This window comes from Tachyglossus aculeatus, chromosome 16 (assembly GCF_015852505.1).
Source record: "Tachyglossus aculeatus isolate mTacAcu1 chromosome 16, mTacAcu1.pri, whole genome shotgun sequence".
Classification (NCBI taxonomy): domain Eukaryota; kingdom Metazoa; phylum Chordata; class Mammalia; order Monotremata; family Tachyglossidae; genus Tachyglossus; species Tachyglossus aculeatus.
The window spans coordinates 46,148,044-46,400,482 of record NC_052081.1 but is presented as its reverse complement, the minus strand read 5'-3'; the positions used below and the strand labels follow the sequence as shown (position 1 = coordinate 46,400,482).

The following is a 252,439-nucleotide window of genomic DNA, read 5'->3' as shown; positions in this document are numbered from 1 at the left end:
CGCCACTTGTCAGTTGTGTAACTTTGGGCAAGTCACTTCACTTTTCTGGGCCTCAGTTACCTCATTTGTAAAATGGGGATTAAAACTGTGAGCCCCACATGGGGCAACCTGATCACCTTGTATCCCCCCCAGCGCTTAGAACAGTGCTTTGCACATAGTAAGCACTTAACAAATGCCATCATTAAATACCACAACTATTATTATTATTATAATAGAAGCGGGTGCTTCTCCCAGTCCCCAAGGGCTTTGAGGGGAGAGTGGGGTCTCTGTTGTGGCAGACTCAGGTCAACAGCTCCGTGCAACAACTCAATGAATCAGTGATACTGAATGCTTACTATGCACAGAGCACTGTACTGAGTGTTTGGGAGAGTACACCACCGTAGATTGAACAAAGCAGCATGGCTCAGTGGAAAGAGCACGGACTTTGGAGTCAGAGGTCATGGGTTCCAATCCCGGCTCCGCCAATTGTCAACTGTGTGACTTTGGGCAAGTCACTTCACTTCTCCGGGCCTCAGTGACTTCATCTGTAAAGTGGGGATGAAGACTGTGAGCCCCCCGTGGAACAACCTGATCACCTTGTAACCTCCCCAGCGCTTAGAACAGTGCTTTGCACATAGTAAGTGCTTAATAAATGCCATTATTATTATTAATAAACATGTTTCCTGCCCATAAAGAGCTTCCTGTCTGGAACTCGGCCCGACAATTCGGTGCAACAATTTGGGGCCCAGAGGCTGGTTCGGACGCCGCAGGCCGGAGTTCTCCGTGGGCTGGTGGGCGAGCGGAGGAGGTGGGCTGGCGAGCTGGCCCTGCAGGTAAGCAGTGGCTGCGGGCATCAGAGCAGGGCTGTGGCCCCCAGGGGCGGAGGGGCAGGGATGGATTTCATCATCCCTGAGCTGGAGCAAAACCACATGAAAGCCACCACCGGCTGCCACCTTCCCATGTGCATTGTCGGGGATGCACCTAGCCCGCTTCCCCAGCCTTTCCCAGCCTTTCCCAGCCTTTCCCAGCATTTCCCAGCACTTCCCAAGCCTCAGAGCTTCAGCTAGAGTGAGACCTTGGAGACTATAAGTCCTGGCCCTCTCTCTATCCCTTTCTCCCTCCTTCTCCGGGCTTGGGAGTCAGAGGTCATGGGTTCAAATCCCAGCTCTGCCGATTGTCAGCTGTGTGACCTTGGACAAGTCACTTAGCTTCTCTGTGCCTCAGTTACCTCATCTGTAAAATGGGAATGAAGACTGTGAGTCCCACGTGGGACAACCTGATCACCCTGTACCCTCCCATCGCTTAGAGCAGTGCTTTGCACATAGTAAGTGCTTAACAAATGTCATTATTATTATTATTGTTATTATTCTCTGTCTCTCCCTCCCCTGGAGGACAGACCCAGCCTGCCCAGCTTCCCTCCAGGGCCCGGGCTTCCCCGGAGGCTCTGAGGAAAGCTCCCCGGAAGGCTGGGGGAAACTTTGTTTTTCCCTGGGCTCCTCTGGCTTCCACAGCCCCAGGAACTACCATCAGGCCCATTCCCCTGGGGGACCTTTAAGTGAGTTCTTAATAATAATAATGATGATGATATTTGTCAAGCGCTTACTATGTGCCAAGCACTGTTCTGAGTGCTGGGGTAGAAACAAGGTCATCATTCATTCATCCATTCATTCAATCGTATGTATTGAGCACTTACTGTGTGCAGAGCACTGTACTAAGTGCTTGGGAAGTACAAGTTGGCAACACATAGAGACGGTCCCTACCCAACAGTGGGCTCACAGTCTTGAAACCATCACGACTAAATCTCTGATCTTTAGGAAGGGCCGACTCCCGGCCTGAGTCACGGGGAAAACCGTGCTACCGCCTGCGAGAAAAAAGGCTCAGAATCTGCTTTCACATCTAGCCCCGGGAGAATGAGCCAGTTAGAGAAGCAGCAGATCTGTGGCGGATCCTCCTGGCTTCCAGCTGGACATTTATCCTATTGGGCAGAGCCGGGAGCCCAGGGAAAGTCAAAGATTCCTCATGGACATAGTAATAATAATAACGATCATTTTTGTTAAGTGCTTACTATGTACCAGGCACTGTTCTAAGTGCTGGGGTAGATAGAAGGTAATCAGATTGGACAAAGTCCCTGTGCCACGTGGGGCTCACAGTCTCAATCCCCATTTTACAGATGAGGGCACTGAGGCCCAGAGAAGTGACTTATCCAAGGTCACACAGCGGATTAGTGGCGGAGTCGGGATTAGAACCCAGGACCTCCTGACTCTCAGGATCGTGCAATATCCACTACTCTGTGCTGCTTCTCCATGTAATGAGACGGTAAGGGTACACGTCTACCCATTCTGTTTAATCGAACTCTCCCAAGAGCTCAGTACAGTCCTCGGCACCCAGCAAGCGCTCAAAAAATGCCATCGATTGACTCAACATCCTCATCATCACCATTCGAGAGAGTGGGTTTCAAACCCAGGACACCCAAAAGCAGAAGTAGAAGCCCGGCTCATCTTCGTCCCCCAGACCCTGACCACAAAACCTTCACCCAAAAGTCAAAAATGGTACATCCCCCTCCCCACCCGCAGCGGGTCCCCCTGCCATTTCCCCCTTTCAGTTTTCAAAATGCTCCACCGTCCCTGAGGGAGAAGTGGTGTTTCTGCTTCACTTTTGCGTTGAGAGAAAGATTTCTTCCTCCCTGTCTGTTCCCCTCTCTTCCTCCCCGGAGGATCGCTCCCCTTGAAGCCCAATGGAGATTTCACCCACGCTGGAGGCAAAGACACAATGAGTGAATTTTCAGCTCACAGAGCAAAGTTTTCTCCTGTGTGTCTGTCCAAACACACGCACTTTCACATACAGACCCACACACACACATTCGACAGACTCAGACAGAGACATCCACACACGACCCACCCACAGACATATATATAGACACTCACACTGGCACTCACTCACGAACAGAGACACCGTCCCCTCAGCCATACCCACAGATGCGCAGGACACACAGACTCCCAAGAAATACACCCACTCACACGCAGACCCACCAACACCAACCCCTCCCCCGGGATGGAGGTTATGCCCCATGGTGATGGGCCATTCCTACCCCTCCAGCCCATTCTAGGGGCTGTGGGAAGGGAGAGAAAACTGAGGGACGTTTCCAGGCTGGTTCACAGCACCTGCTGGATTTGCAGGTGGCCGGCAAATCCCCCATTCTTCCCCAAGCTCTCAAAGGCTCTAGCAGGCTCTCACATGTTTCCCCAGGCTCCTCCAGGCTCTCACAGTCTCCTCCAATCTCCCCCAGGCTTTCTCAGTCTCCGCCAGGCTTTTCCCAGGCTCCCTCAGGCTCTTACATGCTCCCCCATTCTCCCCAAGGCTCTCACAAGCTGCCCCAGTCTTCCCTAGGCTCTCCCAGGCTCCCCCAGGTTTTTCTCAGGCTCTCTCAGGCTCTTACATGCTCCCCCAGCCTCCCCCCAGCTTCTCCAGTCTCCCCCAATCTCCCCCAGGCTCTCATAGTCCCCTCCAGTCTCCCCCAGGCTCCCCCAGGCTTTTCCCAGGCTCTCTCGGGCTCTTACATGCTCCCCTAGTCTCCCCCAAGCTTCCCCAGTTTTCCCCCAGCTCTCCCAATCTCCCCCATCTCCCCCAGGTTCCCCCAGGCCCTCCCAGGCTCCCCCAGGCTTTTCTCAGGCTCTCTCAGGCTCTTACATGCTCCCCCAGCCTCCCCACAGCTCCCCCAGTCTCCCCCAATCTCCCCCAGGCTCTCATAGTCTCCTCCAGTCCTCCCCAGGCTCTCCCAGGCTTTTCCCAGGCTCTCTCAGGCTCTTACATGCTCCCCCAGTCTCCCTCAAGTTTCCCCAGTTCCCCCCAGCTCTCCCAATCTTCCCCAAGCTCCCCCGGGCTCCCCCAGGCTCCCCCAGGCTTTTCCCAGACTTTCTCAGGGTCTTACATACTCCCTCAGTCTCCCCCAAACTCCCCCAGTTTTCTCCCAGCTCCCTCAATCTCCTCCAAGCTCCCCCAGGCTCTCATAGTCTCCTCCAGGCTCTTTCAGGCTCCCCAGTCTCCCCCAAGCTTCCCCAGTCTTCCCCAATCTCCCCCAGACTCCCCCAGGCTCTCATCCTCTCCCCCAGTCTCCCCAGGCTCTTCCCAGGCTCCCACATGCTCCCTCAGTCTCCCCCAGCCTCCCTCAGCCTTCCTCCCCACAGGCTCCCCCAGATTCCCCCAGCCAAACAGGGCAACAGCAGCCTGAGCCTCGGCCCCACCCGCCCGGGTCCCGGGGGGCTTCTGACCCCAGGACTTGGGGGGAAAAAATCTTCCAACACAGGACAGAACGACCCCAAAATGCAGACGCCTGCAGGAAGAGATCTCAGGTCCAGGAAAGTCGGACCAAGGATTTCCACTTCGGAAGGGACACATCAGATCAATTCCCGCTCCTCTCCTCACCTAGCATCCAAAGAAATCCCCCCCATCCCCTCATCCCCTTCTTCCCGATCCAGCAGAAGAAACTCATCTTGAAAAAGAGACCATCTCCTCCTTTGTTTCCAAACTCCATCCTCAGAGCCAAGAAAAAATCCCCCTGTCAGAACTCTGCCTTGAGTAGCTCACTTTCCTTGAGACCCAAAAAAGAGCTCAGAGCATTTTCATTTTTCTTTCCCATAGAGACAAACTCTCTCTCCCCAGCCCGGGAGTGAGACCTGTCCCAGCATGCAGACCGAAAGAGAGATTTCATTTTTCCTTTCAAACGTCTGGGAGAGACTCGCGGGTTGCCAGACAACCTTCCCCGCCCTTCGCCCCTCTTCGAAACCCAGGGTTTCTCCAGGATTACTTACTCAAGTTCATTCGACATGATGGTCCCAGTTTTCCCAATCTCCCCGAAGACGGTCAGAAACTCCGGTGACCTCTCCCTCTTAATTCTCGCCTGCCACAGACATGGCCTGTGGAGTGAAGTGTTTGATTTATGTTGAGGTTTGTGTATAGGTATTTTGCTGACAGGTAGGGTTCCCTGCAGTTGAGGCTCTGATTGGCTGAGCAGACAGGTGTCCGGAGACAGGTACACCTAAACAGGTGCAGGTATTAACTCCTTGCAAGCTGGCCCCTGGAGAAGTGTGTCAGCCCTTGGCCGGACGAGCCGGATTTCTGAAAGAAATTTAAACAGTCCTCTGGATTTGCTAACTCCTTCCCTCTCTCGCAGGGTAGTCTAGTGGAAAGCGCACAAACCTGGGAGTCATATTACTCTATTTATTTATTTATTTTACTTGTACATATCTATTCTATTTATTTTATTTTGTTAGTATGTTTGGTTTTGTTCTCTGTCTCCCCTTTCTAGACTGTGAGCCCACTGTTGGGTAGGGACTGTCTCTATATGTTGCCAACTTGGACTTCCCAAGCGCTTAGTACAGTGCTCTGCACACAGTAAGCGCTCAATAAATACGATTGATTGATTGACCTGGGTTCTAATCCCGGCTCCGCCACCTGTCTGCTGTGTGAACTTGAGTCACTTCACTCTTTTTTATTAATGGCATTTATTAAGCGCTTACTATGTGCAAAGCACTGTTCTAATAATAATAATGATGATGGAATTTGTTAAGCGCTTACTATGTACAAAGCACTGTTCTAAGCACTGGGGAGGTTACCAGGTGATCAGGCTGTCCCACGGGGGGCTCACAGTCTTCATCCCCATTTGACAGATGAGGCAACTGAGGCACAGAGAAGTTCAGTGGCTTGCCCAAAGTCACACAGCTGATAAGTGGCGGAGCCGGGATTTGAAGCCATGACCTCTGACTCCAAAGCCCAGGCTTTTTCCACTGAGCCACGCTGCTTCTCACTTCTCTTCCCTGGGCCTCAGTTGTCTCATCTGAAAGATGGGGATTAAGACCGTGAGCACCCCATGGGACAGGGAGTGTGTCCCACCGGATTAGCTCACATCTATCCCAACATTTAGTAGAGTGTCTGGAGCAAAGTAAGTGCCTCACAAATACCATTAAAAAAACTGGACATTTTCTCTTCACCCCTTGCTCGAATCAGGTCCAGCTGAATCTCCTGTGCCCCTATTCCCTCACCGCCAGATTCCCATTTCAGGAATTCATTGAAGGTATGTTTCTCCAAAGGCTAGGTGAGGGGCTGGAGGTGGGTGTAGGGGCCATTTTTTAAATAAAGGGAATTTTAGACAAATTCTCACTCGGCTTTCATGATTTCCTCCTCTGTAGACGAGGACAGGGTTTCCCCAAACCAATAACATCTACACTTTCCTTGTTAGAGAAAGTCTATCTACCTCAGAATCCACCTCTACCTATTGGGTGATTTCAGGACAGGTAGGCTGATAGCCTAAGTGTTCAGTACAGTGCTCCACACAGAGGAAGCGCTCAGTAAATACCATTGATTGATTGAGTGTCTGGGACCTTGGTCCATTGGGTCGGAAGAGAGGGGGAAGGAAATCGGGGAGAGCCAGCTCCATGCCCCATTTTCTCCTTCAGAGAGCGGCCGCTGATGCCAGATTTTCGGCCTCCCCTTCCTAGACCACAAGCTCTTCAAGGGCAGGTATCTTGTCTATTTTACTCTCCCGACGTCCCTTCTGATTATTAACCACCCAGCCCCAGACTGTAAGCTACCTGTGGGCAGGAAATGTACTACTAAATCTATTAGAGCATCCTCTTCCAAGCCCCTAGTACGGTGCTCTGTACACAGTCAGCGCTTAAAAAAATACGAATAGCTCATTTTGGCCAGGGACTGCGTCTGTTTATTGTTGTAATGATAATAATGATGGTATTTGTTAAGCGCTTACTATGTGCAAAGCACTGTTCTAAGCACTGGGGAGGTTACAAGGTGATCACGTTGTCTTACGGGGGGCTCAAAGTCTTAATCCCCATTTTACGGATGAGGTCACGGAGGCACAGAGAAGTTGTGACTTGCCCAAAGTCACACAGCTGACAATTGTACTCTCCTAAGCGCTCTGCACACAGAAAGCACTCAATAAATAAACGAACGAATGACTGATTGACTGATCTGCTAGAAGAAGCAGGGTCTAGTGGCTAGAGCACGGGCCCCGGAATCAGAAGGACCTGGGTTCTAATCTTGGCTCCGCCACTTGCCTGCTGTGTGACGTTGGGCAAGTCACTTCACTTCTCTGGGCCTCAGTACCTCATCTGTAAAATGGGGATGAAGACTGTGAGCCCCCTGTGGGACAAGGACTGCGTGCAGCCCGATTAGTTTGTATCTACCCCAGCGCTTAGTATAGCGCCTGGCACATAGTAAGCGCTTAGCGAAGACTATAGGCAGACAGTAGGCATTCTGTCGGGGCTATCGATGGATCGAACGGAGTCCTTGGGCCGTGGCTTCTCCGTGACTCCGGACGGGTGACCGGCCCAGCGTCTCCTTCCTCTGCCTCCCGCCCAGTCAGCCGTCACCCCGGAGTCACCCAGTTGTCCCGGCCCTCGCAGCCCGGCGAAAGCACTGATGCAACGAGAGGAGGAAAACTCTCTGAATCCCACTGCTCTTTTCCCAGGTGGAGTTTCTGTCAGCTGTGTTGCAACGAACAGGTGAAGAGCTGAGCGGGTGAGTCACTGAGGCCCGGGTTTGGAGAGGAGGATGGGATTCCGGGAGACATGTCGGCACAGGTCGAACGTTTTTATTATTATTATTATTTTTTTTTTTAATCTTCCCTCTCCCTCTATCGCTGTGTCCTGCCTCTTTAATCTCCCCGGCCTAATCTGCACACATCAGCAGAGGCGTGTAATAAGGAGGTGAGAAGGTTTAACAGGACTTTTTAACAGAGCTGACTTTTCCAGCGAAGGAGGATCCATGATGAGCAACGGGGGTGACCTCCCTTAGTCCAGCACTCTGAGGGGAGAATGGGGCCGGGGATTCGGCCCTACCCAGACTCTTCGGCCTCTCGGCCGCACCACGAGAAGCTCCTGGGTCATGCAGTCGGATGAGCTTGGGGTTTCCGGAAACAATAACCAGGTTTCGCTCACGCTCCGGGCCTGCTTCCGGGTAGGGCAGGGATGGCTCGGTCACGGAAGGGCCGGTTTCCCTCCCCTCGCTCATCCCCGCCTCCACCTCCCCCACATTCCCTCCCCCGGCTCCCTGGAACAGCTGGGCTCCGGAGAGATCCGACGGCCAGGGACATTCCGAGTTGCGGAATCTTTCCGTTCTGTACTTTGCGCTCCCGGCCTGACCCCTCTCAGCCCAGATGGAGATGCAGGATGGAATCCTTCAGTTTCCCCAATAATAATAATCGTGACATTCGTTAAGTGCTTACTATGTGCCCGGTACGGTCCTAAGCGCTGGAGGTGGACACGAGTAAATCGGGTTGGACACGGTCCCTGTCCCACGCGGGGCTCACAGTCTCAATTCCCATTTTGCAGATGAGGGAATTGAGGCCCAGAGAAGTGGAGTGCTTCGCCCAAGGCCACACGGCAGACAAGTGGCAAAGCTGCGATTAGAAACCATATCCTTCTGAATCCCAGGCCCAAGGTCTACACCGCACTGCTTCTCATAAGTTGCTCTGGCCTGGGACCGCTCCCTCACTGTGGCGGGAGAGTTTCCAGCTTCAGACGGCCGGAGGCGGGAGGCCGCAATCCTTTTCCAGGGTGGTGGCCCGGCGCACAAAAAGTCCAGCCTACTCAGAAGTCTCCGGGGCTCTTGCTGAGACTACGAGTCCCAGCGGCCCCCAAGGACAATTGTGTGCCATCCTCACGTCCCCTGGAAAGGAAGATTGGCTCCCGTAAGGCCTGACTGGGTTTCTGGCTTGGCTGGGGATGAGAGTTAAGCGGGTGAGGGTGGGGAGAGGGCGGGGATGGGTCAGTCATTCATTTATTCACTCGTTCAATAAACCGTATTTATTGAGCCCTTACTGTGTGCAGAGCACTGTACTAAGTGCTTGGAAAGTGCAGTTCAGCAATAAAACGAGACGATCCCTGCCCACATATTTAATAATAATAATAATGATAATAATGGCATTTATTAAGTGCTTACTATGTGCAAAGCACTGTTCGAAGCGCTTTACTGAGCGCCTACTGTGAGCAGAGCACCGTACTAAGTGCTTGGGAGAGGACAATAGAACAATTCATTCAATCACATTTATTGAGAGCTTACAGTGTGCAGAGGGCTGTACTAAGCGCTTGGGAGAGTGCAACATAATAATAATAAGTGTAGTGTTTGTTAAGTGCTTACTATGTGCCAGGCCCTGAAACTGAGCTCTGGGCCGGATACAAGCCAATAATAATAATAATAATAATAATGGCATTTGTTAAGTGCTTACTATGTGCGAAGCACTGTTCTAAGCGCTGGGGGGGATACAAGGTGATCAAGTTGTCCCACGTGGGGCTCACAGTCTTAATCCCCATTTTACAGATGAGGTAACTGAGGCTCAGAGAAGTTAAGTGACTTGTCCAATGTCACACAGCTGACAGTTGGCAGGGCCGGGATTAGAACCCATGACCTCTGACTCCCAAGCCCGGGCTCTTTCCACTGAGCCACGCTGCCCAGTCCCTGTCCCACACAGGGCTCACACTCTTAATCCCCATTTTACAGATGAGGTAACTGAGGCCCAGAGAAAGCGAAGCAGACAATTGGTGGAGCCGGGATTAGAACCCATGACCCTCTGACAATAAGCAGACACATTTCTTGCCAACGACGAGCTTACAGTCTAGAGGAGGGGGAGATGGGTGATAGCGGGACAGGTCTCAGGATCTCAGGATCTCCTCACCTTCAGCTTCAAGGCTGTCCATCACCTCGCCCCCTCCTACCTCACCTCCCTTCTCTCCTTCTCCAGCCCAGCCCTCACCCTCCGCTCCTCTGCCGCTAATCTCCTCACCGTGCCTCGTTCTCACCTGTCCCGCCGTCGACCCCCGGCCCACGTCCTCCCCCGGGCCTGGAATGCCCTCCCTCCCCATATCCGCCAAGCTAGCTCTCTTCCTCCCTTCAAGGCCCTACTGAGAGCTCACCTCCTCCAGGAGGCCTTCTCACACTGAGCCCCCTCCTTCCTCTCCCCCTTCCCCCCCACCTTACCTCCTTCCCTTCCCCACAGCACCTGTATATATGTATATATGTTTCTACGGATTTATTACTCTATTGATTTTACTTGTACATATCTATTCTATTTATTTTATTTTGATAATATGTTTGGTTTTGTTCTCTGTCTCCCCCTTCTAGACTGTGAGCCCACTGCTGGGGCCGTCTCTATATGTTGCCAACTTGTACTTCCCAAGCGCTTAGTACAGTGCTCTGCACACAGTAAGCGCTCAATAAATACGACTGAGTGATCGATTGATTGGTACTTGGGCTGCCAGTCTTCTCGGCATCACTTGTGGCAACCGCTTCCGCTTCCGAGGATAACTTCCGACTTGGCAGCTGGAGAAGAGCCAGCCGCGAGGCCGAGAGGAGCAGGAATCTCGGAGCCGGGGGCAGAGCCTTGGGGCTCTTCGGAGTGGCCCCGATTTCCAGATCCGCAGGTGGAGGAGGAGGGCTTGGGCACCATGATTGATGCCTGTGTGTGTGGGGTCAGGCCTGCTCCAGGCGGCCAACCTGCTGGGAGAAGCCCCCAGCCCCACTGCTCACATCCCTCAGCCCCCTTTCCCTTTTCTCTCCTTTGACTATCGTTCTGAAAATGTTCCCCCATACAGATGTTCCCCAAAATGTTCCCCTTCTCGACTGTGAGCCCGTTGTTGGGTAGGGACCGTCTCTATATGTTGCCAACTTGGACTTCCCAAGCGCTTAGTACAGTGCTCTGCACACAGTAAGCGCTCAATAAATATGACTCAATGAATGAATGAGTGAATCCCCTCTACCCACTCCAGGATGCACTGAAGACCGGCCTCACAGTTTAGCCAGACGACAGAGGGTCAAACACTTAATACCTGTCCACATGTTGTCTGTCTCCCCCTTCTAGACTGTGAGCCCGTTGTTGGGGAGGGACCGTCTCTATATGTTGCCGACTTGTACTTCCCAAGCGCTTAGTACAGCGCTCTGCACACAGTAAGTGCTCAATAAATGCGATTGAATGAATGAATGAATGAATAATAATAATAAATAACAATAATAACTGTGGTATTTGTTAAGCACTTACTATGTGCCAGGCACTGTATGCAAGCACGTTGTGGGTGGGGAGTGTACCTGTTATACCATTATCTTATACTGTATTGTAGAGAAGCAGTGTGGCTCAGTAGGAAGAGCACAGGCTTTGGAGTCAGAGGTCATGGGTTCAAATTCATTCATTCATTCATTCAATCGTGTTTATTGAGCGCTTACTGTGTGCAGAGCACTGGACTAAGCCCTTGGGAAGTACAAGTTGGCAACATCTAGAGACGGTCCCTACCCCACAACGGGCTCACAGTCTAGAAGGGGGAGACAGACAACAAAACAAAACATGTGGACAGGTGTCAAGTCATCAGAATAAATAGAAGTAAAGCTAGATGATCAAATCCCGGCTCCGCCAATTGTCAGCTGGGTGGATTTGAGCAAGTCACTTCTTCACTTCTCTGTGCCTCAGTTCCCTCATCTGTAAAATGGGGATGAAGACTGTGAGCACCCCCGTGGGACAACCTGATCACCTTGTAACCTCCCCAGCACTTAGAACAGTACTTTGCACATAGTAAGCGCTTAATAAATGCCATCATCATCATTATTATTATTATTACTCTTCCAAGAGCTTAGTACAGTGCTCTGCAAACAGTAAGCGCTCAGTAATTGTGAATGACTAAGTGCTTAGGGAGAATACAAGCAAATCAGGTCCCTGTCCTGCACGGGGCTCACGGTCTTAATCCCCATTTTATAGATGAGGTCACTGAGGCCAGGAGAAGTGAAGTGACTTGCCCAGGGTCACACAGCAGGCAAGGGGCGGAGCCTGAATTAGAACCCAGATTCTTCTGACTCCCGGGCCTGGGTTTTATCCACTAGGCCACTCTGCTTCTACTTAGCAACGACTTGTGTGGGCTGAACCTAACACTGCTATGTGTCTTGAAACTTATCCTCCCAGGGCCTCACTTTTCCTACCTGTAAAATGGGGATATCATGAATGACCGAAAGAGCACCATTATGACTCCGACCCAGGCTCCCCTGAAGAGGCTTAAAGCACGCCTTCACTCCCTCTGCAATAATTTCTCCACTCCCTCAATAAATAATAATCATGGTATTTGTTAAGTGCTTACTATCAATCAATCAATCATATTTATTGAGCACTTACTGTGTGCAGATCACTGTACTAAGTGCTTAGGAAGTACAAGTTGGCAACATATAGAGACAGTCCCTACCCAACAGTGTGTTCACAGTCTAAAAGGGGGTCACAGTCTAAAAGTGAGCTTACTAGGTGCCGAACACTGTTCTGAGTGCTGGGGTAGATACGGGGTGATCAGGTTGTCCCACGTGGGGCTCACACTTTTAATCCCCATTTTACAGATGAGGTAACTGAGGCCCTGAAAAGTTAAGCGACTGGCCCAAGGTCACCCAGAAGACAGGTGGCGGAGGCGGGATTAGAACCCACGTCCTCTGACTCCCAAGGCCGGGCTCTTTCCACTTAGCCATGCTGCTCTTCTAAATACCATCAATGGGTTGATTGATTAATCAGTGAGATGGTGGCATTTATTGAGCGCCAACTGAGTGCGTTGCAAGTGTTGTAACACTTGTTACATGTGTTTGGGAGAATACAAGAGTAGCAAGACACACACCTCCTGCCCTGAGGTAGTTTACAGTCTAACTGGGGAGACGGATCATCATCATCAACAACAATTGTATTTATTGAGTGCTTACTGTGTGCAGAGCACTGTATTAAGTGCTTAGGAAGTACAAGTTGGTAACATATATTTTATAATGGTAATAGATGGTAATGGTAATATATGGTATAAAATATGGTAACATATTTTGGACTGTGAGCCCACTGTTGGGTAGGGACTGTTTCTATGTGTTGCCAGTTTGACTTCCCAAGCGCTTAGTACAGTGCTCTGCACATAGTAAGCGCTCAATAAATATGATTGATGATGATATAGAGACAGTCCCTACTCAGCAGTGGGCTTACAGACGGATGCGTAGCCATGGTATTTTTAAAGTACTTACTGTGTGCTAAGCACTGTCCTAAGCACCGGAGTAGGTACAAGACAATCAGGTCGGACACAATTCCTGTTCCCCAGGTGCTCACATTCTATGAGGAAGGGAGAACAGGTATCAATCCCCATCGTGCAGATGAGGACACTGAGGCACAGAGAAGTCCAGTGACTTACCCACAGTCACACAGTAGTCTGGCAGAGCCGGATTAGAACCCGGGTCCCCTGACTCCCAAAGCCCATGGTTTTTCCCCAGGCCACGCGGCTTCTTCAACGATCTACTGAGAGGGGGAAGAAGGAAGAAGTGGATGGGACTAGCAGTTCATGCCTAAAGAATTGTTTTACGACGGTGGCCCCCATTCGTCCCTTCCAAGGAGTGATTTTATAGAGAGACGCCGCAGTCGAATCGCTCAAGATAGAACTGGCGTCAACCAGCACAGGGCAAGCTGCTCAAGAGCACTTTTTAAACGCCGCTTGGAGAGAGGGCGACCACCAGAGAGAACAGAAAAAGAGCTGGATCTCTGGGATTCATTCAATCATATTTATTGAGCGCTTACTGTGTGCAGAGCACTGTACTAAGAGCTTAGTACAGCGGGGTCATACAGGGCTCACGGTCTTCATTCCCATTTTACAGATGAGGGAACTGAGGCACAGAGAAGTGAAGTGACTCGCCCAAGAACACACGGCAGATAAGTGGCGGAGTTGGAATTAGAACCCAAGTCAGGCAGTCAGTCAATCGTATTTATGGAGCGCTTATTGTGTGCAGAGCATTCACTCATTCATTCAATCGTATTTATTGAGCGCTTACTGTGTGCAGAGCATTCATTCATTCAATCGTATTTATTGAGTGCTTACTGTGTGCAGAGCACTGTACTAAGTGCTTGGGAAGTCCAAGTTGGCAATTTATAGAGACGGTCCCTACCCAACAGTGGGCTCACAGTCTAGAATAGTGGACTAAGTGCTCGGGAGAGGACAATATAATGATAAAACACACACATCCCCTGCCCACGACGAGCTTACAGTCTAGAGGGGGAGACAGACATTAATAGAAATAAATAAATAGATATGGACATAAGCATTTTGGGGCTAGGGGGGTAAATCAAGGGAGCAAGTCAGGGTGACACAGGAGGGCAAGGAAGAAGAGGAAAGGAGGGCTTAATCAGGGAAGGCATCTTGGGGGAGGTGGGTCTTCAATCAGGCTTTGAAGGGGAGTAGAATAATTGTCAAATATGAGGAGGGAGGGCAGCCCAGACCAGAGGCAGGTTGTGGGCCAGAGGTCAACAGCGAGATAGACGAGATTGTGGTACGGTGAGAAGTTTAGCATTAGAGGAGCCGAGCGTGTGGATCTTTTGACACCCATGCCCATGCTCTGTCCACTATACCACACTGCCACCTGACCGGGGTGGACCAGCAGGCAGTAAGTGTTTAGTAAATACCACAATTGCCTGGGACAGTCTGCTCAGATTCGAGGGAGGGTCAGAAGGATTTGACGGTAATCCCTAAAACTGACAGCTCTCATTGTTGATGTCCTTTTTCTTTTAATGGAATTCGTTAAGCGCTTACTATGTGTCAAACCCTGTTCCAAGTGCTTGGGCAGGAACAAGTTAATTAGGTCAGACCCAATCCCTGTCCCACACGAAGCTCATAGTCTAAGTAGGAGGGTGAACAGGTATTTAATCCCCGTTTTACAGTTGTCCTTGTGAGGTTCCCCAATTCTTAGGCAGGAGAATCAATCAGTGGTATTTTTTGAGCGCTTACTAGATGTTTGGGAGAGTTCAGTATAACAGAGTTGGAAGGCATGTTCCCCACCCATAAAGAGCATACAGTCTAGATGGATTTTACCCGTCTGAAGAGGAGTTTAGAAGAGTACAGTCTAGATTGATCTTAACATCTAAAGAGGAGTTTAGAAGAGACGCTTACAGTCTAGAGGGAGTTTATCATCTAGAGAGAGGAATTTACAGTTTAGAGGGAGCTTACAGTCTAGAGAACATAAGGATGCTTCTCTTCCTAGTATTTTGCCTTTGATTGTTGTTCTAAGGCATTCTTGGAAGAACAATGCATTTGTTACCCTCCTGACAGGAGAATAGAAATTTCCCTGTAATAATTCATAATGGATCTCTCTTCTTGAATGTATCCAAACCAGTCTTGGACTTACTTAGGTGCTCGTTTTTATTTAACTCTACCACTTCTATAAAGATATTACTCAATAGAGCATTCAATAGAGTATGGCCTAGTGGAAAGAGCGCGGGCCTGGGAGTTATAGGACCTGGGTTCTAATCTCGGGTCCACCACTTGTCTGCTGTGCGACCTTGGGCAAGAAATTCCACTCCTCTATGCCTCTGTCACCTAATCTGTAAAATAATAATCAATCAATCAATCAATCGTATTTATTGAGCGCTTACTGTGTGCAGAGCACTGTACTAAGCGCTTGGGAAGTACCAGTTGGCAACATAATAATGGCATTTATTAAACGCTTACTATGTGCAAAGCACTGTTCTAAGCGCTGGGATTAAAATGGGGATTAAGACTGTGAGTCCCAAGCTGGACATGCCCTTTGTTCAACTTGATTATCGTTTATTTCATTCATTCATTCAATCGTATTTGCTGAGCGCTTACTGTGTGCAGAGCACTGTACTAAGCGCTTGGGAAGTACAAGCTGGCAATCGTTCTGGTAGCGTACCCGTAGAGTTTTCTTGGTAAAAATGCAGAAAGGGGTTTACCATTCCCTCCTTTCACACAGTAAATGAGTTTCGGCTGCTGCTGCCCAGCATAAATGAGTTTGTAGCAAATGGCCTGCCGCTCGCTAGCCACTGCCCAAGCTAGGAATGGAATGGGTAGGCCTCTGCTTGACTCTCCCCCCGTAATCGAGACTGGCAGAGGACCGGAGGCGCTCATTAAATACCATGGACTGACTGGTTGATTGATTTTGATTAACTGAAAACCCCACCGCCCGGAGAGGAAATGGCCAAACGCTTCTCCCCCCTGTACCTTTCCAAAGACCTCTTCCAGGAAACCTAAGGCAGGAAGAGATTTGGAGGGGTCACCTAATCCATCCCTCTGCCTTCAGGCGGGATCGGACCTCTCGGAAGATTTAGGTTTCCGGGGAGGAGCAGAATTCGACTAGAGCACCTGCCAGAAAGAGGGTTACGAGAGCCAGAAAGGCCCAGAGTAGCACATCTGGGAGCGTTGTCCCAACCAAAGCCGTGAACACTGGGCCACCTGACAGCTAAGCGGAATGAATTAGTTTGTGACAGGACCTGGGAGGGGACGGGTATTTTCCCTGCAGCAATGGGATGTCTTGATCTGTTGAACTCCGGCTCTGATAAAGCTTGTAAAGCATTCTCCACTTTCTGGGAAAAAAAAGTTGTTGTTTTTTTTCCAAATGACCTTTGATCCCCAGCCCCGTTGTCTAGAAATCACACCCAGCGGGAGACAGGTTCTCGGAAGCTAGGAGGACCCCCCTACTTATGAATCTTGGCCAAAGCAGTGTCCCACTGGGCTATTATTTTCTGTTTTTACCTGGAGGGGAGCGGGGTGGGGGGTGGGAGTTTATAGGAAAATGTCTGTTGTCTTCAGCTAGTTCTACCAGTTTTTTTTTTCCATGGTAAATGTTTTGGTCTGCAAACACCTGACCGGCCCTTTTTTGTGTGTGACAAATTCCCCTTTCAATAAAATAACCTTCTCTCGCCCGACGGTACCGACTGCGGAGGGTTTGCGTGCCAGGTAATTCGGCGGCGGTGAAGGGGATGAGAAAGACGACCCCGCAGACTTATAACTCTGAATTGTCCCTAGGCCCGCTCCAGACCGGAGCCAGCCGCCTTGTCTTCCGTCCCCGTCCGACTCCGGGGTTGGCTGAGGTGGGGATTCAAAGAGAATTCAGAGATTCAGAGAAGCAGCGTGACCTAGAGGAAAAAACACAGGACTGGGAGTCAGAAGGTCCTGGGTTCTAATCCCCGCTCCGCCGCCTGTGTGCTGTGTGATCTTGGTCGAGTCACTTCACTTCTCAGTTACCTCATCTGTAAAGTCATATTTTTCGAGCACTTGCCGCGCGCAGAGCACTGTATTAAGCATTTGCGAGAGGATTCGGTCCTCTTTTTTTATGGTATTTGTTAAGTGTTTTAACTAGGTGCCAGGCACTGGGGTAGACTTGGCAGCTGTGTGACTTTGGGCAAGTCGCTTCACTTCTCTGTGCCTCAGTGACCTCATCTGTAAAATGGGGATTAAGACTGTGAGCCCCACGTGGGACAACTTGATAACCTTATATGTACCCCAGCACTTAGAACAGTGCTTGGCACATAGTAAGTGCTTAACAAATGCCATTATTATTATTATTATTATACAAGCTAATCAGGTTAGACACAGTCCCTGCTCCCCACGGGGCTCGCAGTCCTAATCCCCACTTTACAAATGAGGTAACTGAGGCCCAGAGAAGCGAAGTGACGTGCCCAAAGTCACACAGCTGACAATTGGCAGAGCCGGGATTTGAACCCATGACCTCTGGCGCCCAAGCCCGTCCTCTTTCCACTGAGCCACGCTGCTTCTTTGGCTACCCCATTTCCAGCAGAGGGATGGGGGAATTGGGAGTCAGAAGAGAAGTAGGTTCTAATCCTGGCTTTACCACTTCAGGCAGTCATTCAGTCGTATTTACTGAGCACTTATTGTGTGCAGAGCACTGAACTAAGCACTTGGGAGGGTACAATACAGCAATAAAAAGACACATTCTCTGGCCACAACGAGTTCACAGTCTAGAGGGGCAGACAGACGTTAATATAAATGTAAATAAATCCTCTGTTGTGTGACCTTGTGCAAATCACTTTACGTCTCTGTGCCTCAGTTCCCTCATCTGTAAAATGGGGATTAAGACTGTGAGCCCCATGTGGAACATGGACTGTGTCCAACCTGATTACTTTGTATGTACCCCAGCTCTCAAAATAGTGTCTGACACATAGTAAGTGCTTAAGAGATATCATTTTAAAAAAAAAATGTTCCAGTGTCCATTTTTAAAAAGCACTGGGGCTAAAGTGATCTGACTATTTTTCCTCTGGCCAAGAGGACATAATTGTATAGTAAGTCCAGCTCCCTAGTTTCTCAACACACTTCCACCTCCCCTCCCAGCCTTGCGAACCCTCCTCTCCGGCGTTGTGAAAACCCGGGATGCTTGCTAAATTCCTGCAAATAGTTTTCATGCTGGAAGAGTTTCGCTGTCCATCCCCTCACACGGCCGCCCTGAAGGAAAAAAGCGAATGAATCAGATAAATGCTCGCTGCAGTTGTTTCGGTGGTTTCCTATCTTATCTGGAAAAAGGTTAGATTTCCAGAATTTTTTTTTTCTTTTTTTCCCCTCCGCCGATTAAGGTTGCTTTTGGTCATATCCCCAGTTTCCCATTCTAGAGTGAAGAATACCGTAGCGTCCCATGGCCATAGGTAGGGTTGTAGAGAAAGCATATGCAACTCAACAATGATGCTGGGAAAATCCAAGCTGAATTTGGTGTTGCGGGGAGACTGGTTTTTGCTGCGGGCCAGAAAAAGCGATCACTGTCGGCTTCTTGGCAGGACTCAGCAACTCTTCTCTCTGTGGGTTTTCTGGGTTTGGCGTTTCCCCGCAATTCATTGTGGGTGTGGACGCTGGTTTCTGAGCCCTTAACATAGACAGTCCTGAATCTTTGGAGTCTTAATTTTTTGGGGGGGTATTCATTAAGCACTTACTCCCCTTTCAGGGTCGCACCTGGAGAGTTTCCAGTACTCTACCAGTCTCGACTATCATCATCATCATCAATCGTATTTATTGAGCGCTTACTGTGTGCAGAGCACTTTACTAAGCTCTTGGGAAGTACAAGTTGGCAACCTACAGAGACTTACCCTACCCAAGAGTGGGCTCACAGTCTAAAAGGGGGAGACAGAGAACAAAACCAAACATACTAACAAAATAAAATAAATAGAATAGATATGTACAAGTAAAATAAATAGAGTAATAAATATGTACAAACATATATACATGTACATATATATATGTATACATATATACAGCGCTTAGAACAATGCTTTGCACATAGTAAGTGCTTAATAAATGCCATCATTATTATTATTATTATCAATCATTGAAATCTACAGATAAACCTCTTTCCCTTGTTTTAGCCATATTTTCAAACTTTCACCCTGACAAGTAACCAACAGAGGTGATAACAGGGGCAAATATGGGGAGAAGGGTCAAGCAGAGGCATACCCATTCCATTCCTAGCTTGGACAGTGGCTGGTGAGTGGAAGGCCATCTGCTACAAGTCAAAATTCCCCTCAGCAGCAGCACAGGAGAGAATCGAGGGGGGAGACTCAAGTTTACTGCGGGGAAGGAGGCAATGGTAACCAATTCCTTATTTTTACCAAGAAAACCCTACGGATCCACTACCAGAATGATTGCAGATGGAGGTGGGGTGTTCTGGGAGAGATTTATCCGTGGCATTAGAGAAGCATCAGAGAACCAGCGTGGCTCAGTGGAACGAGCACGGGCTTTGGAGTCAGAGATCATGGGTTCGAATCCCAGCTCTGCCACATGTCTGCTGTGTGACCTTGGGCAAGTCACTTAACATCTCTAAGCCTCAGTTCCCTCATGGGGATTAAGACTGTGAGCCCCATGTGGGACAACTTGATCACCTTGTATCCTCCCCCAGCGCTTAGAACAGTGCCCTGCACATAGTAAGTGCTTAACAAATGCCATCATCATTATTATTATTGCTATGGTTCGGAGAAGGCTCTGCCAAATAAGACAAGACAGGCACTTACCATGTGCCAGACACTGTACAAAGCACTGGTGTAGATGCAAGCTGATCAGGTTGGACACTGTCCCAGTCCCAGATGGGGCTCACAGTCTTAATCCCCATTTTACAGACGAGGTAAATGAGGCCCAGAGAAGTGAAGAGACTTGCCCGAGGTCACAGAACAGAGAAGTAGCGGAGCCAGGATTAGAACCCGGGTCCTTCTGATTTCTGTGCTCTATCCAGTAGATCACGCTAATGGATTATCTTCCCCATGATTATCAGTCTCCATGGAGCTGGTGGATCAGAGGGGGTAGGCGTGCGCTTCCATCCTAGGACGTGAGAACAACTCCTGATCATTGTCTCCTACAGACAATTAGTCTTCAATCAATCAATTAATCATTGGCATTGGTCGAGCCCTGTGCCAAGGGTAAAGCACTGCACTAAGCACTTGGGAAAGCAGGTGGAACAGGGTTCCAGAAGAATGGCCATCCTCACTCAATCCATCAACCAATGGCATTTATTGAGCGCTCACTGTGTGAAGAGCATTGTACTAAGCGTTTGGGAGCATATAAGTACAACAGAGTTGGTCGACTCGTTCCCTGCTCTTATAGAATTTACAGTCTAGATGTAGAGACAGACATTAATAGAAATAAGTGAATTATGGAGGTGGACATAAGCTCTGTGGGGTTGAGGGTGGGGTGAATCTCAAGTGCTTAAAAGGCACAGATCGAAGTACTTAGCTGACGCAGGAGTGGGAGGAAGGGAAAATGAGGGATTAAGGCTGTGAGCCCCAAGAGGGATGGGAACTGTGTCCTCCTGATTAGCTTGTATCTACTGCAGCGCTTGGCACATAGTAAGCGCTGAACAAATCCACTTGAAAAAAATAAAGGGGAGAGCATCCTTCTGCTCAAGGTATACAAAGTATACAAGAGAAGCAGCGTGGCTCAGTGGAAAGAGCACGGGCTTGGAAGTCAGAGGTCATGGGTTCTAATCCCAGCTCCGCCACTTATCAGCTGTGTGACTTTGGGCAAGTCGTTTCTCTGTGCCTCAGTTACCTCATCTGTACAATGGGGATTAAGACTGTGAGCCCCATGTGGGACAACCTGATTAGCTTGTATCTACCCCAGCGCTTAGAACAGTGCTTGGCACGTAGTAAGTGCTTAACAAATATTATTATTATTATTATTACAAATGCGAGGTACACATCCCCTCAAGCCTCACAGTGGTGCATCCTGGCTCCTGGGGGAGGGGGGTTGGGTTTTATGCCTGACCTCCTTCCCCACCCCTCTGGGGAACCAAGATGAAACAGAGGCGGGAAGGGTGTGGGAGAAAACTTGGAGGTGCTGTGGAAGGGGTTCGCAGAATAGCCATGAAGCAGCGTGGCCTAATGGAAAGAACCCAGGGCTGGGAGTCAGAGGATGCCGAGTTCTAATCCTGGCTCTGCCACTTGCCTGTTATGTGACTTTGAATGAATCAATCGTATTTATTGAGCGCTTACTGTGTGCAGAGCACTGTACTAAGCGCTTGGGAAGTCCAAGTTGGCAACCTCTAGAGACGGTCCCTACCCAACAGTGGGCTCACAGTCTAGAAGACTTTGGACAAGTCACCTGACTCCTTGGAATCAGTCAATCAATCAACCATATTTATTGAGCGCTTACTGTGTGCAGAGCACTGTTTTAAGCGCTTGGAAAGTACAAGTTGGCAACATATAGAGACAGTCCCTACCCAACAGTGGGCTCACAGTCTAGAAGGGGGAGACGAACCCCAGTTTCCTCAACTGTAAAGTAGGGATGCGCTACCTGTTCTTCCTCCTATTTAGACTACAAGTCCCATGTTGGGAGGGATCTGAGTCGGATTAACTTGTATCTACCCCAGGGCTTAGAACAGTGCTTTGTACATAGTAAGCACCTAACAAGTCCCATCATCACCCTACAGAAATGTCTGAGTTCTTTGGGAGACAGGTGCTAGAGAAATGCCCAAGCAGACCAAACTGTGGTCACGCTGCTTTGTCCAATTACTTCTTTTGTCAAGCTACTCTGTCTTCTAAATTTTAGACTCAAATGTCCCCTGCCAGGAGGAAAATGATTGCTGAAATCTAGCCCGGACCTGTCCTTTCCAAATTTCATTCAGTGTCAGTCAGGAAGAACTCTGGTGTTACATTAATGCAGAACCTCCCTTCTGGACTGTGAGCCCGTTGTTGGGTAGGGACCGTCTCTATATGTTGCCAGCTTCGACTTCCCAAGCACTTAGTACAGTGCTCTGCACACAGTAAGCGCTCAATAAATACAATTGAATGAACGAATGAATGAATGAATCCTGGGATCCCCGTGCCCTGATTTTCGAGGCTCTGAGATCTCTGGGGGCCAAAGAACATGTCTAGTTCTCACCCATGCGCTCTCTCCCAACACTCAGTACAGTGTCCCACAAGCAGGACGTCCTTAATAAATACTATAACTACTACTGCAATCACGAGCTTAGAAGTCAGAAGGTCATGGGTTCTAATACCACTCTTCCTGGCTGCTGTGTGGCCTTGGGCAAGTCACTTCAATCAATCAATCGTATTTATTGAGCACTTACTGTGTGCAAAACACTGTACTAAGCACTTGGGAAGTACAAGTTGGCAACATATAGAGACAGTCCCTACCCAACAGTGGGCTCCCAGTCTAAAAGGGGGAGACAGAGAACAAAACCAAACATTAATAATGATGATGGTATTTGTTAAGCGCTTACCATGTGCAAAGCACTGTTCTAAGCTCTGGGGGGATACAAGGTGATCAGGTTGTCCCACGTGGGGCTCACAGTGTTAATCCCCATTTTACAGATGAGGGAACAGGCACAGACAAGTTAAGTGACTTGCCCAAAGTCACACAGCTGACAATTGGCGGAGTTGGGATTCGAACCCATGACCTCTGACTCCAAAGCCCATGCTTTCTCTACTGAACCACTTCACTTCTCTGAGCCTCAGTTACCTCATCTGCAAAATGAGGATAATAATAATAATGGGATTTGTTAAGTGCTTATTATGTGCCAAGCACTGTTCTAAGTGCTGGGATAGATACAAAGTAACCAGGTTGTCTCACGTGGGGCTCACAGTCTTAATCCCCATTTTACAGATGAGGAAACTGAGGCACAGAGAAGTGAAGTGGCTTGCCCAAGGTCACTCGGCTGACAAGTGGCAGAGCCAGGATTAGAACCCAAGTCCTCTGACTCCCAAGCCCGCGGTCTTTCCACTAAGCCATGCTGCTTCTCTTCTTCACAGGACTGAGATTGTGAGCCCCACGTGGGACAGGGACTGTGTCCAACCCAATTTGCTTGTATCCACCCCAGCGCTTCGTACAGTATCTGGCACATAGTAAACTCAACAAATACCAGAATTATTATTATCATTACTACCCTACCCTGATTTTCAGTTTGAACAAATCATCTCTTTGGTTCATTATTCATTCATTTATTCAATCGTATTTATTGAGCGCATTCTGTGTGCAGAGTACTGTAGTAAGTGCTTGGAAAGTACAATTCAACAATAAAGAGAGACAATCCCTGCCCACAACGGGCTTATAGTCTAGAAGGGGGGAGACAGACATCAAAACAAGTAAACAGGCATCAATAGCATCAATATAAATGAAGAGAATTAGAGATATATACATCAAAACAAGTAAACAGGCATTAATATAAATAATAGAATTGTAGATATGTACAGCAAATATGTAGAGCAAGGGGGGCGAGTTGGGACGATGGGGAGGGGAGGGGGAGCTGAGGAAAAGGGGGGCTCATTAGTGTTGCCCCCCAAATCCTTCTCTTATCTTTCCAAATGAGGGTCAGTTCTTTTACCTGGACCCTCATGAATCCCTTCTTAAATCCTGGAGTGGCCTAGTGGAAAGAGCCCGGGCCTGGGATTCAGAGAACCTGGGTTCTAATTCCTGCTCTTCCAACTTGTCTGCTGTGTGACCTTGGGCAATTCACTTGACTCCTCTCTGCCTCTGTTAGCTCACCTGTAAAATGAGACTTCAACCCTCCTCCCTCAAACTCCCTGTGGGACAGGGACCGTATCCAACCTTGATGAGCTTGTATGTATCGTAGTGCTTACTATAGTGCCTGACATACAGTAAGCGCTTCACGAATACCATAAAAAAAAATCCTCACAGGGTCTTTTCAAGCATTTGCGAGCCAGAATCAAATTCTCTGTGTCATCCCTTTTCCGAACTCTATACGCCCAGTTCCACCAAACTCTCCACCTCAGACAATCCTTCTAATCTCTCACACAAGCCTTCTTTTGGGAGGTTATATAATCTCCTTAGAGCTTTCCTCCCTTCTTTCGCCCTCCCCTCAGCCCATGCCACTGGAAGGCAGGCCTCAGAGAGTGGGGAGAGAGACAGAGAGAAGCTTTAAAGTGAGGCTTAGGATCTTCCTCAGATGGAGTGTTTTGCAATGTCAGGAGCGAGGAAGGCTCAAGGTATCATCTCATGTTGGCAGTGACCAAGAATCACCTGACTGCCCCCCTCCCTCGCCCTTCAGGGGTGGAGGAGCCGCAGGATGCGGGGTCGGGAGGGGACCTTTGCGTTTTTTCCCATCCTGTGGGAAACGCCGATTGTCCCCCATTTCAAAATCGGTTTTCAGGACTAATCGCTCAAAAATGTCATTCAACTCCCGCTTGTCTTCTTGATCTCCTAGAGCTGGTCCTTCCTCACTATCCCGCCCCCTTCCTAAAGCCCCATCCCCCACTTAAAGGAAAAAAAAAAGTTAGGCCACGACCAAGCCTTCTTGGCTAATAAAGAGTGAGTCAAATCGTTCTTGAGGAAGATAAATTTCAGCCCGAAGCCTCTGTAACTGAGGGGGAGGACCACAGGGTCCCTCCCAGCCTCACCTAAAGGCCTTGCTCAATCCACACCGCCGCTGAGGTGAAGTCTGAGCTGAAGAAGAAGAAGGTCTCAGTAGGAGAAAGGGCCCCTCGGCCTGCTCCTCTGCCCTCCAGCTGTTTTTTGTTGTTTTAACTGGAAGTAACTGGTAAATTTTTCTCCACATACCCCTCCTGGGAACAGCGGTGCTGTCTAATCCCCAAACCCTGACACTATAAACCAAAGCCAACAGAAACCAAACATTTTACGACGATGGAAACACAACAGATAATCTCGCCGAGGATTTCTGTGACAGCCATCATCGGAGTATGGAGGCCAGGAGGAAGGGGGAAGGAGGAGGGTGGATGAGAGAGGGAAAAATTTTTTCTCCTCAGCCAACAATTTCAGGCCTGGGCTGAAGAGGGGCAGGGATAGGGGGAAAACGTGGCTAGAAACGCCCAGATTTCTCAGGCAGAAGAGGACCAGGTACATAGTTTTCCTCTAATTTTCAAAAAGAGATCATTTTGACCTATTTGGTTTCTCAAATGGAGGGGATCTGGCTTTTTTAGGGGCCCCGAGTAAATGATTAATTCCTCCAGAATAAACCCCTTCTTCAGGGAGCCTGAAGAGAGATAGAACTGATTAAGCACACCTTCACCATGGCTTATTAAAAAGATAAACTCCTCCGACTCCTGTTTTTAAGCGTGGCTGTCGAAGAGCCGGGGCCCAAGATGAAAAGAATGCGGTTGTGACTGAATCAGCACTTTGGATCCACTCAGCTTGCCACCCATTTTATTACGCGTGCCAGCCTGTATGTCAACCGGGATACAGTGCAAATGACTTTGGGGTTTTTTTTTTTTTATTGTTTCTTTGTTTGTTTTGTGTTTGTTTTATTTTGTTAATGATGTGCATCTAGGTTTATTTCTATTTATTCTGACGACTTGACACCTGTCCACATGTTTTGTTTTGTTGACTGTCTCCCACTTCTAGACTGTGAGCCCATTAATAATAATAATAATAATAATGATAGCATTTATTAACACTTACTATGTGCAAAGCACTGTTCTAAGCGCTGGGGAGGTTACAAGGTGATCAGGTTGTCCCACGGGGGGCTCACAGTCTTAATCCCCATTTTACAGATGAGGTAACTGAGACCCAGAGAAGTTAAGTGACTTGCCCAAAGTCACAACAGCTGACATATCTGCTTCTCTTTCTTCCTCCACTCCGTAAATCCTTTCGGTGCCTGTCTCCCCCGCCGTAGACTGTAAGCTCCTTGAAGCAAGGGCTGTGTCTACTAAGGAGTGAAGCAGCATGGCCTAGTGGAAAGAGCACAGATCAGGGGGTTAGAGGACCTGGGTTCTAATCCTGACTCTTGCCACTTGCATGCTGGGTGCACTTGCCTCAGTTTCCTCATCTGTAAAATGGGGATTCGGTACCCATTCTCTCTCCCACTTAGACTGCCGGTCACATATGGGACAGGAACTGCATCCAACCTTTTTTTTAAAGGTATTTGTTAAGTGCTTACTATATGCCAAGCATCGTTCTAAGCCCTGGGGTAGAAACAAATCAGGCCGGATACAGTCCCTTTCCCATATTCTTTCATTCATTCATTCGTATTTATTGAGCGCTTACTGTGTGCAGAGCACTGTACTAAGTGCTTGGAAAGTACAGTTTGGCAACAAATAGAGACAATCCTACCCAACAAAGGGCTCACAGACCTCACAGTATAGGTAGGTGGAAGAAGAGGTATTGAATCTCCAATTTGCAGCTGAGGAACATAGAAGTTAAGTGACTTTCCCAAGGTCACAGAGCAGGCAAGTGGCAGAACCAGGGTTAGAACCCATGTCCTCTAGTTCCCAGGACTGTGCTTCATCCACTACGCAACACTGCTTCTCTGGGCTCAGCAGCAAGTGGGGAGAGCAGGGGTTCCCGCGGAGAAACATTCTGGGTTCTCACATAATTGGTGATCATCCGTAAAATGGCGGCTAAAGACGCCACTGAATTACAATAATTATAAACATTGTTCTGTTTTTCCCAAGCGCTTAGTACAGTGCACTGTACCTAGTGGGCACTCAATAAGTGTTACCACTTCTATTACTACTCTGCTGCAGGTCTGGCATCATGCGTGTGAGATCATGTGCATCTTCTTGCCCTCTCTTTGGAAAGGTCATTTGGCGGTCACCCTAGGTGACGGTCCCCATCTCCAGAAAATTCAAGGTCACAGGAATCATTCAATCAATTGGTCAGTCATATTTATCGAGCTCTTCTATGTGCAGAACACTGTACTAAGTGCGTAGGAGAGGACGGTGCAACAGAATTAGCAGACACGTTCCCTGCCCATAACGAGCTGATGGGGAAGATTTGTTTAGGGAGGCAGGGAATGCACATTACTGAAAATATGGGTCTGTCAGCCCCAGTTCCCCAAACTCCCCTTCTAGATTGTAAGATCGTTCACTCATTAGGTCAGTCATATTTATTGAGCACTTACTGTGTGCAGAGCACTGTACTAAGCGTTTGGGAAAGTACACTACAGCAACAAACAGTGACATTCCCTGCCCACAACGAGCTCACAGTCTGGAGTGGAGGAGACAGACATCAATAGAAATAGATAAAATGACAGATGTGTACATAAGTGCTTTGGGGCTGGGACAGGGAGAAGAGGAAAGGGAGCAAGTTGGAGTGATGCAGAAGGGAGTGGGAGATGAGGAAAAGTGGGGCTGAGTCTGAGAAGGCATCTTGGAGGAGATGGGCCTTCAGTAAAGCTTTGAGCAGCAAGCCTCTCTACTAACTTAATCGTGTTGTACCCTCCTGAGCATTTAGTACACGTACTTAGAGAAGCGGCGTGGACTAGCAGAAAAAGCCCTTCCCTTCCCCACAGCACCTGTATATATGTATATATTTGTACGTATTTATTACTCTATTTATTGATTTATTTTACTTGTACATATCCTATTTATTCTATTTTGTTAATATGTTTTGTTTTGTTCTCTGTCTCCCCCTTCTAGACTGTGAGCCCACTGTTGGGTAGGGACCGTCTCTGTATGTTGCCAACTTGGACTTCCCAAGTGCTTAGTACAGTGCTCTGCACACAGTAAGCGCTCCATAAATACGATTGATTGATTGATTGATTGATTGATTGGGAGTCCGAGGACGTGGGTTCGAATCCAGGCTCTGCCACTTGTCTGCTGTTTGACTTTGGGAAAGTCACTTTGCTTCTCTGGGCGAATATGTTCCCTCATCAGATGTTCCTTCATCTGCAAAATGGAGAGTCACTACCTCTCCAAAGTCACACAGCTGACAAGTGGGGGAGCCGGGATTAGAACCCACGACCTCTGACTCCCAATCCCGGGCTTTTTCCACTAAGCCACAAACAGTAGCTCTTCACCGTCCGCATGTTTCCGTTCCTTGGCTTTAACCATCCCCCTCATTCCTCCTGCCCGGGAAACAACCCAGGAGCAACTTTCATTCATTCCATAGTATTTATTGAGCGCTTACCATCTGCAGAGTACTGTACTGAGCTCTGGGAGGGAGTTCAATTCAACAATAAACAGACACATTCCCTGCCCACAGCAAGCTTCCAGTCTAGAGACGAGCTTATGGTCTAGTACCTCTGAGCAGGGCCAATTTCTAACCCAGTTATTTTCTGCCTGCAGTCAGGCTATAAAAGAACCGTGAAAATCCCCAGACAAAATACTCTGGGGAGAAGGAAATCGTAATTAGGGAAGCCCTGAATGTCTCCGTCTTGTTAACTAGCAACAGGCTCAGAATAACAGCCGAAGCGGAGAAGGTCATTAATTACCCGATGACTCTGGTATCGTAGAATGCAAGTGGGTAATAGCCAGGGCTGGTCTTCTATTTTGGGAAGCTCACCCCTGCAAGCGCTGGCCCCGTTTCCTTTTCCCTGGGAAATCCAGTCAAATTTGTAGGATTTCCAGGCCACTCATTGGTTGGCTGAAGAGGTAGCATTTCTCAGCAGCTGTTGGGAGCCTGCTACCGGGAATAATTCTGGGCCCTTCCTTCCTGCTGATTCATTTCCAGTGGCAATTTCATCTCCCTGTCACCTGCAACGTAAGGTGATACTTGCCCCAGGCTGGAGAGGGAAACCAGGTCCGAGGCGAGATTAGAACTCAGGGCTTGGTCCCGTAGCTGTCCGCCTTGACTCAGTAAACAACACTCCACTCCCTTCCTCTCACCCTGTTGCTCACCTCCTCTTCTGTCTTCCTGCTTCCCGTCATGAGTCCAGAGGAAATGTGGTAGGGAAACATTCTCCCTCCTACTTAGACTGAGGGTCCCACGTGGGACACGGACTGTGTCCGATCTGATCATCTTGATCTATTCCAGTGCTCAGTACAGTGCTTATCACAAAGTAAGTGCTTAACAAACACTATTATTATTATAATGTATTTAGCCTTATACTCTGCCATTCCCCTATCTGTAATATATTTTATTTTATTTATTTTAATGTCATACTACCCGCCCAGACTGTATACTCCTTGTGGGCAGGGAACATATCTACTGACTGTATTGTATTATTCTCTCTCAAGTGCTTAGAGCTCAATAAATTCCATTGATTGATCGATTGCTAATAAAGGAGCAGTCAAGGCCTAGATGCTGTGACACACTTTTTTCCAGTGGTAGTTTATTGTTTGGTTGGTTTCGAGGGTGTTTTGTTGGGTTTTTTTTAGGTATTTGTCAAGCATTGTTCTTAGGGCTGGGGCAGATGGAAGTTTGGTTGGTTTCGGGGGGGGGGTTTGTTCGGGTTTTTTTAGGTATTTGTCAAGCATTGTTCTTAGTGCTGGGGCAGATGGATGTTTGGTTGGTTTTGGGGGGGGTTTGTTGGGGTTTTTTTAGGTATTTGTCAAGTATTGTTCTTAGTGCTGGGGCAGATGGAAGTTTGGTTGGTTTCGGGGGGTTTTGTTGTTTTTTTTTAGGTATTTGTCAAACATTGTTCTTAATGTTGGGGCAGATGGAAGTTACTCGGGTGGGACACAATCCTTGTCCAAATGGGAGGGAGAAGAGGTATTCAATCCCCATTTTAGAGAATAGATAGAGAAGCGGCGTGGCTCAGTAGAAAGAGCACAGGCACGGGCTTTGAAGTCAGAGGTCATGGGTTCAAATCCCGGCTCTGCCAGTTGTCAGCCGGGTGACTTTGGGCAAGTCACTTCACTTCTCCAGGCCTCAGTTCCCTCATCTGTCAAATGGGGATGAAGACTGGGAGCCCCCTGTGGGACAACTTGATCACCTTATAACCTCCCCAGTGCTTAGAACAGTGTTTTGCACATAGTAAGAGCTTAATAAATGCTATCATTATCATTATTACTTTAATGACAATAATAATAATAATAATGGTATTTGTTAACCGCTTATTAGGTGCCAGGCAGTGTACTAAGCACTGGAGTGGATAGAAGCAAACTGGACTGGACGCATAGGTCTTAATTCCCGTTTTCCAGATGAGGTAACTGAGGCCCAGAGAAGTGAGGTGACTTGCCCAAGGCCACAGAGCAGTCAAGTGGAGGAACCGGGATTAAAACCCATTACCTTCTGATTCCCAGGCCCAGGCTCTGGCCTCTACACCCTCTGCTTCTCTACAGGTTTTATAGATGAGGAAACTGAGGCACTGAGACATTAAGTGACTGATTCAAGGTCACACAGAGGCAACTGGCAGAATAGAACCCAGGTCCTCCCAGATTGGACATGCCACCAAGAAAAACATCATGATAATCACCTCTTTCCTGTGAGCCCCCCGTGGGACAACCTGATCACCTTGTAACCTCCCCAGCGCTTAGAACAGTGCTTTGCACATAGTAAGCGCTTAATAAATGCCATCATTATTAATCAATCAATCAATCAATCATATTTATTGAGCGCTTACTGTGTGCAGAGCACTTGGGAAGTACAAGTTGGCAACATATAGAGATGGTCCCTACCCAACAGTGGGCTCATTATTATTATTATTATTCCCCCCCACCTCCAAGGGCCCCCGCTCAGGGCCTGCTTCCAACTTAGATTGTGAGCCCCTCAATCAATCAATCAATCAATCAATCAATCGTATTTATTGAGTGCTTACTGTGTGCAGAGCACTGTACTAAGCGCTTGGGAAGTACAAGTTGGCAACATATAGAGACAGTCCCTACCCAACAGTGGGCTCACAGTCTAAAAAAAGAGACAGGGTCCATGTTTAATTCCCAACTGTGCATTTTCTCAATCAATCAATCAATCGTATTTATTGAGTGCTTACTGTGTGCAGAGCACTGTACTAAGCGCTTGGGAAGTACTCTTACTACAGTGCTTTACACACAATATTGAATAATTATTAGTACTATCACTAAAAGAATGACTATTCCTTAGAGAAGCAACATGGCCTAGTGGATAGAGCCCAGGCTTGGGAGTCAGAAAGACCTGAGTTCTAATCCTGGCTCCACCACGTGTCTGCTGTGTGACCTAGGGCATGTCACTTCACTTCTCCGTGCCTCAGTTCCCTCATCTAGACTGTTAGTCCGTTGTTGGGTAGGGACCGTCTCTGTTGCTGACTTGTATTTCCCAAGCACTTAGCACAGTGCTCTGCATACGGTAAGTGCTCAATAAATACGATTGAATGAATGAATCTGTAAAAAGGGGATTAAGACTGTGAGCCCCACGAGGAACAGGGACTGTGTCCAACCCGATTTGCTGGGATCCATCCCAACGCATAGTACAGTGCCTGGCACATAGTAAGAGCTTAACAAATACTATAATTATTATTATTTTCTGGTACTCAGGTACCTCACCTGTAAAATGGGGGTTAAAATTGGGGTTAAGTGGGACATTCATTCATTCAGTTGTATTTATTGAGCGCTTACTGTGTGCAGAGCATTGTACTAACTAAGACATGGGCTGCGCCCAACCCAATTAGCTCGTATCTACCCCAGATCTTAATATTGTGTCTGACACACGGGAAGGGCTTCGTTTCTACTTGTTTTGTTTTGTTGTCTGTCTCTCCCTTCTAATAATAATAATGATGGAATTTATTAAGTGCTTACCATGTGCAAAGCACTGTTCTAAGCGCTGGGGAGGTTCCAAGGTGATCACGTTGTCCCACAGGGGGCTCGCAGTCTTAATCCCCATTTTCCAGATGAGGTAACTGAGGCACAGAGAAGTTAAGTGGAAGTTAAGAAGCAGCGTGGCTCAGTGGAAAAGAGCCCGGGCTTTGGAGTCAGAGGTCATGGGTTCAAATGAAATCCCGGCTCTGCCACATGTCTGTTGTGTGACCTTGGGCAAGTCACTTAACTTCTCTGAGCCTCAGTTACCTCGTCTGTAAAATGGGGATTAAGACTGTGAGCCCCATGTGGGACAACTTGATCACCTTGTATCCACCCCCAGTGCTTAGAACAGTGCTCTGTACATAGTAAGCACTTAACAAATGCCATTATTATTATTTTTTTAAGTGACTCGTCCAAAGTCACCCAGCTGACAGTTGGCGGAGCCGGGATTCGAACCCCTGACCTCTGCCTCCAAAGCCCGGGCTCTTTCCACCGAGCCACGCTGCTTTCTTCTAGACTGTGAGCCCGCTGTTGGGTAGGCCTTGCCTCTTTCTGTTGCCGAATCGCACTTTCCAAGCGCTTAGTACAGTGCTCTGCACACAGTAAGCGCTCAATAAATGTGATTGAGTGAATGAATGAAATGCCACAAGAAAAACAAACCCCCAAAATTAGGAGATGGGGGCTGACGGGAGGCGGAAGGGCCAGAACCAGCCTTCGCCTCACACCCTCTCAAGACTGTAAGCTCACTGTGAGCGGGGAATGTGTGTGTTTATTTTTTTTTGTCCTCTCCCAAGCGCTTAGTCCTGCGCTCTGAGTGCAGTAGGTGCTCAATAAATACGACTAACTGACCCTGGAGCCCTAGAGGTACCGGAGAAGGAAGGAGCCGAGAGGCCAGAGGAGCCTCTCCCTCCTGATGTGTGGTCTCCATACCTCCGGCGCGCTTGTGCAAACACCCCTGGCTTTGTCACCGGCTGAATAGGAAAGTCAGCCCCAAATTAGCGCTAATATGAGGGCGTTTAACCCTCCCGTAAGGCTCTTTGAAAAGTTATAATAGGACTTTCCAGGGGACGGGCAGGCCAACCCCAACAGGGCTGACTCACAGCCACAAAGCTTCGTGCCCTAGGAAAGGCAGGGCCGCCAATCCCTCGCAGTTAGATGGCGGCCCTCTCCCCCCTCACCCTACCTACTTCTTTGCTTGTTGGTTTTTGTTCATTTTATTTTCAGTGGTATTAGTGAAGACCTTACTCTATGCCAGGCACTGAACTAAGCACTGGAGTAGAGAAAAGACAACAACAATAATGATGATTTGTGATATCTGTTAAGCATTCACTATGTGCCTACCCCAAACCATAGACAATGGCAGTTGGATGGTGGACCTCTTCACACTGCCTGTCTGTTTGTTTTTTGAGGTTTTTCTGTGGTATTCGTTAAGAGCTTATTCTATGCCAGGCACTGAACTAAGCGCTGGAGTAGAGAGAAGACAACAATAATGATGATTTGTGGTATTTGTTAAGCATTTACTATGTGCCTACACCAATCCATAGACAGTGGCAGTTGGATGGTGGCCCTCTCCACACTGCCTGTCTGTTTGTTTTTGGGGGTTTTTCTGTGGCATTCGTTAAGAGCTTATTCTATGCCAGGCGCTGTACTAAGCGCTGGAGTAGAGAGAAGACAACAACAATAATGATGATTTGTGATATTTGTTAAGCATTTACTATGTGCCTGCCTCAATCCATAGACAGTGGCAGTTGAATGGTGGCCCTCTCCACACTGCCTGTCTGTTTGATTTTTGGGGGTTTTCTGTGGTATTCGTTAAGAACTTATTCTATGCCAGGCACTGTACTAAGCGCTGGAGTAGAGAGAAGATAACAATAATGATGATGTGTGGTATTTGTTAAGCATTTACTGTGTGCCTACCCCAATCCAGAGACAGTGGCAGTTGGATGGTGGCCCTCTCCACACTGCCTGTGTGTTTGTTGTTTGGGGGTTTTCTGTGGTATTCGTTAAGAGCTTATTCTATGCCAGGCACTGAACTAAGCGCTGGAGTAGAGAGAAGACAACAACAATAATGATGATTTGTGATATTTGTTAAGCATTTACTATGTGCCTACACCAATCCATAGACAGTGGCAGTTGGATGGTGGCCCTCTCCACACTGCCTGTCTGTTTGTTGTTTGGGGGTTTTCTGTGGTATTCGTTAAGAACTTATTCTATGCCAGGCACTGTACTAAGGGCTGGGGTAGAGAGAAGATAACAATAATGATGATTTGTGGTATTTGTTAAGCATTTACTATGTGCCTACACCAATTCATAGACAGTGGCAGTTAGATGGTGGCCCTCTCCACACTGCCTGTCTGTTTGTTTTGGGAGGGTTTTCTGTGGTATTCGTTAAGAGCTTATTCTATGCCAGGCACTGAACTAAACGCTGGGGTAGAGAGAAGACTGCAATAATGATAATTTGTAGTATTTGTCAAGCATTTACTATGTGCCTACACCAATCCATAGACAGTGGCAGTTAGATTCATTCATTCATTCAATCGTATTTATTGAGCGCTTACTGTGTGCAGAGCACTGTACTAAGCGCTTGGGAAGTACAAGTTGGCAAGTGACCTGCCTGGATTTTGTTTTTTGTTTTATGTCTTTTGCTTTTAATATGGTATTTGTTCAGCACTTACTATGTGCCAGGCTCGGTTCTAACCTCTGGGGCAGATATAAGATAATCAGGTTGGACACAGTCCCTGTCACATACGGTGGGAGTAGAAGGGAGGAGGATTTAAGCCCCATTTTACAGTTGGGAAAACTGAGCCACAGAGAAGTGAAGGGATTTGCCCAAGGTCATACAGCAAGCTATTGGCGGCGCTAGGATTAGAAACCAGATCCTCTGACTCCTCAGGTCCATGCTCTTTCCACTGGGCCACACTGCTTCTCTAGACCTCAGTTTTCTCAACTGTAAAATGGTGTTTCAATACTTGTTTGCCCTCCAATTTCGACTGTGAGCCCCATGAGGGACAGGGACTGTGTCCAACCTCAGAATGTTGTATCCAACCCAGCATTTTAGCACAGTGTTTAGCACTTAGTAAGCACTTAACACTAATCCCTGCTCCGCCATTCATTCATTCATTCAATCGTATTTATTGAGCGCTTACTGTGTGCAGAGCACTGTACTAAGCGCCACTGATGAGCCATGTGACTTTGGGCAAATCGCCTGACTTCTCTGTGCCTCAGTTCCCTCATCTGTAAAATGGGGATTAAGACTGTGAGTCCCACGTGGGACAACCTGATTACTTTGTATTTATACCAGCACTTAGAACAATGCTCAGCACATAGTAAGCCCTTAACAAATGCCACCATTATTATTATTATTATCATGACGTACTTCCCAAGCGCTTAGTACAGTGCTCTGCACACAGTAAGCCCTCAATAAATACGATTGAATGAATGTATGAATTATTTATGTACAAGTGTGTATTCAATTGCACATCACACTAACAATTCAGATATTTCATTCTGACACACTTGAACAATTACCTGTTCTATCTTGTTCTTCCTCCCTAACAATAATAATAATAATAATAATAATAATAATAAATAGAATCTGTAAGAACTTACTATGTGACAAGCACTTTCTGCTCCTGTAAATAATTTTCATCTGTATCCCCCATCAGAGTGAAAATTCCTTGAAGGCAAGGATCGTGTGTCAATCAATCAATGTGTCTACTTATTTATTGAGGACTCTCCATGTGCAGAGCACTGTGCTAAGCACTCGGGAGAGGACAGTAGAACAGAGTTGGTAGTAATGGTCCTTGACCACAATAAGCTTATGGTCTAGAGCAGCGTGGCTCAGTGGAAAGATCCCGGGCTTTGGAGTCAGCGGTCATGGGTTCAAATCCCGGCTCCGCCAACTGTCAGCTGTGTGACTTTGGGCAAGTCACTTCACTTCTCTGTGCCTCAGTTCCCTCATCTGTAAAATGGGGATTAAAACCGTGAGCCCCCCCGGGACAACCTGATCACCTTGTAGCCTCCCCAGCGCTTAGAACAGTGCTTTGCACATAGTAAGTGCTTAAAAAATATCATCATTATTATTATTATTAGAGGGGGAGGTGGGCATTAATATGGACTGGATGTTAGCTGGACACATTATGGCCAGGGAATATGTCCGTTTATTGTTATATGTACTCTCCCAAGCACATAGTACAGTGCCCTGCACACAGTAAGCGCTCAGTAAATACAATTTTCTGACTGACTGGCGTGACATTAATACAAACAAATAAATGACGGGACATATAATACCTTAGTATTCTACAGCGCTTTTATTCCCAAAGCACCAAAGCATCTGTAAAATGGGGATTAAGACTGTGAGCCCCATGTGGGACAACCTGATCACCTTGTAACCTCCCCAGCGCTTAGAACAGTGCTTGGCACATAGTAAGCGCTTAATAAATGCCATTATTATTATTATTATTCTTAAAGCACTCTCACATTCATTAATTCATTCAATCAATCAATCAATCAATCAATCAATCATATTTATTGAGCACTTACTGTGTGCAGAGCACTGTACTAAGCGCTTGGGAAGTCCAAGTTGGCAACACATAGAGACAGTCCCTACCCAACAGTGGGCTCACAGTCTGAAACGGGGAGACAGAGAACAAAACCAAACATACTAACAAAATAAAATAAATAGAATAGATATGTACAGGTAAAATAAATAAATAAATAAATAGAGTAATAAATAATGATAACAATGATAATAATAATGGTATTTAAGTGCTTACTATGTGCCGAGCACTATTCTAAGCACTGGGGTAAATAAGAGGTAATCAGGCTGTCCCACATGGGGCCCACAGTCTCAATCCCCATTCAGTCGTATTTATTGAGCGCTTGCTGTGTGCAGAGCACTGTACTAAGCGCTTGGGAAGTCCAAGTCGGCAACATCTAGAGACGGTCCCTACCCATCAATGGGCTCACAGTCTAGAAGGAGGGAGACAGACAACAAAACAAACCATGTAGACAGGTGTCAAACCCATCAAAAGCCCTCACAACTTTAGGGCTGTGAGCCCACTGTTTTTAGACTGTGAGCCCACTGTTGGGTAGGGACTGTCTCTATATGTTGCCAATTTGTACTTCCCAAGCGCTTAGTACAGTGCTCTGCACATAGTAAGCGCCAATAAATACGATTGATGACAACAACCCTGTGAGTTAGGGAGACAAGATACGAATTATTACCCCCATATTACGGATGGGGAAACTCAGGTACAGGGAAGACGAATGGCCCGCCCATGGTCACACGGCAGGGCATCATCATCATCATCAATTGTATTTATTGAGCGCTTACTGTGTGCAGAGCACTGTACTGAGCGCTTAAGGGGCCAGACTCGAACCCGGGGCCTCCGGCTCCTGGACCGGCTCTTTGACGCTTTGTTGCACCGCTGCTGTGCCTGACTTTGGGTGTACCCTCCTAAGCGCTTAGCATGGCTCTTGGCACTCAGGTGGCGTTTCACAAATACTGTGGATGGATGGATCGATGAGCCTCAAATGTTGAGATCTCCCAACCGGCTACGCTAGCCGGGGCCCGTGTCTGTGCTCACCACCCACGACTTATTCCGGCTGTCCGGGGGAAACACACCTAACCGCCAAGAGATCAGAGAAGCAGCGTGGCTCAATGGAAAGAGCCCGGGCTTTGGAGTCAGAGGTCACGGGTTCAAATCCCGGCTCCACCAATTGTCAGCTGTGTGACTTTGGGCAAGTCACTTCACTTCTCTGGGCCTCAGTTCCCTCATCTGTAAAATGGGGATTAAGACTGTGAGCCCCCCACCCCGTGGGACAACCTGATCACCTTGTAACCTCCCCAGCGTTTAGAACAGTGCTTTGCACATAGTAAGCACTTAATAAATGCCATTAAAAATAAAAGAGATCGGGTTAAGTCGCTCTACCTGCTGAGTGGTGGTAATAATAATAATAATAATGATGATGGCATTTATTAAGTGCTTACTACATGCAAAGCACTGTTCTAAGCACTGGGGAGATTCAAAGGTGAACAGGTTGTCCCACGGGGGGCTCACAGTCTTAATCTCCAATTTACAGATGAGGGAACTGAGGCACAGAGAAGTGAAGTGACTTGCCCAAAGTCACACAGCTGACAATCGAGAAGCAGCGTGGCTTAGGGGAAAGAGCCCGGGCTTTGGAGTCAGAGGTCGTGGGTTCATATCCCGGCTCCGCCAGTTGTCAGCTGTGTGACTTTGGGCAAGTCACTTGACTTCTCTGGGCCTCAGTTACCTCATCTGTAAATTGGGGATGAAGACTGTGAGCCCCATGTGGGACAACCTGATCACCTTGTATCCCCCCCAGCGCTTAGAGCAGTGCTTTGCACGTAGTAAGTGCTTAATAAACTCCATTATTATTATAATAATAAATAGAATGGTAAATATGTACAATCAGTCAATCATATTTATTGAGCGCTTACTATGTGCAGAGCACTGTACTAAGCGCTTGGGAAATACAAGTTGGCAACATATAGAGACAGTCCCTACCCAACAGTGGGCTCACAGTCTAAAAGGGGGAGAATAAGAGTAATAAATCTATACGGGTGCACTGTTCTTTCCGAAGAGCTTAGTACAGCGCTCTGCACACAGTAAGTGTTTAATAAATACGACTGAAGGAAGGAAAGAAGGAAGGAAGGAAAGAGGGAAGGAAGCCACAATGGTTTCACAATGGGAGCCAGCAGGTAAGGGGGGGCGGAGGAGGTGGAAAAGAGAAGAGAAGGAAAGAGAAAGGTGGGAAGAGGGGTGGGGGGAAGGAAGAGGCAGGAGGGAAAAGAGAGAAAGAGAAAGGTGGGGGACGGAGAGAGAGGTGGGGGACGGAGAGAGAGATGGAGAGAGGCAATCAATCAATCAATCATATTTATTGAGCACTTACTGTGTGCAGAGCACTGTACTAAGCGCTTGGGAAGTACAAGTTGGCAACATATAGAGACAGTCCCTACCCAACAGGAGGCTCACACCGAAGTCTGACATGGAATTTCATCATCTTATCTTTACCTCCCTTTGAAAACCCTCTTCCCATCTGACCTACCTCTCCTCGAAGTGAATCACAGATGCAAAGTAGGACAGAGGTAAAAATAAATCATGACATAGTTCTTTTTTTACAAAGAGCCCATGATCTTGGGAGGAGGACCGAGTAGGAACTAAAAGATGTTAAGAGGCTTCATGACAAGGTCATTTTTTTCCCCCTTTGTTGTCTAATCAGGTCAACGAGAAGAAATTAAGAAAACAAACATGTTATTGGCCTTGGTGGTGAGTAAACAGCAAGCGGATTTTGCAATTCCTTAATGATGGCATCAGCTAGGGGAGTGTCTCTTTCCTGCATAGTTCTTCTAAATTCAACAGGGCAGTGAGGGTGTCATTTAAGTAACACCTGCAATTCGACTTGATGGATTGGGGAACGTGATTTCCACGCTAGGGGAAGCAGTTAATAATAATCGTAACATTCGTTAAGCCCTTACTATTTGCCGGGCACTGTACTGAGCGCTGGGTTGGACGCAGTCCCTGTCCCACCTTGGGCTCCCAGTCTTGATCCCCATTTTACAGATGAGGTAACTGAGGCACAGAGAAGCCAAGCGACTTGCCCAAGAGCACGCAGCGGACAAGTGGCCGTGCCGGGATTAGAACCCGTGACCTCTGACTCCGGGGCCTGTGCTCTGTGCACTAGGCCGTGCCGCTTCCAATGCTGCTTCTCCCCCTTCTAGATTGTGAGCCCGCTGTTGGGTAGGGACCATCTCTATATGATGATGATGATGATGATGATGGCATTTGTTAAGTGCTTACTATGTGCGAAGCACTGTTCTAAGCGCTGGGGGGGATACAAGGTGATCAGGTTGTCCCACGTGGGGCTCACAGTCTTAATCCCCATTTTACAGATGAGGGAACTGGGGCTCAGAGAAGTTAAGCGACTTACCCAAGGTCACACAGCTGACAAGTGGCGGAGCCGGGATTCGAACCCTTGACCTCTGGCTCCCAAGCCCGGGCTTTTTCCACTGAGCCATGCTGCTTCTCTAAATGTTCTCTATATGTTGCCGACTTTCCCAAGCGCTTAGTACAGTGCTCTGCACACCGTAAGCGCTCAATAAATACGATTGAATGAATGAATGGAACGGAATTCAGTCAGTTGAGAGACTCTATTGAGCGCTTTCAGTGTGCAGAGCGCTTGGGAGAATATAACATAGCGCTCTGCACACAATAAGCACTCAATAAGTACAATTGAATGAATGAATGGACACATTCCCTTCCCACAACGAGCTTATAGTCTAGAGTGGGGGAGACGGACATGAATAGAAATTAATAAATCACGCGTAAAGACATAAGTGCTGTGGGGCTGGGAGGGGGGGATGAATAAGGGGAGCAAGTCAGGGCGACGCAGAAGGGAGGGGGAGAAGAGGAAAGGAAGGCTCAGAATTTACCTAGAGCTTCCTATGGGCAGGGCTCCTCCGCGTTGGCTTGCGTGAATCAACGTGTGCAAGATTTGGGCGTGCTAAGGGTGTTCAGCCACGGAGGTCATCATCATCAATCGTATTTATTGAGCACTTACTATGTGCAGAGCACTGGACTAAGCGCTTGGGAAGTACAAATTGGCAACATATAGAGACAGTCCCTACCCAACAGTGGGCTCACAGTCTAAAAGGGGGAGACAAAACCAAACATACTAACAAAATAAAATAAATAGAATAGATATGTACAGGTAAAATAAATAAATAAATAAATAGAGTAATAAATCTGTACAAACATATATCCATATATACAGGTGCTGTGGGGAAGAGAAGGAGGTAAGATGGGGGGGATGGAGGGGGGATGAGGGGGAGAGGAAGGAAGGGGCTCATTCTGGGAAGGCCTCCTGGAGGAGGTGAGCTCTCAGCAGGGCCTTGAAGGGAGGAAGAGAGCTAGCTTGGCGGAGGGGCAGAGGGAGGGCATTCCGGGCCCGGGAATCCCGGCTCCACCAATTGTCAGCTGTGTGGCTTTGGGCAAGTCACGTCATCATCATCATCATCATCATCAATCGTATTTATTGAGCACTTACTGTGTACAGAGTACTGTACTAAGTGCTTGGGAAGTCCAAGTTGGCAACATATAGAGACAGTCCCTACACAACAGTGGGCTCACAGTTTAAAAGGAAATAATAATAATAATGATGGCATTTATTAAGCACTTACTATGTGCAAAGCACTGTTCTCAGTGCTGGGGAGATTACAAGGTGATCAGGTTGTCCCACGGGGGCCTCACAGTCTTAATCCCCATTTTACAGTTGAGGTAACTGAGGCCCAGAGAAGTGAAGTGACTTGCCCAAAGTTACACAGCTGACAACTGGTGGAGCCGGGATTTGAACCCCTGAGCTCTGACTCCAAAGCCCGGCCTCTTTCCACTGAGCCACGCTGCTTCTCTATTTTACAGATGAGGTAACTGAGGCCCAGAGAAGTTAAGTGACTTGCTCCAAGTCACACAGCCGATAAGTGGCAGAGCCGGGATTAGAACCCACGACCTCTGCTTCCCAAGCCCGGGCTCTTTCCACTGAGCCACGCTGCTTCTCTACTTCTCTGTGCCTCAGTTCCCTCATCCGGAAAATGGGGATGAAGACTGTGAGCCCCCTGTGGGACAACCTGATCACCTTGGAACCTCCCCAGTGCTTAGAACAGTGCTTTGCACATAGTAAGCGCTTAATAAATGCTATCATTATTAATCCGGACTCTGGTTTGCCAACACTTCTACGCCCGTCTTCCCTCTCTGAGTGGAAGTTCCTCGCGGTCGGAGAACCGGTCTCTTCTTTATTCTTTATTCTTTTAGACTGTGGCCCGCTGTCGGGTAGGGACCGTCTCTATATGTTGCCAACTTGTACTTCCCAAGCGCTCAATGAACACGATTGAATGAATGAATGAATGAATGCACATCTCAAACGTCTGGTACAGTGCACCACACCAATTGAGTGCTCCATTAATAATAATAATAATGGGGATGGTATTTGTTAAGCGCTTACTATGTGCCGAGCACTGTTCTAAGCACTGGGGAGGTTACAAGGTGATCAGGTTGTCACACGGGGGGCTCACAGTTTTCATCCCCATTTTACAGATGAGGGAACTGAGGCCCAGAGAAGTGAAGTGACTTGCCCAACGTCACACAGCTGACAGTTGGTGGAGCCGGGATTTGAACCCACGACCTCTGGCTGCAAAGCCCGGGCTCTTTCCACTAAGCCACGCTGCTGCTCCCACCACCACTACTCTGACTCTGTGACTTTGGGCAAGTCACTTAACTTCTCCGTGCCTCAGTTACCTCATCTGTAAAATGGGAATTAAGATTGTGAGCCCCACATGGGACAACTCGATCACCTTGTATCCTCCCCAGCGCTTAGAACAGTGCACTGCACATTGTAAGCGCTTAACAAATACCAAAATTATTATTATTATAATTATTATTACTGACCTCTGAGCACCACAGTGACCATCACCCTATCCCCGAAGCAGGCACTGATCAATGGATCAATGGGATGGCATTAATAATAATGACAGTGGTATTTGTTAAGCGTTTACTACATGTCAAGCACTGTTCTAAGCACACATCAGGTTGGACAGAGTCCCTGTCCCCCATGGGGCTCACAGTCTTCATCCCCATTTAGCAGATGAGGTGACCGAATCAATCAATCAATCAATCGTATTTATTGAGCACTTACTGTGTGCAGAGCACTGTACTAAGCGCTTGGGAAGTACAAGTTGGCAACATATAGAGACAGTCCCTACCCAACAGTGGGCTCACAGTCTAAAAGACCGAAGCACAGAGAAGTGAAGTGTCTTGCCCCATGGTCACACAAAGCAGTCAAGTGGCGGAGTCAGGATTCGAACTCAGATCCTTCTGATTCCCAGGCCTGTACTTTATCCACTAGGCCACACCGCTTCGGATTGAGCGCCTGGCTGGAAACCTCCACGTATTTAACGGCACCTCAAGCGGCCCGAGTCGGGCAGGCCGGAGCCGGCCAGCGGTTCCTTCTCTGGCTAGGTCACGGCAATTTCCCCGGGTTATTATGATTATTATTGTCATCCTCCCGTGAGTAACTTGGCCTCTTCCGAACAGTTATCTCGGGCCTCACAAAGGGAGCTTTGTTTCTTCACAAGGCCTCTCTGTTGGCCAGAGCCCGGGCAGTGAAGCCGTCTCCCTCCCTGAGCGGGAAGCCCGGGCCGGGCGGCTCCTCTGCCGCCACGTTCCCGGAGAGGAGCGAAATTTCCCTTCAGGATGGGCCCGTCAGTCCCGAAGACCCCGGCCTCACTTCCTTCGCCAGGCGCATCCCGAGGGCTTTCATTCATTCATTCATTCAATCGTATTTATTGAGCACTTACTGTGTGCAGAGCACTGTACTAAGCGCTTGGGAATTCATTCATTCATTCAATAGTATTTATTGAGCGCTTACTGTGTGCAGAGCACTGGACTAAGCGCTTGGGAAGTACAAGTCGGCAACACATAGAGACGGTCCCTACCCAACAACGGGCTCACAGTCTAGAAGGGGGAGACAGACAACAAAACCAAACACGTGGTCAGGTGTCAAGTCATCTGAATAAATAATAGAGGTAAAGCTAGATGCACATCATTGACAAAATAAACAGAATAGTAAATATGTACTAGTGAAATAGAGTAATAAATCTGTACAAACATATACAGGTGTTGTGGGGAGGAGAAGGAGGTAGGGCAGGGTCGATGGGGAGGGGGAGAGGAAAAAGGGGGCTCAGTCTGGGAAGGCCTCCTGGAGGAGGTGAGCTCTCAGTTGGGCTTCCCTCCTGGCTGCCTTGCATGAGGAGGCACAACTCTGTGGCATTCATTCATTCATTCAATTGTATTTATTGAGCATTTACTGTGTGCAGAGCTCTGTACTAAGTGATTGGGATGTACAAGTTGGCAACATATAGAGACGGTCCCTACCCAGCAATGGGCTTACAGTCTAGAAGGGATAATAATAATGGCATTTATTAAGCGCTTACTATGTGCAAAGCACTGTTCTAAGCGCTGGGGAGGTTACAAGGTGATCAGGTTGTCCCACGGGGGGCTCACAGTCCCCGTTTCCTAGATGAGGGAACTGAGGCCCAGAGAAGTGAAGTGACTTGCCCAAAGTCACACAGCTGACAAGTGGCGGAGCCGGGATTTGAACCCATGACCTCTGACTCCAAAGCCCGGGCTCTCTCCTCTGAGCCAGAAGCAGTGTGGCCTAGTGGAAAGAGCACAGGCCTAGAAGTCTGAAGACACTCATTCATTCATTCAATCAATCATATTTATTGAGCACTTACCATGTGCAGAGCACTGTACTTAGCACTGGGGAGACTACAATATAACAATAAACAGACACATTCCCTGCCCACAGTGAGCTTACGTCTCGAGGGAGCTTACAGTCCAGAGGGCCTGGTTTCTAATCCCAGCTCCATCAAGCCCCACGTGGGTCAGGGACCGGGTCCAACATGATTAGCTTGGATCTACCCCGGAGCTTAGACCAGTGTTTGACACAAAGGAAGCACTTAGCAAGTGCCATTATTAGTATTCCTCAAAAATCTCCAGTGGCTCCCAATCAATCTGTGCATCAGGCAGAAACTCCTCACCCTGGGCTTCAAGGCTCTCCATCCCCTCGCCCCCTCCTACCTAACCTCCCTTCTCTCTTTCTCCAGCCCAGCCCGCACCCTCTGCTCTTCTGCCGCTAATCTCCTCCCCGTACCTCGTTCTCGCCTGTCCCGCCATCGACCTCCGGCCCACGTCCTCCCCCGGGCCTGGAATGCCCTCCCTCTGCCCATCCGCCAAGCTGGCTCTCTTCCTCCCTTCAAAGCCCTACTGAGAGCTCACCTCCTCCAGGAGGCCTTCCCACACTGAGCCCCCTCCTTCCTCTCCCCCTCGTCCCCCTCTCCATCCCCCCGTCTTACCTCCTTCCCCTCCCCACAGCACCTGTATATATGCATATATGTTTGTACGGATTTATTACCCTATTTATTTATTATTTGTACATATTCTATTTATTTTGTTAATATGTTTTGTTTTGTTCTCTGTCACCCCCTTCTAGACTGTGAGCCCGCTGTTGGGTAGGAACCGTCTCTAGATGTTGCCAACTTGGACTTCCCAAGCGCTTGGTACAGTGCTCTGCACACAGTAAGCGCTCAATAAATACGATTGAATGAATGAATGAATATTATTTTTACATGCTATTTCCACAAGGCTGCTTCCCCTATCAGGCGTCTATGGCAAGCACCCAGCTCCTGACCCCAGCAGGAGGGCCTCAGCACACAGTAAGCACTCAATAAATACCACTGATTAATTTCTCCCCCGAAGTCACAGAGCATCTCCTGTGTGTGACTTCCTTCTTGGGCCAACCCTGACCCCGGGCTCCTCTTCCTCCTGAGGTTTCTGGGAGCGGACTCCGACCTTAGCAGAGCCTCCGGCAGCCAAGGAGGTGGGTGAGGGGTTAATTCATTCATTCATTCAATCGTATTTATTGAGCGCTTACTGTGCGCAGAGCACTGGACTAAGCGCTTGGGAAGTACGAATTTGCAACATAATGTTTGCCTCCCCCACGAGATCGCAGGGATTGTATTTAGCAATTGTATTGAATCAATCAATCAATCGGATATATTGAGCACTTACTGTGTGCAGAGCACTGCCGTAAACACTGTTCTAGAACAAAGCACTGTTCTAAGCGCTGGTAAAATGGGATTTAGACTGTGAGGGACTGTGTCCGATCCGACTTTTAAACTGTGAGCCCACTCTTTTAGACTGGGAGCCCACTGCTGGGTAGGGACTGTCTCTATATGTTACCAACTTGTACTTCCCAAGCACTTAGTACAGTGCTCTGCACACAGTAAGCGCTCAATAAATACGATCGATGGTGATGATGATGATGGTAAACGCTTGGGAGAGTACAATATAATAGAGTCGGTATAGAGTATAGTGCTCTGCTCTCAATAAGCGCTCAATAAATATCATCGATTGATCGATTGAGGGGAACACTGAGTCCATTTAGCTTGAACCAGAAGCAAAGCTTGAGAATGTGGAGAAAAACCAACACAGGGAGACATGGCACCTCACGGGTGACATTTTATCCGGTCAGCGTTGGTCCTTAAATTCAGTGGTCACACTGCCGGACGAGCTTTCTGGGACTTGGAAGTTGGGATACTTGCAGTGCCATTTTATTTTTTAGGCAAGACTACAGAAGCTCTTTTTAATGACTCAGCTTTGCACTACAGAACTCTTCACGTGGAATACCAAGTACTAAAAGAAAAAATACTTTTTACCCGAGTTTGTACTCAAAAGTAACCAGTTCGATAAAAAAAAACGGCCCTCATTGTGGATGTTGCTAGACCGAGCCAAATATCCGCGACCCCCTCATCGGGCCAGGAGGGTCCCGTGTCCCTTCGAAGGCACTGGATGAGCAGCTTCTCATTCTGAGCGGCCTCTGTCCCGGAGCTGCAGGCTCACGGATCTCCTGCCCCCCTTGATTGGGATGGGTTGCGATGGGTGGTGGCCGAGCTGGGATTAGAACCCACAATCTGCTGATTCCCAGGCCTGCGCTGTACCCACTGTGCCACGGGCGCTTCCCCGGATGGGATTTCCGGGATTTCCGGCCTCCGCTCGGAGCGGAGACGAGGGCCTCTGGAACCTTCAAGGCCCTGCTGAGAGCTCACCTCCTCCAGGAGGCCTTCCCAGACTGAGCCCCTTCCTTCCTCTCCCCCTCGTCCCCCTCTCCATCCCCCCCATCTTACCTCCTTCCCTTCCCCACAGCACCTGCATATATGTAGATATGTTTGTACATATTTTTTACTCTATTTATTTTATTTGTACATATCTATTCTATTTATTTTATTTTGTTAGTATGTTTGATTTTGTTCTCTGTCTCCCCCTTGTAGACTGTGAGCCCACTGTTGGGTAGGGACTGTCTCTATATGTTGCCAATTTGTACTTCCCAAGCGCTTAGTACAGTGCTCTGCACATAGTAAGCGCTCAATAAATACGATTGATGACGATGATGATGATGATGTCCGGTTGGCTCCGGCTGTGGGAGGGATTTTTTCCACTCTGACCCGTCTCCTCCTTCAGCCCGGAGCGTTTCCCACCACCGTCGGTCCGGCCCCGAGGCCCAGTTCCTCGGGGGACAACTGGGACCGTCATTCCAGAGGAATCCTGGAGCCTGGAGTGGAGAAATTAAGTTCAAGCCCCACCCCCGCGTGGCTCGGTGGAAAAGAGCCCGGGCTTTGGAGTCAGAGGTCATGGGTTCAAATCCTAACTCCGCCACTTGTCAGCTGTGTGACTTTAGGCAAGTCACTTCACTTCTCTGGGCCTCAGTTCCCTCATCTGTAAAATGGGGATTAAGACTGGGAGCCCCACGTGGGACAACCTGATCACCTTGTATCCCCCCCAGCGCTTAGAACAGTGTTTTGCACATAGTAAGCGCTTAATAAATGCCATTATTATTATTATTATTATTATTATTATTATTCAAGAGTGAATGGATAGAAAGAAGGGAGGCAGAGAAGCAGAGAAGCAGCCTAATCTGGTGGGTAGAACCCTGGCCTGGGAAGTCAGATGGACCTGAGTTCTAATCTTGGCTCCTCCACTTGTTTCCTGTGTGACCGTGGGCAAATCACTTCACTTCTCTGGGCCTCAGTTACCTCATCTGTAAAATAATAATGGTGGTATTTGTTAAGCGCTTACTATGTGCAAAGCACTGTTCTAAGCGCTGGTAAAATGGGATTTAGACTGTGAGGGACCGTGTCCAATCCGACTTTTAGACTGTGAGCCCACTCTTTTAGACTGTGAGCCCACTGTTGGGCTCACCTGTATATATGTATATATGTTTGTACATATTTATTACTCTATTTATTTATTTATTTATTTATTTTGTACATATCTATTCTATTTATTTTATTTTGTTAGTATGTTTGGTTTTGTCTCCCCCTTTTAGACTGTGAGCCCACTGTTGGGTAGGGACTGTCTCTATATGTTGCCAATTTGTACTTCCCAAGCGCTTAGTACAGTGCTCTGCACACAGTAAGCGCTCAATAAATACGATTGATGATGATGATGATGATGTTGGGTAGGGACTGTCTCTATATGTTGCCAACTTGTACTTCCCAAGCGCTTAGTACAGTGCTCTGCACACAGTAAGCGCTCAATAAATACGATTGATTGATTGATTGACTTGCTTGTATCCACCCCAGTGCTTAGTACAGTTACTGGCATGGAGTAAGCACTTAACAAATACCCTTATTATTATTATTGTTATTCTCTGTGCCTCAGTTCCCTCATCAGTAAAACGGGGATTAAGACTGTGAACCCCAGTGAGGTAGGAACTGTGTCCGACCTAATTATCCATTCAGTAGTATTTACTGAGCACTTACTGTGTGCAGAGCACTGTACTAATTATCTTGCATCTACCCCAGTGCTTAGAATAATAATGGTGATGATATTTGCTAAGCACTTACTTTGGTGCCAAGCACTGTTCTAAGTGCTGAGGTAGATACAAGTTAATCAGATTGTCCCATGTGAGTCCAAGTGGGGCTCATAATCTCAATCCCCATTTTGCAGATGAGATAACTGAGGTACAGAGAAGTTAAATGACTTGCCCAAGGTCACCCAGCAGACAAGTGGCAAAACGGGGATTAGAACCCACAACCTCTGACTCCCAAGCCTGGGCTCTTCCCGGCTCCACCAATTGTCAGCTGTGTGACTTTGGGCAAGTCACTTAACTTCTCTGTGCCTCAGTTACCTCATCTGTAAAATGGGGGTTAAGACTGTGAACCCTACGTGGGACAACTTGATCACTTTGTAACTCCCCAGTGCTTAGAACAGTGCTTTGCACATAGTAAGCGATTAATAAATGCCATAATAATAATAATAATAATAATAATAATAACTAGGCCATGCTGCTCTTAGAGTGCCTGGCACGTAGTAAGTGCTTAATAAATACCATAATAATAATTATTATTATGATTATTCTCTCTGCCTCAGTTATCTCATATGTAAAATGGGGATTATACCTGTATATATGTATATATGTTTGTACGTATTTATTACTCTATTTTACTTGTACATATTCTATTTATTTTATTTTGTTAATATGCTTCGTTTTGTTCTCTGTCTCCCCCTTCTAGACTGTGAGCCCACTGTTGGGTAGCGACCGTCTCTATATGTTGCCAACCTGTACTTCCCAAGCGCTTAGTCCGGTGCTCTGCACACAGTAAGCGCTCAATGATTCCGATTGAATGAATGAATGAATAAGACTGTGAGTCCCATGTGGGACAGGAACTGTGTCCAACCTGATTATCTAGCGCTTAGAACAGTGCCTGGCACGTAGTAAGTGTTTAAAAAATAATTTAAAAAAAAAAAAAATGGTGCTTGGACCTTGGACAAGTCGCTTCACTTCTCTGGGCCTCAGTTACCGCATCTGTAAAATGGAGATAAAGACTGGGAGCCCAGCACTCCCCAAGGGCCAGGGGAATGGGGAGGAAAAGGGGGTGGGTAGAGGGGGTCACAGAAAGGTCACATTCCTCCTGAGGGAGTTTGGGGTCTGAGCTGCTCCTTGTGGAGCCAACTGGGGGACAATCACCCAGTAATTAATTAATTAAGTAAGTAAGTAAGTAAGTAATTAATAATTGTCACCCCCATGACCTTCTAGCCAGTGGCCTTTTTGCCTCACCCTCAAGCCAGAAGGAAGCGGCGTGGCTTAGCGGATAGAGCCTGGGCTTGGGAATCAGAAGGAACTGGGTTCTAATCTCCGCTCTGCCGTATGTCTGCTGTGTGACCTTGGCAAAGTCCCTTCATTTCTCTGAACCTCAGTTCCCTCATCTGTAAAATGGGGATGAAGATCGTGAGCCCCATATGGGACAGGGACTGTGTCCTGCCTGATGAGCTTGCATCTACCCCAGCGTTTAGTACGGTGCCTGGCCCGTAGTAAGGACTTAACGTTCATTCATTCAATCGTGTTTAATCAATCAATCAATCAATCATATTTATTGAGCGCTTACTGTGTGCAGAGCACTGTACTAAGCACTTGGGAAGTACAAGTCGGCAACATATAGAGACAGTCCCTACCCAACAGTGGGCTCACAGTCTAGAAGATTTACTGAGTGCTTACTGTGTGCAGAGCACTGTACTATACATACAATTATAATAATAATAGTAATAATGGTATTTGTTAAGCGCTTACTATGTGCCAAGCATTGTTCCAAGCGCTGGAGTAGATACAAGGTAATCTGGTTGTCCCATGTGGGGCTCACGATCTTAATCCCCATTTTACAGATGAGGTAACTGAGGCACAGAGAAGTTAAGCGACTTGCCCAAAGTCACACAGTCAGAGTAGTAGTGGTGGTGGGAGCAGCAGCGTGGCTCAGTGGAAAAAGCCCGGGCTTTGCAGTCAGAGGTCATGGGTTCAAATCCCAGCTCTGCCAACTGTCAGCTGTGTGACTTTGGGCAAGCCACTTAACTTCTCTGGGCCTCAGTTACCTCGTCTGTAAAATGGGGATGAAAACTGTGAGCCCCCCATGGGACAACTTGATCACCTTGTGAGCCCCATGTGGGACAGGGACTATGTCCAGCCTGTTTATCTTTTAATAATAATAATAATACTGATGGCATTTGTTAAGCACTTACTACGTGCAAAGCACTGTTCTAAGCGCTTGTGGGTGGGGGGGAATACAAGGTAATCAGGTTGTCCCACTGGGGCTCACAGTCTTCATCCCCATTTTACAGATGAAGTAACTGAGGCCCAGAGAAGTTAGGTGGCTTTTGGGATCAGAATTGGGAAGAAGAAACGATCCAGGGGCCATTCAGCTCCATTATGCCATTAATAGTAATAATTGTGGTATTAGTTAAGTGCTTACTAAGTGCCCAGCACTGTTCTAAGCGCTGGGTTGCATACAAGCAAATCGGGATGGACACAGTCCCCGTCCCATGTGGGGCTCCCAGTCTTTATCCCCATTTTAGAGAAGCAGCATGGCTCAATGGAAAGAGCAACGGGCTTTGGAGTCAGAGGTCATGGGTTCTAATCCCGGCTCCGCCCCTTGCCAGCTGTGTGACTTTGGGCAAGTCACTTAACTACTCTGGGCCTCAGTTCCCTCACCTGTAAAATGGGGATGAAGACTGTGAGCCCCACACGGGACAACCTGATTACCTTGTATCTACCCCAGCGCTTAGAACAGTGTTTGGCACATAGTAAGCGCTTAACAAATACCAACATTATTATTATTATTTTACAGATGCGGTAACTGAGGCCCAGAGAAGTGAAGCGACTTGTCCAAGGTCACACAGCAGAGAAGGGGCTTCTGGCTCCCAGGCCATGCTTAACCCACTAGGCCACGCCGCTTCTCATTCGAAGGTCCTCAGGCATTGTGAGTCACCTTTCCTTACCCCCTCTTTGACCCCTCTGTCTTAGTTACCTCCCTCACTGAATCTCTAAATCCTGCTGGTTCCTCCTTTACGCTACTTCATGGTCCACCTCTTCCTCTCCACCCTTGTAACCACCGCCCTGGTTGATGACCGTAAAAGCCTCCTTTCGGGTCTCATCTCAACTCTCTTCCTCCCTTCAAGGCCCTACTGAGAGCTCACCTCCTCCAGGAGGCCTTCCCAGACTGAGCCCCTTCCTTCCTCTCCCCCTCATCCCCCTCTCCATCCCCCCATCTTACCTCCTTCCCTTCCCCACAGCACCTGTATATATGTATATATGTTTGTACATATTTATTACTCTATTTATTTTGCTTGTACATATCTATTCTATTTATTTTATTTTGTTAGTGTGTTTGGTTTGGTTCTCTGTCTCCCCCTTTTAGACTGTGAGCCCACTGCTGGGTAGGGACTGTCTCTATATGTTACCAACTTGTACTTCCCAAGCGCTTAGTACAGTGCTCTGCACACAGTAAGCGCTCAATAAATATGATTGATGATGATTATATCGTGCTTTCCGGTGGGTTTAGTACAGTGCTCTGAGCAGAGGAAATGCTCCTGTAAATATCACTGAGGGACTGATGGCTCTCCCAGTTGTAGGAGTAATAGCACTTCTTGAGTACCCACTAGGTGCCTTGTTCTGTACTGAGTTAATAATAATAATAATAATAATGATGGCATTTATTAAGCGCTTACTATGTGCAAAGCACTGTTCTAAGCGCTGGGGAGGTTACAAGGGGATTAGATTATCCCACAGGGGGCTCCCGGTCTTAATCCCCATTTTACAGATGAGGTAACTGAGGCCCAAAGAGTTCATTCATTTATTCAATTCAGTCGTATTTATTGAGCACTTACTGCATGGCCTAGTGGCCAGAGCCCAGGTGTGGGAGTAGGAAGATCATGAGTTTTTACCCCAGCTCTGTCACTTGTCTGCTGTGTGACCTTAGGCAAGTCACTTCACTTCTCTTTGCCTCAGTTCCCTCATCTGTAAAATGGGGATTGAGACTATGATCTCCACTTGGACTCACGTGGGACAATCTGATTAGCTTGTATCTACCTCAGCACTTAGAACGGTGCTTGGCACATAGTAAGCACTTAACAAGTACCATAATTATTATTATTATTATTATTATTATTATTATTACTAAGTGCTTGCAAAGAACAATTCAGCAATAAAGAGAGACAATCACTGCCCACACCGGGCTTACAGTCTAGTACTAAGTACTTGGGAAGTACAAAATGGGCACATAATACTAATAATATTAATGCTTGTCGTAGGTTCAAATTCCGGCTCTGCCAGTTGTCAGCTGTGTGACTTTGGGCAAGTCACTTAACTTCTCTGGGCCTCAGTGACCTCATCTGTAAAATGGGGATGAAGACCGTGAGCCCCACGTGGGACAATCTGATCACCTTATATCCTCTCCAGCGCTTAGAGCAGCGCTTTGCACGTAGTAAGCGCTAAACAAATGCCATTATTATTATTAAGCACTTACTATGTGCCAAGCACTATACTCAGAGCTGGAGTAGATAATCAGGTCCCACATGGGGCTAGTAGTGTGGACTAGTGGATAGACCACTGATCTGGGAGACAGAAGGTCCTGGGTTCTAATTCCGGCTCCACCGGTTGTCAGCTTTGGGACATTGGGCAAGTCACTTCACCTCTCTGTGCCTCAGTTCCCTCATCTTTAAAATGGGGATTTAAGACGGTGAGCCCCATGCGAGACGTCGACTGTGTCCAACCTGATTAGCTCGTATCTACCCCAGTACTTAGTACAGTGCCTACCACATAGTAAGCGCTTAGCAAATACCATTTTAAAAAAAATCTTGAAGCAATTGTGCCTCCTCCCCTCCCCTCATTAACCCAGCAATCAATCAGTGGCATTTATTGAGCACAGCACTGTATTACATGCTTGGGAGAGGACGATTCAGCAGAATCAGCAGATGTGGTCTAAAAACGATCAAATGTAGGAATACCACGGGCCTCGGCACAAAATAAGCGCTTCAAGCTGGTCTTTTAGATTGTGAGCTCATTGTGGGCAGGGGAATGTGCCTATTTATTGTTATATTGCACTCTCCCAAGCGCCTAGTAGAGTGCTGATAAGCGCTTGATAAATACTAATGAATGAATGAATGAATGAACAAAACCCAAGAGGGCAAACAGTGGGTGGGCCATCAAAGCGTAGAGTAATAATAATAATAATAATGATGATGACGGTATTTGTTAAGCACTTACTATGTGCAAAGCACTGTTCTAAGCGCTAAGGGGTTACAAGGTGATCAGGTTGTCCCACGTGAGGCTCACAGTCTTAATCCCCATTTTACAGATGAGGGAACTGAGGCCCAGAGAAGTGAAGTGACTTGCCCAAAGTCACACAGCCGACATTTGGCGGAGCCGGGATTTGAACCCACGATCTCTGACTCCAAAGCCCGGGCTCTTTCCACCGAGTAGCCCGGGAAGGCTGGGAAGGCCCGCCACAAGGGTGTGACAGGAGAAACAGAGGCAGAGGAGAAACAAAATCCTGAGAACAAGGCACAAGGTAGGCGTTTATCTCCACGCTCCCACTCCTATCCCTCCCTCGGAGGGCAGGAAGGAATTTTCCCCGCTCTTGCACAACGGTCCCTGACTGAGGCCTTCGGAGTTTGCGTGTTATTTCTGCTCTACCCTAAGGTGTATGAATGGTGCGGGGTGAAAGGGTGGGACCCTCCTGCTAATTAATGCCCGCATTGCTCTCAAGCGTTTGAAGCAACGGGCCGAGGGCCAAGGACTCCTGGTGACTGGGAATCTGTCGCCTTTTCCAGAGAGTTGGGGGCGGCGGGGATCCTCCAAATCCGCTAGCTCAGTCGTATTTATTGAGCGCTTACTGTGTGCAGAGCACTGTATTCGGTGCTTGGGAGAGTACGAGAGAATGAGAGAACCGACGCATTCCCTGCCCACAGCGAGCTTTCAGTCTAGAATAATAATAATGATGGCATTTATTAAGCACTTACTATGTGCAAAGCACTGTTCTAAGCGCTGAGGAGGTTACAAGGTGATCAAGTTGTCCCACAGGGGGCTCACAGTCTTCATCCCCATTTTACAGATGAGGTAACTGAGGCACAGAGAAGTCAAGTGACTTGCCCAAAGTCACACAGCTGACAATTGGCGGAGCCGGGATTTGAACCCGTGACCTCTGACTCCAAAACCCGCACCCTCTTCCACTGAGCCACGCTGCTTCTCTCGCTGCTTAGAAGACAGACATGAATAGAAATAAATAAATGCCAGACATGGGCATGAGTGCGGTGGGCCTGGGAGGGGACGTGAATAAAGGGAGCAAGTCAGGGCGACGCAAAAGGGAGTGGGAGAAGAGGAAAAGAGGGCTTAGTCCGGGAAGACCTCTTGGAGGAGATGGGCCTTCAATAAGGCTTTGCAAGTGGAGGAGAGTCATTGTCTGTCGGACCCCGGCTCCGCCAGTTGTCAGCTGTGTGACTTTGGGCAAGTCACTTAACTTCTCTGGGCCTCAGTTACCTCATCTGTAATATGGGGATTAAGACTGTGAGCCCCCCGTGGGACAACCCGATCACCTTGTAATCTCCCCAGCGCTTAGAACAGTGCTTTGCACATAGTAAGCGCTTAATAAACGCCATCAACATTATTATTATTATATGAGGAAGGAGGGCGTTCCGGGCCAGATGCAGGATGTGGGTGAGAGGTCGGTGGCGAGATACGGGTTCATCAAATCGAACGCAGGCCCCATCCCAAACGGGGCTCACTATCTAAGAAGTCGGAAACATAGGTGTCACCTCCGTTATAACTGTGGTATTTGTTAAGCACTGACTCTGTGCCAGGCACTGGACTAAGCGCTGGGGTAGATGCGACATAATTGGGTTGGACGCAGTCCATGTCCATCGTACAGACGGGGAACCTGGAGCCCAAAGAGACCGAGTGACTTGCCCAAGGCCCCGCAGCAGACAGAGCCAGAAGAGCCCCACATGGGACAGGGACTGTGTCAATCAATCAATCAATCAATCAATCGTATTTATTGAGTGCTTACTGTGTGCAGAGCACTGTACTAAGCGCTTGGGAAGTCCAAGTTGGCAACATATAGAGATGGTCCCTACCCAACAGTGGGCTCACAGTCTAGAAGGGGGAGACAGAGAACAAAACCAAACATACTAACAAAATAAAATAAATAGACTAGATATGTACAAGTAAAATAAATAAATACTTAGAGTAATAAATCCATACAAACATATATACAACTCAGTCCAACTCAGTGTGCTTGAATTCACCCCAGCTCTTAGCACATTGCCTGGCACATAGCGCTTAACAAGTACCATCATCACCATTTTATTTAAGTATTGGTACCTAATTAATCCATCAGTGGAAGTTATTGAATGCGAACTTTATGCAGGGCACTTTATAACGCGCTTGGGAAGGTACAGTCCAACAGAGTTGGTAGACATGTTCCCTGCCCACAGCAAGTTTCCAGTCTAGAGATTAAGTAATTAGCTCCTGACGTTCCCCAGAATGGTTTCCTGGCCACTACCATCATCAATCGTATTTATTGAGCACTTACTGTGTGCAGAGCACTGTACTAAGCGCTTAGCACTGAACCAGGACAACTTATCGGAGAAGTTGTCTCTATAAGACAACTAAGAAGTTGTCTTAGACAAGCAGCATGACTCAGTGGAAAAGAGCATGGGCTTTGGAGTCAGAGGTCATGGGTTCAAATCCTGGCTCCGCCAATTGTCAGCTGTGTGACTTCGGGCAAGCCACTTCACTTCTCTGGGCTGCAGTTCCCTTATCTGGAAAATGGGGATTGAGGCTGTGAGCCCCACGTGGGACAACCTGATCACCTTGTAACCTCCCCAGCGCTTAGAAGAGTGCTTGGCACAAAGTAAGCGCTTAATAAATGCCATTATTATTATTATTATTAATGTTATTAATAATAATAACTAGAATCCAGGGCCTTCTGACTCCCAGAAAGCCTTCCTTCCTGCCTCACGCCGAAGACACCCTCATCTTTCAAAGCAACAACAACAAAAGAGTTGGCCAAAGGCAGACACTCCACCATAATCTCATCCTCCAGTGAGGGCTGCGGTGAATCCCTCAATCAGCTCTTCTGTAACTACTTAGCCTTGCTCCTCTCCTAATAATTAATAACAACGATGGTATTTGTTAAGCGCTTACTATGTGCCAAGCACTGTTCTAAACTCTGGGGAGAACCAAGCTAATCAGGTTGGACACAGTCCCTGTCCCGTGGGGCTCACTGTCTTCACCCCCGTTCTATAGATGAGGGGACTGAGGCCCAGAGAAGCAAAGTGACTTGCCCAAGGTCGCACAGCAGACAAGTGGCAGAGCCGAGATTAGAATAGTAGTTAAGGTATTTGTTAAGCGCTTACTATGTGCCAGGCATGGTACTAAGCACCGGGGGGGTTGCAGGTCAGTTGTGTTGGACACAGTCTCTGTCCCACATGGGGCTCACAGTCTCAACCCCCATTTTACAGATGAGGTAACTGAGACATGGAGAAGTGAAGTGACTTGCCCAAGATCACGCAGCGGACATGTGGCTCAGTGTGGCTCAGAAGCAGCATGGCTCAGCGGAAAGAGCCCGGGCTTTGGAGTCAAAGGTCATGGGTTCAAATCCCGGCTCCACCGCTTGTCAGCTGGGTGACTTTGGGCAAGTCACTTCACTTCTCTGGGCCTCAGTTCCCTCATCTGGAAAATGGGGATGAAGACTGGGAGACCCACGTGGGACAACCTGATCACCTTGTAACCTCCCCAGCGCTTAGAACAGTGCCTTGCACATAGTAAGCGCTTAATAAATGCCATTATTATTATTATTATTATTAATATTATTATTATTATTATTACGTGGTGGAGGTGGGATTAGAACCCAAGTCCTTCTGACTCTCACACCTGTGCTCTATCCACTAAGCCACACTGCTTCCGCTCCTCCTACCATCTGGTTCACTCATTTCACTCCTCTAACGCCAACCTACTTGCCGTACCTCTATCTCACCTCTCTATCACCATGGAACCATTTCTTTTTTTGGTAGCATTCGGGGTGGATACGAGCAAATCAGATTGGACACAGTTCCTGTCCCACATGTGAATTTCAATCCTCTCCCACCCCACGCCCCAAGAGATATTTGGAGAAGCAGCGTGGCTCAGCAGAAAGAGCCCGGGCTTTGGAGCCAGAGGTCATGGGTTCAAATCCCAGCTCTGCCACTTGCCAGTCTGGGTCTTAACTCCTCTGTGCCTCAGTTACCTCATCTGTCAAATGGGGATGAAGACTGTGAGCCCCCCTTGGGACAACCTGATCACCTTGTAACCTCCCCAGTGCTTAGAACAGTCCAATCTGATTTGCGTGTATCCACCCCGATGCTCAGTACAGTGCCTGGCACATAGTCAGCACTTAACAAATACCACAATTATTGTTATTATTATTACAATATAATCATAAACAGACGCATTTCCTGTCCACAACAAGCTTACAGTCTAAAGGAACTCTGAAAAAAATTCCCAACTCTGGCTTCTTTGCAGTATAACAACTGCCTGGGTCCTATTACAGGACTCCATCGTATTAGGAAGAAATATAACTACATATATATTTAACCAGTGCCTGAGCTTTATAACAGGACTCTATCATACTAGTTAGAACTATAATCACATATATATTTAACCAAAGCCTGGGTTCCATTACAGGACTCTATCATATTAGGTAGAAAAAAAATGACATATATATGTGGATATAATGCCAATAAATAATAATAATACTAAAATTATATATATATGTGGATATAATACTAGTAAATAATAATAATAATAATGTGGATATAATACTAATACTACTACTAATAATAATAATGGTATTTATTAACCGCTTACTATGTGCAAAGCACTGTTCTAAGCGCTGGGGAGGTTACAAGGTGATCAGGTTATCCCACGGGGGGCTCACAGTCTTCATCCCCATTTTACAGATGAGGGAACTGAGGCACAGAGAAGTGAAGTGACTTGCCCAAAGTCACACAGCTGACAAGAGGCAGAGCCGGGATTTGAACCCATGACCTCTGACTCCAAAGCCCGGGCTCTTTCCACTGAGCCACGCTGCTTCTCTATATCCATGTATGTATGTATATGTGTGTATGTTTGTGTACGCGATGTCTGGGTTCTGTTACGGGCAAATATCATCTAGAGACGGTCCCTACCCAACAGCGGGCTCACAGTCTAGAAGGGGGAGACAGAGAACAAAACAAAACGTATTAACAAAATAAAATAAATAGAATAAATATGTACAAATAAAATAAATAGAGTAATAAATACATACAAACATATATACATCTATACAGGTGCTGTGGGGAGGGGAAGGAGGTAAGGCAGGGGGGATGGGGAGGGGAAGGAGGGGGCTCAATCTGGGCACTGAGCACTATGTGCACAGAGCACTGTACTAAGCGCTTGGGAGAAGACGGCATAACATTATAGCAGACACATTCCTTTCCCACCTTGAGCTTAGTACAGCTGCTAGCACATAGTAAGCACTTTACAAACAAACAAATATTATTGTTATAGAGCTTACAGTCTGGAGGGGGAGACAGACATTAATAGAAATAATAATAATAATAATAATAATAATAATAATAATAATAATAGGCATTTGTTAAGCGCTTACTATGTGCAAAGCACTGTTTTAAGCACTGGGGAGGATACAGAGTGATCAGGTTGTCCCACGTGAGGCTCACAGTCTTAATCCCCATTTTACAGATGCCCAAGATCACACAGCAGACATGTGGTGGAGTCGGGATTCAAACCCATGACCTCTTACTCCAAAGCCCGGGCTCTTTCCACTGAGCCACACTGCTTCTTGATGATGGATATGGACATAAGCACTGTGGGGCTGGGAGGGGGAATGAAGAAAGGGAGCCCGTCAAGGAGAAATGGAAGGGAGTGGGAGAAAAGGAAAGGAGGGCTTCGTCAGGGAAGGCCTCTTGGAGGAAATGTTTGGGAAAGTCATGTAATTAGTTACTAGTTACTGTACGCTATTAGTAAGTTACTAATAACTAGCACCTAAATGCATAGAGGGCAGGGCTAACTGGAAAATAGGGTGGGGAGGTGAGAGCCTGGTTAAGGAAAGCTTCCTGGATTCATTCATTCATTCATTCAATCGTATTTATTGAGCACTTACTGTGTGCAGAGCACTGTACTAAGCACTTGGGAAGTCCAAGTTGGCAACATATAGAGACGGTCCCTACCCAACAGTGGGCTCACAGTCTAGAAGGGGGAGACAGAGAAGAAACCTGATCCGCTTGTATCCACTACAGTGCTTGGCACATGAGTAGGGACCGTCTCTATATGCTGCCAACTTGTACTTCCCAAGCGCTTAGTACAGTGCTCTGCACACAGTAAGCGCACAATAAATACGATTGAATGAATTGAATGCATAAGCTTGTGGTGGGCAGGGAATGTGTCTGTTACATTGTACTATCTCAAGAAGCAGCGTGGCTCAGTAGAAAGAGCCAGGGCTTTGGAGTCAGAGGTCATGGGTTCAAATCCCTGCTCTGCCAATTAGCTGTGTGACTTGGGGCAAGTCACTTCACTTCTCTGGGCCTCAGTTCCCTCAGCTGTAAAAGGGGGATTAAGACTGTGGGCCGCATGTGGGACAGGGACTGCGTCCAACCTGATTATCTCGTATCTACCCTAGAGCTTAGAACAGTGCATGACACAGAGTAAGTGCTTAACAAATACCATGATTATTCATTATTATTATTATATGAAGGGGGAGGGAGTACCAGACAGGAGGGCGGGAGGACTTTACTAGTTGCAGGGATCTGTACTAAGTACTTGAGAGAGGCCACGGAAACCCAAGCATACATTCACTGCCCTCAAGGAGCTTACAACCTCTAACTTCTTGATAGTGATGGTCTCCACCCCTGAAGATCTTTACAGAGAGCAGAACCTCCCCCTGCCCCCCAATCAATCAATCAGTGCTATTTATTGAACGCTTACTCTTCATAGAGCACTGTACTAAATGTTGAGAGAGGACAATAAAAATAAGCAGACACAATCTCTACTCTCAAAGGTCCTGTGGTCTAAGAGGGGAGACAAACACTAAAATAGGCAGGGAACGTATCTGCTAGTTCTCATACACTCCCAGGCGCTTAGTACAGTCTTCTACCTACCCCAGCGCTTAGTACAGTGCCTGGCACAGGGTAAGAGTTTAACAAGTACCATAAAAAATAATAACACAACAGGGCTCTGCATACAGTAATTTCCGATCAACTGATTGATTTGCAGCGTGGCTCAGTGGAAAGAGCCCGGGCTTTGGAGTCAGAGGTCATGGGTTCAAATCCCGACTCCGCCACTTGTCAGCTGTGTGACTTTGGAAAAGTCACTTCACTTCTCTGGGCCTGTTACCTCCCTTGTAAAATGGGGATGAAGACCGTGAGCCCCCGCGTGGGACAACCTGATCACCTTGTAACCTCCCCAGCGCTTAGAACAGTGCTTTGCACAGAGTAAGTGCTTAATAAATGCCATCGTCATTATTATTGTCGCCCTCTCTCCTTCCTCTTAGTGGGTGAGCCCCCTGTGTGCCAGGGGTTGGGTCCGATCTGATTATCTTGCCGTTCCCCTCTGCGCTTGATGAATGCAGTGATTAACTCCCAGCTCCTCTCCTCTCAGGCCCGGTTTGCCCTTCCTCTGGGCCCGCATCGATTTTGGCCCGTCGCCCGCCGAAAAATGGGCCCATCGCTTCCTGCGAAACCGGGAGCCGTGACTAAGAGCCGAGGCCGATCTGTTGGCGTTCCAACCCCAACGGGGTTGTCCCAACTCTGGCACAACTCTGTTGTGAAAGCCGGAGGGGAGGCGGGGGTACGTGAGGTAGGTGGGGCCGCCGTGTGATGGATAATTTCAGCAAAGCCAAGCGAAAGGCGACCACGCATTCTTTCCTTCCAAAGCAGGTGGGGAAGCCCAGTCGGCAAGGCAGACAGTGCAAGCCTGAGAGAAAGAGAGCGAGAGACACCGAGGGAGAAATCTTGGGGAGAAGTCCTGAAAGAAAGGCCTTCAAAAAAAAAAAAAAGTCCATTTCTTTTTCCCTAGAGAAACTTCCAAGGGCTGTTGTCTCTCGCCCGAGGCGAAATTCTATATCTGTCATTAAAAATTACAGCGAATGTCAAACAACTGTCAACTGTAATGCACGGGAGAGAACCAGAGGGCTTAGGTCAGGGTGGTCTTGAAGGGAATTTCACTCAATTCCTGGATTTAGCTTTCAACTTATACCTCGCCCCACACAGCCAGGGGCAGATTTCTCCTCCTCACACGTTAGTTCAACCGCACAACCGCTCCAGACCGCCCTACATACACTTATTGTCTTTTACGGAGGCAACAGCGTGGCTCGGTCGAAAGAGCCCGGGCTTTGGAGTCAGAGGTCACGGGTTCAAATCCCGGCTCTGCCCCTTGGCAGCTGTGTGACTTTGGCCAAGTCATTTAACTTCTCTGAGCCTCAGTTCCTTCATCTGTAAAATGGGGATGAAGACTGTGAGCCCCCCGTGGGACAACCTGATCACCTTGTAACCTCCCCAGTGCTTAGAACGGTGCTTTGCACATAGTAAGCACTTAATAAATGCCATTAAAAAAAAACTTCTCCAGGCTTCAGATGGGATTCTTCCTGTTAAAAAAGCAACAAGAGTTCAGGCAGCCTTGTAGATAAGGAGACTGAATTTTCCAGCCCACAGAAGCGTTTACCAGCCCACCCGCCCCAGGTTTATTAACCAATCAACATTTGGGATTGGATCCTGAGCGTAAATTGTTCTTAACCCTGAGGAACAGGGAGAGGGTCTATCTGCAGGGCAAGATAGACCACCTTGGGCTGAAGGAATTGAAAGATCAGAGCCCATTTTGGGGCTCTGCTGCTATTATGTATCTCCAGCAACCCATTATGTCCTCTTCAGCCTCAGTTTACCTGTCAGGAAAATCATCACCATCATCATAATCACTGTGATATTTGTTAAGCGCTTACTATCATAATCACTGTGATATTTGTTAAGCGCTTACTATGTTCCAGGCACTCTACTAAGCGCTGGGGTGGATACAAGCAAATCGGATTGGACACAATCCCTATCCCGCATGGGGCTCACGGTCCTCATCCCTATTTTACCGAAGAGGGAACTGAGGCCCAGAGGAGTGAAGTGACTTCCCCAAGGCCACACAGCAGACAAGTGGGAAGCCAGGATTAGAACCCACTCCCAGGCCCATGCTCTATCCACTACACCACGCTGCTTCCCCTCAACGGCAACTTAGAAAGTTTGTGAAATGCTTGGGATTATCATTATTATTTTGATTTGGATCGATATTGTTATTGCTGTTAATAGTGGGATTTCTTGGATAAAGATGGCGCTGAGAGTAGCCAGAAGAGAAAATATATTTTGTCTGGTATTACTGTGGCTTTAAATCGCCAAGAGAGAAAATAGATGACGTGACAAAGGAAGCAGATGGGAGATAGGATAGGGAATGTGTGTGTATGCCAACTTTATTGCATTTCACTTTCCTAAGTGCTTAGAGCAGTGATCTGCACAGAGTCAGCGCTCAATAAATACCACTGACGAAATGATACACTTGCACTCAGACGTAAAATATGTGACTCCAGTTAGCCGTACAAGATGCTCCTATATGTAGCTTCCTCTATTTATATATATACATATATATATATATATATATATATATATATATATATATATATATATATAGCTTCCTCTATTCATCTACTAGCAGGGGAAGCAGCATGGCTCAGTGGGAAGAGCCCGGGCTTTGGAGTCAGAGGTCATGGGTTCAAATCCCGGCTCCGCCAACTGTCAGCTGTGTGACTTTGGGCGAGTCACTTCACTTCTCTGTGCCTCAGTTCCCTCATCTGTAAAATGGGGATTAAGATTGTGAGCCCCCCGTGGGACAACCTGATCACCTTGTAACCTCCCCGGCACTTAGAACAGTGCTTTGCACATAAGTAAGCACTTAATAAATGCCATCATTATTATTCAGTTCGCTCACCCGTAAAATGGGGATTAAGACTGTGAGCCCCACGTGGGACAACCTGATCACCTTGTAACGTTCCCAGCGCTTAGAACAGTGCTTTGCACATAGTAAGCGCTTAATAGATGCCATCATTATTATTATTATTTGTTTTTAAATTATGGTTATTACGATATAGAAAATGGCCTGGCTTGTTTTTCAAATACTCTGTGGACTGTCTGTGACCTCCTTAACAACTGAATGCCTTTCTTTTTCTACCTCTCCTTCTCCTAGCCTCTGGGTCTTCCCACACCACGCTGCAGCCTAGCAGAAAGAACACGGGCCTAGGATTCAAAGGACCTGGATTCTAATCCCAGCTCCGCCACGAGCCTGCTGAGTGACCCTGGGCGAGTCACTTCTCTTCTCTGTACTTCACTTTCCTCATCTGTAAAATGGGGGTTTCAAACCTGTTCCCCCTCCAACTTAGCCCCATGAGGGACAGGGACTGAGCCCAACCTGATTATGTCGTCTACCCCAGTGCTTAGAGCACCGTTTGGCACAGGCAAAGCGTTTGACAAATACCCTGACTATTATTCTCCTCTGCTACTCTTTAAATAGCCTTCTCTGCCCCGACAGCTCAATGGCTCCTTTCAAACATCCTCTATAAGCCCTTTTTGTTCTCTGTAACTTCTACTCTTACTGTTGTTCTTGGCTTTGGAGTTCCACAGGGTGTCTGTATTATTGTGATTCGGGGCCGTGTTTTGGGAAAACGCCTCTGAGAAATTCTGCCAACGAAAGTCGGACTTCAGTAGGCCAGCTTTAAATATCGTCTTCAATTTGGAAGCAGTTGTAACTGAAGCAGAGCAGCGTGGCTTGGTGGAAAGAGCACTTGCTTGGGAGTCAGAGGTCTTGAGTTCTAATCCCGGCTCCACCACTTGTCAGCTGCGTGACTTTGGTCAAGTCGCTCCACTTCTCTAGGCCTCAGTTCCCTCGTCGGTAAAATGGGGATTAAGACTGTGAACCTATGCAGGACATGGACTGTGTCCAAATTGATTAGCTTTTTATCTACCCCAGCACTTAGAACAGGGCCTGGCACACAGTAAGCCCTTAACAAATACCATTAAAAAAAAAAAGATATTATCTCAGGAGACTTGGAAAATAATTGCCCTTTATTCTGCAATGTAATGGACAGTGTTTATAGACATGTCCATAGGTGTGTAAATATTTAGAGAAAGAAAGCGACTTATAAATCTACAGATACTCTCTCTGCAAATTTCTCCCCAAACGAGCAAACAAAAGTCCTGAAAGAGAAAGGAATTCTGTTTCTTCCCCCGAATGGGGGTGGGAGAATCCAGTTGTCCAGTTTTAGACTCGGTCTGACCGCCCTCCCGTCCTTCAAAGGACTATGGGCAGGCCTTGGACTCTGACCCTCAAAGAGCCCGAAATCCTGAGCTTCGATCAGTCAGTGCTGTTTATTGAGCGCCTACTTTGTGCAGAGAGTTATACTGAGCACATGAGAGGGTACAATATAATAATAATATTAATGATGGCATTTATTAAGCGCTTACTATGTGAAAAGCAATGTTCTAAGCGCTAGGGAGGTTACAAGGTGATCAGGTTGTCCCACGGGGGGCTCATGGTCTCCATCCCCATTTTACAGGCGAGGTAACTGAGGCCCAAAGAAGTGAAGTGACTTGCCCAGAGTCACACAGCTGACAACTGGCGGAGCCGGGATTGGAACCCATGACCTCTGACTCCAAAGTCCGGGCTCTTTCCACTGAGCCACGCTGAATATGAAAATAAATGGAGACATTCCCTGCCCACAAAGAGCTTACAGTCTAAAGGGCGAGCATTTTTCTTTACCTTTATGTTGCGCTCACCCTCAATGTCCCCTCTCCCCCAACTACCTGTTCCTAGATCATGAGTCTCTTGAGGAGACTAAACTGTGACCCCGCTGTTGGGAAGGGACTGTCTCTATGTGTTGCTGACTTGTACTTCCCAAGCGCTTAGTACAGTGCTCTGCACACAGTAGGCGCTCAATAAATACGATTGATTGATTGATTGAGGGTCAGGACTGTGTCTAATTCCCAGTGCTCAGAACCATGCTGGGCACACAATAAGTGCTCAAGAAATATCATTACTACCACGTGGCTCAGTGGAAAGAGCCCGGGCTTTGGAGTCAGAGGTCATGGGTTCAAATCCCAGCTCCACCAGTTGTCAGCTGTGTGACTCTGGGCAAGTCACTTCACTTCTCTGTGCCTCAGTTACCTCATTTGTAAAATGGGGATAAAGACCGTGGGACACCCACCCTGATTACCTTGCAATCTCCTCAGCGCTTAGAACAGTGTTTTGCACATAGTAAGCACTTAAAAAATGCCATTATTATTATTATTACTTATTTGTCCATATTTATGTCCGTCTCTCCTGCTAGACTGTAAGTTCGTTGTGGGCAAGGAATGTGCCCATATATTGTTATATTGTACTCTCCCAAGTGCTTAACACAGTGCTCTGCACACAGTAAGCACTCAATAAATACGACTGACTGACCAATACTAGGCAACCTTATGACCCGAGTTTTTCACCATAAACACCGAGCTGAATTTTGCAGCTGAGCTATAGCCCCCCATTCAGAGAAGGTCAGAAGCAGTGCGGCCTAGTGGGTAGAGCCCGCATCTGGGAGTCAGAAGGACCTGGGTTCTAATTCCGGTTCCCCACTTGCCCGCTGTGTGACCTTGGGCAAATCACTTCACTTCTCTGTGCCTCAGTTTCCTCTTCTGTAAAATGGGGTTTGAGAGTGGGAGCCCCGTGGGGGACAGGGACTGCGTCCAACCCGATTATCTCTTATCTCCCCCAGAGCTTAGAACAGCACATAGTAAGCGCTTAATAAATACCACAATTATTATTATGATTAGGTGAATGTAGTTGTTCTGGGGAAAGAGAGGGGGATTCGGAGACTGCTAGTTCAAGGGGCTTCCACAGTTTGGCCCGTCTGCTGTGTGACTTGGGGCAAGTGACTGCACTTCTCTGGGCTCCAGTTACCTCATCTGTAAACTGGGGGTTGAGACCGTGAGCCCCACGTGGGACGGGGACCGTGTCCAATTCGATTTGCTTGAATCCACCCCAGCGCTCAGTACAGGGCCTGGCACACAGTAAGCGCTGAACAAATGCCATCATTATTATTACGTTGCCCTTCCCGTCTGGAGTGACCCAAGTGACATCACGGGCATCTCCGCATCTGCTGGCCCCGGGAGGCTTCGGTGACCCAAGCTAGCAGAAATCAATCAATCGTATTTATTGAGCGCTTACTGTGTGCAGAGCACTGCACTAAGCGCTTGGGAAGTCCAAGTCGGCAACACATAGAGACAGTCCCTACCCAACAGCAGGCTCACAGTCTAGAAGGGGGGGACAGAGAACAAAACCAAACATACTAACAAAATAAAATAAATAGAATAGATATGTACAAGCGAGATAAATAAATACAGTAATAAATATGTACAAACATATATACATATATACAAAAAGGCCAGGCTGCCCACCCCTCTGCCGCCCCAGTGCCCCTTGCAAAACACCGTCAAAAGATGATCGCATTTCAGGCAAACTGAGTCTTCTCACCGTACTTCGTTCTTGCCTGTCCCGCCATCGACCCCCGGCCCACGTCATCCCTCGGGCCTGGAATGGCCTCCCTCTGCCCATCCGCCAAGCTAGCTCTCTTCCTCCCTTCAAGGCCCTGCTGAGAGCTCACCTCCTCCAGGAGGCCTTCCCAGACTGAGCCCCTTCCTTCCTCTCCCCCTCGTCCCCCTCTCCATCCCCCCATCTTACCTCCTTCCCTTCCCCACAGCACCTGTATATATGTATATATGTTTGTACATATTTATTACTCTATTTATTTATTTTACTTGTACATATCTATTCTATTTATTTTATTTTGTTAGTATGTTTGGTTTTTTTTTTCTCTGTCTCCCCCTTTTAGACTGTGAGCCCACTGTTGGGTAGGGACTGTCTCTATATGTTGCCAATTTGTACTTCCCAAGCGCTTAGTACAGTGCTCTGCACATAGTAAGCGCTCAATAAATATGACTGATTGATTGATTGATTGATTGATTCTCCAGCGGTTCATTTTCCTGTCCTCCCCTAAACCTGGCTCCCACCCAAAAGTGTGTCATCTTCCTTTGTTTCTGAAACTTTTCACACCGCATGGATTTCCCACATGAGAGAGAGCTCGTCCCCGGAACAAAATCCAGCGAAATTGTCGTGGGATCAGGTCGCTCTCGGCCTAGCTGCCCGGGCTCTCCCAGCAAGAGCAGTGCGGGACTGATGGGCCAATGCAGAGATCAATCAATCAATCAATCAGTTATATTTATTGAGTGCTTACTATGTCCAGAGCTCTGTACTAAGCATCTGGGTTCTAGTCCCGGCTTCACCTCTCGTCTGCTGTGTCTCCTTGGGCAGGTCGCTTCATTCTCCGTACCTCAGCTACCTCATCTGTAAAATGGGCATTAAGATTGTAAGCCTCATATGAGAAGCAGCGTGGCTCAGTGGAAAGAGCCCGGGTTCGGGAGTCAGAGGTCATGGGTTCTAATCCCGGCTCCCCCACATGTCCGCTGTGTGACCTTGGGCAAGTCACTTAGAGAAGCAGCGTGGCTCATTGGCAAGAGCCCGGGCTTTGGAGTCAGAGGTCATGGGTTCAAATCCTGACTCCACCAATTGTCAGCTGTGTGACTTTGGGCAGGTCACTTCACTTCTCTGGGCCTCAGTTACTTTATCTGTAAAATGGGGATTAAGACTGTGAGCCCCCCATGGGACAACCTGATCACCTTGTAAACTCCCTAGCGCTTAGAACGGTGCTTTGCACATAGTAAGCGCTTAATAAATGCCATCATTATTATTATTATTATTATTCTCTGTGCCTCAGTTACCTCATCTGTAAAATGGGGATGAAGACTGTGAGCCCCACGTGGGACAACCTGATCACCTTGTAACCTCTCCAGCGCTTAGAACAGTGCTTTGCACATAGTAAGTGCCTAATAAATGCCATTATTATCATTATTACTACTTCACTTCTCTGAGCCTCAGTTACCTCATCTGGAAAATGGGGATGAAGACTGTGAGCCCTACGTGGGACAACGGGATCACCTTGCATCCTCCCCAGAGCTTAGAACAGTGCTTTGCACATAGTAAGCGCTTAATGCCATTATTATTATTATTATTATTATTTGGGAGAGTACAGTAAGCCTGTTGCGTGCAGGGAATGTGACTTTGTTGCTGTATTGAATTCTCCCAAGTGCTTACTACAGTGCTCTGCACATAGTAAGCGCTCAGTAAACACCGCCGATTGATCGACTTGAGTTTCCAAGTCTGGAGTAGGGTGCAGCTGGTGGGAAGCCCGGGCTTTTCCAGGGGCATTCCAGGATCGTGCTGGGAAACAGCCTTTAATTTGTGGTCCCGCAGCTGATGTTATGATTGGAGAACCCCCCACTCCCCCTCGGGCTGAGATCACGGTGATTAAATCCAGGCTGGGGACGGGTCCTCTCCTGTCAGCAGCTTCAGAAAAGAAAAAAAGACCCCTCCCTGCCAATCCACCTCCCACTCCTCCCTGCAGACCCCTGGGGAGAAAGTGTCACTTTGGTGTTGTGCGGTGTTGTCTAGTGTTGTGCTGAGTGCGGTGTTAGTTTGTGGGCCTTGGAGTTAGATGGAGCGCTGGGTGGTGAAAGCTCGTGGTGACCAGGGAAAATGTCTATTTATTGTCATATTGCAATAATTTTGGTAATGATGGCATCTGTTAAGCGCTTACCATGTGCTGAACCTTGTTCTACTCACTGGGGTAGTTACAGGATAATCAGGGTGTCCCATGTGGGGCTCAAAGACTTGCTCCCCATTTTGCAGATCAATCAATCAATCAATCGCATTTATTGAGCGCTTACCATGTGCAGAGCACTGTACTAAGCGCTTGGGAAGTACAAGTTGGCAGCATATAGAGACAGTCCCTACCCAACAGTGGGCTCACAGTCTAAAAGAGTGGGCTCACAGTCCCAGAAAAGTTAAGGGGCTTGCCCAAGGTCACCCAGAAGACAAGTGGCAGATCCGGGATTAGAACCCAGGTCCCCTGCCTCCCAAGCCTGTTCTCTTTCCACTAATAATAATAATAATAATTGCATTTATTAAGCGCTTACTATGTGCAGAGCACTGTTCTAAACGCTGGGGAGGTTACAAGCTGATCAAGTTGTCCCACGGGGGTGCTCCCAGTCCCAAGCGCCGGGGAGGTTACAAGCTGATCAGGTTGTCCCACGGGGGGCTCCCAGTCTTAATCCCCATTTTACAGATGAGGTAATTGTGGCCCAGAGAATAATAATGATGGCATTTATTAAGCACTTACTATGTGCAAAGCACTGTTCTAAGCACTGGGGAGGTTACAAGGTGATCAGGTTGTCCCACAGGTGGCTACAGTCTTCATCCCCATTTTCCAAATGAGGTCACTGAGGCCCAGAGAATAATAATAATAATAATAATAATAATAATAATAATAATAATGATGGTATTTGTTAAGCGATTACTATGTGCAAAGCACTGTTCTAAGCGCTGGGGGGATACAAGGTGATCAGGTTGACCCACGGGGGGGCTCCCAGTCTTCATCCCCATTTTCCAAATGAGACCACTGAGGCCCAGAGAAGTGAAGCTCTCTCCCTCCCCCCCCCTTCTAGACTGTGAGCCCACTGTTGGGTAGGGACTGTCTCTATATGTTGCCAACTTGTACTTCCCAAGCTCTTAGTACCATGCTCTGCACACAGTAAGCGCTCAATAAATATGATTGATTGATTGATTGATTGATTGATTGAAGCGACTTGCCCAAAGTCACACAGCTGGCAAGTGGCGGAGCCGGGATTTGACCCCATGACCTCTGACTCCAAAGCCCGGGCTCTTTCCGCTGAGCCACGCCGCTTCTCCCAAGCGTTCAGTACAGTGCTCTGCACACAGGAAAGCGCTCGATAAATAGGACGGAATGAACGGTGTGGCACGGCGAGGTGCGGAGCGGCGTGTGATGTTGTGTTGAGGTCCCAGGCCGAGCGATGGGTGTGGTGGTCCCCGGGGGGAGAGGTGGGTCACCCTTCCCACTGCTTTCCTCCAAATGGTCTGATCAACCTGTTTGCCTCTGGCCCCAATTCCTCCACCCTGTTCCCTGAAACCTGTTGGCAGGTGGGAGGAGGGGGTGGGGTGCCTTCATTCATTCAGTCGTATTTATTGAGCGCTTACTGTGTGCAGAGCACTGGACTAAGCGCTTGGGAAGCCCAAGTCGGCGACATCTAGAGACAGTCCCTACACAACAGCGGGCTCACCGTCTAAGGGGGAGACAGACCACGAAACAAAACATGTGGACAGGTGTCAAGTCGTCAGAATAAATAGAAATAAAGCTAGTTGCACATCATTATCAATCAATCAACCGTATTTATTGAGCGCTTACTGTGTGCAGAGCACTGGACTAAGCGCTTGGGAAGCCCAAGGCGACGACATCTAGAGACGGGCCCTACCCAACAGCGGGCTCGCCGTCTAGAAGGGGGAGACAGACCACAAAACAAAACATGTGGACAGGTGTCAAGTCGTCAGAATAAGTAGAAATAAAGCTAGATGCACATCATTATCAATCAATCAACCGTATTTATTGAGCGCTTACTGTGTGCAGAGCACTATACTGAGCGCTTGGGAAGTCCAAGTTGGCAACATATAGAGACAGTCCCGACCTGACAGTGGGCTCACAGTCTAAAAGTTATCATTAACAAAATAAATAGAATAAATAAATAGAATAGAATAGAATAGTAACTATGTACAAGTAAAATAGAGTAATAAAATAAAATAGAGTAATAAATCATCATCATCATCATCAGTCGTATTTATTGAGCGCTTACTGTGGGCAGAGCACCGTACTGAGCGCTTGGGAAGTACAAATTGGCAACATATAGAGACAGTCCCTACCCAGTAGTGGGCTCACAGTCTAAAAGTTATCATTAACAAAATAAATAGAATAAATAAATAGAATAGAATAGTAACTATGTACAAGTAAAATAGAGTAATAAAATAAAATAGAGTAATAAATCATCATCATCATCATCAATCGTATTTATTGAGCACTTACTGCGTGCAGAGCACTGTACTGAGCGTTTGGGAAGTACAAATTGGCAACATAGAGACAGTCCCTACCCAACAGTGGGCTCACAGTCTAAAAGTTATCATTAACAAAATAAAGAGAATAAATAAATAGAATAGAATAGTAACTATGTACAAGTAAAATAGAGTAATAAAATAAAATAGAGTAATAAATCATCATCATCATCATCAGTCGTATTTATTGAGCGCTTACTGTGGGCAGAGCACCGTACTGAGCGCTTGGGAAGTACAAATTGGCAACATATAGAGACAGTCCCTACCCAACAGTGGGCTCACAGTCTAAAAGTTATCATTAACAAAATAAACAGAATAAATAAATAGAATAGAATAGTAACTATGTACAAGTAAGATAGAGTAATAAAATAAAATAGAGTAATAAATCGGTACAAACGTATACCCAAGCGCTTAGTACGGTGCTCTGCACACAGTAAGCGCTCAGTAAATACGATTGAATGAATGAATGAATGAATGAATATACAGGTTCTGTGGGGAGGGGAAGGAGGTAGGGCAGGGGGAGGATGGGGAGGAGGAGTTTGGGGGGCTCTGTCTGCACACACAGAGCTGGGGGGCGCGGCATCAGGCCCAGAAAATGCAACCGAGGCACCGCAGACAGACATAGAAATGGAGCACAGCTGGCCGGCGGGGATGGCGGGAGTGGGGGTCTCCAGTCTCCCCTCTCCGGCCTTTTGGAGTGGAAATCAATCAATCAATCAATCATATTTATTGAGCGCTTACTGTGTGCAGAGCACTGTACTAAGCGCTTGGGAAGTACAAGTTGGCAACATATATGTACAGTGCTTTGCGCATAGTAAGCGCTTAATAAATACCATCATTATTATCATTATTATTATTATTATTATATCAAGCCATCAGCCACCCTCGCCCCACAGACGGTGAAATCGATGGCAGCCGAAACACTTAAGAACCCGGGCTTTGGAGTCAGAGGTCAGGGGTTCAAATCCCGGCTCCTCCAACTGTCAGCTGTGTGACTTTGAGCAAGTCACTTCACTTCTCTGCCAACATGTACTTCCCAAGTGCTTAGTCCAGTGCTCTGCACGCAGCAAGCGCTCAATAAATACGATTGATTGATTGATTCTCTGGGCCACAGTTACCTCATCTGGAAAATGGGGATGAAAACTGTGAGCCCCCCATGATGATGATGATGGCATTTATTAAGCGCTTACTATGTGCAAAGCACTGTTCTAAGCGCTGGGGAGGTTACAAGGTGATCAGGTTGTCCCATGGGGGGGCTCACAGTCTTAGTCTCCATTTTACAGATGAGGGAACCGAGGCACAGAGAAGTGAAGCGACTTGCCCAAAGTCACCCAGCTGACAGTTGGCGGAGCCAGGATTTGATCCCGTGACCTCTGACTCCAAAGCCGGTGCTCTTTCCACTGAGCCACGCTGCTTCTCTAACTTGATCACCTTGTAACCTCCCCAGCACTTAGAACAGTGCTTTGCACATAGTAAGCGTTTAATACTAATAATAATAATAATAATAACGATGATGATGCCATTTGTTAAGCACTTACTATGTGCAAAGCACTGTTCTAAGCCCTGGGGGGATACAGTGTTATCAAGTTGTCCCACATAGGGCTCACAGTCTTAATCCCCATTTTTACAGATGAGGTAACTGAGGCTCAGGGAAGTTAAGTGACTTGCTTATTATTATTATTATTATTATTATTATTTTGGCTGCGGGCCAAAGGTTTAGGCCTCCCACCTCCTGGAGACCTTCCCCTGTTACCCACCGTGAGCCTGGTGGGAAGAAGCTGTAAGTCTGAGGGGAGGGAATGAGGGTTCGGTGGGGGACACCCCTCTCCACGCTTCGGGGGACAGAATGAGCTGTTGTCGCTGCTGCTGACAGACAGAAAGTTCTACCTCTTGTCTAACCCAGATGCCTCCTGCTGCATACTAATTACGGCACTTATTATTAACCATAATAATATCCTGGCATTTGCTAAGCACTTACTACGTTCCAGATGCTGTATTAAGTGCTGAGAAGCAGCATGGCTCAGTGGAAAGAGCCCGGGCTTTGGAGTCAGAGGTCGTGGGTTCAAATCCTGGCCCCGCCACTTGTCAGCTGTGTGACTCTGGGCAAGTCACTTCACTTCTCTGGGCCTCAGTTCCCTCATCTGTAAAATGGGGATGAAAGACTGTGAGCCCCCCGGGGGGCAACCTGATCACATTGTAACCTCCCCAGCGCTTAGAACAGTGCTTTGCACATAGTAAGTGCTTAATAAATGCCATTATTATTATTATTATTATTATCCAAGCAAATCGGGTTGGACACAGTCCCTGTCCCAGGTGGGGCTCACAGTCTACTTGTTTTGTTTTGTTGTCTGTCTCCCCCTTCTAGACTGTGAGCCCGTTGTTGGGTAGAGGCCGTCTCTATATGTTGCTGACTTGGACTTCCCAAGTGCTTAGTCCAGTGCTCTGCACACAGTAAGCGCTCATTAAATACGATTGAATGAATGAATGAATTCTCCACTTTATAGATGAGGTGGTTGAGGCCCAGAGAAGTGAAGTGACTTGTCCAAGGTGACCCAGCGGACAAGGGGTGGAGACAGGATTAGAAGCCCCCCGACCTCCTGATTCCCAGGCCTGGGCTCCGTCCACTACGCCATGCTACTTCTGAAGTGCTTACTGTGTGTCAGACACCGTTCTAAGCGCTGCGATCGATCTGTGAGAATCGGGTTGGACACAGTGCCTGCTCTAGTCCCAGCCCCGTCACTTGGCTGCCATCCATTCCTGGGCAAGTCACTGAACCTCTCCCTCCTGCCTCCTCCTACTCCCTCCCTTCCCTTCCATCTCCTCCCTCCTTCGTCTTCTCCTCCTTCTTCTCCTTCTCCTTCTCCTTTTTCTCCTTCTTCTCCTTATCCTCCTCCTTTTCCTTCTTCAGCTCCTTCTCCTTCTTTCCCTTCTCCATTTCCCTCTTCTCCTTTTCCTTCTCCCTCTCCTTCTTCTCCTTCGACTTCTCCTTCCCCTTCTCTTTCTCCTTCTTCTCTTATCCTTCTCTGTCTTTTCCTTCTTCTTTTCCTTCTCCTCCTCCTTCTCCTTTTCCTTCCTCTAGTCATCCTCCTTCTACTCCTTCTCCTTTGTCTCTTTGTCTCTTTTCTATCTATTCTATTTATTTTATTTTGTTAGTATATTTGGTTTTGTCTCCCCCTTTTAGACTGTGAGCCCACTGTTGGGTGGGGACTGTCTCTATATGTTGCCAATTTGTACTTCCCAAGCGCTTAGTAGAGTGCTCTGCACACAGTAAGTGCTCAATAAATACGATTGATGATGATGATGATGATGTCTCCTTCTTTCCCTTCTTTTCGTTCTTCTTTTCCTTCTCCTCCTCTTTCTCCTTCTCCTTCTTCTCCTCCTTCTCCTTCTCTCTTTTCCTTCTCCTTCTCCTCCTCCACCTTTTCCTTCTCCTCCTCCTTCTCCTTCTTTTCTTCTTCTGCTTCTCCTTATCCTTCTTTTATTCATTGCTTCCTTCTCTTTATCCTTCATCCTCCTCCTCTTCCTTCTCCTCCTTCTCCTCTCTTTTCCTTCTCCTTCTCCTCCTCCACCTTTTCCTTCTCCTCCTTCTTCTCCTTCTTTCCTTCTTCTGCTTCTCCTTATCCTTCTTTTATTCATCGCCTCCTTCTCTTTATCCTTCATCCTCCTCCTCCTTCTCTTCCTCTTCCCCTAGTCTAGGTGTGTGTGAAAGGGGCATTTTTCCCAAAGCCCACGCCCTTGGGGTAGGGAGGGAACAGGAGGGAATGGGAGGGAACGGGAGGCCCGGGTTGTGGACGGGGCTGTGAATGGTGGGCCTGAGAGGGAGGCCCAGAGAGGCAGTGCCCAGCCTATAAATCACACAGCATATCAGATTCAGCCGGGAAACAGGTATTGCCCAGCCCTGTTCTTTCTAGTCTGTCACCTCACCCTCCCAGCCTCCTTTGCGGTGTGGTCCAGCCCACCCCAATGAGGCCAGAATCCTAGCAGAAAGCCTCAGTTTCCCCAATCTCACCCACCAACCCTTCCTCACATCCACCTGGAACTCCGTCCTCCTTTACATCCAACCTCTCCCCACCTTCAAAACCCTCCTAAAATCACATCTCCTCCAGGGAACCTTCCCTGACTAATCCCTCATTTCTCCACCCATTCACCCTTGGCATTGCCTATGCACTTAAGCACTTTAATAATTATGGTATTTCTTAAGCCCTTCCTATGTGCCAAGCACTGTTGTAAGCACTTTAATGCTCACCCCAACCCCAGCCCCACAGCACTTGGGTACCTAACCTTATGTTCTACAGCTTCCCTCTACATGTAATTCATTTTAATGCCCGTGCCCCCCCTAGACTGTAAACTCCTTGAGGGTAGGGATCCTGTTTACCAATGCTATTGCATGTTCTTTCTCTCTCTTTAATACAGTGCTCTGCACCCAAGTGCTCGATAAATAATAATAATAATGCCGGTATTTGTTAAGCGCTTACTCTGTGCCAAGCACTGTTCTAAGCACTGGGGTAGATACAAGGTAATTAGGGTGTCCCACATCCATTCATTCATTCATTCAAATTTATTGAGCGCTTTCTGTGTGCAGTGTACTGTAATAATAATAATAATGATGGCATTTGTTAAGCGCTTACTATGTGCACTGTTCTAAGCGCTGGTGGGGTGGGGGGGATATAGGGTGATCAAGTTGTCCCACGTGGGGCTCACAGTCTTAATCCCCATTTTACAGATAAGGTAACGGAGGCTCAGAGAAGTTAAGTGACTTTCCCAAGGTCATACAGCAGACATGTGGCGGAGCTGGGATTCGAACCCATGACCTCTGACTCCAAAGCCCATTCTCTTTCCATTGAGCCATGCTGCTTCTCTGAACTAAGCGCTTGGGAAGTACAAGTTGGCAACATATATGTGAGCCACATGGAGCTCACAGTCTTAACCTCCATTTTACAGATGAGGTAACTGAGGCCCAGAGAATAACAATTATAATAATAATAATGGCATTTATTAAGCGCTTACTATGTGCAAAGCACTGTTCTAAGCGCTAGGGAGGTTGCAAGGCGATCAGGTTGTCCCATGGGGGGCTCACAGTCTTAATCCCCATTTGACAGATGAGGTAACTGAGGCCCAGAGAAGCGAAGTGACTAGCCCAAAGTCACACAGCCGACAAGCGGCGGAGCGGGGATTAGAACCCACGACCTCTGACTCCCAAGCCCGTGATGGCGAGCCCACTGTTGGGTAGGGACTGTCTCTCTATGTTGCCAACTTGTGCTTCCCAAGGGCTTAGTCCGGTGCTCTGCACACAGTAAGCGCTCAATAAATACGATTGATTGATTGATATCGTGGGAAAAGCCATTGATGGGGAAGGGGGCGGGGGAAAGGGGGCACCGCTGGTGGACGCAAGGAGTCAGCAGCAGAAATGTGTGGGACAGAATGAGGCCCATCTCTCCTGTCAGCTTTTTTGGACTCCCCCCCATACTCACACACTCACTCACTTACTTACTCACTCACTCACTCACTCACTCACTCTCCTCCAGGAGGAGCAGAAAGAAGAGGAGGAGGAGGAGGGCAAACCTCCAAAGTCCCTGTCCCCACACTGGCTCTGCTGTGGAGGGGCCCTTAATCTGTCTCTGTCTCCGCCTCATCCCATAATTCTTTAAATGAGGTTTTACAGCAACTTCAAAGGACCCAAGAGCCCCGGGCATGGCCGGGCCTTCTTCAAAGGCGGAGGGAAGGTTGCTGGCAATGCTATGCGTGGCTGGAGGGTCCTTTCATCATCATCATCATCAATCGTATTTATTGAGCGCTTACTGTGGGCAGAGCACTGGACTAAGCGCTTGGGAAGTACAAGTTGGCAACATATCATCATCATCATCAATCATATTTATCGGGCCTTCTTCAAAGGCGGAGGGAAGGTTGCTGGCAATGCTATGCGTGGCTGGAGGGTCCTTTCATCATCATCATCAATCGTATTTATTGAGCGCTTACTGTGGGCAGAGCACTGGACTAAGCGCTTGGGAAGTACAAGTTGGCAACATAGCATCATCATCATCAATCATATTTATTGAGCGCTTACTATGTGCAGAGCACTGTACTAAGCGCTTGGGAAGTACAAATTGGCAACATATAGAGACAGTCCCTACCCAACAGTGGGCTCACAGTCTAAAAGGGGGAGACAGAGAACAAAACCAAACATACTAACAAAATACAATAAATGGAATAGATATGTACAAGTAAAATAAATAGAGTAATAAATATGTACAAACATATGTACATATATACAGGTTTGGTTTGTTTCCCAGCCTACTCCGGGCCTAGGGACCTGTCTCTCTATGTTGCCAACTTGTACTTCCCAAGTGCTCAATAAATACGATTGATTGATTGATTGATTGATTGGGATCTTTTCTCCAGAAGGAAGGCCAGGGTCAGGCCTCCCTGGACAGCTTCTGCCCCACTTCAACCACCTCCTTCCCCCCCAGTTAAAGAGTGGATGCAGGGTCTAAGAGGGCAAATAGCACTGGCCTGGAGCTGGTAACACCATCTGCCAGGTCAATCAATCCATCAGTCGTATTTATTGAGCGCTTACTGTGTGCGGAGCACTGTACTAAGCGCTTGGGAAGTCCAAATTGGCAGCATATAGAGACGGTCCCTACCCAACAGCGGGTTCACAGTCTAAAAGGTCCTGCCAACCTGTCCACCGCCCAAGCTCCGTCCGCCGGGGCCGGCGAGTCGGGAGGACTCTTGGGAAGGCTGGGGCATCGTCTCAGGGAAAGGCCCAGAGAGGTCGTGCCCAGCCCAAAGTCACTCAGCAGTCGCCCAGCCCTGCTCCCTCCCATCTGTTACCTCACCTTCCTAGCCTCCTTTGCGGTCCAGCCCACCCTCTCTCTCTAGGGCTGACAAGCCATCAATCAGCGGTATTTATTGAGTGTTTCCTGTGCGCAGGGTACTGTACTAAGCACGCTCCAGCGAAGTAGACACGATTCAGGAGATCTGCTTTCTCGCCTTCAGGGGAAGCGGCGTGCCTTTGTGGAGACGGCACAGGCCTGAGAGTCAGAAGGTCATGAGTTCCAATCCAGCCTCCGCCGCTCCTCCGCTGTGTGGCCTTGGGTAAGTCACTTCACTTCTCTGGGCCTGTTACTCCATCTCTAAATTGGGGATTAAGAGTGTGAGCCCACGGAGGGACAGGGACTGTGTCCAACCTTTTCATTCATTCATTCATTCAATCGTATTTTTTATAATAATAATAATAATAATGTTGGCATTTGTTAAGCGCTTACTATGTGCAAAGCACTGTTCTAAGCGCTGGGGGGGGGGATACAAAGTGGTCAGGTTGTCCCATGTGGGGTTCACAGTCTTCATCCCCATTTTACAGATGAGGTAACTGAGGCTCAGAGAAGTTAAGTGACTTCCCCAAGGTCACACAGCAGACATGTGGCGGAGCCGGGATTCGAACCCATGACCTCTGACTCCAAAGCCCGGGCTCTTTCCACTGAGCCACGCTGCTTCTTATTGAGCGCTTACTGTGTGCAGAGCACTGTACTAAGCGCTCGAGAAGTACAAGTTGGCAACATATAGAGACGGTCCCTACCCAACAACAGGCTCACAGTCTAGAAGGGGGAGACAGAGAACAAACCTGATCCGCTTGTATCCACTACAGTGCTTGGCACATGAGTAGGGACCGTCTCTATATGTTGCCAACTTGTACTTCCCAAGCGCTTAGTACAGTGCTCTGCACACAGTAAGTGCTCAATAAGTACGATTGAATGAATAGTAAGGGCTTTACACATACCACGATTATTATTATTATTCTAGGGTCCACCACTGTGTGACTTCAAGCTAGTAAGGACGGGCCCTTGAGGGGCAGGGGGCTGGGGGGGACGCTCTGCCGTGTGACCTTGGACAAGTCACTTCACTTCTCCCTGCCTCAGTTCCCTCGTCTGGAAAACGGGGATGAAAAGGGACCGTCTCTCTACGTTTCCAACTTGTACTTCCCAAGCGCTTAGTACAGTGCCCTGCACACAGTAAGCGCTCAGTAAATACGATTGAATGAATGACTCCCCACAGCAGCTATGTATCTATCTGTAATTTATTGTTTTATCTATTTGTATTAATATCTGTCTCCCCCTCTAGACCGTGAGCTTGTTGTTGGGTAGGGACCGTCTCTATATGTTGCCAACTTGTACTTCCCAAGCGCTTAGTACAGTGCCCTGGACACAGTAAGCGCTCAATAAATACGATTGAATGAATGAATGAATAGTTCCTTAACCTCTCTGGGCCTCGGGTTTATCTATCTGGTAATTGAAGATAACAGCGTCCCATGGGAGTGAGATAGTAGATGGGAAAGTGCTCTGGGCTCATCAGAAGAAAGATTTTAGGGAAATGAATACTGTGGGAGCCATATATGTTGCCAACTTGTACTTCCCAAGCGCTTAGTACAGTGCTCTGCACGCAGTAAGCGCTCAATAAATACGATTGATTGATTGATTGATTGTACAGATGGTTAAACTGAAGCCCAGAGAAGTTAAGCGACTTGTCCAGGGTCGAACCGGGTTTGGAATCCAAGTCTCCAGACTCTCAGGCAGGGGCTCTTTCCATTACTGCTTCGCTTTCATTTCATTTAGTCGTATTTATCGAGCGCTTACCGTGTGCAGAGCACTGTACTAAGCGCTTGGAAAGTGCAATTCGGCAATAGATAGAGACAATCCCTGCCCACAACGGGCTCACAGCCACCTGGCCTTCAGCAAACCATTCCACCCTGCGCTTTCTCCGGGTGAGATAGGATAGACCTGTATATACGTATATATGTTTGTACATATTTATTACTCTATTTATTTATTCATTTTACCTGTACGTATTTATTCTATTTATTTTATTTTGTTAGTATGTTTTGCTTTGTTGTCTGTCTCCCCCTTCTAGACTGTGAGCCCGCTGTTGGGTAGGGACCGTCTCTAGATGTTGCCAACTTGGACTTCCCAAGCGCTTAGTACAGTGCTCTGCACACAGTAAGCGCTCGATAAATACGATTGAACGAATGAATGGACTCCAGCCCGATTATGTTGTAGAGACCCCAGGGTCCAGCTTTGGTCCACACTAAGAGCTTAATCGATCTCGAAATTCATACACAAATTGACCTTTTGCTCAAACACCGCACTGCCTTTGGTTTTTAGGGATTAAACTCCTTGAGAGCAGGAACCGTGTATTCTCACTCTACAGAGCTTTCCCAAGTGCTTGAGAAGAGGAGAGGATAGTCAGGGAAGGCTTCTTGGAGGCGGCACGATTTTCCCAGACCCCGCTTTTTAAAACCAAACCGTGTCTCGGGGAAAGGGTGCGTTCTTCCCCCCTTTCTGTTTCTTTCCCAGGTCCTCCACTCCCCGTTGCTGTCGAAGCTCAGGTGGAGCAGGGGGAAGGGATTCGACTTAGCTCTCTTCCTCCCTTCAAGGCCCTACTGAGAGCTCACCTCCTCCAGGAGGCCTTCCCAGACTGAGCCCCTTCCTTCCTCTCCCCCTCGTCCCCCTCTCCATCCCCCCATCTTACCTCCTTCCCTTCCCCACAGCACCTGCATATATTTATATATGTTTGTACAGATTTATTACTCTATTTATTTATTTTACTTGTACATATGGATTCTATTTATTTTATTTTGTTAGCTTGTTTGGTTTTGTTCTCCGTCTCCCCCTTCCAGAGTGTGAGCCCACTGTTGGGTAGGGACTGTCTCTATATGTTGCCAACTTGGACTTCCCAAGCGCTTAGTACAGCGCTCTCCACACAGTAAGCGCTCAATAAATACGATTGATGATGATGATATCTATTCTATTTATTTTATTTTGTTAGCATGTTTGATTTTGTTCTCTGTCTCCCCCTTCTAGAGTGTGAGCCCACTGTTGGGTAGGGACTGTCTCTCTATGTTGCCAACTTGGACTTCCCAAGCGCTTAGTCCAGTGCTCTGCACACAGTAAGTGCTCAATAAATACGATTGATTGATCGATTGACTTTGCAAATGGGGAAACTGAGGCACGGAGAGAGCTTCCTGTCGGGAGGAGACCAAAGCCAGGCGTCCTGGCCTGGAGTCCGGGTTCGGTGTCCGAGCTCATGCTGCCCTCTGCTGTAAGGAGAGGATCCTCTCTGGCCCTGTTGGCCCTGGATAATAATAATAATAATAATAATAATAATAATAATAATAATAATAATAATAATAGCATTTATTAAGCGCTTACTATGTGCCAAGCACTGTTCTAAGCGCTGGGGTAGATACAGGGTAATCAGGTTGTCCCCCGGGGGGCTCCCAGTCTTCATCCCCATTTTATCGATGAGGTGACTGAGGCCCAGAGAAGTGAAGTGACTGGCCCAAAGTCACACAGCTAAGTGGCAGAGTCGGGATTAGAACCCACGACCTCCGACTCCCAAGCCCGGGCTCTTTCCACTACGCCACGCTGCTTCTCTTGATTTATATTCACGTCTGTCTCCCCTTCTAGACTGGAATAATAATAATGGTGATGGCATTTGTTAAGCGCTTACTATGTGCGAAGCACTGTTCTAAGCGCTGAGGAGGTTACAAGGTGAGCAGGTTGCCCCAAATGGGGCTCACAGCCTTAATCCCCATTTTACAGATGGGGGAACTGAGGCCCAGAGAAGTGAAGTGACTTGCACAAAGTCACACAGCTGACATTTGGTGGAGCCGGGATTTGAACCCATGACCTCTGACCCATGAGCCCCACGAGGGACAACCTGATCACCTTGTAACCCCCCCAGCGCTTAGAACAGTGCTTTGCGCATAGTAAGCACTTAACAAATGCCATCATCATCATCAAATTCTAGATATGGACATAAGTGCTGTGGGTCTAGGCTTCCTCTTCCTCTCCTCCCCCTCCCCATCCCTCCTGCCTTACCTCCTTCCCCTCCCCACAGCACCTGTATATATGCATAGATGTTTCTGCATATTTATTACTCTATTTTATTTATTCAATCGTATTTATTGAGCGCTTACTGTGTGCAGAGCACTGGACTAAGCGCTTGGGAAGTGCAAGTTGGCAACATCTAGAGACGGTCCCTACCCAATAGTGGGCTCACAGTCTAGAAGTGGGAGACAGACAACAAAACAAAACATATTAACAAAATAAAATAAATAGAATAGTAAATGTGTACAAGTAAAATAAATAGAGTAATACATTCATTCATTCAATCGCATTTATTGAGTGCTTACTGTGTGCAGAGCACTGGACTAAGCATTTGGGAAGTCCAAGTTGGCAACATCTAGAGACGGTCCCTACCCAATAGTGGGCTCACAGTCTAGAAGGGGGAGACGGACAACAAAAAAAAAACATATTAACAAAATAAAATAAATAGAATAGTAAATGTGTACAAGTAAAATAAATAGAATAATTCATTCATTCATTCAATTGTATTTATTGAGCGCTTACTGTGTGCAGAGCACTGGACTAAGCGCTTGGGAAGTCCAAGTTGGCAACATCTAGAGACGGTCCCTACCCAATAGTGGGGTCACAGTCTAGAAGGGGGAGACAGACAACAAAACAAAACATATTAACAAAATAAAATAAATAGAATAGTAAATATGTACAAGTAAAATAGAGTCATTCATTCATTCATTCAATCGTATTTATTGAGCATTTACTGTGTGCAGAGCACTGGACTAAGCGCTTGGGAAGTACAAGTTGGCAACATCTAGAGACGGTCCCTACCCAAAAGTGGACTCACAGTCTAGAAGGGGGAGACAGACAACAAAACAAAACATATTAACAAAATAAAATAAATAGAATAGTACATATGTACAAGTAAAATAAATAGAGTAATAAATCTGTACAAACATATATACAGGTGCTGTGGGGAGGGGAAGAGGTAAGGTGGGGGGGTGATGGGGAGGGGGAGGAGGGGGAATCCCTCCAATCCCGGCTCCGCCAATTATCAGCTGTGTGACTTTGGGCAAGTCACTTTACTTCTCTGGGCCTCAGTGACCTCATCTGGAAAAGGGGGATGAAGACCGAGAGCCCCCCGTGGGACAACCTGATCACCTTGTAACCTCCCCAGTGCTTAGAACAGTGCTTTGGAGGCTGGAAGGTCAGGAAAGAGGCTGATACATTCATTCAATCATATTTATTGAGCGCTTACTGTGTGCAAAGCACTGTACTAAGCGCTTGGGAAGTACAAGTCAGCAACATATAGAGATAATAATAATAATGGCATTTATTAAGTGCTTACTATGTGCAAAGCACTGTCCTAAGCGCTGGGGAGGTTACAAGGTAATCAGGTGGTCCCACGGGGGGCTCCCAGTCTTCATCCCCATTTTCCAGATGAGGTCACTGAGGCCCAGAGAAGTGAAATGACTTGCCCAAAGTCACCCAGCTGACAAGTGGCGGAGGCGGGGATTGGAACCCATGACCTCTGACTCCCAAGCCCGGGCTCTTTCCGCTGAGCCCCGCCGCCCTACCCAACAGCGGACTCACAGTCTAGAGGATACAGTCATCGAGGCGGTGGCAGAGAGCTGCTCCCAGCCGTGCACACACATCCACATCCGCACGCACGCACGCACCCTCTTCCTGCCACAAACCCACACACGTGTAAACACACCCCACGGCGCCCATAAAGCTCACCCCTGACCCACAGGGAGGACCTAGCCTGTCCTGGCTTGGGAGCTCAGCCGTGGCCTCGGATTCCTTCAAGGCCCTGCTGAGAGCTCACCTCCTCCAGGAGGCCTTCCCAGACTGAGCCCCTTCCTTCCTCTCCCCCTCGTCCCCCTCTCCATCCCCCCCATCTTACCTTCTTCCCTCCCCCACAGCACCTGCATATATGTTTGTACATATTTATTACTCTATTTATTCTACTTGTACATATCTATTCTATTTATTTTATTTTGTTAGTGTGTTTGGTTTTGTTCTCTGTCTCCCCCTTTTAGACTGTGAGCCCACTGTTGGGCAGGGACTGTCTCTATATGTTGCCAATTTGTACTTCCCAAGCGCTTAGTACAGTGCTCTGCACATAGTAAGCGCTCAATAAATACGATTGATGATGATGATCGGGGCTCCTCTCAGTCAATCAATCAATCAATCAATAATAATAATGGCATTTATTAAGCGCTTACTATGTGCAAAGCACTGTTCTAAGCACTGGGGTAGATACAAGGTCACCACGTTGTCCCACGGGGGGCTCACAGACTTTATCCCCATTTTCCAGATGAGGTGGCTGAGGCCCAGAGAATCAATCAATCAATCAGTCGTATTTATTGAGCGCTTACTGTGTGCAGAGCACTGTGCTAAGCGCTTGGGAAGTACAAGTCGGCAACACATAGAGACGGTCCCTACCCAACAGCGGGCTCACGGTCTAGAAGAGTGAAGTGACTTGCCCAAAGTCACACAGCTGACAAGTGGCGGAGCTGGGATTTGAACCCATGACCTCTGACTCCAAAGCCCAGGCTCTTTCCACTGAGCCACGCTGCTTCCCTAATCAGTCAATCAATCAATCGTATTTACTGAGCGCTTACTGTGTGCAGAGCACTGGACTAAGCGCTTAAGTCGAGCTCTGGCAGCCGAGTGCCAGAGCTGAAAGAGACCCCCCCCAAGAGATCATGAGCTCAGTGGAAAGAGCCCGGGCTTTGTACTTCCCAAGCGCTTAGTACAGTGCTCTGCACACAGTAAGCGCTCAATAAATACGATTGATCGATTGATTTTCAGGGGTGTGCACGGCGTTATTGCCTCCATTAGCTCGTTTTGATATTAAATCTCCCTGACGGTCGGGAAGCTTTTCCTTGTGTCGGAGCCAACTCTGCTTTGCTGCAATTTAAGGCCATTTCCCCCTGCACCAAGCCTCCCTCTGCCCAGAGGCGTCCTGACCCTTGCCCACAGGGGTCTTCATCCAGGGATAGGAAAAGGGCAGGAAACCCAGAGGGAAGCAAAGGATGGGGGGAATTAATCTGGAAGGAGAAGGAGGAGAAGGGAGAGGGAGAGAAAGAGGAAGAGAAAGAGAAAAAAAGCATCAGATGGGGAAGTGAAGACCTGTTTCAAAGTATCGGATTCAGGGTCCAAATTTTAGAAGCAGTAAGGCCTAGAGGACTAGACTGTGAGCCCACCGTTGGGTAGGGACCGTCTCTATATGTTGCCAACTTGGACTTCCCAAGCGCTTAGTCCAGTGCTCTGCACACAGTAAGCGCTCAATAAATACTGATTGATTGATTGATTGATAGAGGAAAGAGCATGGGCCTCAGAGACAGAGATCCTGGGTTCTGAGCCCAGATCCACCCCACGCCTGCTGTGCGTCACCTTGGGAAAGTCACTTAACTTCTCATTTCCTCAGTTACAGAAGTTAGAGAAGCAGCGTGGCTCTGCGGAAAGAGCCCGGGCTTTGGAGTCAATATGTGTTGCCAATTTGTACTTCCCAAGCGCTTAGTACAGTGCTCTGCACATAGTAAGCGCTCAATAAATACGATTGATTGATGATGATGATGAGTCAGAGGTCATGGGTTCAAATCCCAGCTCCACCAATTGTCAGCTGTGGGACTTTGGGCAAGTCACTTCACTTCTCTGGGCTTCAGTTACCTCATCTGGAAAATGGGGATGAAGACTGTGAGCCCCCCCAAGCGGCAACCTGATCACCTTGTGATCTCCCCAGCACTTAGAGCAGTGCTTTGCACATAGTAAGTGCTTAATAAATGCCATCATTATCATTATTATTATCTCATCTATAAAATGGGGATTAAGACTGTGAAGCCCCCGGGGGAAAACTATCTTGTAATAATAATGATGGCATTTATTAAGCGCTTACTATGTGCAAAGCACTGTTCTAAGTGCTGGGGGGGATACAAGGTGATCAGGTTGTCCCATGTGGGGCTCACAGTCTTAATCCCCTTTTACAGATGAGGTTATCTACCCCAGCTCTTAGAATAGTGCTTGGCACGTAGTAAGTGCTTAGCAAGTACCATAATTATTACTATTATTGATTTGCTTGTAACCACCCCAGCGTTTAGTACAGTGCCTGACAATAAGTGCTTATCAAATGCCATCATCATCATTATTATTGTTACTATTATTAATGAAGCAGCATGAATGAAGCAGCGTGGCTCAGTGGAAAGAGCCCGGGCTTTGGAGTCAGAGGTCATGGGTTCAAATCCCAGCTCCGCCAATTGTCAGCTGTGTGACTTTGGGCAAGTCACTTCACTTCTCTGGGCCTCAGTTCCCTCATCTGGAAAATGGGGATTAAGACTTTGAGCCCCCCATGGGACACCCTGATCACCTTGTAACTCCTCCCCCCAGCGCTTAGAACAGTGCTTTGCGCATAGTAAGCACTTAATAAATGCCATTATTATTATTATTATTAAATAACTGGGCGAGGTTTTCCAAGATCCCAGCTTGAGGGGCTGTGAAAAGAGAGAGCGCAGAAAATTCCCCGGAAGGTCCAGGGAGTTTGAGGCTTGCGGAGGAGCGGTGGTTTATCTATTTATTTTAGACTGTGAGCCCACTGTTGGGTAGGGACTGTCTCTACATGTTGGGGCCTGGAAGCTCTGCGTCTTTCCCATTGGCTTTCCCTCACCGTACCTCGTTCTCGCCTGTCCCGCCGTCGACCCCCGGCCCACGTCCTCCCCCGGGCCTGGAATGGCCTCCCTCTGCCCATCCGCCAAGCTAGCTCTCTTCCTCCCTTCAAGGCCCTACTGAGAGCTCACCTCCTCCAGGAGGCCTTCCCACACTCAGCCCCTTCCTTCCTCTTGCCCTCGTCCCTCTCTCCATCCCCCCATCTTACCTCCTTCCCTTCCCCACAGCACCTGTATATATGTATATATGTTTGTACATATTTATTACCCTATTTATTTATCTATTTATTTTACTTGTACATATCTATTCTATTTATTTTATTTTGTTAGTATGTTTGGTTTTGTTCTCTGTCTCCCCCTTTTAGACTGTGAGCCCAATGTTGGGTAGGGACTGTCTCTATATGTTGCCAATTTGTACTTCCCAAGCGCTTAGTCCAGTGCTCTGCACATAGTAAGCGCTCAATAAATACGATTGATATTGATGATGATGATGATGATGATGATGATGGTGGTGGTGGTGGTGGCTCGGGGGTGGGCGTGGCTACGGGAGGGGGCGTGGCCTGGCCGCTCTGCGCCGCTCCCATTGGCTCCAGGCGTGGGCGTGGCTTTCTGGAGGGGGCGTGGCGCGCCCGACTCAGTGCCGCTCCCATTGGCAGCGGGTGTGGGCGTGGCCTGCGTGTGGGCGTGGCCTGTCCGCCTCCGCGCCGTTCCCCTTGGGTCCTGGGGGGCGTGGCTTCTGGAGGGCGCGGCCTTCCCGCCTTCGCGCCGCTCCCATTGGCTGCGGGTGTGGGCGTGGCCCCTCGTGCGGGCGTGGCCCTGCCGCTCTGCGCCGCTCCCATTGGCTCCGGCCGTGGGCGTGGCCCGTCCGCCTTCGCGCCGCTCCCATTGGCCGCGGGTGTGGGCGTGGCTTTGCGCGTGGGCGGGGCCCGGTCTCTCTTCCGCGCTCCCATTGGCTTCGGGGGTGGGCGTGGTTTCCGGAGGGGGCGTGGCTGCCCGCCTCCGCGCCGTTCCCCCGGGGTCCGGGAGGGGGCGTGTCCCTGCCAGGCACGGGTGGGCATTCTTTGGGCACCGCGGGCACCGCGGGCACAGCTGTGCCCTGCCCACCATGCCACCGCCCCCCAATGGCCTCCTCCTGGCCCTGGCTCCCCTCCTGCTCCGCGCCCCAGGTAGGACCCCCCCCCCCCCTTGGCACGGGGGGCACCCCCCAAAACCCGGGGGGCACAGAGGGAAGCTCAGCGGAAACAGCCCGGGCTTGGCAAGCAGAGGTCCTGGGTTCAAATCCCGGCTCCACCAATTGTCAGCTGGGGGACTTTGGCCAAGTCACTTCACTTCTCTGAGCCTCAGTGACCTCATCTGGAAAATGGGGATGAAGACTGGGAGCCCCCTCGTGGGACAGCCTGTAACCTCCCCAGCGCTTGGCACAGTGCTTGGCACACAGTAGGGCTTAACAAGTACCACTGTTCAGCGTGGCTCAGTGGAAAGAGCTCGGGCTTGGGAGGCAGAGGTCCTGGGTTCAAATCCCGGCTCCACCAATTGTCAACTGGGGGACTTTGGAGGAGTCACTTCATCATCATCAATCGTATTTATTGAGCGCTTACTGTGTGCAGAGCACTGGACTAAGCGCTTGGGAAGGACAAATTGGCAACATCTAGAGACAGTCCCTACCCAACAGTGGGCTCACAGTCTAAAAGGGGGAGACTTCTCGGAGCCTCAGTGACCTCATCTGGAAAATGGGGATGAAGACTGTGAGGCCCCCCTCCCCACCGTGGGACAACCTCTAACTTCCCCAGCGCTTGGCACATAGTAGCGCTTAACAAGTACCATTATTCAGCGTGGCTCAGTGGAAAGATCCCGGACTTGGGAGTCAGAGGTCATGGGTTCTAATCCCGCCTCCGCCGCTTGTCAGCTGGGGGACTGTGGGTAAGCCACTTCACTTCTCTGAGCCTCAGTGACCTCATCTGGAAAATGGGGATGAAGACTGGGAGCCCTCCCCCGCATGGGACAGCCTGTAACCTCCCCAGCGCTTGGCACATAGTAGCGCTTAACAAGTACCATTATTCAGTGTGGCTCAGTGGAAAGAGCCCGGACTTGGGAGTCAGAGGTCCTGGGTTCAAATCTCCGCTCCACCAAGTGTCAGCTGGGGGACTTTGGGCAAGCCACTTCACTTCTCTGAGCCTCAGTGACCTCATCTGGAAAATGGGGATGAAGACTGGGAGCCCTCCCCCGCGTGGGGCAGCCTGTAACCTCCCCAGCGCGTGGAACAGCGCTTGGCACATAGTAAGCGCTTAACAAATGCCGTTATTCAGCGTGGCTCAGTGGAAAGAGCTCGGGCTTTGGAGGCAGAGGTCATGGGTTCGAATCCCGGCTCCACCAATTGTCAGCTGGGGGACTTTGGGCGAGTCACTTCATCATCATCAATCGTATTTATTGAGCGCTTACTGTGTGCAGAGCACTGGACTAAGCGCTTGGGAAGTACAAATTGGCAACATATAGAGACAGTCCCTACCCAACAGTGGGCTCACAGTCTAAAAGGGGGAGACAGAGAACAAAACCAAACATACTAACAAAATAAAATAAATAGAATAGATAGGTACAAGTAAAATAAATAGAGTAATAAATATGTACAAACATATATACAGGTGGTGTGGGGAAGGGAAGGAGGTAAGATGAGGGGATGGAGAGGGGGGCGAGGGGGAGAGGAAGGAAGGGGCTCAGTCTGGGAAGGCCTCCTGGAGGAGGTGAGCTCTCAGTAGGGCCTTGAAGGGAAGGGAGATGTGATTTTAATCAGTCTTTGAAGGTTTTGAAGACTCCTGTCTCTCATCCAACCCATTCATTCATTCATTCAATGGTATTTATTGAGCGCTTACTGTGTGCAGAGCACTGGACTAACCCACACATTGTCTGTCACCAAATCCTGTCATCAAAGCACTAAAATCCCCCTTTTCCTCTCCATCCAAACAGCTATCATGTTGTTAATAATAATAATAATAATAATAATGGCATTTGTTAAGCGCTTACTATGTGCCAAGCACTGTTCTAAGCACTGGGGGGATACAAGGTGATCAGGTTGTCCCACGGGGGGCTGACAGTTTTAATCCCCATTTGACAGATGAGGTAACTGAGGCCCAGAGAAGTGAAATGAAGTCCCACCTACTTCCAGTCTACTTCTAGTCCTGTATATATGTATATATGTCTGTACATATTTATTACTCTATTTATTTATTTTACTTGTACCTATCTATTCTATTTATTTTATTTTGTTAGTATGTTTGGTTTTGCTCTCTGTCTCCCCCTTTTAGACTGTGAGCCCACTGTTGGGTAGGGACTGTCTCTAGATGTTGCCAGCTTGGACTTCCCAAGCGCTTAGTACAGTGCTCTGCACATAGTAAGCGCTCAATAAATATGATTGATTCCAAATTACTCCTTTTAAACTTTTACTTTTTAATAATAATGATGATGGCATTTACTAAGCGCTTACTATGTGCAAAGCACTGTTCTAAGCGCTGGGGAGGTTACAAGGTGATCAGGTTGCCCCACAAGGGGCTCACGGTCTTCATCCCCATTTTACAGGTGAGGTCACTGAGGCCCAGAGAAGTGAAGTGATTTGCCCACAGTCTCACAGCTGACAAGTGGCAGAGCCGGGATTCGAGCCCTTGACCTCTGGCTCCCAAGCCCGGGCTCTTTCCACCGAGTCACGCTGTCATTTATCCTGTCCTGCCTTGATCACTACATCAATCAATCAATCAATCAGTCGTATTTATTGAGCGCTTACTGTGTGCAGAGCACTGGACTGAGCGCTTGGGAAGTCCAAGTTGGCAACATAGAGACAGTCCCTACCCAACAGTGGGCTCACAGTCTAGAAGGGTTTAGACAGAGAACAAAACCAAACATACTAACAAAATAAAATAGAGTAGATATGTGCAAGTAAAATAAATAAATAAATAGAGTAATAAATCTGTACAAACATATATGCATATTTATCACTTGGCTTTAGCCCCGTTAATCAATCAGTGGTATGTATTGAGCGCTTACTCTGCGGAGCACTGCACTAAGTGCTTAGGAAAGGACGATATAACAAAATTAACAAAAACCTTCCCTGCCAATAATGAGTTTACTGTCTAGAGATGAATTTACAGTCTCTAAGCACTTGATATTCAATCCCTCAATCCCATAGCATTACAAGGTGATGCTTTCCAAGCGCTTAGTACAATGATCTGCACACAGTAAACGCTCAATAAATTCGATTGAATGAATGAATAAAAGGGTACATTAAAGGGTACAGATCTCCAGATAAATAAAGGGTATATATCTCCATAACGTATTTATTTATTTTACTCCACCTCCCTCTAGACTGTAAGCTCCTTATGGACAGGGAATGTGCCGCATGGCCTAGTAAATAAAGGGTACATATCTCCATAACGTATTTATTTATTTTACTCCACCTCCCTCTAGACTGTAAGCTCCTTATGGACAGGGAATGTGCCGCATGGCCTAGTAAATAAAAGGTACATATCTCCATAACGTATTTATTTATTTTACTCCACCTCTCTCTAGACTGTAAGCTCCTTATGGACAGGGAATGTGCCGCAAGGCCTAGTAAATAAAAGGTACATATCTCCATAACATATTTATTTATTTTACTCCACCTCCCTCTAGACTGTAAACTCCTTATGGACAGGGAATGTGCCGCATGGCCTAGTAAATAAAATAATAATAATAATAATAATAATGGTATTTGTTAAGCGCTTACTATGTGCAAAGCACTGTGGGGATACAAGGTGATCAGGTTGCCCCACGGGGGGCTCACAGTCTTAATCCCCATTTTACAGATGAGGGAACTGAGGCACAGAGAAGTTAAGTGACATGCCCAAAGTCAGAAAGCTGACAATTGGCAGAGCCGGGATTTGAACCCACGACCTCTGACTCCAAAGCCCGTGCTCTTATCCACTGAGCCACGCTGCTTCTCATAATGATGGTATTTGTTAAGCGCTTACTATGCACTGAAGCACTGTTCTAAGCGCTGGAGGGATACCATGTGATCAGGTTGTCCCACGGGGGGCTCACAGTCTTCATCCCCATTTTCCAGATGAGGGAACTGAGGCCCAGAGAAGCGAAGTGACTTGCCCAAAGTCACCCAGCTGACAAGTGGTGGAGTCGGGATTTGAACTCATGACCTCTGACTCCAAAGCCCGGGCTCTTTCCACTGAGCCATGCTGCTTCTCTGAAAGGTACATATCTCCATAACGTATTTATTTATTTTACTCCACCTCCCTCTAGACTTTAAGCTCCTTATGGACAGGGAATGTGCCACATTGCCTAGTGGATAGAGCCCAGGCCCGGGTGTCATGGGTTCTAATTCCGGCTCCACCACTTGTCTGCTGTGTGTGTGACCTTGGGCAAGCCACTTCACTTCTCTGTGCCTCAGTTTTCCCATCTGTAAAATGCGGATTGAGACTGTGAGCCCCATGTGGGACAGGAACTATGTCCAACTTGATTTGTTTGTATCCACCCCAGTTCTTAAAACAGTGTCTGGCACCTAGTAAGTACTTAACAAATACCATTATTAGTATTAATAATTAATAGGAGAAGCAGCGTGGCTCAGTGGAAAGAGCCCGGGCTTTGGAGACAGAGGTCATGGGTTCAAATCCCGGCTCCGCCACTTGTCAGCTGGGTGACTTTGGGCAAGTCACTTCAATCAATCAATCAATCAATCAATCGTATTTATTGAGCGCTTACTATGTGCAGAGCACTGTACTAAGCGCTTGGGAAGTACAAATTGGCATCACATAGAGACAGTCCCTACCCAACAGTGGGCTCACAGTCTAAACGGGGGAGACGGAGAACTGAACCAAACATACCAACAAAATAAAATAAGTAGGATAGAAATGTACAAGTAAAATAAATAAATAAATAAATAAATAGAGTAATAAATATGTACAACCATATATACATATATACAGGTGCTGTGGGGAAGGGAAGGAGGTAAGACGGGGGGATGGAGAGGGGGACGAGGGGGAGAGGAAAGAAGGGGCTCAGTCTGGGAAGGCCTCCTGGAGGAGGTGAGCTCTCAGCAGGGCCTTGAAGGGAGGAAGAGAGCGAGCTTGGCGGATGTGCAGAGGGAGGGCATTCCAGGCCCGGGGGAGGACGTGGGCCGGGGGTCGATGGCGGGACAGGCGAGAGCGAGGTACAGTGAGGAGATTAGTGGTGGAGGAGCGGAGGGTGCGGGCTGGGCAGTAGAAGGAGAGAAGGGAGGTGAGGTAGGAGGGGGCGAGGTGATGGAGAGCCTTGAAGCCCAGGGTGAGGAGTTTCTGCTTGATGCGCAGATTGATCGGTAGCCATTGGAGGTTTTTGAGGAGGGGAGTAATATGTCCAGAGCGTTTCTGGACAAAGATAATCCGGGCAGCAGCATGAAGTATGGATTGAAGTGGAGAGAGACATGAGGATGGGAGATCAGAGAGAAGGCTGGTGCAGTAGTCCAGACGGGATAGGATGAGAGCTTGAATGAGCAAGGTAGCAGTTTGGATGGAGAGGAAAGGGCGGATCTTGGCAATGTTGCGGAGCTGAGACCGGCAGGTTTTGGTGACGGCTTGGATGTGAGGGGTGAATGAGAGAGCGGAGTCGAGGATGACACCAAGGTTGCGGGCTTGTGAAACGGGAAGGATGGTAGTGCCGTCAACAGAGATGGGAAAGTCAGGGAGAGGACAAGGTTTGGGAGGGAAGACAAGGAGCTCAGTCTTCGACATGTTGAGCTTTAGGTGGCGGGCGGACATCCAGATGGAGATGTCCTGAAGGCAGGAGGAGATGCGAGCCTGGAGGGAGGGGGAGAGAGCAGGGGCAGAGATGTAGATCTGGGTGTCATCAGCGTAGAGATGATAGTTGAAGCCGTGGGAGCGAATGAGGTCACCAAGGGAGTGAGTGTAGATTGAGAACAGAAGGGGACCAAGCACTGAACCTTGGGGAACCCCCACAGTAAGAGGATGGGAGGGGGAGGAGGAGCCTGCAAAAGAGACTGAGAAAGAACGACCGGAGAGATAAGAGGAGAACCAGGAGAGGACGGAGTCTGTGAAGCCAAGGTCAGATAACGTGTTGAGGAGAAGGGGGTGGTCCACAGTGTCAAAGGCAGCTGAGAGGTCGAGGAGGATTAGGACAGAGTATGAGCCGTTGGATTTGGCAAGCAGGAGGTCATTGGTGACCTTTGAGAGCACAGTTTCCGTGGAATGAAGGGGACGGAAGCCAGACTGGAGGGGGTTGAGGAGAGAGTTGTTGTTGAGGAATTCTAGGCAGCGCGTGTAGACAACTCGTTCAAGGAGTTTGGAAAGGAATGGTAGGAGGGATATGGGACGATAACTAGAAGGTGAGGTGGGGTCAAGAGAGGGTTTTTTTAGGATGGGAGAGACATGGGCATGTTTGAAGGCAGAGGGGAAGGAACCAGTGGAGAGTGAGCGGTTGAAGATGGAAGTTAAGGAGGGGAGAAGGGATGGAGCGAGAGATTTCATAAGATGAGAGGGAATGGGGTCAGAAGCACAGGTGGCCGGAGTAGCACTTGAGAGGAGGGAGGAGAGTTCCTCTGAGGATACCGCTGGGAAGGATGGGAGAGTAGCAGAGAGTGTTGAGAGCCGGGGGGTTGGAGAAAGGGGGGAAGAGACTTTGGGGAGGTCGGACCTGATGGATTGAATTTTGTTAATGAAGTAGGAGGCCAGATCGTTGGGGGTGAGGGAAGGAGGAGGGGGAGGAACCGGGGGCCTGAGAAGGGAGTTGAATGTACGGAAGAGCTGGCGGGGGTGATGGGCATGGGTGTCAATAAGGGAGGAGAAATAGTTTTGTCTGGCAGAAGAGAGGGCTGAGTCAAGGCAGGAAAGGATAAACTTGAAGTGAACGAGGTTGGCATGGTGTTTAGACTTTCGCCAGCAGCGTTCAGCAGCTCGAGCATAAGAGCGAAGGAGGCGGACAGTGGCAGTGATCCAGGGCTGTGGGTTAGTGGTGCGAGAGCGGCGAAGGGAAAGGGGAGCGAGCGAGTCTAGCTGAGTAGAAAGGGTAGAGTTGAGAGCAGTAATCTGATCATCAAGACTGGGTAGAGAGGAGAGGGCGGCGAGGTGGGGTGTGAGGCGCTCCGAAAGATGGGTGGGGTCCAGAGAGCGGAGATCTCTGTGAGGGAGTAATACGGATTTACAGGGGAAAGGAGTGTGAGTGAGGAGGCAGGTGAGAAGATTATGATCAGAGAGAGGGATCACAGAGTTGGTGAGGGTGGACACAGTGCAGCGGTAGGAGATGATGAGGTCGAGGGTATGACCAAGTTGGTGAGTGGGTGAGGTGGGGTGGAGGAAGAGGCCCACTTCTCTGGGCCTCAGTGACCTCATCTGTAAAATGCGGATTGAGACTGTGAGCCCCATGTGGGACAACCTGCTCACCTTGTATTCTCCCCAGTGCTTAGAACAGTGCTTTGCACATAGTAAGCGCTTAATAAATGCCATTATTATTATTATTACCAACTCTGTCGTATTGTACTTTCCCATGCACTTAGTACAGTGCTCTGCGCTCAGTAAGTGCTCAGAAAATACCATTCATGGATCGACTGATCAATTGATGGATGGTCGTGGGTTCTACTCCCGCCTCCGCCACTTGTCTGCTGTGTGACTTTGGGCAAGTCACTTCACTTCTCTGTGCCTCAGTGACCTCATCTGTAAAATGGGGATGAAGACTGTGAGCCCCACGTGGGACAACCTGATTACCTTGTATCTACCCCAGCACTGAGAACAGGGCTTAGCACACAGTAAGCACTTAACGAATACATCATTATTATTATTATTGTCGATTTTATGCAAAGCTGGGAAAAATTCCCAAGGGGAGAATTCTAGACTGTGAGCCCGCTGTTGGGTAGGGACCGTCTGTATATGTTGCCAGCTTGTACTTCCCAAGCGCTTAGTACAGTGCTCTGCACACAGTAAGCGCTCAATAAATACAATTGAATGAATGAATAAATGAATGAATGAATTAGACACTGTCCCCAGCCCTCCAGTCAGTGAAAGCTTGGGAGGGTTCAATCGTATTTATTGAGCGCTTAAGATTCATTCATTCATTCAATTGTATTTATTGAGTGCTTACTGTGTGCAGAGCACTGTACTAAGTGCTTGGAAAGTACAAGTTGGCCGATGTGCAAAGCGCTGTACTAAACACTTGGGAGAGTTCAGTACAACAACAAGCAGACACATTCCTGCCCACAACCAGCCCACAGTCTAGAGAAGCAGGCCAACAGAGTGGGTAGACCCATTCCCACCCCGCAGGGAGCTTGCAGTCTAGAGGGGAAGACAGAAACTAAAATAAATTAAAATCAGATAAATTGCCGGCCGACTATTTGGGTTCCCCTCGCCTCCCCCTCCAGCCAACGTATCATGGGTGTTGGTAGACTGACCGCCCCCTTTTCCCGCGCAAACGTTGAAGGGAAGACGGGTCGAATGGCCGGACTCATGGAGATGGCGGAGGAGCTGAAAGCTCCCCCAAAACCTCATAGGTCCATCACCCAAATCCTCACGCCAACCTCCTCACCATCCTGGTCAGGAGAGGATTGGGGTGGGAAGAAATTGGGGCTCAGAGAGGTTAAGCCACTGGGCTTAAGTCACACAGCTGGTCACCAAACTGCCGGTCCAATCCAGCCCCCAGCCGCGTTGCCCTGTGGGAAGGGTCTGATCATTCAGTCGTATCTACTGAGCACATACTGTGTGCAGAGCACTGTACTAAGCGCTTGGGAGAGTACAATACAACAATAAACAGACCCATTCCCTGCCCACGATGAGCTTACAGTCCAGCAGGGAGGTGGAGACAGACGTTAATCGCCACTGAGCAAACCGTGGCCCCCCCATCCGGGCTGAAGCAGGCCCTTGCTTCAGACCCATTCATTCATTCAATCGTATTTATTGAGCGCTTACTGTCTGCAGAGCACTGGACTAAGCGCTTGGGAAGTACATGTTGGCAACATCTAGAGACGGTCCCTACCCAACAGTGGGCTCATAGTCTAGAAGGGGGAGACAGACAACAAAACAAAACATATTAATAAAATAAATAGAATAAATATGTACAAATAAAATAGAGTAATAAATACCTACAAACACATATAAGTGACATAAGTGACTTGCCCAATGTCACACAGCAGACATGTGGTGGAGCCGGAATTCGAACCCATGATCTCTGACTCCAAAGCCCGTGCTCTTTCCACTGAGCCACTCTGCTTCTCCTTTCCTTTTTCCTTTCCTTTCTTTTCTTTCCTTCTTTCCTTTCTTTCTTCCTTTCCTCCTTTCTTTCTTTCCTTCCATTTTCCTTTCTTTCTTTTTCTTCCTTCCTTCTCTTCTTTCTTCCTTTCCTCTTTTCTTTCTCCCTTCCTTCCTTTCCTCCTTTCTTTCTTTCTTTCTCTTTTCTCTTTCTCTCTTCCTCCCTCCCTCCTTCTTTCTTTCTTTCCTTCCTTTCTCTATTTTCCTTTCTCTCTTTCTTTTTCTTTCCTTTCTTTCTTCCTTTCCTCCTTTCTTTCTCCCTTCCTTCCTTTCCTCCTTCCTTTCTTTCTCTTTTTCTCTTTCTCTCTTCCTCCCTCCTTCTTTCTTTCCTTCCTTCCTTTCTCTCTTTCTTTTTCTTTCCTTTCTTTCCTTCTTCCTTTCCCTCTTTGTTTTTCTTTCCTTTCTTTCCTTCTTCCTTTCCTCCTCTCTTTCTTTCCTTCCTTCCTTCATTTTCCTTTCTTTCTTTTTCTTCCTTCCTTCTTTTCTTTCTTCCTTTCCTCCTTTCTTTCTCCCTTCCTTCCTTTCCTGCTTTCTTTCTTTCTCTTTTTCTCTTTCTCTCTTCCTCCCTCCCTCCTTCTTTCTTTCCTTCCTTCCTTTCTCTATTTTCCTTTCTCTCTTTTTCTTTCTTCCTTCCTTCTTCCTCTTCTTTCTTTCTGTGTCCGGAGCCCTTCCTGGTGGACTTCCAAACGCAAAGCCCGATCCTGAGGCTGGCGGAAGGCCGAGGGCGGCTAAGACGACGACGAGGCAGGCCGGTGCCACGATGCTTGTGTTTCCCTAGGTGGTCTGGGGCTGGCCCCGCCTCAGAACGTGACCCTGCTGTCCAGAAACTTCAGCATCTTCCTGGTGTGGGCCCCAGCCCCTGGCTACCCACTGGACACCTCCTACGTCGTCAACTACCAGAGGTAGGAAGCGGCTGGCAAGGATGTGGCCAAGGGGTCCCTGGGGATCCCTGACCATCTCTTGGAGAGGGTGCGGAGGCAGAGGGAGGGACGGGATGACCCTCCCGTGCCCCCGGTCCCTCCGGCCCGAGGATTCGGGGGTCCGCCTCGGACACCCCAGCAGACCCCAGCTTTCACAGAGCAGAACTCTTAATAATAATAATGATGGTATTTGTTAAGTGCTTACTATGTGCAAAGCGCTGTTCTAAGCGCTGGGGAGATACGAGGTGATCAGGTTGTCCCACGTGGGGCTCGCAGTCTTCATCCCCATTTGACAGATGAGGGAACTGAGGCACAGAGAAGTTGCCCAAAGTCACACAGCTGGCAACTGGCAGAGCCGGGATTTGAACCCATGACCTCTGCCTCCAAAGCCCGGGCTCTTTCCCCTGAGCCACGCTGCTTCTCTAATCTCCCTCCTCCCACCATCCTGCCGGTCACTGCACCCTTAGTGGCGGTCTTAGTGGCGGAAGATTCATTCAGTTATATTTATCGAGCGCTTACTGTGTGCAGAGCACTGTACTGAGCGCTTGAAGATGAAACGGCTCCCATCCTGACATCCCACCGGTAGCACTATGGGTTATCCTCGAGCACATGCCTTCCCGAGAGCTTAACGAGGTGCACTGCCCGTAACAGATGTTCAGTACAGTGCTGAACTTGTAATCAATCAATCAATCAATCAATCAATCAATCAATCGTATTTATTGAGCGCTTACTGTGTGCAGAGCACTGTACTAAGCGCTTGGGAAGTACAAGCTGGCAACATATAGAGACAGTCCCTACCCAACAGTGAGCTCACAGTCTAGAAGGGGGAGACGGAGAACAAAACCAAACATACTAACAAAATAAAATAAATAGAATAGATAGGTACAAGTAAAATAAATAAATGGAGTAATAAATATGTACAAACATATATATAGGTGCTGTGGGGAAGGGAAGGAGGTAAGATGTGGGGGATGGAGAGGGGGACGAGGGGGAGAGGAAGGAAGGGGCTAGCGCTTAGTACAGTGAAGCAGCGTACTGAGAAGTACTGAGTACTTCTTAGTACTGAGAAGCAGCGTGGCTCAGTAGGAAAGAGCACGGGCTTTGGAGTCAGAGGTCATGGGTTCAAATCCTGGCTCCACCAATTGTCAGCTGTGTGACTTTGGGCAAGTCACTTAACTTCTCCGGGCCTCAGTTCCCTCATCTGGAAAATGGGGATTAAATCTGTGAGCCCCACGAGGGACAACCTGATCACCTTGTAACCTCCCCAGCGCATAGAACAGTGCTTTGCACATAGTAAGCGCTTAATAAATGCCATTATTATTATCATTATTATTATTACAGTGCTCTGCACACAGTAAGCGCTCAATAAATACGATTGATTGATTACAGCGCTCTGCAAACAGTGTTCTTCACCTACTAGGTGTCCATTAAATACTACTGATTCAGCGAATGATCTTTGCGCCTCCACACGTGGCCACGGATTAGAACCCGTGACCTCTGACTCCAAAGCCCGGGCTCTTTCCACTGAGCCACGCTGCTTCTCTACTGTTGTTTCCTGGGGACTGCTGGGATCACTGCTGTTTCCTAGCGGGCTGTTGGGATCACAGTTGTTCCCGGGGATTTGTTAGTATGTTTGGTTTTGTTCTCCGTCTCCCCCTTTTAGACTGTGAGCCCACTGTTGGATAGGGACCGTCTCTATATGTTGCCAACTTGGACTTCCCAAGTGCTTAGTACAGTGCTCTGCACACAGTAAGCGCTCAATAAATACGATTGATTGATTGATTGCTGGTTCTACTGTTGCTACTTGGGGGCTACTGGGGCAACTGTCTTCCGGGGGGCTGCTGGGATTACTGCTGTTTTCCAGGGGGCTGCTGGAATTCCGGTTGTTCCCGGGAGCTGCTGGGACTACTGTTGTTTTCCTGGGGACTGCTGGGACTATTGCTGTTTTCCAGGGGGCTGCCGGGATTACTGCCGATTCCTCGGGGCTGATGACACAATTATTGTCCCTTGGAGACTGTGAGCCCACTGTTGGGTAGGGACTGTCTCTATATGTTGCCAACTGGTACTTGCCAAGCGCTTAGTACAGTGCTCTGCACACAGTAAGCGCTCAATAAATACGATTGATTGATTGGAGGCTGCTGGGGTGACTTCTGGGACTACAGTAGCCCCAGACGTCCACGAAACAACCGCGGTTAGCGGGAAGCCAGAGCCCCCCGTTCCTCGAAACCTGGGGGGAAGAAGAGCCGGGATGGTCCTTCCTGCTTTGGCCCAACACGGGCCTTCGAGCTGGATCTCCGTGTTGTAAATGCCGTGGCTCAGTGGAAAGAGCCCGGGCTTTGGAGTCGGGGGTCGTGGGTTCGAATCCCGGCTCCCCCCACATGTCTGCTGTGTGACCTTGGGCAAGTCACTTCACTTCTCTGGGCCTCAGTTCCCTCATCTGTAAAATGGGGGTGAAGACTGTAAGCCCCATGTGGGACAATTTGATTCCCTTGTATCTACCCCAGCGCTTAGAACAGTGCTTGGCACATAGTAAGCGCTTAACAAATACCGACGTTATTATTCTCCCCCTTTTAGACTGTGAGCCCACTGTTGGGTAGGGACTGTCTCTATATGTTGCCAATTTGTACTTCCCAAGCGCTTAGTACAGTGCTGTGCACCTAGTAAGCACTCAATAAATGCCAACATTATTTTTTTCCCCCTTTTAGACTGTGAGCCCACTGTTGGGTAGGGACTGTCTCTATATGTTGCCAACTTGTACTTCCCAAGCGCTTAGTACAGTGCTCTGCACCTAGTAAGCGCTCAATAAATACGATTGATGATGATGATGATGATCTCCCAGGCCTGCTCCGGACAGGGTACAGTCCCTGTCCTCCCCTAACACGCACCACTCCACTCAGGCAACCTTTGATCCCGGTTTCCTGTTGTTTTCTGGCTTCCTGACCCTTGGACTACCAGGATTCCTCAGCTCCAGGGATTCAGCTCACTCGTTATCCTCGTTTATGGTCTTTGTGGTGCCGGTCTGTCTGTCTTCCCTCCAAGGACTGCGGACAACGTCTTGCCTTCCGAGCACCGTACGGGGCACGATTTGTCGAGCGTTCCTGTTTTTCCAGGGCGCTCGGCTATCACTTTATCACTGAGGCACAGGGAAGTTAAGTGGAAAGCCAGTGGAAAGAGCCCGGCGGAGTCAGAGGTCGTGGGTTCCAATCCCGGTTCCACCAAGTGTCAGCTGTGTGACTTTGGGCAAGTCACTTCACTTCTCTGTGCCTCAGTTGCCCCATCTGAAAAATGGGGACTGAGACTGTGAGACAACCCGATCACCTTGTAACCTCCCCAGCGCTTAGAACGGTGCTTTGCGCATAGTAAATATTTATTTACTTAGTAATTATTTATTACAAAGTAATAAATAAGAGTACTAATAAGCATTTATTATTATTTAGTAATATTTATTTATATTTATTACTCTATTTTACTTGTACATATCTATTCTATTTATTTTATTTTGTTAGTATGTTTGGTTTTGTTCTCTGTCTGCCCCTTCTAGACTGTGAGCCCACTGTTGGGTAGGGACCATCTCTATATGTTGCCAACTTGGACTTAGTACAGTGCTCTGTACACAGTAAGTGCTCAGTAAGTACGATTGATTGATGATGATGACGGCTTTTAGTAAGCGCTTAACAAATACCATCATTATCATTATTACTTTATCCACACCACGTCTCCGGTTGAGAGGGAGGCAGCGGGAATTACTCTCCCGCGCTTTACGGAGGAAGGAACTGGGGGCAGAGAGTTTAAGCGGCTCGCCCCAGGTCCCCCACAGCTGGGAGGGTGGAGGGATTTCGAATTTCCACCCGGGAAGGAGGGAATTTGATCGGGGAAGGCCACGGGTGGGAGGGGGGTGACCCTGGAGGTGACTGGATGCTCCCGGCCCAGCTTCGAGAACCAGAAGCGGTGGCGGAAGGTGCCCCCGTGCCACCTGCGGGCCCAGCAGACGTGCGACCTGACCTGCCTGGTGAAGAATCAACACATCAAGTTCAAGGGTCGGGTGCGGGCCGTGACCCCCGGAGCCCGCTCTCCCTGGGCCGAATCCCAGTATTTGGACTACATATTCGACGGTGAGCACGCTGTTGGGTAGGGCCTGTCTCTAGATGTTGCCAATTTGTACTTCCCAAGCGCTTAGTACAGTGCTCTGCACATAGTAAGCGCTCAATAAATACGATTGATGATGATAATGATGACGGTGAGGAAGTCGGGGACGTGGGCCCCGTCCTGCCCCTCCCCTGCCCAACCTGGCCTGGGGGGAGGTGGTCCCCGACGGCCCCCGCGCCCACCGCAACCGCGGGGTGAACCCCATCTGCATCCCAAGCGCTTAGTCCAGTGCTCTGCATGCAGTAAGCGCTCAATAAATACGATTGATTGATTGATTGATTGATCCCAAGCCCTGCCCCTTCCCAGTATACCTTTGGGCTCAAAGCCCCCAACTCCATCGGCGCATCCGTCGGTCCCGCGCGTCTGCTTTGGGAAGGGGACCGTTCTCAACTCCATATGACATGACCCACAGAGGAGACGGCGGGATCCAAAACACCTGGTACTGTCTTCTGCCGTAGTAATAATAACGCTAACAACGGTATTTGCTAGGCGCTTACTGTGTGTCGGGCACTGTAGTAAGTGCTGGGGTGGATACAAGCAAATCGGGTTGGACGCAGTCCCCGTCCCACATAGTCTTAATCCCCAGTTTAGAGATGAGGTAACTGAGGCACAGAGAATAATAATGATGATGGTATTTGCTAAGCGCTTGCTATGCACAAAGCACTGTTCTAAACGCCGGGGAGGTTAAAACACGATCGGGTCGTCCCACGGGGGGCTCACAGTTTTAATCTCCATTTTACAGAATGAGGTAAGTGAGAGAAGTGAAGTGACTTGCCCAAAGTCACACAGCTGACAGTTGGCAGAGCCGGGATTTGAACCCATGACCTTCTGGCTCCAAAGCCTGGGCTCTTTCCATTGAGCCAGAAGTGTTTTAGACTGGGAGCCCACTGTTGGGTAGGGATGTTGCCAACTTGTACTTCCCAAGCGCTTAGTCCAGTGCTCTGCACACAGTAAGCGCTCAATAAATACGATTGATGATGATGACTTGCCTGAGGTCACATAGCAGGCATGTTATACAAAACATGCTCAATATCTACCACTGATTGATTGATCAGGGAATCAGAAGGACCTGGGTTCTAATCCCAGCTCCGTCGCTTGTCTACTGTGTGACCTTGGGCAAGTCACTTCGCTCATCTGGGCCTCAGTTACCTCACCCGGGAAATGGGGAATGAGACTGTGAGCTCCATGTGGGACAGGGATCGGGTCCAACCTGATGATCCATCCCAACGTTCAGTACAGCACCTGACACAGAATAAACCCTTAACAAATGCCATTTTTTTTTTTAATGCAAAAACCATGATGTGCCAAAGCTAGGTTCCCCCCGGGTGTCCGATGCGCTGGCCTGACCCACCCGATGTCTTCCAGAGGACGTTTCTGCTAATTCAGTTGTAGTAGATGCCCCCATTCATTCATTCATTCAGTCATTTATTGAGCGCTTACTGTGTGCAGAGCACTGTACTAAGTGCTTAGGAAGTACAAGTCGGTAACCTATTCATTCATTCAATCGTATTTATTGAGCGCTTACTGTGTGCAGAGCACTGTACTAAGCGCTTGGGAAGTACAAGTCGGTAACATATAGAGACGGTCCCTGCCCAACAACAGGCTCACAGTCTAGAAGCAGCGTGGCTCAGCGGAAAGAGCTCGGGCTTTGGAGTCAGAGGTCATGGGTTCAAATCCCAGCTCCGCCAATTGTCAGCTGCCCAAAGTCACGTCACTTCTCTGGGCCTCAGTTTCCCTCATCTGGAAAATGGGGATGAAGATTGTGAGCCCCACGTGGGACACCTTGGATCACCTTGGATCCCCCCAGCGTTTAGAACAGCGCTTAACAAATACTGTCATTGTTATCATTAGAAGGGGGAGACAGGCAACAGAGCAAAACATGTAGACAGGTGTCCTGGGCGCTCAGTATGGTGCTCCGCACGTAGTAAGTGCTCATTAAATTCCATTGATGGGTGACTGATTGATTCCAGTGGAGCTGGCCCCTCCCGTCCTGGAGGTGCGGAGACTCGAGGCCGCCCTCATCATCAACGCCACCGTCCTCCTTCCCGTCTGTGAGAGTCTGGAGCCCCTGAAATACGACGTGGATTTCTGGGAGGCCGGGAGGCCCAGGAAGGTAACCACCTTGGCCGGGAGCGCGGGTTAGAGGGACGGCTCGGACCCCCCGTCCATCGTTCCTTCATCCATTCAATCGTATTTATTGAGCGCTTACTGTGTGCAGAGCACTGGACTAAGCGCTTGGGAAGCACAAGTTGGCCACGTACAGAGACGGTCCCTACCCAACAGCGGGCTCACAGTCTAGAAGGGGGAGACGGACAACAAGACAGAACATATTAACCAAATAAAATAAATAGAATAAATATAAATAAATGCATAGAATATTCATTCATTCAGTCGTATTTATTGAGCGCTTACTGTGTGCAGAGCACTGTGCTCAGCGCTTGGGAAGTCCAAGTGGGCAACATCTAGAGACGGTCCCTACCCAACAGCGGGCTCACAGTCTAGAAGGGGGAGACAGACAACAAGACAGAACGTATTAACCAAAGAAAATAAATAGAATAAATATAAATAAATGCATAGAATATTCATTCATTCAGTCGTATTTATCGAGCGCTTACTGTGTGCAGAGCACTGTGCTAAGTGCTTGGGAAGTACAAGTGGGCAACATGTAGAGACGGTCCCTACCCAACAGTGGGCTCACAGTCTAGAAGCGGGAGACAGACAACAAAACAAAAACGTATTAACCAAATAAAATAAATAGAATAAATATAAATAAATACATAGAACATTCAGTCGTATTTATTGAGCACTTACTGTGTGCAGAGCACTGTGCTAAGCGCTCGGCAAGTACAACTGGGCAACATCTAGAGACGGTCCCTACGCAACAGCGGGCTTACAGTCCAGAAGGGGGAGACAGAGAACAATCAATCAATCAATCAATCAATCAATCGTATTTATTGAGCGCTTACTATGTGCAGAGCACTGTACTAAATGCTTGGGAAGTACAAATTGGCAACACATAGAGACAGTCCCTACCCAACAGTGGGCTCACAGTCTAAAACAAGACAGAACATATTAACCAAATAAAATAAATAGAATAAATATAAATACATAGAATATTCATTCATTCAGTCGTATTTATCTAGCGCTTACTGTGTGCAGACCACTGTGCTCAGCGCTTGGGAAGTACAAGTGGGCAACATCTAGAAACGGTCCCTACCCAACAGCGGGCTCACAGTCTAGAAGGGGGAGACAGACAACAAAACAGAACGTATTAACCAAATAAAATAAATAGAATAAATATAAATAAATACATAGAATGTGCATTCATTCAATCGTATTTATTGAGCGCTTACTGTGTGCAGAGCACTGTGCTAAGCGCTTGGGAAGTACAAGTGGCCAACATATAGAGACGGTCCCTACCCAACAGCGGGCTCACAGTCTAGAAGGGGGAGACAGACAACAAAACAAAACATATTAACCAAATAAAATAAATAGAATAAATATAAATAAATACATAGAATATTCATTCATTCAACTGTATTTATTGAGTGCTTACTGTGTGCAGAGCTATGTGCTAAGCGCTTGGGAAGTACAAGTGGGCAACATCTAGAGACAGTCCCTACCCCACAGTGGGCTCACAGTCTAGAAGGGGGAGACAGATAACAAGACAGAACATATTAACCAAATAAAATAGAATAAATATAAATAAATAAATAGAATATTCATTCATTCATTCAACAGCGACGTGGCCACGAGGATAGAGCCCGGGCCTGGGGAGTCAGAAGGTCGTTGGTTCAAATCCCGGCTCCACCACGTGTCTTCTGTGTGACCTTGGGCAAGTCACTTCACCTCTCTCTTGCAGCGTGGCTCAGTGGAAAGAGCATGGGCTTTGGAGTCAGAGGTCATGGGTTCAAATCCCGACTCCGCCAATTGCCAGCTGTGTGACTTTGGGCAAGTCACTTAACTTCTCTGTGCTTCAGTTACCTTATCTGTAAAATGGGGATTAAGACTGTGAGCCCCCCCTGGGACAACCTGATCACCTTGTAACTTTCCCAGCGCTTAGAACAGTGCTTTGCACATAGTAAGTGCTTAATAAATGCTATATCATCATCATCGTCATCATCTTGTATACATTAACTATTCTATTTATCTAGCTTTAATTCTATTTGTTCTGATGACTTGATACCAGTCCCCATGTCTTATTTTGCTGTCTGTCTCCCCCTTGTAGATTGTGAGCCCGTTGTTGGCTTAATGAATGCTATATCATCATCATCATCATCATCATTGTTTACACATTAACTATTCTATTTATTTTGTTAATGATGTGCATCTAGCTTTAATTCTATTTGTTCTGACGACTTGACACCCGCCCCCATGTTTTATTTTGCTGTCTGTCTCCCCCTTCTAGACTGTGAGCCCATTTTTGGCTTAATAAATGCTATATCATCATCATCATCATGTACACATTAACTATTCTATTTATTTTATTAATGATGTTCATCTAGCTTTAATTCTATTTGTTCTGACGACTTGACACCCGTCCCCATGTTTTATTTTGCTGTCTGTCTCCCCCTTCTAGACTGTGAGTCCGTTGTTGGGTAGGGACTGTCTCTAGATGTTGCCCACTTGTACTTTTCAAGCGCTTAGCACAGTGCTCTGCACACAGTAAGTGCTCAATAAATACGATTGAATGAATGAATGAATGAATGGGCCTCAGTCGCCTCATCTGGAAAATGGGGAGTGAGACTTGGAGCCCCATGGGGGACGGGGACTGTGTCCAACCCCATAATAATAATAATAATAATAATAATGGCATTTATTAAACGTTTACTATGTGCAAAGCACTGTTCTAAGCGCTGGGGAGGTTACAAGGTGATCAGGTTGTCCCACGGGGGGCTCACAGTCTTCATCCCCATTTTACAGATGAGGGAACTGAGGCCCAGAGAAGTGAAGTGACTTGCCCAAAGTCACACAGCTGACAATTGGCAGAGCCGGGATTCGAACCCATGACCTCTGACTCCAAATCCCGTGCTCTTTCCACTGAGCCCTGCTGCTTCTCTGTTTGCTTGTATCCACCCCGGCGATTAGTCCAGTCATTCATTCATTCATTCAATTGTATTTATTGAGCGCTTACTGTGTGCAAAGCACTGTACTGGCACACAGTAAGCGCTTAACAAATACCGCCATTATTATTATTATTATTATTATTATCATGCTTCTCCGCAGATGCAGTACCCGGGAAACCCCATGGGCCAGGTGGTGGAGATCAGCACCCCTCCAGCCATCAGCGGGAACTACTGTCTGAGCGCCAGGACCACCTACACCATCTTTACGCCCAAGCACAGCCTCTTCTCCCCACCCCAGTGCCTCCAGCTGGGATCCAGAGGTGAGGCTGAGGAGGGTGGGGGCCACACGCACAACAACAATCAGTGGTACTTCTTGAGCCCTTAGTATGTGCAGGACGCTGTACTAAGCGCTCGGGAGAGTATGCTACAAGAAGGGAGCCATAATCCCTGCCTTCAGAGAGGTGACAATCTAGTGGGAATCGTTCAGTGAAGGAGCAGGGGTGAGGGTACAGCCTGAGGTCAGTAGTAGAGGTAGGGAGTGGGTGGAATGTGAGTCGTTCATTCATTTCATTCAATCGTATTTATTTATTTATCTATCCCCCTTTTAGACTGTGAGCCCACTGTTGGGTAGGGACTGTCTCTATACGTTGCCAACTTGTACTTCCCAAGCGCTTAGTACAGTGCTCTGCACACAGTAAGTGCTCTATAAATACAATTGATTGATTGATTGAGTGAGTGCTTACTGTGTGCAGAGCACTGTACTAAGCCCTTGGGAAGTACAAGTTGGCAACATCTAGAGAAGGTCCCAGTCTAGAAGGGGGAGACAGACAACAAAACATGTGGACGGGTGTCAAGTCATCACAGTAAATAGAAATAAAGCTAGATGCACATCATTAACAAAATAATATAATACTGGGTATTAGCTCCAGGCTTGGTGTTACTAATCCAAAAAAAAAAAAAAGCCCTTGGACGGGATGGAGTCGGATGTGGGATGTAGAAAGCAGCGTGGCTCAGTGGAAAGAGCCCGGGCTTTGGAGTCAGAGGTCATGGGTTCGAATCCCGGCTCCGCCACATGTCTGCTGTGTGACCTTGGGCAAGTCACTTAACTTCTCTGAGCCTCAGTTCCCTCATCTGTAAAATGGGGATTAAGACTGGGAGCCCCACGTGGGACAACCTGATCACTTTGTATCCCCCCAAGCGCTTAGAACAGTGCTTTGCACATAGTAAGCGCTTAACAAATGCCAACATTATTATTATTATTATGTGGGGGGGGGGAGATCGGGATGGATGGGGGGAGGAGGGATGGGGTCGGACGTGGGGGTGGGAGACCTCCTGGGTCCCTGAGGTCTCGGTTTCTCTCCCCACCCAGAAGAGAAGGGGACCCTCCTACTCCGGACGGGCTTGCCTCTGCTTGTGCTCCTGCTGCTCTTGTGCGCGCCCGTCTCCTGCCTCCTCCTCAGGGCCGCCTGGGCCAAGCAGGCCAAGATGCCCCCAGCTCTGGTAAGTCAATCAACTGGCCCGTGCTTCCTGCCCCAGGCCTCCTGCCCCTCTTGCCTCAGCTTTCCTTCCCTTCCCGCCTCAGGCCTCCTGCCCCAAACCTGTTAATCTGGGTGAGGTGGATTCGAACAAGTCGGGTTGGACACGGGCCCTGTCTCGCACGGGGCTCACGGTCTTAATCCCCATTTGACGGATGAGGGAGCTGAGGCACGGGGAGTGAGGTGACGTGCCCGAGGCCACGCAGCCGACGAGTGGCGGAGCCGGGATTAGAACCCACGACCTTCCGACTCCCAGGCCGCTGCTCTATCACTGCGCCTTGTCCTACTGAGCGTTGGGGAGCGTACAATACGACATACTTGGTAGAAACGTCCCCTGCCCACGCTGAGCTTGGGGAGGACTAGGGAGGTCCGAGGCAGAGAATCAGGTCCGCCCAATCGCAAACCCACAGTGCCTTTAAATCTAAACCACCCACTGATGCCTTTCTCCTCTCCCTCCTCCTCCTCTTCTTCCTCCTCCTCTCCCCCACAACTCCATCACTCCAACAGGACTTCTCAGGCTCCAGACTCCCCATCAGGCCCTTGGAGGCGAGAACACTGGAGGTCCTCAGCATCTTGACAGTCTGCTCCAGGAAGGGCCCTGCCGCCCCGAGGAAGCCCGAACCCCCTGCCAGAGACCCCCCTGGTTCAGAAGAGGAGGAGGAGGAGGAAGATGAAGATGACAGAGATGTTTTCTGGCCCTACCTCAAGCCTCCACCCTTCCCAGAGGGGACCCCATCAGCCTCGGCGCCTTCCCTGGGGGAGATGGAATCAGAGGGGGACGACGTGGAGGGTGGGGGGTCCCCGGCCCTGCACCCCGACTCGGAGGGTGGGGCTGGTGGAATCTCCGGCTCCTCCGCCTCCTCCTCCTCATCATCCTGGGAGATGCCCTTCACCAACGGCTACGTCACCGGGAACGGGCAACGGAAGCGGCAGGAGCTAAGCCGAAACGCCGATGTCCCCCTAATGCCCGAGGTCTCGGAGTGGGCGCCTCTCACAGCCGGGGAGCTGGGAGGCTGCCCCTCTGCCTCCATTTGGGATGCTCCCAGGATGCGGGACCTCAAGAAGGGGGCCGCCCAGGCCCCGTTCGACCCCGAGGAGCCCTTTATCTGCTTGCAGACCTTGGTCTTTGCCACGGCAAGGGGCCCACACAGTCTCTCAGGTGATGAGGAAACTTCACTGGGATCTGAGGAGGAGGAGGAGGCGGCATTTCTGGACCCGCCGGGACTTGGCAACGTGGCTCCGGGGAGCCCGGAGGTCCAGAGCTGCTCGAGGGTCAGGCCCTCCGGCTATGAGCCCGGGCATTATATGGTCAGGAGCCAAGAGCTCTGCAGTGGCTGCTGACCCTCAAGCTGGACACTCACGCCAATCCCTGGGGACCTTGGCATTAGGGCAGACCCAGAGGTCAGGCAGTGATTGGCCAATTTCCTCAGTGATTGGCCAACTTCCTCGGCCTCCCGCGAGGGCCCCGCATCTGAGCCAGGAAGGCTGAAGGCCGGAGCCTGGCCTGGAGTCGACTCCCGCTGGCTACGACCCGGCTCTTTATAAGAGCCGTTGTGCTTCCCCCAGGGAGGTCTGGACTCGGAGCGGCCCCGGCTCCCGGGCCTGAGCAAGTCAGACAGCCGCCTCATGGATGACGGCAGTAATTGTAGTATTTCTTCCGCGCTTACTGTGTGCCCAGCGCTGCCCAAAGTACCGGGATAGAGCCAAGATAATCAGACACAGCCCCTGTCCCGGAAGGGGCTTATAGTCCAAGTAGGGGAGAGAGCAGGTATCAAATACCCACTTGACAGATGAAGAAATCGAAGCATGGAGAAGTGAAGTGACTTGCCCACGGTCCCACAGCCATGGTGGAGCCTCTGACTTCCAGGCCTGTGTGTGCGTGCCTGTGAAAGGGAGATGAGGGGGGAGAGAAATAAGGGGAGAAAAAAATGGGAGAGAAAAAGAGGACGGGAATGAGAAAAAGGGGAGAGAGGGGAGGGGAAGAGGAAAAAGGGAGGGGAAAGAGGAAAAGGGGAGAGAGGGAGAGGGGGGAGGGGAAGAGGAAAAGGGGAGAGAAGGGAGGAGAAGAAAAGGAGAGAGAGAAAGGGGAGGGGAAGAGGAAAAGGGGAGAGAGAGAGGGGAGGGGAAGAGGAAAAGGGGAAAGGGGAGGAGGAGAGGAAAAGAGAAGAGGGGGGAGAGGAAGAGGAAAAAGGGAGAGAAGGGGAAGAGGAAAAGGGGAGAGAGAAAGGGGAGGGGAAGAAGAAAAGGGCAGTGTGGGGAGGGGAAAGAGGAAAAGGGGAGAGAGAGGGGAGGGGAAGAGGAAAAGGAGAGGGGGAGGGGAAGAGGAAAAGGGGAGAGGGGAGGAGAAGAGGAAAAGGGGAGAGAGAAAGAGAGGGGAGGAGAAGAGAAAAAGGAGAGAGAGAGAGAGCGGAGGGGAAAGGTAAAGGGGAGAAAAAAAGAGGGGAGGGGAAGAGGAAAAGAGAGAGAAGGGGAGGGGAAAGAGGAGGAGGGAAGAGAGAAAAAGAGAGGAGATTGAAGAGAGAGTGAGGAGAAAGGGAGAGAGAGCATGTCTGAGCGGGCAGAGGTGTGAAATCCCCATGTGCTGGCAGGGCTGAACAGGGCTGAGCTGAAACAGCCTGCAGGGGCCAATGTGTGTCCCGGGTGGGGCAGCCCCCTCCCCTGCCCATCTGGGCTGCCCTGGGGGCCTCGGGCTGACCCCTGCTGCGGGGCTGGGCTCCTGGATGCCTTCGGGCTCCCCAGGCTCTGGCCTGAGCTCCTGGACCACCACCCTGCCCTCGCTGGCCCGAGGGGCCCCTCACCCGGGGCATTCTCCAAAGCGGCTTCAGACCTGTGGCCCTGGGGGACCGTCCCGCTCTGGGAGTTGAGGGAATATGCTTCTTTTTTGTATTTTTGTTAGAAAAAATAATCCTCAGGTACTCGACTTTTACCTCTTACAGGCCGCAGAACAATCCTGCTCCTGCTGCCCGGGCACAGCCCGGGGTGAAGGTCGAGGGCAGGGGAGCGGGGCCCGGCTGGACGAGGGCAGATGGGTTCTGATCCCGGTCCTCCGGAAGCCGAGCGGGGCGTCGGGCAGGAAGGCAAACGGGGCCGGAGAGGAGCCCTGCCTCGGCCTTCCGGAGAAGGCCGGGGACATCGGGTCTCTGCTCCCTTGGGGTGGGCGAGGAGGAGATGGCTAGTGTCTCTTCCTTCTCACCCCTGCCCTTCCCTAGCGACACAGACTCTTAATGGGCCCGTCCCCCTCACCCTTCTGGTGCCCCCCAAAAGCCTGCTCCTCCTGCCTACTGTGGGTCATCTGCTTCCCCTCCCCATCCCGCCCAGCCCTTGCACATAGAATGGTTTACAAACCCTTCTCTCTAACCACTTATTTATTCACCTCCGCGCCTTTTCATTCTCTCCTGCCTCATTTTGGTAATGTATTTTGCAGCTGCCTCCCTCCCTGGAGTGTGTAGCTCCTGGTGGGCAGAGATCAAGTCTTCCGCCTTCAATCTACTGTCCCAGCCGCCACATACACAATGGGCGCTCAGTAAAAGAAAGGTAAAAATTGAATGACCAATTGACCATTTTTTTTGCAGGGGGGGAAGGGGGCAGCTGGGGAGATGGATGGATGAGCCAAGAGGCGCTAGCACCGTGAAGAGGCACCTGCCACCTCTGCTATATTGTACACTCCCAAGCGCTTAGTACAGTATTCTGCACACAGTAAGTGCTCATTATAACAGATCGATTGATCGCCAGCCGGAAGCCAGGGTTGGGGCTCCTCTTGGAGGCAAAACCGCCTGGCAAAACCGCCTGCCCCCTCTGGAAGGATCCCACTCACAGGATGTCACAAGGACCCTTTTCCCTGGAGGTTGTCTTACAATAATAATAATAATAATGGCATTTGTTAAGCGCTTACTACGTGCAAAGCACTGTTCTAAGCGCTGAGGGGGGCACAAGGTGATCAGGTTGTCCCACGTGGGGCTCACAGTCTCAATCCCCATTTTACAGATGTAACTGAGGCACAGAGAAGCTAAGTGACTTGCCCAAGGTCACACAGCTGACAGTTGGCGGAGCCGGGATTTGAACCCAGGACCTCTGACTCCCAAGCTTGTGCTCTTTCCACTGAGCCACGCTGCTTCTCTATAACGTTCGCAGGGTGATCACAAAAACACCAGGGAAGAGAAGGTGGGTGGTTCAGTGCAGACCATCACCGCTGTTGGAAAAATGTCTCTGTCGCACCCTCTACCCTGTACAAAAGGTCTCTGTGTGCACGTGGCCCAAGCTGTTACAAGACAGAAGCAGCGTGGCTCAGTGGAAAGAGCCCGGGCTTTGGAGTCAGAGGTCATGGGTTCAAATCCCGGCTCCGCCAATTGTCAGCTGTGTGACTTTGGGCAAGTCACTTCACTTCTCTGAACCTCAGTGACCTCTTTTGTAAATGGGGAAGAAGACTGCGAGCCCCCCGTGGGACAACCTGATCACCTTGTAACCTCCCCGGCGCTTAGGACAGTGCTTTGCACATAGTAAGCGCTTAATATATGTCATCATTAGTATTATTATTATCCTTGCTAGGTGGTTTTGAGCCGAGGCTGTTGGGTTAATCAAAACTGCGGTTTTTAAGCAACTACTTGGTGCCAAGCACTGGGCTAAGTGCTGGGGTAGATACAGTGCCAACAGAGCAGACACTACCCCTGTCCCACATGGGATTCTCGGTTTGTGGGGGAGGGAGGCCAGGTATGAAATCCCCCCCTTTAAAAGTAACAGGAACTGAGGCACAGAGAAGTGAAGAGACTTGCCCAAGGTCCCACAGAGGGCCACTGGCAGAGTCAGGATTAGAACCAGGTCTCCACTCAGTAGAAGTAGTAATAGTAGCGGTGGTGGTGGTGGTATTTAAGCACTTACTATATACCAGGAGCTGTACTAAGCGCCGGGGCCGATACAAGGCCCAGTCCCTGTCCCACGTGGGGCTCACGGTCTTAATCCCCATTTTCCCGATGAGGAAACTGAGGCCCAGAGAAATGAAGCGACTTGCCCAAGGTCACACGGCAGACAAATGGCGGGTTCAGGATTTGAACCCAGCTCCTCCTGACTCCCAGAGTCGAGCTCTATCCGCTGGGCCGTGCTGCTCTCGGCGCTGTACTCTTTCCACAAGGCCACACTGCCTGGTCAGACAGAAGGACGGTCGGCCTCTCCGGTGTCCCCCAGACTCCCGGGGATGCTCCCATCGGGAGCTTGTGGCCTCCCGATCCCCCCTCCGGCTCTCGACATTGGAGATTGTCAGCCTGCTGGGGGCAGGAAATGTCTGTTTACTGTTAGAGCGTACTCTCAATCAATCAATCAATCAATCGTATTTATTGAGAGCTTACTGTGTGCAGAGCACTGGACTAAGCGCTTGGGAAGTACAAGGTGACGTAAGCGCTTAATAAATACGATTGAATGAATCCCCCCATCTTATCTCCTTCCCCTCCCCACAGCTCCTGTATATATGTATATATATTTGTACGTGTTTATTACTCTATTTTATTTGTACATATTTATTTTATTTTGTTAATTTGTTTTGTTCCCTGTCTCCCCCTTCTAGACTGTGAGCCCACTGTTGGGTAGGGACTGCCTCTAGATGTTGCCAAGTGGTACTTCCCAAGCGCTTAGTACAGTGCTCTGCACACAGTAAGCGCTCAATAAATACGATTGAATGAATGAATGAACATGTAGAGACGGCCCCTACCCAACAGCGGGCTCACAGTCTAGAAGGGGGAGACAGAGAACAAAACCAAACATATTAACAAAATAGAATAAATAGAATAGATATGTACAAGTAAAATAAATAGAGTAATAAATATGTACAAACATATATACAGGTGCTGTGGGGAAGGGAAGGAGGGGGCTCAGTCTGGGAAGGCCTCCTGGAGGAGGTGAGCTCTCAACAGGGCCTCTCCCGAGCGCTTGGTAACACAGTAAGCACTCAAAAAATCCGATTGAAGTCCTTTTAGACTGTGAGCCCACTGTTGGGTGGGGACTGTCTCTATATGTTGCCAACTTGGACTTCCCAAGCGCTTAGTCCAGCGCTCTGCACACAGTGAGCGCTCAATAAATACGATTGATTGATTGATCGAATGAGTGAATTCATTCGTTCATTCTCCCCACGTCAGTCTATACTTCACTCTGCGTGTCTGGATCACCTTGGTGCAGAAACGCTCAGGGCACGTCACTCCCCTTGGGACCATTTGGGCCCAGCCGTGCTCAAATAAGGTACCGCCTGTCAGACTGGAAAGACGAGCTCCCGGCGAACCCCGTGCCAAAGGGAACACCCCTATCAGGAAAGAGGTTGTTGGCATCCTTACAAGGCGGAGCAATTTGCTCGGTTTTTTTTTTTTTTTAAATCCAACACCTGGACCCGGGCACCTTTATACACCTGCCTCAGTCTCCTCTGGGCGGGCGGACTCCGCTCCCGCCACCTCCGTCGCCACTCAGATGGGAGAAGTCTGGGGGAGGCCACTGTGGCCGCCTCTTGGTCCCCCACCTTGCCACCCGGCCCTGATGAGGAGGCTACTGGCCCTCCTGGCCTTCTGGGCTGTGACTGGTGAGTACTGGGAGGGCTCTTCCTACCTCCCGGTGGGTCCTGGGGCTGGGGAAGGGGCCCGGACAACCAGCTTCGGCGGTCAAAAAGTTCCCGGTGATTCCCGGGCCCACGTAGTCGAGGGGAAGGGGCTCCCACAGGTCTTAATCCTTTAGACTTTAATCATCATCAATCGTATTTATTGAGCGCTTACTATGTGCAGAGCACTGTACTAAGCGCTTGGGAAGTACAAATTGGCAACATATAGAGACAGTCCCTACCCAACAGTGGGCTCACAGTCTAGAAGGGGGAGACAGAGAACAAAACATATTAACAAAATCAAATAAATGGAATAGATATGTACAAATAAAATAAATAAATAAATAGAGTAAGAAAAATATGTACAAACATATATACATATATACAGGTGCTGTGGGGAAGGGAAGGAGGTAAGATGGGGGGGATGGAGAGGGGGACGAGGGGGAGAGGAAGGAAGGGGCTCAGTCTGGGAAGGCCTCTGGGAAGACTTTAATCCTTTAGAAGCAGCGTGGATCAGTGGAAAGAGCCCGGGCTTTGGAGTCAGAGGTCAGGGGTTCAAATCCCGGCTCCGCCAATTGTCAGCTGGGTGACTTTGGGCAGGTCACTTCACTTCTCTGGGCCTCAGTTCCCTCATCTGGAAAATGGGGATGAAGACCGTGAGCCCCCCGTGGGACAACCTGATCACCTTGTAACCTCTTCAGCGCTTAGAACGGTGCTTTGCACATAGTAAGCGCTTAATAAATGCCATTAAAAAATAATAATAATAATAAATGCCATCATTAGACTCTAAGTTCACTGTGGGCAGGGAAGGTGTCTATTGTCCTATCGTACTCTCCCAAGCGCTTAGCGCAGTGGTCTGCACACGGTAAGCGCTCGATAGATGCGAATGAATGAATCAATTGTATTTATTGAGCGCTTACTGGGTGTGCAGAGCACTGCACTAAGCGCTTGGGAGAGTACAGTGTAACAGAGTTGGTAGACACGCTCGTCCCCCACAGCGAGCTTACGGTCTCCAGGGCCGAGACCCAGTGGGCCTGGGCTGGGGGCAAGAAGAAGGGAGGGATTGACTCAGGTCGGAGAGAGCAGGCTGGGGGTCGCACTCGCCTCCCTCCTGCCCACCCGGATGGTCCTCCCGGGAAGAAGTGGGGGTTGGGAAGGACTCATTCATTCATTCAATCATATTTATTGAGCGCTTACTGTGTGCAGAGCACTGGACTAAGCGCTGGGGAAGTCCAAGTTGGCAACATCTAGAGACGGTCCCTACCCAACAGCGGGCTCACAGTCTAGAAGGGGGAGACAGAGAACAAAACAAAACATATTAACAAAATAAAATAGAATAAATATGTACAAATAAAATTAATTAATAGAGTAATAAATCATCATCATCATCATCAATCGTATTTATTGAGCGCTTACTATGTGCAGAGCACTGTACTAAGCGCTTGGGAAGTACAAATTGGCAACATATAGAGACAGTCCCTACCCAACAGTGGGCTCACAGTCTAAAAGGGGGAGACAGAGAACAAAACCAAACATACTAACAAAATAAAATAAATAGAATAGCTATGTACAAGTAAAATAAATGAATAGAGTAATAAATACGTACGAACATATATACATATATATCCGTACAAACATATATACAGATGCTGTGGGGAGGGGAAGGAGGTAAGGCGGGGGGAATGGGGAGGGAAAGGAGGGGGAGACTCAAGATCTGGAACTGGTCAGTGCAGTGAGATTTGGCCACTTTGGTTGGGGGGGGGGGATCCCCTCATCCTGTCCAGGAGGATTCCCCGCTAATAATAATTAAGAACAATAATTGTGGTATCTGTTGAGCACTTACTCTACGCCTGGCACGCTTCTAAGCTTTGGGGTTGATACAAGTTAATCAGGGTGGACGCAGTCCCTGTCCCACGTGGGGCTCACAGCCCTAATCCCCATTTTCCAGAGGTGGAAACTGAGGCCCAGAAAGTGGAGTGACTTGCCCAAGGTCACACAGCGGACCAGTGGCGGGGCCGGGAGTGGGACCCGGGTCCTTCTGACTCCAGGCCTGGGATGTTTTCGCTGGGCTTGAGATCTGGAACTGGTCAGTGGGGTGGGATTTGGCCACGCGGGGGTTCCCACCGCCCATCCGGGGGGATTCCCTGCTCTGGGTGTGGAAGCAGTGGGGCTCAGTGGAAAGAGCATGGGCTTGGGCATCAGAGGTCATTCATTCATTCATTCAGTCGTATTTATTGAGTGCTTACTGTGTGCGGAGCACTGTACTAAGCGCTTGGGAAGTCCAAATTGGCAACATATAGAGACGGTCCCTACCCACCAACGGGCTCACAGTCTAGACGGGGGAGACGGATAACAAAACAAAACAGGTAGACAGGTGTCAAAATCAGCAGAAGCAGCGTGGCTCAATGGAAAGAGCCCGGGCTTTGGAGTCAGAGGTCATGGGTTCAAATTCCGGCTCCGGCAATTGTCAGCTGTGTGACTTTGGGCAAGTCACTTCCCTGGGCCTCAGTTACCTCATCTGGAAAATGGGGATTAAGACCGTGAGCTTCCCGTGGGACAACCTGATCACCTTGTAACCTCCCCAGCGCTTAGAACAGTGCTTTGCACATAGTAAGCGCTTAAGAAATGCCATCATTATTATTATTATATTATTATCAGAACAACTAGAATTAAAGCTAGACGCGCACATGTGTGCAAGCTACACAGCAAGAGACAGCAAGGGGAGAAGAACCAAAGTTTGGCCACCCCTGCCGTAGACGTTCATTTTCTCTCGGTGAAGATGGCCAAAATGGGCCGTTTTGTGACACCCTTTGTCTTTCTATTTAGGATTTCAAACCCAACTAGAGTGAAGGAAACAAAAAACAAAAAACCCACATTTTAAGGTCATGGAGAGGAAAATCAATCCAGAAGAATCGGGTCATAGGTTCAAATCCCAGCTCCACCGCGTGTCAGCTGTATGACTGGGCAAGTCATTTAACTTCTCTGGCCTCAGTTACCTTGTCTGTAAAATGGGGATTAAGACTGTGAGCCCCACATGGGACAACCTGATCACCTTGTATCCTCCCCAGCGCTTAGAACGGTGCTTTGTACATAGTAAGCTCTTAACAAATACCAAAATTATTATTAAGATTATTATTCACCCACTGACTCATTGACTATCCCTCCAACCCCAAACCCACCCCCGACCAGAGAAGAGGAACCAACGAAGTACCAGCCACAGGGTTTTCTGCCAGTGAGGCTCCCTCTCAGGCTTAGTGGATCAATCCTATTTATTGAGCGCTTACTGTGTGCAGAGCACTGTACTAAGCGCTTGGGAAGTCCAAGTTGGCAACATATAGAGACGGTCCCTACCCAACAATCTTATTTATTGAGCGCTTACTGTGTGCAGAGCGTTCATTCATTGTCATATTGATTGAGCGCTTACTGTGTGCAGAACACCGTACTAAGCGCTTGAGCACTGTTCTAATAATAATAATAATGACCCTTGTTAAGCACTTACTACGTGCCAAGCACTGTTCTAAGCACTCGGGGGGGGATACAAAGTAATCAGGTTGTCCCACATGGGGCTCACAGTCTTAATCCCCATTTTCCAGATGAGGGAACTGCGGCACAGAGAAGTGACTTGCCTAAAGTCACACAGCCAACAAGGGGCGGACCCCAGGATTAGAACCCATGACCTCTGACTCCCAAGCCCGGGCTCTATCCACTGAGCCATGCTGCTTCCCTAGTTCTAAGCACTTGGGAGAGTACAATAGAATAATAAACAATAATTCCCACTTGGGAGAGTACAATAGGACAATAAACAATAATTCCCACTTGGGAGAGTACAACAGAACTTAGGAGCCCTTCCCTCCTCCTTCCTCTCCCCCTCGTCTCCCTCTCCATCCCCCCGCCTTACCTCCTTCCCTTCCCCACAGCACCTGTATATATGTATATATGTTTGTACGGATTTATTACTCTTATTTTACTTGTACATATCTATTCTATTTATTTTATTTTGTTAATACATTTGGTTTTGTTCTCTGTCTCCCCCTTCTAGACTGTGAGCCCGCTGTTGGGTAGGGACCGTCTCTAGATGTTGCCAACTTGGACTTCCCAAGTGCTTAGTCCAGTGCTCTGCACACAGTAAGTGCTCAATAAATATGATTGATTGATTGATTGATAGAACAATAAACAATAATTCCCAGCCCACAACGAGCTTATAGTCTAGAGGGACGGGGTCCTCCCAGGTTCATCTCATCCATGCCCCTGCCTCAGGGCGGCTCTGGTTGTAATCCCTTCTCCTGATCATTTCCCAGCCTAGGGAAGGCGGTCTACCCTCCTCCTGGGATGGTTAGTCTGACTGCCCATCTCCTACTTCCCAAGCGCTTAGTACAGTGCTCTGCACACAGTAAGCGCTCAATAAATATGATTGATGATGATGATGATGAATCAATCGATAATATTGATCGAGGACTTGCTAGGTGCACTGAACTAAGCACTCGGGAGAGTGCTCCTCTTCTCCTCCTCCTCTGAGCCCACTGTTAGGTAGGGACTGTCTCTATATGTTGCCAACTTGTACTTCCCAAGCGCTTAGTCCAGTGCTCTGCACACAGTAAGCACTCAATAAATACGATTGATTGATTGATTGATTCCCTCTGCTCTATCCCCTTCCCCTCCCCAAAGCACTTGTGCATATTCGTGTATATTTATTAATCTTGTGTGTATATCTACACACAGCGAAGCAGCGTGGCTCAGTGGAAAGAGCCCGGGCTTTGGAGTCAGAGGTCGTGGGTTCAAATCCCCGCTCTGCCACTTGTCAGCTGTGTGACTCTGGGCAAGTCACTTTGCTTCTCTGGGCCTCAGTGACCTCATCTGGAAAATGGGGATGAAGACTGTGAGTCACACGTGGGACAACCTGTTCACCTTGTAACCTCCCCAGAGCTTAGAGCAGTGTTTTGCACACAGTAAGCGCTTAATAACTGCTCTTATTATTATTATCAATCAATCAATCAATCGTATTTATTGAGTGCTTACTGTGTGCAGAGCACTGTACTAAGCGCTTGGGAAGTACAAGTTGGCAACATATAGAGATGGTCCCTACCCAACAGTGGGCTCACAGTCTAGAAGGGGGGAGACATTCATTCATTCATTCATTCAATCGTATGTATTGAGCGCTTACTGTGTGCAGAGCACTGGACTAAGCGCTTGGGAAGTACAAGTTGGCAACATATAGAGACAGTCCCTGCCCAACAGTGGGCTCACAGTCTAGTCTATTATCTATAATTCTATTTAGTTTGGTGGTATCGACGCCCCTCTACTTGTTTTGTTTTGTTGTCTGTCTCCCCCTTCTAGACTGTGAGCCCATTGTTGGGTAGGGATTGTCTCCATTTATTGCCTAATTGTACTTTCCAAGCCCTTAGTACAGTGCTCTGCACACAGTAAGCGCTCAATAAATGCGATTGAATGAATCAATCAATTGTATTTATTGAGCGCTTACTGTGTGCAGAGCACTGTACTAAGCACTTGGGAAGTACAAGTTGGCAACATAACTACAAGTTGGCAACATGAATGAATGAACGAGAGGCGTCCCAAGTTCGCCCGCCCCAGGCCAGGCCCCTTCCCCAGTTCCCAGCGCTTAGTACAGTGGTCTGCACACAGTAAGCGCTCAATAAATATGAATGAATAAATGAATGAGGCCTCTGCACGGGAGGCCGTGTCAATCATTGACCCATCCCGGCGCTCCAGGGTGAGAGTCCAATCCTGGTGCCACCCTGTACCCTCCAGGGCCTGGCCCTCGGCCCTCCCGTGACCGTGGACGAGGAGGTGAACGACCCCTCACAGCCCCGCACCCCTCAGCCCCACCTCTCCTCATTCATTCACTTCATTTCAGTGCTATTTATTGAGCGCTTACTGTGTTCTGAGCACTTCTTGGCGCTTGGGAGAGGACAAAATAACAATAAACAGATACAGTCTCCACCTACAGTGAGCAGTCTGGAGGTCGGAAGGGGCCGGGAGCCCATTTTTGGGTAGGGATTGCCTCTGTCTGTCGCCGAATTGTACTTTCCACATTGCACACCATAAGCGCTCAATAAATACGATTGGATGAATGAATGAAATTCATTCCTTCCCTTCCTTCCTCTCCCCCTCGTCCCCGCCTCCATCCCCCCATCTTACCTCCTTCCCTTCCCCCCCAGCACCTGTATAGATGTATATATGTTTGTACAGATTTATTACTCTATTTATTTATTTATTTTACCTGTACATATCTATTCTATTTATTTTACTTTGTTCGTATACTTGGTTTTGTTCTCTGTCTCCCCCTTTTAGACTGTGAGCCCACTGTTGGGCAGGGACTGTCTCTATATGTTGCCAACTTGGACTTCCCAAGCGCTTAGTCCAGTGCTCTGCACACAGTAAGCGCTCAATAAATATGATTGATTGATTGATTGAAAGGAGGTATTTACTAAGCGCTTACTATGTGCAAAGCACCGTTCTAAGCAATGGGGATAATAATGATAATAATAATGATGGTATTTAAGCGCTTACTAATAATAATAATAATAATGACATTTATTAAGCGCTTACTATGTGCAAAGAACCGTTCTAAGCTCTGTGCTCTGCACACAGTAAGCGCTCAATAAATATGATTGATTGATTGATTGATTGATTGAAAGGAGGCTTCACTCCCACTATTTCTAAATCATTTCTGTCTGTCTTCCCCATTAGAATGTAAGCTCCCAGGGGGCCAGGGCCGGGTTCAACAGTCTGCACAAGGTACGTGCTCCGTACATACTGTCGATTGATGGATTAATCGATTGCTGTATTCTCCAAGCACTTAGTACAGCACTTTGCACTCAGTAGGTGTCCAGTTAATACCGTTATTTCTTTTGCTGGCTGTCCCCCGCTCTAGACTGGAAGCTCGTTGTGGGCAGGGAGTGTGTCTATTATATTGTTGGATTGTACTCTCCCAAGCGATCGGAACAGTGCTCTGCACGTAGTAAGCGCTCAGTAAAATAATAATAATAATAATAATGGTATTTAAGTGCTTACTATGTACCATGTAAGAGAAGCAGCGTGGCTCAGTGGAATGAGCACGGGCTTTGGAGTCAGAGGTCATGGGTTCAAATCCCAGCTCCGCCACTTGTCAGCTATGTGACTTTGGACAAGTCACTTCACTTCTCTGCGCCTCAGCGACCTCATCTGGAAAATGGGGATGAAGACTGTGGGCCCCCCGGGGGACAACCTGATCACCTTGTAACATCCCCAGCACTTAGAACGGTGCTTTACACATAGTAAGTGTTTAATACATGTCATTATTAGTAGTAGTAGTAGTAGTAGTAGTAAGCGCTTAACAAATACCATCATTATTATTATCATTATTATCCCCAGTGCTTAGAACGGTGCTTTGCACATAGTAAGCACTTAATAAATGTCATCATTATTATTATTAGTAGTAGTAAGTGCTTAACAAATACCATTATTATTATTATTATTATTATTATTATTATTATTATCCCCAGTGCTTAGAACGGTGCTTTGCACATAGTAAGCGCTTAATAAATACCATCATTATTATTATTATTATCCCCAGTGCTTAGAATGGTGCTTTGCACATAGTAAGCGCTTAATAAATGCCATTATTATTATTACTATGTGCCAGGCACTGTACTAAGTGCTGGGGTCGATACGGGCAAATCAAATTGAATACAGTCCCTAGCCCACATGGGGCTCACAGTTTCAATCTCCATTTTCCAGATGAGATAACCGAGGCCCAGAGAAGTGATGTGACTCGCCCAAGGTCACACAGTAGACGAGTGGCAGGGGTGGAATTAGAATCCAGGTCCTTCTGACTCCCAAGCCACTTGTGGTCTGTTGACGTGTGGCTAGAGCCCACAAGACCACGCTGCTTCTCCTAAATACAATCGGATGAATGAATGAATGAATGGATTAATCCATTCATGAAGCGTTTAGTCCAGTGCTCTGCGCTCAGTAAGTGCTCAATAAATACGATTGAATGAATGAATGGATTGATTGATTGATGGATTGAGTAGCCGCCGGACTGACCCTGCTTGTGTGTCTCCTAGAGTCCTCAGAGGCGAACGGCCCAGAGTTGCTCAAACACCTCAGATTCCACTCGACCAACTTTGAAAACATCCTGATATGGGAACGTGGCAAAAACAGCACCCCGGAAACCGTCTTCAGCGTCGCCTATTCCATGTCAGTGTTCCCGCTGCCAATCCCTCATCCCGATCACCCCCTTCTTACCTTCTGCTCCCCAAACCCCCCCAACCACCCTGCTGATGCCCGCTGACCTCCCCTCTTGGGGCAAGTCACGACGTGCTGGGGGAATTCATTCAATCGTATTTATTGAGCGCTTACTGTGTGCAGAGCACTGGACTAAGCACTTGGGAAGTACAAGTTGGCAACACGGAATGGAAGAGAAGCCTCGTTAGTTGTTAATAATAATAATTGCGGGATTTGTTAAGCGCTTACTACGTGCCAGGCCCCGTACTAAGCGCTGGGGTGGATACAAGCAAATCGGGTTGGACACGGTCCCTGTCCCACGTGGGGCTCCCGGCCTCGCTCCCCGTTTTCCAGATGAGGAAACTGAGGCCCAGAGAAGCGAAGTGACATGTTTAAGGTCACACAGTGGACAAGTGGTGGAGCCGGGATTAGAACCCAGGTCCTTCCGACTCTAAGGCCCGGGCTCTACCCGCTAGGCCACGCTGCTTCTCATCACTTATCAGTTCATTCATTCTATCATATTTATTGAGCGCTTACTGTGTGCAGAGCACTGTACTAAGCGCTTGGGAAGTACAAATTGGCAACATATAGAGACAGTCCCTGCCCAATAGTGGGCTCACAGTCAGTTGTGTGACCTTGGCCAGGTCACTTCTCCGGGCCTGAATTCCAACATCAGTAAAATGGGGATTGAGATCACGCGGCCCGTGTGGGACGGGGACTGCGTCCGACCTGATCGTGTTGTATCTTAGCGCTTAGTACAGAGCCTGGCACAGAGTAAGCGTTTAACAAATATCATTTAAAGGAAAAAGAAGGAACTAGAGCTGTTGGGTTTCCCCCTAGCTATGGAACGAAGCGGTGGCAGGAGAAAGGGGGCTGCCAAAACATGACTTCTCAATCGTGCAACCTGACGGGGGAGACCGGAAACATCTGCGAGTACTACTACGCCCGAGTGACGGCCCTCACCGAGAGCGGCCTGTCAGCCTCCTTCAAGACGCACAGGTTCAACCCGAAAACTGAGAGTGAGTTACTGTCTGGACTCAGCTGCCCTCCCCGCCTCTCCTCCATCCCTCTCTCTCCCCTTCCCCACCCTCCTCCTCCAACCACCTGCATCTTCAGCCCCCAGGAATCCGTAGGACCTCAAGCTCCTCAATCCGTCAATCATTTTTAACCAATCAATCGTATTTATTGAGCGCTTACTGTGTGCAGAGCACTGTACTAAGTGCTTGAGCGCTCCTCCATCCCTCTCTCTCCCCTTCCCCACCCTCCTCCTCCAACCACCTGCATCTTCAGCCCCCAGGAATCCGTAGGACCTCAGGCTCCTCAATCCATCAATCTTGTTTAATCAATCAATCAATCAATCAATCAATCGTATTTATTGAGCGCTTACTGTGTGCAGAGCACTGTACTAAGTGCTTGAGTGCTCCTCCATCCCTCTCTCTCCCGTTCCCCACCCTACTCCTCCAACCACCTGCATCTTCAGCCCCCAGGAATCCATAGGACCTCAGGCTCCTCAATCCATCAAACATATTTAATCAATCAATCAATCAATCGTATTTACTGAGCGCTTACTGCATGCGGAGCACTGTTCGTTCACTCCTCTGATCATATTTAGTGTTATTGTTATTATTTTGTCGAGTACTTACTACGCGCCAAGCACAGTACGAAGCGCTGGGGTGGATACAAGGTAATCAGGTTGTCCCACGTGGGGCTCACAGTCTCCATCCCCATTTTACGGATGATGTAAGTGAGGCACGGAGAGGCTAAGTGACTTGCCCAGGGTCACACAGCAGACTGGTGGCGGAGCTGGGATTAGAACCCATGACCTTCTAGCTCCCAGGCCCGGGCTCTATTCATTCATTTTCATTCAATCGTATTTATTGAGCGCTTACTGTGTGCAGAGCACTGTACTAAGCGCTTGGGAAGTCCAAGTTGGCAACATCTAGAGACGGTCCCTACCCAGCAGTGGGCTCACAGTCTAGAAGGGGGAGACAGACAACAAAACCAAACATATTAACAAAATAAAATAAATAGAATAGATATGTACAAGTAAAATAAATAAATTAATAGAGTAATAAATACGTACAAACATATATACATATATAATAATAATAATAATGGCATTTATTAAGCGCTTACTATGTGCAGAGCACTGTTCTACAGGTATATACATATACTATGCCATGCTTGAATGGGAAAGATCACATGTAATCTATCCCAGGCAGCTGGGTAAGTGACTCTCTTCATAGGACTAGTTTTTATTTATGGTACTTGTTAAGCACTTACTAGGTACCAGGCACTGTACTAACCACTGGGGTAGACACGAGATAATCAGGTTGGACATGGTCCCTGTCCCATGTGGGGCTCACAAAATCAGAAGGAGGAGGATTAAATTCCCGTTGGAACAGTTGAGGTGACTGACAGGGCCACCCGTCAGACGGAAGGACGACAGATGGAGCCGGCGTTAGAATCCAGGTCATTCAATCGTATTTATTGAGCGCTTACTGCGTGCAGAGCGCTGTACTAAGGTCCTCTGCTTCCAAGCTCATGCTGTTTCCACTAGACCATTCAACGACCTGCCTCGGTCCCCGCGCCTGAAAACCCTCTTCTAGACTGTGAGCCCACTGTTGGGTAGGGACCATCTCTATATGCTGCCAACTTGTGCTTTCCAAGCGTTTAGTACAGTGCTCTGCACACAGTAAGCGATTGAATGAATGAATGAATGAACCCTCCCTATATCTTGCTTAAATCCCTCTTGCTGTTTGTCATCATCATCATCATCATCATCAATCGTATTTATTGAGGGCTTACTATGTGCAGAGCACTGTACTAAGCGCTTGGGAAGTACAAATTGGCAACATCTAGAGACAGTCCCTACCCAACAGTGGGCTCACAGTCTAAAAGGGGGAGACAGAGAACAGAACCAAACATACTAACAAAATAAAATAAATAGAATAGATAGGTACAAATAAAATAAATAGAGTAAAAAATATGTACAAACATATCTACATATATCCAGGTGCTGTGGGGAAGGGAAGGAGGTAAGATGGGGGGGATGGAGAGGGGGACGAGGGGGAGAGGAAGGAAGGGGCTCAGTCTGGGAAGGCCTCCTGGAGGAGGTGAGCTCTCAGCAGGGCCTTGAAGGGAGGAAGAGAGCTAGCTTGGCGGATGGGCAGAGGGAGGGCATTCCAGTTTGTCAAGCCCGTCTCCTCCTTACTCCAGTCCCGCCCTCCTCGGGAGGCATCCCCCTCGGCCCCGGGGTTGGGGGGCAAAGGAAAAGGCAGCCAGAGAGGGGAGGACCATGGAATTTGCCGTCAGGGATGGGCACCCGCCCTCTGACCCCTCCTCTCCCACCCTCCCAGCCGAGCTGAAGCCTCCGGACGTGACCTTCGACCCCGGCGTGGACTCGATTCGGTTCATCCTGGGCCCGTCCCTCACGCTGGCCAGGGACCCGAGCGGCTCCCCGCTGGCTCTGGAGGACATCTTCCCCAACCTGCTCTACCACCTGAGGATAAACATCAACCAGACCCACCACATGGTACTTTCGCCCTGCCCTCACAGCCCCGCGTCAAGGCCTGGTTCATTCACCATCATCATCATCATCAATCGTATTTATTGAGCGCTTACTATGTGTACTAAGCGCTTGGGAAGTACAAATTGGCAACATATAGAGACAGTCCCTACCCAACAGTGGGCTCACAGTCTAAAAGGGGATTCATCCATCCGTTCAAGCCTGGTTCATTCATTCATCCATTCATTCAATCGTATTTATTGAGCGCTTACTGTGTGCAGAGCACTGGACTAATCACTTGGGAAATAATACATGGTTGAACCTCCTCCCCCGGGGCCGACTCCTCCCTTGCCCCTTCCGGGCTCTGAAGAGCCTCTCAACTCCATCACTCCGTCGTATTTATCGAGCGCTTATTGTGCGCAGAGCAGGGTACCAAGCGCTTGGGAGAGGACAGTATAACAGAGTTGATATATTGGGGCAGCGTGGCTCAGTGGAAAGAGCGCGGGCTTCGGAGTCAGAGGTCGTGGGTTCGAATGCCGTCTCCCCCACATGTCTGCTGTGTGACCTTGGGCAAGTCACTTCACTCCTCTGTGCCTCAGTTCCCTCATCTGTAAAATGGGGACTAAGACTGTGAGTCCCAAATGGGACAACCTCATCTCCTTGTATTCCCCCCAGCGCTTAGAACAGTGCTTTGCACATAGTAAGCGCTTAACAAATATCAGCATTATTATTATTATTATACACACGTTCCTCATTCCTCACTGTCTAGCAGGGGAGGCGAACGTTCAAAAAAATCACGAATACGGACATAATCAATCCATTTTTTATATGGAATTCTTTTAAGCGCTTATAGGCACTGTAATAATAATAATAATGGCATTGATTAAGCGCTTACTATGTGCAAAGCCCTGTTCTAAGCACTGGGGAGGTTCCAAGGTGATCAGGTTGTCCCACGGGGGGCCTCGCAGTCTTAATCCCCATTTTACAGATGAGGTAACTGAGGTCCAGAGAAGTGAATTGAAGTGAAGTGACTTGCCCAAAGTCACCCAGCTGACAATTGGCAGAGCCGGGGTTTGAACCCATAACCTCTGACTCCAAAGCCCGGGCTCTTCCAACTGAGCCCATATTAAGAGCTAAAAATCACAAATACGGACATAATCAATCCATTTTTTATAGGGAATTCTTTTAAGTGCTTATAGGCACTGTAATAATAATAATAATGGCACTTATTAAGGGCTTACTATGTGCAAAGCACTGTTCTAAGCACTGGGGAGGTTACAGGGTGATCAGGTTGTCCCACAGAGGTCTCACAGTCTTCATCCCCATTTTACAGATGAGGTAACTGAGGCTGGAGTAGATATGAACTAATCAGGTTGGACACAGTCCATTTCATTCATTCATTCATTCAATCGTATTTATTGAGCGCTCACTGTGTGCAGAGCACTGTACTAAGCGCTTGGGAAGTACAAGTCAGCGACATCTAGAGATGGTCCCTCCCCAACAACAGGCTCACAGACTAGAAGGGGGAGACAGACAATGAAACAAAACATGTTTTGCCATGCCCGGCATGGGGCTCGTTATCTTTAATCCCCATTTTATAGATGATGTAACTGAGGCTCAGAGAAGTGAAGTGAGTTGCCCAAGGTCACCCAGCAGGCTAGCGGCGGAGCCGGGATTAGAACCCAGGTCCTTCTGACCCCCAGGCCCGGGCTCTATCCATTAGACCATGCTTCCTCTCTACAGTATTTATATCAGTGGTATTTATTGAGTGCTTACTGTGTGCAGAACGCTATTCTATGTACACAGTCCAGGACTATACTGTACTGTGCTTGGGAGAGTACATTATATATATATATATATATATATATATATATAATATATATATATATAATATATATTTATATATATATATATATATTGCCAATTTGTACTTCCCAAGCACTTAGTACAGTGCTCTGTACACCGTAAGCGCTCAATAAATACGATTGAATGAATGAACGAATGAATGAATACATTACAACAGAATTGGTAAACCCTTCTCTAGACTGTAAGCTCATTGTGGGCAGGGAATGCGTCTGTTATATTGTTCTAGTGTACTCGCCCATGTATGTATGAATATATGTATATATGTTTGTACGTATTTATTGCTCTATTTATTTATTTGTACATATTTATTCTATTTGTACTTCCCAAGCGCTTAGTTGTACTTCCCAAGCGCTTAGTACACTGCTCTGCACACAGTAAGCACTCAATAAATACCATCGACTGACATTCAAGCCTATAGTCTGGAGGGAGAAGTGTTGTAATAATAATAATAATAATTGTGTTATTTGTTAAGCACTTACTATGTGCCAGGCACTGTACTAAGTGCTGGGGTGGATACAAGCAAATTCATTCATTCATTCATTCATTCATTCAATCGTATTTATTGAGCACTTACTGACTCAGTGATTGACTCAGGTCGAAGAGAGCAGGCTGGGGTTCACACTCGCCTCCCTCCTGCCCACCCGGATGATCCTCCTGGGAAGAAGTGGGGGTTTGGAAAGATTCATTCATTCATTCATTCAATCGTATTTATTGAGCGCTTACTGTGTGCAGAGCACTGTACTAAGCGCTTGGGAAGTACAAGTCGGCAACACATAGAGACGGTCCCTACCCAACAGCGGGCTCACACTCTAGAAGGGGGAGACAGAGAACGAAACAAGACATGATGATGATGATGATGATAGCATTTATTAAGCGCTTACTATATGCAAAGCACTGTTCTAAGCGCTGGGGAGGTTACAAGGTGATCAAGTTGTCCCACGGGGGGCTCACAGTCTTCAACCCCATTTTACAGATGAGGGAACTGAGGCGCAGAGAAGTGAAGTGACTTGCCCAAAGTCACACAGCTGGCAAGTGGCAAAGCTGGGATTTGAACCCATGACCTCTGACTCCAAAGCCCGGGTTCTTTCCACTGAGCCATGCTGCTTCTCTACATATTCACAAAATCAAATCAATCAATCAATCAATCGTATTTATTGAGCGCTTAGTGTGTGCAGAGCACTGTACTAAGCGCTTGGGAAGTATAACTAAGCGCTTGGGAAGTACAACTAAGCGCTTGGGAAGTACAAATAGAATAAATATGTACAAATAAATAAATAATAATAATAATAATAATGGAATTTGTTAAGCGCTTACTATGTGCAAAGCACTGTTCTAAGCGCTGGAGGATGCAAGGCGATCACGTTGTCCCACGTGGGGCTCACAGTCCTAATCCCCATTTTACAGATGAGATAACTGAGGCTAAGAGAAGTTAAGTGACTTGCCCAAGGTCACACAGCAGACATGTGGCGGAGCCAGGATTCATCATCATCATCAATCGTATTTATTGAGCGCTTACTATGTGCAGAGCACTGTACTAAGCGCTTGGGAAGTACAAATTGGCGACACATAGAGACAGTCCCTACCCAACAGTGGGCTCACAGTCTAAAACACTCAAACCCATGACCTCTGATTCCCAGGCCCGTGTCTTTCCACTGTGCCACGCTGCTTCTAGAGTAAATAGGGTAATAAATATGTACAAACATATATACGTATATTCAGGTTGCTCACGGTCTTAATCCCCGTTTGACACACGAGGGAACTGAGGCACAGAAAAGCGAGGTGACTTGCCCAAGGCCACCCAGCAGACAAGTGGCAGAGCCGGGATTAGAACCCATGACCCCCACGTTTTATCCGCTACGGCAGGCTGGGGATGAGGGGGGGGGTGGTGAATAAAGAGTTCAAATCCAAGTGCGAGGGTGTCACAGAAGGGAGAAAGAGGGTAGGGGACTCTGTGACTTGTTAATTGTGGCTTTTTTTAAACGCCTGACCTCATTCGCATGAACTATTTTGGAAGCTCCCAGGTGGCGGGTCTCATGTCCAGGGAGCCGGTCCAAGCCCGGAGATTCTCTGAAAGAGATGATGTGGTTTCCAACTGTTGTTTCCCTTGGAGCGATTAATCATTGGTATTCACTGAGCGCTTACAGTACGCAGGGAATCAATCAATCAATCAATCAATCGTATTTATTGAGCACTTACTGTGTGCAGAGCACTGGACTAAGCGCTTGGGAAGTCCAAGTCGGCAACACATAGAGACTGTCCCTACCCAACAGCGGGCTCACAGTCTAGAAGGGGGAGACGGAGAACAAAACCAAACATACTGACAAAATAAAATAAATAGAATAGATATATACAAGTAAAGTAAATAAATAAATAGAGTAATAAATATGTATAAACATATATACATATATACAGGTGCTGTGGGGAATCAATCAATCAATCAATCAATCGTATTTATTGAGCGCTTACTGTGTGCAGAGCACTGGACTAAGTGCTTGGGAAGTACAAGTCGGCAACACATAGAGACGGTCCCTACCCAACAGCGGGCTCACAGTCTAGAAGGGGGAGACGGAGAACAAAACCAAACATACTGACAAAATAAAATAAATAGAATAGATATGTACAAGTAAAGTAAATAAATAGAGTAATAAATATGTACAAACATATATCCATATATACAGGTGCTGTGGGGAAGGGAAGGAGGTAAGATGGGGGGGATGGAGAGGGGGACGAGGGGGAGAGGAGGGAAGGGGCTCAGTCTGGGAAGGCCTCCTGGAGGAGGTGAGCGCTCAGTAGGGCCTTGAGCTGTTCTAAGAGCTCGGGAGAGTACAATACAACAATAAAGTGACACATTCCCTGCCCACAGTGAGTTTGCAGTCTAGAGTCGGGGAGACAGACATGAATAGAAATGAATAAATGACAGATAGGGACATAAGCATATTGTACATATTTATTACTCAATTTATTTATTTATTTTACTTGTACATATCCATTCTATTTATTTTATTTTGTTCATCTGTTTGGTTTTGTTCTCTGTCTCCCCCTTCTAGACTGTGAGCCCACTGTTGGGTATGGACTGGTTCTATATGTTGCCAACTTGGACTTCCCAAGCGCTTAGTACAGTGCTCTGCACACAGTAAGCGCTCAATAAATACGATTGATTGATTGATTGATTGATAAGCAGTGTGGGGCTGAGAGGGGGAGATGAATAAAGGGAGCGAGTCAGGGGACGGAGAAGGGACTGGGAGAAAAGGAAAGGAGGGAGCAGTCAGGGAAGACTTCTTGGAGGAGATGGGCCTTCCATAAGGCTTTGAATAATAATGACGGTATTTATTAAGCGCTTACTATGTGCAAAGCACTGTTCTAAGCGCTGGGCAGTTTACAAGGTGATCAGGTTGTCCCACGTGGGGCTCACAGTCTTAATCCCCATTTTACAGATGAGGGAACTGAGGCCCAGTGAAGTGACTTAGCCAAAGCCACACAGCTAAGTTGCAGAGCTGGGATTTGAACCCATGACCTCTGACTCCAAAACCCGGGCTCTTTCCACTGAGCCATGCTGAGAGTCGTTGTCTCTCGGATACAAAGAAGGAGGCCATAACAGGCCAGAGGCAGGACGTGGGCGAGAGATCGGTGGCAAGATAGATGAGATGGAGGTCCAGTGATCAACATTTATTACTCTATTTATTTATTTATTTATTTTACTTGTACATTTCTATCCTATTTATTTTATTTTGTTGGTATGTTTGGTTCTGTTCTCTGTCTCCCCCTTTTAGACTGTGAGCCCACTGTTGGGTAGGGACTGTCTCTATGTGTTGCCAATTTGTACTTCCCAAGCGCTTAGTACAGTGCTCTGCACATAGTAAGCGCTCAATAAATACGATTGATTGATTGATTGATTGATCATCATCATCAATCGTATTTATTGAGCGCTTACTGTGTGCAGAGCACTGTACTAAGCGCTTGGGAAGTACAAATTGGCAACATATAGAGACAGTCCCTACCCAACAGTGGGCTCACAGTCTAAAATGGGGAGACAAAACCAAACATACTAACAAAATAAAATAAATAGAATAGATATGTGCAAGTAAAATAAATAAATAAATAAATAGAGTAATAAATATGTACAAACATATATACCTATATACAGTGATGGGGTTGGGGGCGTGCTATGGGAATGGCGGGAATTAAATAACCGGGGCTCCTTCAAGAGGGAGTAATTTCTCGTCCGGTTTCTTTCTCCCCTTCAGATCAAGGAGGGGAAGGAGAAAGAATACGTATTTCCCGGTTTGGCCCCCGACACGGAGTATAGCGGCACCGTGGGCATTCTGATCCCCAACTTAGCCAAGCACAGCCCGACCCACAAATTCAGTGTGAGGACTCTACCAGGTAAGCCCGGCCGGGCGTGAAACGGGAATCAATCAATCAATCAATAGTATTTATTGAGCGCTTACTGTGTGCAGAGCACTGGACTAAGCGCTTGGGAAGTACAAGTTGGCAACATCTAGGGACAGTCCCTACCCAACAGTGGGCTCAAAATCTAGAAGGAAGCCCAGGCTTGAACGCCGGTCCGGCCGTGGGACCTTGGAAGGGTCCCTGAACGGCTCAGGGCTCTGATTTCCCCCCCATTTGTAAAGTAGGGAAAGGGGCTGTGCCGCACCCTCTCTGGGCTGGTGTTCCTCCCATGGGGTGCACAGCAAGAAAGCAGTTCAGACCCCGGTGGAGACCCTGAAGGCGCCGTTTGTAACGACAGGTCAGTTACTCTTTCCTTCCAGTCTGCAACTTGTTCCCGAGTTCCTCCCGAACTCTGAAAGGAAAGCCATCCAGTCCTAGGAACTTATTCTCATCCTAATTCATCTCTTCAGTCTCAAGAAAGCCATGCCTTCACCCAAATTTGACTCATGACCCGCCTGCTGCTAAAACCAGATTGGGGTGGGAACCTCAATCTTCCTACCATCTTCCTATCGGCTAGAATGAGGCTCGGGATTATCAGTCAGTAGCATCATCATCAATGGGATTTATTGAGCGCTTACTGTGTGCAACGCACTCTATTGAGAGCTTGGTAGAGTATAATAAATACGAGGTCGGTAGACACATTTCCCGCCCACAAGGAGCTGACAGTCAGTAAATAAATAGTATTTATTGGATTCTTACTCTATGACATATCTATTCTATTTATTTTATTTTGTTAGTATGTTTGGTTTTGTTCTCTGTCTCCCCCTTTTAGACTGTGAGCCCACTGTTGGGTAGGGACTGTCTCTATATGTTGCCAATTTGTACTTCCCAAGCACTTAGTACAGTGCTCTGCACATAGTAAGCACTCAATAAATACGATTGATGATGATGATGCAGGGCATGGTGCTAAGCATTTGGGAGAGTACAATAGAATTAGGAGCCATGATCCCTGGCCTCAGAGATCCGACAAACTGGTAGGGGAAGACAGACACTAAAATAAATTGCAGGTACGGGGAAGCAACAGGGTTTAAACTATGTAATAATAATAATGATGGTACTTGTTAAGCGCTTTCTATAAGCCCAGTACCATTCAAAGTGCCGGAGTAGATCCAACTTAATCAGATTGGACACAGTCCCTGTCCCACATGGGGCTCACACTCTTAATCCCCACTTTGTGATAACTGAGGCTCAGAGAAGTTTAGCGCCTTGCCCAAGATCACACAGCGGACATGCGGCAGAGCCGGGATTAGAACCCAGATCCTTCTGACTCCCAGCTCTACCCACTAGAGAACGTTGCTTCTCTTACGGAAGGGATTAGAAGAAGAAGAAGGAGCCAAAAACCTGGTTAAGCCATACATAAAATAGATTGTGAATTTTGACCTGGGAATCTCTAGCTGGGACTTTTTCCCTCGGCTTCCCATTGACTCCGTTTTCGCGTCCCTTCTCCCAGACCGAACCTGGACCTACTATTTCTCCGGAATGTCCCTGTTCACCATGGGATTCCTCGTCGCCGTGGCCTGTTTTGTGACCTACAAGTACATCAACAAGCACATGCAGCAGCCCCGTGTCTTGGTAAGGGACTGGCAACCCGGGAGGGAGGGAGCCACCCCGACCCGGCTTTGGGGAGGAAAACCAAGTAGAGAGTCTCAATCCCTTTCCAACGGGCATCAGTTTGAGTTCCCGGGACCGCCGTTGGGAAGCGGTGGGCCAAAAAGCGGAAAGTAGGAGGAAAACATTTTTCCTCTCCCCCTCCCCATCACCCCCACCCTACCTCCTTCTCCTCCCCACAGCACCTGTATATATGTTTGTACGGATTTATCACTCCATTTATTTTACTTGTCCATATTTACTATTCTATTTATTGTGTTAATGCTGTGCATCTAGCTTTCTTTCTATTTATTCTGACGACTTGACACCTGTCCACGTGTTTTGTTTTGTTGTCCGTCTCCCCCTTCTATTCGTTCATTCATTCAATCACATGTACTGAGCGCTTACTGTGTGCAGAGCAGTGTACTAAGCACTTGGGAAGTACAAGTCGGCCACATATAGAGACGGTCCCTACCCAATCGATCAATCAATCGTATTTATTGAGCGCTTACTGTGTGCAGAGCAGTGTACTAAGCGCTTGGGAAGTACAAGTCGGCAACTTATAGAGACAGTCCCTACCCAATCAATCAATCAATCGTATTTATTGAGCGCTTACTGTGTGCAGAGCACTGTACTAAGTGCTTGGGAAGTACAAGATGGCAACATATAGGGACAGTCCCTACCCAACAGCGGGCTCAATCTAGAAGGGGGAGACAGACAACAAAACATATTAACAAAATAAAATAAATAGAATAAAATCCAGCGCTTAGAACAGTGCATTGCACATAGTAAGCACTTAATAAATGCCATCATTATTATTATTATAAATATGTACAAAAAAATAAATGGAGTAATAAATACGTATGAACATATACACATACATACAGGTGCTTCTAGACTGTAAGCCCGTTGTTGGGTAGGGACCGTCTCTAGATGTTGCCGACTTGTACTTCCCAGGTGGTTAGTACAGTGCTCTGCACACAGTAAGCGCTCAATAAATACGATTGAATGAATGAATGAAAAAAAATCAACCAATCGACTTATTCGCGAAATGGGCACAGAACACTGTACTAAGCACAAAGGGCCAGTGGATAATGCAAAACCTGGATAGTCGAGATTGAGCTGAGTGGGTGAGTTGCCTTTTGGAAGTTAAGGCCTGGCTATTCCCTTTTGCCCCCAATAATAATAATAATAATAATAATAATAATAATAATAATAATAATAATAACAACAACAGTGATTTTTTGTAAGCACTTACTCTGTGCCAGTCACTGGAATAGATGCAAGCAAATTGGGTTGTACACAGTCCCTGTCCCATGAGGGGCTAACAGTCTCAATCCCCATTTCGCAGATGAGGTAACTGAGAAGAGAAGTGGCTCGCCCAAGGTCACACAGCCGACAAGTGGCAGAGAAGGGATTAGAACCCAGGTCCTTCTGACTCGCAGGCTTGTGCTCTATAATAATAATAATGATGGCATTTGTTAAGCACTTTCTATGTGCAAAGCACTGTTCTAAGCGCTGATCCATTAGGCCCTCTGCTGCTCTATTCATTCATTCATTCAATTGTATTTATTGAGCGCTTACTGTATGCAGAGCACTATACTAAGTGATTGGAAAGTACAAGCGCTTAGAGAAGCAGCGTGGCTCAGTAGAAAGAGCCCGGGCTTTGGAGTCAGAGGTCATGGGTTCGAATCCCGGCTCCGCCACATATCCGCTGTGTGAGCTTGGGAAAGTCACTTAACTTCTCGGAGCCTCAGTGACCTCATCTGTAAAATGGGGATGAAGACTGTGAGCCCCCCCGAGGGACAACCTGATCACCTTGTATCCCCCCCAGCGCTTAGAACAGTGCTTTGCACATAGTAAGTGCTTAACAAATGCCATCATTATTATTATTACAAGTCGGCAACATATAGCGACGGTCCCTACCCAACAACGGGCTCACGGTCTAGAAGGGGGAGACAGACAATAAAACAAAACACGTGGACAGGTGTCAAGTCATCACAATAAATAGAAATAAAGCTAGATGTGCAGCGATAATGAAATAAATAGAATAGTAAGTACGCATTTCTCTAACTCTGCCTTCCCCCCGCTTCCCCACTGTTGAGAAGCAGCTTGGCTCAATAGAAAGAGCCCGGGCTTTGGAGTCAGAGGTCATGGGTTCGAATCCCGGCTCCGCCACGTGTCTGCTGTGTGGCCTTGGGCAAGTCACTTAACTTCTCTGAGCCTCAGTTCCCTCATCTGTAAAATGGGGATTAAGACTGTGAGCCCCACGTGGGACAACCTGATTACCTTGTATCCTCCCCAGGGCTTAGAACAGTGCTTTGCACATAGTAAGCGCTTAACAAATGCCATCATCATCATCATCACTGTTGGGTAGGGACTGTCTCTATATGTTGCCAACTTGTACTTCCCAAGTGCTTAGTACAGTGCTCTGCACACAGTAAGCGCTCAATAAATACAATTGATTGATGATTGATCGATTCCCCAGCAGGACCTGCAGAAGGTTCTGACGTACCACCCGCTGAAGTTCACCCGGGAGCACGTCCTCACCCCGGTCTGTGACCTCGCCCCGCCGGCCACCCCTGCTCCCCCAGGGCCGCACCCCGATCTGAAGGAGGCCTCCAAGACGCCCCAGGGTTTGCCCAGCTGCCCGGAGACCACCTACGTCGAGCGGGACTCCGACCACGCCGGCCTGGCCCCTTTGCGGAAGAGCCCGTCCCCCCAGCCCTACACCCGGCGGCCCTCTCTGCCGCTCACCCCGCCGCCCCCTTTCTACGGGGTGTGCGTGGTGGGCGTCGAGTGCGACGGCCAAGGGTCGCCTCTCCCCCAGAAACACACCCGGGACGAACCAGGCCTCCGGCTCCAGGTTCGGGCTCCGGCAGCCGGGTGGTTCCCCAAATCCATCCAGGAGAGGCGGATGGCCGTCCCCGGGGGTGACCGTCAGCACCGGGATGACCCGCGTATATTCCCGCTAGACCTGGATTTGCGTGTCCAGGCCTTGGGGCTGCGGAGGGACTGGCAGGAGGTCAGCCTGCCCCTCCTCCACCCGCCGTGGACCCCGGCCGGGGGTGGGGGACTGGAGTTGGAGGCCCGGGGCTACCTCCAGCGCCAGAACCTGGCCCCGGCCTCCCTCCTCTCGTCCGTTCAAGTGGACGGCGACCCCGAAGCGGAAGAGCCTGGGCCGGAGCGCTGGCATCTGCTCAGCTCCCTGGTGGGTCCCCAAAGCGATCTGGGCCCAGGGGGGCCGCCGGGCGGCGAGGGGATCCCCGGCTCCGGCCCAGGACCGGGAGAGGCCGGAGCCCTGGACTGGTTGTTCAGAGACTTGGACCTCACGGTGCAGTGGGATTCCTGACTGGTGGTGCCAGCTAGACTCAGTGCCAACCCAAAACGTGGGCAGCGAGAGTCCCTACTGGGGAAGGGGCCGGGCTGTCCCCATATCCCATCCTTCCCTCCCTGCCCACCGTGGCTTCCGGCCCTGTCTGGTCCCGGAGCCTCGGATTTCGGCCCCTCACCTCTGACCGATCAAGAACAGGCTTTTCATTTCATTCATTCATTCATTCAATTGTATTTATTGAGCGCTTACTGTGTGCAGAGCACCGTTCTAAGCGCTTGGTAAGTCCAAGTGGGCAACATACAGAGACAGTCCCTACCCAACAGCGGGCTCAACAGCGGGCTCACAGTCTAGAAGGGGGAGACAGACAACAAAACAAAACATATTAACAAAATAAAATAAATAGAATAAATATGTACAAGTAAAATAAATAAATAAATAGAGTAATACATATGTACAAACATATATACAGGTGCTGTGGGGAGGGGAAGGAGGTAAGATGGGGGGAGGAGAGGGAGAGGAAGGAGGAGGCTCAGTGTGGGAAGGCCTCCTGGAGGAGGTGAGCTCTCAGTAGGGCTTTGAAGGGAGGAAGAGAGCTAGCTTGGCGGATTTGTGGAGGGAAGGCATTCCGGGCCAGGGGGAGGACGTGGGCCGCGGGTCGACGGTGGGACGGGCGAGAACGAGGCACAGTGAGGAGGTGAGCGATGGCAGAGGAGTGGAGGGTGCAGGCTGGGCTGCAGAAGGAGAGAAGGGAGGGGAGGTAGGAGGGGGCGAGGGGATGGACGGCCTTGAAGCCCAGGGTGAGGAGTTTCTGTCTGATGCATAGATTGATTGGTAGCCACTGGAGATTTTTGAGGAGGGGGGTAACATGCCCAGAGCGTTTCTGCTCAAAGACGATCTGGGCAGCGGCGTGAAGTATGGATTGAAGTGGGAAGAGACAGGAGGATGGGAGATCAGAGAGGAGGCTGATGCAGTCATCCAGTCGGGATAGGATGAGAGATTGAACCAGCAGGGTAGCGGTTCGGATGGAGAGGACAGGGCGGATCTTGGTGATGTTGCGGAGGTGAGACCGGCTGGTTTTGGTGACGGATTGGAGAGAACCACAGAGAACCGGCCACTGATCGGTAGGCTCCATCCCGCCTGCCCAATCCCGGCCACCCCCGGCTTTATTTCTGCTCTTGGTGGTTTTTCCTAGCCGGAAAAACCATTTTACCTCAGCAGTAAAATGGGGATTAAGACTGTGAGCCCCACATGGGACAACATTCATTCAATCGTATTTATTGAGCGCTTACTGTGTGCAGAGCACTGTACTAAGCGCTTGGGAAGTACAACTTGGCAACATATTGAAATGGTCCCTACCCAACAGAGGGCTCACATTCATTCAATTGTATTTATTGAGTGCTTACTGTGTGCAGAGCACTGTACTAAGTGCTTGGGAAGTACAAGCCGGGAACATATAGAGACGGTCCCTACCCAACAGAGGGCTCACATTCATTCAATCGTATTTATTGAGCGCTTACTGTGTGCACAGCACTGTACTAAGTGCTTGGGAAGTACAAGCCGGGAACATATAGAGACGGTCCCTACCCAACAGTGGGCTCACAGTCTACAAGTGGGTCACAGTCGCCATGGAACCTCCCCAGTGCTTAGAACAGTGCTTTGCACATAGTAAGCACTTAATAAATGCCATCATTATCATTATTAATTAATTCATTCAATCGTATTTATTGAGCGCTTACTGTGTGCAGAGCACTGTACTAAGCGCTTGGGAAGTACAAGCCGGCAACATAGAGAGACAGTCCCTACCCAACAGCGGGCTCACAGTCTAGAAGTGGGTCACAGTCACCATGGAACCTCCCCAGCTCTTAGAACAGTGCTTTGCACATAGTAAGTGCTTAATAAATGCCATCATTATCATTATTATTATTATTATTACCTTCCCAGGTGCTTAGGGCAGTATTTGGCACACAGTAAGTGCTCAGTAAATACTACTGACTGACTAACTGAGGCAGTTCCCTCTCAGGGCCCTGGGCAGCCGGCCCCACTTCCCGCTAACAGGCGGGAAGGACCCCGCCCTGCATCCCACAATCCCTACGGGATTTCCCAGCCCCATCCTTCAGCCAAGACTCCGTTTGACTCGGGGTCCAACTTGCCCACTCCCTCCTGCCCAGGCCTGTTGCCATTTTTTTTAATGATACGTTAAACTCTTATCATGTGCCAGGCACTTTTCTAAGCAGTTGGGTAGAGCCAAGTTGATCAGGATGGACGCTGCCCCTGTCCCACAAGGGGCTCACAGTCTCGACCCCCGTTTTACAGATGAGGGAACTGAGGCACAGAGAAGCGAAGTGACTGATCCAAGGTCACACAGCGCACCGGCTGCGGAGCCGGGATTAGAACCCAGGGCCTTCCAACTTCCAGGTTAGTCCTGTGTCCTCTAGGCAAGATTGCCCCATGCCAACTCTCCTCCATGCCCCACTTTGAGTGGGATGGGGGACCTGTGGGAAAGTAAACAGATATGCCTCAGTTTCCTCATCAGCAGAATGGGTATTAAGATTGTGAGCCCCATGTGGAACATGGACTGTGTCCAACCTGATTAGCTCGCATCTACCGCAGAGCTTAGAACAGTGTCCGGCACATAGTAAGCGCTTAACAAATGCCACTTTTTTAAAAAGGGGACTCCCTGCTGCCTCTTGGAGGGGCTAAGCCTGGGAGATGGGGCTAATCTGATGTGGGTTTTCAGACTGGTCCGCTCTAGGTTTCTTGCTTTTTTCCGGCCCAGCAGCCTCAGTTTCCCCATTTTTGCTATGCATCGATGTCCCACTGGGCAAAGAAGTGATGGCGCCTCCCTCCTTTCCCAGATTCCTCCTTAGTATTAGGGCAGAGGTGGGGCAGGAACATGGGCGGGTGGGGGGGACGGGGGGGCCCTAACCCCCCAGTGGCCCTCTCACCCCATGTCATTCATTCATTCATTCAATCGTATTTATTGAACGCTTACTGTGTGCAGAGCCCTGGACTAAGCACTTGGTACCCTTCTAGACTGTGAGCCAACTGTTGGGTACGGACCATCTCTATATGTTGCCAACTTGTACTTCCCAAGCGCTTAGTACAGTGCTCTGCACACAGTAAGCGCTCAATAAATACAATTGAATGAATGGGAAGTACAAGTGGGCAACATATAGAGACGGTCCCTACCCAACAACGGGCCCACAGTCTAGAAATAATAATGATGGCATTTGTTAAGCACTTACTATGTGCAAAGCACTGTTCTAAGCGCTGGGGGGGATACAAGGTGGTCAGCTTGTCCCGCTTGGGGCTCACAGCCTTAATCCCCATTTTACAGATGAGGTAGCTGAGGCTCAGAAAAGTTAAGTGAGTTGCCCAAGGTCACACAGCAGACATGTAGGGGAGCCGGGATTGGAACCCATGACCTTTCCACTGAGTCACAATGTCCTCTCCTCTCTGCCATCCTTCCAGTTTACACGCAAGCCTTCCATTCCAGCGCTTAGAACAGTGCTTTGCACATAGTAAGCACTTAATAAATGCCATTATTATAATTATTATTATTACTATTATCCCGGCCCTCCTCCACCTCCTGCCACCCACCCGTCCTCCCCTCCAAAAGCCCCTGAATCTCTGAACTACTTGCTCCCTCCACCCCACCCCAACTAGGGACAAACCGGGGATTCAGATTTTAGCATCTCCAAATCGTCCCTTGAGACGGTTAGTACAGTCCCGCACCCAATAAGCCCTCCATATAGTCCGTCGACACTGATATTGAACTTGATTCTGTTGCTTCGCTATGTTGGCCCCTCAAAGTACCCACAATTTCCTCTCGTTACCTTCATAAATGCCCATAAACGCTGCTTCCCACACCCCTCCCTCCCAAGTTGGCGCCAGTCCCACGCCAGCTACTGTCTTATCAGTTTGTTATTAATATTTAACGTTTGTCCAGGCTACCTAGGCACGCTAACCAATCAATCATATTTATTGAGCGCTTACTGCGTGCAGAGCACTGTACTAAGCGCCCAGACCTCGGCCCAGTTGGTGTCATTCTGGGGCGGGGGGGGGGGGGCGGGAAGGGGCATGTCCTGGTATGCCTACATTGGCATTTGCGGGGTTGGGTGTTTCAAATAGTGCTTTGCACATAGTAAGCGCTTAACAAATCCCATCATTATTATGATTATTATTTCGAAGGGGAGCGTGCTCAGGGGGAAACTCAAATAGCCAGCTCTGTCATCATCATCATCAATCGTATTTATTGAGCACTTACTATGTGCAGAGCACTGTACTAAGTGCTTGGGAAGTACAAATTGGCAACATCTAGAGACGGTCCCTACCCAACAGTGGGCTCACAGTCTAAAAGGGGGTAGACAGAGAACGAAACCAAACATACTAACAAAATAAAATAAATGGAATAGATATGTACAAGTAAAATAAATAAATAAATAAATAGAGTAATAAGTATGTACAAACATATATACATATATACAGGTGCTGTGGGGAAGGGAAGGAGGTAAGATGAGGGGGATGGAGAAGTCTGGGGATGGGTCAGTGTGGGAAGGCCTCCTGGAGGAGGTGAGCTCTCAGTAGGGCTTTGAATCAATCAATTGTGTTTATTGAGCGCTTACTGTGTGCAGAGCACTGTACTAAGCGCTTGGGAAGTACAAGGTGGCAACATATAGGGACAGTCCCTACCCAACAGTGGGCTCACAGTCGAAAAGGGGGGAGACAGAGAACAAAACCAAACATATTCACAAAATAAAATAAATAGAATAGATATGTACAAGTAAATAGAGTACTCAATAAATACGAATAATTGAATATCTAAATAATTGAATTAGATTAATCTAATTCTAATCTAATTGAATTAGATTAATTGAATATTCCTCCCTCAAAACAGGGAGGAAGACCCAACATGGCAGCCAGAAGAGGTGCCTCAGAGAACCTGGTACTTACCTGCCCACCGTGTGTCGGCCACCCCCTTGATCCCCGACAACAAGGACAGGCAGAGAGGAGGTGCCAGGGGAAGGGTGGGAATCTCGGGAAGGGTGGGAATCTCTAGGCCCCAGATTAGCCAAACAGAGCCCTGCCCCTAGACATGAGATCAGTGGAGAAAGAGGCCAACCTGGGCCTTCTGGCCTATCCTTCGGACCCTGAAGGAAATCTTAAAATTCATCCATTTTTATTGAACGCTCACTGCGTGCGGAGCACTGTACTAAGCACTTGGGAGAGTACAATACAGCAATCAACTGATGCATTCCCTCCCCACAACAGGCTTACAAGTCTAGAGGACGAGCTTACAGTCTAAAAGAAATCAGGCGGCAAAGCAGGCAGGAAGAATAATGACAATTGTTATTCAGGGGCAGCAGCCTGGAAAGATCAGGAGCCTGGGAGTTAGAGAACCTGGTTTTTATTCCCGGCTCCGCCACCTATCTGCTGTGTGACCTTGGACAGGTCACCGAACTTCTCTGCGCCTCAGTTCTCTCATCTGCAGAATGGGATTTCCGTACTTCCTAAGCACGTAGTAGGGTACTGTGCACACAGTAAGCGCTCAATAAATATAACCGAATGAACGAATGCCTGTTCGTCCTCATACTTTAGACTGCGAGCCCCGTGTGGGACCTGATTAGCTTGTATCTACCCCAGGGTTTATTACAATGCTTGGTACATAGTGAGTACTTAACAAATACCGCATATACCACCTTCAAAGCTTTTTTAAGGTCTCATCTCCAATTAGGCCCTATTTTCCCCAGCCCCCTCTCCCTCCTACATCTTCTATGCACTCGTATCTGTGACCTTTGGCCATTTGATAGTCACCCCACCCTCAATCGCTACAGCACTTATGTACATATCTTTAAATTACATATTATAAATTATTTATATTAACGCCTAACTCCTCCTCTCCACTGTAAGCTCGGTATGGGCAGGAAACGTGTCTCCCAATTCTTTTGTCCTCTCCCAAGCACTTAGTACAATGATGGCATTTATTAAGCGCTTACTATGTGCAAAGCACCGTTCAATGCTGTACAATGCACATAGTGAGCACTCAGTAAATACCATTGATGATGACCACAATTATTCTTATTTTTTAAATGGAGCTCTGCCCTAGCCCAACCCTCATTCCTGTCTTTCTTCCGTCTCCGGCAAACTCTGCCTTCAGGTGTCCTCTAGACTGCAAGCTCGTTGTGGGCAGGGACTGTGTCATTACTGTCGTATTGTACTCTCCTGAACGCTTAGTTCAGTGCTCTGAACACAGTAAGCGCTCAATAAATATGATTGAATGAATGAATGAGGTATCTATGTGGCTGGGAAGAGGGAAAGGGGTGGGCTCTGGAGAACATTTTCCAAAATGGAAAAAGAATGTCTTTGGGCCAAGAGGGGGTTCATCATCATCAATCGTATTTATTGAGCGCTTACTGTGTGCAGAGCACTGTACTAAGCGCTTGGGAAGTCCAAGTTGGCAACATATAGGGACAGTCCCTACCCAACAGTGGGCTCACAGTCTAAAAGAATCTATCTTCAAGGTCAGCCTAGAGTGAGAATGGTAAGCAGATAGACCCCGGGCCAAATCCGGCCCTGCCCCGGCACGAGGAATTTCTTCGGGATTCCCCGGACTTTCCCTGCCACTCCCAGATTTGGTCTGGAGTCAAAACCCTCTTTCCAACTCCCCGGGCCTTTGAGAGCGTGGAGGATGGGGGTGGGTGAGGGTGACCCCAGGCACGGGGTAGGTGACCTCCGAAGGTGGATCCACAGAGAGTCCGGCTAGCAGAAAAGCCATGCGGAGGCAGCTGAGACAGCTGTCCAAACAATCCCCCGCGCTCTGAGGAGTCCGGTCCCTGCGAAGCCCAGCTCCCCGTCCCCTCATCCGGACAGAAGGAAAGTCTTGGAAGCTGATTCCAGCATCCGGGGGAACTTCTGCGGTTCAACCAGTCCATCCCCCTGCCCCCGGACCAGAAGGCGCCGAACCCGGCCTCAGATCTCGGCCTCACAGGCCTCTCTCTCCCCCAGCCTCGTCTCCAGACCGTCACTCTGCAAGTTTGTTGAGTCTAATTTAAATCCTTCCCATCACTGGTGGAGCCTATCTCTTCCGCCTCTGATGACTGAAGAGAGCGGGGGGATTTCGGGAGCGGCCGAGGCCTGCTTTCTAGCCCCGGATGCCAATGAGTCTTTCCGTCGAGGCGGGAGGAGCGGAGGACATCGCACTGGAAACCCGGCCCGGGCAGGTCGGCCGGGCTGAGCCCGGGGAATACCTGCACGGTGAGTCCTAGGCAAATGCCTGGTTTTGCAACCTCGAGACATTTTTCCGGGCTCAAGACTGGGGTTGGGGATTTCCCATCCTCTCCGAGCCCCTGGGGAGGCTGCTCCTCCCGGGAGGAGGCAGTGGGAATCTCGAGGGGTGGGGACAGAGGGAAACGGGAACCAGGAGATGGTTCAAGGCCCTGCTGAGAGCTCACCTCCTCCAGGAGGCCTTCCCAGACTGAGCCCCTTCCCTCCTCTCCCCCTCGTCCCCCTCTCCATCCCCCCATCTTACCTCCTTCCCTTCCCCACAGCACCTGTATATATGTATATATGGTTGTACATATTTATTACTCTATTTATTTATTTATTTATTTATTTATTTATTTATTTTACTTGTACATTTCTATCCTATTTATTTTATTTTGTTGGTATGTTTGGTTTTGTTCTCTGTCTCCCCCTTTTAGACTGTGAGCCCACTGTTGGGTAGGGACTGTCTCTATGTGTTGCCAATTTGTACTTCCCAAGCGCTTAGTACAGTGCTCTGCACATAGTAAGCGCTCAATAAATATGATTGATTGATTGATTGATTGAATGGGTGATCGCCCCCCACAACTCCAACAAAGTGCAGAATTATCATCATCATCATCAATTGTATTTATTGAGCGCTTACTATGTGCAGAGCACTGTACTAAGCGCTTGGGAAGTACAAATTGGCAACATATAGAGACAGTTCCTACCCAACAGTGGGCTCACAGTCACAGTCTATCTCCTGGGGTCTCCTGAGAAATGCAAAGCCTCCCGACGTCAGGTCTCCGAACCTAGAGAGTGGCCGAGGCCGGGAGAGGGCATGGTGGCCCACAGGCCGTTTATTTGTTTGATGGCACTCGTTAAGCGCTTACTAGGTGTCAAACACTGCTCTAAGCGCTGCGGGAAGCAACGTGTCAATTAGGTCAGAAACAGTCGCTGTCCCGCCTGTGGCTCACAGTCTTTAACGGGAGAGAGAACAGGTATCAAATCCCTAATTTACAGTCGAGGAAACCGAGGCCCAGTGAGCCCTCTGTGGGACCTGATTACCTTGTATTGGGTGCAGTGCTTGGCACATAGTAAGGGCTTAACAAATACCACTATTTTTAATTATTATTAATATTAATAATTATTATTATTATTATACTTCAACAGAGTTGGTAGAAATGTTCCCTGCCCACGAGGTGCATATTGTCTAGATGGGGAGGCAGGCATTAATATAAATACATAAATTATGGCTATGGACATACTCTTCCTTCCTTCAAAGCCTTACTGAGAGCTCACCTCCTCCAAGAAGCAGCGTGGCTCAGTGGAAGGAGCACAGGCTTTGGAGTCAGAGGTCATGGGTTCAAATCCCGGCTCCGCTGCCTGTCAGCTGTGTGACTTTGGGCAAGTCACTTCACTGCTCTGGGCCTCAGTTACCTCATTTGTAAAATGGGGATTAAAACTGCAAGCCCCCCGTGGGACAACCTGATCACCTTGTAGCCTCCCCAGCGCTTAGAACAGTGCTTTGCACATAGTAAGCGCTTAACAAATACCATTATTATTATTATTATTCCCAGACTGAGCCCCCCCTTTTCCTTTCCTCCTCCCCATCCCCCCTCCCTACCTCCTTCCCCTCCCCTCAGCACCTGCATATATGTTTGTACAGATTTATTACTCTATTTTACTTGTCCATATTCACTATTCTATTTATTTTGTTAATGATGTGCATCTAGCTTTCTTTCTATTTGTTCTGATGACTTGACACCTGTCCACATGTTTTGTTTTGTTGTCTGTCTCCCCCTTCTAGACTGTGAGCCCGCTGTTGGGTAGGGACCGTGTCTAGATGTTGCCGACTTGGACTTCCCAAGCACTTAGTACAGTGTTCTGCACACAGTAAGCGCTCACATAAATACGATTGAATCAAGTGCTGTGTGACTGAGGGTGGGGTGAATAGCAAGTGCTTACAGGCCCCTAATTATCCTGGTGCTGAGCTGGAAGGGTCATTGTACTGACCATCTGTGTATGTTACCGACTTGTACTTCCCAAGCGCTTAGTACAGTGCTCTGCACACAGTAAGCGCTCAGTAAATACGATTGAATGAATGAATGACCCAGAATGGACTGCTGGATCCGCCCCTCACCCCCCCATCCACCATCTCCTCCCTCAGACCCTGCAGCTGAGGGCCACCTCCTTCAGGAAGCTATTTTTTTCCTTCAGTCATATTTATTGAGCAGTTACCGAGTGCAGAGCACTGTACTAAGTGCTTGGGAAAGTACAGTAAAAATAAATAAATGGTGGCATTTGTTAAGCGCTTACTATGTACAAAGCACTGTTCTAAGCACTGGGGGGATACAAGGTGATCAGGTTGTCCCACGTGGGGCTCACAGTCATCATCCCCATTTTCCAGATGAGGTAACTGAGGCTCCGAGAAGTGACTTGCCCGAGGTCACACAGCAGACATGTGGCAGAGCTGGGATTCGAACTCATGACCTCTGACTCCAAAGCCTGGGCTCTTTCCACTGAGCCACGCTGCTCCAATAAACAGTGACATTCCCTGCCTCCAGCGAGCTTACCGTCTCTATATGTTGCCAACTTGTACTTCCCAAGCGCTTAGTCCAGTGCTCTGCACACAGTAAGCGCTCAATAAATACGACTGAATGAATGAATGAAGGGAGGGAGACAGACATCAATACAAATAAATACAATTATATCTGTTAAGCATGTGTCCCACTGTTGGGTAGGGACTGTCTCTATATGTTGCCAGTTTGTACTTCCGAAGTGCTTAGTACAGTGCTCTGCACGTAGTAAGCGCTCAATAAATACAATTGATGATGATGTGTCAAACACTGTTCTAAGCTCTGGGATTGGCACAGGTTAATCAGGTCGGACACAGTCCCAGCCCGTCCTGGGGCTCCCAGCCTAAGTAGGTGGGAGAACTGTCTCTATATGTTGCCAATTTGTACCGCCCAAGCGCTTAGTACAGTGCTCTGCACATAGTAAGCGCTCAATAAATACGACTGATGATGATGATGATGTGTCAAACACTGTTCTAAGCTCTGGGATTGGTACAGGTTAATCAGGTCGGACACAGTCCCAGCCCGTCCTGGGGCTCCCAGCCTAAGAAGGTGGGAGAACTGTCTCTATATGTTGCCAATTTGTACTTCCCAAGCGCTTAGTACAGTGCTCTGCACATTGTAAGCGCTCAATAAATACGATTGATGATGATGATGAACAGGTATCGAATCCCCGTTTTACGATTGAGGAAACTGAGGCCCAGAGAAGGGAAGTGACGTCCACCCCTCCACCCCCAGCCTGTTGTCCGGTTCGTGACCCACTGGTTCCTTGTCTGTCGGCCCTCCCTCTGTCGCTGCTCGGACAGGGTGGGGTCCCACCCAGAGGAACCTGATTAACCACGGGAGATGGCTTAATGACCCTGCCGCCATGCCCGTGTGCCTCCCATCCCGCTCAGCAGGAAGATGCTGAGCAGGAGAGGGAGGAGGAGGAAATGGGCAGGGAGGAGGAGGCTTGCCCAGCCGCGACGGACGGGCACAGGGATAACAACAGGCCCTGGCACTCTCCGTCCACCCCCCTCATCCCCACTGCCACCCACTGACCCACAAAAGTGTAGAGCGGAACCGCTGAGGGGCTAGTGGGGAATATGTAGCAAGTAAGCGCTCAATAAATACGATTGATCATCATCATCAATCGTATTTATTGAGCGCTTACTATGTGCAGAGCACTGTACTTAGCGCTTGGGAAGTACAAATTGGCAACATTTAGAGACAGTCCCTACCCAACAGTGGGCTCACAGTCTAAAAGGGGGAGACAGAGAACAAAACCAAACATGCTAACAAAATCAAATAAATAGGATAGATATGTACAAGTAAAATAAATAAATAAATAAATAAATAGAGTAATAAATATGTACAAACATATCTACATATATACAGGTGCTGTGGGGAGGGAAGGAGGTAAGATGGGGGGATGGAGAGGGGGACGAAGGGAGAGGAACGAAGGGGCTCAGTCTGGGAAGGCCTCCTGGAGGAGGTGAGCTCTCAGCAGGGCCTTGAAGGGAGGAAGAGAGCTAGCTAGGCGGATGGGCAGAGGGAGGGCAATCCCTTGGATCTACTCAGCGTTCAGTACAGTGCCCGGCATGTAGCACTTAAATGACATAAAAAAAATAAATGCGATTGACTGATCGACTGGGCGATCAACTGGCCATCTGTTATTGGCATAAATCGATTTTGAAGACTGTCTATGCTCTCTCCGTTCTGTTCCACAAGGCGTTTTGACTAGACTTCTGTTAGGGATTTGGGGAATGTTTCTCCAACAGCGTGAGATTATTTGGTTACCACATATTGTGATCGTGAATGTGACTGATGATGTAGGCCGCGGGGCCAAGAATGCTCATTCAGTGGTATTTATCGAGCGCTTACCGTGGCTCAGCGGAAAGAGCCCGGCCTTTGGAGTCAGAGGTCAGGGGTTCAAATCCCGGCTCCACCAACTGTCAGCTGTGTGACTTTGGGCAAGTCACTTCACTGAGCCTCAGTTCCCTCATCTGGAAAATGGGGGTGAAGACTGGGAGCCCCATGTGGGACAACCTGATCACCTCCCCAGCGCTTAGAACAGTGCTTTGCACATAGTAAGCGCTTAAGAAGTGCCATCATTATTATTATTATTATTACTAGGTGCTTGGGAGAGGACAACAGAACAATAAACAGACATTCCCTGTCCACAGCGAGCTTACAGTCTACAGGGGGAGGAGGGCTGGGGGGGGACAGCCCCGGGAGGGGTGAGGGAAGATGGACCAGAAGGCAGCTATCAGCTGCTGTGCGTGCCGGGAGGGCCTGCCAACACCTGTTCCCCCCGGATTATTCTGGTACCGGGGTGGCGGGGGAGAGTTCAAGGGGGAGGAGGGGGAGCAGGAGAGGTTTGGGATGGTGCCATCCCCCCCCTCCAACCCTCCCCTGAAAGCTCGGCCCCTGGACAACTATCTCCCATTGTTGTCACCGAGTGACCCGGGGTCATGCTATATTTAAGCGTTCCGAGCGCACATGGATACATTTTTCAACCCCGTCATTCTCCCCGATGTCACCAACTAGGGGAAGGAGAGCGAAGGAGAGGGATCTTTTGTCCCGCGGCTCTCTGGAGGCCCAAAGTCTCCGCTCTCTCGCCCCTCAACTCTCCGTCACCACCGCCGCCGTCGCCACCGTAAGTAGCCCGGGTGGATTTCTTCCCTGGACCCCCGAAGTCGCTTCCTCGGGGGTTTTCCCCGATTCTTATTTCTGGAAGGCTGAGGTGTGGAGGGAAGAGGGCCGGGTGAGTGGTGGCAGGGGTGGGGAGGGGTGTCCTGCCTTGAAGGGTGGGAGAGGGGAGACCCCCAGTTATCTGGTAGAGGGCCAGGTGCTGTTGGTGAACCCTGGGGGTACCCTCAGACCGGGAAAGTCGGGGGGCCCACTGGAGGGACGCTGTCGGAGAGGTTGACATCCTGAAGCTGGAAGATTAGTCCGGTTGCCTTGGCCAAGCGGAGGGTCCTCAAGGTGGGCCTCCAGACTCTCGTCCGCAGCCCTTGGCTCGAGGGGGGCCCAGGCAGGAAGCCAGGGGGAGAAGGGGATGGGAGGGTTCCCCAAAATCCCTGTCGTGCCCCCCAAATGTCACTGCGGAAGCATTTACCAAGGTTGAAGGGTCGGGGGAGAGAGACAGGGAGACAGAGGGAGGGAGGGAGACAGCAGTGATCAGGACCAGGAGTTGCCACTGAACTGTGGATCTGAGGTTCTCGCTAGAGAGCGGACACGGTCCCTGCCTTCGGGAAGCTTCCCGTCCCATAAGATCCCGGGGAAGGCACTCGGACACTCCTTCTGCCCAAGGAGCAGAAGGGACAATCTGTCCAAAACCGAGTTCAGAAAAGGGCGAGGCAGCGCAGGCTCCTGGAAATAGTCCTTGACTCAGACTGGAGAGCCTCGATTTGAATTTCAGCTCTGCAGTCCTCTTGCTGTGTGACCTGAGGTGAGTCACCTAGCCTCTCTGAGCCACGGTTTACCATCCGTAAAAGGGGATCGTGCTACCCCTCCTTCTCTCTGTGGGGGAAAATGAGATAATTGGGAGGTGGGGGAAGGAGAAATGGGGTCATGGAAAGAAGGAGGCTGCATGACTAGGAGAAGCAGCGTGGCTCAGTGGAAAGAGCGTGGGCTTTGGAGTCAGAGGTCATGGGTTCAAATCTTAGCTCCACCAGTTGTCAGCTGTGTGACTTTGGGCAAGTCACTTAACTTCTCTGTGCCTCAGTTACCTCATCTGTAAAATGGGGATTAAAACTGTGAGTCCCCCCCGGGACAACCCGATCACCTTGTAACCTCTCCAGCGCTTAGAACAGTGATTTGCACATAGTAAGCGCTTAATAAACGCCACCATTATTAATTATTTAGAGGAAGAAACGCGGTAATGGGAGCCAGGAGACCCGGGTTCTAGTTCCTCCACTGGCTTGTTGCGTGACCTTGGGCAAGTCACTTAAGCTCTCTTGGTCTCGCCTCCTCCTCTGTAAAATGATGATAAAACAGATTATGAGCCCCTTGTGGGACAGGGACTGTGTCTGATCTGATATCTTCAGTACCTAGCGCGGAGTAAGCGCTTATTTTAAAAAAGCAGGGGTCTTTGGCATCTTGGAAAGGCCCTTGCGGTCTCTGGAGTTGGATGGCTCGGAAAGAAGTTCTTGGCTACCCTGATGGATGGAAGAGGGGAGGGATGTCTGCCAAAAACATTCTGAGTGAATCCCGGGCCTCGAGCCAGCAGTTGAATCAAGATGTTTGCTCTCCCCCACCCTCCCCATTCCCCTTCCCCTCCCCTTCCTCCTCTCCCGCTGTTCCCCCTCCCCCAGTCAGGGATAGGGTCAGTCAATCATATTTATTGAGTGCTTACTGTGGGCAGAAACTTTACTAAGCACTAGGAAAACTACAATATAGCAACCATAAAACAGACGCGTTCCCTGCCCACGACGAGCTTACAGCCTAGAGGGAGAGACAGACATTAATAGAAATTAATAAATGAGAGATATGAACATAAGTGATGTGGAGCAGGGAGGGGAGATGAAAAAAGGGAGCAAGTCAGGGCGACGCAGAAGGGAGTGGGAGAAGGGAAAGGAGGCTTAGTCAGGGAAGGCTTCTTGGAGGAGACGGGCCTTCAGTTAGGCTTTAAACGGGGGGAGAGTGATGGTCTGTCGGATATAAAGAATATAAAGAATTGTTAAACTGTGAGCCCACTGCTGGGTAGGGACCGTCTCTAGATGTTGCCAACGTGTACTTCCCAAGCGCTTAGTACAGTGCTCTGCACACAGTATGCGCTCAATAAATACGACTGATGGTGATGATAAAGAAGGAGGACGTTCCAGGCCAGAGGCAGGAGGTGGGCCAGAGGTCGGCGGCGAGACAGACGAGATGGAGGGACGGAGAGAAGGGTAGCATTATTCATTCATTCAATCGTATTTATTGAGCGCTTACTGTGTGCAGAGCACTGTACTAAGCGCTTGGGAAATACAACTTGGCAGCATATAGAGATGGTCCCTACCCAACAGTGGGCTCACAGTCTAGAAGTATAGACTTCTAGTATAGAAGTATAGAGGAGAGAAGCGTGCAATCTGGCGGCCCGGAGCAGGACGGGATGGGAACCTATTCCTGCAGGCTTTCACCCCAGATTCCCACCTCCAAGGAAGGAGCAAGCAGGAGAAGCAGCCTGGCTCAGTGGTAAGAACATGGGATTTGGAGTCAGAGGCCACGGGTTCAAATCCCGGCTCCGCCAATTGTCATCTGTGTGACTTTGGGCAAGCCGCTTCACTTCTCTGTGCCTCAGTTCCCTCATCTGTAAAATGGGGATGAAGACTGTGAGCCCCCCGTGGGACAACCTGATCACCTTGGAACTCCCCAGCGCTTAGAACAGCGCTTTGCACGTAGTAAGCGCTTCATAAATGCCATTATTATTAGAAAGGAGCAGGGCAGAGGGAAGGGCTTCGACAGATTCAGCGTCCTCGTCTTCTCCTCGACTGTGTCTGGCATCCGTGCCCGTCTGGTACCCGAGCTGTGCCCCCTGGACCTCTGGGGGGGGGCGGGGGGATCCCGGGCGGGAAGGAGAGATTGGAAAATGCCCAAGGCAGGGCCTGTTGCTACTCACCGGGCCCTGATGGGCTCCCAGCCCAGCATCATAAACAGACAACTCAAGTATCTACAAGAGGCTGGATTTCCCAGCAGTTTTCCCAGCTCTCGCTAGCTGTGAACCCACGTGCTTTCCTCCCTTCTCCACCCAGGGAAGCCTTCCCACTAATCCAAGGGCATCCCTTCCCCTTCCCTCCTCCTAATCCCTGCCCACTTCACCAGGATGTCCCTCGGGCTGTTCCCGTGGGGAGTGCAAACAGCAGAGAGCAATGAATGCCAGGTGACCTAGGGCAGGTCCCTTAACCTTCTGACCCTCAGGCCTAAGTGGCACAGAGAGGAGGTAGGCATCTTCTTCCCATTTTACAGATGAGGAAACTGAGTCACCCAGCAGGTCGATGACAGAGCTGGGAGGAAGCAACGTGGCCTGGTGGAAAGAGCCCGGGCCTGGGCGTCGGAGGACGTGGGTTCTAATCCCACTACCCAGATGGGACCCAAACTCTCTCCGTTTCTATGTACTGTTGTTGTGGGGGGGGGGGGTTTGAATGGTATTTGTTGAGCGCTTACTCCAGCACTTAGAACAGTGCTTTGCACATAGCGCTTAATAAATGCCATTATTATTATTGTTATTATTATTACATGCCAGGCGCTGTACTAAGCACGGCGATGGACACGAGCTAATCGGGCTGGGCACAGTCCCTGTCCCCCGTGGGGCTCGCCGTCTTAATCCCCGATTTCCAGATGAGGGAACTGAGGCTCAGAGAAGTGAAGTGGCTTGCTCGAGGTCACACAGCTGACAAGTGAGAAAGCAGGATTAGAACCCGGGGCTTCTGGCTCTCAGGTCTGTGCTATTTTCACTAGGCCACGCTGTTTCACAGTGGACCGTGAGCCCGTTGTTGGGTAGGGACCGTTTCTATATGTTGCCAACTTGTAATAATAATAATAATAATGGCATTTGTTAAGCGCTTACTATGTGCGGAGCACTGTTCTAAGCACTGGGGGGGAATGCAAGGTGATCAGATTGTCCCACGTGGGGCTCACAGTCTTCATCCCCACTTTACAGATGAGGTCACTGAGGCTCAGAGAAGTTAAGTGACTACCCAAGGTCACACAGCAGACATGTGGTGGAGCCGGGATTCGAACCCATGACCTCTGACTCCAAAGCCCGGGCTCTTTCCACTGAGCCACGCTGCTTCTCTTGTACTTCCTAAGCACTTAGTCCAGTGCTCTGCACACAATAAGCGCTCAATAAATACGATTGAATGAATGAATGAATGGACCAACCAACCACCAAACCTTCTAGGTTGAACCCAAAAAGGGGGCTGGAAGAGAGGGGCTCGCCAGGATATTTAAATTATACATTATATAATATACATAATATATATTACAATATAAATGATATATTATAAATTATTTATTCATATTAATGTCTGTCTCCGCCTTCAGACTGTAAACTCATTACGGGCAGGGAACGTGTCTGCTAATTCTGTTGCATTGTGCTCTCCCCAACGTTCTGCACATAGTAAGCGCTCAATAAATGCCACTGATTGATTGATTGATGACTGATTGGAGCCAGAAGCGAGAATTCTTGTATCTCTTGTTCCCTTTCTCTTGAAAGCTGCCTGCCCACCTGTTCCCGTGGGGAGTGCAAACAGCAGGGAGCAATGAATGCCAGGTGACCTAGGGCAGGTCCCTTAACCTTCTGACCCTCAGGCCTAAGTGGCACAGAGAGGAGGTAGGCATCTTCTTCCCATTTTACAGATGAGGAAACTGAGTCACCCAGCAGGTCGATGACAGAGCTGGGAGGAAGCAACGTGGCCTGGTGGATAGAGCCCGGGCCTTGGCGTCGGAGGGTGTGGGTCCTAATCCCAGCTCTGCCACTTGTCTGCTGTGTGATCTTGGGCAAGTCACTTACCTTCTCTGGGCCTCATTCCCACATCTGTAAAATGGGGATTAAGACTATGAGCCCCATGTGGGGCAGGAACTATGTCCAACCTGATTAGCTTGTATCTACCCCAGCGCTTTGTACAGTGCCTGGCACACACTAAATGCTTAACAAATACCACACTTGTCATTATTATTATTGTTAAAACCCAGTTTTTTTCTCCTGGGCCATTCTGCCTCCCTAAAATCCCCCAGGCGTCCCATAAAATCATGTCCGGGCAGTGAGGTGGGGTGGCACCATTCATTCAGTCGTATTTATTGAAGCGCTTACTGTGTGCAGAGCACTCTACTAAGCGCCTGACGATCTGTAACGTTTCATTCATTCATTCAATCGTATTTGAGCGCTTACTGTGTGCAGAGCACTGTACTAAGCGCCTGACGATCTGTAATGTTTCATTCATTCATTCATTCAATCGTATTTATTGAGCACTTACTGTGTGCAGAGCACTGTACTAAGTGCCTGACGATCTGTAACATTTCATTCATTCATTCATTCAGTTGTATTTATTGAGTGCTTACTGTGTGCAGAGCACTGTACTAAGCGCCTGACGATCTGTAACATTTCATTCATTCATTCATTCAATCATTTATTGAGCGCTTACTGTGTGCAGAGCACTGTACTAAGCGCCTGACGATCTGTAACATTTCATTCATTCATTCATTCAATCGTATTTATTGAGCGCTTACTGTGTGCAGAGCACTGGACTAAGCACCTGACCATCTGTAACGTTTCATTCATTCATTCAATCGTATTTATTGAGCGCTTACTGTGTGCAGAGCACTGGACTAAGCGCTTGGGAAGTCCAAGTCGGCAACAGATAGAGACGGTCCCTCCCCAACAGCGGGCTCACAGTCAAGAAGGGGGAGACAGACAACAAAGCAAAACTTGTGGACGGGTGTCAACTTGTCAGAACAAATAGAATTAAAGCTCGATGCGTATCATTAACAAAATAAAATAGGCTTCCGCCCCGGTGTAAGGAGCCACCTGAGGCCTCGACATGGAGATCCGGAGCTGGGCTCACCAGAGCCAGGAGGAGCAGAGCGAAGAGAGGCAGCGCAGCCTGCACTTGGCCTCCTCCACCAGCAAGAGGAAATTCAAGACCAGGTGAGGCGGGGGAGCGGATCAATCAATCAATCAATCAATCGTATTTATTGAGCTCTTTCTGTGTGCAGAGCACTGTACTAAACACTTGGGAAGTCCAAGTTGGCAACATATAGAGACAGCCCCTACCCAACAGTGGGCTCACAGTCTAAAAGATGACTGGCAAGCGTGGCGGTGGCGGGGGTGCCACGGGTGGGGTGGGTGAGGAGGAGCCTGAAAAATGCCCCCTAAATCCCGGCCGCCCGGCCTCTGTAAATGACATACAACTTTAACGCAAATGGATGTGGCCCTCCTCGCTCTTGGTCCTCCGGACCCGGCCTCCTCTGGGAGAGCAGACCCCGTAAAAGCCCCCCGAGTGGGGAGCCGAGCTCTGATTTATCCAGGAGGAACAGGCCTCTCTCCTTTCCCCCCTCTCACTTCCTCTTTCCTTGTCTCCCTCTTTCTCCATCTCTCTCTTTCCGCTCTTCCTCCTTCTGCCTCGGCCTCTGTCCGTCTCTGTCTCTCGGCCTTGGCTGCGGGCAGTGAGGAAGAGGAGCAGTTCAGCGCCTCTGATTACTCCATCGCGGCCGCTCTGGCCTTGACGGCGGCCTCGCACACGTCGAGGTGGGTCGGCCGGCGGGGTGGGTTGGGCGGGAGACGCGGAGGGGACTTCTCAAGAGGTCGTTAGGGCCAGCCCCCAGCCTGCGGGGAGAGATCTGCGGGGAGAGGGGGTTAATCATACGAAGGTCGAGCCCCCATCCAACAACACACACACAGACACACATATACACACACACACACAAAAAAGGCATGGGCCTGGGAATCAGAGATCTGGGTTCTAATTCATTCATTTATTCATTCATTCATTTAATCATTAATTCATTTAAATTAAATTCATTTAATTTATTGAGCGCTTACTGTGTGCAGAGCACTGCACTAAGCACTTGGCAACATATAGAGGCGGTCCCTACCCAACAACGGGCTCATGACTCCGCCATGTACCTACTGAGTGGCTTTGAACAAATTACCTAACTTCTCTGAGCCTCAGTTCCCTCATCTGCAAAATGGGGATTCAATACCTGTCCTCCCTCTTGCTTAGATTGAGAGTCCCATGTGGGCCCTGATTATCCTGTATCTACCCTGGCACTTAGTACAGTGCTTGGCACATAGTAAGGCACATTCATTCATTCATTCATTCATTCAATCATATTTATTGAGCGCTTACTGTGTGCAGAGCACTGTACCAAGTGCTTGGGAAGTCCAAGTTGGCAACATATAGAGACGGTCCCTACCCAACAGCGGGCTCACAGTCTAGAAGGGGGAGACAGAGAACAAAACATATTAACAAAATAAAATAAATACGTACAAATAAAATAAATAAAGGCACATACCACAACTATTACTATTATTATTGACCCCTGTGGCCTCAGGGAACTCAGTCTTAGGAAGGAACTGTCGGAGATGGAGCTGGAGAAGAGAAACCAGAAGTCTGTGCTGTTCGGGAACGATCTGGAGAAAATGGAAGTGGCCGTCCTCTGGGGCTGCCGGCGGCTGCGGATAAGGACGGACTACAGCTGGCTGAGGAGGAGGGTGAGGAGCGGGGCGACCATCCCAAGACTCTGAAGCGGGGGAGAGTCATTGTCTGTCAGAAATGGGAAGCGAGGATGTTCCAGTCAGGAGGCGGGACATGGGTGAGAGGTCGGCGGGGAGATAGATGAGATGGAGGTATAGTGAGGAAGTTGACATTAGAGAGCGAAGTGTGTGGCCTGGAGGATTTTCTGCCCTTCCCCGCAGATGGGGTCTGGGGCGGACGTTGGGGAGGTTGAGGGGTGGCATTTCAGCTCAGGGGGAGATGGAAGGGAGTGGGGCCCACAGGGAAAATCAATCAATCAATCAATCAATCAATTGTATTTATTGAGTGCTTACTGTGTGCAGAGCACTGGACTAATCGCTTGGGAAGTACAAGCTGGCAACATATAGACACAGTCCCTACCCAACAGTGGGCTCACAGTCTAGAAGGGGGAGACAGAGAACAAAACCAAACATGCTAACAAAATAAAAGAAATAGAATAGATAGGTACAAGTAAAATAAATAGAGTAATAAATGTGTACAAGCGTATATACATCTATACAGGTGCTGTGGGGAAGGGAAGGAGGTAAGATGCAGGGGATGGAGAGGGGGACAAGGGGGAGAGGAAGGAAGGGGCTCAGTGTGGGAAGGCCTCCTGGAGGAGGTGAGCTCTCAGTAGGGCCTTGAAGGGAAGAAGAGAGGTAGCTTGGCGGATGGGCAGAGGGAGGGCATTGCAGGCCCGGGGGAGGACGTGGGCCGGGGGTCGATGGCGGGACAGGCGAGAACGAGGTATGGGGAGGAGATTAGCGGCAGAGGAGCGGAGGGTGCGGGCTGGGCTGGAGAAGAAGAGAAGGGAGGTGAGGGAGGAGGGGGCGAGGTGATGGATGGACAGCCTTGAAGCCCAGGGTGAGGAGTTTCTGCCTGATGCGCAGATTGATTGGTAGCCACTGGAGATTTTTGAGGATGAGGCTGGTCCTCATCGGTCAGCCGATGAGGCCGATGAGGCTGACCGGGGTTGGCGGCTCTCGCCCCAGACGGAGGAGAAGAGGCGCGAAGGCCGGGAGCTGATAGAGCTGAGCTGCAGCCGCCCGCCGGCCTTCTGGATCCCGCTCCGCTCTCACGCCGTCTGGGAGAAGATGGGGGTGGTCCTGACTTGCGTCGTCTCGGCCTCCCCTCCTCCACGCGTCACCTGGTAAGTGTACGGCAGGCGCTCGCCTCATGGCCTCGTATTTACTGGGTGCTTACGCGCTGTGGCCCAGGGGAAAGTGCACTTCTGTCCATATCTGTCCGTGGTCATGGGTTCCAATCCCGGCTCCACCACTTGTCAGCTGTGTGACCTTGGGAAGTCACTTCACTTCTCTGGGCCTCGGTTCCCTCATCTGGAAAATGGGGATGAAGACTGGGAGCCCCCCTTGGGACAACCTCACCACCTTGTAACCTCCCCAGAGCTTAGAACAGTGCATTGCACATAGTAAGCACTTAACAAATGCTATTATTATTATTATTATTATTATCTGATATTTATTTATTTCTATTAATGTCCGTCTCCCCCTCTAGACTGTCAGCTCATAGAGAAGCAGCGTGGCTTAATGGAAAGAGCACGGGCTTGGGAGTCAGCGGTTGTGAGTTCTAATTCTGGCTCCTCCCCTTGTCAGCTGTGTGACTTTGGGCAAGTCACTTCACTTCTCTGGGCCTCAGTTCCCTCATCTGTCAAATGGGGATTAAGACTGTGAGCCCAACGTGGGACAACCTGATTACCTTGTATCTCCCCCAGCGCTTAGAACAGAGCTTGGCATATAGTAAGCGTTTGTCAAATACCATTATCATCATCATCACCGTGGGCAGGGAATGTGTCTGTTATATTGTTATATTGTCCTCTCCCAAGTGTGCATTTGTATGTTTGTTTTATGGTACTTGTTCAGCACTTACTGGTGTCAAACACTCTTCTAAGTGCTGAGGTAGGTAAAAGTCATTTAGGTCAGACATCCACGAGCAAGGGGCTCAAAGTCTGAAGCAGGAGGGAGAACAGGTATTGCATCCCCATTTTACAGTTGAGGAAACTGAAGCACAGAGAAGTTAAGTGACGTGCTCAATGGCACCCAGCAAGCAATTGGCAGAGCTGGGATTCGAACCCAGGTCCTTTGACTCCCAGGGCCATTCATTCGTTTATTCAATGGTATTTATTGAACATTCACTGTGGGCAAAGCACTGTACCAAGAGCCACTTAGGGACTAGAGGGACAGGGATCTGGCCTCACTGAATCACCCTGGACAGGCCTCTGGGGCCCTCTAAACCTCAGTGCCCTCATCTGTCGAATGGACTTGGGCCTCCTCGCCTGGGGAAAGGAATTTAAAAGCAAAGGAGGAATTTAAAAGCAAAGGGGAAGTTGGAAATGGGACAGCTTGCGGTATTAGGGAAAGTGGAGATTACACATACCTAGTGAATGCAAAACATTTTCCTAAACTAAAAATGACAATTTGCCATACGATAGAGAGAGGAAGATGTATTTGTACCGTATTAGTGCTGTTTTGAGCGCTTATCTTGTGCAGAGAACTATACTAAGCACTTGGGAGAATACAACGCAACAACAAACAATGAAGCAGCATGGTGTAATGGCATCTGTAGACATGATCCCTGCTCTCAAGGAGTTTACAGTCTAACAAGGGAGACAGGCGTTTTAAACTTTATTATAGAGAGAGGACAATGTATTTGTACTGTACTAGTGCTGTTTTGAGCGCTTATCTTGTGCAGAGAACTATATGCTAAGCACTTGGGAGATACGACACAACAATAAACAATGAAGCAGCATGGCGTAATGGCATCTGTAGACATGATCCATGCTCTCAAGGAGTTTACAGTCTAACAGGGGAGACAGGCGCTAAACTTTATTATAGAGAGAGGAAGATGTATTTGTACCTTATTAGTGCTGTTTTGAGCGCTTATCTTGTGCAGAGAACTATACTAAGCACTTGGGAGAATACAACACAACAATAAACAATGAAGCAGCATGGCGTAATGGCATCGGTAGACATGATCCCTGCTCTCAAGGAGTTTACAATCTAACAGGGGAGACAGGTGCTAAACTTTATTATAGAGAGAGGAAGATGTATTTGTACCATATTAATCCAGTTTTGAGGGTTTATCTTGTGCAGAGAACTATACTAAGCGCTTGGGAGAATACAACACAACAGTAGACAATGAAGCAGCATGGCGTAATGAATAGGGCCCAGGTCTGGGAATCAGAAGGCCATGGGTTCTAATCCTGGCTGTGCCACTTGTCTGCTGTGTGACCTTGGGCAAGCCACTTTACTTCTCTGTGCTTCAGCTACCTCATCTGTAAAATGGGGATTGAGATCGTGAGCTCCCTGTGGGACAGGGACTGTGTCCAACCCTATTTGCTTGTATTCACCCCAGCGCTTAGTACAATGCTTGGCATACAGTAAGCGCTTAACAAATACCATAAAAATCTAATCAATCATTGTTATTTACCGAGCGCCTACTGTGTGTAAAGCACTGTACTAAGCGTGTGGGAGAGGACAATGCAACAGAATTAGAAGACACATTCCCTGCCCAGCTTGTACTTCCCAAGCACTTAGTACAGTGCTATGCACACAGTAAGCACTCAATAAATATGATTGAATGAATGAATGAACAAGCACAGTCTAGAGGGGGAGACGGGCATTAATATGAATAAGGAATATATAATAATAATAATAAAAATAATAATGATGACATCTAGTAAGCACTTACTATGTGCAAAGCACTGTTCTAAGTGCTGGGGAGGTTACAAGGTGATCAGGTTGTCTCACAGAGGGCTCACAGTCTTAAGCTGCTTAAAGAAACAGCATGGCTCAGTGGAAAGAGCCCGGGCTTTGGAGTCAGAGGACACGGGTTCAAATCCCGGCTCCACCAATTGTCAGCTGTGTGACTTTGGGCAAATCACTTCACTTCTCTGGGCCTCAGTTACCTCATCTGTAAAATGGGGATGAAGACTGTGAGCCCCCCATGGGACAACCTGATCACCTTGTAATCTCCCCAGAGCTTAGAACAGTGCTTTGCACATAGTAAATGCTTAATAAATGCCATCATAATTATTGTTATTATTAGTTCCCATTTGACAGATGAGGGAACTGAGGCCCAGAGAAGTGAAGCGACTTGCCCAAAGTCACACAGCTGACAAGTGGCAGAGCTGGGATTTGAACCCATGACCTATGACTCCAAAGACCGGGCTCTTTCCACTGAGCCACACTGCTTCTCTTACATATATATATATATATATATATATATATATATATATATATATATATATATGCATATATATAATATATTATATTATATGTAATATATATATTATATTCTCTGATATTATATATATAATATATAATTTAAAAATATGTACAAAAGTGCTGTGCAGTTAGGGAGGTTGGGGGATGTGTGAATAGCAAATGCCCAAAGGTCACAGATCCAAATGCATAGATGACGCAGAAGGGAAAGCGAGCCAGGGAAAAGAGGTTGTAATCTGGGAAGGCCTCTTGGAAGAGATGGGATCTTAATAATAGTTTGAAGGTGGAGAAAGTGACGGTCTGGCATATATGGAGGGCGAGGGAGTGGATGTGGGAAAGGGGTCGGCGGCGAGATAGACGAGATGCGGGCCCAGTGAGTAAGCTGGTATTTAGAGAGGAGAGTGTCGTCTGGGCTAGAGTTGGAAATTGGTTGGAAGCGCTTAGAACAGTGCCCAGCGCTTAGAACTGTGCTTTGCACATAGTAAGCGCTTAATAAATACCATCAAAAAATAAAATCGGTGAGGTGAGCACGGACCTGGGAATCGTAGGACCCGGGTTCTAATCCCAGCTCCGTCACGTGCCCGCTGTGTGAACTTGACCGAGTCGCTTCAGCTCTCTGGCCTTCGGTTCCCTCATCTGTAAAGTGAGGATTAAGACCGCGAGCCCCGTTTTTTACCACCTCAAAAACAAAATAAATAAAAACAAACAGCTGATGGAGTGCTCGAAAGCCAATGGTGAGGAGTTTCTGTCCGAGGCGAAGGCGGGTGGGCAGCCACGGGAGGCTCTTGTGGAGCGGGGAGACGCGGACTGGACGTTTTTGTCGACAGGTACAAAGACGAGGAGCCGATCGACCCCAGGCAGAGCCCCGCCGGGAAGTACCGCGTGAAGAACCGGTCTGGCGTGCTGACCCTGGAGATCAACTGGTAAGATGGCAGACGAGGGTCCCCCCGTCGGCCCAGGCCCACGGGCCCCTGGACATCCCCTGACCTCTGACCTCATTCGCCCTCTGCCCTCTCCCCCATGGTGCCAACTGCCCACTCAATCGATTGATCAGTCAATCGTATTTATTGAGCGCTTACTGTGTGCAGAGCACTGTACTGAGCGCTTGGGAAGTACAAATTCCTGGTCCCCACCGGGGGACCCAGCCGCTGGTGAAAACCCAGCTCCTCCAAGACTACGCCCTCTTTTCCTTTTCTCCCACTCCCTTCTACGTTGCCCTGACTTGCTTCTCTGACTGCTTAGAGAAGCAGCGTGGCTCAGTGGAAAGAGCACGGGCTTTGGAGTCAGAGGGCATGGGTTCGAATCCCGACTCCGCCACATGTCTGCTGTGTGATTTTGGGCAAGTCACTTAACTTCTCTGGGCCTCAGTTACCTCATCTGTCAAATGGGGATTAAGACTGTGAGCCCCACGTGGGACAACCTGATCACCCTGTATCCTCCCCAGCGCTTAGAACAGTGATTTGCACATAGTAAGCGCTTAATAAATGCCTATTATTATTATTGCTCCCTTCATTCATCCGCCCTCCCAGCCCCTCATAATAATAATGATAGTATTTATTAAGCGCTTACTATGTGCAAAGCCTCCCTTGGGGAGTTTACAAGGTGATCAGGTTGTCCCACGGGGGGCTCACAGTCTTAATCCCCATTTTACAGATGAGGTTATTATTATTATTATTATTATTATTATTATTATTATTATTATTATTATGAAGCGCTTTCTAGACTGTGAGCCCACTGTTGGGTAGGGACCATCTCTATATGTTGCCAACTTGTACATCCCAAGCACTTAGTACAGTGCTTTATTCATTCATTCATTCATTCATTCAATCGTATTTATTGAGCGCATACTCTGCACACAGTAGGTGCTCAATAAATACGGTTGAATGAATGAATGAATTTAGTTTATTTGCAGATGTTTATTCTATTTTATTTTGTTAATATGTTTTGTTTTGTTGTCTGTCTCCCTCTTCTAGACTGTGAGCCCGCCGTTGGGTAGGGACCGTCTCTATGTGTTGCCAACTTGTACTTCCCAAATGCTTAGTCCAGTGTTCTGCACACAGTAAGCGCTCAATAGATACAATTGAATGAATGAATGAATGAATGAAAAGGTAACTGAGGCCCAGAGAAGTTAACTGACTTGCCCAAGGTCACACAGCCCTCATACGTCCATATCCATAATTTACTTATTTCTATCAATGCTGTCTCCCCCTCTAGACTGTAAGCTCATTGTGGGCAGGGAATGTGCCCGTTATTTTGTTAAATTGTGCTCTCCCAAGTGCTTAGTACAGTGCTCTGCACACAGAAAGTGCTCAGTAAATAAGATTGGCTTCCTGGAGTATGCTCTACCCACATAAGCAGAAGCAGCGTGGCTCAGTGGAAAGCGCCTGCGTGAACTCGAACCGAGTCGCTTCAGCTCTCTGGGCTTCGGTCCCCTCATCTGTAAAGTGAGGATTAAGACCGCGAGCCCCATTTTTTACCATTTCAAAATCATCATCATCGTCAATCGTATTTATTGAGCGCTTACTGTGTGCAGAGCACTGTACTAAGCGCTTGGGAAGTACAAGTTGGCAACACATAGAGACAGTCCCTACCCGACAGTGGGCTCACAGTCTAAAAGGGGGAGATGGTGAAAGTCGTCAGAGCCCGGTGTCGTGCTGGATGCTGGACTCCCCCGGAACTCGCGGCCGGGAAGACTCATCCAGGGCAGGCCTCCCAAGCCCCCCGGGGCTCTGAAAGGCCCGGGACGTTGGGTCCCTCTCTTCCAGGTGCACCGCCGAGGATTCGGGGCGGTACAGCGTGGTTGTGACCAACTCCTACGGGCGGGCCTCCTCGTTCGCCAAGGTCCTCATCCGAAGTAAGTGATCCCCGAGTCCCCTGGTCAGTCCGCTAACTAGCCACGGGCTCCACGGAGCGCTCCCTGTCTGTGCTAAGCACTGGGGTGGAAACGAGACAATCGGATCAGATCCAGCCCCTCGTCGGACTCACAATCTAAGGATGAGGAAGAAGCAGCGTGCCTAGTGGGTAGAGCCCAGGCCTGGGAGTTGGAAAGGACCTGCGTTCTAATCCCAAATCCGCCTCTCGTCTACTAGGTGACCTTGGGAGGTGAATAAAGGGGACAAGTCGGGGCGACGTGGAAGGGAATGGGACATGAGGAAATAATAATAATAATAATGATGGCATTTATTAAGCGCTTACTATGTGCAAAGCACTGTTCTAAGCACTGAGGAGGTTACAAGGTGATCAGGTTGTCCCACGGGGGGCTCACAGTCTTTATCCCCACTTTACAGTTGAGGGAACTGAGGCCCAGAGAAGTTAAGTGACTTGCCCAAAGTCCCACAGCTGACAAGTGGCAGAGCCGGGATTTGAACCCATGACCTCTGACTCCAAAGCCCGGGCTCTTTCCACAGAGCCACGCTGCTTCTCTATAGGATTTGTTAAGCGCTTACTATGTGCCAAGCACTGTTCTAAGCGCTGGGGGGGAATACAAGGTGATCAGGTTGTCCCACGTGGGGCTCACAATCTTAATCCCCAGTTTACAGATGAGGTAGCTGAGGCACACAGAAGTTAAGTGACTTGCCCAAGGTCACACAGCAGAGCCAGTATTCGAACCCATGGCCTCTGACTCCCAAGCCTGGGCTCTTTCCACTGAGAAAGTGGAGCCTAGTCAGGGAAGGCTCTTCTGAGAGGAGATGGGCCTTCGATAAGGCTTTGACGGAGGGGAAAGTCATCGTCTGTTGGATAATTATGGTCCAATCAATCAATCGATCAATCAATCGTATTTATTGAGCGCTTACTGTGTGCAGAGCACTGGACTAAGCGCTTGGGAAGTACAAGTTGGCAACATATAGAGACGTTCCCTACCCAACAGTGGGCTCACAATCTAGAAGGGGGAGACAGAGAACAAAACAAAACAAGAATGAGCCTGCTGACCCGAATGCTGGCATCAAGTGTAGCCCAGAGTGACCTTAATAACAATAATAATAATAATAATAATAATAATAATAATAATAATAGAATTTATTAAGCACTTACTATGTGCAAAGCACCGTTCTAAGCTCTGGGGAGGTTACAAGGTGATCAGGCTGTCCCACGGGGGGCTCACAGTCTTCATTTCTCCGTGCCTCTGTCACCTCATCAGTAAAGCGGGGGTTAAGACCGTGAGTCCTGTGTGGGACAGGGGCGATCTCCAACCTGAATAACTTGTGTCTATCTACCTCAGGGCTCAGTACAGTGCTGGGCACATAGTAAGCGCTTAACAAATACCATTAAAAATAAAAAAATTGAAAAATGTAAAAAAGAGGGAGAGGAGATCGCATCCCCATTTTACAGAAGAGGAAATGTAGAAGTTAAGTGACTTTACCCTAGGTTAGCTGGCAGACCAGAGGATTCCGATTCTCTGATTCTCCGCCTGGGCAAGGCAGTTTTACAAGCCAGGAGGGTGAGCTAAGAAATACAGCAGAGGTCATGGGTTCGAATCCCGGCTCCACCACAAGTCTGCTGTGTGACCTTGGGCAAATCACTTAACTTCTCTGAGCCTCAGTTACCTCATCTGTAAAAAGGGGGATTTAGACTGTGAGCCCCACGTGGGACAACTTGATCACATTGTATCCCCCCCGGCGCTTAGAACAGTGCTTTGCACATAGTAAGTGCTTAACAAATGCCATTATTATTATTATTATTACAGCAGTGATTACAGCAAAATAAAATAAATGGAATAAATATGTACAAGTAAAATAGAGTAATAAATATGTACAAACATATATACATATATACACATACTAGTAAGTGCTTAACAAATACCATCATTATTACTTCTGTCATTAGTAATAATTAAAATAACATATCATCAGTTGATTGACAGCAGAACCTGGGGGATTCAGGGGAGATCGAGATAGAGGACGGTCCGGATCCGCTCCTCACATTCCCCTCTTGCTGCCTCAGTTTCCCCTAATAGACCCATTCTAGTCTTCATTCTCACCTGTCTGTCTTCCCCCCAACACTGGGTCCTCGTCTGGGCTGAAGGTAGGTTTTGGGGGGACGGTGGCCTGAAACTCTCAATACGTGAGCTCAGGCCTGATAATAATGATGGCATTTATTAAGCGCTTACTATGTGCCAAGCGCTGTTCTAAGCCCTGGGGAAGTTCCAAGGTGATCAGGTTGTCCCACGGAGGCCTCACAGTTTTCATCCCCATTTTACAGATGAGGGAACTGAGGCCCAGCGAAGTGACTTACCCAAAGTGAATGCCTTCCTTTGTTTTGCAGATTATTATGAGAAGGAGTCAGGATTCGACTCGGAGATATTTAAAAGTGAGTAGCCGGGCGGGGCTGTGAACCATAAGTGATGGCGTGAAGAGCAAAATGGCGATGGGGGAGATCAATCAATCAATCAATTGTATTTATTGAGCGCTTACTGCGTGCAGAGCACTGTACTAAGCGCTTGGGAAGTCCAAGTTGGCAACATATAGAGACGGTCCCTACCCAACAGTGGGCTCACAGTGCCCCGCCCGCCCCCAGCACCCCCCAAGTGGACTCCCTGGGATGTAAAGGGCGCTACCCTAGGCCTCAGCGTTGCATTATGCCCACATTAGGGGCACGGCCCATGCCCCCTGGCAGTTGTAGAACCAGGGGCCTGTTGATGATCAGTAAGCATCACCCCCTGATGTCCAGATCTTCCTCCCCCCTCACCCCCAGAACTCCCCAGAGGCCAGACTTTCCCACATGTAGAGCCCCCCACCAAGGTCCAGACCCTCCCCACCCGCAGCAAGCCCTGATGGTCGGATCCTCCCCGCACCTGGGGCCCCCCGAGAGGTCAGATAATAATAATAATAATAATAATGATGATGGTATTTGTTAAACGCTTACTATGTGCAAAGCACTGTTCTAAGCGCTGGGGGGGGGGGATACAAGGTGATGAGGTTGCCCCATGTGGGACGCACAGTCTTAATCTCCATTTTACAGATGAGGTAACTGAGGCTCAGAGAAGTTAAGTGACTTGCCCAAGGTCACACAGCAGACATGTGGTGGAGCCGGAATTCGAACCCATGACCTCTGATTCCAAAGCCCAGGCTCTTTCCACTGAGCCAAGATCGGACCCTCCCCACATGCCGCAGGCCCTTGTGACCGGTCCCTCCTGGCTGAGCTCCCCCCATCCCAGCGTCCCGAGCCCCAGATCCCACCCCCGGCCTGTTTCCCCTGGACAGGTTCCGATCCCCCCCGCACAGGGGAGTCGGACTCTTTGTCTATCAATCAATCGTATTTATTGAGCGCTTACTGTGTGCAGAGCACTGTACTAAGCGCTTGGGAAGTACAAGTTGGCAGCATACAGAGACAGTCCCCACCCAGCAGTGGGCTCACAGTCTTGCCCCATTGTCCACTCCCTGTCCTTAGGGTCACTGTTGGGGACGGACTTGGAGTTCACCTCGACGCTGCATCCAGTGTTCGCTCGGGAAAAGGAAGCGTTCTCCCTCTCCTGCTCTTTCTCCCGGGATCTGATGGAAGACCAGCAGGCCATCCAGTGGTTCCTAGATGGTACGTGTCCAGCCCCGTGGATGGGGGTGCTGGCTTTCGGGACCCCCACCCTGCGTGTCTTCCTGCCTCAGTATCCCCACCTGCAGAATGATGCTGGCTCCAGAGTCCCCTCCCATCGGGGCAACAGGGGCAGGGAAGATATGTTGCCAACTTGTACTTCCCAAGCGCTTAGTGCTCTGCACACAGTAAGCGCTCAATGAATTAATAACACAAATGAGGGTACTTCATTCATTCATTCAGTCGTATTTTCTGTGCGCTTACTGAGTGCAAAGCAATGATACAGCTTGGACACGGCCCCTGTCCCGCATGAGGCCCACAGTCTTCATCTCCATTTCACAGATGAGGGAACTGAGGCCCAGAGAAGTGAAGTCACTTGCCCAAGGTCACACAGCAGAGACGGAATTAGAACCCAAGTCCTTCTGAATCCCAGGCCCACTAGGCCCCGCTGCTTCTAAAGGACGTCTGCCCTCGCTCTGAGCCAGGAGACGAGGCCAAACTGCAAAATCCAAGTATCTCTGGCAGCCGGGGGAGTATGTCCGCACCCCTGCCCCCTCCCAGGATCGGGGACTGTACATTCCCCCAGAGCCCCCGGACACCCCCAGCCTTTAAGCCCGAGGAAGCCGCACCTGTCGGAAAGCTCACACTCCCGACTGGAAAGAAGCAGCTGCAACAACAGGGGCCCGGGATGTTTTCCAGAACCCGGGGGCCTTCCCACTCCGTGGCTGGAAAAATGGAAGGAGGGAGGGAAATGAGCTGACAGGGAGGTGGGGAGAGGGGGACAGTGCCAGGGGAGACTCAGGGGGCCAGGGTAGGATCATCGTCATCATCATCAATCATATTTATTGAGCGCTTACTGTGTGCAGAGCACTGTACTAAGCGCGTGGGAAGTACAAGTTGGCAACATATAGAGTCGGTCCCTACCCAACAGTGGGCTCACGGTCTAAAAGGGGGAGATGCCCAGAGGAGCAGAACCAGACTGGCCCAAGGGTTCCCTCAGATCCGGGAATTCTGGTCACCGCTCCGGGCCCCAAGCTTGCCTCAATCAATCAGTCGTATTTATTGAGTGCTTACTGTGTGCAGAGCACTGTACTAAGCGCTTGGGAAGTACAAGTTGGCAACATATAGTGACAGTCCCTACCCAACAGTGGGCTCACAGTCTAAAAGACCACACTGGACTCTGGACACTGGACTCTGAAACGGCGAACAGACTCCTAGGGGTAATAATAATACTGATAGTAATAATAATAATAATGATGATGGTATGTTGCCAACTTGTACTTCCCAAGCGCTTAGTCCATTGCTCTGCACACAGTAAGCGCTCAATAAATACGATTGAATGAATGAATGAATATTTGTTAAGCGCTTACTATGTGCAAAGCACTGTTCTAAGCGCTGGGGGGATACAAGGTGATCAGGTTGTCCCACTTGGGGCTCACAGTCTTAATCCCCATTTTAAAGATGAGGGAACTGAGTCCCAGAGAAGTGAAGTGACTTGCCCAAAGTCACCCCGCTGACAGTTGGCAGAGTCGGGATAATAATGATAATAATGATGGTATTTGTTAAGCGCTTACTATGTGCAAAGCACTGTTCTGAGCACTGGGAGGATACAAGGTGATCAGGTTGTCCCACAGTCTTCATCCCCATTTTCCAGATGAGGGAACCGAGGCCCAGAGAAGTGAAGTGACTTGCCCAAAGTCACCCCGCTGACAATTGGCGGAGTCGGGATGTGAACCCATGACCTCTGACTCCAAAGCCCGGGCTCTTTCCACTGAACCATGCTGCCCCTCGGCGTGCTTAGTAATAATAATAACTATTATGGTGTCTGTTAAGCCCTTACAACGTGCCAGGCACTGTAATAAGCGCTGGCAGTGCTTTGCACACAGTAAGTGCTTAATAAATACGATTGAATTAGCCTGTAGCTACCCCAGGGCTTAGAGCAATCAATCATATTTATTGAGCACTTACTGTGTGCGGAGCACTGGACTAAGCGCTTGGGAAGTACACGTTGGCAACATATAGAGACAGTCCCTACCCAGCAGTGCCTGGCACATAGTAAGAGCTTAACAAATACCATTTTTTTTTTAAATAAGAAGCAACTTGGCACTGGGCCCCGCTGGTCGGATGGACCCTGGGAGGGCAGAGGGGGGTGCCCACCTCACCTAGCTCTCTCTTTTCCCTTCAGGGTCGCTGCTGCAGGACTCGACGCGGAGGCAGAGCCGCTACGGGGCCCGGGAGGCCTCGCTGACCGTGTCGTGTGCTTACAAAGAGGACGAGGGGCTCTACACCATCCGCCTGCCGGCCTTCCCCACAGCCCAGGAGCGGAGCACCTACGTGTTTGTCAGGGGTGAGTAGGGGCGCGGAGGGCCCGTCGCCGAACCCTGCTCCGCCACCCGTCTGCTATCTGCTTCTAATCCAGGCTCTGCCCCTTGCCTGCTGTGTGACCCTGGCCAAGTCATTTCACTGCCCTGGGCCTCGGTTCCCCGCTCTGAAACGTGGGGACTAATAATGATAATGATAATAATGATAATAATGGCATTTATTAAGCGCTTACTGTGTGTCAAGGACTGTTCTAAACGCTGGGGTAGATACAAGGTCATCAAGTTGGACACAGCCTCTTTCCCACATAATAATATAAGATAATATATGATATGATATAAAATATAATATAATATAATATAATATAATATGATATAATATAATATAATATAATAATATAGTATGATATAATGCATAACATAATATAATATGATATAGTATAATAAATGATATGATATAGTGTAATATAATATAATATGACATAATATAGTAAATAATATGATATGATATAATATAATGTGATATAATATAATATAATATAATATGACATGATATAATGTAGTAAATAATATGATATAAAATAATATAATATGACATAATATAATATAGTAAATAATATGATATAATATAATATAATGTAATGTAATATAATATGATATAATAATATATAATAATATGATATGATATAATGTATGTCTATAATTTTATGTGTGATGTAATATAATGATAATAACTTGTAGTTCCCAAGTGCTTAGTACAGTGCTCTGCACACAGTAAGTGCTCAGTAAATATGATTGAATGAATGAATGATGACATTTATAAAGCGCTTATCTGTGCAAAGCACTGTTCTAAACCCTGGGGTAGATACAAGGTCATCAAGTTGGACACAGTCCCTTTCCCACATAATAATAGTGTATAATAATATAATGTAATATAATATAATATGTGCATATAATTCTACATTATATAATATAATAATAATAATAACTTGTAGTTCCCAAGTGCTTAGTACAGTGCTCTGCACACAGTAAGCGCTCAGTGAATGAATGATGACATTTATAAAGTGCTTACTATGTGCAAAGCACTGTTCTAAGCGCTGGGGAGGTTACAAAGTGATCAGGTTGTCCCAAGGTGGGCTCACAGTCTTAATCCCCGTTTTTCAGACGAGGTCACTGAGGCCCAGAGAAGTGAAGTGACTTGCCCAAAGTCACTCAGCTGACAATGGGCGGAGCTGGGATTTGAACCCGCGACCTCTGACTCCAAAGCCCGGGCTCTTTCCGCTGACACGCTGCAGACTAAGACTGTGAGCCCCATGTGGGACAACCTGATCGCCTTGTATCCCCCCAGCGCTTAGAACAGTGCTTGGCACATAGGAAGCCCTTAACAAGTACCATTGTTATTATTATTATTATTATTATTATTATTATTATTATCTGTACAGTGGGGATTAAGATTGTGAGTCCTGTGTGGAACAAAGACTGTGTCCAACCTGATCAGCTTGTGGCTACCCCAGCACTTAGTCCAGTGTCTAGCACATAGTAAGCGCTTAACGAATATTGTTTAAGAAAAGAAATCAACTAACCAGTCAGGCGTATTGGCCACACACCAGTTGAGTCCAGTCCTCTGGACTGTAAGCTCGTTGTGGGCAGGGAATGTATCCGTCCATTGTCCTGTTGCACTCTCCCAACCGCTTAGTACAGTGCTCTGCACACAGTAAGCTCTTAATAAATACAATTGAATGAATAATTCAAATGGAGAAGCAGCATGGCTCAGTGGAAAGAGCCCGGGCTTTGGAGTCAGAAGTCGAGGGTTCAAATCCCAGCTCCACCAATTGTCAGCTGTGTGACTTTGGGCAAGTCACTTCACTTCTCTGGGCCTCAGTTCCCTCATCTGTAAAATGGGGATGAAGACTGTGAGCCCCCACGTGGGACAACCTGATCACCTTGTAACCTCCCCAGCGCTTAGAACAGTGCTTTGCACATAGCAAGCGCTTAATAAATGCCATAAAAAATAATAATGATAATTTGGTATCTGTTGAGCGCTTGCTATGGGCCAGGAACTGTACTAAGCACTGGGGACGGAGCTCTGGATTGGGGCGCTTGGGAGGAAATTAGTGAGGTAGGAGACGCGTCTCTGCCCTCAAGAAACTTGCAGTCTGATTCATTCATTCATTCGTACTTATTGAGCACGACAGGAGCACTTGGGAGGAAACTAATGAGGTAGGAGACGCGTCTCTGCCCTCGAGGAGCTCGCAATCTGATTCATTCATTCAATCGTATTTATTGGGCGCTTACTGTGTGCAGAACACTGGACTAAGCGCTTGGGAAGTACAAGTTGGTGATATATAGAGATGCGTCTCTGCCCTCAAGGAGCTCGAAGTCTGATTCATTCATTCAGTTGGATTTTTTGAGCCCGACTGGAGCACTTGGGAGGAAACAAATGAGGTAGGAGACACGTCTCTGCCTTCAAGGAGCTTACAGTCTGATTCATTCATTCAATCGTATTTATTGAGCGCCACTGGAGTGCTTGGGAGGAAACTATGAGGTAGGAGATGCATCTCTGCCCTCAAGGAGCTTGCAGTCTGATTCATTCATTCAATTGTATTTATTGAGCGCTTACTGTGTGCAGAGCACTAGATTAATTGCTTGGGAAGAACAAGTCGGTAACATATAGAGACACGTCTCTGCCCTCAAGGAGCTTACAGTCTCATTCATTCATTCATTCAATCGTATTTACTGAGTGCGACTGGAGTGCTTGGGAGGAAACTAATGAGGTAGGAGACGCGTCTCTGCCCTCAAGGAGCTTGCAGTCTGATTCAGTCATTCAATTGGATTTATTGAGCACGACTGGAGCGCTTGGGAGGAAACAAATGAGGTAGGAGATGTGTCTCTGCCCTCAAGGAGCTCGCAGTCTGATTCAGTCATTCAATCGGATTTATTGAGCACGACTGGAGCGCTTGGGAGGAAACTAATGAGGTAGGAGACGCATCTCTGCCCTCAAGGAGCTTGCACTCTGATTCATTCATTCAATCGCATTTATTGAGCGCTTACTGTGTGCAGAGCACTGGACTAAGCGCTTGGGAAGTCCAAGTCGGCGACATGTAGAGGCGGTCCCTACCCAACAACGGGCTCACCGTGTAGACTGGAAGTCTAGACTTCCAGAAGCCTAGAAGTCTGATGACCTCTGACCCTTTTCAGACGCGGCGGCGGAGGCGGCGGGCGCCCCGGGGTCTCCCCTGGGCGTCCAGTGCCAAGACGTGAACAGAGACTGCCTCATCCTGACCTGGCTCCCGCCCAGCGACCACGGCGGCAGCCCCATCACGGGATATTCCATCGAGAGGTGCGCACCGGCCCCCGGGGGGGACGCGTGAGGGCCGCGGGGGGCCACGTGAGGGCCGCGGCGGGCCCGGGGGCCGGTTGGGCGGGTTGCCCACGCCCGCCCTCTCTTCCCCCCGACCCACAGTTGCCAGGGGGACAGTGAGACGTGGCTACCATGCGGCTGGGCCCCAGGCCGGACCTGTAGGTTCCCCGTGAGGGGGCTCAAGGAAGGCCAGACCTACCGCTTCCGCCTGAAGGCCACCAACGCGGCCGGCCCCAGTCTGCCCTCCAAGGCCTCGCAGCCCGTCACCATGAAGGATCCCGGCGAGGACGACAGGATCACCGGTGGGGACCCGGGCCGCCCCACCGCTCGTCTTTCCCGGGATGGGGGGTTGCGGTCGCGCTGGTCGGAGCTCAGCTTCTTGGGGTCAGGGGATGGGAAGGATTCATTCATTCCCCCTCTCCATCCTCCCCATCTTACCTCCTTCCCTTCCCCACAGCACCTGTATATATGTATATATGCTTGTACAGATTTATTACTCTATTTATTTATTTTGCTTGTACATATCTATTCTATTTATCTGATTTTGTTAGTATGTTTGGTTTTGTCTCCCCCTTTTAGACCGTGAGCCCACTGTTGGGTAGGGACTGTCTCTATATGTTGCCAATTTGTACTCCCCAAGCACTTAGTACAGTGCTCTGCACACAGTAAGCGCTCAATAAATACGATTGATGATGATGACGATGATTCATTCATTCATTCAATCGTATTTATTGAGCGCCTACTGTGTGCAGAGCACTGGACTAAGCGCTTGGGAAGTACAAGTTAGCAACATATAGAGAAGCCCCGCAACATGGCCTAGTGGTTCCTGGGAGTCTAAACGTCCTGGGTTCATTCATTCATTCATTCAATCATATTTATTTATTTTACTTGTACATATTTATTCTACTTATTTTATTTTGTTAGGATGTTTTGTTTTGTTGTCTGTCTCCCCCTTTTAGACTGTGAGCCCACTGTTGGGTAGGGACCGTCTCTAGATGCTGCCGACTTGGACTTCCCAAGCGCTTAGTACAGTGCTCTGCACACAGTAAGCGCTCGATAAATAGGATTGAATGAATGAATGAATGTTTTGTTTTGTGGTCCGTCTCCCCCCTTCTAGACTGTGAGCCCGCTGTTGGGAAGGACCTGTCTCTAGGTGTTGCCGACTTGGACTTCCCAAGTGCTTAGTCCAGTGCTCTGAACACAGTAGGCGCTCAATAAATACGATTGAATGGATGAATGAATGAATGAATGAATTTATTGAACGCTTACTGTGTGCAGAGCACTGGACTAAGCGCTTGGGAAGTACAAGTTGGCAACATATTTATTAAGCACTTACTATGTGCAAAGCACTGCTCTAAGCGCTTGGGGAGGTGACAAGGCAATCGGGTTGTCCCACAGGGGCTCACGGTCTTCATCCCCATTTGACAGATGAGGGAACTGAGGCCCAGAGAATAATAATAATAATAATAATTATGGCATTTGTTAAGCACTTACTATGTGCCGAGCACTGTTCTGAGCACTTGGGGAGGTGACAAGGTGATCAGGTTGTCCCACGGGGGGCTCACAGTCCTCATCTCCATTAATATTCGGGTTGACCCACGGGGGGCTCACAGTCTTCATCCCCATTTTATAGATGAGGGAACTGAGACCCAGAAAACAATAATAATAATAACGATGGCATTTATAAAGCGCTTACTATGTGCCAAGCACTGTTCTAAGCACCTGGGGAGGTGACAAGGTGATCGGGTTGTCCCCCGGGGCGCTCACAGTCTTTATCCCCATTTTACAGATGAGGGAACTGAGGCCCAGAGAAGTGAGGTGACTTGCCCAAAGTCACCCAGCTGACACCTCCACTAGTTTGTCCGTGCAACTTTGGACAAGTCGCTTCCCTTCTCTGGACCTCAGTTCCCTCATCTGTACAATGGGCGCATCAAGACTGTGAGCCCCAAGTGGGACAGGGACCCGGCTCCACCACTTGTTGGCTGTGTGACCTTGGGCAAGCCACTTAATTTCTCCGTGCCTCGGTTACCTCATCTGTAAAATGGGGATGAAGACTGAGTCCCACGTGGGACAACCTGATCACCTTGTATCCCCCCCAGCGCTTAGAAGAGTGCTTTGCACATAGTAAGTGTTTAACAAATACCATTATTATTATTTGCTTGTATCCACCCCAGTGCTTAGTACAGTGCCCGGCACGTAGTGAGCACTTAACGAATCCCATAATTATTATCATTATTATTATTATTCCAGACTCCCCACCCCCCTCCCCCCACCGGGATTCCTTGGTTAATAACCGTAACGTTCCCATTCTTCCTCTCTAGAAATCCCTTTCGATTTGGGAAGCAAGATCATCATCAACAAGGATGAGATGGAAGGTAATCGCGCCCTTCGGTCAATCAATAGATCGGTGGTATTTATTGAGCGCTTACCAGGTGCGGAGTGCTGTGCTAAGCGCTTGGGAAAGAACAGTGGAGTAAGTAGACACAATCCCTGCCTTCCCAGCGTTTGCAGTCTAACAGGGGAGGCAGACATTAAAATAAATGACAGGGAAACAACCAAGTATAAGTTGTGATATTTATTAGAAAAGCAGCGTGGCTCAGTGGAAAGAGCACAGGCTTTGGAGTCAGAGGTCATGGGTTCAAATCCCGGCTCCGCCACTTGTCAGCTGGGTGACTTTGGGCAAGGCACGTCACTTCTCTGGGCCTCAGTTCCCTCATCTGGAAAATGGGGACGAAGACTGTGAGCCCCACATGGGACAAGCTGATCACCTTGTAACTTCCCCAGTGCTTAGAACAGTGCTTTGCACATAGTAAGCGCTTAATAAATGCCATCATAATTATTATTATTATTATTAAAATGGGGATGAAGACTGTGAGCCCCACATGGGACAAGCTGATCACCTTGTAACCTCCCCAGCGCTTAGAACAGTGCTTTGCACATAGTAAGCGCTTAATAAATGCCATCATAATTATTATTATTATTATTAAAATGGGGATGAAGACTGTGAGCCCCACATGGGACAAGCTGATTACCTTGTAACCTCCCCAGCGCTTAGAACAGTGCTTTGCACACAGTAAGCGCTTAATAAATGCCATCATTATTATTATTATTATTAAAATGGGGATGAAGACTGTGAGCCCCACGTGGGACAACCTGATTACCTTGTAACCTCCCCAGCGCTTAGAACAGTGTTTTGCACATAGTAAGCGCTTAATAAATGCCATCATCATCATTATTATTATTATTAAAATGGGGATGAAGACTGTGAGCCCCACATGGGACAAGCTGATCACCTTGTAACCTCCCCAGCGCTTAGAACAGTGCTTTGCACATAGTAAGCACTTAATAAATGCCATCATTATTATTATTATTAAAATGGGGATGAAGACTGTGAGCCCCACATGGGACAAGCTGATCACCTTGTAACCTCCCTAGCGCTTAGAACAGTGCTTTGCACATAGTAAGCGCTTAATAAATGCCATCATTATTATTATTATTATTATTAAAATGGGGATGAAGACTGTGAGCCCCACATGGGACAAGCTGATCACCTTGTAACCTCCCCAGCGCTTAGAACAGTGCTTTGCACATAGTAAGCGCTTAATAAGTGCCATCATTATTATTATTATTAAAATGGGGATGAAGACTGTGAGCCCCACAGGGGACAAGCTGATTACCTCGTAACCTCCCCAGCGCTTAGAACAGTGCTTTGCACATAGTAAGCGCTTAATAAATGCCATTATTATTATTATTATTAAGCGCTTACTATGTGCCGGCACTGTACTGAGCGCTGGGGTATGTACAAGATAAGCAGGTCAGCCCCAGTCTCTGTCCCACGTGGGGCTCACAATCGAAGCAGGAAGGAGAAATATATTAAGTGCCCATTTTACAGAAGCAGCGCGGCCTAATAGGCCTTGGGAGTCCAAAGTACCTGTATTCTAAACCGAGTTCCGCTATGTGCTATGTGACCTTGGACAAGTCACTTCACTTCTCCGTGCCTCGGTTCCCTCATCTGTAAAATGGGGATTGAGACTGTGAGCCCCAGGTGGAACAGGGACCGTATCCAACTCAATGTGCTTGTATCTCCCCGAGGGCTTAGTACAGTGCCTGGCGCATAGTAAGCGCTTAACAAATGCCACTTCACTTCTCCGTGCCTCCGTTATCTCATCTGTAAAATGGGGATTAAGACAGTGAGACAGGGGCTGCGTCCAACCCAATTTGCTTGTATCCACCCCAATCAATCAATCAATCGTATTTACTGAGCGCTTACTGTGTGCAGAGCACTGTACTAAGCGCTTGGGAAGTCCAAGTTGGCAACATATAGAGACAGTCCCTCCCCAACAGTGGGCTCACAGTCTACAAGGGGGAGACAGAGAACAAAACCAAACATATTAACAAATAAAATAAATACAATAGATAAGTACAAGTAAAGTTCTTCTAGACTGTAAGCCCACTGTAGGGTAGGGACCGCCTCTATATGTTGCCAACTTCTACTTCCGAAGCGCTTAGGACAGTGCTCAGCGCACAGTAAGCGCTCAATAAATATGATTGAATGAATGAATGAATGTAATGCCATTATTATTATTACCATATACCAATATTCATTCAATCGTATTTATTGAGCGTTTACCGCGTGCAAGTCACGTCGCTTCTCGGTGCCTCAGTTCCCCATCTGTAAAATGGGGATGAAGAGTGGGAGCCCCAAGTGGGACAACCTGATCACCTTGTATCTACCAGCGTTTAGAACAGTGCTTGGCACAGAGTAAGCGCTTATCAAATACCATCATTATTATTGTTGTTATTATTATTATTGTCTCCGCGGAGTCTCCCAGGGCTCGGATCCCTTGCAGATTTTGGGGATGAAGACTGGGAGCCCCAAGTGGGACAACCTGATCACCTTGTATCTACCAGCGTTTAGAACAGTGCTTGGCACAGAGTAAGCGCTTATCAAATACTATCATTATTATTGTTGTTATCATTATTGTTATTATCATCATTATTACCTGTATATATGTTTGTACATACTTATTACTCTATTTATTTATTTATTTTACTTGTACATATCTATTCTATTTATTTTATTCTGCTAGTATGTTTGGTTTCGTTCTCCGTCTCCCCCTTTTAGACTGACCCCACTGTTGGGTAGGGACTGTCTCTAGATGTTGCCAACTTGGACTTCCTAAGCGCTTAGTACAGTGCTCTGCACACAGTAAGCACTCAATAAATATGATTGATTGATTGATTGATTATTGTCTCTGCGGGGTCTCCCGGGGCTCGGATCCCTTGCAGATTTGGGGGATGAAGACTGGGAGCCCCAGGTGGGACAACCTGATCACCTTGTATCTACCAGCGTTTAGAACAGTGCTTGGCACAGAGTAAGCGCTTATCAAATACCATCATTATTATTGTTGTTGTTATTATTATTGTCTCCGCGGGGTCTCCCGGGGCTCGGATCCCTTGCTGATTTGGGGGGTGAAGACTGGGAGCCCCAAATGGGACAACCTGATCACCTTGTATCTACCAGCGTTTAGAACAGTGCTTGGCACAGAGTAAGCGCTTATCAAATACCATCATTATTATTGTTGTTATTATTATTACTATTGTCTCCGCGGGGTCTCCCGGGGCTCGGATCCCTTGCAGATTTGGGGGATGAAGACTGGGAGCCCCAAGTGGGACAACCAGCGTTTAAAACAGTGCTTGGCACAGAGTAAGCGCTTATCAAATACCATCATTATTATTGTTGTTATCATTATTATTATTATCATTATTACCTGTATATATGTATATATGTTTGTACATACTTATTACTCTATTGATTTATTTATTTTACTTGTACATATCTATTCTATTTATTTTATTCTGTTAATATGTTTGGTTTTGTTCTCCCTCTCCCCCTTTTAGACTGTGAGCCCCACATATAGAGGACCGCCTCTCTATGTGGCCAACGTGTACTTCCCAAGCGCTTAGTCCAGTGCTCTGCACACAGTAAACGCTCAATAAATACGATTGATTGATCGATTATTGTCTCTGCGGGGTCTCCCGGGGCTCGGATCCCTTGCAGATTTGGGGGATGAAGACTGGGAGCCCCAAGTGGGACAACCTGATCACCTTGTATCTACCAGCGTTTAGAACAGTGCTTGGCACAGAGTAAGCGCTTATCAAATACCATCATTATTATTGTTGTTATTATTATTATTATTGTCTCTGCGGGGTCTCCCGGGGCTCGGATCCCTTGCAGATTTGGGGGATGAAGACTGGGAGCCCCAAGTGGGACAACCTAATCACCTTGTATCTACCAGCGTTTAAAACAGTGCTTGGCACAGAGTAAGTGCTTATCAAATACGATCATTATTATTGTTGTTATCATTATTATTATCATCATTATTACCTGTATATATGTTTGTACATATTTATTACTCTATTTATTTTACTTGCACATATCTATTCTATTTATTTTATTCTGCTAGTATGTTTGGTTTCGTTCTCCGTCTCCCCCTTTTAGACTGAGCCCACTGTTGGGTAGGGACTGTCTCTAGATGTTGCCAACTTGGACTTCCCAAGCACTTAGTACAGTGCTCTGCACACAGTAAGCACTCAATAAATATGATTGATTGATTATTGTCTCCGCGGGGTCTCCCGGGGCTCGGATCCCTTGCAGATTTGGGGGATGAAGACTGGGAGCCCCAAGTGGGACAACCTGATCACCTTGTATCTACCAGCGTTTAGAACAGTGCTTGGCACAGAGTAAGCGCTTATCAAATACCATCATTATTATTGTTGTTGTTATTATTATTGTCTCCGCGGGGTCTCCCGGGGCTCGGATCCCTTGCTGATTTGGGGGGTGAAGACTGGGAGCCCCAAGTGGGACAACCTGATCACCTTGTATCTACCAGCGTTTAGAACAGTGCTTGGCACAGAGTAAGCGCTTATCAAATACCATCATTATTATTGTTGTTATTATTATTACTATTGTCTCCGCGGGGTCTCCCGGGGCTCGGATCCCTTGCAGATTTGGGGGATGAAGACTGGGAGCCCCAAGTGGGACAACCAGCGTTTAAAACAGTGCTTGGCACAGAGTAAGCGCTTATCAAATACCATCATTATTATTGTTGCTATCATTATTATTATTATCATTATTACCTGTATATATGTATATATGTTTGTACATACTTATTACTCTATTGATTTATTTATTTATTTTACTTGTACATATCTATTCTATTTATTTTATTCTGTTAATATGTTTGGTTTTGTTCTCCCTCTCCCCCTTTTAGACTGTGAGCCCCACATATAGAGGACCGCCTCTCTATGTGGCCAACTTGTACTTCCCAAGCGCTTAGTCCAGTGCTCTGCACACAGTAAGCGCTCAATAAATACGATTGATTGATCGATCATTGTCTCTGCGGGGTCTCCCGGGGCTCGGATCCCTTGCAGATTTGGGGGATGAAGACTGGGAGCCCCAAGTGGGACAACCTGATCACCTTGTATCTACCAGCGTTTAGAACAGTGCTTGGCACAGAGTAAGCGCTTATCAAATACCATCATTATTATTGTTGTTATTATTATTATTATTGTCTCTGCGGGGTCTCCCGGGGCTCGGATCCTTTGCAGATTTGGGGGATGAAGACTGGGAGCCCCAAGTGGGACAACCTAATCACCTTGTATCTACCAGCATTTAAAACAGTGCTTGGCACAGAGTAAGCGCTTATCAAATACCATCATTATTATTGTTGTTATCATTATTATTATCATCATTATTACCTGTATATATGTTTGTACATATTTATTACTCTATTTCTTTTACTTGCACATATCTATTCTATTTATTTTATTCTGTTAGTATGTTTGGTTTTGTTGTCCGTCTCCCCCTTTTAGACTGTGAGCCCACTGTTGGGTAGGGACCGGCTCTATATGCGGCCAACTTGTACTTCCCAAGCGCTTAGTCCAGTGCTCTGCACACAGTAAGCGCTCAATAAATACGATTGATTGATCGATTATTGTCTCCCGGGGCTCGGATCCCTTGCAGATTTGGGGGGTGAAGACCGGGAGCCCCAAGTGGGACAACCTGATCACCTTGTATCTACCAGTGTTTAAAACAGTGCTTGGCACAGAGTAAGCGCTTATCAAATACCATCATTATTATTGTTGCTATTATTATTATTATTGTCTCCGCGGGGTCTCCCGGGGCTCGGATCCCTTGCAGATTTGGTCACCATCCCACTGCCGCCCACCAACGTCCGCGCCCAGGAGGTCCGCGAGGGCTACGTGGTCCTGGCCTGGGACGAGCCGTGCCCTCGGGGCCGGGCACCGTTGAGTTACGTGTTGGAGAAGGTGAGTGAGGGAAGGGCGAGGGGCATCTAGCTGGGCCCAAACTGGGACGGGGTGGGGGGCGGCCTGGTGAGGAACGCGGGGTCCCGTTTGGGGACCGAGCCATCAACCTCTAATAATAATGATGGCATTACTAGGTGCCAAGCACTGTTCTAAGCGCTGGGGAGGATACAAGGTGATCAGGTTGTCCCACTTGGGTCTCCCAGTCTTCAGCCCCATTTTACTTCCTTACTTTAATTTGTACTTCCCAAGTGCTTAGTACAGTGCTCTGCACATAGTAAGCGCTCAATAAATATGATTGATGATGATGATTTTACAGATGAGGTCACTGAGGCACTGAGAAGTGAAGCGACTTGCCCGCAGTAAACGCTCAATAAATCCGATTGAATGACTAAATTGAATGATTGAATGACTAAATCTGATTGAATGATTGAATGACTCACAGTCTTTTAGACTGTGAGCCCACTGTTGGGTAGGGACTGTCTCTATATGTTGCCAATTTGTACTTCCCAAGCGCTTAGTACAGTGCTCTGTACATAGTAAGCACTCAATAAATACGATTGATGATGATGATGATGACTATTGAATGACTATTAGAGAAGCAGTGTGGCTCAGTGGAGAGAGCCCGGGCTTTGGAGTCAGGGGTCGTGGGTTCGAATCCCAGCTCCGCCACATGTCTGCTGTGTGACCTTGGGCAAGTCACTTAACTTCTCGGAGCCTCAGTTCCCTCATCTGTAAAATGGGGATGATGACTGTGAGCCCCACGTGGGATAATCTGATCACCTTGTATCCCCCCAGTGCTTAGAACAGTGCTTTGCACATAGTAAGCGCTTAACAAATGCCATTATTATTATTATTATTATTGGTATATGGTAATAATAATAATAATGATGGCATTTCATTCATTCAGTCGTATTTATTGAGCACTTGCTGTGGGCAGAGCACTGGACTAAGCGCTTGGGAAGTACAAGTTGGCCACATATAGAGACGATCCTCTATATGTGGGGCTCACAGTCTTCATCCTCATTTTGCAGATGAGGCCACTGAGGCACTGAGAAGGGAAGCGACTTGCAGGCAGTAAACTCTCAATAAATATGATTGAATGACTATTGGTATATGGTAATAATAATAATAATAATGGCATTTCATTCATTCAGTCGTATTTATTGAGCACTTGCTGTGTGCAGAGCACTGTACTAAGCGCTTGGGAAGTGCAAGTTGGCCACATAGAGAGGCGGTCCTCTATATGTGGGGCTCACAGTCTTCATCCTCATTTTGCAGATGAGGTCACTGAGGCACTGAGAAGTGAAGCGACTTGCACGCAGTAAACGATCAATAAGTCCGATTGAATGACTATTGGTATATGGTAATAATAATAACGGCATTTCATTCATTCAATTGTATTTATTGAGCACTTGCTCTGTGCAGAGCACTGTACTAAGCGCTTGGGAAGTACAAGTTGGACACCTAGAGAGGCGGTCCTCTATATGTGGGGCTCACAGTCTTCATCCTCATTTTGCAGATGAGGCCACTGAGGCACTGAGAAGTGAAGCGACTTGACCGCAGTAAACGCTCAATAAGTCCAATTGAATGACTATTGGTATATGGTAATAATAATAATAATAATAATAATAATAATAATAATAATGGCATTTCATTCATTCAGTCGTATTTATTGAGCACTTGCTGTGGGCAGAGCACTGTATTAAGCGCTTGGGAAGTACAAGTTGGCAACATAGAGAGGCGGTCCTCTATATGTGGGGCTCACAGTCTTCATCCTCATTTTGCAGATGAGGTCACTGAGGCCCAGAGAGATTACGCGACTTGCCCAAAGTCACGCAGCGTGGCCCAGTGGAAAGAGTCCCGGCTTTGGAGTCAGAGGTCATGGGTTCAAATCCTGGCTCCACCACTTGTCAGCTGTGTGACTTTGGGCAAGTCACTTCACTTCTCTGGGCCTCAGTTCCCTCATCTGGAAAATGGAGATTAAGACTGTGAACCCCATGTGGGACAACTTGATCACCTTGTATCCCCCCTCAGCGCTTAGAACAGTGCTCTGCACATAGTAAGCGCTTAACGAATGCCATCATTATTATTAAATACGATTGACTATAATATAATAATAATAATAATGGCATTTATTAAGTGCTTACTACGTGCAAAGCACTGTTCTAAGCGCTGAGCTCTGTTCTATTAAATATGATTGAATGACTATTGGTATATGGCAATAATAATAATAATAATGGCATTTCATTCATTCAATCGTACTTATTGAGCACTTACTGTGTGCAGAGCACTGCACTAAGCGCTTGGGAAGTACAAGTTGGCAACATATAGAGGCCTTCCCAGACTGAGCCCCTTCCTTCCTCTCCCCCTCGTCCCCCTCTCCATCCCCCACATCTTACCTCCTTCCCTTCCCCACAGCACCTGTATATATGTAGATATGTTTGTACATATTTATTACTCTATTCATCTTACTTGTACATATCTATTCTATTTATTTTATTTTGTTAGTATGTTTGGTTTTGTTCTCTGTCTCCCCCTTCTAGACTGTGAGCCCACTGTTGGGTAGGGACTGTCTCTAGATGTTGCCAGCTTGGACTTCCCAAGCGCTTAGTACAGTGCTCTGCACACAGTAAGCGCTCAATAAATATGATTGATGATGACGATATAGAGGTGGTCCTCTATATGTGAGGCTCACAGTCTTCATCCTCATTTTGCAGATGAGGTCACTGAGGCCCAGAGAAGTTACGCGACTTGCCCAAAGTCACGCAGCTATTCATTCGTTCGTTCAGTCGTAGTTATTGAGCGCTTGTTGTGCGCAGAGCGCTGTACTAAGCGCTGGATGGCACTTTAGGGGCAGGGAGGATGGAAGGGGTCCATCCCTCAGTTTCCCTCTCGTCCCCTCTCCCCCGCAGTCGGTGGCCGGCAGTGACCTGTGGCAGGGGGTGAACCAGGAGGCCCCCGTGTCGTCGCCCAGGTTCGCCCTCCTGGACCTGGAGGTGGGGAAGACCTATCGCTTCCGCGTGCGGACCCTGAACAAGAACGGTCTGAGCGACCCCTCCCTACCCAGCGAACCCATTTCCCTGGCCGGGAAGCTCGGTAAGTGGCGGGGGGCAATGGGCGGGACGCTCCGATCGGCGGACGTGGCCTAATGGATGGATCAATCAATCAATCAATCGTATTTATAGAGTGCTTACGGTGTGCAGAGCACTGGACTAAGCGCTTGGGAAGTACAAGCTGGCAACATCTAGAGACGGTCCCTACCCAACAGTGGGCTCACAGTCTAGAAGGGGGGAGACAGAGAACAAAACCAAACATACTAACAGAATAAAATAAATAGAATAGATAGGTACAAGTAAAATAAATAAATAAAGTAATAAATATGTACAAACATATATACATATATACAGGATGGACATATATATAATATATAATGGATGGACAGAGAGCGGCCTTGGGAGTCGGAAGAACCTGGGTTCTAATCCCGGTTCCGCTACTGGTCTCCTGTGTGACCTTAGGCAAGTCACTTCACTTCTCTATAATAATAATAATAATAATAACGGCATTTATTAAGCGCTTACTATGTGCAAAGCACTGTTCTAAGCGCTGGGGAGGTTACAGGGCAATCAGGTTGTCCCACAGGGGGCTCACAGTCTTAATCCCCATTTGACAGATGAGATAACCGAGGCATAGAGAAGTGAAGTGACTTGCCCAAAGTCACGCAGCTGACAATTGGCAGAGCCGGGATTTGAACCCATGACCTCTGACTCCAAAGCCCGGGCTCTTTCCGCTGAGCCAGGCTACTTCTCTAGGCCTCAGTTACCTGGTCTGTGAAATGGGGGTTAAGACTGGGACTTAACGATCTTCTATCTAGACCAGCTCTCTGTTGGGTGCTTGGCACAGAGTAAACCCTTAACAGACACCGGGATTATTAGTAGTATTATTCATTCAGTTGTATTTATCGAGTGCTTACTGTGTGCAGAGCACTGTACTAAGCGCTTGAGAAGTCCAAGTTGGCAACATAGAGAGACGGTCCCTACTCAACAGCGGGCTCACAGTCTAGAAGGGGGAGACAGACAACAAAACAAAACGTATTAACAAACTGAAATCAATAGAATAAATATGCGCAAATAAAATAAATCGAGTAATAAATACACACAAACATATACAACAATCGTAAGCGCTTAACAAATACTATTATTATTATTAGAGTGAGAAGGTTAGCATTAGAAGGGCTAAGTGTGAAGGCTCCCCCTTTTAGACTGTGAGCCCACTGTTGGGTAGGGACCGTCTCTATATGTTGCCAACTTGGACTTCCCAAGCGCTTAGTACAGTGCTCTGCACACAGTAAGCGCTCAATAAATACGATTGATTGATTGATTGATTATTATCTCATTCCTGAAGCCACATCCCATTTTCAGGGACTGCCTGGGCTCCGTTACCACCAACCAATCCATCAGTGGCACATATTGAGTGTTTGGAGAAGCAGCGTGGCTCAGTGGAAAGAGCCCGGGCTTTGGAGTCAGAGGTCATGGGTGCAAATTCCGGCTCCACCAACCAATCCATCAGTGGCATATATTGAGTGTTTGAAGAAGCAGCATGGCTCAGTGGAAAGAGCCCGGGCTTTGGAGTCAGAGATCATGGGTTCAAATCCCGGCTCCGCCAACTGTCAGCTGTGTAACTTTGGGCAAGTCACTTCACTTCTCTGGGCCTCAGTTCCCTCATCTGGAAAATGGGGGTGAAGACTGTGAGCCCCCCGTGGGACAATCTGATCGCCTTGTAACCTCCCCTTCGCTTAAGCACATAGTAAGCACTTAACAAATACCATTATTATTATTGTTATTGTTAAGCATTGTACTAAGCGCTTGGGAAAGCACAATATCCCGAAGTTGGTAGACACGTTCCCTGCCCGCAATGAGCTCAGAGAAGCAGAATGGCTTAGATGAAAGAGCCCGGGCTTGGGAGTCAGAGGTCATGGGTTCTAATCCTGACTCTGCCACTTGTCAGCTGTGTGATTTTGGGCAAGTCACTTCACTTCTCTGTGCCTCACTGACCCCATCTATAAAATGGGGATTAAGACCGTGAGCCCCATGTGGGACAACCTGATTACCTTGCATCTACCCCAGCGCTTAGAACAGTGCTTGGCACATAGAAAGTGCTTAACAAACACTATTATTAATATTATTATTAATATTATTATTATTATTCTCTGTGCCCCAGTTTTCTCATCTGTAAAATGGGGATTAAGACTTTGAGCCCCAACTGGAACAATCTGATATCCTTGCGTGTCCCCCAGCTTAGAACAGCGCTTGGCACATAGAAAGTGCTTAACACTATCATTATTATTATTATTATTATTCTCTGTGCCTCCATTATCTCATCTGGAAAATGGGGATTAAGACTGTGAGCCCCAACTGGGACAATCTGATATCCTTGCGTGTTCCCCATCTTAGAACAGTGCTTGGCACATAGTAAGCGCTTAACAAACACTATCATTATTATTATTATTTTATTATTCTCTATGCCTCAGTTATCTCATCTGTAAAATGGGGATTAAGACTGTGAGCCCCAACTGGGACAATCTGATATCCTTGTGTGTCCCCCAGTTTAGAACAGTGCTCGGCACATAGTAAGCGCTTAACAAACACTATCATTATTATTATTATTATTATTCTCTGTGCCTCAGTTATCTCATCTGTAAAATGGGGATTAAGACTGTGAGCCCCAACTGGGACAATCTGATGTCCTTGCGTGCCCCCCATCTTAGAACAGTGCTTGGCACATAGTAAGCGCTTAACAAACACTACCATTATTATTATTATTATTCTCTGTGCCTCAGTTATCTCATCTGTAAAATGGAGATTAAGACTGTGAGCCCCAACTGGGACAATCTGATATCCTTGCGTGTCATCATCATCATCATCAATCGTATTTATTGAGCGCTCACTGTGTGCAGAGCACTGTACTAAGCGCTTGGGAAGTACAAGTTGGCAACATATAGAGACGGTCCCTACCCAATGGTGGGCTCACAGTCTAAAAGGGGGAGACAGAGAACAAAACCAAACATACTAACAAAATAAAATAAATAGAATAGATAGGTACAAGTAAAATAAATAAATAAATAAATAAATAGAGTATTAAATATGTACAAACATATATACATATATACAGGTGTCCCCCATCTTAGAACAGTGCTTGGCACATAGTAAGCGCTTAACAAACACTATCATTATTATTATTCTCTGTGCCTCAGTTATCTCATCTGTAAAATGGGGATTAAGACTGTGAGCCCCAACTGGGAAAATCTGATATCCTTGCGTGTCCCCCAGTTTAGAACAGTGCTTGGCACATAGTAAGCGCTTAACAAATACCATCATTATTATCATTATTATACTCCCCCTTCTAGCCTGTGAGCCCGCTGTTGGGTAGGGACCGTCTCTAAATGTTGCCAACTTGGACTTCCCAAGCGCTTAGTCCAGTGCTCTGCACCCAGTAAGCGCTCAATAAATACGATTGAACGAATGAATGAACACTAGCCATCCACGGGGGCAACCGACGGGATGGATGTTGGAGCAGCCAACGTGACTTTGAGCTTTCATTCGTTCGCTCAGTCGTATTTATTGAGCGCTTACTGTGTGCAGAGCACTGGACTAAGCGCTTGGGAAGTGCAAGGTGGCAACATAGAGAGCCCCAACAGTGGGCTCACAGTCTCTTCTTTTTCCCCCGGTTCCGGGGGAGGATTCATTCCTCGGACATTCAATCAATCAATCGTATTTATTGAGCGCTTACTGTGTGCAGAGCACTGGACTAAGCGCTTGGGAAGTGCAAGGTGGCAACATATAGAGGCCCCAACAGCGGGCTCACGGTCTCTTCTTTTTCCCCTGGTTCCGGGGGGGATTTGTTCCTCAGACATTCAATCAATCAATCGTATTTATTGAGCGCTTACTGTGTGCAGAGCACTGGACTAAGCGCTTGGGAAGTACAAGTTGGCAACGTATAGAGCCCCAACAGCGGGCTCACAGTCTCTTCTTTTTCCCCTGGTTCCGGGGGGGATTCGTTCCTCAGACATTCAATCAATCAATCGTATTTATTGAGCGCTTACTGTGTGCAGAGCACTGGACTAAGCGCTTGGGAAGTGCAAGGTGGCAACATATAGAGGCCCCAACAGCGGGCTCACGGTCTCTTCTTTTTCCCCTGGTTCCGGGGGGGATTCGTTCCTCAGACATTCAATCAATCAATCGTATTTATTGAGCGCTTACTGTGTGCAGAGCAATGTACTAAGCGCTTGGGAAGTCCAAGTTGGCAACATATAGAGCCCCAACAGCGGGCTCACAGTCTCTTCTTTTTCCCCTGGTTCCAGGGGGGGATTCGTTCCTCAGACATTCAATCAATCAATCGTATTTATTGAGCGCTTACTGTGTGCAGAGCACTGGACTAAGCGCTTGGGAAGTCCAAGTTGGCAACATATAGAGCCCCAACAGCGGGCTCACAGTCTCTTCTTTTTCCCCCGGTTCCGGGGGGGATTCGTTCCTCAGACATTCAATCAATCAATCGTATTTATTGAGCGCTTACTGTGTGCAGAGCACTGGACTAAGCGCTTGGGAAGTACAAGTTGGCAACGTATAGAGCCCCAACAGTGGGCTCACAGTCTCTTCTTTTTCCTCTGTTTCTGGGGGGGATTCGTTTCTCAGACATTCAATCAATCAATCGTATTTATTGAGCGCTTACTGTGTGCAGAGCACTGGACTAAGCGCTTGGGAAGTGCAAGGTGGCAACATATAGAGCCCCAACAGCGGGCTCACAGTCTCTTCTTTTGCCTCCGGTTCTGGGGGGGATTCATTCCTCAGACATTCAATCAATCAATCAATCGTATTTATTGAGCGCTAACTGTGTGCAGAGCACTGGACTAAGCGCTTGGGAAGTACAAGTTGGGAACGTATAGAGCCCCAACAGCAGGCTCACAGTCTCTTCTTTTTCCCCCGGTTCCGGGGGGGATTCGTTCCTCAGACATTCAATCAATCAATCGTATTTATTGAGCGCTTACTGTGTGCAGAGCACTTTACTAAGCGCTTGGGAAGTCCAAGTTGGCAACATGTAGAGACGGTCCCTACCCAACAGTGGGCTCACAGTCCCGGGCCCTTTCTCCTCCCCGTAGCGACTCTCCGGCCTCCGGCCTGGGTTCAGGCCTTCCGGGACACCAACACGTCCGTCTCCCTGCATTGGGAAGAGACGGAGGAACTTTTGGGACACTCCGGCTACTACATCTACTCCCGGGAGCCGGGGGCCTCCGAGTGGCACACCGTCAACAACAAACCCTTTCGGGGGAACAAGTAAGCGGGTGTTTTCCCTCCCTCTGAGACCCTCCCCACCCTTCCCGGTCGGCTTTCTAGACATTGGAGACACGGGGGGCTCTGTTTCTACAGAACAGTGCTTTGCATATAGTAAGCGCTTAATAAATGCCATCATTATTATTAGGGAAAAACACGACGCCCACTTGGAGGGGGACCTGTCGAGGCTGCGATTTTTGCGTGGTCGGTTACTCTCTGTGGGACCACGGTGCTTTCTTTTTCTTTCGAAATCATCGTCTATCGTATTTATTGAGCGCTTACTGTGTGCAGAGCACTGTACTAAGCGCTTGGGAAATACAAGTTGGCAACATAGAGAGACAGTCCCTACCCAACAGTGGGCTCACAGTCTAAAAGATGGCATTTTGCTTGGATAATATTAATAATGATGATGGCATTTGTTAAGCGCTTCCTATGTGCAAAGCGCTGCGGAGGATACAAGGTGATCAGGTTGTCCCCCGTGAGGCACAGTCTTCATCCCCATTTTACAGACGAGGGAACTGAGGCTCCGAGAATCAATCAATCAGTCGTATTTATTGAGCGCTTACTGTGTGCGGAGCACTGGGCTAGGCGCTTGGGAAGTACAAGTTGGCAACATCTAGAGACGGTCCCAGAGAAGTGAAGTGACTTGCCCAAAGTCACCCAGCTGACGAGTGGCAGAGCCGGGATTTGAACCCATGACCTCGGACTCCAAAGCCCAGGCTCTTTCCACTGAGCCAAGCAGCGATCCAACCCAGCACTTAGTATTCATTCTTTCAATTGTATTTATTGTGGAGCAGTGTGGCTCAGTGGAAAGAGCCCGGGCTTTGGAGTCAGAGGTCATGGGTTCGAATCCCAACTCCGCCACATGCCTGCTGGGTGACCTTGGGCAAGTCACTTCACTTCTCTGAGCCTCAGTTACCTCATCTGGAAAATGGGGATTAAGACTGTGAGCCCCGTGTGGGACAACCTGATCACCTTGTATCCCCCCAGCGCTTAGAACAGTGGTTTGCACATAGTAAGTGCTTAACAAATGCCATTATTATTATTATTATTGAGCGCTTACTGTGTGCAGAGCACTGTACTAAGCGCTGGGGAAGTACAAATCAGCAACATATAGAGACGGTCCCTACCCAACAACAGGATGATCTCAGTGATCACAACAGTGATGTCTCCCCCTTTTAGACTGTGAGCCCACTGTTGGGTAGGGACCGTCTCTATATGTTGCCAATCTGTACTTCCCAAGCGCTTACTACAGTGCTCTGCACACAGTAAGTGCTCAATAAATGCGATTGATGTTGATGATGATGATAAAGGGCCTGGTACCTAGTAAGCACTTAACAAAGACCATGATCATTAGGAGAAGCAGCGTGACTTAGTGGAAACAGCCCGGGCTTTGGAGCCAGAGGTCGTGGGTTCAAATCCTGGATCCGCCACTTATCAGCTGTGTGACTTTGGGCAAGTCACCTAACTTCTCTGGGCCTCAGTTTCCTCATCTGTAAAATGGGGATGAAGACTGGGAGCCCCCGTGGGACAACCTGATCGCCTTGTAACATCCCCAGCGCTTAGAACGGTGCTTTGCACATAGTAAGCGCTTAATAAATGCCATTATTATTATTATCATTGGCTAGTCTTCTGACCACGGGAGGTTGATTTTCCTCGGTGGGGAGCTGGGGGATCCGGCCTATAATGTTTCCTATCTCTCCCGGAGGTTTACGATTCCAGGACTGCGCACCGGGAAGGAATACGAGTTCTGCGTCCGGTCGGTCGGTGAAGCCGGAGTTGGGGAGGACGCCACCCGGTCCGAGCCCCTCACCGTTAAGCAGGCCATCGGTAAGTGCATCAGTCCGGCCCCGGGCCACCGGGGTGGGATCCCTGCATGCTGGACCCCATGGGCAGAGAAGCAGCGTGGCTCCGTGGAAAGAGCCCGGGTTTGGGAGCCAGAGGTCATGGGTTCAAATCCCAGCTCTGCCCCCTGTCAGCTGTGTGACTTTGGGCAAGTCACTTCACTTCTCTTGGCCTCGGTTCCCTCATCTGGAAAATGGGGCTGAAGACTGTGAGCCCCCCGTGGGACATCCTGATCACCTTGTATCAATCAATCAATCAATCAATCAATCGTATTTATTGAGCGCTTACTATGTGCAGAGCACTGTACTAAGCGCTTGGGAAGTACAAATTGGCATCACATAGAGACAGTCCCTACCCAACAGTGGGCTCACAGTCTAAAAGCTCATCATCAATCGTATTTATTGAGCGCTTACTGTGTGCAGAGCACTGTACTAAGCGCTTGAACAGTGCTTTGCGCATAGTAAGCGCTTAATAAATGCCATCATTATTATTATTATCAGCTTCCTGAGCAGATAGTAGAGATTGTCCTCTAGCCTGGAAGCTCTCAGTGGGCAGGGAACGTGCCTTCCAACTCTGCTGCTTTATACTCTCCCATGTACTTAGTAGTAGTAGTAGTAATAATAATAATAATAATAATAGCATTTGTTAAATGCTTACTACGTGCCAGGCACTGTACTAAGCGCTGGGGTAGACCCAAGCTAATCAGGCCACAGTCCCTGTCCCCCATGGGGCTCACAGTCTTCACCCCCATTTAACGGATGAGGGAACAGAGAAACAGAGACGTTAAGTGACTTGCCCAAGGTCCCACAGCAAACAAGTGGTGGAGGCAGGATTAGAACCCAGGTCCTTCTGACTCCCAGGCAGGTGCCCTATCCACGCTCAATGTTGGGATAATAATAATAATAGTGGCATTTATTAAGCGCTTACTATGTGCAAAGCACCGTTCTAAGCGCTGGGGAGGTTACAAGGTGATCAGGTTGTCCCACAGGAGGCTCACAGTCTTTACCCCCATTTTACAGATGAGGGAACTGAGGCACAGAGACGTTAAGTGACTTGCCCAAGGTTCCACAGCAAACAAGTGGTGGAGGCAGGATTAGAACCCAGGTCCTCCTGACTCCCAACTGGGTGCTCTACCCACGCTCAGTGTTTGGATGGTGTCAGGGGAGGGAAGGGGCGATCCCCGGCACACCGTCCGTCCAACAAACGCTTCAGGGCTTAGGGGATAGAGTCCAGGCCTGGGACTCAGAAGGACCTGAGTTCTAATCCTGCCTCCCCAACTTGTCTGCTGGGTGACCTCCGCCATGTCACTTCCCTTCTCTGGGCTTCACTTCCCTCATCTGGAAAAAGGGGGTTAAGACTGTGAACCCTATGCGGGACGGGGACTGTGTCCAACCCGATTAGCTTGGATCTACCCCAGTGCCTGCCACATAGTAGGTGCTTAATAAACACCGCAGTTATCATTATTATTATTACTATTATTCATGCCGATGGCCGAGGTTGGTGATGATGATGGGGGTTTCTGTCGGGTCCCCTCCCTTCCCGGGTCAGCCACGCCGTCGGCGCCCTACGACTTTGTGCTCCTGGCCTGCGGGCGGGACCACATGGTCATCGGGTGGAAGCCGCCCCGGCGCCGAGGGGGAAGCAAGATCCTGGGCTACTTCCTGGACCAGCACGACGCCTCCGAGCCCCAGTGGCGGCCCGTCAGCCAGGCGGCCGTCCCGACCCGCGTTTGCAAGGTAGGGATCGGGGACTGACCGCCGCCCTGGCCCCCTCCCCACTCTCTCCGTCCCTCTCTCTCTCTCCCCCCATCACTCGGGGTCTTCAGCACGAGGCCCCCCCGGCCCCACCTCTTCCCGGCTCCAGAAGGCCGGCAGAAATCAAGGATTGCGGCCTTGTGGTTGCCAATGGACCACAAAACCTCCCTGCCTCTCCCCATCTCCATCCTTGACTCTCCCTCCCTTTGAGAGAGGACCATCCAACACCCCTGACCCTCCCCTCTCCATCCTTGACTTTCCCCCAGTGACCCAGCACAGACCATCATCCAACCCCCCTTTTAGACTGTGAGCCCACTGTTGGGTAGGGACTGTCTCTAGATGTTGCCAACTTGTACTTCCCAAGCGCTTAGTACAGTGCTCTGCGCACAGTAAGCGCTCAATAAATACGATTGATGATGATGATGATGATGAACCCCCCTGACCCTTTCCCTCTTCCATCCCATCCTCCCGCCTTGACCTCTCAAGGACCACTTGTCCATTAATCTATCCAAAACCCCTCTTGAACTCCCTAATAATAATAATAATAATAATTGGCATTTGCTAAGTGCTTACATGGGTTCTAATCCTGGCTCTGCCATTTGCCTGGTATTTGTTAAGTGCTTACTATAATAATAAATGCTAATAATAAATAGTATTTAATAATAATAATTAATATAATAATACATAATAAATAAATAATAAATGATAATAATAATAAATAATAAGTGCTATCATTATTATTATTACTATAATAATAATAATGGTATTTGTTAAGTGCTTACTATGTGCAAAGCACCGTTCTAAGCACTGGGGAGGATACAGGGTGATCAGGTTGTCCCACGTGGGGCTCACAGTCTTCATCCCCATTTTACAGATGAGGGAACTGAGGCCCAGAGAAGTGAAGTGACTTGCCCAAGATCACACAGCAGACATGCGGTGGAGACGGGATTCGAACCCATGACCTCTGACTCCAAAGCCCGTGCTCTTTCCACTGAGCCACGCTGCTTCTCTGACACAACCTTCCTGCGGTAACCAATTCCACATTTAACTCCACCATCCCTATCATTGGATGAAGGGATATATTGTTTATATTGTATTTATAACAATATATTTATATATATATATATATTTATATATAAATGCATTTATATATGGTTTATATTGTACCTAACAACCTCCAGCTTGTCTGGGTCCATCTGAGGTCTTCGGACCATCTTTACATGTTGCCAACTTGTACTTCCCAAGCGCTTAGTACAGTGCTCTGCACACAATAAGAGCTCAATAAATACCATTGAATGAATGAATGAATGAATGAGAAACAACGGGTCTGTCCCAGGTTTTGTGAACTCATTCATTCATTTATTCAATCGTATTTATTGAGCGCTTACTGTGTGCAGAGCACTGTACTAAGCGCTTGGGAAGTCCAAGTTGGCAACATATAGAGACGGTCCCTACCCAACAGCGGGCTCACAGTCTAGAAGGGGGAGACAGAGAACAAAACAAAACATATTAACAAAATAAAATAAATAGAATAAATATGTACAAATAAAATAAATAAATACATAGAGTAATAAATACGTACAAACATATGTACATATATACATGTGTATATCCTTCCACTTCCTCTTTCCACTGAGCCATGCTGCTTCTCTAATCTTCTCTGAATCTTCCTCAGAGCTCAGTACAGTGCCCAGGCACATAGTAAGCACTTAACAGTGCACTTAGAGAAGCAGCGTGGCTCAGTGGAAAGAGCCCGGGCTTTGGAGTCGGAGGTCATGGGTTCGAGCCCCGGCTCCGCCAAGTGTCAGCTGTGTGACTTTGGGCGAGTCACTTCACTTCTCTGGGCCTCAGGTCCCTCATCTGGAAAATGGGGATTAAAACTGTGAGCCCCCCGTGGGACAACCAGATCACCTCGTGACCTCCCCAGTGCTTAGAACAGTGATTTGCATGTAGTAAGCGCTTAATAAATGCCATTATTATTATTATTATTATTAATGACAGGTACCATAATCATCATAATTGTCACCCCCTGACCCGGAGCCTCCAGGCCAGCCCTCTCCCCCCGGACCCCGCAACCCCTCATGGGTTGCTTGAAGCAGAGAAGCAGTGTGGCTCAGTGGAAAGAGCCCGGGCTTTGGAGTCAGAGGTCATGGGTTCAAGCCCCGGCCCCTCCAATTGTCAGCTGTGTGACTTTGGGCAAGTCACTTCACTTCTCTGTGCCTCAGTTCCCTCATCTGCAAAACGGGGAATAAGACTGTGAGCCCCCCGTGGGACAGCCTGATCACCTTGTAACCTCCCCAGCGCTTAGAACAGTGCTTTGCACATAGTAAGCGCTTAATAAATGCCATTATTATTATTATTATGGGCTTCCTCCTGGCCCATTCCTCTTTTTCCCCTCTGAAGGTGAGTGGGCTGAGCGAAGGCCACTTCTACGAGTTCCAGGCCCGCGCGGCCAACCTGGCCGGAGTCGGAGAGCTGTCCGCACCCAGTGAGCTGTTCGAGTGTTCGGAGTGGACGATGGCTCAGCCGGGTGAGCTTGGCCTCCGGAAGGGCCGCCCCTCAGGGAGGCACGGGAGGTGGGAAGGAAGGAAGGAATTGGAAGGGGCTCCCTTCTCATCATCAATCGTATTTATTGAGCGCTTACTATGTGCAGAGCACTGTACTAAGCGCTTGGGAAGTCCAAGTTGGCAACATATAGAGACAGTCCCTACCCAACAGTGGGCTCACAGTCTAAAAGGAGGCACTTCTCCCAAGGTTCGGCCCACAGCAGGGCCTGCTCCTCAGCCTGGCACCCTCAGCGCCGCGGCCACTCTGGGGTTCATTCATTCAATCGTATTCATTCCTTCATTCAGTCGTATTGATTGAGCGCTCACTGTGTGCAGAGCACTGGACTAAGCGCTTGGGAAGTCCAAGTTGGCAACATCTAGAGATGGTCCCTACCCCACAATCAATCAATCAATCAATCGTACTTATTGAGCGTTTACTGTGTGCAGAGCTCACCGAAGTCCAAGTCGGCAACATCTAGAGATGGTCCCTACCCCACAATCAATCAATCAATTGTATTTATTGAGTGCTTACTGTGTGTACAGCAGTGGACTGAGCGCCTAGGAAGTCCAAGTCGGCAACATCTAGAGACGGTCCCTACCCAACAATGGGCTCACCGTCTAGAAGCAGAGTGGCTCAGTGGAAAGAGCCCGGGCTTTGGAGTTAGAGGTCATGGGTTCAAATTCCGGCTCCACCAATTGTCAGCTGTGTGACTTTGGGCAAGTCACTTCACTTCTCTGGGCCTCAGTTACCTCATCTGTAAAATGGGGATTAAAACTGTGAGCCCCCCGTGGGACAACCTGATCACCTTGTAACCTCCCCAACGCTTAGAATAGTGCTATGCACATAGTAAGCACTTAATAAATGCTATCATTATTAGAAGGGGGACACAGACAACAAAACAAAACATGTGGACAGGTGTCAAAATCGTCAGAACAAATAGAATTAAGCTATATTCAATCGTATTTATTGAGCGCTCACTGTGTGCAGAGCACTGTACTAAGCGCTTGGGATGTACAAGTTGGCAACATATAGAGACAGTCCCTACCCCACAGTGGGCTCACAGTCTAGAAGCTATATGCACCTCATTAACAAAATAAATAGAATAGTAAATATGTCCAAGTAAAATCAATACAGTAATCAATCTGTACAAACATATATACAGGTGCTGTGGGGAGGGGAAGGAGGTAGGGCGGGGGGAGAGGAAGGAGGGGGCTGAGTGTGGGAAGGCCTCCTGGAGGAGATGAGCTCTTGGTAGGGCTTTGAAGGGAGGAATCAATCAATCAATCATATTTATTGAGCGCTTACTGTGTGCAGAGCACTGTACTAAGCGCTTGGGAAGTCCAAGTTGGCAGCATATAGAGGCAGTCCCTACCCAACAGTGGGTTGGTGGATGTGTGGAGGGAGGGCATTCCGGGTCAGGGAGAGGACGTGGGCCGGGGAGATGAGAACAAGGCCCAGTGAGGAGGTGAGCGGGTTGGGGTCCGGGGTGACTGGGTGGGGGGGGGGGGCCCAGCCTTCTTTCTCTGGCCGACGGCCCCTCTTCTGCTCCGCCTCAGGGCCCCCCTACGACGTGAGGGCCACTGAGGTGAGGGACGACTCCCTGCTGCTTCTCTGGGAGCCGCCACTCTACCTGGGCACGAGCCCCGTCACTGGGTACCGCGTGGATGTCAGCCAAGAGGGATCCAGGGAGTGGAAGGAGCTGGGGCCGGAGCCCGTCCGCACCAGTCGCATGAAGGTGGGTCCCGCGCCATCCAGTCAACCCTCCTAGCCCTGCTCCGACCCCCGAGGGTCCTCGGACCCCCATCGCCAGACCCCCGCCCCACGGACAGCAGGAAGGAAAAAGGGAGACGGGGACAAGAGGAGGGGATGGAAGGGCAGCAATCAATCAACCATATTTACTGAGCGCTTACTCAATAAATCCCCACTCAATCAATCAATCAATCGTATTTATTGAGCGCTTACTATGTGCAGAGCACTGTACTAAGCGCTTGGGAAGTACAAATTGGCAACACATAGAGACAGTCCCTACCCAACAGTGGGCTCACAGTCTAAAAGGGGGAGACAGAGAACAGAACCAAACATACCAACAAAATAAAATAAATAGGATAGAAATGTACAAGTAAAATAAATAAATAAATAAATAAATAGAGTAACAAATATGTACAACCATATATACATATATACAGGTGCTGTGGGGAAGGGAAGGAGGTAAGATGGGGGGATGGAGAGGGGGACGAGGGGGAGAGGAGGGAAGGGGCTAAGTGGTTGCCCATCTACCTCCACATCAGTCAGTCACTCCACCACATGTCTGCTGTGTGACCTCAGGCAAGTCACTTAGCTTCTCTGAGCCTCAGTGACCTCATCTGTAAAATGGGGATTAAGACTGTGAGCCCCACGTGGGACAATCTGATCACCTTGTATCCCCCCCAGTGCTTAGAACAGTGCTCTGCACATAGTAAGCGCTTAACAAATGCCATCATTATTATTATTATTATTATTACTGTGTGCACTGTACTAAGCGCTTGGGAAGTCCAAGTTGGCAACATAGAGAGACAGTCCCTGCCCAACAGTGGCAGCAGTGTGGTTTAGCGGGAAGAACAGGGGCCTAGGATTCCGATGGATCTACGAGTCAGGGGATGTGGGATCTAATCCTGGCTCTGCCGACTGCCTGTCTTGGGCAAGTCACTTCACTTCTCCATGCCCCACTTTCCTCAAGTTCATTCAGTCGTATTTATTGAGCGCTTACTGTGTGCAGAGCACTGGACTAATCAATCAATCAATCAATCAATCATATTTATTGAGCGCTTACTGTGTGCAGAGCACTGTACTAAGCGCTTGGGAAGTCCAAGTCGGCTACATCTAGAGACGGTCCCTACCCTACAGCAGGCTCACAGTCTAGAAGGGGGAGACAGACAACAAAACATATTAACAAGATAAAATAAATATGTACAAGTAAAATAAATAGAGTATTAAATCTGTACAAACATATATCCATATATCCAGGTGCTGTGGGGAGGGGAAGGAGGTAAGATGGGGAGGATGGGGAGAGGGAAGAGGGGGAGAGGAAGGAGGGGGCTCAGTCTGGGAAGGCCTTCCCTCGGGGACGGGGTGACCGGATGCCCTGGATGAGCCGGCTCTGTCGGGATCCACACAGAGTAAGCGCTCAATAAATACGACTGATTGATTGATTGATTGATTGATCCCCAGGTTTCCGATCTGGAGCCAGGGAAAAGTTACCTGTTCCGGGTGCGAGCAGTGAACGCCGCCGGGGAGGGGCCGCCTTCCATGCCCTGCGATCCGGTGCTCATGAAGACCGGGCCAGGTAGGGGAGAAGCCGCGAGGCCTAGTGGAGAGCGCCCGGGACTGGGAGTCAGAAGGACCTGGGTTCTAATTCCGGCTCCGCCACTTTCATTCATTCAATCGTATTTATTGAGCGCTTACTGGGTGCAGAGCACTGTACTGAGCGCTTGGGAAGTACAAGGTGGCAACATATAGAGTCTTTTAGACAGTCTTTTAGACTGTGAGCCCACTGTTGGGTAGGGACTGTCTCTATATGTTGCCAATTTGTACTACCCAAGCGCTTAGTACAGTGCTCTGCACATAGTAAGCGCCCAATAAATACGATTGATGATGATGATGATGATATAGAGACAGTCCCTACCCAACAGCGGGCCACTTGTCAGCTGGGTGACCTAGGGCAAGTCACTTCACTTCTCTTAGCCTCAGTTCCCTCATCTGTAAAATGGGGATGAAGACTGTGAGCCCCCCATGGGACAGCCTGATCACCTTGTAACCTCCCCAGCGCTTAGAACAGTGCTTTGCTCGTAGTAAGCGCTTAATAAATGCCATCATTATTATTATTATTATTAGGTGACCTCGGGGATGACTGTGGAAAAGACTGTTTTCACCCATTTGCCCCTCAGCAGTATCAATCAGCAACATGGCTCAGTGGAAAGAGCCCGAGCTTGGGAGCCAGAGGTCATGGGTTCTAATCCCACCTCCGCCACATGTCTGCTGTGTGACCTTGGGCAAGTTACTTCACTTCTCTGAGCCTCAGTTCCCTCATCTGGAAAATGAGGATTGAGACTGTGAGCCCCAAGTGGGTCAACCTGATCACCTTGCATCCCCGCAGCGCTTACAACAGTGCTTAGCACATAGTAAGTGCTAAAAAATGCCATTATTAGTATTATTACTATGTGGGACAGGAACTGTGTCCAACCTGATTACCTTGCATCTACCCCAGCGCTGAGAAAAGTGCTTGGCACATAGTAGGCGCTTAAAAAATGCCATTATTAGTATTACTATTCTGTGGGACAGGAACTGTGTCCAACCTGATTACCTTGCATCTACCCCAGCGCTGAGAAAAGTGCTTGGCACATAGTAAGCGCTTAAAAAATGCCATTATTAGTGTTATTATTATGTGGGACAGGAACTGTGTCCAACCTGATTACCTTGCATCTACCCCAGCGCTGAGAAAAGTGCTTGGCACATAGTAAGCGCTTAAAAAATGCCATTATTAGTATTATTATTATGTGGGACGGGAACTGTGTCCAACCTGATTACTTTGCATCTACCCCAGCGCTGAGAAAAGTGCTTGGCACATAGTAAGCGCTTAAAAAATGCCATTATTAGTATTATTATTATGTGGGACAGGAACTGTGTCCAACCTGATTACCTTGCATCTACCCCAGCGCTGAGAAAAGTGCTTGGCACATAGTAAGCACTTAAAAAATGCCATTATTAGTAGTATTATTCTGTGGGACAGGAACTGTGTCCAACCGGATTACCTTGCATCTACCCCAGCGCTGAGAAAAGTGCTTGGCACATAGTAAGCGCTTAACAAGTAAACAGAGAAGCAGCGTGGCTCAGTGGAAAGAGCCCGGGCTTTGGAGTCCGAGGTCACGGGTTCAAATCATCAGCTGTGTGACTTTGGGCAAGTCACTTCACTTCTCTGGGCCTCAGTTCCCTCGTCTGTAAAATGGGGATGGAGACTGTGAGCCCTCCGGGGGACCACCTGATCACCTTGTAACCTTCCCAACGCTTAGAACAGTGCTTTGCACGTGGTAAGCGTTTAATAAATGCCATTATATAAAAAAAACCAAATACCACAGTTATTTTTACTGTTATTATTGTCAGAGCGTTGTACTAAGCGCTTGGGAGGGCACAGTACGACCGAACCATCAGACGCCTTCCCCTCTACTTAGGGACCAGAGAGATCGAGGTGGGTGTGGATGAAGAGGGACAAGTCTTCCTGGCCTTCGATGCCCCGGAGGCACCCGATTCCTCGACTTTCCAGTGGGCCAAGGACTACGAGGGACCCCCGGACCCCAAGAGGGTGGACATCGAAGACAAAGCTGGCAGGTATGTGGGCCGGGAAGAGGGAGAGGAGACCACTGCACATAGTAAGCGCTTAACAAATACCATCATTATTATTCTTATTAGTATAGTAAGCGCTTAACAAATACCAGGCAAATGGCGGAGCCAGGATTAGAAGCCACGTCTCACGCCTCCCAGTCCGCTAGGTCACACTGCTTCTTCATAATAATAATAATAATAATAACATTTATTAAGCGCTTACTATGTGCAAAGCACTGCTCTAAGCGCTGGAGAGGTTACGAGGTGATCAGGTTGTCCCACGTGGCGGGAGGGCTCACAGTCTTCAACCCCATTTTACAGATGAGGGAACTGAGGCCCACAGAAGCAAAGTGACTTGCCCAAGTCACACAGCTAATTGGCGGTGCCGGGATTTGAACCCATGACCTCTGACTCCAAAGCCCGGGCTCCTTCCCACTGAGCCACGCTGCTTCTCTCCATCGAATGTAAAATGGACCACCCCAATATACGTGGGAGGTGGGAGGGATGGGGGGGGAGCAGATCATCATCATCAATCATCATCATCATCATCAGTCGTATTTATTGAGCGCTTACTGTGTGCAGAGCACTGGACTAAGCGCTTGGGAAGTACAAATTGGCAACATATAGAGACAGTCCCTACCCAACAGTGGGCTCACAGTCTAAAGGAAATAATAATAATGGTATTTATTAAGCGCTTACTATGTGCAAAGCACTGTTCTAAGCGCTGGGGGGGGATACAAGGTAAATTTACAAGGTAAATCTGCCAAGGGGCAGATCTCTGTCTCCCCCTTTTACCTCCTTCCCTTCCCCACAGCACCTTGGTTTTGTTCTCCGTCTCCCCCTTTTAGACTGTGAGCCCACTGTTGGGTAGGGACTGTCTCTATATGTTGCCAATTTGTACTTCCCAAGCGCTTAGTACAGTGCTCTGCACATAGTAAGCGCTCAATAAATACGATTGATGATGATGATGATGATGATGAGACGCCCCTTGGGCCAGATCGAAAACGTCCAGGACTGAGCTCTGGAGAGACCAGCGAGAGACCATTCCCCCAAGGGAGAAGGGAGAAGCTCAGTTTGGAAGCATGTAGGCCCTGAAGCATGTCACAGGACGCACAACTGGACACCAGACATTAGACTGCAACCTTGTAATAATAATAATAATAATAATAATAATAATAATAATAGCATTTATTAAGCGCTTACTATGTGCAAAGCACTGTTCTTTGCACTGGGGAGGTTACAAGGTGATGAGGTTGTCCCATGGGGGGCTCACCGTCTTAATCCCCATTTTCCAGATGAGGGAACTGAGGCCCGGAGAAGTGAAGTGACTTTCCCAAGGTCACACACCAGAGAAGTGGTGGAGCCGGGAGCAGAACTCAGGTCTTCCTGACGCCCTCCCACATCGGGCTCACAGTCTTCATCCCCATTTTCCAGACGAGGTAGCAGCGTGGCTCAGCGGAAAGAGCCCGGGCTTTGGAGTCAGAGGTCATGGGTTCAAATCCCAGCTCCGCCAGTTGTCAGCTGTGCGACTTTGGGCGAGTCACTTCACTTCTCTATGCCTCAGTGACCTCATCTGTAAAATGGGGGTGAAGACGGTGAGCCCCACGTGGGGCAACCTGATCACCTTGTAACCTCTCCAGAGCTTAGAACAGTGCTCTGCACAGAGTAAGCGCTTAATAAATGCTGTCGTTATTATTATTATGAGGGAGATAAGGTCCAGACAATAATACTGATGGCATTTGTATGTATATATGTTTGTACGGATTTATTACTCTAGTTATTTCTTTATTTTACTTACACATAGTTACTATTCTATTTATTTCATTTTGTTAATATGTTTTGTTGTGTTGTCCGTCTCCCCCTTCTAGACTGTGAGCCCGCTGTTGGGTAGGGACCGGCTCTAGATGTTGCCAACTTGGACTTCCCAAGCGCTTAGTCCAGTGCTCTGCACACAGTAAGCGCTCAATAAATACGATTGATTGATTGATTGATTGATTTGTTAAGCGCTTACTATGTGCAAAGCACTGTTCTAAGCGCTGGAAGTGAAGTGACTTGCCTAAGGTCACACACCAGAGAAGTGGTGGAGCCAAGGGTAGACACCCAGGCCCGGGCTCTATTTCGGCTTGTGTCTGTCTCTTAATAATGGTTCAAACCCCGGCTCCGCCAACTGTCAGCTGTGTGACTTGGGGCAAGTCACTTTTCTGGGCCTCAGTTCCCTCATCTGTAAAATGGGGATTAAAACTGTGAGCCCCCCGTGGGACCACCTGATCACCTTGTGACCTCCGCAGCGCTTAGAACAGTGCTTTACACATAGTAAGCGCTTAACAAATGCCATCATCATCATCATCGTTTAATAAGTAACGGGGATTAAAACTGTGAGCCCCCCTGTGGGACAACCTGATCACCTTGCGACCTCCCCAGCGCTTAGAACAGTGCTTTGCACATAGTAAGCGCTTAACAAATGCCATCATCATCATCATCGTTTAATAAGTAACGGGGATTAAAACTGTGAGCCCCCCTGTGGGACAACCTGATCACCTTGTGACCTCCGCAGCGCTTAGAATGGTGCTTTGCACGTAGTAAGCGCTTAACAAATGCCATCATCGTCATCATCGTTTAATAAGTGTTTAGTCTGACGAACACTGTTCTAAGCGCTGGGGTAAATACAAGTTGAACTGGGTCTCTTGAAGATCTAAAGTCATCCTGAAAGAGCCAAGCGAGAAGGACCTAGGGACGTATTCCGTGGTGGTCACCGACGCCGACGAGGATATCTCCGCCAGCCACACTTTGACCGAGGAAGGTAAGTCCTCCACCCCGCCGCCCCAACCCATAAAGCAGCCCGGGCCTGGGATTAACAAGTACCACAATAACAATAGTAATAATAAGAATAATATGGTACTTGTCAAGTATAACAGTAATCGTTATTATTATTATGGTACTTGTTAAGCGTTTACTATGTGCCAAGTAATCCTGGCTTCTAATTCCAATCCTGGCTCCACCACTTGTCTGCTGTGTGAACCTGGGAAAGACACTTCACTGCTCTGGGGCTTTAATAATAATAATAATGATAATAATGTTGGCATTTGTTAAGCGCTTACTATGTGCCAAGTAATCCTGGCTTCTAATTCCAATCCTGGCTCCACCACTTGTCTGCTGTGTGAACCTGGGAAAGACACTTCACTGCTCTGGGGCTTTAATAATAATAATAATGTTGGCATTTGTTAAGCGCTTACTATGTGCAAAGCACTGTTCTAAGCGCTGGGGGGGGTACAAAGTGATCAGGTTGTCCCACGTGGGGCTCACAGTCTTAATCCCCATTTTACAGATGAGGTAACTGAGGCTCAGAGAAGTTAAGTGACTTGCCCAAGGTCACACAGCAGACATGTGGCGGAGCTGGGATTCGAACCCATGACCTCTGACTCCAAAGCCCAGGCTCTTTCCACTGAGCCACGCTGCTTTAAGCTCATAGTGGGCGGGGAATGTGTCTGTGCATTCATTCAATCGTATTTATTGAGCGTTTACTGTGTGCAGAGCACTGTGTGCTATATGTTGCCAATTTGTACTTCCCAAGCGCTTAGTACAGTGCTCTGCACATAGTAAGCGCTCAATAAATACGATTGATGATGATGATGATGATGATGAGCACTGGACTAAGCGCTTGGGAAGTCCAAGTCGGCAACATCTAGAGATGGTCCCTACCCAACAGCGGGCTCACAGTCTAGAAGGGGAGACAGACAACAAAACAAAACATATTAACAAAATCAAATAAATAGAATAAATATATACAAATAAAATAAATTCATTCATTCATTCAATCGTATTTATTGAGCGCTTATTCTGTGCAGAGCACTGGACTAAGCGCTTGGGAAGTCCAAGTCGGCAACATCTAGAGACGGTCCCTACCCAACAGCGGGCTCACAGTCTAGAAGGGGGAGACAGACAATGAAACAAAACATATTAACAAAATAAAATAGAATAAATATGTACAAATAAAATTCATTCAATCATTCATTCATTCAATCGTATTTATTGAGCACTTACTGTGTGCAGAGCACTGGACTAAGTGCTTGGGAAGTCCAAGTCGGCAACATCTAGAGACGGTCCCTACCCAACAGCGGGCTCACAGTCTAGAAGCGGGAGACAGACAACGAAACAAAACATATTAACAAAATAAAATAAATAGAATAAATACGCACAAATAAAATAAATTCATTCATTCAATCGTATTTATTGAGCGCTTACTGTGTGCAGAGCACTGGACTAAGCGCTTGGGAAGTCCAAGTCGGCAACATCTAGAGACGGTCCCTGCCCAACAGCGGGCTCACAGTCTAGAAGGGGGAGACAGACAACGAAACAAAACATATTAACAAAATCAAATAAATAGAATAAATATGTAGAAATAAAATAAATTCATTCATTCATTCAATCAATCGTATTTATTGAACGCTTACTGTGTGCAGAGCACTGGATTAAGCACTTGGGAAGTCCAAGTCGGCAACATATAGAGACAGTCCCTACCCAACAGCGGGCTCACACTCTAGAAGGGGGAGACAGACAACAAAACCAAGCATATTAACAAAGCAAAATAAATAGAATAAATATGTACAAATAAAATAGAGTAATAAATATGTACAAACACACGTACATATATACAGGTATGTTACGTTATGTCGTCCTATCCCAAGCGTTTAGTATATTGCACTGCACACAGTAAACGCTCAATAAATACAATTGACTGAATGACTGACTCCGTTACCTCACCTGTAAAATGGGTATTACAACTGTGAGCCCAGTGTGGGACGGAGATTGTGTCCAACCTGATTATCTTGTCTCCACCCCAGAGCTTAGTACATCCGGCACACAGTAAGCACTTAACAAATAGAGAAGCAGTGGAAAGAGCCCGGGCTTGGGAGTCAGGGGTCGTGGGTTCTAATCCCGCCTCCGCCACTTATCAGCTGTGTGACTCTGGGAAAGTCACTTCTTCTCGGGGCCTCAGTTCCCTCATCTGTAAAATGGGGATTAAAGCTGTGAGCCCCATGGGGGACAACCCGATTACCCTGTATCTACCCCGGTGCTTAGAAGAGTGCTTGGCTCATAGTAACAGCTTAACAAATACCATTATTATTATTATTATTATTGCCATTTAAAAAAAAATCCACAGCCCCAGTCCCATTTTCCAGAATATCTCCATGGCAACCAAGGCTCCAGTGGAGCAAGATCCCATGTTTTGTTTTGTTGTCTGTTTCCCCCTTCTAGACTGTGAGCCCGTTGTTGGGTAGGGACCGTCTCTAGATGTTGCCCACTTGTACTTCCCAAGCGCTTAGTACAGTGCTCTGCACACAGTAAGCGCTCAATAAGTACGATTGAAGGAATGAATGAATGTCTCTCCGTGTGCTGGGGGCAGCTAATTGAGATAGATGGGGGGAAAGGTTGGAGGGAGGCGTTGGAATTTCCCTACAAACTCCTGACCCGCTTTCCGTGTCCTCTTCCCTTCTCTCCTTTCTTTTCCGGACAAGAACTGAACAGGCTGAAGAAACTGAGCCACGAGATCAAAAATCCAGGTGAGGGGAAGGAAGGTTTCACCCTGCCCCTCCCAGCCGCCGGCCCCGGGATAGCCAGGGCTCTGCCTCGATTTCCAGACACTCGGGCCCGGACCCGGCTCCGGTCTGTGGGGGTGGGATCTGGATGGACACCAGGATACGCGTCTTCACCCAACAAGTGGGAAAGGAACCAATTCGTTCCCACGGGAAGCTGTGTAGGCGGGAAATATCCGTAGGTCCAGAAGGGTTGCCAATCAATTCCCGGACGGGTGGGCCGTGGCGTGTCGTCTGTGTCCGTAAGCCCGGCTGAGGTAGTTTCAATTTAACAATTTTCACTTCAGCAAAAGCAAATCTAGGGCCCTCCCCACCAAGTTCTTGCATTTCTCCTACAACGTTATAGTTGTGGTAATATAGATACTGCTACTATTATACTACTACTTTAGTTGCGTTTCTGCGAGCTTGTATTACAGAAATCGGGTTAGGACAAGTATCGTTTCACTGGTAAGTAAGGGATTGGGGGAAAGATGGGTCAAAAACCAATGAAATCGTCCCCGAAGGTTGTGGAAAACAAAAACTCCTAAAACTAGTTTCATTCTTTCATTCATTCATTCAATCGTATTTATTGAGCGCTTACTGTGTGCAGAGCACTGGACTAAGCGTTTGAGAAGTACAAGTTGGCAACATAGAGAGACGGTCCCTTCCCAACAATGGGCTCACAGTCTAGAAGGGGGAGACAGACAATGAAACAAAACATGTGGACGGGTGTCAAGTCATCAGAATAAATAAAAGTAAAGCTAGATTCACTCATTCATTCAATTGTATTTATTGAGCCCTTACTGTGTGCAGAGCACTGGACGAAGCGCTTGGGAAGTACAAGTTGGCAACATATAGAGATGGTCTCCTTCCCAACAATGGGCTTACAGTCTAGAATGGGGAGACAGACAACAAAACAAAACATGTGGACGGGTGTCAAGTCATCAGAATAAATAGGAGTAAAGCTAGATTCACTCATTCATTCAATCGTATTCATTGAGCGCTTACTGTGTGCAGAGTACTGGACTAAGCGCTTGGGAAGTACAAGTTGGCAACATATAGAAATGGTCCCTTCCCAACAATGGGCTCACAGTCTAGAATGGGGAGACAGACAACAAAACAAAACATGTGGACAGGTGTCAAGTCATCAGAATAAATAGAAGTAAAGCTAGATTCACTCATTCATTCAGTCGTATTTATTGAGCCCTTACTGTGTGCAGAGCACTGGACTAAGCACTTGGGAAGTACAAGTTGGCAACATACAGAGATGGTCCCTTCCCAACAACGGGCTCACAGTCTAGAATGGGGAGACAGACAACAAAACAAAACATGTGGACAGGTGTCAAGTCATCAGAATAAATAGAAGTAAAGCTAGATTCACTCATTCATTCAGTCGTATTTATTGAGCCCTTACTGTGTGCAGAGCACTGGACTAAGCGCTTGGGAAGTACAAGTTGGCAACATAGAGAGATGGTCGCTTCCCAACAATGGGCTCACAGTCTAGAAGGGGGAGACAGACAACAAAACAAAACACGTGGACAGGTGTCAAGTCATCAGAATAAACAGAAGTAAAGCTAGATTCACTCATTCATTCAATCGTATTTATTGAGCCCTTACTGTGTGCAGAGCACTGGACTAAGCGCTTGGGAAGTACAAGTTGGCAACATAGAGAGATGGTCGCTTCCCAACAATGGGCTCACAGTCTAGAATGGGGAGACAGACAACAAAACAAAACATGTGGACAGGTGTCAAGTCATCAGAATAAATAGAAGTAAAGCTAGATTCATTCATTCATTCAATTGTATTTATTGAGCCCTTACTGTGTGCAGAACACTGGACTAAGCGCTTGGGAAGTACAAGTTGGCAACGTATAGAGATGGTCCCCTTCCCAACAATGGGCTCACAGTCTAGAATGGGGAGACAGACAAAAAACCAAACATGTGGACGGGTGTCAAGTCATCAGAATAAATAGAAGTAAAGCTAGATTCACTCATTCATTCAATTGTATTTATTGAGCCCTTACTGTGTGCAGAGCACTGGACTAAGCCCTTGGGAAGTACAAGTTGGCAACATATAGAGATGGTCCCCTTCCCAACAATGGGCTTACAGTCTAGAAGGGGGAGACAGACAACAAAACAAAACATGTGGACAGGTGTCAAGTCATCAGAATAAATAGAAGTAAAGCTAGATTCACTCATTCATTCAATTGTATTTACTGAGCGCTTCCTGTGTGCAGAACACTGGACTAAGCGCTTGGTTCCCGCAATTTGCATTACCCGTCGCTCTCTGACACTTCCCTAGGTCACGAGCACGGCACTGGGAACCAATTCGCGACAGTTTAAATTTCATTTCCCGTAAAAATGGGGCAGTCCCTTCCCAGTTCAGTTCTAATGAACCACCCGTGACACTGTGTCCGGATGACCCCGCGTTTTGCTTGAAACGAGCGTCCCCCAAACCCGCTTCCTGGGATAGACAATTCCCAGCCACGTCCTGGCAGGAATGCCTGTGTATTTGAGACGCTCGGTCCCGGGAATGCCAAGATTGTGCAGATCCCCCGACGGAGGCGTCGGTCTGTGCCCGCGGGGAGCCCACCAGACCGTGCCCGGAGGTGGGGGTGACTTTTATAGGACTGATTGGACTCCCCCTTCCCACTTTCCAGTGATCCGGCTGATCTCCGGGTGGAACGTTGACTTCCTCGACAAGGGGGAAGTGCGCCTGTGGCTGCAGGTGGAAAAATTATCTCCGGCCGCCGAGCTGCGCCTCTTCTTCAACAACCGGGAGCTTACGTCTTCGCCGGTAATGGGGGCCGCCCTGGGCCAAACTCACCGGGGCAGTGGTTCCGGGACCTTTTAGACTGTGAGCCCACTGTTGGGTAGGGACTGTCTCTATATGTTGCCAACTTGGACTTCCCAAGCGCTTAGTACAGTGCTCTGCACAAGGTAAGCGCTCAATAAATACAATTGATTGATTGGAGATCAAAAATCCAACTGAGGGGAAAGACCTGGACCAATATACCCAAGGCTCTGCCTGGATCTCCAGAAACCGGGGCCTGGTCCCAGCTACTAATAATAATAATGGTATTTATTAATCAATCAATCAATCAGTCGTATTTATTGAGCACTTACTGTGTGCAGAGCACTGTACCAAGCGCTTGGGAAGTACAAGTTGGTGACATAAAGAGGCAGTCCCTACCCAACAGCGGGCTCACAGTCTAGAAGGGGCAGACAAACAACGAAACAAAACATGGAGACAGGTGTCATCAGAACAAATTCATTCATTTCATCATAATAGAGCACAATAACACAATACAATAACACAATCACAATAAATTGAGCACTTACTGTGTGCAGAGCACTGTACTAAGCGCTTGGGAAGTACAAGTTGGCAACATATAGAGACGGTCATTCATTCGTTCAATTGTATTTATTGAGCGCTTACTGTGTGCAGAGCACTGTACAAAGCGCTTGGGAAGTACAAGTTGGCAACATATAGAGACGGTCATTCAATCGTATTTATTGAGCGCTTACTGTGTGCAGAGCACTGTACTAAGCGCTTGGGAAGTACAAGTTGGCGATGTATAGAGATGGTCATTCATTCATTCAATTGTATTTATTGAGCGCTTACTGTGTGCAGAGCACTGTACTAAGTGCTTGGGAAGTACAAGTTGGCAACATATAGAGTCGGTCATTCATTCATTCAATCGTATTTATCGAGCACTTACTGTGTGCAGAGCACTGGACTAAGCGCGTGGGAAGTACAAGTTGGCAACATATAGAGATGGTTGTGCATTCAATCGTATTTATTGAGTGCTTACTGTGTGCTGAGCACTGTACTAAGCGCTTGGGAAGTACAAGTTGGTGACATATAGAGACAGTCCCTACCCAACAGCGGGCTCACAGTCTAGAAGGGGGGTGACAGACAACAAAGCAAAGTATATTAACAAAATAAAATAAATGGAATAGTAAATATGTACAAGTAGAATTAGACAAATAGAATTAAAGCTAAATGCACATCATGGACAAAATAAATCTCATCATGATCATGGGAAGTGTTTACAATGTGCCCAGCCCCATTCTAAGCACTGCCCCCCCCCCCCCCCCCCCCGCCTTCCCCGGCCCGGGATGAGAGGCTCCTCTCATAATTATAATAATAATAATAATAATGGCATTTATTAAGCACTTACTATGTGCAAAGCACTGTTCTAAGTGCTGGGGGGGATTCAAGGTGATCAGGTTGTCCCACGGGGCTCACGGTCCTAATCCCCATTTTACAGATGAGGTAACTGAGGCACAGAGAAGTTAAGTGACCTGCCCAAAGTCACACAGCTGACAATGGGCAGAGCCGGGATTAGAACCCATGACCTCTGACTCCAAAGCCCGGGCTCTTTCCACTGAGCCACGCTGCTTCATCATCATTGTCAGCCATTTATTCATTCAATCATATTGATTGAATATATATGTTCATATATATTGAACAATATATTGTTCAAATATATTGTACATATTTACATATATATATACATATTGTACATATATTGTCTATATATGTATATATGTGCATGTATATATATGTAGTACATATATGTATATATTGTACATATTGTTCATATATATTGAACAATATATTGTTCAAATATGTTGTACATATTTACACATATATGTACATACTGTACATATATATTGTATATATGTATATATGGATATGTATATATATGTAGTACATATATATGTGCATATTGTACATATTGTTCATATATATTGAACAATATATTGTTCAGATATATTGTACCTATTTATTACTCTACCTATTTATTTATTTTACTTGTACATATCTATTCTATTTATTTTATTTTGTTAATATGTTTGCTTTTGTTGTCTGTCTCCCCCTTCTAGACTGTGAGCCCACTGTTGGGTAGGGACCGTCTCTAGATGTTGCCGACTTGGACTTCCCAAGCGCTTAGTCCAGTGCTCTGCGCACAGTAAGCGCTCAATAAATACGATTGATTGATTGATTAGTCCAGTGCTCTGCACACAGTAAGCGCTCAATAAATGCGATTGATTGATTGATTGATTGATTGAACGCTTACAGTGCTCTGCGCACAGTAAGCACTCAATAAATACGATTGATGATGATGACATCTAGAGACGGTCCCCACCCAACAGCAGGCTCACAGTTTACGAGGTGGAGAACACTGTACTAAGCGATCGGGAGAAGACAATACAACAGTTATCAGACAGAGTCCCTGCCCACGATGAGCGTCCAGTCTAAGACATCCTTACAGTCTGTCCATCCCCCGGAGGGTGACCCCGGGAAGCCGGCCGGAGCCCATTCCAGTGAAGGGAAGACGGGGAGCGACGTCCAAAGGCTTTGTCTTCCCCCAGACCCACAGGATCCAGTTCGACAGAGAAAAGGGACTGGTGGAACTGGTGATCCCGGACTTCTCGGAAAAGGACAGGGGCACGTACACAGCTCAGCTCCAAGACGGGAAGGCCCGAAACCAGATCACCCTGGCTCTGGTGGATGACAGTAAGTCGGGAGGGAGAAACTTCATTCATTCATTCATTCAATCGTATTTATTGAGCGCCTTATAATAATAATAATAATAATAATAATGATGGCATTTGCTAAGCGCTTACTATGTGCGAAGCACTATTCTAAGCGCTGGGAGGGGATACAAGGTGATCAGGTTGTCCCACGTGGGGCTCACAGTCTTCATCCCCATTTGACAGATGAGGGAACTGAGGCTCAGAGAAGTCAAGTGACTTGCCCAAGGTCACACAGCTGCCAAGTGGCAGAGCCGGGATTCGAACCCATGACCTCTGGCTCCCAAGCCCGGGCTCTTTCCACTGAGCCACGCTGCTTCATCATCATTGTCAGCCATTTATTCATTCAATCATATTGACTGAATATATATGTTCATATATATTGAACAATATATTGTTCAAATATATTGTACATATTTACATATATATGTGTACATATTGTACATATATATTGTATATTTATGTATATATGTACATGTATATATATGTAGTACATATATGTATATATTGTACATATTGTTCATATATACTGAGCCACGCTGCTTCTATGAGCGCCTTATTAATAATACTATTTGTTTAGTGTTTACTATATGCTGAGCGCTGTACTAAGCACTGGGGCAGATGCAAGATAATCAAGCCCCTTATGGGGCTCGCAGTTTAAGTAGGAGAAGCAGCGTAGCTTGGTGGAAAGAGCCACATGTCGTGGGTTCTAATCCCGGCACCGCCGCTTGTCAGCTTTGCGACCCGTGAGCACTGTACTAAGCGCTTGGAAAGTCCAATTTAGCAACAAAGAGCCCTGCTAACCACGGGCTCACGGCCTAGAAGGGACGGGGGAGACAGGCATCGAAACAAGTCAACAGGCATCAGTAGCATCAATATAAATAAATAGAATTAGAGATATATGTACACATCAGCGTGAGCAAACAGGCATTCATTCAATCAATCAATCAATCGTATTTATTGAGCACTTCCTGTGTGCAGAGCACTGTACTAAGTGCTTGGAAAGTACAATTCTAAAAACAAACAGCCTTCACCAATAGTAATAAATAGGATGACAATTAAAAATACTTTCATTAGTTTTAAATGTACCCAATTTGGGAATTTTAATGAAACCTCTGATTGCCCTGATGAACATATTCTGTCTTCTGGGTTTCACCTGTTGCCATGACTTGTTATAACAACTAATTACATCCACAATTTGTGTAACAATTTGATGGGACTTTTTTTAAAAAAAAGTCCCGCCTACTTCCAAATTACTCCTTTTAAACTTGTACTTTTTAATAATAATAATGATGATGATGGTGGCATTTATTAAGCGCTTACTATGTGCAAATCACTGTTCTAAGCGCTGGGGAGGTTACAAGGTGATCAGGTTGTCCCACGTGGGGCTTACAGTCTTCATCCTCATTTTACAGATGAGGGAACTGAGGCCCAGAGAAGTGACTTGCCCAAAGCCACACAGCTGACAATGGGCGGAGCCGGGATTTGAACCCATGACCTCTGACTCCCAAGCCCACGCTTTTTCCACTGATAATCTCTCCGTGCTCTCCTAAGTGCTTAGGACAGTGTTCTTCGCCCAGTGAGCACTCAATAAATACCATTGACTGCTCTGTGAACAATAAGCGCTCAAGAAATACCACTGATTGAAAGACGATCGATTGGTCTAGATAATCAATCCATCAATCGTATTTATTGAGCGCTTCCTGTGTGCAGAGCACTGTACTAAGCGCTTGGGAAGTACAAGTTGGGAACATATAGAGACAGTCCCTACCCAACAGTGGGCTCACAGTCTAAAAGATAAGGTGGGGACTAGGAGGTTTCTCCTTGAGGAGAAGTTTTGTTCAGGCTGACAAAGGTTCATTCATTCAATCGTATTTATTGAGCGCTTCCTGTGTGCAGAGCACTGTACTGAACGCTTGGGAAGTCCAAGTTGGCAAAGTATGGAGACGGTCCCTATCCAACAGTGGGCTCACGGTCTCCTCTCCTTGTTTGCAGGTTTTGACAAGGTTTTGAAGGAATCCGCAGACAGGCGCAGGCGCTGGAAGAGGAAGCAAGGTAAGAAAGTCGCAGAGCCCTCCTCTGCGCTTCGGATAATAACGAGACGCACAATTATCGGAAAAAGCGCGGCGTTTGTTAAGCAGAGGCGAGGTGTTCGGAAGAAGGTCGCACCCCTGTCTCTCTGGACCTCGGTTTCCTCATCCGTAAAATAGTAATTCATTGTAATAATTATGGTACTTGTTAAGCGCTTACTATGTAATAATAGTAATCATAATGATGGCATTTGTTAAGTGCTTACTATGTGCGAAGCACTGTTCTAAGCGCTGGGGGGGGATACAAGGTGATCAGGTTGTCCCACGTGGGGCTCACAGTCTTCATTCCCATTTGACAGATGAGGGAACTGAGGCTCAGAGAAGCGAAGTGACTTGCCCAAGGTCACACAGCTGACAAGTGGCAGAGCTGGGATTCGAACCCATGACCTCTGGCTCCCAAGCCCGGGCTCTTTCCACTGAGCCACGCTACTTCTATGTGCCAAGCACTGGGGTAGCTACGAGTTAGGTTGGACATGATCCCTGTCCCACATAATAATAATAATAATGGCATTTATTAAGTGCTTACTATGCGCAAAGCACTGTTCTAAGCGCTGGGGAGGTTACAAGGTGATCAGGTTGTCCTATGTGGGGCTCACAGTCTTAACCCCCATTCTACAGACGAGAGAACTGAGGCCCAGAGAAGTGAAGTGACTTGCCCAAAGTCACACAGCTGACAAGTGGCGGAGCCGGGATTGGAACCCACGACCTCTGACTCCAAAGCCCGGGCTCTTTCCGCTGAGCCACGCTGCTTCTCGCTTCTGCTTCTCGTGTTTAGTGTTTACTCTGTGCTAAGCACTGGGGCAGATACAAGATAATCAAGTCCCATATGGGGTTCACCAGCCTAAGTAGGAGAGGATGAGAAGCAGCATGGCTCAGTGGAAAGAGCCCGGGCTTGGGCGTCAGAGGTCATGGGTTCTAATCCCGACTCCGCCACTTGTCAGCTGGGTGACTTTGGGCAAGTCACTTCACTTCTCTGGGCCTCAGTTCCCTTGTCTGCAAAATGGGGATGAAGACTGTGAGCCCCATGTGGGACAACTTGATCACCTTGTATCCCCCCCAGCGCTTAGAACAGTGATTTTCACATAGTAAGCGCTTAACAAGTACCATCATAATTATTATTATTAACATATAACATATTTATTACTCTATTTATTTAGTTATTTATTTTACTTGTACATATCTATCCTATTTATTTTATTTTGTTAGTATGTTTGGTTTTGTTCTCTGTCTCCCCCTTTTAGACTGTGAGCCCACTGTTGGGTAGGGACTGTCTGTAGATGTTGCCAACTTGTACCTCCCAAGCGCTTAGTACAGTGCTCTGCACATAGTAAGCGCTCAATAAATACGATTGATGATGATGATGATGATTAACAAATACCACCTTCATTATTATTAATAGTGTCCGTGGCTGCTCCCCTTGCGATTTGCCACCAGGGGTCGCTCTTGGTGGGCTCTGCCGCCAGGGGGCGCTGCACGGTTAGCCATTCATTCATTCATTCATTCATTCAATCGTATTTATTGAGCGCTTACTGTGTGCAGAGCACTGTACTAAGCGCCTGGAAAGTACAATTCGGCAACAGGTAGAGACAATCCCTCCCCAACAACGGGCTCACAGTCTAGAAGGGGGAGACAGACAACAAAACAAAACACGTGGACAGGTGTCAAGTCATCAGAATAAATAGCATTCATTCAATGGTATCTATTGAGCGCTTACTGTGTGCAGAGCACTGTACTAAGCGCCTGGAAAGTACAATTCGGCAACAGATAGAGACAATCCCTCCCCAACAACGGGCTCACAGTCTAGAAGGGGGAGACAGACAACAAAACAAAACATGTGGACAGGTGTCAAGTCATCAGAATAAATAGCATTCATTCAATGGTATCTTCTGAGCGATTACTGTGTGCAGAGCACTGTACTAAGCGCCTGGAAAGGACAATTCGGCAACAGGTAGAGACAATCCCTACCCAACAACGGGCTCACAGTCTAGAAGGGAGAGGCAGACAACAAAACAAAACATGTGGACAGGTGTCAAGTCATCAGAATAAATAGCATTCATTCAATGGTATCTACTGAGCGATTACTGTGTGCAGAGCACTGTACTAAGCGCCTGGAAAGTACAATTCGGCAACAGATAGAGACAATCCCTTCCCAACAACGGGCTCACAGTCTAGAAGGGGGAGGCAGACAACAAAACAAAACGAGAAGCAGCGTGGCTCTGTAGAAAGAGCCCGGGCTTTGTTCTGCAGACAGTAGGGGCTCAATAAATACCACTGATTGCTTCCTTGCTTGCTTAATCCTAGCAGCAGCGTGGCTCAGTGGAAAGCGCCCGGGCTTTGGAGTCGGAGGTCATGGGTTCAAATCCCGACTCCGCCCATTGTCAGCTGTGTGACTTTGGGCAAGCCACTTAACTTCTCTGGGCCTCAGTTCCCTCATCTGGAAAATGGGGATTAAGACTGTGGGCCCCCCCGTGGGACAACCTGATCACCTTGTAACCTCCCCCAGTGCTTAGAACAGTGCTTTGCACATAGTAAGTGCCTAACAAATACCATCATTATTATTATTATTATTATTGTAACCTCCCCAGAGCTTAGAACAGTGCTTTGCACATAGTAAGCACCTAACAAATACCATCATTATCATTATTATTATTATTGTAACCTCCCCAGCGCTTAGAACAGTGCTTTGCACATAGTAAGCGCTTAATAAGTGCCATTATTATGATGACTCTATCCACGAGGCCCTGCTATTTCTCAATTTGGTCCATCAATGTACATATTTACTCTTCTATGTATTATTTTATTAATATGTTCTGTTTTGTTGTCTGTCTCCCCCTTCTAGGCTGTGAGCCCACTGTTGGGTAGGGACTGTCTCTATATGTTGCCAATTTGTACTTCCCAAGAGCTGAGTACAGTGCTCTGTACATAGTAAGCGCTCAATAAATACGATTGATGATGATGATGATGATGATGATGTTGCCAATTTGTACTTCCCAAGCGCTTAGCCCAGTGCTCTGCACATAGTAAGCACTCAATAAATACGATTGATGATGATGATGATGATGATGAGCCTGCTGTCGGGTAGGGACCGGCTCTCGATGTTGCCAGCTTGGACTTCCCAAGCGCTTAGCCCAGTGCTCTGCACATAGTAAGCGCTTAATAAATGCCATTATTATTATTATTATTATTATTATTATGAAATAGACTCCGCCGGTTGTTTCTACAGGCCCCTACTTCGTGGAGGCTTTGCAGTGGAGAGCCACTGAGGACTGCCAACTTCTGCTCACCTGCAAGGCAAAGATGCTTCTTTCTGGGCCTTTCCTCGCCCGGGGGGTCGTGGGGCTCACCCATGGGGCGCACACACTGTGCTTTTCCTTCTTTTAGACTGTGAGCCCACTGTCGGGTGAGGACCAACCCTCTAGGTTGCCAACTTGGACTTCCCAAGCGCTTAGTCCAGTGCTCTGCACACAGCAAGCGCTCAATAAATACGATTGATTGATTGATTGATTTCCTTCTAAGGCCTCTGGGCCTTGTCCTCCCCTCCCGTGGACTCCTGGGGGGGATTCAGGCCCCCCTAGGATGGGCATTAGGGTTGGGGGGGCCCCCGTCGGCACCGGATCAGGGATTATTCCCGGTTCTGCGGGGTTCCTCGCGCCCTGGAGTCCGGGCCCACCTCGCTGACCGCGGGGTCTCCCTTGCTCCCAGACGACAAACACGAAGAAAGAGAGCCGCTTCCAGTGGTTCCTTTGGAAGCGGGAGCATCCCGAAGGCCGGTACGACGCCCAGAGCGGAGTCGCGCTCTTAGGGATAGAAAAGGTACCCGGGATCGCGGGGGCGGGCGGAACGGAGGTGGGGAATGGGCCCCCGGATGGGAGAATAAATCAATTCATTCATTCAGCGGTATTTACCTGTATATATGTTTGTACATATTTGGGCCCCCGGATGGGAGAATAAATCAATTCATTCATTCAGCGGTATTTACCTGTATATATGTTTGTACAAATTTGGGCCCCCAGATGGGAGAATAAATCAATTCATTCATTCAGCGGTATTTACCTGTATATATGTATATATGTTTGTACATATTTGGGCCCCCAGATGGGAGAATAAATCAATTCATTCATTCAGGTATTTACCTGTATATATGTTTGTACATATTTGGCCAGATGGGAGAATAAATCTGTTCATTCATTCAGCGGTATTTACCTGTATATATGTTTGTACATATTTGGGCCCCCGGATGGGAGAATAAATCAATTCATTCATTCAGCGGTATTTACCTGTATATATGTTTGTACAAATTTGGGCCCCCAGATGGGAGAATAAATCAATTCATTCATTCAGCGGTATTTACCTGTATATATGTATATATGTTTGTACATATTTGGGCCCCCAGATGGGAGAATAAATCAATTCATTCATTCAGGTATTTACCTGTATATATGTTTGTACATATTTGGCCAGATGGGAGAATAAATCAATTCATTCATTCAGCGGTATTTACCCGTATATATGTTTGTACATATTTGGGCCCCCAGATGGGAGAATAAATCAATTCATTCATTCAGCGGTATTTACCTGTATATATGTTTGTACATATTTGGGCCCCCAGATGGGAGAATAAATCCATTCATTCATTCAGCGGTATTTACCTGTATATATGTATATATGTTTGTACATATTTGGGCCCCCAGATGGGAGAATAAATCAATTCATTCATTCAGCAGTATTTACCTGTATATATGTATATATGTTTGTACATATTTGGGCCCCCAGATGGGAGAATAAATCAATTCATTCATTCAGCGGTATTTACCTGTATATATGTATATATGTTTGTACATATTTGGGCCCCCAGATGGGAGAATAAATCAATTCATTCATTCAGCGGTATTTACCTGCATATATGTATATATGTTTGTACAAATTTGGGCCCCCAGATGGGAGAATAAATCAATTCATTCGTTCAGCGGTATTTACCTGTATATATGTTTGTACATATTTATTACTCTATCCATTTATCATCATCATCATCATCAATCGTATTTATTGAGCGCTTACTATGTGCAGAGCACTGTACTAAGCACTTGGGAAGTACAAATTGGCAACATATAGAGACAGTCCCTACCCAGCAGTGGGCTCACAGTCTAAAAGGGGGAGACAGAGAACAAAACCAAACATACTAACAAAATAAAATAAATAGAATAGATATGTACAGGTAAAATAAATAAATAAATAAATAGGGTAATAAATCTGCACAAACATATATGCATATATACAGGTGCTGTGGGGAAGGGAAGGAGGTAAGATGGGGGAGATGGAGAGGGGGACGAGGGGGAGAGGAAGGAAGGGGCTCAGTCTGGGAAGGCCTCCTGGAGGAGGTGAGCTCTCAGCAGGGCCTTGAAGGGAGGAAAAGAGAGCTAGCTTGGCGGATGGGCAGAGGGAGGGCATTATTATCCTTGCCCCTTCTTGGTGGCAGCTGCCATTCATTCATTCATTCAATTGTATTTATTGAGCGCTTACTGTGTGCAGAGCACTGTACTAAGCGCATGAGAAGTACAAGTTGGCAACATATAGAGACGGTCCCTACCCAACAGTGGGCTCACAGTCAATTAATAATAATAATAATAATAATGGCATGTATTTAGCGCTTACTATGTGCAAAGCACTGTTCTAAGCACTGGGGAGGTTGCAAGGTGATCAGGTTGTCCCACGGGGGGCTCACAGTCTCTATCCCCATTTTACAGATGAGGTCACTGAAGCCCAGAGAAGTGAAGTGACATGCCCAAAGTCACACAGCTGACAATTGGCGGAGCCGGAATTTGAACCCATGACCTCCGACTCCAAAGCCGGGGCTCTTTCCACTGAGCCACGCTGCTTCTAGGATTAAGCAAGCAAGAAAGCAATCAGTGGTATTTATTGAGCCCCTACTGTCTGCAGAACACTGTAATCAGTGTACTGAAAAGAGTTGGCAAATCCTTGCCCTCTCTGGGCCCTACTGTCCTCACCCGTAAAATGGGGGGGATAAAATCTTTGATCCCCCTTCACCCTTGTCAACCCATCGGACTGCGCCCAACCTGTGGTTACCCCAGCACTTAGCACAGTGCTTGGCACCCAGTTAATGCTAAATAACAATAATAATAATAATGTTGGCATTTGTTAAGCGCTTACTATGTGCAAAGCCCTGTTCTAAGCGCTGGGGGGATACAAAGTGATCAGGTTGTCCCACGTGGGGCTCACAGTCTTAATCCCCATTTTGCAGATGAGGGAACTGAGGATCAGAGAAGTGAAGTGACTTGCCCGAGGTCACACAGCAGATGTGGCGGAGCCGGGATTCGAACCCATGACCTCTGACTCCAAAGCCCGGGCTCTTTCCACCGAGCCACGCTGCTTCTCAATAAATACCACTTTCTAGGTGTTGGGAGGTCTGCGTAGGAAAGGTCATGGTTGGGGGTGGTCCCTGACCACCAGGGCCGGAGGTAGCCTCACATCCCCAGAGCTGAAAAGGACCTCAGTGGGTCATGCCGTCCAATCAATCAATCAATCAATCAATCGTATTTATTGAGCGCTTACTATGTGCAGAGCACTGTACTAAGCGCTTGGGAAGTACAAATCGGCAACACATAGAGACAGTCCCTACCCAACAGTGGGCTCACAGTCTAAAAGGGGGAGGCAGAGAACAAAGGAAAACATACCAACAAAATAAAATAAGTAGGATAGAAATGTACAAGTAAAATAAATAAATAAATAAATAAATAAATAGAGTAATAAATATGTACAACCATATATGCATATATACAGGTGCTGTGGGGAAGGGAAGGAGGTAAGATGGGGGGATGGAGAGGGGGACGAGGGGGAGAGGAAGGAAGGGGCTCAGTCTGGGAAGGCCTCCTGGAGGAGGTGAGCTCTCAGCAGCCCTCTGCCTCCAGGCAATCAATCAATCGTATTTATTGAGCGCTTACTGTGTGCAGAGCACTGTACTAAGCGCTTGGGAAGTACAAGTTGGCAATATAGAGAGACGGTCCCTACCCGACAGTGGGCTCACAGTCTAGAAGACTGTTAGGCAGTGACCTAACGCCTCACCCACCCATGACCAGGGTGGTTGAGCCCGTTTTTAACCCCCTCTCTCCGTCTCCTGGTCCTCCCGCGCTGTCCGGCCAGCTGACCAAAGACAGCAAGGGAGTGTACAGCGCCACGGTGTCTGATGACCGAGGGGAAGACGAGACCACGCTTGACCTCAGCGGGGCAGGTAGGCCCCCTCTCAGGCCATGATGGGGTGGGATCTCACTGCAAGGGGGGGCCTGAGGGTCCAATTGTCTGTGAAACTCCACCCTGTGGAGTCCAGTTGTGGACCTCTCGCCCCTTACTCCCTCTGCTCACCTCTGTGGTGGCCTCTGCCTGTGGGTAAATAGCCCAGCTCGGGGGCATTAGTGGTGGACTTTGGGCTGGGAGAGCCGGGAGAGGCAAGTTGTTTTCCCCCAGAGACCGGCTGCGGGGGCCCAGGCCAGCGTGGGGGGAGGCCCCATCTGCTCCAGGGGAGGCAGGATGCTAAAACGCCGCTCCGGGTTTCCTCTGTGTGCAGTGTGGGATGACATCCTCCGTGAGCTGTGCAGGATCAGCGGTGAGTATCCCTTCTCCTCAGCCCATCTTCCTCGGCCTGTCCTCCTCAGTCCTTCCTCCTCAGCCCAGCCTCAGCCTGTTCTCCTCAGCTCGTCCTCCTCAGTCCAGCCTCAGCCCGTCCTCCTCAGCCTGCCTTCCTCAGTCCTTCCCCCTCTGCCCGTCTTCCTCAGCCCGCCCTCCTCAGCCTGTTCTCTTCAGCCCATCTTCTCAGCTCATCCTCCTCAGCCTGTCCTCCTCAGCCTGCCCTCCTTAGCCTATCTTCCTCGGCCCGTCCTCCCCAGTCCTTCCTCCTCAGTCGGTCCTCCTCAGCCCAGCCTCAGCCCGTCCTCCTCAGCTCGTCCTCCTCAGTCCAGCCTCAGCCCGTCCTCCTCAGCCTGCCTTTCTCAGTCCTTCCCCCTCAGCTCATCTTCCTCAGCCCAGCCTCCTCAGCCTGCTCTCTTCAGCCCATCTCTTCAGCTCGTCCTCCCCAGCTTATCCTCCTCAGCCTGTCCTCCTCAGCACATCTTCCTCAGCCCGTCCCCCTTAGTCCTTCCTCCTCAGCCCATCCTCCTCAGCCCAGCCTCAGTCTGTCCTCCTCAGCTCGTCCTCCTCAGTCCAGCCTCAGCCCATCCTCCTCAGCCTGCCTTCCTCAGTCCTTCCCCCTCAGCCCATCTTTCTCAGCCCGTCTCCTCAGCCCGTCTCCTCAGCTCGTCCTCCTCAGCCTGTCCTCCTCAGCACATCTTCCTCAGCCCAGCCTCCTCAGTCCTTCCTCCTCAGCCCATCCTCCTCAGCCCAGCCTCAGCCCGTCCTCCTCAGCTCGTCCTCCTCAGTCCAGCCTCAGCCCGTCCTCCTCAGCTCGTCCTCCTCAGTCCAGCCTCAGCCTGTCCTCCTCAGCCTGCCTTCCTCAGTTCTTCCTCCTCAGCTCGTCCTCCTCAGTCCAGCCTCAGCCCGTCCTCCTCAGCTCGTCCTCCTCAGTCCAGCCTCAGCCTGTCCTCCTCAGCCTGCCTTCCTCAGTTCTTCCCCCTCAGCTCGTCTTCCTCAGCCCATCTCCTCAGCCCTTCTCCTCAGCCCATCTCCTCAGCTCGTCCTCCTCAGCCTGTCTTCCTCAGCCTGTCCTCCTCAACACATCTTCCTCGGCCTGTCCTCCTCAGTCCTTCCTCTTCAGCCCATCCTCCTCAGCCCAGCCTCAGCCTATCCTCCTCAGCTCATCCTCCTCAGTCCAGCCTCAGCCCGTCCTCCTCAGCCTGCCTTCTTCAGTCCTTCCCCCTCAGCCCATCTTCCTCAGCCCGTCTCCTCAGCCCTTGTCTCCTCAGCTCATCTTCCTCAGCCCATCTTCCTCGGCCTGTCCTCCTCAGTCCTTCCTCCTCAGCCCGTCTTCCTCAGCCCAGCCTCAGCCCGTCCTCCTCAGCTCATCCTCCTCAGTCCAGCCTCAGCCCATCCTCCTCAGCCTGCCTTCCTCAGTCCTTCTCCCTCAGCCCGTCTTCCTCAGCCCGTCTCCTCAGCTCGTCCTCCTCAGCCTGTCCTCCTCAGCCCATCTTCCTCAGCCTGTCCTCCTCAGTCCGTCCTCCTCAGCCCATCCTCCTCAGCTCGTCTTCCTCAGTCCAGCCTCAGCCTGTCCTCCTCAGCCTGCCTTCCTCAGTCCTTCCCCCTCAGCCCGTCTTCCTCAGCCTGCCTTCCTCAGTCCTTCCCCCTCAGCCCGTCTTCCTCAGCCTGCCTTCCTCAGTCCTTCCCCCTCAGCCCGTCTTCCTCAGCCTGCCCTCCTCAGCCTGTCCTCCTCAGTCCTTCCTCCTCAGCTCGTCCTCCTCAGTCCTTCCTCCTCAGCCCGTCCTTCTCAGGCCATCCTCCTCAGCCCTTCCTCTTCAACCCAGCCTCAGGCCGTCCTCCTCAGCCTGTCTTCCTCAGTCCTTCCTCCTCAGCCCGTCCTTCTCAGGCCATCTTCCTCAGTCCTTCCTCTTCAGCCCAGCCTCAGCTCATGCTCCTCAGCCCATCCTCAGCTGGTCCTCCTCGGCTCATCCTCAGCCAGTCCTCCTCATCCCGTCCTCCTCCTCAGCCCACCCTCAACTCGTCCTCAGCCCATCTTCCTCAGCCCGACCCGAGGAGCTAGCGGACGCGGTCCCCGCCCTTGGGGAGCTGACAGTCTACGGCGTGCAGGGCTCGGGACAGTGAAGTAGAGCTAGTGGAGCCGATCCCTGCCCTCAAGGAGCCGACTGTCCAGCGGGACCCGAGGTAGGATCTCGAGCTCTAACTCTCCCCCTTCCCGACCAGCGCTGTCGGCCACCCCGCTGACGATCCGGGGCACCGCCGAAGGCATCGAGATCTTCAGCCGGGTCAAGTTCTACGACCCGGAGTTCCTGAAAACCACCTGGCACCACAAGTACGTGCTCCCCGCCGGCCTGCTGAGCCGTGTGCCCATCCATCATGCCCGCCTTTCGTGCCCTTGACCCGACTGTGAGCACCGTCCTGTCATGGGCGAGGTGTTTCTCGTGGCCTAGCGGTTACAGCACAGGCCTGGGAGCCAGAAGGTCCTGAGTTCTAATCCCGGCTCCACTGCCTGTCCGCTGCGTGACCTTGGGCAAGTCACCTCACTTCTCTGGGCCTCAGTGACCTCATCTGTAAAATGGGGATGAAAACTTGTGAGCCGAATGCGGGGCAGGGACTGTATCCAACCTGATTAGCTTGTATCTAACCCAGCGCTTAGAAAAGTGTCTGGCACAAAATAAGCACTTAACAAATAATAATAATAATAATGACATTTATTAAGCGCTTACTATGTGCAAAGCACTGTTCTAAGCGCTGGGGGGAATACAAGGTGATGAGGTTGTCCTACATGGGGCTCACAGTCTTCACCCCCATTTTACAGATGAGGCAACTGAGGCACAGAGAAGTGAAGTGGCTTGACCAAAGTCACACAGCTGACAAGTGGTGGAGCCGGGATTCAAACCCATGGCCTCCGACTCCAAAGCCCGGGCTCTTTCCACTGAGCCACGCTGCTTCTCCAGGGAGAAATGCCATCACTATTATTACTATGATTATGATTATTAACAAATCCCATGGAAAACAAATCTTGGCTCCGCCACTTATCTGCTGTATAATCTTGGGCAATTTACTTCACTTCTCTGTGTCTCAGTTTCCACCTGTAAAATGGGGATTAAGACCGTGAGCTTCATTTGGGACGTGGACTGTGTCTAACATAACTAGCTCGTATCTACCCCAGTGCTTAGAACAGTGCCTGGTGCATAGTAAGTGCTGAACAAATACCTCCCAAAAAACTGAAAGAGAGGACACCCTTAAACCAAAGAGAGGATGCCCTTCCAAGAGGTATCCCTGTAGGACCCGGATGCTTTGTCAGGAAAGGACAGTGAGGTTCGGAGAGGGGAAGCGACTTTCCCAGGCTCCCCAAGGAAGGGGGCACGCCCACGGCCTTGAAGTTGGGGTCCCTGGGCCTGGCATCCCCACCCCCGACCCCTGTCCTCCCCACCGTCAACTTGGGGGCCTCTTCCCCTGCCAGAGACAAGCGCCTGGACAGTGGCGAACGGGTGAAGGCCGGCAGCATCGGGTCCGAGCTGTGGCTCCGCATCCTCGATCCCAAAGATTCCGATCGGGGGAAGTACATCCTGGAACTACTGGCTGGGAAGGAGGCCCGGAAACTGACCGCAGACCTATCCGGCCAAGGTGAGGGCCCGGGGAGGGCCGGGGGAGAGAGGAGGCCAGGGGCTGGGGTGGGGGCGGGAGGGCTGCCTGTCTTGTCCGGCCTAGGGAACAATTTAAGCCGGGCCACAGAATCCGGACTGGCTGATCATCATCATCATCAATCGTATTTATTGAGCGCTTACTGTGTGCAGAGCACTGTACTAAGCAGTTGGGAAGTACAAGTTGGCAACATCTAGAGACAGTCCCTACCCAACAGTGGGCTCACAGTCTAAAATGGGGAGACAGAGAACAAAACCAAACATACTAACAAAATAAAATAAATAGAATAGATAGGTACAAGTAAAATAAATAAATAAATAGAGTAATAAATATGTACAAACATATATACATATATACAGGTGCTGTGGGGAAGGGAAGGAGTCAGTCCCTGTCCACAACAGGCTCACAGTCTAGAAGCGGGGGAGACAGACATCAGAACCAGTAAACAGGCATCAGTAGTATCGGCATTTAGCATGAAACGTGGCCAGGCCCAAATTTTCCGGAGTGCTTTCACAGCCGGCCTTCTTACTTTTACAGCCTCCCTGTGAGAGGGAGAGTGCTGAGCTAATTATAATACATACATACAGCACTCTCTCCCCTTCATTCATTCAGTCGTATTTATTGAGCACTTACTGTGAGCAGAGCACTGTACTAAGAGCAATATAACAATAAACAAACACATTCCCTGCCCGCAACAAGCATCTCTCTCCTCTCTCTATCCCTTCCTTGTCCCTTTCCTCTCTCTCTCCTTCTCTCCTCCCCTCCCTAACTCTTCTCTCACTGTCTCTTTCCTCTCCCGATCTCCGTATCTCCTCTCTCCCTGTCTCTTTCCTCAGTCAGTCTGTCAGCTGTATTTACTGAGCACTTACTGTGTGCAGATCACTGTACTAAGCACTTGGGCGAGCACAATACAACAGTAACAGACACACTCCCCAACCACAGTGAGCTTACAGTCTAGATGGGGAGACAGACATTAATATAAATAGATAAATTACAGAATGTATTCACTCATTCATTCATTCAACCGTATTTATTGAGTGCTTACTGTGTGCAGAGCACTGTACTAAGCACTTGGGAAGTACAAGTTGGCAATCAATCAATCGTCAATCATATTTATTGAGCGCTTACTGTGTGCAGAGCACTGTACTAAGCACTTGGGAAGTACAAGTTGGCAACACATAGAGACGGTCCCTACCCAACAACGGGCTCACAGTCTAGAAGGGGGAGACAGACAACAAAGCAAAACATGTGGACAGGTGTCAGGTCATCAGAATAAATAGAAATAAAGCTAGACGCACATCACTAACAAAATAAATAGAATAGTAAATATATAAGTGTTGTGAGGTTGGGAGGAGGGTGATGAATAAAGGGAACAAGTCTTTTTTCTCTCCCTCTCTCCTCCTTATTTCCTTTCTCCCCCTTTCTTCTCCCTGTCCTTTTCCCCCTTCCCCTAATCCCTCTCCCTTTTCTATCTCTCACTCTGTCTCTCCTTTCTTCCTCTTTTCCTCTTCCTCTTTTCTCTTTCTCCCTTTGTCTCTCCCTGCCTTTCATTAAGAGTAAAGGCCAAGACCCTAAACATCACATTATTTTTAGACTGTGAGCCCACTGTTGGGTAGGGACTTTCTCTATATGTTGCCAACTTGTACTTCCCAAGCGCTTAGTATAGTGCCCTGCACACAGTAAGCGCTCAATAAATACGATTGATGATGATGATAAACCCCCACCCTCACAGCCTTTCTCTTTTTAAGACTTTGAAAACAAAGAACAGAAGGACTTTTTTCTCCACACGACTGGGGACAAGAATCTGACGATGATTGGCACAGCAAGTTGTAGTGGCCACAAAAAATTCCTGGGAACAAGAGGAGGGTGGGACAGATTCGGGAATCAGAGGTCCACGATGGGCTATGGGAGGGAAAGTTAGGGGTGGGGAGGGTCCAGCTTTCCTCCGAGCATCTTCGTGCCCCCTGTCAGAGGCCTGACCCCGGGTTGGGAAGCCCCTCAGTGACCCAATTCCTTGACAACTTCGAAGTGGGCGGGAACGGCAGCATGGCCTGCGCTTAGTACAGTGATCTGCACCCAGTAAGCGCTCAGTAAATACAGCTGACAGACTGAGGAAAGAGACAGGGAGAGGGGAGATCCGGAGACCGGGAAAGAGACAGTGAGAGAAGAGTTAGGGAGGGGAGGAGAGAAGGAGAGAGAGAGAAGAAAGAGACAAGGAAGGGATAGAGAGAGGAGAGAGATGCTTGTTGCGGGCAGGGAATGTGTTTGTTTATGGTTATATTGCGCTTAGTACAGTGCTCTGCTCACAGTAAGCGTTCAATAAATATGACTGAATGAATGAAGGGGACAGAGTGCTGTATGAATGTATTATAATTAGCTCAGGTTAATTATACTCACGGCATTTTCCTTCACTCAGCCTTCGATGACGCCATGGCCGAGCACGAGAAACTGAAGTAAGTTCCCCCGAAGCTGGACTCCCCTGGCTACTTAGAGCATACCGTCCGAGCCGCCTGCCTCCTCAGTCAGTCAGGCAAGAATATTTATTGAGTGCTTACCGTGTGCAGAGCACTGTACTAAGCACTTGGGAGAGTCCAACAATAAACAGACGCATTCCCTGCCCACAGTGAGATTACGGTCTTGCGGGAGGGACAGTAATAGAAAGAAATAAATGACGGATCGGGACGTAAGTTCTGTGGGGCTGGGAACGGGGGGAATGAATAAAGTGAGCAAGTCAGGGCGACGTAGACGGGAGTGGGAGAAGAGGAAAGGGAAGGCGCCTTGGAGGAGATGGGCCTTCAAGAATGTGTGACTTTGGGCAAGTCACTTCTCTGGGCCTCAGTTCCCTCATCTGTAAAATGGGGATGAAGACTGTGAGCCCCCCCGTGGTACAACCCGTTCACCTTGTAGCTCCTCCAGCGCTTAGACAGTGCTTTGCACATAGTAAGCGCTTAATAAATGCCGTCATTATTATTATTACTTAACGTCTCTGGGCCTCAGTTACCTCATCCATAAAGTGGGGATGAAGACAGTGAGCCCCCCGTGGGACAACCTGATCACCTTGTAACCTCTCCAGCGCTTAGAACAGTGCTTTGCACATAGTAAGCGCTTAATAAATGCCGTCATTATTATTATTACTTAACGTCTTTGGGCCTCAGTTACCTCATCTGTAAAGTGGGGATGAAAACTGTGAGCCCCCAGTGGGACAACCTGATCACCTTGTAGCCTCTCCGGCACTTAGAGCAGTGCTTTGCACATGGTAAGCGCTTAATAAATGCCGTCATTATTATTATTACTTAACGTCTCTGGGCTTCAGTTACCTCATCTGTAAAATGGGGATGAAAACTGTGAGCCCCCCATGGGACAACCTGATCACCTAGTGACCTCTCCGGCACTTAGAACAGTGCTTTGCACACAGTAAGCACTTAATAAATGCTATTATTATTATTATTATTATTATTATTATTAAGAAGGCTTTAAAGCGATACAAAGAGGGAGGCATTCCAGGCCAGGGGGAGGACACGGGCAAGATGTCACTGGTGAGATAGGCGAGATCTCGGTATAGTGAGAAGCTAGCGTTATAGAGGAGCGAAGCGTGTGGGCTGGGTTGGAGTAGAGAGGTGAAGTAGTAATAATAATAATATAATAATAATAATAATGGTATTTGTTAAGCGCTTACTATCTGCAAAGCACTGTTCTAAGCGCTGGGGTGATACAAGGTGATCAGGTTGTCCCACGGGGGGCTCACAGTCAGTCCCCATTTTACAGGTGAGGGAACTGAGGCCCAGAGAAGCGAAGCGACTTGCCCAAAGTCACACAGCTGCCAAGTGGCAGAGCCGGGATTTGAACCCGTGACCTCCGACTCCAAAGCCCGGGCTCTTTCCACTGAGCCACGCCGCGGACTGGCTCCATCCCACGCCTTTCTGCCGCCCTCCTGCCCCCGCCATGCCCGCTTTAGAGCTAAGGGTTAAGAGTTTCTACGCAGGCAAGTTGGGGCTGCTGATTTTGCAGTGCAGACTAACCGCTCTTCATTTCTGCTTTCCAGAGCCGCGGCCATAATCGAGAAGAGTAAGTGGCCCGAGAACGGAATTGTCCGTTTCCCCACTGATGCGGTTTTCCCACTGAGACCAGAGGCCGTTAACTATCGGATAATTCCCCATCAGATAATTCCCCTGCATTATTAATGAGAATGGGGATGGTGGTGGGAATGCGGGGGGTCTTTTCAGGGACGAAGACGGTGGAGATGGGGTCCCCCTGCCCAAGGAAGGTTAGAGAGGAGAACATGGGACAGGGGTGGGAGGACCTGGTTCGAAAGACAGAAAAGGCAGCGTGGTCCAGTGGTAAGAACCGTGAAGAACCAGAGAAGCAGCGTGGCTCAGTGGAAAGAGCCCGGGCTTTGGAGTCCGAGGTCATGGGTTCAAATCATTGTTAGCTGTGTGACTTTGGGCCAGTCACTTAACTACTCTGTGCCTCAGTTCCCTCATCTGTAAAAATGGGGATGAAGACTGTGAGCCCCCGTGGGACAACCTCATCACCTTGTAACTTCCCCAGCGCTTAGAACAGTGCTTTGCACATAGTAAGCGCTTAATAAATGCCATTATTATTATTATTATTATTATTATTATTATTATTATTATTAAGAACCCGGACCTGGGAATCAGAATTCAGTCAGTCCCTCAGGCAATCGTATTTATTGAGTGCTTACTGCACGCACAGAACTGTACAGTGCTCTGCGCACAGTAAGAGCTCCATAAATGCGATCAAATGAATGAATACTAAGTGCTTGGGAGAGAAATATAGTTCAGCAGGCATATTATCTGCCCACAACGAGCTTGACCTGGGTCCTAATTCTACCACTTCTCGCTGTGCAACCTGGGGCCAGTCACTTACCTTCTCAGGGCCTCAGTTACCTCATCTGAAAAACGGAGATTAAGGCCGAGAGCCCCGTGTGGGACATTGACCACCCAAATTGACCAGCTTGTATCTACCCCAGCGCTCATTTCAGTGGCCGGTGCATAATAAATGCTTAACGAATACCATCGACAAGGCATTTTCCAAAAGAGTAGACGTCTGGGAGGCTGGAGAGCCGAATTCCAATGTCGACTCCGCCCTGGGTCTCCTGTGTGACCTCAGGCAAGTCAGTGCGCCTCTCTGGGCCTCAGCTTCTTCTCCTGTAAAATGGGGATGATAATAATGATGGCATTTATTAAGTGCTTACTACGTGCAAAGCACTGTTCTAAGAGCTGGGGAGGTTACAAGGTGATCGGGTTGTCCCACGGGGGGATCACACATTTTACAGTTGAGGTAACTGAAGCCTAGAGAAGTGAAGTGATTTGCCCAAAGTCACACAGCTGACAGTTGGCGGAGCCGGGATTTGAACCCATGACCTCTGACTCCAAAGCCTGGGCTTTTTCCACTGAGCCACGCTGCTTCAATACGCTCTCCCTCTCACAGGGAGGCTGTAAAACTAAGAGGGCCGGCGGCGAAAGCACTCCGGAAAGTTTGGGCCTGGCCACGTTTCATGCTAAATACTTGTTCTGATGTCTGTCTCCCCCGCTTCTAGACTGTGAGCCTGTTGTGGGCAGGGACTGACTCCTTCCCTTCCCCACAGCACCTGTATATATGTATATATGTTTGTACATATTTATTACTCTATTTATTTATTTATTTATTTTGCTTGTACCTATCTATTCTATTTATTTTATTTTGTTAGTATGTTTGGTTTTGTTCTCTGCCTCCCCCTTCTATCAATCAATCAATCAATCAATCAATCGTATTTATTGAGCGCTTACTATGTGCAGAGCACTGTACTAAGCGCTTGGGAAGTACAAATTGGCATCACATAGAGACAGTCCCTACCCAACAGTGGGCTCACAGTCTAAAAGGGGGAGACAGAGAACAGAACCAAACATACCAACAAAATAAAATAAGTAGGATAGAAATGTACAAGTAAAATAAATAAGTAAATAAATAAATAGAGTAATAAATATGTACAACCATATATACATATATACAGGTGCTGTGGGGAAGGGAAGGAGGTAAGACGGGGGGATGGAGAGGGGGACGAGGGGGAGAGGAAAGAAGGGGCTCAATCTGGGAAGGCCTCCTGGAGGAGGTGAGCTCTCAGCAGGGCCCTTCTAGACTGTGAGCCCACTGCTGGGTAGGAACTGTCTCTATATGTTGCCAACTTGTACTTCCCAAGCGCTTAGTACAGTGCTCTGCACACAGTAAGCACTCAACAAATACGACTGTTGTTGATGAGGATGATTTGTTGCTGAATTGGACTTCCCAAGCGCTTAGTACAGGGCTCTGCACCCAGTAAGCGCTCCATCAACACAACAGAATGAGTGATTGAAGGAATGATGATGGGGAGGAGAGGTGGATTTTGTTCCCCGGGTGACGGGGCAGTGGGGCCTGGCGAGAGGTCAGAGGTCACCAGGTCGTTTCTCTTCCAGACCGCGCCAAAGTGGTGAAGGGCCTGCCCGACGTGGCCACCATCATGGAAGACAAGGTAAGGGCACCGGGACATACGTCGTAGACGTCGTTCCGGGTGTCCGGCTGCGGTGGGGATGGAGCCCACGGCCATACGTCGGCCGGAGGTGGCCCGGAGCGAGGGGGCGGGGGGCGGGAACCCCGCACCCCCTCCACCCCACACTTCATGTGCTTGAGAAGCTCAGCCCACGCAGGACACAGGCCTTCCCAAGCGCTTAGGACGGTGCTCTGCACACAGAAAGCGCTCAATAAATACGACTGAATGAATGAATGGATGAATGAATTCCCGGCGTGGGGTGCCCCAGGTCAGAGCAGGGCTCCTCCAGACTGTGAGCTCGTTGTGGGCAGGGAATCAATCAATCAATTATTGAGCGCTTACTGTGTTCAGAGCACTGGACTAAGCGCTTGGGAAGTCCAAGTTGGCAACATCTAGAGACGGTCCCTACCCAACAGTGGACTCACGGTCTAGAAGGGGGAGACAGACAACAAAACCAAACATATTAACAAAATAAAATAGAGTAGATATGTACAAGTAAAATAAATAGAGTAATAAATACATATATCCAGGTGCTGTGGGGAAGGGAAGGAGGTAAGGCGGGGGGGATGGAGAGGGAGAGGAGGGGGAGAGGAAGGAGCGGGCTCAGTCTGGGAAGACCTCCTGGAGGAGGTGAGCTCTCAGTAGGGAATGTTTCTATTCGTATAGTGGTGTCCTCTCAATCAATCAATCAATCAATCGTATTTATTGAGCGCTTACTGTGTGCAAAGCACTGGACTAAGCGCTTGGGAAGTACAAGTTGGCAACATATAGAGACAGTCCCTGCCCAACAGTGGGCTCACAGTCTAAAAGACTACTCTCCCAAGCACTTAGTATAGTGCTCTGCACCCGATAAATAGCATTGATGATGATGATGATGGTTTATTGGGCGCTTATTGTGTGCAGAGCACTGTCTCTATATGTTGCCAACTTGGACTTCCCAAGCACTTAGTACAGTGCTCTGCACACAGTAAGCGCTCAAGAAATACGATTGATTGATTGATTGATTAAAAAGTGTGCAAAGAGTGCAAATCAAGAGTTGGGGGACATGTTCCCTGCTCACAGTGAGCTTATGGTCTAGAGGAGGAGAAAAATATTAAGGTAAATAAATTAAATTATGGCTATGTACATAAGCGATGTGGGGCTGAAGGTGGGATGACTATCAGGTGCTCAAAGGGTACAAATCCAAGACAATGCAGAAGGGAGAGACAGTTGGAGAAAAGAGGTCTTAACGGGGAAGGCCTCTTGGAGGAAATGGGACCAGTCAATCAATTGTATTTATTATTAATAATAATAATGATGGCATTTGTTAAGTGCTATGTACACTGTTCTAATTGCTGGGGAGGTTACAAGGTTGTCCTATGTGGGGCTCACAGTCTTTGTCCCCATTTTACAGATGAGGTCACTGCGGCCCAGAGAAGTTGTGACTTAATAATAATAATAATAATAATGGCATTTATTAAGCACTTACTATGTGCAAAGCACTGTTCTAAGCGCTGGGGAGGTTATAAGGTGATCAGGTTGTCCCATGGGGGGTTCCCAGTCTTAATCCCCATTTTAGAGATGAGGGAACTGAGGCCCAGAGAAGTGTAGTGAGTTGCCCAAAGTGGCACGGCTGACAATTGGCAGAGCTGGGATAATAATAATAATAATAATTATGATGGCATTTGTTAAGCGCTATGTACATCGTTCTAAGTGCTGGGGAGGTTATAAGGTGATCAGGTTGTCCCACGGGGGGCTCCCAGTCTTAATCCCCATTTTAGAGATGAGGGAACTGAGGCCCAGAGAAGTGTAGTGAGTTGCCCAAAGTGACATGGCTGACAATTGGCAGAGCTGGGATAATAATAATAATAATAATAATAATAATAATAATAATAATAATAATAGCATTTGTTAAGCGCTATGTACATCGTTCTAAGTGCTGGGGAGGTTATAAGGTGATCAGGCTGTCCCACGGGGGGCTCACAGTCTTCATCCCCATTTTACAGATGAGGTCACTGAAGCCCAGAGAAGTTGTGACTTAATAATAATAATAATAATAATAATGGCATTTATTAAGCACTTACTATGTGCAAAGCACTGTTCTAAGTGCTGGGGAGGTTATAAGGTGATCAGGTTGTCCCACGGGGGGTTCCCAGTCTTAATCCCCATTTTAGAGATGAGGGAACTGAGGCCCAGAGAAGTGTAGTGAGTTGCCCAAAGTGGCATGGCTGACAATTGGCAGAGCTGGGATAATAATAATAATAATGATGGCATTTGTTAAGCGCTTACTATGCGCAAAGCACTGTTCTAAGCGCTGGATTAGAACCCATGACCTCTGACTCCAAAGCCCGGGCTCTTTCCACTGAGCCACGCTGCTTCTCTATTTATTGAGTGCTTTCCGTGTGCAGTGCACTCTACCACATGCGTGGGCAAGTACGATATAACAGAATTGGTAGAGATGTTCCCTGCCCACAGCGGGTAGATCCGAACCAATCAGGGTGGATACAGTCCATGTCCCAAATGGGGTTTACACTCTTAATCCCCATTTCACAGGTGAGGTAACTGAGGCCCAGAGAAGTGAAGTGACATGCCCAAAGTAAGCAGCGTGGCTCAGTGGAAATGGCCCGGCCTTTGGAGTCAGAGGTCATGGGTTCAAATCCCAGCTCTGCCAATTGTCAGCTGGGTGACTTTGGGCAAATCACTACACTTCTCTGGGCCTCAGTTCCCTCATCTGTAAAATGGGGATTAAGACTGGGAGCCCCTGATCACTTTATAACCTCCCCAGCCCTTAGAACAGTGCTTTGCACATAATAAGCGCTTAAAAAATGCCATGATTATTATTACCCCAGTGCTTACAACAGTGATTGGCAAGTAGTAAGCACTTAATAAATGCCGTTATTATTATTATTACCCCAGCGCTTAGAACAGTGCTTGGCACATAGTAAGACCTTAATAAATGCCATTATTATTATTATTACCCCAGTGCTTAGAACAGTGCTTGGCACATAGTAAGACCTTAATAAATGCCATTATTATTATTATTATTACCCCAGTGCTTAGAACAGTGATTGGCACATAGTAAGCACTTAATAAATGCCATTATTATTATTACCCCAGCGCTTAGAAAAGTGCTTGGCACATAGTAAGACCTTAATAAATGTCATTATCATTATTATTATTATTACCCCAGTGCTTACAGTAGTGCTTGGCACATAGTAAGCACTTAATAAATGCCATTATTATTATTATTATATTACCCCAGTGCTTAGAACAGTGCTTGGCACATAGTAAGCACTTAACACATGCCATTATTGTTATTATTATTATTATTATTATTACTATTATTACTCCAGCACTTACAGCAGTACTTGGCACATAGTAAGTGCTTAATAAATGCTATTATTATTATTATATTACCCCAGCGCTTAGAACAATGCTTGGCACATAGTAAGTGCTTAATAAATGCCATTATTATTATTATTATTATTACCCCAGTGCTTAGAACAGTAATTGGCACATAGTAAGTGCTTAATAAATGCCATTATTATTATTATTATTATTATTATTACCCCAGTGTTTAGAACAGTAATTGGCACATAGTAAGTGCTTAATAAATACCATCATTATTATTCATTCAATCGTATTTATTGAGCGCTTCCTGTGTGCAGAGCACTGTACTAAGTGCTTGGGAAGTGCAAGTCGGCAACAGATTCATTCATTTATTTATTCAATCGTATTTATTGAGCGCTAGACGGTCCCTACCCCACAATAAATATGATGGAGTGAATGAGGGAGGGAGGGAATGCATGAATGGGAGTTTGATGGGGGGCGGGGTGGAAATACGATTGAATGAATGAATGAGGAAGGGAGTGAATGAATGAATGAGTGGAAGTCTGATGGGGCGGAAATACGATTGAGTGAATGAATAAGTGAAGGGGTGAATGAATGAATGGAGTCTGATGGGGCGGGGCGGAAATACGATTGAGTGAATGAATGAGTGAGAGAGGGAGTGAATGAATGAACGGGAGTATGATGAGGGCGGGGCAGAAATACGACTGAGTGAATGAATGAGTGAGGGAGTGAATGAATGAATGGGAGTCTGATGGGGGCGGGGCGGAAATACGATTGAGTGAATGAATGAGTGAGGGAATGAATGAATGAATGAATGAACGGGAGTATGATGGGGCGGGGCGGAAATACAATTGAGTGAATGAATGAGGGAGGGAGTGAATGAATGAATGGTAGTCTAATGGTGGGCGGGCAGGTAATAGGATTGAGTGAATGAGTGAGGGAGTGAATGAATGAATGAGTGGTAGTCTGATGGGGGTGGGGCGGAAATATGATTGTGAATTAATTAATTCATTCGATGAATTCAAATTCATTCATTCAATCGTATTTATTGAGTGCTTACTGTGTGCAGAGCACTGTCCTAAGCGCTTGGGAAGTCCAACTTGGCAATATATAGGGACGGTCCCTACCCAACAGTGGGCTCACAGTCTAGAAGGGGATGAATTCTAGAGTGAATGAATTGAATAGATGAATTCATTCTAGAGTGAATGAATGAGGGAGGGAGGGAATGAATGAATGAATGGGAGTCTAACGGGGGCGGGGCGGAAATACGATTGAGTGAATGAATGAGGGAGGGAGGGAATGAATGAATGAATGGGAGTATGATGGGGTGGGGCGGAAATACGATTGAGTGAATGAATGAGGGAGGGAATGAATGAATGAGGGAGGGAATGAATGAATGAATGAATGGGAGTCTAATTCATCATCAATTGTATTTATTGAGTGCTTACTGTGTGCAGAGCACTATACTAAGCACTTATTGAGGCGGGGTGGAAATATGATTGAGTGTATGAGGGAGGGAGGGAATGAATGAACAGGAGTATGATGGGGGCAGGGTGGAAATATGATTGAGTGACTGAATGAGGGAGGGAGGGAATGAATGAATGAATAAACGAACGGCAGTATGATGGGGCGGGGCGGAAGTACGATTGAGTGAATGAGGGAATGAATGAATGAATGAATGAGTGGTAGTCTGATGGGGTGGGGCGGAAATACAATTGAGTGAATGAATGAGTGAGAGAGGGAATGAATGAATGAATGGGAGTCTAATTGGGATGGGGCAGAAATACGATTGAGTGAATGAGGGAGGGAGGGAATGAATGAATGAATGGGATATGATGGGGGGGTGGAAATACGATTGAGTGAATGAATTAGTGAGAGAGGGAATGAATGGGAGTCTAATTGGGACGGGGTGGAAATACAATTGAGTGAATGAGGGAGGGAGGGAGGGAATGAATGAATGAATGGGATATGATGGGGGCGGGGTGGAAATACGATTGAGTGAATGAATTAGTGAGAGAGGGAATGAATGGGAGTCTACTTGGGACGTGGATGGAGGGAATGAATGAATGAACGGGATATGATGGGGGTGGGGTGGAAATACGATTGAGTGAATGAATGAGGGAGGGAATGAATGAATGAACGGGAGTATGATGGGGTGGAAGTAAGATTGAATGAATGAGGGAATGAATGAATGAATGAACGGTAGTCTGATAGGGTGGGGCGGAAATGCGATTGAGTGAATGAATGAGTGAGGGAATGAATGAATGAATGGGAGTCTAATTGGGATGGGGTGGAAATACGATTGAGTGAATGAGGGAGGGAGGGAGGGAATGAATGAATGAATGGGATTGGGATGGGGTGGAAATACGATTCAGTGAATGAGGGAGGGAGGGAGGGAATGAATGAATGAATGGGATATGATGGGGTGGGGTGGAAATATGATTGAATGAATAAGAGAGGGAATGAATGAATGAATGAATGGGAGTCTAATTGGGATGGGGCGGAAATACCATTGAGTGAATAAGGGAGGGAGGGAATGAATGAACGGGATATGATGGGGGCGGGGTGGAAATACGATTGAGTGAATGAATGAGTGAGGGAGGGAATGAATGAACGAACGGGAATATGATGGGGCGGAAGTAAGATTGAGTGAATGAGTGAATGAATGAACGGTAGTCTGATGGGGCGGGGCGGAAATACGATTGAGTGAATGAATGAGGGGGGAGTGAATGAATGAATGAATGGGAGCCTAACGGCGGGCGGGGCGGAAATAGGGCCGAGTGAATGAACGGGAGTGTAACGGCGGGCGTGTCGGTCTCCCGGGGCAACGCGCGCGTCCCGCTGCGCTTGTCATCATCATCATCAATCGTATTTATTGAGCGCTTACTATGTGCAGAGCACTGTACTAAGTGCTTGGGAAGCACACATTGGCAACATAGAGAGACGGTCCCTACCCACCAGCGGGCTCGCAGTCTAAAAGGGGGAGCCAGAGAACAGAACCCAACATCCTGCCAAAAGAAACTCAATCGACTTTATTTGGTGGCGGCGGCGGCGGCGGCGGCAGACGCTGTGCCTGACGTGCATCGTGTCGGGCGAGCCGGCCCCGGAGGTGTCGTGGCTGAAGAACGACAAGCCGGTGTCCTTCGACGAGCGCTGCCGGCTGGAGACCAAGGGCTCCGTCGTCACCGTCACCATCCACGGCGTGCGCAGCCACCACAGCGGACGCTACGCCGTCTTCGTCAGGAACAAATATGGCGCCGAGGCCGCCTACGTCACCGTCAGCGTCTTCAAGCACGGCGACCAGCCCGCCGCCGGCCCCTGAGGCGCGCCCCCTGCCGGGCGCAGGACGCCCGCCCGGCGACCGTACCACCTCGCCGGAGAGGGGGGGGGGTCCCCTCTCCCCCTCCATCCTCCCCTCTTCAAATCACTAGTCGCTCATGATCGTTCGTCCCCTCTTCAAATTTTAATAGCTCATAATCGTTCAAATTATTAATTGCTAATAACCTCTCTGGAATTATTCCATCTGGAAAGCGCAGAGCTTCCCCCTCTGGAGGGAGATTGGAGCAATCCCGCCGCCCCCCCCCCAGTCCTCTGACAGTTGGAACAGCCCACAGCGCCTTTCAGTCATTCATTCGATCATTCATTCATTCATTCTATCAATCGTTCATTCAATCATTCATTCAATCATTCATTCACTCACTCGATCATTCATTCAATCAATTACTCAATCATTCATTCATTCATTCAATCATTCAATCAATCATTCATTCAATCGCTCAATCATTTATTCATTAATTCAATCATTCATTCAATCATTCAATCATTCAATCAATCATTCATTCAATCACTCAATCATTCAATCAATCATTCATTCAATCACTCAATCATTTATTCATTAATTCGTTCAATCATTCATTCAATCATTCATTCACTCACTCGATCATTCATTCAATCAATTACTCAATCATTCATTCATTAACTCAATCATTCAATCAAGCATTCATTCAATCGCTCAATCGTTTATTCATTAATTCAATCATTCATTCAATAATTCAATCATTCAATCAATCATTCATTCAATCACTCAATCATTCAATCAATCATTCATTCAATCACTCAATCATTCAATCAATCATTCATTCAATCACTCAATCATTCAATCAATCATTCATTCAATCATTCATTCGATCATTCATTCATTCATTCAATCAATCATTCATTCATTCAATCATTCATTCACTCACTCAATCATTCATTCAATCAATTACTCAATCATTCATTCATTAACTCAATCATTCAATCAATCATTCATTCAATCACTCAATCATTTATTCATTAATTCAATCGTTCATTCAATAATTCAATCAATCATTCATTCAATCACTCAATCATTCACTATCATTCATTCAATCACTCAATCATTTATTCATTGATTCAATCATTCATTCAATAATTCAATCATTCAATCAATCATTCATTCATCATCATCATCATCAATCGTATTTATTGAGCGCTTACTATGTGCAGAGCACTGTACTAAGCGCTTGGGAAGTCCAAGTTGGCAACATATAGAGACAGTCCCTACCCAACAGTGGGCTCACAGTCTAAAAGGGGGAGACAGAGAACAAACCAAGCATACTAACACAAGAAAATAAATAGAATAGATATGTACAGGTAAAATAAATAAATAAATAGAGTGATAAATATGTACAAACATATATACATATATATACAGGTGCTGTGGGGAAGGGAAGGAGGTAAGATGGGGGGATGGAGAGGGGGACGAGGGAGAGAGGAAGGAAGGGGCTCAGTCTGGGAAGGCCTCCTGGAGGAGGTGAGCTCTCAGCAGGGCCTTGAAGGGAGGAAGAGAGCTAGCTTGGCGGAGGGGCAGAGGGAGGGCATTCCAGGCCCGGGGGATGACGTGGGCCAGGGGTCGACGGCGGGACAGGCGAGAGCGAGGTACGGTGAGGAGATTAGCGGCGGAGGAGCGGAGGGTGCGGACTGGGCTGTAGAAGGAGAGAAGGGAGGTGAGGTAGGAGGGGGCGAGGGGATGGATGGACAGCCTTGAAGCCCAGGGTGAGGAGTTTCTGCCTGATGCGCAGATTGATCGGTAGCCATTGGAGGTTTTTGAGGAGGGGAGTAATATGTCCAGAGCGTTTCTGGACAAAGATAATCCGGGCAGCAGCATTAAGTATGGATTGAAATGGAGAGAGACACGAGGATGGGAGATCAGAGAGAAGGCTGATGCAGTAGTCCAGACGGGATAGGATGACAGCTTGAATGAGCAGGGTAGCGGTTGGGATTCATTCAATCACTCAATCATTCATTCATTAATTCAATCATTCAATCACTCATTCATTCATTCAATCATTCATTCAATCAATCAGTCATTCAATCACTCAATCATTCATTCATTCAATCATTCATTTATTCATTCATTTATTTAATGATTCATTCATTTGTTCATTCATTCATTCGTTTGTTCATTCATTCATTCAATCATTCATTCGATCATTCATTCATTCATTCAATCAATCATTCAATCATTCATTCAATCGTATTTATTGAGCGCTTCCTGTGTGCAGAGCACTGCAGTAAGCGCTTGGGAAGTCCAAGTCGGCAACATATAGAGACGGTCCCTACCCAACAGCGGGCTCACAGTCTAGAAGGGAGAGTTCATTCACATTCATTCATTCACGGTGATAATAATTTGGGGGTTGGGGAAGCGCTTACTGTGTGCCAGGCACTGTTCTAAGCGCTGGGGGAGATACGAGGTCATCAGGTTGTCCCACAGAATAATAATGATAATGGCATTTGTTTTAAGAGCTTACTATGTGCCAAACACTGTTTTAAGCGCTTGGGGAGATACGAGGTCATCAGGTTGTCCCACATATTAATACCACCATTATTATTATTATTGGCATTTGTTAAGCGCTTACTATGTGCCAAGCACTGTTCTAAGCTCTGGGGGAGATACAAGGTCATCAGGTTGTCCCACATAGTAATAATACTATTATGATTGTTATTATTATTGGCATTTGTTAAGCGCTTATTATGTGCCAAGCACTGTTCTAAGCACTGGGGGAGATACAAGGTCATCAGGTTGTCCCACATAATAATAATACCATTATTATTATTATTATTATTAATGGCATTTGTTAAGCGCTACTATGTACCAAGCACTGTTCTAAGCGCTGGGGAGGAGACAAGGTGATCCGGTTGTCCCAACGGGGGCTCACAGTCTTCATCCCCATTTTCCAGATGAGGGAACTGAGGCCCAGAGAAGTGAAGTGAGCCCGCTGTTGGGTAGGGACCATCTCTATATGTTGCCAACTTGTACTTCCCAAGCGCTTAGTACAGTGCTCTGCACACAGTAAGCGCTCAATAAATATGATTGAATGAATGAATGAGAGTATGGCACAACAATAAATGGGCATATTACCTGCCCACAACGAGCTTACAGCCTAGAGGGGGAGACAGGCATTCATTCATTCATTCAATCGTATTTATTGAGCGCTTACTGTGTGCAGAGCACTGGACTAAGCGCTTGGGAAGTACAAGTATGTTGAAGTGACTTGCCCGAAGGCACATAACTGATAAGTGGCGGAACCTCTGACTCTGCTACTTCTCTTATTCAATCAATCGTGTTTATTGAGCGCTTACCATGTGCAAAGCACTGGACTAAGCGCTTGGGAAGTACAAATGGGCAACTTATAGAGGCAGCCCCTGCCCAACAACGGGCTCCCAGTCTTGAAGGGGGAGACGGACAACAAAACAAAACATGGAGACAGGGGACAAAACAAGGCCAACCTGGAGGTAGAGTATTTGCGGGGAGGGGGGGCTTCCTCCCAACAAGTGTGGTATTATTTAATGTGTTCATTATTTAATGTGTTTATTATTTAATGTGTTTATTAAACCCTGCATGCATGAGTCGGAGAAGGATTCTGGAGTGTCTCCGAGTGGGCCGCGCTTCCGCGGGGAGGTTCGAACAATCCGTTCCCCTTTCACCACGGGCCGCCGAGGCCTACCTGAGCATGGGGCATCTGCCGACAAGTGTGTTATCATTTAATGTGTTTATTAAACCCCGTTTGCATAATCAATCAATCAATCCATCGTATTTATTGAGCGCTTAATGTGTGCAGAGCACTGTACTAGGCGCTTGGGAAGTACAAGCTGGCAACATATAGAGACGGTCCCTACCCAACAGTGGGCTCACAGTCTAGAAGTGACTTCCCCCCTTTTAGACTGTGAGCCCACTGTTGGGTAGGGACCGTCTCTATATGTTGCCAATTTGTACTTCCCAAGCGCTTAGTACAGTGCTCTGCACATAGTAAGCGCTCAATAAAAACAATTGATGATAGAAGTACGTGGAGGTCCATGGAACATGATCTTTAAGGGCCTCCTGAGTCCAATAAATTCATGTCTGAAAGTCGAAGCCCGGCAGAACTAGGGAGAAAGGATGAAAAGCCCCTTTGTGAACATCGTCCAAACCTGAAGGCGAAATGGCTCGACGGCCGAATCCCAATGTGGCTGTTTAAAATGTGTTTTTCGTCCAAAAACATTCATTCGTTCAATCGTATTTGTTGAGCGCTTACTGTGTGCAGAGCACTGTACTAAGCACTTGGGAAGTCCAAGTTGGCAACTTATAGAGACGGTCCCTACCCAACAGTGGGTGCACAGTCTAGAAGGGGGAGACAGAGAACAAAACCAAACATATTAACAAAATAAAATGAATAGAATAGATATGTACAAGTAAAATCAATCGATCAATCAATCAATTGTATTTATTGAGCGCTTACTGTGTGCAGAGCACTGTACTAAGCACTTAGACTTCTGAGAAGCAGTGTGGCTCAGTGGAAAGAGCCTGGACTTGGGAGTCGGAGGTTGTGGGTTCTAATCCCAGCTCTGCCGCTTGTCAGCTGGGTGACTTTGGGCAAGTCACTTCACTTCTCTGGGCCTCAGTTCCCTCATCTGTAAAGTGGGGATGAAGACTGTGAGCCCCACGTGGGACAACCTGCTCACCTTGTATCCCCCCCAGCGCTTAGAACAGTGCTTCGCACATAGTAAACACTCCTAGACTGTGAGCCCGCTGTTGGGTAGGGACCGCCTCTATATGTTGCCAACTTGTACTTCCCAAGCGCTTAGTGCAGTGCTCTGCACACAGCAAGCGCTCAATAAATACGATCGAATGAATGAATAAACGCTTAACAAATGCCACAACCACCGTCAAATGCCCTCACCGTCTTCGAATGGGTGCTCATTTAATGAATTAAGCCCAATCCCACCTAAAGAAAAGGAAACACTTTTAGACTGTGAGCCCACTGTTGGGTAGGGACTGTCTCTATATGTTGCCAACTTCTACTTCCCAAGCGCTTAGTCCAGTGCTCTGCACATGGTAAGCGCTCAATAAATACGATTGATTGATTGATTGATCGATTGATTGAAACACGACTACAGAGACAGGCCAAGGCCCACTTTCGTTCATTCATTCATTCAGTCATATTGATTGAGCGTTCTCGCCTGTCCCGCCATCGACCCCCGGCCCATGTCATCCCCCGGGCCTGGAATGCCCCCAGTCCCTCTGCCCCTCTGCCAAGCTAGCTCTCTTCCTCCCTTCAAGGCCCTGCTGAGAGCTCACCTCCTCCAGGAGGCCTTCCCAGACTGAGCCCCTTCCTTCTCTCCCCCTCGTCCCCCTCTCCATCCCCCCATCTTACCTCCTTCCCTTCCCCACAGCACCTGTATATATGTATATATGGTTGTACATATTTATTACTCTATTTATTTATTTATTTTACTTGTACATCTCTATCCTATTTATTTTATTTTGTTGGTATGTTTGGTTCTGTTCTCTGTCTCCCCCTTTTAGACTGTGAGCCCACTGTTGGGTAGGGACTGTCTCTATGTGTTGCCAATTTGGACTTCCCAAGTGCTTAGTACAGTGCTCTGCACACAGTAAGCGCTCAATAAATATGATTGATTGATTGATTGATTGATTGGGAAGTCCAAGTTGGCAGCATATAGAGACGGTCCCTACCCACTTCTTCCTCTCCTCGGCCGGTTTCTTCCCTCATTGCTTCTGGCCACTGGTTTCGGGGGCCCAGGCCGCCTTTCAAAGGCTCCGGGGAATGAATCGGGTCCCTTCATCATCCCCGGCGCACAAAAAAGCTCATTCACCTCTCGGCGCTGAGACAAAGCGGGAGAAATTTCAGCCTCCAAGGCGACGGCCCTGTTGAAGTTGTAGGTCCGGAAAGAGAGGTCCGGGATGAAATCGCCATAGCAACCTGGCTGGCGGCCAGGCAGTCATCATCATCATCATCAATCGTATTTATTGAGCGCTTACTATGTGCAGAGCACCGGACTAAGCGCTTGGGAAGTACAAATTGGCAACATCTAGAGACAGTCCCTACCCAACAGTGGGCTCACGGTCTAAAAGGGGGAGACAGAGAACAAAACCAAACATACTAACAAAATAAAATAAATAGAATAGATATGTACAAGGCAGTGCGGTTGCTATGAAATACATCATCATCATCAATCGTATTTATTGAGCGCTTACTATGTGCAGAGCACTGGACTAAGCGCTTGGGAAGTACAAATTGGCAACACATAGAGACAGTCCCTACCCAACAGTGGGCTCACAGTCTAAAAGGGGGAGACAGAGAACAAAACCAAACATACTAACAAAATAAAATAAATAGGATAGATATGTACAAGTAAAATAAATAAATAAATAGAGTAATAAATATGTACAAACATATATACATATATACATATATATATATATATATATTGAAATACATCAATAAAGCCAACGGGACACCGGCCTCCAGAAGCCCGTCCCTGGACAGTCTTCTATCCCTAATCTCCTTTCATAATTATGGTACTTATTAAGCGCCTACAATGTGCCAAGCACCTGTTCTAAGAGCTGGGAGAGACACAAGCTAAATCAGGTCTGGACACCCTCCCTGTCCCCCATGGAGCTCACACTCTAATGTCTGTCTCTCAACTCTGGGTTTTTTCAGTGGGATTTGTTAATCAATCAATCAATCAATCAATCGTATTTATTTTTTTATTTTTAGACTGTGAGCCCACTGTTGGGTAGGGACTGTCTCTATATGTTGCCAATTTGTACTTCCCAAGCGCTTAGTCCAGTGCTCTGCACATAGTAAGCGCTCAATAAATACGATTGATGATGATGATGATTTATTGTGCGCTTACTGTGTGCAGAGCAGTGGACTAAGCGCTTGGGAAGTACAAGTTGGCAACATATAGAGACAGTCCCTACCCAACAGTGCCAGGACTGTTCTAAGAGCTGGGGTAACAATAACAATAACAGTGCTGGCATTTGTGAAGCGCTTACTATGTGCAAAGCACTGTTCTAAGCGCTGGGGGGGATACAAAGTGATCAGGTTGTCCCACGTGGGGTTCACAGTCTTTTTTTTTTTTCTCTGTCTCCCCCTTTTAGACTGTGAGCCCACTGTTGGGTAGGGACTGTCTCTATATGTTGCCAATTTGTACTTCCCAAGCGCTTAGTACAGTGCTCTGCACGTAGTAAGCGCTCAATAAATATGATTGATTGATTGATTGATTGATTAATCCCCATTTTACAGATGAGGTAACTGAGGCTCAGGGAAGTTAAGTGTCTTGCCCAAGGTCACACAGCAGATCACAAGTCAGCCAGGTGCAGCTTATATAAAGAAACTGTTTCAAATTGACTTTGGAAAGAAGGATATTGCAAAAATGGAGACATAATATGCCCCTTGGGAGCTTATCTTGTCTTAGGCTTTCGAGTCGTCTCCGACCCGTAGCGACATCGTGGATACATCTCTCCCAGAAGGTCCCGCTTCCTTCTGTAATTGTTCTGGTATATATCCAGAGTTTTCTCGGTAAAAATATGGGAGCGGTTCACCACTGCCTCCTTCTGCGCCGTAAACTTGAGTCATTCATTCATTCAATCGTATTTATTGAGCGCTTACTGTGTGCAGAGCACTGTACTAAGCGCTTGGAAAGTCCAAGTTGGCAACATTTAGAGACGGTCCCTACACAACAGTGGGCTCACAGTCCAGAAGACCGATTCACAAGTCAGCCAGGTGCAGCTTATATGAAGAAACTGTTTCAAATTGACTTTGGAAAGAAGGATATTGCAAAAATGGAGACATAATATGCCCCTTGGGAGCTTATCTTGTCTTAGGTTTTCGAGTCGTCTCCGACCCGTAGCGACATCGTGGATACATCTCTCCCAGAAGGTCCCGCTTCCATCTGTAATTGTTCTGGTATATATCCGGAGTTTTCTTGGTAAAAATATGAGAGCGGTTTATCACTGCCTCCTTCTGCGCAGTAAACTTGAGTCATTCATTCATTCAATTGTATTTATTGAGCGCTTACTGTGTGCAGAGCACTGTACTAAGTGCTTGGAAAGTCCAAGCTGGCAACATTTAGAGACGGTCCCTCCACTCTTGTCACCTCGACTTTTCTCTGGGCCAGAATGTGTAAAGGTTTTGTCCTGACGGCCCCAAGAAATCGAGGTGACCTCCTCCCTCCCCCCCCATGATGGCCGGAGGTCGAAGGTCGAAGGCCAACGGCGCCAGACCCCAGAGACTGGATTCTAAAAATAATAATAATGGTATTTGTTAAGTGCTTGCTATGTGCCAAGCACTGGGGTAAATACAAGGAAATCAGGTGATAATAATAATAATAATGATGGCATTTATCAATCAATCAACCAATAGTATTTATTGAGCACTAACTGTGTGCAGAGCACTGTACTAAGTGCTTGGGAAGTCCAAGTTGGCAACATATAGAGACAGTCCCTACCCAACAGTGGGCTCACAGTCTAGAAGAAGGCTAGTAAGCGCTTTATGATTGATTGATTGCTTTGCACATAGTAAGCGCTTAACAAATGCCATCATCATCACACAGCTGACAATAATAATAATAATAATAATAATAATGATGATGGCACTTGTGATGATAGCAAGGTGATCAATTCTAATCACACAGGTGATCAGGTTGTCCCATGTGGGGCTCACAATCTTATAATAATAATAATAATAATGGCATTTATTAAGCGCTTACTATGTGCAAAGCACTGTTCTAAGCGCTGGGGAGGTTACAAGGTGATCAGGTTGTCCCAGGGGGGGCTCACAGTCTCCATCCCCATTTTACAGTTGAGGAAACTGAGGCATAGAGAAGTGAAGTGACTTGCCCAAAGTCACACAGCCGACAATGGGCGGAGCCGGGATTTGAACCCATGACCTCCGACTCCAAAGCCCGGGCTCTTTCCACTGAGCCACGCTGCTTCTCTTCAGCAGTTGTCCCACGTGGGGCTCACAGTCTTAATCCCCAATTTAAAGATGAGGGAACTGAGTCCCAGAGAAGTGAAGTGACTTGCTTAGAGTCACACAGCTGACAAGTGGCAGAGCTGGGATTAGAACCCAGGACCTCTGACTCCTAAATCTGTGCTCTCTCCACTAAGTCATGCTGCTTCTCTAGGCCATACTTTATCCTGTTTTCTTTTTACACCCAAGCATGTGAGTCTAAGCCTCCTTCCCAGACCAGAGGGGTCTGCAGTGGCTAAAAAAAACCCCGATTCATTCATTCATTCAATCGTATTTATTGAGCGCTTACTGTGTGCAGAGCACTGGACTAAGCGCTTGGGAAGTACAAGTTGGCAACATACAGAGACGGTCCCTACCCAACAGCGGGCTCACAGTCTAGAAGGGGGAGACAGACAACAAAACAAAACGTATTAACAAAAGAAAATAAATAGAATCGTAAATTCATTCATTCAATTGTATTTATCGAGTGCTTACTGTGTGCAGAGCACTGTACTAAGCGCTTGGGAAGTCCAAGTTGGCAACATAGAGAGACAGTCCCTACCCAACAGTGGGCTCACAGTCTAGAAGGGGGAGACAGACAACAAAACAAAACACATTAACAAAAGAAAATACACAGAATGAAGATGTACAAGTAAAATAGAGTAATAAATATGTATAAATACGGTTGAATGAATGAATGACTAATAAGCGCTCAATAAATATGGTTGAATGAATGAATGAATATATGTTCATATATATTCATGTGAGCATTCATATTCATATTCATATATTATCTATATGTTGCCGACTTGTACTTCAAATCCCCACTCTGCCAATTGCCAGCTGTGTGACTTTGGGCAAGTCACTTCACTTCTCTGTGCCTCAGTTACCTCATCTGTGAATCAATCAATCAATCAATCAATCGTATTTATTGAGCGCTTACTGTGTGCAGAGCACTGTACTAAGCGCTTGGGAAGTACAATTTGGCAACATACAGAGACAGTCCCTACCCAACAGCGGGCTCACGGTCTAGAAAGGGGAGACAGACAACAAAACAAAACATATTAACAAAATAAAATACACAGAATGAATATGTACAAGTAAAATAAATAAATAGAGTAATAAATATGTATAAATACGGTTGAATGAATGAATGACTAGTAAGCGCTCAATAAATATGGTTGAATGAATGAATGACTATATGTTCATATATATTCATATGAATATTCATATTCCTGTATTCTCTATATGTTGCCAACTTGTACTTCAAATCCCCACTCTGCCAATCGCCAGCTGTGTGACTTTGGGCAAGTCCCTTCACTTCTCTGTGCCTCAGTTCCCTCATCTGTAAAATGGGGATTAAGACTGTGGGACAACCTGATCACCTTGTAGCCTCCACAGTGCTTAGAACAGTGCTTTGCACAAAGAGAAGCAGTGTGGCTCAGTGGAAAGAGCCCGGGCTTTGGAGTCAGAGGGCATGGGTTCGAATCCCAGCTCCACCATAAGTCTGCTGTGTGACCTCGGGCAAGTCACTTCACTTCTCTGAGCCTCAGTTCCCTCATCTGTAAAACTGGGGGTTAAGACTGTGAGCCCCACGTGGGACCACTTGATCACATTGTATCCCCCCCAGCGCTTAGAACAGTGCTTTGCACATAGTAAGTGCTTAACAAATGCCATCATCATAGTAAGTGCTTAATAAATGCCATTATCATTATTATTATTATTATTATTATACATACAGGTGCTGTGGGAGGGAAATTTTGTTAGTATGTTTGGTTTTGTTCTCTGTCTCCCCCTTTTAGACTGTGAGCCCACTGTTGGACAGGGACTGTCTCTATATGTTGCCAATTTGTACTTCCCAAGCACTTAGTACAGTGCTCTGCACACAGTAAGCGCTCAATAAATACGATTGATGATGAGGAGGAGGTAAAGTGGGGGGGTGGGGAGCGGGATTTGAACCCATGACCTCTGATTCCAAAGCCCGGGCTCTTTCCACTGGGCCACGCTGCTTCTCTAGAAGCAGATATAAGAATAAAAAAATAACGGAAATAATAATAAGGGAAATAATTTGCACCCTCAGGTCGAAGGTGGGGGGGCTCCTGATGCTAATGACTTCTAAATATACAGATGTGTACTGGAAATGCCATTACTGTACTTCCCAAGCGCTTAGTCCAGTGCTCTGCACATAGTAAGCGCTCAATAAATATGATTGATGATGATGATGATTCGGGGAGTAGACGTATACTGGAAACGAAACTCGGTGAGTAAATGTGTACTGGAAAGGAGATTCAGTGAGGTCCCTCCTGATTTTGATCATCAACATTCATTCAGTCATTCAGTCATATTTATTGAGCACTTACTGTGTGCAGAGCACTGGACTAAGCGCTTGGGAAGTCCAAGTTGGCAACATCTAGAGACGGTCCCTACCCAACAGTGGGCTCACAGTCTAGAAAGGGGAGACAGACAACAGAACATATTAACAAAATAAAATAAATAGAATAAATATGCACAAATAAAATAAATAGCATAATAGATTTGTACAAACATATATACACATATACAGGTGCTGTGGGGAGGGGAGGAAGGTAAGGCGGGGGGAGGATTCATTCATTCAGTTGTATTTATTGAGCGCTTACAGTGAGTTTGACTTGCCCAAAGGCACCCAGCTGACGAGTGGTGGAGCCAGGATTTGAACTCATGACCTCTGACTCCAAAGCCCAGGCTCTTTCCACTGAGCCACGCTGCTTCTCTAATATATGTTTGTATAGATTTATTACTCTATCTTTTAGACTGTGAGCCCACTGTTGGGTAGGGACTGTCTCTAGATGTTGCCAATTTGTACTTCCCAAGTGCTTAGTACAGTGCTCTGCACATAGTAAGCGCTCAATAAATACGATTGATGATGATGATGAGTTTGACTGGCGGAGCTCCGAATGCTTTTGTTTGTGACTGAAAAGTGGGTTGTACTTCCCAAGCGCTTAGTACAGTGCTCTGCACACAGTAAG

The 252,439-nt window shown here is 48.0% G+C and overlaps 3 protein-coding genes across 4 annotated transcripts; all 3 read left to right on the top strand.

Moving 5' to 3' along the window:
• Nucleotides 1-87,776: 87,776 nt before the first annotated feature.
• IFNLR1 (interferon lambda receptor 1) lies at nucleotides 87,777-110,325 on the top strand. Its single transcript, XM_038758387.1, has 7 exons — nucleotides 87,777-87,850; nucleotides 97,725-97,848; nucleotides 101,797-101,978; nucleotides 103,983-104,125; nucleotides 107,239-107,398; nucleotides 108,448-108,578; nucleotides 109,121-110,325. Exons 1-7 carry the CDS (start codon nucleotides 87,790-87,792, stop codon nucleotides 109,952-109,954), a joined length of 1,635 nt encoding a protein of 544 aa, XP_038614315.1. The 5' UTR covers nucleotides 87,777-87,789; the 3' UTR covers nucleotides 109,955-110,325.
• A 4,787-nt stretch (nucleotides 110,326-115,112) lies between these two features.
• IL22RA1 (interleukin 22 receptor subunit alpha 1) lies at nucleotides 115,113-138,390 on the top strand. Of its 2 annotated transcripts, none has more exons than XM_038758228.1 (7): nucleotides 115,113-115,166; nucleotides 123,248-123,380; nucleotides 124,248-124,426; nucleotides 126,767-126,942; nucleotides 133,026-133,164; nucleotides 134,681-134,802; nucleotides 137,309-138,390. In XM_038758228.1, the coding sequence occupies exons 1-7, from the start codon at nucleotides 115,124-115,126 to the stop codon at nucleotides 138,167-138,169; spliced, it is 1,653 nt and encodes a 550-aa protein (XP_038614156.1). In that variant the 5' UTR covers nucleotides 115,113-115,123; the 3' UTR covers nucleotides 138,170-138,390. The 2 variants fall into 2 exon arrangements, with proteins under 2 accessions (XP_038614156.1, XP_038614155.1); XM_038758227.1 differs by having other exon boundaries at nucleotides 137,306-138,390.
• An 18,050-nt stretch (nucleotides 138,391-156,440) lies between these two features.
• Nucleotides 156,441-240,729, top strand: MYOM3 (myomesin 3). The gene is made up of 36 exons (XM_038758062.1): nucleotides 156,441-156,580; nucleotides 157,100-157,180; nucleotides 157,987-158,146; nucleotides 159,161-159,318; nucleotides 163,237-163,332; nucleotides 165,175-165,263; nucleotides 167,672-167,716; nucleotides 168,797-168,937; nucleotides 171,120-171,281; nucleotides 174,451-174,592; nucleotides 174,716-174,915; nucleotides 176,935-176,988; nucleotides 182,817-182,944; nucleotides 185,857-186,040; nucleotides 191,097-191,271; nucleotides 192,977-193,098; nucleotides 194,662-194,849; nucleotides 197,271-197,397; nucleotides 198,971-199,149; nucleotides 200,622-200,736; nucleotides 202,619-202,775; nucleotides 205,460-205,569; nucleotides 208,286-208,330; nucleotides 211,002-211,138; nucleotides 213,724-213,868; nucleotides 215,881-215,940; nucleotides 219,199-219,266; nucleotides 219,678-219,788; nucleotides 223,134-223,221; nucleotides 223,555-223,593; nucleotides 225,837-225,945; nucleotides 227,080-227,243; nucleotides 229,678-229,714; nucleotides 231,304-231,326; nucleotides 233,714-233,769; nucleotides 240,182-240,729. The coding sequence occupies exons 1-36, from the start codon at nucleotides 156,474-156,476 to the stop codon at nucleotides 240,437-240,439; spliced, it is 4,260 nt and encodes a 1,419-aa protein (XP_038613990.1). The 5' UTR covers nucleotides 156,441-156,473; the 3' UTR covers nucleotides 240,440-240,729.
• The last annotated feature ends 11,710 nt before the right edge of the window (nucleotides 240,730-252,439 follow it).

Coding starts and splice junctions, on each gene's coding strand:
- IFNLR1 (XM_038758387.1), top strand. CDS start 87,790: ATGCCACCGCCCCCCAATGGCCTCCTCCTGGCCCTGGCTCCCCTCCTG. Junction 87,851..97,724: donor CCTCCTGCTCCGCGCCCCAG/GTAGGACCCCCC, acceptor GTGTTTCCCTAG/GTGGTCTGGGGCTGGCCCCG. Junction 107,399..108,447: donor CCTCCAGCTGGGATCCAGAG/GTGAGGCTGAGG, acceptor CTCCCCACCCAG/AAGAGAAGGGGACCCTCCTA.
- IL22RA1 (XM_038758227.1), top strand. CDS start 115,124: ATGAGGAGGCTACTGGCCCTCCTGGCCTTCTGGGCTGTGACTG. Junction 115,167..123,247: donor GGCCTTCTGGGCTGTGACTG/GTGAGTACTGGG, acceptor TGTGTCTCCTAG/AGTCCTCAGAGGCGAACGGC. Junction 133,165..134,680: donor CAGTGTGAGGACTCTACCAG/GTAAGCCCGGCC, acceptor CCCTTCTCCCAG/ACCGAACCTGGACCTACTAT.
- MYOM3 (XM_038758062.1), top strand. CDS start 156,474: ATGGAGATCCGGAGCTGGGCTCACCAGAGCCAGGAGGAGCAGAGCGAA. Junction 165,264..167,671: donor CGCCAAGGTCCTCATCCGAA/GTAAGTGATCCC, acceptor TTTGTTTTGCAG/ATTATTATGAGAAGGAGTCA. Junction 219,789..223,133: donor CGCTCTTAGGGATAGAAAAG/GTACCCGGGATC, acceptor CTGTCCGGCCAG/CTGACCAAAGACAGCAAGGG.